A 217718-nucleotide genomic window follows, 5' to 3' on the forward strand; every position below is an offset into this window, starting at 1 on the left:
ATACCCATGGGGCTTTCCAGGCTATTAATATCAGCTCACAACTGTATAATTAGACTTTTACTGGATATTAAAATTGGGGACCCCCCCCAAAAAAATGATGTGGGGTCCCACTATAATTAATAACCAGCAAAGGCTATGCAGACAGCTGTAAGGAGAGAGAAGTACGGCTGTTTAGGGCACTCAGGCCAAGACAGACACTTGTTTTGGATAGAAAAGAAACTTCTTTATTTGGTCATTATGTCCTCACAAAGCTTTTCGGCGGTGAATCTGCCTTCATCAGGTGATGACCAGTGTAACAAACAAGGGGTATTTAAAGGGAGCTAATCAATTATCTCATTTGGACATTTAACCCCTTCCCAGCTTGAAATCAAATGGGCTGATAACTGCATACAATAGCTGGCTGAGAAAAGAGAATGTTTCAATTCAGGATAATGGGGTATTAAATGGGTAGAGGTGTATTTATTACAGCTAAGACACAATAAAAAAAACAATTAAAATAAAGGGCAAATGAACGTTAAGAATTCTAAAAGACAAAAAATGTTAAGGGTTTTTTTTTTTCCTTTTATAAAAATATTTTTAAAAACATTTCTGCTGATGTAGCAACAAAAAGCTGAGAGATTAAAATTACATATTAAAAAGCTAAGAGTTATTTATTTTTCATATATTTTTTTTATTTTTTTTTTCCCTTTTCTCCTCAGAGATCTCAGGGAGCCTAAATGAAAAAAATTCTCTTTTCCCTTACAAATTGAATATAAAGCGTGGAGCAATGAAAAAATCAAATTTCAGAAAACCACATTTTCAAGATTAAGGTTGAGGCCCTCAGGATGTAAACACCCCATCTTGAAAATCCAATAATTCTCCCTATTAATCAGTTGTCTGTATCTGTCATTTAGAGTGTCAGATATGTGGTCAATGATTGTCACCTTTAGTTGTTTATGATCTTTTTGGTGTTCAGTTAAAAAGTGTTTTGAAACGCTGTGTTGTATAAACCCATTTTTGATATTTTGCCTGTGTTTATTGATGCGTGAATGCATGGCCTGTATCGTGCGGCCCACATATTGCAGGCCGCATGTGCATTCCAAAGCATAAACAACGTAAGAGGATTGACAATTCAGCCTAAATTTCATCTGGAATGTTTCTCCTGTTGTCCTAGAGGAAAAAGTTGTAGCCCCGTTGACTAGTGCACCGCAATATAGGCACTTGGGAGCTCCACATTTGATGCACCCAAGCAGACAGCTGTAGGCTGATATTAATAGCCTAGGAGGGGGCCATGAAACTGCCCCCCCATGCTAAAAGCCTCTTCTCTTAGCCACCCCAGAAAAGGCGTATCTCTAGGATGTGCCAATTCTGGCACTTAACTTCGCTCTTCCCACTTGCCCTGTAGTGGTGGCAAGTGGGGTAATAGTTGGGGGGGTTGATGTCACCTTTTGTATTGTCAGGTGTCATCAAGCCCCAAGGTTAGTAATGGAGAGGCATCAATAAGACACCCCCATTACTAACCCCATAGTCACATTGTATGAAAACAGACAGCCAGAATAAAGTCCTTTAATTGAAAGAAGACACAGACTCCTTTAATATTCTTAATTAACTCATACTTATGACCGCGCCCATTCCTCCGATGCCCTCGTCATCTTCTGTATTAATTGTATTTGTCACTGACATCTGTATATCTACCTACTCTGTGTATTTACTGTATGTAATCCATCTATTCTATACTGTCGGCCCCTGCTGTGATTTTACAGTACACGGCTGCTAAATTGGTGGCTTTTATTCTATTATCTATTTATTATCTATCTTTGTGTGTGTTTTGAAGAATATTTCCTTTGAAAATGATGTGTAAATGACTTGGAGAATTTCTCTATGTAAAAGCCTGTGCTAAAATCGCGTTGCAGATGGATGTAAATTGGATGCTAGGTGTGAAAAATCAGATTCTACTCGCATGAAAAACACATGACACGCATCCGACTTTGCAGGAACAAAATTGGACCTTTTTTTTGTTTGTTTTTTAAATTGCTATTGTGACTCCAGCCTTACCCACAGAATGATCCATATATTCCTTTCTACTATTGCATTTGCTGTTGGTTTATTTCAGTATACGGAGCAGGAGCAGCTGGTATCTGTATCTGCATAGGAGTTGTGCCAGGTGAGCCATACCATGCTACCTATGATGATTATTGCCCAGGTCATGCCCTATTGGGCGCTTTTGTCACTTTTTAGCTATAACACATGATTTAGTTTAGAGCACAATGATAAAGTCTGTATCCATTATTTAGTTTCCCCCTCATTCGTTTCGAAAAGTAACCACCACAAATGTCTATTAGATCTTCCATGGACTGGGATTCATTACAGTATTACATGTGCAACAAGTCTACTGTTTAACAGGGTTGTTCCATGAACAACATTTATCATCTAACCCAGGGATGTCAAACTCAAATACGCAGACGGTCAAAATTTAAAGTTTGGATAAAGTCACGGGCCAACTTATTGTGATCCCCATACAGCCCTTTACACAGTATAATGGGCCCCACATAGTCCTCCATACAGAATACTGGCCCCCCACTTAGTCCTGCATTTGGCATTGCTGGCCAAATATAATCACCCTGAGCACCAGATTTGGCCCACGGTTTGGCATGTATGGCCTAACCACTGTTCAGTTGACTGCTATTGGTTTATTGAAGTAGTAGATTGACCACCGCTTTCATAGAGAGCGAATAGAGTGGTGGTCAACATGTGCACCACCACTCCATTCACATCGGGGACTTAGAGAAAGCTCTTCACTGGTAGACTAGGGCTCCCAGTAATCAAATCCCCAGTGTGTGTGTGTGTGTGTGTGTGTGTGTATGTGTGTGTATATATATATATATATATATATATATATAATTATACACTGCTCAAAATAATAAAGGGAACATTGAACAACAGACACCCCCGTTACTAGCCCAGTAATAAAAAGGAGAAACGCAGAAATACTTTATTGAAATAAACACTCCCCCACACTTTCCCTCATTCACCAATTTATTTAAAGAAAAAAAAAAAAAACTAATGCAGTTCAGACGTAGTCCACATATTCTGACAAAAAGTCTATGGAGCCTCATTCTGACCCTTCATAGACTTAGCCAAAAGCCACTTTAGGGTCACGCTGCACTGCACGTAACTAGGCAACTCTAGACTAGATAAATAGATGGTAGGTAGATCATAGATAATTGTAACAATTATGTGGGTACTATGGAATCTGATTGCGTGGGAAAAAACGAATCTGAGACCAAAGCTGAGGCAAACAAGTGTATTTAATAAAGTAAGAAGTGGAACAAAACTTACAGATCTTTCTACAATTGTAATGAAGTGCACAGCACAATATAGAAATGTTTAGCAAATTGAATAGCGGGTGCGACCGCAAATACGAACTGTAGAAGTCCAGCAATAATATGATTGAGAATGCACACAGCATGTAAACGTGGAAGTCCAACAATAATATGAGTGAGAATGCACACAGCACATAAACGCAGAAATCCAGCAGTAATATGATCACAAGTGCGCACGTACACAGGTGGAACATTAACAGAAGAAGGTCTCCAAATGTACCTTTTTGGGTTGAAAAGTCCTGCTCAAGTCCAGCACCGCAGCCGGACAGACTCAGTCCAAGAAGAGATAATGATGTCAGAATTGATTACTGACCACAGCAGATCCAGAGGTGAGTAGCTACTCACTAGAAGTCCGGAACAATAGGTAACCCTGGTCAGGAACAAGGAGCTGCACCGAGGACTAAAGGCAGCTGTATGTGGAAAGGTAGAGCACTGAGAAATGAGCAGCAGCAGAGAGTCCAGAAGCAAACAGACAGAAGCTCAGGAGCCAACAAAATACTCAGGCAAGGAGGATCTCCTGACCCAGACTAAAATAGCATGACAGGCAGGAAATTCAAGGGCAGGGTGAAGCACCAGACTCCATCTTGGACAATGGCAAAATAGGCTCCAAGGAACATCCAGAACCCTTACATTACATTAATGGATGGATAATAGATAGATATGGGATAGATAATAGATAGTGGGTACAGAAAGTATTTAGACCCCTTGAAATTTTTCACTCTTTATTTTATTGCAGCCATTTGGTAAATTTAAAAAAGTTCATTTTTTTTCTCATTAATGTATATGATGCACCCCATCTTGACTCAAAAATTTGCAAATTTATTAAAAAAGAAAAACTGAAATATCACACGGTCATAAGTATTCAGACCCTTTGATACAGCAAATTTTTCACACCTGGATTTGGGGATCCTCTTCCAGTATTCAGTCAAGATGGGGTGCAGAGTGTACATAAGTGAGAAAAAATTGAACTTTTTTGAATATACCAAATGGCTGCAATGAAACCAAGAGCGAAAAATGTAAAGGGGTCTGAAGACTTTCAGTACCCACTGTAGCTATGAGAGATATACTGTCATATGTAAAAGTTTGGGCACCCCTATTAATGTTAACCTTTTTTCTTTATAACAATTTTGGTTTTTGCAACAGCTATTTCAGTTTCATATATCTAATAACTGATGGACTCAGTTATATTTCTGGATTCAAATGAGGTTTATTGTACTAACAGAAAATGTGCAATCTGCATTTTAACAAAATTTGACAGGTGCAAAAGTATGGGCACCTCAACATAAAAGTGACATTAATATTTCGTAGATCCTCCTTTTGCAAAAATAACAGCCTCTAGTCGCTTCCTGTAGCTATTAATGAGTTCCTGGATCCTGGATGAAGGTATTTGTGACCTTTCCTGTTTACAAAACAATTCCAGTTCAGTTAAGTTTGATGGTTCCCGAGCATGGACAGCCCGCTTCAAATTATCCCACAGATTTTCAATGATATTCAGGTCTGGAGACTGGGATGGCCATTCCAGAACATTGTAATTGTTCCTCTGCATGAATGCCTGAGTAGATTTGGAGCGGTGTTTTGGATCATTGTCTTGCTGAAATATCCATCCCCTGCGTAACTTCAACTTCGTCACATTATTTGTCAAGAATCTGCTGATACTGAGTTGAATCCATGCGACCCTCAACTTTAACAAGTTTCCCGGTGCCAGCATTGGCCACACAGCCCCAAAGCATGATGGAACCTCCACCAAATTTTACTGTGGGTAGCAAGTGTTTTTCTTGGAATACTGTGTTTTTTAGCCTCCATGCATAACGCCTTTTTGAATGACCAAACAACTCAATCTTTGTTTCATCAGTCCACAGGACCTTCTTCCAAAATGTAACTGGCTTGTCCAAATGTGCTTTTGCATACCTCAGGCGACTCTGTTTGTGGCGTGCTTGCAGAAACGGCTTCTTTCGCATCACTCTCCCATACAGCTTCTCCTTGTGCAAAGTGCGCTGTATTGTTGACCAATGCACAGTGACACCATCTACAGCAAGATGATGCTGCAGGTCTTTGGAGGTGGTCTGTGGATTGTCCTTGACTGTTCTCACCATTCTTCTTCTCTGCCTTTCTGATATTTTTCTTGGCCTGCCACTTCTGGGCTTAACAAGAACTGTACCTGTGTTCTTCCATTGCCTTACTATGTTCCTCACAGTGGAAACTGACAGGTTAAATCTCTGAGACAACTTTTTGTATCCTTCCCCTGAAAAGCTATGTTGAATAATCTTTGTTTTCAGATCATTTGAGAGTTGTTTTGAGGAGCCCATGATGCCACTCTTCACAGGAGAATCAAATAGGAGAACTACTTGCAAGTGGCCACCTTAAATACCTTTTCTCATGATTTGATACACCTGGCTATGAAGTTCAAAGCTCAATGAGGTTACAAAACCAATTTAGTGCTTCAGGAAGTCTGTAAAAAGTAGTTAGGAGTGTTCAAATCAAGAAAATGATAAGGGTGCCCATACTTTTGCACCGGTCAAATTTTGTTTAAATGCAGATTGCACATTTTCTGTTAGTACAATAAACCTCATTTGAATCCAGAAATATAACTGAGTCCATCAGTTATTAGATATATGAAACTGAAATAGCTGTTGCAAAAACCAAAATTGTTATAAAGAAAAAAGGTTAACATTAATAGGGGTGCCCAAACTTTTACATATGACTGTAGATATGGGATATATAGATCATAGATAGATATGGGATAGATATACTGTATAATACATAGAAATGGGATAGATGGATATGAGATGGATAGATATTTATGGAGCACTATGTGTGGCCCATTATACTGTATGTAGCAATATATGGGGCTCAGTATACTGTATGAAGCAATGTACAGTGAAGTAAATAATTATTTGATCCCTTGCTGATTTTGTAAGTTTGCCCACTGACAAAGACATGAACAGTCTATAATTTTAAGGGTATGCTAATTTTAACATTGAGAGAATATCAAAAATAAAATTCAGAAAATCTCATTGTATAAATTATATAAATTTATTTGCATTTTGCAGTGAGAAATAAGTATTTGATCCCTCTGGCAAACAAGACTGAATACTTTGTGGAAAAAACCTTGTTGGCAAGCACAGCAGTCAAAGGTTTTTTGTAGTTGATGTTTACGCACATGTCAGGAGGAATTTTGGTCCGCTCCTCTCTGCAGATCATCTCTAAATCATTAAGATTTTGAGGCTGTCGCTTCTCAACTCAGATCTTCAATTCCCTCTAAGTTTTCTATGGGTTTTTGGTCTGGAGACTGGCTAGGCCACTCCATAACCTTAATGTGCTTCTTTTTGAGCCCCTCCTTTGTTGCCTTGGCTGTATGTTTTACGCGTCATTGTCTTGCTAGAAGACCCAGCCACAACCAATTTTTAATGTACTGGCGGAGGGAAGGAGGTTGTCCCTCAGGATTATACAGTACATGGCTCCATCCATTCTCCAATTGATGCATTGAAGTAGTCCTGTGCCCTTAGCAGAGAAACACCCCAAAAACATAATGTTTCCACCTCCATGCTTGACAGTAGGGACGGTGGTCTTTGAGTCATAGGCTGCATTTCTCTTCCTCCAAACACGGTGAGTTGAGTTAATGCCAAAGAGTTAAATTTTTGTCCCTTCTGACCACAGCACCTTCTCCCAGTCACTCAGAATCATCCAGGTGTTCATTGGCAATCCTCAGACAGGCCTACACATGTGCCTTCTTGAGCAGGGGGACCTTGCGGGCACTGCAGGATTTTAAACCTTTACGGTTACCAATGGTTTTCTTGGTGAATGTGGTCCCAGCTGCCTTGATATCATAAACAAATTCCCTCTGTGTAGTTTTAGACTGATCTCTCACCTTCCTCATGATCAAGGATACCCCACAAGGTGAGATTTTGCACGGTGCCCCAGATAGATGTCGATTGACAATCATTTTGTATCTTCCATTTTCTTACTATTGCACCAACAGTTGTCCCCTTCTCACCCAGCTTTTTTACATATGGTTTTGTTACCCATTCCAGCTTTGTACAGGTCTATAATCTTGTCCCTGATATTCTTATGAAGCTCTTTGGTCTTCCCCATGTTGTAGAAATTAGAGTCTGACTGATTGAGTCTGTGGAGTCTTTTATAAAGGTGACTATGTAAGGCTGTGTGCACACGCTGCGGATTCTGCTGCGGGTCCGCAGCAGTTTTTGCTGCCGTGTACAGTACCATTATTCCCTATGGGAATAAAAAACCGCAGTGCAGACGGTGCAGATTTTTCCGTGGTTTTGAAACCGCAGAAAGAATTGACATGTCAATTCTTTCTGTGGATTCCGCTGCGGTTTGCCATCTCCTCCATTGTGGAGATGAAAAACTGCAGAGCAATCCGCAGGTAAAACCACAGGTCTTTTGACCTGCAGATTTACCTGCGGATTTTACAAAATCCGCGCGGCCAAATCCGCACCCCAATCCGCAGCATGTGCACATACCCTAAGACAGCTGTATTTAATGCAGGTAATGAGTTGATTAGGAGCGTCTAACTGGTCTGTTGGAGCCAGAACTCTAAAGGCCCCATCACACTAAGCGACATCGCTAGCAATATCGCTGTAACGTCACTGATTTTGTGATGTAGCAGCGATATTGCTAGCGATATCGCTTATGTGTGATACTTACCTCTGACCGACTCCCCGCTGATTATCGCTGATCGCGCGAGAACGGCCTGGGCCGGTTCTCGTTGTCAGCTTCCTGATGGGCTTCCTGTGGCGCCGACGAGCGACGCGTGGACGCGGGCAGGAGGACGTCAGGATCGCCGCGTCTGACAGGTAAGTAGCGATCCCCGACCGCTGCTATGTCGCTGGTGAGATCTGCCTGTGTGGCAGCTCACTAGCGACCACTTAGCGATGCACCAGCGATCCATATCGTTGTCGGGATGGCTGGTGCATCGATAAGTGTGACCATACCTTTAATGGTTGGTAGGAGATCAAATACTTATTTCTCACTGCAAAATGCAAATAAATTTATATAATTTATACAATGTGATTTTCTGGATTTTATTTTTGATATTACCGTATATCTCTGTGTTAAAATGAACCTGCCCATAAAATTATAGACTGTTCATGTCTTTGTCAGTGGGCAAACTTACAAAATCAGTAAGGGATCAAATACTTATTTCCTTCACTGTAGATACATAGATGGATAATAGATATGGGATAGATACTGTAGATAGATATGGGGTGAATAAATGATAGATATGAGATAGATAATAGATACAGTATTAGACAGATATGAGGTAGATACAGTGGGTACAGAAAATATTCAGACACCTCTACATTTTTCACTGTTTCATTGCATCCATTTGGTAAATTCCAAAAAGTTCATATTTTATTCTACTTAACCCCTTTACCCCCTTCTGAGCAGATAAAGCCTGCTTTGGCTCTTCCTATACACTGCACTTGGATGCAGTGTACAGGAAGGGCCACAGCAGGCTTAATCTGCTCAGAAGGCTGAGAGCCTTCGGAGTTAGAGGGGCACTCCTTGCATCCTTCTTCAACTCTGTTGTGGCATCAGTCATCTTCTTTGGCGTGGCGTGCTGGGGTAGTGGCATATCAACCAGGGATAGAAATAGGCTGGGCAAACTGATTAGAAGGGCCAACTCTGTCCTGGGATGCCCCCTTGATCCAGTTCAGGAAGTAGGCGACAGGAGGATACTGGCCAAGGTGAGCTACATGGTGCAGAATGATTCCCATCCCATGCATGAGACCGTGACAAAGATGTGCAGTACTGTCAGTGACCGGCTACTTCATCCTAAATGTGAGAGGGAGCGCTATCGAAAGTCCTTCCTTCCTGCTGCAGTTAGGCTGTATAACCAGCACTGTCCAAAACGGAGAACGACCCAAACAGTGAACTGATAGATCCAAAGTTGTGACAGTCCGGTTACATTTTTTTTTTTCCCCGTATATGTACCTACCTACTGTCAATGTAATGTCTTTATGCATCTGTATCTGTACTTGTTTCTGCCTTGCTACTGTAATGCTCTGAATTTCCCCATGGTGGGACGATTAAAGGATTATCTTATCTTAAGGGTGGTTTGCATGTTAATGACCAGGCCAATTTTTACATTTCTGATCACTGTCCCTTTATGAGGTAATAACCTGGAACGTTTCAATGGATCCTGATGATCCTGACATTGTTTTCAATTGACATACTGTACTTCATGATAGTGGTAAAATTTCTTTGATCTGACTTACGTTTATTTGTGAAAAAAAACGGAAATTTGGCAAAAATTTCGCAATTTTCCTATTTTGAATTTTCATGCCCTTAACCCCTTTACCCCCAAGGGTGGTTTGCACGTTCATGACCGGGCCAATTTTTACAATTCTGACCACTGTCCCTTTATGAGGTAATAACTCTGAAACTCTTCCATGGAACCCGGTGGTTAGTGGTAAAATTTCATTGATATAACTTGCGTTTTTGTGAAAAAAAAACGGAAATTTGGCGAAAAGTTTGAAAATTTTGCAATTTTCCAACTTTGAATTTTTATGCCCTTAAATCACAGAGATCTGGGACAAAAAACTTAATAACATTTCCCACATGTTTACTTTACATCAGCACAATTTGGGAACCAAAATTTTTTTTTGTTAGGAAGTTATAAGGGTTAAAAGTTGACCAGCGATTTCTCATTTTTGCAACACCATTTTATTTTTAGGGACCACATCACATTTGAAGTCACTTTGAGGGGTCTATATGATAGAAAATACCCAAAAGTGACACCATTCTAAAAACTGCACCCTTCAAGGTGCTCAAAACCACATTCAAGAAGTTTAATTAACCCTTGAGGTGCTTCACAGGAATTTTTTGAATGTTGCAAAAAAAAAAAAATGAACATTTTAACTTTTTTTCACAAATAAATTACTTCAGGTCCAATTTTTTTACTTTACCAAGGGTAATAGGAGAAATTGAAATGCAAAAGTTATTGTGCAATTTGTCCTGAGCATGCTGATATCTAATATGTGGGGGGAACCACTGTTTCGGCGCATGGCAGAGCTCAGAAGAGAAGGAGCGCCGTTTGACTTTTTCAGTGCAAAATTGGCTGGAATTCAGATCGGACACCATGTCACGTTTGGGCACCCCTGATGTGCCAAAACAGTGGAAACCCCCAACAAATGACACCATTTTGGAAACTAGACCCCCCCAAGAAACTTATCTAGATGTGTGGTGAGAACTTTGAACCCCCAAGGGCTTCACAGAAGTTTATAACGTACAGTCATACAATTAAAAAATCATATTTTTTCCACAAAAATGATCTTTTCACCCCAATTTTTATTTTCCCAAGGGTAACAGGACCGCAAAAGTTATTGTGAAATTTGTCTTGAGTACGCTGATACCCCATATGTGGGGGTAAACAAGTATTTGGGCGCATGGCAGAGCTCGAAAGGGAAGCAGCGCCATTTGACTTTTTTGGCTGGAATTGAGATCGGACACATTGTCGCGTTTGGAAAGCTCTTACTGTGCCAAAACAGTGGAAACCCCCCAATAAATGACACTATTTTGGAAACTACACCCCTAAAGGAATTTATCTAGATGTGTGGTGAGCACTTTGAACCCCCAAGTGCTTCACAGAAGTTTATAACGCCCGGGCGTGAAAATAAATTTTTTTTTTCCACAAACATAATATTTTTATCACCAATTATTTTATTTTCCCAAGGGTAAGAGGAGAAATTGGACCCTAAAAGTTGTCCAATTTGTCCTGAGTACGCTGATATCCCATATGTTGGAGAAAACTACTGTATGGGCACACGTCGGGGCTCGGAAGGGAAGTAGTGACGTTTTGGAATGCAGACTTTGATGGAATGGTCTGCGGGTGTCATGTTGCTTTTGGAGAGCCCCTGATGTGCCTAAACTGTGGAAACCCCCCACAAGTGACCCCATTTTGGAAACTAGACCCCTCCAAGGAACTTATCTAGATGTGTGGTGAGCACTTTGAACCCCCAAGTGCTTCACAGAAGTTTGTAACGTAGAGCCATAAAAATAAAAAATTCATATTTTTTTCCACAAAAATGATATTTTTGCCCCCAATTTTTTATTTTCCCAAGGTTAACCAGAGAAATTAGACCCCAAAAGTTGTTGTGCAATTTGTCCTGAGGAGGCTGATACCCCATATGTGGGGGTAAACCACTGTTTGGGCACATGGCAGAGCTTGGAAGGGAAGGAGCACCGTTTGACTTTTTCAACGCAGAATTGGCTGGAATTGAGATCAGACGCCATGTTGCATTTGGAGAGCACCTGATGTGCCCAAACAGTGGAAACCCCCCAATTCTAAATCTAACCCTAATGAGAAAATGGAAATAAATACATTTTTTTTTAATTTTATTATTATTCCCTAACTAAGGGGGTGATAAAGGGGGGTTTGATTTACTATTTATGGCGGGTTTTTATGTTTGGCAGCTGTCATACGCTAAAAGACTCTTTTTATTGTAAAAATAGTTTTTGCATCACCACATTTTGAGAGCTATAATTTTTCTATATTTTGACCCACCGAGTCGTGTGAGGTCTTATTTTTTGTGGGACGAGTTGACGTTTTTATTGGTACCATATTCAGGCACATCACATTTTTTGATCGCTTTTTAACCCCTTTCCTACATTGGACGTAATATTCCGTCCATGTGACCTGGGTCCTAAGTCCCATGGATGGAATATGACGTCATAGCGATCAGCGGCGCCCACATGGTGAGCGCCGCTGATCGCAGCCGGGTATCAGCTGATTATCACAGCTGACACCCGGCACAATGTGTCAGGGGCGGTCACGGACTGCCCCGACACGTTAACCCCTTGCACAACGCGATCAAACACGATTGCGGTGTACCAGGGGTTAAAGGGAAGCATCGGCAGGGAGGGGGCTCCCTCCGTGCTTCCCTGAGCCCCCCACAGCAGCGCAATGTGCAATGTGCCCCCTTCAGGGGCCTGTAGGGAGCTTACTTCCTCAGTGCCTGCAAAGCGCAGGCATGAGGAAGTCTGCGTCTATGCCTGTGACATCGCTGATCTGTCACAGTGATCTGTGATGTGACAGATCAGCGATCTGTCACAGGACAGTTTTGTCCCCCCTGGGACAATGTAATAAAGTAAAAAAAAAGTGTAAAAATAATTTTTAAAAAATCGCTAAGTAAATTAAAAAAAAAAAAAAAAATTCCCTAATTCATTTTTTGGAAATAAAAAAAAACAATAAAAGTGCACATATTTGGTATTGCCGCGTCCGTAACGACCCGCCCTATAAAACTGTCCCATTAGTTAACCCCTTTAGCGAACGCCTTAAAAAATAAAAATAAAAAACGAAGCAAAAAATAATGATTTATTATCATACCGCCGAACAAAAAGTGAAATAACGCGTGATCAAAAAGACGCATATAAATATCCATGGTACCGCTGAAAACATCATCTTGTCCCGCAAAAAACGAGCCACAATACAGCATCATCAGCAAAAAAATAAAGTTATAGCTCGCAGAATAAAGCAATGCAAAAATAATTATTTTTTATATAAAATTGGTTTCTTTGCATAAAAGTGCCAAAACATAAAAAAAACGACCTAAATGAGGTATCGCTGTAACTGTACTGACCCGAAGAATAAAACCGCTTTATCAATTTTACCGCACGCGGAGCGGTGTAAACGCACCCCCCAAAAGAAATCATGAAACGCTGGTTTTTGTTCATTCTACGTCCCAAAAATCGGAATAAAAAGCGATCAAAAGATGTCACGTGCCCGAAAATGATACCAATAAAAACGTCAACTCGTCCCGCAAAAAATTGGGGGTTTCCACTGTTTGGGCACATCAGGTGCTCTCCAAATGCAACATGGCGTCTGATCTCAATTCCAGCCAATTCTGCGTTGAAAAAGTCAAATGGTGCTCCTTCCCTTCCAAGCTCTGCCATGCGCCCAAACAGTGTTTTACCCCCACATATGGGGTATCAGCCTACTCAGGACAAATTGCAGAACAACTTTTGGGGTCCAATTTCTCCTGTTACCCTTAGGAAAAAATTGGGGGCAAAAATATCATTTTTGTGGAAAAAAATGATTTTTTTTTATTTTCACGCCCGGGCGTTATAAACTTCTGTGAAGCACTTGGGGTTTCAAAGTGCTCACCACACATCTAGATAAGTTCCATGGGGGGTCTAGTTTCCAAAATGGGGTCACTTGTGGGGAGTTTCAATAGTTTAGGTACATCAGGGGCTCTCCAAAAGCAACATGACACCCGCAGACCATTCCATCAAAGTCTGCATTCCAAAACGTCACTACTTCCCTTCCGAGCCCCGACGTGTACCCATACAGTAGTTTTCTCCCACATATGGGGTATCAGCGTACTGTTGGACAACAACTTTTGGGGTCCAATTTCTCCTGGTACCCTTGGGAAAATAAAAAAATTGGTGACTAAAAGATCATGTTTGTGGAAAAAATACGATTTTTTTATTTTCCCGCCCAGGCGTTATAAACTTCTGTGAAGTCCTTGGGGGTTCAAAGTGCTCACCACACATGTAAATAAGTTCCTTGGAGGGTCTAGTTTCCAAAATGGTGTCATTTGTGGGGGGTTTCCACTGTTTTGGTATATCAGGGGTTTTCCAATCGCGACATGGTGTCCGATCTCAATTCCAGCCAAAAAAGTCAAATGGCCATGCTTCCCTTCTGAGCTCTGCCATGCGCCCAAATAGTCGTTTACACCCACATATGGGTTATCAGCGTACTCAGGACAAATTGCACAGTAACTTTTGGGGTCCTGTTACCCTTGGGAAAATAAAAATTGGGGGTGAAGAGATCATTTTTGTAGAAAAAATGATTTTTTAATTGTACGGCTGTACGTTATAAACTTCTGTGAAGCCCTTGTGGGTTCAAAATTCTAACCACATATCTAGATAAGTTTCTTGGGGGGTCTAGTTTCTAAAATGGGGTCACTTGTGGGGGATTTCCACTGTTTAGGTACATCAGGGGCTCTCCAAACATGACATGGCGTCCGATCTGAATTCCAGCCAATTTTGCATTGAAAAAGTCAAACGGCGCTCCTTTCATTCTGAGCTCTGCCATGCGCCGAAACAGTGGTTCCCCCCACATATCAGGTATCAGCGTACTCAGGACAAATTGCACAATAACTTTTGCAGTCCAATTTCTCCTGTTACCCTTGGTAAAATAAAAAAAATTGAACCTGAAGGTATTTTGTTGGTGAAAAAAAGTTAAATGTTCATTTTTTTTTTAAATATTCAAAAAAATTCCTGTGATGCACTTGAAGGGTTAATAAACTTCTTGAATGTGGTTTTGAGCACCTTAAGGGGTGCAGTTTTTACAATGGTGTCACTTTTGGGTATTTTCTATCATATAGACCCCTCAAAGTGGCTTCAAATGTGATGTGGTCCGTAAAAATAAAATGGTGTTGCAAAAATGAGAAATCGCTGGTCAACTTTTAACCCTTATAACTTCCTAACAAAAAATTTTGGTTCCAAAATTGTGCTGATGTAAAGTAAACGTGGGAAATGTTATTTACTAAGTTTTTTGTGTGCTGTATCTCTGTGATTTAAGGGCATAAAAATTCAAAGTTGGAAAATTGCGAACTTTTAAAAATTTTCGCCAAATTTCCATTTTTTTCACAAATAAACGCACGTTATTTGAATTAAATTTTACCACTAACATGAAGTACAATATGTCACGAGAAAACAATGTCAGAATCACCAGGATCCATGGAAGCGTTTCAGAGTTATTACCTCATAAATGGACAGTGGTCAGAATTGTAAAAATTGGCCCGGGAGTTAACGTACAAACCACCCTTGGTAGTGAAGGGGTTAATCCGATTTTTGAGACGCAGAATTAGCAAAAACCAGCATTTCATGAATTTCTTTTAGGGGGCACTTTTACACCGTTCCACATGTGGTAAAATTGATAAAGCGATTTTATTCTTCGAGTCAGTACGATTACAGCGATACCGCATTTATGTCTTTTTTATGTTTTGGCGCTTTTATGCAATGAAAACAATTTTAAATAAAAAATAATTATTTTTGCATCGCTTTATTCTGCGAGCTATAACTTTATTTTTTCACTGATGACGCTGTGTGGCAGCTCATTTTTTGTGGGACAAGATAACGTTTTCAGAGGTACCATGGTTATTTATTTATTTCTTTTTGATCGCGCGTTATTGCACTTTTTGTTTGGTGGTAAGATGATAAAGCATTGTTTTTTGTTTTATTTTTATTTTTTAAGGGGTTCACTAAAGGGGTTAACTAGTGGGACAGTTTTATAGGGCAGGCCATTATGGACCCGGTGACACTAAATATGTTTGGACAGCACTCTGTCAGATCAGCGATCTGACAGGCACTGCACAGGCTTCCACCGTGCCTGCTCTCTGTAGGCACTGGGGAAGCCGCCTCCCTGCAGGCTCCCGAAGGCCCCCGCGGCCATCTTGGATCTGGGGGCCTGCAGGGAAGGAGGCCCTCAGAGCAGCGCAGCACATCACGCTGCTTTGGGGGTCTCAGGGAAGCGCGCAGGGAGCCCCCTCTCTGCCGATGCTTCCCTAAACCCCCGGTACACTGCAATCATGTTTGATCGCAGTGTGCCGGGGGTTAACATGCCGGGGCGGTCCGTGACCACCCCTGACACATATGCCAGGTGTCAGCTGTGGTAATCAGCTGACACTCAGCCGCGATCAGCGGTGCCCCCCGGGTGCGCCTCTGATCGCTTAGACATACTATCCCGTCCCCGGTCATACGGGCCCGGTTACCGTGGATGGGATATTACATCTCATGTCAGAAAGGGGTTAAATCACAGAGATATGTCACATAAAATACTTAATAAGTAACATTTCCCACATGTTTACTTTACATGAGAACAATTTTGGAACCAAAATTTTTTTGTTAGGAAGTTATAAGGGTTAAAAGTTAAACAGCAATTTCTCATTCATTTTTACAACACCATTTTTTTGGGGGAGCACACCACATTTGAAGTCACTCTGAGGGGTCTATATGATAGAAAATACCCAAAAGTGACACCATTCTAAAAACTGCACTCCTGTAGGTGCTCAAAACCATATTCAAGAAGTTTATTAACCCTTCAGGTTCTTCACAGGAATTTTTGGAATATTTTTTTTAAAAAATGAACTTTTTTTTCACAAATTTTTACTTCAGTTCCAATTTTTTTTTATTTTACTAAGGGTAAAAAGAGAAATTGGACCCCAAAAGTTGTTATACAATTTGTCCTGAGTACGCTGATACCCCATATATACAGGTAAACCACTGTTTGGGCGCATGGCAGAGCTCGGAGGGGAAGGAGCGCTGTTTGACTTTTTCAGCGCAAAATTGTCTGGAATTGAGATTGGACGCCATGTCGCATTTGGAGAACCCCTGATGTGCCTAAACAGTGGAAACCCCCCATAAGTGACACCATTTTGCAAACTAGACCCCCCAAGGAACTTATCTATATGCGTGGTGAGAACCTTGAACCCCCAAGTGTTTCACTAAAGTTTATAACGCCCGGGTGTGAAAATAAAATTTTTTTAAATTTTTTCCACAAACATGATCTTTTAGTCCCCAATTTTTTATTTTTCCAAGGGTAGCAGGAGAAATTGGACCCCATAAGTTGTTCTCCAATTTGTCCTGAGTACGTTGATATCCCATATTTGGGGGCAAATCACTGCTTGGGTGCACAGCAGAGATCGGAAGGGAAGGAGCCCGTTTGACATTTTCAACGCAGAATTGGCTGGTATAGAGATTGGACACCATGTCGCGTTTGGTGAGCCACTGATGCTCTTAAACAGCGGAAACCCCCCAATTCTAACTCCAACCCTAACCCTAATCCCAGCCCTAACCATAAACCTAACCACAAACCTAACCTTAACACACCCGTAACCCTAATCCCAACCCTAACCCTAATCCAAACCATAACCCCAACTCTAGCCTCAACACTAACCCAAACTTTAGCACAACTCTAACCCTAATGGGAAAATGGAAACAAATACATTTTTTTATTTTATTATTTTTCCTTAAGTAAAGGGGTGATAAAAGGGCGTTTGATTTACTATTTTTGTTATTTTGATCACTGTGACAGTCTATCACAGTGAAAAACTCTCCTATTGTTGCTGGGTGCCGGCCGGCACATCTCGGCTGGCGCACTGCGCATGCGCCCAATATTTTCTCACGGAAGAAGCTGGCGGCCCGAGGGACTGCAGGGACAACGAAGGGATTGGGGGGGAAATCGGGGGACCCTATTTCTCTCTCCTCTGATGTGCGATCACATCAGAGGAGAGAGAAATTAAATGGAAAATCTGACTTTTTTTTGCAGTCGCCGTTATACTGTTAATAATGGCAATCGCAACACCAAGACCAGTAAAAACCGACCCAAATCATGTTCTCTGGGGTCTCGGCTACCCTCGACAACTGAGACCCCAGAGGAATTCAGACGCTGGGGGGAGATATAACCTTAAACCTCAGCGCCATTAAAAGTCGGCGCAGTGGTTTAAGTACCCTTAACTGCCGCCGTTAAAAGGTCGATCGCCGGCAAAGCAGGGGAGAATGACGAGAGCCATGTAGAGCACCGGGCATCAGCGCTTATTGCAATGCTTCTTCCCTGGCGCCCGTCCGTGTAGTACTGATGCGGCACACTCATGCCACACGTGCCATAGGATTACACATACGGACAATGACATCTCCGGTACCAGAAATATCAGGATGTGTGAAAGAGGCCTTATAACGGGTTTTTCTGTTTAGCTGCTGTCACAAGCTAAAAGACGCTTTTTATTGCAAAAAATAGTTTTTGCATCACCACATTTTGAGACCTATAATTTTTCCATACTTTGGCCCACAAAGTCATGTGAAGTCTTGTTTTATTCTTTGGGTTGGTGTGATTACAGCGATACCTCATTTATATCATTTTTTTATGTTCTGGCACTTTTATACAATAAAAACTATTTTATATAAAAAAAAAAGTTATTTTTGCATCGCTTTATTCTGAGAGCTATAACTTTTTTATTTTTCCAGTGATGGAGCTATATCGTGTCCCATTTTTTGCGGGACATGATGACGTTTTCAGCGGTACCAAATTTATTTATATCCGTCTTTTTGATCGCGTGTTATTACACTTTTTGTTCGACGGTATGATGATAAAGCATTTTTTTTTGCCTTGTTTTTTGTTTATGGGGTTCACTAAAGGAGTTAACTAGTGGGACAGTTTTATAGGTAGGGTCGTTACGGACGCAGCGATACCAAATATGTTTACTTTGTTTAGATTTTTTTCAAATATTTATTGATATAATATTGATTTTTTTATTATCTTTTTAAATATTTTTACAATTATTTAAAAAATTTTTTTTATTTAATTCTATGTTTTACGCTTTGTCCCACTATGGGACAATCATTTTGTGCAGGCTGATCACTTCTATAGCATGCAGATCTGCATACTATAAAAGCTGTCAGCGCTGCATGTATTTTACACTGACCTGAGAGACTTCCTGATCATCACTGCGCATGACAGAAAGTCTCTCATCTCTTGAGACCCGGATGTCATAATGGCGACAGCGGGTCTCCATGGCAATGATCGTGACCCCGCGTCATGCCACGGGGTCTCCGATCCAAAGGCAGGGGCTGATAACTCCTGTGCCAGCTCCAGAATGCTTCAATCGTGTTTGATCGCAGCATTTCAGGGGTTAAAGTGCCGGCACTTTGTGCCAGGTGTCAGCTGTGAGAATCAGCTGACACCCGGCCGCGATTGGCCGCACACCAGCTGAAAAACAACCCCATAGCATGAAGCTGCCACCAATATTTTTCACTGTTGGGATTGTATTGGACAGGTGATGAGCAGTGTCTGGTTTTCTCCACAGATAACGCTTAGGCCAGGTTCACATTGCGTTATGCAGACCTTTCAATGCATAGCGTTGACAGTCTGCGTTAACGGTATAGCATTAACGCGATTGCATTAATGCTGTACCGCTAGCGCAGATGCTTTATCTGTGCTAGCGGTGACGAGCCTCAGACGCTGCAGCCCGCGTCCGAGGCTCAGTCACTGAATGACGGCACATCGCGAATGCGTGCCTCTTTATGTAATGCGTCACGATGCGCCCGACAATGGAGGGCAATGGCAGCATTAATGGACTGCGTTACACAGCGTTATGCCGCGGTGTAGCGCAGTCCGTCTAACGGACTGCCTAAACGTAATGTGAACCCAGCCTTAGAATTATCACCATAAAGACCCAACTGGTAGAGGGCTGCAGTGATAGTTGAGTTTGTGGAACTTTCTCCCATCTCCCTACTGCATCTGTGAAGCTCAGCCACAGTGATCTTGGGGTTCTTCTTTATACCTCTCTTAGCCAGGCTCTTCTCCCACGATTGCTCAGTTTGGCTGGACAGCCAGGTCTAGGAAGACTTCTGGTGTCCCAAACTTCTTCCATTTAAGGATTATGGAGGCCACTGTGCTCTTAGGATCCTTGACAACTGCAGAAATTCTTTTGTAACCTTGGCCAGATCTGTGCCTTGCCTCAATTCTGTCTCTGAGCTCCTTGGTCAGTTCCTTTGACCTCATGATTCTTATTTGGTCTGACATGTACTGTGAGGTCTTATATAGAAAGGTGTGTGCCTTTACAGATCAAGTCCTAGCAGTTTAATTAAACACAGCTGGATTCCAATGAAGGAGTAGAACCATCTCAAGGAGGATCACAAGGAAATGGACAGCATGGGACTTAAATATGAGTGTCTGAGCAAAAGGTCTGAATACTTATGACCATTTGATATTTCAGTTTTTCTTTTTTAATAAATTTGCAAAAATGTCTACATTTATGTTTTTTTTCAGTCAAGATGGGGTGCAGAGTGTACATTAATGAGAAAAAATGAACTCTTTTGAATTTACCAAATAGCTGCAATGAAACAAAGAGTGAAAAATTTAAAGGGGTCTGAATACTTTCCGTACCCACTATAGATAGATAGCTAGATAGATAGATATGAGATAAATAGACACACACTGCACATTGTACTCATCTACGAAGAAGCCTTTCCTTCTTGGAGTTTCAGGAGAGCACTGGGTGTTTGGCACCTAGTGACATGAGGCTTAAAAATTAGAAAAACACATCATAGAAAATAGCCTCACCAAACCTTGTCCAATGACTAATGCACTAGCAGGATGCAGCACGCTCCCAAAGATAGGCGTGAGCAGCACAGGTGCCCACCACTGATGAGAACAGCCACCCTATCACTATAGCAGTGATGATGATGTTAGTTGCCAAAGTTGGATTGCGAGGTTATCTGTTTTGGCCAAAATAGTAACCAATACCTCATTGAATGCATTTATTATATGCATCTTTTTGGATCTTTTTATTGCACTTTTTATCATTTTTTGCAGGATGCAGCTGGGCTCCTTTTTGATGGCTGTTTTTTCTGTGTGATGCATATATAGTGCTGAACAGCCCGCTTTCCATTATAGGCGTTTTTAAATAGGCTGTCATTCAGACACTGTGCATCGCACTTTTCTGTGTGACTTATGTCCTAAGCAAGCTCCATCTGTGTGCTTTTTTCCACTAGGCAGCTAACACCTTCATCATCACTGCTATAGTGATAGGGTGGCTGTTCTCATTAGTGGTGGGCACCTGTGCTGCTCCAGCCTTTATCTTTCGGAGCCTGCTGCATCCTGCTAGTGCATTAGTCATTGGACAAGGTTTGGTGAGGCTATTTTCTATGATGTGTTTTAGTGACATGAGGCTGTCATGTGACCCAAAGGTCCTGACAAACTCTAGACTTTCTTGAGATTGAACAGTGGAGAAAGCTTTCAGCATTTTTCTTTCTCCACCATTCAATTCAGACAGTCTGTCTCTTCTAACAGCTGATTTGACTGGTTGGTAGTGGGAGCAGGAGGAGGAGGGTCTGAAACAGACTGGGGGCTGGTGTCTGTTGTTACATCACCGACTAGTCTTTGCCAGACAGGAGAAATCTAGTCGGGGTGTGAGCAGCTCCTCCAGAATCAGCAGAGAACTGCTCACATGACTGTGTGATACCTAGGTCACCATGCCGAATGCAGTGCATTACACACTGTCAGCATTTTGCATCACGAGTACACACACAAATTATACAGAAAGCCCAGACAACCCCTTTAATTTTCTGGAACAATTTCAATGGTGCCAACACTTTAGGTCATGACTATATATTGGTTCATGGATTGGTACCCTATCCAGGCTCCTGATCTTCTCAAAGAGTGGTGTATACTCGACTTCGTTATTGGCATAAACTATAGTGCATAGACACACGAATATGTGCCAAATTTATTAGGAGTAGTGCACGTTTGAATTTAAAGAAAACACACATCCTACTCCAGCAGAACTGTGAGATAGACTTATGTATCAAACACCAGTCTTGGTAAATTTCTCTCGCTTTTTGTCTTTTGGGTACACTAGTCTTGGTAAATTTCTCTCGCTTTTTGTCATTTTGGTACACTAGTCTTGGTAAATTTCTCTCGCTTTTTATCTTTTGGGTACACTAGTCTTGGTAAATTTCTCTCGCTTTTTGTCATTTTGGTACACTAGTCTTGGTAAATTTCTCTCGCTTTTTGTCTTTTTGGTACACTAGTCTTGGTAAATTTCTCTCGCTTTTTGTCTTTTTGGTACACTAGTCTTGGTAAATTTCTCTCGCTTTTTGTCTTTTGGGTACACTAGTCTTGGTAAATTTCTCTCGCTTTTTGTCATTTTGGTACACTAGTCTTGGTAAATTTCTCTCGCTTTTTATCTTTTGGGTACACTAGTCTTGGTAAATTTCTCTCGCTTTTTGTCATTTTGGTACACTAGTCTTGGTAAATTTCTCTCGCTTTTTGTCTTTTTGGTACACTAGTCTTGGTAAATTTCTCTCGCTTTTTGTCTTTTTGGTACACTAGTCTTGGTAAATTTCTCTCGCTTTTTGTCATTTTGGTACACTAGTCTTGGTAAATTTCTCTCGCTTTTTATCTTTTGGGTACACTAGTCTTGGTAAATTTCTCTCGCTTTTTGTCATTTTGGTACACTAGTCTTGGTAAATTTCTCTCGCTTTTTGTCTTTTTGGTACACTAGTCTTGGTAAATTTCTCTCGCTTTTTGTCTTTTTGGTACACTAGTCTTGGTAAATTTCTCTCGCTTTTGTCTTTTTGGTACACTAGTCTTGGTAAATTTCTCTCGCTTTTTGTCTTTTTGGTACACTAGTCTTGGTAAATTTCTCTCGCTTTTTGTCTTTTTGCTACACTAGTCTTGGTAAATTTCTCTCGCTTTTTGTCTTTTTGCTACACTAGTCTTGGTAAATTTCTCTCGCTTTTTGTCTCTTTGGTACAAGGTGGGAATTTCGCCTACTGCTTTGGGTTTTTTTAAATTGGAAATTCCATTAAATAATTGATTCCAAGTGCTATTATAAAGCAGCAAATCAATGATGCCCATTATTAGTTACAGACATCATATCTGGAAGGAAACTCATTTAAAAACACTTATTTGTGTCAGATAACTGCAATGTATAAGGCAATGATTTGGCTCATTTTGTTCATATGTTGTTATTATGGGACCCAGTGGAGAAGATGAATAAATCACTTCAATATTTTTTTTGTATCATGAAAAGTGGAAAATTGTGACTAACAATGAGATACTCCATAGTTCTGTGCAGATCGCAAGGGAACGTGCAGTAGATTTATGTCTTACAAGTGTAAAATTGTAATTGTTCTTGTTTTGGTAAGTAAGAAAAGCCAACTGCAGCCTTCACATCCATTGTGATTATGTTGTTGCTACATGGATGCTTGCCATGGTATTCATCAGAAAAACTGCATTGTATAGAATGTAATCTTTGGAAGCATATGGCCGACCACTAATTACTGAGGAGGCTGTCACTGGAATACTAATATTGGGAATGTTTATGAAGATTCCTACAAATACACCTATGAGCCCAACAATGGTATATAGAATACTGCTGTCTTTATTTTTCAGGTATTAGGAAGTGTTTCTACCAATTATAGTTCATAGTAACATACCATAAATTTTTGAGTCAGTTTTATTTAGTAAATTCTTATTCCCCTTGGATTGGCTACAATTTGTAACCAGGCTACATGCTGCAGGCTACAGTTTAGGGTATTTTCAGCAACGTCATTCTATAATGTTCTCCAAGGCATTTTAGAATGATCACTAATCTAATACTAATTCATACTTTTAAGCCTCATCTAGACAACTGTAAAGTGGGCGCAATTTAACACTTGTACCAGGCAGAAAGCCCTGGCTCAACTGCTTGTTTTATGATCCCATTTAACAGATTAATATGGATCTATGATGCCGTTAGTTATGATCGGAAAGGCTCACATTCAGGCAAGTGTTTTCTCATACGGTGAGGTGGATTCTTGAAGCCCTTGGTCCCACACAGTAGTTTTACTACAACTCGGAAAGATGACGGTGCAGTGAGGTGTACAGGTTGGAGCTTGATAGATTGCAACTGGAGGACGTTAATAGACTACTAAGAAGATGGAGACTCACTACAGGGAGATTGATGAAGAAGAGTTGAATAAATGGCACGATGGAGAAGATTTGTTGATGTTGCAGGGCTGAGAAGATCGGGAGGCTCACTTTTGAAATGTGGCATAGCCCTGTAATGTAGCCTAGTTGAGTAGGTCAGGAAACTTATTATAGTAGGGTAGCAGCACCCAGAGATGTAGCAGAATTGAGTAGATCAGGAGATTCATTATAGTAGGGTAGCAGCACCCAGTGATGTAGCAGAATTGAGTAGGTCAGGAGATTCATTATAGTAGGGTAGCAGCACCCAGTGATGTAGCAGAATTGAGTAGATCAGGAGACTTATTATAGTAGGGTAGCAGCACCCAGTGATGTAGCAGAATTGAGTAGGTCAGGAGACTCATTATAGTAGGGTAGCAGCACCCAGTGATGTAGCAGAATTGAGTAGGTCAGGAGACTCATTATAGTAGGGTAGCAGCACCCACTGATGTAGCAGAATTGAGTAGGTCAGGAGACTCATTATAGTAGGGTAGCAGCACCCAGTGATGTAGCAGAATTGAGTAGGTCAGGAGACTCATTATAGTAGGGTAGCAGCACCCAGTGATGTAGCAGAATTGAGTAGGTCAGGAGACTCATTATAGTAGGGTAGCAGCACCTAGTGATGTAGCAGAGTTGAGCAGGTCTGGTGACTCACCCTAGTGATGTAGCACAGCCCTCCAATGTAGCTGACTAGAGTGTTGTTGCAGAACTAGCAGTATAGCAGAGCTGGGTATGGCAGGAGATTCGCAGTATCGAAAAGTAGCAATGACAAAATAATGGTTGCATGGCAACTACCTGAGTACCCATGCATCCTGTCAATGTCTGAGGTGGCCAATAAGGCTTAGACATAGATGCCAGGTTACTATGCAAAAAGGAACAGAGGGATCAAACGGGCGCAGGAGGTTAGCAGAGGAACCAGTTGTAATAGGAATGATAAAATGCACCCACATTTCAGTCATCTGAATGAAACCTAACATCTTGTCCTGGCAATCAGAAGTGCCCAGTATGCTACACTGAAAACTGTCTGAATTAAATTTATTTCTACTACATGCCTAATAGATGTATCTTTGGCAGATGCTAAAAATGCAATATAGTGTTGAAATGAAGGAAAACTCTAAGCAAAGGAGTTTTTACTGCTTGCTCCCAATATGGGTTACTAGCTCACTGAATGCCAGTGTCAGTGTTCCTGTCTCATTTTATATATTCTTTCCCCGGCTTGCGAGGCCAGTCAAGCTAAGAAATAAAAGCTAGACAGACAGATAGGAGAGGGAAAATGAGAATGTCGTTTATAGCCAGGTGAATAAAATACATCTTAAGGCCCTCATAAGTTATATGAAAGTGGCCTGAATATACTGATTAAGGCGGAAATGGCAGATCATCTCATGTGTTTGCGCATTTATCATCTCTCTATAGACAGATGGTGTTGAGAAAATAGGGCTGTAATGAAAACCTTTTGTTTTCATGACCAATAAGCCACTGCCAGATGTGTCTGGCAGCATCTTTCCCTACTCTGTCCATTGAAAACACATTAATACTTGATGGGACCCAGCATTCATGTGTGTGGGGGAGTCCGGGAATATAGCTGTTCAGCTGCCAAGTTTCTCATGTGTATGGTCAGCTTTACTTTAGATGGCTAATGATGAAGGTATCATTCTGTACTTAGCTAGAACAGCTGTAAGCCGCAACTTTAACTAATGGCATTGAAGATATAAGGAAAATGGCCACATGAAAACCTTGGGATCAAGGAATAGGGACCATTTTAATGTGGCCATTTTCCTTATATCTTCAAAGTTCTTGTGACCAGTCTAAAATTCCATGGAAGTTCCCTTACTTGGCTACAAGGCTGAAGCTCGAGATCCTAAAGATTGTGGTCTATAAAGACTATTCTGTCGCTGGGGCCTGTGAGATGCTGGATCTCTTCACCTTACTTACAATTGGCGACGGTCACAGATAGCTCAACTCAGCTGCCGGCACACATGTTATGAACAATCCAGAAGAGACTTTGATTTCTTTAAGAATTCTTGTTGAATGCATACAAACAGCAGCAGGTAAAAAAGACTTTCTTCAGACAGGCTGAAAGCAACATGTGCCTCTAATGAAACCAAGATGGAGACTGAGACACAAGGGGAAGAAGAAGGAAGTGACATCACACCCAGAAGAGGGAGACAGAAGGGACAAACTTCATGGAAGGGAGGATTTCAGCAATGCAAAACACAGGAACACATAGCAACAATAAACAGTATGAGAGTCTGCAATACAGCATGTTAAATGTACAAGACAGTCTGTGAAATGTCTCATTCATGGGACATAACAGAGACCCATTTGTGCTATCTGGAGTTTTGTATTCTGATCACACAACTGATTTTGGTAAGAATCAGCCTTTAGACTGTTGTTCTACTCTGATTGTTTTTCATAAATAAGATAATCCTAAGATAATCCTTTAATCGTCCCACCATGGGGAAATTCAGAAATATATCACTCCTAAATATATCCTAAAAATATCCTAAAAATATCACTCCTAGGATGTGCTCTTTTTCTCACCCCCACTTTTTCCCAGTTTATATATTTTTTTCCTTATGCTAACATATGAAATATTATTCAGACTAACAGAACAAGAATATTATTGAGAACTGGTAAGTTTTATTATTTAGAAGCAATTGTTGCCTTGTATTAAGGCAGAGGGTTATCATATTGGATTGTGAGGCAGCACGATGGCTCAGTGGTTAGCACTGCCTTGCGGCACTGGAATCCTGGGTTCAAATCCCACCAAGGACAACATCTACAAAGAGTTTGCATGTTCTCCCCGTGTTTGCGTGGGTTTCCTCCGGGTACTCAAGTTTCATCCCACATTCCAAAGACATACTGATAGGGAATTTATATTGTGAGCCTCATCGAGGCCGTGATGAAAATGTGAGCAAACTAAAGCGCTGCAGAATATGTTAGCGCTATATAAAAAATAAAGAAAGAACATGATGTTTTAAAAAGAAGCAGTTCTCACAGAAGAAGGAAGATGAAGAGTCGTAAACTTTTATAGCAATCCCACTGCAATAAATAATTTTTAATCAAAAGTACATGCATTTAAGTAAAATAAAAAATGGCCCCACCAGTGTTTACATTTTTTAAAGGGATTGTTTGTAGAAAACAAGTTATCACCCTATCCAAAAGAGAGGTTCTATCTTGTTAATCGGTGGGGTCTGATAGCTGAAACCTGGACCAATCAGCACATTTTTATCTCTGACAAGGTATTTTTTTCCCATCAGAATTGAGCGTTGATTTGCATACCTGACTGCCGCTCCATTCATTTTTTATGGTGCTACCTGCCGAAGAAAGCTGAGAGCAGAGAATGAATGGAGAGGTCATTGAGCATGTGCACTGCTCCATTCTAGAGGGGATAAAAGGACCTCTTTCTGCTGATCAGTGCAAATCCTAGTGGTCAGACTTGCACTGATCAATGGATTAATTAATGTCAATTGAGCAACCCCTTTAAAGTGATATTTTGAGGGTTACTTAATGCATTGAATATGAGGTGATTTCAGGATGTGAGATGTGAGACAATACTGTTTATAATACCATTTTCACATGACATGTTTTACTTCCAGGTTGAGCATCTAATGCAAGTAACCCTAATTGATAGGACATTTAGAGGACTTTCAATACACAATAGATTTTGCAATTTTCTAACATTGTGCCATGCCAATGGATCACATGGCTTGCAAGCGCTGTCCTACTCACCACGAGCACTGCTCTGCTCCTCCTAGTGTCCGACCATCACGCTGGGCTGCCTCTTACAGACATAGCACTACTGCTACTACTCCCTCCTGTTGCTGAGAGTCTCCACCCAGCTATAGGGAGGAGTGGCGATACTCTGCAGGAATTTATAATCACTGTGTCCTGAAGAGTTCTGCTTTCCTGACCTATCCCCTGCCTGCAGTGGATATATTAGGTGGCTCCTCCCTCCACACTTTGCAGGAAATAAGTACCTAGTTGCCATTTGCTCTAGTGCTCTGACAAGGTGTTGTATTGGTCTGACTTTCCTGTTACTGATCTGTCTTGTTCTCTCATTTTATTTGAACTCTCTGCTCCTGACTCCCATTACATCTTACATCTTCTGACCCTTTGCTGCCTGTCCCGATCTTGGACTTTCTGAGCTCGTCTCTGCCTATGCCCTCTGTGTCTCGTATTGCTGCCTTAACCCATTGGTCAGCTGTTGCAGGTCTGGGCACTACCCTGGAGTGGCACCTGGTGGCTACCTTATCGGTCCAAGCCTAACCTCACCATGATAGCCTCTAGTGAACACCAGGTAACCACTTTGTTACGGTCCTTCAGGGTAAACCCAGCCAGTGGCGCAGTGATTCCACACCCACCGTCATCACACATTGTGGGAAATATGGTATTTTAAATGCTTACCTGTGTATAGCATACAGCTGCTTTACCCATGCCATATGTAAAACTACACATTTTAAGCTAAGTGGAAAAAAATAGGACTGTAACAGACTTGTGCAGAATAGCTGATTAATCATCTACTAGTACAGAAAAAAGGTCAAGAGTGTAAATGGCACATGTGAAATATTCATTGGCTACAAAATTTGCTTTCCTCCTACCTTCACTGTTTACTCAAGTCCCCAAACCTGGTCATCTGGCACAAGTGAGATCCAAAGTCCTCCAGAAATTGTGTTAATATCGTCCTACTTGTTATGTGGATTTACAGTCATTTGAAAGTTCTGCTCAGGACATCAGCTGTAGGTCTCCACACCTGCTGCAGGTCACAAGCAATGAAGGCATCAGGAAAACACTTACCAAAGGTTTATGTAACCAGAAGGATTCCGCCAGATGGTATAAAGATTCTACGTCAATCAGGATGGTGAGCAGAAATCTAACAAGTATTATTTCATATTCATGACAGTGCTGAGAACATACTTTATTGTCTTCCATTACACAGGTTTAGTTTGAAATAGGAGTTTCGCTAAATAAAAGCTGGTGATGCTGAGCTTCATATCATTCCTATGACCTGGCTCACTCGCAACACCTTCTTCTTGTGTTAGCAGGTCAACACACACTTTATGACCATGCATTGGTAGAAGATAGAAGTAGTTGAAGTATCATTTTCTTGCCAATCTCCTAATGCCAATAATAACAACTGCCACCGCAGTTATATCTGCTTTCTATAGCTTTTATACAGAAGGACAAGGGAAACCATGTTTGAAAAATGCCTAAATAAAAGCATAAATGGTCCTTCACACACAATTTTCTAAGTATAAATATAGATCTTGATCCCCGCCAAAATGTTGGTCGGATGTAAGGACCCCTGTAATAAAGGTTTTTTGAAATTTGTTTGGTTATTCTCACTTTAACAAATGAAAAGAAACAACTGAGATGGGAAAATTTACATTTTTCATTTAGCAGCATAATAATTTTCCACACTAATAGTTGCCCAAAAATTATGCACACATGGATATTCTCCTAAAATAGACAAAACCTCACTTTTACCTTCTTAAATATTCAGGTTTTAGGTGTATTCACCATGTGGATTGACTAACAGCACCATTGTTGTTCAATAATAAAATTAATCATGAAAAATACAAGTTGCCTAATAAGTGTGCAGACAGGTATTAGGTCTTCTGCACTTTGATATGGGTAGCAGCCATGTATAAAGTCCGATGTTAGGCATATTTTGTTAATGTGTTGCTACATCAGGACACAGGGTTATCTTCAGGAGCGTATTACTAAAGTGAAAACACAGTTAATTATTGATTCTGAGTTTACTCTCTATCTGACTTACTTAGACTGTACGCGGGCAATTGTATGTGCATAATCTGTACACTTAGGGCGCAGTACATCAGTTGCAATTTTTTTTTTCAAGTAATTTTTTTTTTGTCTTGGGATATTAGTCGCTGCTGATAGTGCCAATTTTTTTTAAAATGGTGCACGCACACAGGTTTAAGGTTTTTTTGCACAAAGATAAAAACCACTGTTTATTTTTCTCTTTTCCTTTTTTTTGCGCTTTTTTTGGAGCAAAAAGTCAGATAAGCCAAAGAGGTGTCACATGCAACTCAAATATTTGTACAAACATTTCTGGCTTAGAAAAAAATCACTCCAGCCATGGGGACTGGAGTACATTTGTACAATAATTTTCCAAATTTTTAAAAAGTCTCAAATAACGAATCGGTCCCAAAAAAATCTGGATTACAAAAATCAAGTCCCCAATGGCAAACAGAGAACAAAAATGACAAACAAGTAGAAGATAGACTTCAAAATAGCAACATCTTCAAAGAAAAATTTAGCGCAAAGCAAAAAAACAGCCTTGAAACTGAAAAAATAGGCAAATCATAGAAGCAAATAACATAATGAATCAGACCCTTGGGGCAAATGATGGGATAGGATTCTATTCTATGAGATCAGAAAAGTTTAACATCATTGGTACTAAATATAATGCACCATAATAAATTCAGATTTCTAATGCAAATCTTATTTAAGTCATTTTTTTTAATCAGTTCTCATAATAGTCTCCCATAATTTGGAAATTTTGATAGCGTTAACATTTTTACTTAGTCTGCATAGTGAAATATGTCTTTGTCTTAGGTTCCGTCTTAGCCTTCATAATTCCTAGAAACTCTATGGTGGTTCTGAACCTAAATTTCATCACTAAGGAGACCTAGGCTTGTTAGGAAGAAACCCACGGACCTGGGAGTTGTGGCAGAATTGATTTTTATTGATACCGTATATTATTTGTAATTTTGACAGCTGTGATATTGAGCAGTGGGACTCTGATGATCCTGTCCCTCGCTCTGAACTTCTCAAGAAGGTTGTCGGAATTCAGGGATTGTACTGTCTTTTGACTGAAAAGATTGACAAGGAGTTGCTGGATGCTGCAGGTACGATTTCCTATGTAAGCATTTTTCTTTGAGACACAGAGAGGAGTTGTAGGCTATCATCATTTTTTGTCATCACAGAGGTTTCCGTTTTGAAAACACTTGGCTCCAAATACTTTTATACATATAAAATAACAAACAATTTCCTCTGCTCCAACAGCAGCTCTCCGTCACTGGTGACTTCACAACTACAACGTACATCACCACTACAACCAATCACTGAGCTCAGCATCTCTGCTGACGAAGACGGCACAAGCCGCTAAACTCAATGATTGGCTGCAGTGGCGATACGCGCTGTAGTCATGCGAGAGTTTGCGCTAAACATGGTGAATGTTGAGTACCTGCTTAGTTTACAATTTTATATGTAGAAGCATTTGGGGCCATGTTTTTTGACAGTAAAAAATACCCCTTTAAACATGATCAATATTTTAGCAAAAAGTAAAGGTCTATATCAGGGGTGGGGAACATTTTTTCTGCCCAGGGCCATTTGGATATTTATGCTATCCTTCGGGGGCCATACACATTGAGCGCCAACTTCTGCCGAAAAGTAGGTCCTGATGCTGAAACTAATTTCACGGCATAATCTTTCATTTGCACGCCTCAGATTTCCATAGTGAACACTGTGTGCATGTGTTCATAGAACAATAAGAAATCAATGTGCTGGCGGCCATCAAAATACAGCTGCTGACCCAAGTACCGCGGTCTCTGAGAATCTGCCCGGGGCCAGATAAAACAGATAAAATGTCATTGATAGTCATAAATGGCTCTTGGGCCTGAGGTTCCCCACCCTTGGTCTACATAGGTTAAAGATGGAGAAGATAGTATTGTAGGGAGTGATATTCGGTAGTGGTGGTGGTGGGGTAAAGGAAGTCTGTCACTCTCAAAGCACATATTACACCACTAATATATTCGATTTAGCCCCTTTGAAAATTATACCTGCAGTATACATTATAGGGTTCGCTCACACAAGCATATAACTTGGACGCGTTCAATCTGATGTCTCATCTCATATCACTTGGACCAATGTTATTACTATGGGGCAGAGCCGATATGCAATTTTTTTTCTACAAGTCTATGGTTGCTTGTAAAAATCAGACTGCACTCCAATGTGCTCTACATGCAGTCTGCTGTACATGCTCAGAGACAATGGAGAAGATGGAGAAATTAATTTCTCCATTTACTCCGCACTTGTGCTGCGATTTCCTCATGCAAAAGAATTGGATCACACTAACATGACATTGAGCTCGGAAGAGAGAATCATTACTCGTGGGAGTGAGCCCTTACTGTTTTAGTGGTTGAGAAAATTTCGTATTTTATATGCACCCTTGGCGCATTGTTACACCCCTTTAGCATGCATTCTGAGCACAGTCCTTGATCCTGATTGGCACTTCTCGCTTTCTCACAGCGAGCACTGCCTGAACTAAATCCGCAGTACACCGATACTGAAGGAGCCCACCGCCACCCATACAGTGCCAGTGCAGGTTTTTCCTTACTTTCAAACTACAGTAAATTCTAAAAATTACAGCGCCCTTTCATTTAATTCACGTCCTTTTCCCTTGCATGGTTGAACTTTATAGAACTCTGCGTTTTCAAGCACTTAGTAATGAAGGAAATTTGTGCGGCATATAATCTGTATTGGCATATGGCTGTAAGGAACAAAGTATTAGTAAATGTGCCCCATTGTACTATTGTTGTTTTCACAAGCGACCCAAAATCAGTACACATAAGGGGGCTCTGATGCCAGAATCATCATTTTAGACTATATGGGTAATTTATGAACATTTTGGATGCTTTTCAAGAGCTATAGAAAGCTTTCCATTAAAGACTGGCAACAGTGGATTACATTATGGTTATGTTTCTTATTAAATAAATATGACATTTTTTCAAGACATCTGCTATTTACTTTCACAGGTCCAAGCTTGAAAGTTGTCAGCACCATGTCTGTGGGGTATGACCATTTGTCATTAGAAGAAATCAAAAAGCGGTAAGATTTTAATACCTAAAAGTATTTAAACTACTGTAATTATGTCTTAGCACAGTGGGCCTCATTTACTAGTAGAAGGTGTGGACACTGTTTTAAGAGACGATTTTGAAGCTTTAAGGCCAAACATTTTCACAACTTCGGAAACTGTATACTATAATTGACTGAGAAAGCGAGCATGCAGTTAGGCGCAGGACGGCATTTGCGCATGCTCGACCATTGCCATTGGAACTACTGGAAGACAGTTCATTGGCAAAGGAGGATAAATAGAGGCCAAAGCTGGTCAAATTTTTTAAATATTTATTTCGGTAAGCCAGAATAAAATTGCATGAATATGAATAACAAATAAGATTATGATTTTCGAAAAACCCTTTGAGGATCATTTTTGACACCTGGATATTACAGCATTATAGAAGTCTCTTTGCAGATAATACCATCTAATAAAGCATATTTGTTAGTGGATTACTTCATGAATTATAGATCATAATCCCTAAAAATATTGAATAACACAATACTGTTAGTATGTCTTGTCTTTTCTTTGTCGGGTTTATTTAATCCCAATCACATCGAAGAGAAACGGCACTCTTAGTCTATAGTTAGTTAATATTTATCTCTACTTTTATCTAAATATGTAACATTACTGTTATATTTCCCCTTCCCTAACCTTCCTTTTGTTTTTACCCTTGTATGTCTTAATAAAGCAACTCAAAAACCTATTCCGAACCCCTTACCCTTTCCTTCCCCTTGTCTTATCTATAATTGTAACATCTACATTTAAAGACCAATGTACAATATTACTGTTATTTCTTAAAATTTTAATAAAGTTTTTTGGAAAATGAATTATAGGTCATAAAGTTTCAGTGCTTTGTCAGATTTGTTGTATGAGAATCCCATGGCTTCCATTGTGGTTTCTGTCATTTTGACAGCAGATCAGAGTACAGTGTAAGGCTGCGTTCACACGTTGCGTTTTTTCGTGGTGGTTTTTAACTCGCGATTTTGTCGCGAAGATGCAAAAAAAACAGCATCCCATGCAATCCTATGGGATTCCGCAATGCTGTGGTAATGCTGCGGATTTTCCAGCGGTGGAATCGCATCGCGGAAAAATGCGCAGCATGCTCATTAATTTTGCGGAATCACGGTGATTCCGCGCACATTGCATTGTTCTGCTTACTTCCCGCATGTGACTGTGTCCAACATGCGAAAAGTAAGCAGAATATTTGCGGATGGTACCCACGGTCTGGAGGAGAGGAGATTCTCCTCCGGGCTCTGGGTACCATATCCCTGTAAAAAATAGAATTAAAATAAAAAATCGGGTTATATTCACCTTCCGACGTCCCGTGCAGCCTTACTGATGCTCCCGCCAACTCCCATTCCCAGTAATGCCTTGCGGCAAGGACCTGTGATGACATAGCAGTCTCGCGAGACCGCTGCAGTATCGCGAGACTGCTACATCATCAAAGGTCTCGCAAGGCATTACTGGGAACGGGAGCATCGCGATGATCGGGAACGCTGCGAGGGACGTCGGAAGGTGAGAAAAACACGATTTTTAATTTTTTTATTATTTTTAACATTAGATCTTTTTACTACTGACGCTGCATAGGCAGCCTCAATAGTAAAAAGTTGGTCACACTCGTCAAACACTATGTTTGACGAGTGTGACCAACCTGTCAATCAGTTCTCCAAGCGATGCTACAGATCGCTTGGAAAACGCTAGCATTCTGCAAGCTAATTACGCTTGCAAATCGCTAGTTTTTCCACGGGAAAATCATGGGAATTTAAAATGCTGTTTTCCCACGGAATGTATTCCGGAATTCCCGCGGCAACTTCCGCAGGAGTTCCGCAATGTGTGCACATAGCCTTAGGGTATAGGCCTTTAATAGACAACATTGTGTTTAAATAGTAAAATAAGATGGTACTCTCCTTCTGCGGGACTGATGCCAGCTCTCTGCTACTGTTCTGGGTTTTGTGTATTGTCTGCAGCCAATCATTGTGCTCACTCAATATAGACAGCACAAGCCACTGATCTCAGTGATTGGCTGCAGCAGCCATATGCGCTGTAGTAATAACATCAGCATTGTAGCCAAAACTTTTGAGACAGAAAATCAAAATTTGTGTCAATCTTTTAGTCAGATGTTTCTATGCTTACTGAAGTACAATTATAAGAATTCCATACATTTTTATACTTGTATTGACAAATACATCAAATTTATGCAAAAACGCAAAATTTACAGTGTGGACTCTTATTTTTCAAGACTTCTACAATTGAAATTGGCATTGGCATGTTGAATATCAGCTTCTGGGCCAAATCCTGACTTATGTCTAATCAGTGCTTGGAGTTTATCACAACTTCTTAGTTTTTGTTTGTCCACTCACTTTTTGAGGATTGACCACAGGTTCTCAATCGGATGGAGCCCATTTAATAATACAGTGCAGTGTGCTGAACATGACTTAGACTGATAGCGTTGCTGTTAGAGGTAACATCCTGCTGCTTGACTGAGATGATTGATGTGCCATATATTCCATAATGCTTTCCACTTACTCCCCATTAACACATTTGCAATATAGGGGGACAGTTATGACCTGCTTTTGTTAGTTGTGACTCTTGTCACAGACAAGCCGAGAGTCGAGATAGTCAAAGAGTGCAAAGTCAAAAGCCAGGAGGGTACGTCATAAACAGAAGGAAGAGACAAAGGTCTAGACATGTAATGGTACAAGGTCAAAATTCCAAGAAGATAGCAGATCAGAACAAATGAATTAAACAGACGGATCATCAGAAGGAGGTCCAAGGTTAGGCAACGAAACATCAACAAACAAAGCACAAGGCATAGACAGACAAACCACACAAAAGCTGAATGTACGTCTGGCAGAAGTTTGGAACTAACAGGCCAGTTAAGTAGCAGGACAATCACCTGGGACAATGAATACCTGGAGACAGCCAGCACCCTCCAATCTCAGATTGGATGGCCAAGCTGTCAATCAAAACACCAACAGCACAGCACACACCTGCACCAGACTGAACACTGAGCTGTCAAAGTACTTAATCTGTACCAGATTAGACTGCTGAGCCGTCAGTAATTGCATCCCAGTCACACTGGGGGTGGAATCGTGACAGTAGTATTACTGCTCAGATGGCTGGTGCCAGTGGTGGTGGTCATGCTTCTACTGCTGCTAGTGCCTCACACATTCTTAGCTCTATTGTGGGTTTTCATTTGTTTTGGGTTTTTTAAACTATCCTGTCCATTGCCATTGTCAATTCTTCTTTAACCATACATGGTTGTAAAATTGGTTGTAAAATTTGACTAGTAAAATGAGGTGAAAAAATAATTGTTTAAACATGCACACTTTGTGTGATATACAGCTGCAGTTAAATGTTTAGAGTTTGGAAAATTTTCCTTTATATTAAAAAAACAAACAAACAATTATTCCCTTGTTCAGAAAAAGGATTGCACAAGAAATGCAAAAGTTCATTACAGTTGTGTGTGACAAGCAAGCATATTTGTCTTTGACACTGATTTCAGTTTTTTTGTTTATAATATTGTACTGTTTTGCTACTGCTTTCTAGTGCATTAAGAATGAAGAAACACAGATGTGTAAAAAAATTGTAATTGTAATGCAGTGATACAGATGCCAGCGTCACCTCTCCTACCTCTCTTTCACCTTATCAGTTGAATCTCTATTCACACACTACTACTCTCTTCTTCAATGCTGCAATCATACATTACTGTCTGGCATATTTGTCCAATGTTTTAGGGCTTTTTCTTCCAATCACTTTTGCTGAGATATCCTAAATATCTGAAATCACCCTAAAATGGCTGCTACATCTCCTACCTCATCTTTTATACATACTATGATTTTCCCGCCTAATTGGCAGAGCTATACTATTTGATGTGATAGATTGAAGGCATTATGTGAAAGACCGAGTGGTCATGCCTGCGGTCATGTCAGCCTTCTTTGGATGATGCAATCTTCTGCAATGTGTGGAATGGAAGAGGGCATTTTTTTTGCTGATAAGTGCAAATTGTTCTAATTCGCTGGGATCTGCAAATTTAGTGGAATTCTACACAAATTCGATTTGCATCAAATAGATTTGCTCATCTCTATTTTTAACCATTTGTTAGAAATGATTACAAAATGTTACTTTTCTGTATTTTTTAATATTTAATGTATTGCTTCTCAGAGGTATCCGAGTTGGATTTACGCCTGATGTTTTAACAGAAGCAGTGGCTGAGCTTACAGTGGCGCTATTGCTGGCAACGTCTCGAAGATTAATTGAGGCTGTAGATGAAGCAAGGAGGTAATATAAAAAAAGCTTATATAGAGAATAGCAATAAGTGATCATTTTCCAATGTCAGTTCATGCCACTATGATTCCCCTAGGTTTTGTAGAATGTACATTTATCCCTGTTTTTAACCCAACCCACTGTGAAATGCACTTTATTTTATAATTGGTATGAAATCTATTTGTGCCATCCATGACGTTTTAGGTGCACTGAGTCTTTACTGTGGCCATCAATTGGCTGCCATGTTCATGTAGCATTAGAAACAGCATTGTAATGCAACAACAAATGTTGTTACTAGTGATGGGTGAACGTGCTCGACGTTGCTTGAAGCTCGATCGAGCATCCTGCCTGTAAACGGGTACTCGCTATGATCAATACCCCACCCCACATGTTTGGTGTCTCATGCGGAGAGTGCCTGCTAATCACAGTAATGCCGTAGCCATGATGGCTACTGGCATTACTGTGATTGGCAGGCCACATAGCATCATTGGATCTATGTAAGATGCGGTGCCGCCATTTTCCTCGCATTATACGAACTTGGAGATAGTGTTGGGAGAGCAGCAGGAGAAGTGATAGTCTGCTCGACTTGATTGTGCAATCTTAAACCAACAGCCCTTTTAGGGTTAATGCAAATAGATTATGTTCTATAATACTGCTGTTAACCGCAATTTAGGGAGGATTAGCTGCTGTAGCAGGGACAGTGTATTAGGGGAACTTAGCGCAGGAAGACTGCATAACAGACCTTGGTGTTGTTAAGTTAAACTAACAGCTATTTTCAGGGCTAATTCAAATAGATTCTATTCTCTAATTCTTTAATATTCTCATATCTGAGAATAATTTAGGGTTCAGTGGCAGAGTACAGATTAGCGTATTAGGCACACTATCACAGTAGCGAGGAATACGGATGAGTGCTATGCGATAAAACATCACATAACACTCGGACCACTGTTAATCTATGGGGCAGCTCCCATCACCGTTTTTTTTTCTCTGCCGTATTATACATGCGATTTGCTGCGGATATCGGCCGAGTCTCGCCAATGTAAGGCTATGGGTGCGAGAAAAAAAAAAAATCGCACACCACACGGACCATCTGTGTGACTTGCGAAAAATACGCACCAGTGTCCTTTGAAAAGCCAGCTTGAATCTGACAAAAGTAATAATAGATCAAAAATATATGAAAATGAACAAATGAAAGTCAGACATTGCTTTTCATGCTTTAAAACTCATGAAATAGACCTGGACAAAAATGATGGTACCCTAAACTTAAAATTTTGTTGCACAACCTTTGGAGGCAATCCCTGCAATCAAATGATTCCTGTAACTGTCAATGAGACTTCTGCACCTCTCAACAGGTATTTTGGCCCACTCCTCAAGAGCAAACTGCTCCAGTTGTCTTGTGTTTGAAGGTTGCCTTTTCCAGACGGCATGTTTCAGCTCTTTCCAAAGATGCTCAATAGGATTTAGGTCAGGGCTCATAGAAGGCCACTTCAGAATAGTCCAATGTTTTCTTCTTAGCCATTCTTGGGTGTTTTTAGCTGTGTGTTTTGTGTCATTATCCTGTTGCAAGACCCAAGACCTACAACTGAGACCAAGCTTTCTGACACTGGGCAGCACATTTCTCTCTAGAATCCCTTGATAGTCTTGAGATTTCATTGTACCCTGCTAGGCATTGTACCCTGCTAAAATCTAGACATCATGTGCCAGATGCAGCAAAGCAGCCCCAGAACATGACAGAGCCTCCTCCATGTTTCACAGTAGGGACAGTGTTCTTTTCTTGATTTGCTTCATTTTTCCATCTGTGAGCATAGAGCTGATGTGCCTTGGCAAAAAAGTTCCATTTTTGTCTCATATGTCTACAGGACATTCTCCCAGAAGCTTTGTGGCTTGTCAACATGTAGTTTGGCAAATTTCAGTCTAGCTTTTTTATGTTTTTTTTTTCAACAACGGTGTCCTCCTTGGTCATCTCCCTTGAAGTCCACATTGGCTCATACAGCGACGGATGGTGCGATCTGACGATGATGATCCTTGAGCTCGAAGTTCACTTTTAATCTGTTTAGAAGTTTTTCTGGGCTCTTTTGTTACCATTTGTATTATCCATCTCTTTGATTTGTCATCAATTTTCCTCCTGTGGCCACATCCAGGGAGGTTGGCTACAGTCTCATGGATCTTAAATTTCTGAATAATATGTGCAACTGTAGTCACAGGAACATTCAACTGCTTGGAGATGGTCTTATAACTTTTACCTTTAACATGTTTGTCTATAATTTTCTTTCTAATCTGAGACAACTCCTTCGCTTCCTCTGGTCCATGTTGTGTGAGATACTCACTGTGGTGCTTGGTGACATGGAGTGTATCTGTAGCCCTCCATACAGGCCCACTCACTGATTCCATGATTGTAGACACCTGTGATGCTGATTAGTGGACACACCTTGATTTAACATGTCCCTTTTGTCAAATTATTTTCAGGGGTACCATCATTTCTGTCCAGGCCTATTTAATGAGTTTTAGTTTTTAAAACATTCTGTGGAAGCATGGTTGAAAAGCAATGTCCGACTTTTATTTGTTCATTTTCATAGATTTTTGATTTATTATTACATATGTCAGATTCAAGTTATTTCTGTGACCATTGTGGGTTTTTCTGTCATTAAACGAGGGGTACCAACAATTTTGACCACGTGTGTGTGTGTGTATATATATCTATATATATATATATATATATATTTATATTGCAGAGAGAGATAGAAGAATTCATTTGTCGGCTTCTGTAAAATCACTGCACGAGCCGACAGGATAGGAGAGATGGATTACATAGAGTAAATCCATATAGAATAGGTAGATATATACATGTCAGTGACAAATACAATTAAGTATAGTGTGTGTGCAAAATTTTGAACATGTGTTTAATGAATAAAAGATTCTTTTATGGAAAAAAATGGCGTGGGTTCCCCCTATAAATAATAGCCAGCAACGACTATGCAGACAGCTGAGGGCTGATGTTAATAGCCTAGAAATGGGCCATGGATCCTGGCCCCTCCGGCTAAAAACATCATCTCTCAGCCACCCCAGAAAAGGCGCATCTCTAAAATGCACAAATTTTGGCACATAGCTTTGCTCTTCCCACTGCCCTTTAGCGATGGCATATGGGGTAATAGTTGGGTGGTTGATGTCACCTTTCAGGTGACATCGAGCCCCTTAGGTTAGTAATGGAGAGGTGTCAATAAGACGCTCCTAATACTAACCCCATAGTCAAATTCTAAAGAAAACAGACATCCATTAAAAAATCCTTTAATTGAAATAAAGACACAGACTCCTTTATTATTCTTAATTAAACCATACTTAGAGACACACATAATCCATGCAAAACCCACATTCTCCTGTAATAAATATAAAATAAAAAAGCCACAGTATACCATACTTGTCTGTTGTTGTGTCCCATGCCGTAATCCATATCAGGAGATATACATTTTTCAACCTGGATGGTGCTAAGATGCGACCGTCCCGGCTCAAAAAACACTGGTGAATGAGGAGATGTTGCCAGCGCATCCTCAGTAACTAGTGCTGACGTCACTGAGCCTGCGCTCCTTCACAGCCTGACCCGCGCTGAACTCAAGAGCATGGGAAAATGCCAGTTTATTTTCCCACGCTCCAGACTTCAGTGTTGGTCAGGCTGTGCAGGAGCGCAGCATCAGTGACATCACCGCTATTCACTGAAGCTGTTCTTGCAAATTCTCACAGTGATCTTCTATGAAGATACTGACCATGAACTGCTGTGACCTCATCACTGGCATTTTCCCATGGTCCTGAGGTCACAGCAGTTCAGTATTGATGCGTGAATAGCTTCAGTGAATAGCGGTGATGTCACCGACGCTGCGCTCCCTCACAGTCAACCTTGTGAAAACTTACAGAAAACGTTTGACCTCTGTCATTGCCAACAAAGGATATGTAATAAAATATTGAGATGAACTTTTGTTAATGACCAAATACTTATTTTCCACCATAATTTGAAAAATAAATCTTGTCAAATCAGACAAGGTGATTTTCTGGATTTGGTTTCTCATTTTGACTCTCATAGTTGTGGCCTACCTATGATGTCAATTACAGGCCTCTCTTATCTTTTTAAGTGAGAGAACTTGCACAATTGGTGGCTTACTAAATATTTTTTTTCCCCACTGTAAATATATTGAAGAGAATAGGTCCCAACACTGACCCCTGCGGTACCCCACTGATCACAGTGACCCAGTTAGAGAATATACCATTTATAACCACCTTCTGCTTTCTATCACCAAGCAAGTTACTTACCCATTTACACACATTTTCCCCCAGACCCAGCATTCTCATTTTGTATACCAACCTCTTGTGTGGCACGGTATCAAACACTTAGGAAAAATCAAGATATGCCTTGCCCAATGACTCACCTTGGTCCAGTCTATAGCTTAGTCTAGTTTCACACTAGTGATCAGCAGAGCTGCGTAGGGCTCCGTAGTTCCTCCATTAAGCCCCGCCCACTGCTGCACCTCTTCCTTCAGCTCCTCCTACGTCAGCATGCGTCCTGCGTACCCTATCTTTAACATTGGATACGCAGGCCATGCGAATGTATGTGGACACCTGCGCATGTGTCGTTTTGACGCTGCGCCGACCGCAACAAAATGCAACATGTTGCGCTCGGCGCAGCGTCAAAACGACGCATGTGCAGGCATCCGCATTCATTCGCATGACCTGCGTACCCAATGTTAAAGATAGGGTACTCAGGACGCATGCCGACATAGGCGGAGATGAAGGAAGAGGTGCGGCAATGCGCAGGGCTTAACGGAGGAAATACGCAGCCTTCCGCTGCTCTGCCGAACGCTAGAGTGAAACTAGCCTTACCTCTTCATAGAAACTGATTAAATTGGTTTGACAGGAGCGATTCCTCATAAACCCATGCTGATATGGAGTTAAAAAGTTATTCTCTTTGAGATAAACCAGAATAACATCCCTCAGATGGTAAACGGCCATTACAGTTCTCAAGAGGTGGATGATGATGAGACACAGTTGCTAACAAGTCATGTTAAGAAAACAAGTCAAGAGGAGGACCACAGTGGGGAAGTGGAAGACAAGGTGGTTGATGATGAAGTCACTGACTCAACCTAGCAAGGTGGCATGCAGAGCAATAACAGCAGAGCAGAGGGGTAGGGACCCACAGGGCCACAACAAGCAGAAAAAGGCAGTGGGGCTTACGGAGGGAAAAGGCATTCAACTCTACCCCAGTCCACCCCCACATGGCCAGATCCTAGGCCAAGGGTCAGGTGTTCCCCAGTCTGGCAATTTTCTACAGAAAGTGTGGAATATAATAAAACAGTCATATGCAGCCTGTGCCGTCCCAAAGATGAGCAGGAGCCTCCCCACTAGGGAAGGGAAGGTTAGGATAGGATATGGGTTGAACTAGGTGGACTTAAAGTCTTCCTTCAAACTTAATTACTATGTTACTACCAGCCTGACCATCACCAGCATGCTCAGGCATATTTCATTCAAGCACCCAGTTAGGTGAGCCGAACGCCTGGGTTTCCAATCAGTGTCTGCGGGTTACGCCACTGCCTCTTTCCCTATGCCACATGCTTGCCAATCCTCTGTCCAGGATTCAAGCACGGATATCCCCTGCCCTGCATCTGTCTTTGCACGTACACAACCACCATCAACAATCACATCCACTTCCTTGTTCCAGGGCACCGACCTTTTTTTAACGCTTAGGAACGCTTTGCAGGTGGTTTTTGTTAATTATTCTAATTTACTGAGATAATGACTTTTGGGTTTTCAATGGCTGTAAGCCAAAATCATCAACATTAACAGAAATAAACATTTGAAAATTGATCACTCGGTTTGTAATGACTCTATATAATATATGAGTTTCACTTTTTGTATTGAAAAACTGAAATAAATTAACTTTTTGATGTTATTCTAATTTAGTCAGAAGCGCTTGTATATATATCTCAGTGTTTCAGTCTGCACGTCTTCATGTCTCTATATTTGAGCATTTATACTATACCTGTACTCTACATCATGTATTTATGATTATTGTTTCTGCCCAGGCTTCACTCTGCTCTTGTTCAATTTTCCCCCTATTTTCACTATTTTATCGCCTGGCCTACATGCTCAACTCAGTGCTTTTTAAAAACTTACCCTTATTTACCTGAGCTACTTGTCAAGGTACACTGCACATGCACCAATTTCCGTAAGTCAGCTACAACTGCCACCCTTATGGTAGTGCTACAGCAGCGCTTACAAGTGCCACCTCACCGACTGGTTTGCGATCTGCCCATGCACTAAAGTGATAGGATATACTATAGGTACACACCTTACACAGGCTGGAGGTATGCCAGGGTCAGAAAGGAATAGTGAAAAGCTAGGAAGGAATGAAGGAAGGGCTCCTCAACAACACAAACAAGCCCTTTATTTATAGTTTCAGAATCCTTAGTATCATATAGCTCCATACATACACCCCCCAACACTTCACACTGTTACAGTTGCTGATTGGACAGGCTGCTTCCATCAGTATTTGTGTCATTAGAGACACAGTGCTCACACATACACTGCACCAAATCTGCTGCTGTGTGAAGACATTAGTGACACAGAGCTGTCTCATTCACACAGCAGAAGCTTTGTCACAGAACAGATTACATCAGTGACTGCCATCTCCTGTGCAGATTAGAAGCTGCAGACCCCCATCACTGGCCATCACACAGTCTGTTCTCACTGCTACCAGCAGCCGAGCCCCATCACTGCCAGCCCAAGCCCCATCACTGCCAGCAGCATGGGACAGTGAGGGAAGGAATCACTGATAATGAGTAAGTTATGTATTGTAGTCATGGAGTGGCCCAGAATACACGACGATATTCCCTCCTCACTAGAGTTTGACTTTCCATAGATCACTGTTCAGTGTGTGTCTGGGGGAGGAGCAGCTGGGTGGTTCTGCTCTCTGCACTGAGGCTGCTAGAGGGGGAGGATTTGTTACTGTGTGAAGAGGGCTTGTTCATGTGGACAGGGAGGGCCTGTTGCTATGGAGGGTGGGGTTGTCGCTATAGAGGGCAGGTTTTTAGTAGAGTAGGAGGAAACGACCAGTTCTCATTTCAGTGCCAGAACACCCCCCCCTTGGTCGTTCTGCTCAGAAGCAAGAGAGTGATATCTAGAAAACCCTGCAAACTGGTGACAGAAGGTAAATTACTTATTGTCACCATTCTGCAGCCCAGATATGCACTGAGATTATGTGAAAAGCCCGGACAACCCCTTTAAGCGGAGATTCACTTCTGCTCCGGTTCTACGGCAACCTGATGTCTCACTCCCATTTCAGGTGGAGATAGATGCTTCTGAGATTGGTGCAGGAGCCGTTTTGTCCCAAAAAGATCCGGTGACTTCTAAAATGAATCCCTGTGCTTTCTTTTCTAGAGAATTCTCCCCATCTGAACGTAACTATGACGTGGGGAATTGGGAATTGTTGGCCATGAAATGGGCATTTGAAGAGTGGAGACATTGGTTGGAGGGAGCTAGACCTCAAGTTGTGGTCCTCACCGACCACAAGAATTTGATTTTTCTTGAATCAGCCAAACGCTTGAATCCTAGACAGGCTAGGTGGGTCTTGTTTTTCACGCGTTTTAATTTTGTGGTCTCTTTTCTTCTGGGCACTAAGAATGTTAAGGCGGACGCCCTTTCTAGGAGTTTCTTTGCGGATTCTCTTATTGTGACCGAGCCTACTACCATTCTAAATGAGGGGGTAGTTCTTTCCGCCATCTCACCCGATTTGAGACGTGACCTGGAGGAATTTCAGGAGGACAAACCTGAACGTTGGCCTATGGGAAAGTTGTATGTCCCTGACCAGTGGAGGAAGAGAGTAATGTCTGAAATTCATTGCTCCGCGTTGGCTGGTCATCCAGGTATTTTTGGTACCAGAGATTTGGTGAGTCGGTCTTTTTGGTGGCCTGTCTTATCTCGTGATGGACCCATATCTCAATGGATTTTATTTCCGATCTTCCTGTTTCTCAGAGAATGACTGTTATGTGGGTGATTTGTGATAGATTTTCTAAGATGATCCATCTTGTACCACTCCCAAAGTTGCCATCTTCTTCTGAGTTGGTGCCCTTGTTTTTACAACAGGTGGTTCGGTTGCACGGGATTCCTAAGAACATTGTGTCGGACAGAGGAGTCCAGTTTGTTTCCAGATTTTGGAGAGCTTTTTGTTCCAAACTGGGAATTCAGTTATCTTTCTCCTCTGCATGTCATCCTCAGATCAATGGGCAGACTAAGAGAACAAACCAGACTTTGGAGTCCTATTTGAGATGTTTTATATCTGCTGATCAGGATGACTGGGTCTCGTTTTTGCCCTTGGCCGAATTTGCGCTAAACAATAGAGCTAGTTCTGCCACTATGATGTCGCCCTTTTACTGTAACTTTGGGTTTCATCCTTGATTTTCTTCAGGGCAAGTGGAATCTTCGACCTGCCCAAGTGTGGACACTGTGGTAGAGAGAATGCAGCACATTAGGGACCAAGTGGTGGATAAGTTGTCCCTCTCTCAGGAAAAAGCCCAACGGTTTTCCAACTGGCATAGGACCATTGGTCCCTGGTTTAAAGTGGGTGATATGGTTTGGTTGTCGTCCAAGAATATTCCTATGAAGGTTGCGTCTCCAAAGTTCAAGCCAAGATTCATTGGACCTTATAAGATTTTGGAGATTCTTAATCCTGTTTCTTTTCGATTGGTTCTTCCAGTTACGTTTAAGATCCATAACGTGTTTCATAAATCTCTGTTGAAGAGGTTTGTGGAGCCAGTAGTTCCTATGGCGGTGCCTCCTGACCCTGTATTGGTTAAAGGCAATGTGGAATATGAGGTAGAGAAAGTATTGGATTCTCGTTTGGCTAGACGGAGACTCCAGTACTTGGTCAAATGGAAGGGTTATGGCCAGGAGGATAATTCTTGGGTCTCTGCTTCTGACATTCATGCCGATAGATTGGTTCGTGCTTTTCACTGGGCCCATCCTGATTGGCCTGGTGGCGTGGATGAGGGTTCGGTGACCCTCCTCAAGGGGGGGTACTGTTGTGAATTCGCTTTCTGGCCTACCTCTGGTTGCTAGTGAAGGTAGTGGAGCTGGTTATATTGTCAGAGGGGTCGCGAGTTTTCTTTCTGGGCTCCCTCTGGTGGTTATTGGAGGTAATGGAGCTGATCTGATTAACAGAGGCTTGCCACCTGATAATGAGGAGGACAATTGGAGATCTGGAGTTTCTGACTGGATTTAAGACAGCCGACTCCCTCTATCCCTGCTGGTAATTTTTTTCCTGCCTCCTGAGGTCTTAGTTTCCAGCTCAGTCCCTGCATGCTCAGCTAAGTGTTCTTTTGCTATTGTTCACATTTGATCTGGTTTTGTCTATTTCAGTTTTGTGTGGTCAGCGAGCTCCAGCTGGGGCTGTGCTGAATCTCCATCCATATATTACTGCTTGTGCCAGTTTGTTTTTGTTCCTTATTAGATTGTCCTCTTTTTGCTCTGCTTTCAGAATATACCAGAGTGCTGATATAGTGGGCGAAGTCGTGCGACTTCAGTATTTTTCTATCAGACGTGTTGGCCATTTTTTGCAGGTTTTTTTGCATGATTGCAGACAGTGTCTTTCCTTTCCTGTCCTGTCTAGTTAGTGTGGGCCCCATCGTTTGCTCAGTATATTTTCCTACCTGCGTTTGTGTTTTCATCTTGTCTCACCGACGATATATGTTTGGGGGCTTTCTATTCCTTTGAGGTCTGCTCCGGGGCAGTTTAGATTTCCCCTTACTTGCTTTACGCTTATTTAGCTCTCCGGCTGTGTCGAGGCGTCTAGGATCATCGTAGGTGCGCTCCACGGCTACTGCTAGTTGTGTGGATAGGATCAGGGGTCTGCAATCCTCTTAGTTACCAACCTCTCTGGTTTTCTGTGGCTTAGCTTGGTCTTGCTCTCCTCCTCGGTGACACAATCATAACAGTTTCCTTACTCCATCATATCTACAGGGTCGTGATTCGACTCTTGCTCCAAATTTTTCAAGGGTGTGTCTGATGCCCTAATATATAATTTTTAAAGTCATACCTCTAAAATCCTCTTGCATACATATGTATACCCTAAAGGGGTAAATGTTTTTCAGCCCTTGCACATAGTGCATTGACTTTACCAGTGTTGGAGTCACACGCCTTCCAAATGGTAAAAATTATTTTTCAGAGTCACTCCTCTACGTCTCATCCAGGATATATCACAGTGCCTCCTAATTTTTGTCAGGCCTTGCACATACTGCATCGGCTTCACCGCTCTAGGAGTCCCACTGTTTTTAAAATTCTCACTCTTAATTTTGGGAGGTCAAGCCTAGCCGCTGGATCGCGAGTGTCGCCACCATTCTACTCTGACTAGTGAAGGGACAGGACGCAGCTAGAGTGAGGGGCAGTGTCAGGTTCTGTGGGTGTCATTGTAAAACAGCCTCTGTGTGTGTACTGCGCACCAGCCTGTGTGGGTGAAATTTTTAAAACGCGGTGTTGCTTCTTTCAAAAGCTGTAATGAAAGCAGGAATCATTTTCTTTCACATCAGTTTACAGTCTTGCAAGGATTTTAAGGAATCTGCTTCACTGGCTTTTTGCAAAATGTGTGATAATTTGGTCACAGTAAACCCGAAAGTGTTAGCAGCACTTTTACTTGCAACAGATACAAATTCTTTGCTTCTTTTTCCATTCGGTTAGTTGTTGTAATTAACTGCATGTAACTTTTTATTTGAACATTTACGTATGGATCTAGTAAGGGATGAGGTCAGTTTCCTAACTTGAGAAAATATTATTTTACAGGCAGGTCCTATCACCTTCTTTGCTTTGGACTCTTCCACAGTCCACAGCATGAGGCCCTCTTTCCATGCATTCATTGCCTGAGTCTGTCTCTTTAAGGTCATGTGTAGACAGAAATTCCCTAAAGAATGCAATCCAATTTACAATCTTTTTCAAATCGTCACAAAAATGCATTCTTCATCCAATCCAATTGACAATCAATCTTTGTAAAAATGAATGACAGCATCCAAACTTGGGTGAAGTAAATAAATCTTCATTTATTCTGCCAAATACAGTTACATGAAAAAGTGTTTGACCCCTTCTTAATTTCCTATTCTTTTGCACGTTTGTCACACTTAAATGTTTCAGATCACCAAACAAATGTAAATATTGGACACAGATAACACAAGTAAACATAAAATGCAGTTTTTAAATGAAGGTCTTTATTATTAAGGCAAAAAGAAATCCAAACCTACAGGGCTCAGTGCAAAAAAGTGATTTCCCCCCTTAAAACATAAATTAATTGTGGTTTATCACATCTTCGGGAAGCTGAGTTCAAATTCCCTAGCCATACCCAGACCTGATTACTGCCACACCTGGTGATCTGAAACATGTAAGTGTGACAAACATGGGAAAGAATAGGAAATCAAGAAGGGGGCAAACACTTTTTCACAAAACTTTACATTGTATTTGGCAGAATAAAAAAATATTTATTTACTTCACCCAAGTTTAGATACTGTCCTTCTATTGTATTTATGGCTATTTTGTCCAAGTGACCTCCTTGGAGTTTTCGGATGCTACATCTGTTTGTGGGTATGATGACTTGGTTTTCTTGATGTCCTTTATGAGTGCTGCGGGAACATTTCTACATTGAATCTTTAATTGACAAAAAAAGGATTCATCCAATCCAAGTGACAATCTTTTTAAAATTGTCAAAAAATGTATTCTTCATCCTATCTAATTGACAATCTTTTTAGAATTGTCAAAAAATGTCCACCCTCTACATGTCTTGGCTGTATTGCAATGCCTGTTGTAACTTTAGCTAGGTCTCACAGTGACTGGATAGTCTTTGCCAATTTTGGAGTCAATATCTTTTTAAAATTGTACTAGAATTGAATCAGAGTCCCTCCTCTACGTGTCTATGGGTCTGAGGTTCTCATCTGTATGACTTGCAGGGTGTATCGGAGAGCCACTTTATAAGCTTTGTTAGCCCTTGCACATAGTGCATTGATTTTATGAGTATAAGAGTCACAGTACCTAACAATTTTAACAGAATGTGTATGGGGCCCTCCTTTATGTCTATTACCGGGTGTATCATAGTTCCACCTCCTTCTAATTTTTGCCAGTTCTTGCATTGTCTGCATGGGTTTGGTAACATATGTCAGTCCCTCCATCATAAATTAAACAGGATGTATCTCACCATGTCACGCACACCACATGCCCAGATAAGGTAGTATAATTACATTTACCGTGAAGTGGGTTTTTCACCATTTAAAGCAGAAACGCTACAGAACCGCAGCAAGAGCACTGACTACTGGCCCTCCAAATTTTATGAGTGTATTTATGAGTTCTCCATGGAGCGTGGGTCGAGGGGGATGAACAACCAGGAATCAGTATTGTACAAACTGCATATAACACAAGGGTCATGGGAAACACAGCAGTACATAAAGTTAGCCATGTCTCCTGTCCCCACAATGAGGAAGACTCTCCATCTCCTCCTCCCTTTCTTCCTAACATTTCAGTGTTGTTGCTGGCATAAAACTTTTAAACATTTTTCAAAAAGTGTGTGAAGCAGATAAAAAATAATAAATGCAACACTGGGAACCACTGATTTGCCAGGAAATGATTCCAGCACTCATTGCATACTTTTTATAATTTTGTTTAAAAAAAGGCCCCCTCAAAATAGCCAGGGCCTCCTGAAGACCCTCCCTAATTAAGAATAGAGGGCTGCGTAAGGGCACTGCCATTCAGTGTGGGTGCCATTGTGTAATTTTAGGGTGCCAACCTCCGCGGTCAGGTAGGGACAAATCAGGGTCAGGCTTAGGTTACCCCTAGCCTTTTTAGGGTCCTTTGGTTATATCTCACCTGTTTTGTCCATCCTTGTGTGAATTAGGATGCCATCGTAAAAGAAATGTAGCATACCTGTCCTCAAGCACTTGTCCACATTTCTGTCTTTAAGTGGACATTGACAGTAACTGCTTTGGTCAGGACACGTGTGTTATTATGAGACACGTGCTGGACAGAAAACCACGAAAAATTGTGTCGGATGGGGACAGAGTACCAAGAGACGGGCGCCACCATGAGGTTATGGAAACCTAAAGTGTCCACAAGCCTAAACGGCAAGCTTTCAATGGCAAGCAGTCTGTAAATATGCCAGTTTAATGTTTGGGCCTATGACTGGCTGGTATTTTCTGTGCGTTTCAAGGCCTGGGGTAGGACAAGCAGTCTGGAAATTTGGCTGTTTAGTGTTTGAGCCTGTGGGTGGGTGGCTGTGTATTTCCGTTTGTGTTCCAAGGCCTGTGGGTGGGACAGCTGAAGGCTGCGCTGGAACACGGAAGTGGATGTGGTTGCCGGTTGTTGGAACCGGTATTCAACTACTGCCCACTGCTGCTCACAAAGCCTTGCCAAGTATATATTTAATGTTGAGTTCTAGCACGTGGGCAGGTCAGGTCTGTCATCTGTCAAGGGAAATATTGAGGGCATCCATGTTACTGGTAGCACAAAGGCTCTGGAAAAACGCTACGGCTCCTCTCCCCCTCAAAAGAAATTCAGCAATTTCTGCACTCCCAAATCCAAATGCCCCCCCCCCTCCTTTCTAAGCCCCAAAGTATGCCTAAACCACATTTAGAGTCAACATGTTTGGCATTTCTGTAACGATGAGAGCATGCCTAATTTATGGGTGTGTGTCTCCAAAAGCTTGGGCTGGTTACAACGTACTGATCACTAGAATGTATTGGTCACAGAATGTCAGTTTGCAATTTTTACTCAGCAACATCCAATGCTGCTTGTTTATGGAAAACACCCATGGAGTTATAATCCTCACTACACCTGTAGATAAATTCACAAAGGGGTTTTATTTCTAAAATGAGGTCACTTAAGGGGGGATTCTGCTCTTCTTGAACTTAGGGGGCCTGTATATGGAGGCCACAAACTGTTCTAGGAAAATATGCACTCCAGGAAGCAAGCAACGCTCCTTACCCCCGTGTCTTGCCGTATGGCTAAGCAGTACCGAACAGCCATATATAGGGTATTTCTACATTCAGCAGAAATTGTGGGACAAATTGCCATTTTTACCCATTTCGCAATGTTAAATTGTAAAATCTGGGGCTAAAACAAAATTTTTATGGTAGAAATTTTTTTTTTTTTCTTTACCTCCAACGGTATAAAATTCTGTAACTTACCTCTGGTGTCAACATGATCACTGTACCCCTTGATGAATCCATTGAGATATTTAGTTTGTAAAATGGGGTCACTTATGGGTTGGTTCTGCTGTTCTGGCACCTCAGGGGCTCTGCCAATGTGACATGGCACCCTCAAACCAGTCCAGCAAAATCTGAACTTCAATATGGCGCTTCTTTCCTTATGAGCTTTGCACTGTCTCAAAAGTAGTTTTCATCCACACATAGGGTATTGGCGTACTCAGGAGAAGTTGAAGACCAAATTTTGACAATTTTCTCCTGTTACCCTTGTGAAAATAAAAAAATTTGGGGCTAAAAGAAAATTGTAGTAGGAAAAATGTACTTTTTTAACAGCTCATCGTTATAAACTTCTGTGAAGCACCTTGGGGTTCAAGGTGCTCACCACACATCTAGATAAGTTCCCTGAGTGGCCTAATTTCCAAAATGGTGTCACATGTGAGGTGTTTCCACTGTTTAGGTACATCAGGGGTACTCCAAAAGGCAGCATGGCGTCCGCTAATTATTCCAGCACATTTTCATTCAAAAAGTCAAATGGCGCTCCTTCCTCTCCAAACAGTAGTTTTCCCCACCCACAAATAGGGTATGAGCATACACGGTAACCTCGTCACCGATGGATTGGCATGACAGCCAGAAGTCTCCAGCAGACCTCTATGGTTGTCATAGCCAGATTGTTATGAACACCACCCGATGGTCAGCGCTCATAGCAAGTTAGCATTTCTGCTACATACAGGAGAACTGATCATCGCCTGTATGTACCAGAGGGGATCAAAGTACTGCAGCTTCTAGTATCCTATGGAGACTATTGAAGCATGCAAAAAGTTAAAAAAAAAGTTTTTAAAAATATTAAAAAAAAACCCAAAAAATAAAAGTTTAAATCACCCTCCTTTCACCCCATTCAAAATAGAACAATAAAAAAAATCAAACATACACATATTTGGTATCGCCACGTTAAGGGTATCGGAAAATATCGCAATTTTTTTTCACAAACTTTGGAATTTTTTTTCTCCACTTAAATAAAAAAGAGCATAGACATGTTTGGTGTCTATGAACTCATAATGACCTGGAGAATCATAATGGCAGGTCAGTTTTAGCATTTAGTGAACATGGTAAAAAAAAAAAGCAAAAAACAACTACGGATTTGCACTTTTTTTGCAATTTCATTGCACTTTAAAATTTTTGCCTGTTTTTCAGCAAACAATATGTTAAAACCAATGATGTCATTCAAAAGTACAACTCGTCCCGCAAAAAACAAGCCCTCACATGGCAATTTTGACCAAAAAATAAAAACGTTACGGCTCTGGGAAGAAAGGGAGCAAAAGACAAAAACGGAAAATGGCCCCGGATGTTAAAGGGTTTGGGGCAAAACGTCCTTGTGACCTGGTGCTCATTGACCTGGGATGTATGGGTACGTCCCAGCGATTTTGTCCTCATAGAGGCTGGGCGCGCACAATCGTTGTTTGGTGACAGTTGATTCTGACAGCTGACACTCAGCACAGTGCCAGAAAGGGTCCTGCACTGCACCGGGAATTTTGATCCCCTAAATGCTGCAAATGAACTCAATTGCAGCATTTTGGGAGCAGGCAGAGGGAAGACACCCCCTCTGCTCTTGGATGGGAGACCCCGCAACGTCATTGCGAGGTCCCGATCGTTGCCATGGTGACCCAATGTCATGATGACGACATCCAGGTCACCAGAGGTAGCAAAGTTGCATGATCATGCTCAGAGCATGATGAAGCAAGTTTGTCTGTCAGTGCAGCGCTGACAGTATGCATAGCATAGGAATGCTTCTGCATCTCTGTGCTATACAAAAAATAAAAGTCCCATAGTGGGACAAAGTAATAAAAAAGTTTCAAAAAGTCAATTTTTTTAATTAATGATGAAAAAATCTAAATATATTGTAGCCATGACTAGATATTTTTATGAAAAAAAAACATAAACAATAAAAGTACACGTTTGGTATTGCCACATCCGGCACAACCCGACCTATAATACTGTCCCACTAGTTAACCCCTAGTGAACACCATTACAAAAAACAGACAAACAATGCTTTATCATCATACTACAGAACAAAAAGTGGAATAACACGCGATCAAAAAGACAAATATAAATAAACATGGGACCATTCAAAATGTCATCTTGTCCCGCAAAAAAACAAGCCATCATACAGCTCCATCAGCTGAAAAATAAAAAAAGTTATACCTCTAAGAATGCAAAAATAATTATTTTTTCTATAAAATAGTTTTTATTGTATAAAAGCACCAAAAAAATATAAAAAGATATAAATGGGGTATCACTGTAATTATACTAACCCGAAGAATAAAACTGCCTTATCAATTTTAGTACACGCAGAACGGCCATAAAAAAATCAAAAAAATTTCTGAATTGCTGTTTTTTGCTCATTCTGCCTCTCAAAAATCGGAATAGAAAGAGATCAAAAAATGTCATGTGTCTAAAAATGGTACGAATAAAAACATCAACTAGGCCCCCAAAAAACAAGCACTCACATGACTCTGTGGGCTGAAATATGGAAACATTATAGCTCTCAAAGTATTGTGATGCAAAAACTAGTTTTTGCAATAAAAAGCGTTTAGTGTGTGACAGTAGAAAAACATAAAAAGTATAAATCTAATATCACTGTAATCGCATTCGGGGTTGTCATTTAAATCACATCACTCAGAGATTTAGATGGAAACCCCAAAGTAAATGTTCAGTGTAGAGTGCCGAATAAATATGATGCCAAACGTTATTTAAAATGTTACTAACAAAAGATTCAACTTAATCCACAAAAAAAGCAAGTCCCCACTCAGGACCGTCATCTGTTAGGATGTGTGTCCACGATGCGATTTTTAAGCGTTTTTGCCGCGATTTTCGGCGCAAAAATGTTTAAAACTCGTGTACAGAACGCACCCCATGCATTCCTATGGCATTCCGCACATGCTGTGCTAATGCTGCGTTTTTTTCCGCGGCAGAATCGCATTGCAGAAAAAATCGCAGCATACTCATTCTTTTGTGCGGAATTTCAAAGAATTGCCGCGATTCCGCACCCATAGGAATGCATGAGAATCGCTTACTTCCCACATGTGGCTATGCCCACCATGCGAGAAGATAAGCGTCTCATGTGCGGTTGGTACCCACGGTGTGGAGGAGAGGAGACTGTCCTCCAGGCCCTGGGCACCATACCCCTGTAAAAAAAGAATAAAAAATATAAAAAATCGGGGTATATTTACCTTCCGATGTCACGCGCAGCCTTCCCGGCCTCAGCGTTCCCAGTAATGCCTTGCAGCAAGGTCCTGTGATGACGTAGTCTCGTGTGACTCTAGCGGTCTCGTGAGGTCGCTATAGTAACGCGAGACCAACGTCATCACAGGTCTCGCAAGGCATCGCTGGGAACAGGAGCGTCGCTGAGACAGCGCGGGACGTCGGAAGGTAAATATACCCCGAGTTTTTATTTTTTAATTATTTTTTACATTCTTTCTTTTACTATTGATACCGCATAGGCGGCCTCAATAGTAAAAACCTGGTCACACTTGTCAAACACTATGTTTGTCGAGTGTGACCAACCTGTCAATCACATTCCAAGCGATACTTCAAATCGCTTGGAAAGTGCTTGAATATCGCACACGAAAATAGCTGCAAAATCGCGAACATAATCGCGGTAAAATCGCACGGAAAAAACCACGCGATTTCTGGGAAGGGGTCCGGTTTTCAGTGTCCGGATTTAAACGCAATAGGAGTTTCCACGTTATTGGTAGCACAAAGGCTCTGGAAAATTGAAATGGCTCCTCAAGAAATTCAGCAAATTCTATGCACGCCCCACTTTTCAGTTTTTGAATTTCCACAAAAAATTAAAATAAGCAATAAATTTCGTTCAACTTCACAATTGTGCACCACTTGTTGTTGATTCTTCACCAAAAATTTACATTTGGTATCTTTATGTTTGAAGCAAGATATGTGGGAAAAGGGTGAAAAGTTCCAGGGAGCCGAATACTTTCGCAAGGTACTGTGTGTGTATATATATATACAGTCATATGTAAAAGTTTGGGCACCCCTATTAATGTTAACCTTTTTTCTTTATAACAATTTTGGTTTTTGCAACAGGTATTTCAGTTTCATATATCTAATAACTGATGGACTCAGTTATATTTCTGGATTCAAATGAGGTTTATTGTACTAACAGAAAATGTGCAATCTGCATTTAAACAAAATTTGACCGGTGCAAAAGTATAGGCACCCTTATCATTTTCTTGATTTGAACACTCCTAACTACTTTTTACCGACTTCCTGAAGCACTAAATTGGTTTTGTAACCTCATTGAGCTTTGAACTTCATAGCCAGGTGTATCAAATCATGAGAAAAGGTATTTAAAGTGGCCACTTGCAAGTAGTTCTCCTATTTGATTCTCCTATGAAGAGTGGCATCATGGGCTCCTCAAAACAACTCTCAAATGATCTGAAAACAAAGATTATTCAACATAGCTTTTCAGGGGAAGGATACAAAAAGTTGTCTCAGAGATTTAACCTATCAGTTTCCACTGTGAGGAACATAGTAAGGCAATGGAAGAACACAGGTACAGTTCTTGTTAAGCCCAGAAGTGGCAGGCCAAGAAAAATATCAGAAAGGCAGAGAAGAAGAATGCTGAGAACAGTCAAGGACAATCCACAGACCACCTCCAAAGACCTGCAGCATCATCTTGCTGCAGATGGTGTCACTGTGCATCGGTCAACAATACAGCGCACTTTGCACAAGGAGAAGCTGTATGGGAGAGTGATGCGAAAGAAGCCGTTTCTGCAAACACGCCACAAACAGTCGCCTGAGGTATGCAAAAGCACATTTGGACAAGCCAGTTACATTTTGGAAGAAGGTCCTGTGAACTGATGAAACAAAGATTGAGTTGTTTGGTCATACAAAAAGGCGTTATGCATGCGCTGTATTGTTGACCGATGCACAGTGACACCATCTGCAGCAAGATGATGCTGCAGGTCTTTGGAGGTGGTCTGTGGATTGTCCTTGACTGTTCTCACCATTCTTCTTCTCTGCCTTTCTGATATTTTTCTTGGCCTGCCACTTCTGGGCTTAACAAGAACTGTACCTGTGTTCTTCCATTGCCTTACTATGTTCCTCACAGTGGAAACTGACAGGTTAAATCTCTGAGACAACTTTTTGTATCCTTCCCCTGAAAAGCTATGTTGAATAATCTTTGTTTTCAGATCATTTGAGAGTTGTTTTGAGGAGCCCATGATGCCACTCTTCATAGGAGAATCAAATAGGAGAACTACTTGCAAGTGGCCACTTTAAATACCTTTTCTCATGATTTGATACACCTGGCTATGAAGTTCAAAGCTCAATGAGGTTACAAAACCAATTTAGTGCTTCAGGAAGTCAGTAAAAAGTAGTTAGGAGTGTTCAAATCAAGAAAATGATAAGGGTGCCCATACTTTTGCACCGGTCAAATTTTGTTTAAATGCAGATTGCACATTTTCTGTTAGTACAATAAACCTCATTTGAATCCAGAAATATAACTGAGTCCATCAGTTATTAGATATATGAAACTGAAATACCTGTTGCAAAAACCAAAATTGTTATAAAGAAAAAAGGTTAACATTAATAGGGGTGCCCAAACTTTTACATATGACTGTATATATATATATATATACAGTATATATATATATATATATATATATATACACTGCCGTTCACAAGTTTGTGGTCATCCAGACAATTTTGTGTTTTGCATGAAAACTCATACTTTTATTAATCAAATGAGTTGCCAAATGAAATTGAAATCTAGTCCAGACATTGACAAGGTTTCAGACATGGAGTTGCAAATTGGAGTGATAGCCTTCCTTATTCAAAATCCCTTTTACCTTGGACCAATCTCCCACTTTACCAGCACCAAAGCAACCCCAGACCATCACATTACCTCCACCATGCTTGACAGATGGCGTCAGGCACTCTTCCAGCATCTTTTCAGTTGTTCTGCATCTCACAAATGTTCTTCTGTAATCCAAACACCTCAAACTTGGATTCGTCTGTCCATAATACTTTTTTCCGGGCCATAATCTAGTAATATATAAAGCTCAAGTGTGTGTATGTATGTATGTATGTGTGTATGTGTGTATGTCCGGGATTGGCATCTGCACCATCGCAGCTACAGCCACAAAATTTGGCACAGTCACACGTCTGGACCCCGAGTGCGTCCTAGGCTATGTTGTGAGGCGAAATTTTAACCCCGCGTGTTCCAATTCACCAAACAATTTTGCCCCTATCTACATAATGGGGAAAAAGTGTGTGTGTATCAAGCCCCGCACCTCATTATGATGTCATAATGGTTGCCATGGCGACGCTGATGTCATCATAGGTTGCAAGCCCCGCCGCTCATTATGATGTCATAATAGTTGACTATGGGATGGAGGATGTGTAATGGGTATATGGGTACTGGACTATAGGATGGAGGATATATATGACGGGTATATGGGCACGGGACTATGGGATGGAGGATGTGTGATGGGTATATGGGCACTGGACTATGAGATGGAGGATAAGTATGACGGTATATGGGCATGGGACTATGGGATGGCGGATATGTATGATGGGTATATGGGCATGGGACTATGGGATGGAGGATGTGTGATGGGTATATGGGCATGGGACTATGGGATGGAGGATGTGTGATGGGTATATGGGCACTTGACTATGGGATGGAGGATATGTATGATGGGCATATGGGCACGGGCCTATGGGATCGTGGATATGTACGATGGGTATATGGGCACGGGACTATGGGATGGAGGATAATTATAATTTGCTATAACTAACCACAGTTAGTTACCATGCCCGGGCAGCGCCGGGCTCTTCAGCTAGTATATATATATATATATATATATATACACACACATTATATACTGTATATATATATATATATATACACTGGGTGCAGAATTATTAGGTAAATGAGTATTTTGATCACATCATCCTTTTTATACATGTTGTCCTACTCCAAGCTGTATAGGCTTGAAAACCAACTGCCAATTATGTAAATCAGGTGATTTGCATCTCTGTAATGAGGAGGGGTGTGGTCTAATGACATCAAAACCCTGTATAAGGTGTGCTTAATTATTTGGCAACTTCCTTTACTTTGGCAAAATGGGTCAGAAGAGAGATTTGACGGATTCTGAAAAGTCAAAAATTGTGACATGTCTTGCAGAGGGATGCAGCAGTCTTGAAATTGCCAAACTTTTGAAGCGTGATCACCGAACAATCAAGCGTTTCATGGCAAATATCCAACAGGGTCGCAAGAAGTGTGTTGATAAAAAAAAGGCGCAAAATAACTGCCCATGAATTGAGGAAAATCAAGCGTGAAGCTGCCAAGATGCCATTTGCCACCAGTTTTGCCATATTTCAGAGCTGCAACGTTACTGGAGTATCAAAAAGCACAAGGTGTGCCATACTCAGGGACATCACCAAGGTGGGCGGCACGGTGGCTCAGTGGTTAGCGCTGCAGCCTTGCTAACTCCGGTTTCCTCCCACATTCTAAAGACTGAAGACTAAATACTGATAGGGAATTTAGATTGTGAGCCCCATCGGGGACAGTGATGATAATATGTGCAAACTGTAAAGCGCTGCGGAATATGTTAGCGCTATATAAAAATAAAGATTATTAATATTATTATTATTATTATTATTATTATTAAAGAAGGCTGAAAAACGACCACCTTTGAACAAGAAACATAAGATAAAACGTCAAGACTGGGCCAAGAAATATCTTAAGACTGATTTTTCTAAGGTTTTATGGACTGATGAAATGAGAGCGACTCTTGATTGGCCAGATGGATGGGCCCGAGGCTGGACCAGTAAAGGCCAGAGAGCTCCACTCCGACTCAGACACCAGCAAGGTGGAGGTGGGGTATTGATATGGGCTAGTATCATCAAAGATGAACTTGTGGGACCTTTTCGGGTTGAGGATGGAGTGAAGCTCAACTTCCAGACCTACTGGCAGCTTCTGAAAGACACCTTCTTCAAGCAGTGGTACAGGAAGAAGTCGGTATCGTTCAAGAAAAACATGATATTCATGCAGGACAATGCTACATCACATGCACCCAAATACTCCACAGCATGGCTGGCCAGTAAAGGTCTAAAAGAAGAAAAAATAATGACATGGCCCCCTTGTTCACCTGATCTGAACCCCATAGAGAACCTGTGGTCCCTCATTAAATGTGAGATCAACAGGGAGGGAAAACCGTACACCTCTCCGAACAGTGTTTGGGAGGCTGTGGTGGCTGCTGCACGCAATGTTGATCGTTAACAGATCAACTCAACTGACAGAATCTATGAATGGAAGGCTTTTGAGTGTCATCGTAAAGAAAGGTGGCTATATTGGTCACTGATTTTTTTTTGTTTTGTTTTTGAATGTCAGAAATGTTTGTTTCTAAATTTTGTGTTGCTCTATTGGTTTACCTGGTGAAAATAAACAAGTGAGATGGGTATATATTTGTTTTTTATTAAGTTGCCTAATAATTCTGCACTGTGATAGTCACCTGCACAAAGAGATATCCTCCTAAGATAGCCAAATCTAAAAAAAAAAAACCCACTCCAACTTCCAAAAATGTTAAGCTTTGATATCTATGAGTCTTTTGGGTTGATTGAGAACATAGTTGTTATTCAATAATAAAAAGAATCTTCTCAAATACAACTTGCCTAATAATTCTGCACCCAGTGTGTATATATATATATATATATATATATATATATATATATAGTGGTGTAGTTACCACTGTGTCCGCTAGGGGGCGCTGTGTGGCTGTCCCAGGAGAAGGATGAATGGCAGAATACTGAATGGCCACTATGTATCTCAAAGTGGGTGGCTTTGAGATGGAGACTTATGTGTTGATCAGCAGTGATACTGCTGAGGTGCTGCTTTAATGTGACAGGGAGAAGTCTCCAGGTAACTAGGGAGATGGGCGGGCCAGTTACCTACAAACCCACCCAGGGGGTGTGTTTAAAGAACACTGTTGTAAAGAGTGTGTAAATGCTTGAAGGACCTGTGATGAGGTCATAGTCATATGACCCGGTGGGTGTGGCTATGGGCCATATAATGTGGCCAGGGGAGGTCACATGTGGTGAATACAGGGACCCGATTGGTCCGTTTGGAAGGTCTCGTGTGGCTACCTTCCTGACAGCATGTGGACGCTGCGTTTAATGGCTGCAAGTGCCTGAGAGTTCCCTGGAGGGAATGAATGTCTGCGGTATGGAGAAGCAGCCATGAGAAAACCCTGATGGGGTGAGATATAACTGTGAGGCTGAAAAGCCTGCGTTTTGGGCACTGCTAACAGAGTGAAGCTCTGTCATGGACGCTATGCAATTTACATGATCTTTCTGTTGCTTCTATGGGTTTATGATGCCTAATAAACAGCATGGACTGTTATGATTTGATGGAAAACCTGAGCCGGATCTGATTTATTAGCTGCCAAGCGAGTGATCCCCTACTTAAATGACAGCGCTACCTCACAATATATATATATATATATATATATATATAAATAAATCAATCAATCAAGGGAAGACTAGACACTCTTACTGAGCAGACACATGGTAGTTAGTGACCTTCCTGTCATTTCTGTTTTTATTTCATTGGCACAACAGCAGGAGAAATTGAATCACAATCAGTGTTGATTTCACAGACGTGTGACCGACTTGGAGTTACATTTTCTTGTTTAAAGTGTTCCCTTTATTTTTTGGAGCAGTATATACACTATACACTGCTCAAAAAAATAAAGGGAACACTTAAACAACAGAATATAACTCCAAGTAAATCAAACTTCTGTGAAATCAAACCGTCCACTTAGGAAGCAACACTGATTGACAATCAATTTCACATGCTGTTGTGCAAATGGAATAGACAACAGATGTAAATTATTGGCAATTATCAAGACACCCTCAATAAAGGAGTGGTTCTGCAGGTGGGGACCACAGACCACATCTCAGTTCCAATGCTTTCTGGCTGATGTTTTGGTCACTTTTGAATGTTGTTTGTGCTTTCACACTCGTGATAGCATGAGATGGATTCTACAATCCACACAAGTAGCTCAGGTAGTGCAGCTCATCCAGGATGGAACATCAATGCAAGCTGTGGCAAGAAGGTTTGCTGTGTCTGTCAGCGTAATGTCCAGAGGCTAGAGGTGCTACCAGGAGACAGGTCAGTACACCAGGAGACATGAAGTGGGCTGTAGGAGGGCAACAACCCAGCAGCAGGACCGCTACCTCAGCCTTTGTGCAAGGAGGAACAGGAGGAGCACTGCCAGAGCCCTGCAAAATGACCTCCAGCAGGCCACAAATGTGCATGTGTCTGCACAAACTGTTAGAAACCAACTCCATGAGGATGGTATCATGATCCATGCTGGATCATGACAGATAAAAGCACATGTAACCTTTTTTTTCCTTAAGCTGTGTGCTTAAATTTGGTTTTGCCCCCGGTGGCCATTAGGATTATTACACAGTGGTGTTTTTAGTTCTAGTTTGCCCGCGGTGGTGGTTAGTGTTCATTTCAACCATCCTTGGTGGAGGAAGGATCTAGAGAGAGGTCCTGGCAGCTCAGTCAGAGCCCTGTTGTGGAAGGAGTCAGAGGGGATTTCCTTGCAGCTCTGACAGAGCTTGGTGCAGCTATTCAGGAGGAAAGCTGCATTCTGGTGGTAGACTCTGTTGCTGGGAGCAAGAGCAACAAAGCAAAGCTAAGTGGTGTTTCCCTGTCTGTATTTTTCCTGGTGTGTATTAGTACAGCGGTGGGGCCAGTGCCTGCATCACCCAGCTCCCTAGCAAGGGATAGGTGTAGGGTGTGCTAGGGTGACAGGTATCCTGATCAGCGCCCGGTGCAGAACCGGCCTAGGGAATGTTAGGAGTGTGAGGGACACTGACTCAAGGGAGTGCAGGAGGTTTCCACGTCCCCACTCCCTATCGCAGGGCCCACCGTTGTAACCGTTTTCCCCTTCCCCCGTGTCTTGTTGTTTTAGTTACCGGCCTGCAGGCCGTGTCACACAGGACAGTTTCATGTGCCGTGTCTTGTTGCTTCAGTTACTGGCCTGCTGGTCGCGTCACACAGGACGGGTCCATGTGACAGATGGTCTGAGTGCCCGACATCCACAGATGGGGGTTGTGCTCACAGCCCAACACCATGCAGGACGCTTGGCATTAGCCACAGAACACCAGGATTGGCAAATTCGCCACTGGCATCCTGTGCTCTTCACAGATGAAAGCAGGTTCACACTGAGCACATGTGACAGACAAGTCTGGAGACGCCGTGGAGAGCAATCTGCTGCCTGCAACATCCTTCAGCATGACCGGTTTGGCAGTGGGTCAGTAATGGTGTGGGGTGGCATTTCTTTGGAGGGCAGCACAGCCCTCCATGTGCTCGCCAGAGGTAGCCTGACTGCCATTAGGTACCTAGATGAGATCCTCAGACTCCTTGTGAGACCATAAGCTGGTGCGATTGGCCCTGGGTTTCTCCTAATGCAGGACAATTCCAGATCTCATGTGGATGGAGTGTGTCAGCAGTTCCTGCAAGGTGAAGGCATTGAGGCTATGGACTGGCCCGCCCATTCCCCACCCCGGAATCCAATTGAGCACATCTGGGACATCATGTATCGCTCCATCCACCCACGTCACATTGCACCACAGACTGTCCAGGAGTTGACGGATACTTTAATCTAGGTCTGGGAGGAGAGCCCTCAGGAGACCATCCGCCGCCTCATCAAGAGCATGCCCAGGTGTTGTAGGGAGGTCATACAGGCACGTGGAGGCCACACACTACTGAGCATCATTTCCTTATCTTGAGGCATTTCCACTGAAGTTGGATAGCCTGTAATTTGATTTTCCACTGTTTTTTAGTATCCTTCAAAATCCAGACCTCAATAGGATATCATTTTTGATTTACATCGATAATTTTATGTTTTCCTGTTCTCAACGCATGCCACTATGTAATGAATAAAGATTTGCAGCTGCGATAGTTCATTCAGTGATATCTACGATGTGGTATCTTAGCGTTCCTTTTATTTTTTTGAGCAGTGTATATATATATATATATATATATAGATATATATATATATATATATATATATATACAGTACAGACCAAAAGTTTGGACACATCTCATTCAAAGAGTTTTCTTTATTTTCATGACTATGAAAATTGTAGATTCACTCTGAAGGCATTAAAACTATGAATTAACACATGTGGAATTATATAATTAACAAAAAAGTGTGAAACAGCTGAAACAACTGAAAATATGTCTTATATTCTACGTTCTTCAAAGTAGCCACCTTTTGCTTTGATTACTGCTTTGCACACTCTTGGCATTCTCTTGATGAGCTTCAAGAGGTAGTCACCAGAAATGGTCTTCCAACAGTCTTGAAGGAGTTCCCAGAGATACTTAGCACTTGTTGGCCCTTTTGCCTTCACTCTGCGGTCCAGCTCACCCCAAACCATATCGATTGGGTTCAGGTCTGGTGACTGTGGAGGCCAGGTCATCTGGCGTAGCACTCCATCTCTCTCCCTCTTGGTCAAATAGCCCTTACACAGCCTGGAGGTGTGTTTGGGGTCATTGTCCTGTTGAAAAATAAATGATGGTCCAACTAAACGCAAACCGGATGGAATAGCATGCCGCTGCAAGATGCTGTGGTAGCCATGCTGTTAGAGCTGGCGGAACGCACCAAATAATAAAGATGGTAATACTTAAGGTGTGTTCGCAGCCCAGGGTCTACCGTGCAGGGGTGGTAAACTGCTGCTCAGTAATGGCGGACGCTATATGGCGGTAAAATAGAGGAACACATGCGGGTTAACGTCACCCGATGTGTACAGGGGCGGACTCTGTTGCTTCACAAAGCCGCACTACCGCTGAACATAAATGCCGGAGCCTGTTAAAGCTCACAGAGCTCGGCAAGGTAAACGCTTAGTATCAGGTCACAGAACTCAGCCCCAAGGACACAGGGTCAGAGTCCTTCTAGACCTACTAAGCGTGCGGCGTCGCAACTGTGGACGCCACTAAGTGACGCTGGTGACCGTGGAGTGTCAACCAAGTGAACCGTGGCATACAGACCAAGCCACCACTTGGCGTTGATGCCAGTCTCTGACTCTGCCTCCTACTTGCTCCTCAGCCTGGGCACTAACAGGCTAAGCTACACAACACATGCGTACCAAAGGGAGGGGAGTCTTAATGAGTCATTCACCAGAGGCATTCATACATGCATACAACTCTCACTCCACATGGTCTAAATCTTTCTCTATATTAGCGCATGGCTGAGCGGCCATGTGAACCTTTTATAGTCGCGTCCTTCCGGGACCTTCCTGACCTTCCTGATGGTCCAATCCGAGCTGGAGAAGGACCTGAGCATGTGACCTCCGATCTCCAATGAGAGATCGTCCCACGGGCATGCTCAGTGGACCGAACGGATGACTTAGTCCCTGGAACAGCTCGCTGCTGATCAGCATGCGTTGCTATAGCTGTACCAGAGGTGGCAGCAGCAATCAAACCTACAGAGCTGGTCTGAGCAGAGAGCCTGGATCGACGAATCTGCTGTGCAGCCTCCTCTGCGGCCGGAGAGGAATAGGAGACTGCCGAATGCAAGGCTCGGGATTCCTGCTGTGCAGCGACAGGAACCCGACGCCTAACATTACCCCCCTCCTAGTGCCCCCTCCCCTCAGAGCCACGCCACGCTCAAATGCCGCAAAGAGAAGCGGAGCTCGGATGTTCTCCACTGGCTCCCAGGTCCGAGCTTCTGGACCATGACCCTTCCAGTCCACCAAATAAAACTTTTTTTACACATACCACCCTGCATCCCATGATGGAATTAACCTCAAACTTGGACAGGTCTAATGTTCCGGCAGATGACTCGGAGAACAGAGACATGTGGACCGGCTTAAGAAGGGACACGTGGAAGGTGTCAGAGATAGCCAAGTGTGGTGGAAGGGCCAGCCGATAGACCACAGAACTGATCTGCTCGAGGACCTTAAAGGGGCCAATGTAGTGAGGAGCAAACTTAGTGGACTCGACTTGCAGCCTGATGTTACGGGCGGAGAGCCACACTAAGTCGCCAGGGGAGAAGGTTGGAGCAGGACACCGATGTGCGTCCGCAGAGACCCTCATTCTCTCCTTAGAGGCCCGAATAGCATCCTGGGTGCGGTCCCAAATATCACGTGCCTCCAACGCCCAGTCTGCCACCCTAGAGTCAGTATAAAAGAAGCTGAAGGAAAAAAAGGGCGCAATAGGGTCTTATCTGGGTGGTATTGAGAATAAATGATAGGAAGTTCACTCACCTTTTCCAGGGGAGATAAAAGCATATAATCGACTGTCAGCTGCTGCACGCCCGAAGGTCCACTCTGTGACCGCCAATGTAAATCCTCATGGATAAAATATTTTGTTCGGACTCACTGTGCGCTGCTTGACAAAGTTCAGTAGTACAGCATGAAGGGTTTTAACAGTTTAATTCCCAACGCGTTTTGAAGTTTCTAATACTTCTTCCTCAGGGGATGACATCCCCTTTTATAATCACCTGTGTCAGCTCCCAGCTCAGCAGACCAGAGAGACCTCTTTGTCAAGCAGCACACAGTGAGTCCGAAAAAAATATTTTATCCATGAGGATTTACCCTAGAGTCAGTGGAAGACACGGGCATGGGCACCGGGACGAGAGGATGTTGACCTTAGTTAAGGAAGAATGGGGTTTGGCCGGTGGAATCGGCCACAGTGTTGTTCAAGGCGAACTCTGCCTACAGCAACAAGGATGCCCAGTCATCCTGCCTGGCCGAGACAGAATGTCGGCGATATGTGACCAGGTCTGGTTGGCCCTCTCTACCAACCCGTTCATCTCGGGATGATAGGCCGAGGAGAGATTCAGCTCAATACTGAGCAAGCGTGAGCCCAAGAGAGCACCTCCGTACGCAAACGGGCAGGGACAAAAGTCTTGCCCCGGGGTTCAGAGTCAAGGGCGACCAGAGCCACCGTCCTCAGGCTCTCAGATGGTACAGTTAACCGAGGCTCCTCCTCCTCTGCTGACACCACGGAGCGAGAGAGCACATCCCCCCGGACATTCTTCTCACCGGAAAGAAAATGTAGGGTGAAGTGGAACCGGGAGAAAAAGAGAGACCATCGAGCTTGGCGAGAAGTTAGCCGCTAGGCGGTTTGTAAATACACTGAATTTTTGTGGTCAGTGTAGACTTGGAAGGGGTAACAGGCCCCCTCCAGGAGATGTCTCCATTCAGAAAAGGCCAATTTCATGGCCAACAACTCCCTGTCCCCAGTGGAATAGTTCCTCTCCGCCGGTGAGAAGGTCTTAGAAAAGAAGCAAGGGTGCTTCCGACCTTGAGCGTCCTTCTGGAACAGGACCGCTCCAGCACCGACGGACGAGGCATCCACCTCTAAAATAAACGGTTTAGGCTGGTTTCACGCTAGCATATTTTCCATGCAGCGCATGGCGCCGCTAAGCCCCGCCCCCTGCCAGCTCCCTGCCCGCCCCATCCGGTCATCGCCGCCTACAATTGCATGCGATCTGCGCACCCTATCTTTAGCATAGGGTGCGCAGACTTTGCACTGGCCGTGCGCTAGTAGGATTTTAGCATGCGCTGCGCACTTTTGAAGGTGTGCCGAGCGCACCAAAATGCAACATGGTGCGTTCGGCGCACACGGGTGCACCTTCAAAAGTGCGCAGCGCACGCTAAAATCCTACTAGCGCACAGCCAGGGCATGGTCTGCGCACCCTATGCTAAAGATAGGGTGCGCAGATCGCATGCGGCTGTGTGCGATAGTAGGCGGCGATGACCGGATGGGACAGGCAGGGAGCCTGCAGGGGGCGGTGTTTAGCGGCGCCGTGCGCTGCATGGAAAATACGCTAGTGTCAAACTAGCCTTATCTACATTGGGGTGATGTAAAATGGGAGCACTGGCAAAATGAAACTTAATAGAGAGGAAGGCTTTGGAGACCTCCTCTGACCACAATTTAGGATTTGCTCCCTTCTTGGTGAGGGCCACCAAGGGAGCTACCAAGGTTGAGAAGTGAGGAATGAATTGGCTGTAATAGTTAATAAATCCCATAAAGCGCTGCACCGCCTTGAGGGAATGGGGTTCCTGCCAATCCATAACCACCTGTAGCTTGGCAGGATCCACGGCCAATCCCTGGGCGGAGACGATATAACCCAAGAAAGGCAAGGACTCCTGCTCAAACACACACTTATCCAACTTGGCGTAGAGTGAGTTTGCCCATAGGAGGTCGAAGACTTTGCAAACATCTCTCCGGTGGGAGTCGATATCTGGAGAGTAGATGAGGATATCATCCAGATAGACTACAACCGAGGTGGTGAGCATATCCCGGAAGTTGTCATTCACAAAGTCTTGGAAGACAGCTGGAGCATTACAGAGCCCGAAAGGCATCACCAGATATTCATAGTGCCCATCACTGTTGTTAAATGCTGTCTTCCATTCGTCCCCCTCACGGATGCGAATCAGGTTGTAAGCACCCCGCAGGTCTAGCTTGGTAAAGACCCTAGCTCCCCGCAACCTATCAAAAAGCTCCGATATCAGGGGCAAAGGGTACTTGTTCTTAACGGTGATGGCGTTAAGACCCCTGTAATCTATGCATGGGGGTAGTTCTCCGTTCTTCTGCACAAAGAAAAACCCCGCCCCTGCAGGTGACACTGACTTCCTAATAAAGCCTCTTGCCAGATTCTCCCTGATATACTGAGACATTTTCTCCGTCTCTGGGAGAGAGAGTGGATAAACTCGACCCCGATGAGGCTCAGCACCGGGCAAGAGGTCGCTAGGACAGTCATATGGGCGATGAGGTGGAAGGGTCTCCGCCGCCTTCTTGGAGAACACGTCCACATAGGGCCAATAGTGTTTGTGGCGGGAGGAGAGATCTGCGGGTACCTCAGTAGTAGCAACCTGAACACACTCCCTTTGACATCTACCAACACAAGATTTACTCCATCCCAGAATTCTCCCTGAGGACCACTCTATATGAGGGGAATGATACCGTAGCCACGGCATCCCTAAGAGGACCTCGTCAATTCTCTCGGGAATGACTAGCAGGGAGATGATCTCCTGATGGGAAGGAGACATGGATAATGTAAAAGGGATGGTCTGATGGGTTATTTGTGATGGTAGTGTCGACCCATTTATCACTCGTATGGTCACTGGCTTGGTGAGCATAACTAGTGGAATTGCGTGCCGTTGGGCGAAGGCAGAGGACATAAAGTTGCCCTCTGCCCTGGAATCCACGCAAAGCTCTACCACATGGGTGGATGGGCCAAAAGAAACTGTCCCCTTAAAGGTCAACTTAGAAGAAGACACTGCTGCATTTAGTGAGCCAGCTCCCAAGGTCACCAAACGGGGACGCTCTCCCAGTTGCGAGAGCATCTGGAGGCGCGATGTACTGACTGCCGGCAGACATGACAGACCATGTGTGCCCAAGCGGTCCACGGAGGTTCCAGAGGTTTGGCGAAGGTGGGTGTCATGCCGGCGCTGCCTGTCAGGCCAGTTCCGGCGCTCCCTGTCATGCCAGCGCCGGCTGTCAGGTCGGTACTGGCATGCACTGTCATGCCGGGCCCCGCTCCCCCTGCTGCTGCTCCCAGGATCTCCTCCCGTCTCCCTGCTCACCACTCCTGCTGCCGCGCTGTGTCCTCAGGCTTCCGTCCAGCAGCCCGGGGAATCCAGCATGCTAATTCTCCTCCCTGTCTTGCTCCTGTTCTGGGCATGCACCTTAGGCCGCGGGCTCCTCTCTCCCCTTAACTCCTTCTGCACCATCCCGGTGGAGCGATCTCCAATCAAGCTCCAGCACAGGGTACATCAGGCGGCCCCTCCCTGATGGAGGCACCTGATTATCATGTGCATCCTGTGCGGTACTCTGGCCCCTTCCTGATGCTCCTGACTTCAGTCGCTCTGACTTCAGTCGTCCTGACTCCGGTCGCTCTGACGCTGGTCGCCTCTGACTCCGGTCACTCCTGACTCCGGTCGCCGCTGACTCCGGTCACCCCTGACTCCGGTCACTCCTGACTCTGGTCACTCCTGACTCTGGTCACTCCTGACTCCGGTCACTCCTGACTCCGGTCACTCCTGACTCCGGTTGCCCCTGATCCCTGCTCGGTGTGTCCTCCTGCTTAGTCCCCTGCACCTCCACCTCCATATTCCCTTCCGCCTGTCTTAGCCTCCGCCTTGCTAGCCTCATTTCCCCAGGCCCAGTTAGGCAATCTTGTTCACACGGAGCCGTCCCTCTTAGTATCAGCTGTCGCGGTATTCGGCTCCCTCTGGCCAGCTCCTAGTGGTCCCTGTATAGGGGTCGGCACCACCTGGTCAGCTCGACCCTGGGAGCTTTGGTGCCATGACCCAGAGGGTCCACTCTCGCCACACGTCACAGTGGGTGCCAGTTGAAACCTCTGTCTACACTGGGCTCGCTCCAACCTTCGCTCGTTAAAGCGGAGGTCGATGCGAGTAGATATTGCTATTAACTCCTCCAGTGTGGCGGGAATCTCCCTAGTGGCCAGGGGGTCCTTCACATGGTCAGCCAGCCCCCTCCAAAATACAGGAATGAGGGCTTTATCCGTCTACTCCAGCTCAGATGCTAGGGATGCTAGTGGATGGCAAAATGACTGACCATGGACGAGCCCTGTGTCGATGCCAGCAGTTGGAGTGCCGTATCATGGGTGACCCGAGGTCCTAAAAAGACCTGTTTCAGAGTGCTCAAGAACAGTGGAGCACTCTGTACCACATGATCGTCCCGCTCCCATAATGGCGTGGCCCACTCCAACGCCCTGTCCAACAGGAGGGATATGTTGAACCCCACCTTAGCCCGCTCTGAAGGAAAACGTGCAGCCAAGAGCTCAAGGTGTATTGCACACTGGCTCAGAAATCCCCTACTTGCCTTACTATCGCCAGAAAATTTATCTGGCAGCAGGAAGCGGCGGGATAATGTCCGAACAGGGGTGGCAGTGGACAAAGTAGCTGCAGCCGTGCTAGCAGCCTGAACAGCTATTGCGGTAACATCCACTGCTGAGGTTTTCTGCTCAAGAGCCGCCAACCTACCCTCCAGCTGCTGGATGTACCGCTGCAATCGCTGTTCGTCCGCCATTACTAACCAGACCCTGGCGCCTAATATAATGTTAGGGCTGGCTGAACGCAGCAAATAATAAAGATGGTAAAAAGGTGCGTTCGCAGCCCGGGTTCCACCGTGCAGGGGTGGTAAACTGCTGCTCAGTAATGGCGGACGCTATATGGCGGTATAATAGAGGAACACATGCGGGTTAACGTCATCCAGTGTGTACAGGGGCGGACTCTGTTGCTTCACAGAGCCGCACTACCACTGAACATAAATGCCGGAGCCTGTTAAAACTCACAGAGCTTGGCAAGGTAAATGCTCAGTATTAAGTCACAGATCTCAGCCCCAAGGACACAGGGTCAGAGTCCTTCTAGACCTACTAAGCATGCGGCGTCACAACTGCGAACGCCACTAAGTGACGCTGGTGACCGTGGAGTGTCGACCAAGTGAACCGTGGTGTACAGACCAAGCCACCACTTGGCGTTGATGCCAGTCTCTGACTCTGCCTCCTACTTGCTCCTCAGCCTGGGTGCTAACAGGCTAGGCAAAACAAAACATGCGTACCAAAGGGAGGGGAGTCTTAATGAGTCATTCACCAGAGACATTCATACAACTCTAACTCCACATGGTCTAAGTCTTTCTCTATATTAACGCATGGCCGAGTGGCCATGCAAACCTTTTATGGCCGCATCCTTCCGGGACCTTCCTGATGGTCCAATCCGAGCTGGAGAAGGACCTGACCATGTGACCTCTGATCTCCAATGAGAGATCGTCCCACGGGCATGTTCAGTGGACCGAACGGAGGACTTAGTCCCTGGAGCAGCTCGCTACTGACCAGCATGTGTTGCTATAGCTGGACCAGGGGCGGCAGCAGCAACCAAACCTACAGAGCTGGTCTGAGCAGAGCACCTGGATCGACGAGTCTGCTGAGCAGCCTCCTCTGCGGCCGGAGAGGGATGGGAGACTGCCGATTGCAAGACTCGGGATTTCTGCTGTGCAGCGACAGGAACCCGACGCCTAACACATGCTGGTTAAGTATGCCTTCAATTTTGAATAAATCCCCAACAGTGTCACCAGCAAAGCACCTCCACACCATCACACCTCCTCCTCCATGCTTCACGGTGGGAACCAGGCATGTAGAGTCCAACCGTTCACCTTTTCTGCGTCGCACAAAGACACGGTGGTTGAAACCAAAGATCTCAAATTTGGACTCATCAGACCAAAGCACAGATTTCCACTGGTCTAATATCCAATCCTTGTGTTCTTTAGCCCAAAGAAATCTCTTCTGCTTGTTGCCTGTCCTTAGCAGTGGTTTCCTAGCAGATATTTTACCATGAAGGCCTGCTGCACAAAGTCTCCTCTTAACAGTTGTGTAAGGTACACCTGGGGTGGACCCGCTAGACCGTGGCAACGAACCTCCCGGGGGCGAGCTGACCAGGTGGACCACCCCCTATACAGGGAGCGTTTGGGGCAAGCCCGCGGGTAACTATTACCACGGCAGCTGGTACCCAGGGGAAGTATCGACAGACAGACAGCTAGAACCGAGTTGGGGACACAGGACTGACGGTACCGGCTTGGAGCCACAGGACAGACGGGCACGGCTTGGAGACACGAGACAGGTGGGCACGGCCTGGAGATACTGGACAGGTAGGCACGGCTTGGAGACACAGGGCAGATAGACACGGCTTGGAGACACAGGACAGGTGGGCACGGCTAGGAGACACAGGACAGGTGGGCACGGCTTGGAGACACAGGACAGGTGGGCACGGCTTGGACCTCCCGAACCTAGGAGAGAGGATAAAGGAAGAGGAGAATGAGCAACGGATGGACAGGACGCGGAAGCGTGCATAGAGAGCGGCCAGGATCACTAGGGAAGAGCATTGATACTCAGGCACCGCCAGCAGGAAGAGGCGGCCAGATATAGGGGAAGTAGGAGGCCTTCCGGGTCGTGACCTCCCAGTGGAGGAGGGGCAGGCGCGCGTCCTCAGGAGGAGGAGGAGGAGGCGCGCGCGTGCTCAGGCACAGTGTGTGCGCGCGCCCGCCGAGCAGGAGGGGCGGGAGCGCGCACCCGGCGCGGTCCTGAAGACCGGACGGAGGCGGTCGCCGGACGGAGGAGAGGAGCCGGGAGAGACCGCGGAGAAGACCGCGGTAGCCGGCGCCGAGGCGAGGAGGACACCGGCGAGCGGGTAAGCTGCGGCCGGGAGGAGGCAAAGAGAGGTGCGCGCGGCAGCCGCCGCGTGAAAGTACTCCCCTCCTTACGCGCCTCCCTCCGCAGTCCGGAAAAAAATTTAGCCAAGATTCGAGGAGCCTGGATGTTCTCTTGGGGCTCCCAGGACCTCTCCTCGGGGCCAAAGCCCTTCCAATCAACCAAAAAAAAGGTTCTCCCCTTTTGCTTCCTCATGGCCAAAATATCTTTAACCTCAAATACATCGTCTGCGGAGACAGGCGGAGGCGAGTGAGGGGTCTTAGAAAGGAAATGATTGAAGATGACTGGTTTTAGCAAAGACACATGAAAAGCATTAGGGATGCGGAGAGAGGCGGGAAGCCGTAGTTTGTAGGAGACATCATTAATACGGGACAAGACCTCAAAAGGTCCAATATAGCGGGGACCCAGTTTATGGGAAGGGATCTTGAGGCGAATAAACTTGGAGGCCAGCCAAACTTTATCACCAGGGTGATATGGCGGGGCATCCAGGCGTCTTTTGTCGGCGTGTCTCTTAACTCTGTTACATACCAACTCGAGAGCGGCCTTGGTCTCCTGCCAGATCCTGGAGAATTCCCCGGTCAGAAGATCAGCCGCCGGTACACCCGAGGCAGGAGGAACCGGAAGAGGTACACCAGGATGTTGCCCGTAGACGACAAAGAAAGGGGACTTGCCCGAAGACTCACTGACGTGGTTATTATAGGCGAACTCAGCCCACGGGAGAAGTTCAGCCCAGTCATTCTGGTGGATATTAGAAAAATGCCGGAGGTAGTTCACCAAGCACTGATTCGTCCGTTCTGCCTGACCGTTGGACTGGGGGTGGTAAGATGAGGAGAAGTCGAGAGTGATATCCATCGATCTGCATAGGGCTCTCCAGAAGCGAGAGATGAATTGGACTCCTCTGTCAGAAACAATATGTTGGGGCAGTCCATGAAGACGGAAGATGTGCTGAACGAAAATCTTCGCCAAGGCTGGAGCCGATGGCAAGCCGGAAAGAGGGATGAAGTGTGCCATCTTAGAAAACCTATCTACCACCACTAGGATGACAGTACAGTTGGCAGAGTGGGGCAGGTCCGTAATAAAGTCCATGGCAATGTGTTGCCAAGGGGACGAGGGTACTGGAAGCGGGTGTAGAAGACCAGAAGGCAGCTGCCTAGGCACCTTGATCTTGGCACAGGAGAGACAGGAGGCGACGAAATCCCGGACATCCTGGGGAAGAGTCGGCCACCAGTAGTAGCGGGACACCAGGAGAAGTGACTTTTTAAGCCCGAGATGGCCAGCCAGCTTGGAAGCATGTCCCCAGTGGAGGATTCATCCTCGGTCCTTCTCCGGCACAAAAGTCTTGCCAGGTGGAGGTGAGAGAAGAGAAAGTGGTGCCACCGTGATGAGCCGGGATGGATCCAAGATATGCGTGGGTTCCTCTTCGACATCTGCGGGAAGGAAGGACCTGGACAAGGCGTCAGCTTTGAGGTTCTTGTTACCTGGACGAAAATGCAGATCAAAATCGAATCGAGCGAAGAACAGAGACCACCTGGCCTGGCGTGGGTTGAGTCTCTGTGCAGACCGAAGGTAAGCTAGATTCTTATGGTCTGTGAAGATTGTGAAGGGATGTGTGGCGCCCTCCAATAAGTATCTCCACTCCTCTAGAGCTAACTTGATGGCAAGCAGTTCTCGGTCTCCAATGGAATAATTCCACTCTGGGGTGGAGAAGGACTTGGAAAAGAAACCGCACGTAACGAGCCTACCGGAGGAAGACTTTTGAGACAAAACCGCTCCAGCTCCAGTTGCTGATGCATCCACTTCGAGGACGAACGGTTTGTTGACCTCAGGACGATGGAGTACGGGAGCCGTGGCAAATGCTCGTTTCAGAGATAGGAAGGCTTCCTCTGCTTCAGGGGTCCAGACGTGCGGGTTGGCTCCTTTACGGATCAAAGACGAGATAGAGCCAGCCAATGAGGAAAAATGAGTGATGAACTGCCGATAATAATTTGCGAAGCCGAGAAATCGCTGAATGGCTTTCACCCCTTGGGGACGTGGCCAGTTGAGCACGGCAGACACCTTCTCCGGATCCATACGCAGGCCAGAGTCGGAGATGATATAGCCCAGAAATGGAAGGGAAGACTGTTCAAAGGCGCACTTCTCCAATTTGGCGTACAGGCGATTCTCCCTCAATCGGAACAGTACTCGGCGGACATCTCTTCTGTGGGTGGACAGATCGGGAGAGAAGACCAGGATATCGTCAAGGTACACAACCACACTGGAGTACAGAAGGTCTCGGAAAATGTCGTTCACAAATTCTTGAAAGACTGCGGGGACGTTGCACAACCCGAAGGGCATGACGAAGTACTCGTAGTGTCCATCCCTGGTGTTGAAAGCGGTCTTCCATTCATCTCCGGAGCGAATACGGATGAGATTGTAGGCTCCACGGAGATCCAATTTAGAAAAGATTCGCGCCCCTCGTAGCCGGTCGAACAACTCGGGGATGAGAGGTAGAGGATATCTGTTCTTGATGGTAATCTGGTTAAGACCTCGATAGTCAATACAGGGGCGGAGAGACCCGTCCTTCTTCTTGACGAAAAAGAAGCCAGCCCCAGCGGGGGAAGCTGACTTTCGGATGAAGCCTCTGGCCAAATTCTCCTGTACATATTCAGTCATGGCCTGGGACTCGAGTGGACTCAACGGATAGATTCGCCCCCGGGGCGGAGTCGAGCCGGGAACAAGCTCGATGGGGCAATCATATTGCCACCTTGGCCCGGTCGGAAGGATACTGCAGGGATGCCAGCTCGAAGTGCAACTGGCACTGGTTAATGAACCCCCGACAGAGTTTGGGATCTCCACTATAGCGTGGGGGTTTGGCCAAGCGGGGGGAGGACTGAGAAGCAGCCGCAGGCGCAGGGACAGCGGCCGCCGTCTGTAGAGCTAGTAGGCGGTTATCTACAGAGGCTATGTAGTTCAAAATATGGGCCTGGGTGTCGCGCTGCTGAGCAAGCTCCTGCTGTAAGCCGGAGATTTGGGAGGCAATCCCCGGATCGGAGGTTTGCAAAGACGAAAGTCGGGACTCCATTGACTTGAGGAACGACATGATCCTCGCCTGATTCTCACAAAGGAACAAAAGTTCCTTTTGGGTCGGGGTCGGGGTACCAGCAGGATCCATGGCCTGAGTATTCTGTAAGGTACACCTGGGGTGGACCCGCTAGACCGTGGCAACGAACCTCCCGGGGGCGAGCTGACCAGGTGGACCACCCCCTATACAGGGAGCGTTTGGGGCAAGCCCGCGGGTAACTATTACCACGGCAGCTGGTACCCAGGGGAAGTATCGACAGACAGACAGCTAGAACCGAGTTGGGGACACAGGACTGACGGTACCGGCTTGGAGCCACAGGACAGACGGGCACGGCTTGGAGACACGAGACAGGTGGGCACGGCCTGGAGATACTGGACAGGTAGGCACGGCTTGGAGACACAGGGCAGATAGACACGGCTTGGAGACACAGGACAGGTGGGCACGGCTAGGAGACACAGGACAGGTGGGCACGGCTTGGAGACACAGGACAGGTGGGCACGGCTTGGACCTCCCGAACCTAGGAGAGAGGATAAAGGAAGAGGAGAATGAGCAACGGATGGACAGGACGCGGAAGCGTGCATAGAGAGCGGCCAGGATCACTAGGGAAGAGCAGTGATACTCAGGCACCGCCAGCAGGAAGAGGCGGCCAGATATAGGGGAAGTAGGAGGCCTTCCGGGTCGTGACCTCCCAGTGGAGGAGGGGCAGGCGCACGTCCTCAGGAGGAGGAGGAGGAGGCGCGCGCGTGCTCAGGCACAGTGTGTGCGCGCACCCGCCGAGCAGGAGGGGCGGGAGCGCGCACCCGGCGCGGTCCTGAAGACCGGACGGAGGCGGTCGCCGGACGGAGGAGAGGAGCCGGGAGAGACCACGGAGAAGACCGCGGCAGCCGGCGCCGAGGCGAGGAGGACACCGGCGAGCGGGTAAGCTGCGGCCGGGAGGAGGCAAAGAGAGGTGCGCGCGGCAGCCGCCGCGTGACAGTACTCCCCTCCTTACGCGCCTCCCTCCGCAGTCCGGAAAAAAATTTAGCCAAGATTCGAGGAGCCTGGATGTTCTCTTGGGGCTCCCAGGACCTCTCCTCGGGGCCAAAGCCCTTCCAATCAACCAAAAAAAAGGTTCTCCCCTTTTGCTTCCTCATGGCCAAAATATCTTTAACCTCAAATACATCGTCTGCGGAGACAGGCGGAGGCGAGTGAGGGGTCTTAGAAAGGAAATGATTGAAGATGACTGGTTTTAGCAAAGACACATGAAAAGCATTAGGGATGCGGAGAGAGGCGGGAAGCCGTAGTTTGTAGGAGACATCATTAATACGGGACAAGACCTCAAAAGGTCCAATATAGCGGGGACCCAGTTTATGGGAAGGGATCTTGAGGCGAATAAACTTGGAGGCCAGCCAAACTTTATCACCAGGGTGATATGGCGGGGCATCCAGGCGTCTTTTGTCGGCGTGTCTCTTAACTCTGTTACGTACCAACTCGAGAGCGGCCTTGGTCTCCTGCCAGATCCTGGAGAATTCCCCGGTCAGAAGATCAGCCGCCGGTACACCCGAGGCAGGAGGAACCGGAAGAGGTACACCAGGATGTTGCCCGTAGACGACAAAGAAAGGGGACTTGCCAGAAGACTCACTGACGTGGTTATTATAGGCGAACTCAGCCCACGGGAGAAGTTCAGCCCAGTCATTCTGGTGGATATTAGAAAAATGCCGGAGGTAGTTCACCAAGCACTGATTCGTCCGTTCTGCCTGACCGTTGGACTGGGGGTGGTAAGATGAGGAGAAGTCGAGAGTGATATCCATCGATCTGCATAGGGCTCTCCAGAAGCGAGAGATGAATTGGACTCCTCTGTCAGAAACAATATGTTGGGGCAGTCCATGAAGACGGAAGATGTGCTGAACGAAAATCTTCGCCAAGGCTGGAGCCGATGGCAAGCCGGAAAGAGGGATGAAGTGTGCCATCTTAGAAAACCTATCTACCACCACTAGGACGACAGTACAGTTGGCAGAGTGGGGCAGGTCCGTAATAAAGTCCATGGCAATGTGTTGCCAAGGGGACGAGGGTACTGGAAGCGGGTGTAGAAGACCAGAAGGCAGCTGCCTAGGCACCTTGATCTTGGCACAGGAGAGACAGGAGGCGACGAAATCCCAGACATCCTGGGGAAGAGTCGGCCACCAGTAGTAGCGGGACACCAGGAGAAGTGACTTTTTAAGCCCGAGATGGCCAGCCAGCTTGGAAGCATGTCCCCAGTGGAGGATTCGTCCTCGGTCCTTCTCCGGCACAAAAGTCTTGCCAGGTGGAGGTGAGAGAAGAGAAAGTGGTGCCACCGTGATGAGCCGGGATGGATCCAAGATATGCGTGGGTTCCTCTTCGACATCTGCGGGAAGGAAGGACCTGGACAAGGCGTCAGCTTTGAGGTTCTTGTTACCTGGACGAAAATGCAGATCAAAATCGAATCGAGCGAAGAACAGAGACCACCTGGCCTGGCGTGGGTTGAGTCTCTGTGCAGACCGAAGGTAAGCTAGATTCTTATGGTCTGTGAAGATTGTGAAGGGATGTGTGGCGCCCTCCAATAAGTATCTCCACTCCTCTAGAGCTAACTTGATGGCAAGCAGTTCTCGGTCTCCAATGGAATAATTCCACTCTGGGGTGGAGAAGGACTTGGAAAAGAAACCGCACGTAACGAGCCTACCGGAGGAAGACTTTTGGGCACGGCTTGGAGACACAGGACAGGTGGGCACGGCTTGGACCTCCCGAACTTAAGAGAGAGGATAAAAGAAGAGGAGAATGAGCAACGGATGGACAGGACGCGGAAGGGTGCATAGAGAGCGGCCAGGATCACTAGGGAAGAGCAGTGATACTCAGGCACCGCCAGCAGGAAGAGGCGGCCAGATATAGGGGAAGTAGGAGGCCTTCCGGGTCGTGACCTCCCAGTGGAGGAGGGGCAGGCGCGCGTCCTCAGGAGGAGGAGGAGGAGGCGCACGCGTGCTCAGGCACAGTGTGTGCGCGCACCCGCCGAGCAGGAGGGGCGGGAGCGCGCACCCGGCGCGGTCCTGAAGACCGGACGGAGGCGGTCGCCGGACGGAGGAGAGGAGCCGGGAGAGACCGCGGAGAAGACCGCGGCAGCCGGCGCCGAGGCAAGGAGGACACCGGCGAGCGGGTAAGCTGCGGCCGGGAGGAGGCAAAGAGAGGTGCGCGCGGCAGCCGCCGCGTGACAAGTTGTTGTAGAGATGTGTCTGCTGCTAGATCTCTGTGTGGAATTGACCTGGTCTTTAATCTGAGCTGCTGCTAACCTGCGATTTCTGAGGCTGGTGACTCGGATGAACTTATCCTCCACAGCAGAGGTGACTCTTGGTCTTTCTTTCCTGGGACGCTCCTCATGTAAGCCAGTTTCTTTGTAGCGCTTGATGGTTTTTGCCACTGCACTTGGGGACACTTTCAAACTTTTCCCAATTTTTCGGACTGACTGACCTGCATTTCTTAAAGTAATAATGGCCGCTCGGTTTTCTTAGCTGCTTTTTTCTTGCCATAATACAAATTCTAACAGTCTATTCAGTAGGACTATCAGCTGTGTATCCACCAGACTTCTGCACAACACAACTGATGGTCCCAACCCTATTTATAAGGCAATAAATCCCACTTATTAATCCTGACAGGGCACACCTGTGAAGTGAAAACCATTTCTGGTGACTACCTCTTGAAGCTTATCAAGAGAATGCCAAGAGTGTGCAAAGCAGTAATCAAAGCAAAAGGTGGCTACTTTGAAGAACCTAGAATATAAGACATATTTTCAGTTGTTTCACACTTTTTTGTTAATTATACAATTCCACATGTGTCAATTCATAGTTTTGATGCCTTCAGAGAGTATCTACAATTTTCATAGTCATGAAAATAAAGAAAACTCTTTGAATGAGAAGGTGTGTAGAAACTTTTGGTCTGTACTGTATATATATATATATATATATATATTGGCATGGCTAAGGGTTGTATAATCGATGAGAGATATGTCTCTCAGAGATGGCTTGTCTCCGTAATGTAAGGCATAACAGATATTGCTGTACTGTTATTGTTTTGCAAGGACCTGTGGTGAGGTCACAGTCACGTGACCAGTCAGCTGCTGGGTTCGTGGGTGTGGCTACACGCTTATAATGTGGCCTGCTCCTGAACCAGGCAGCTGTAGATGGGGAGGACTAAGCCTCCTGTGTGCACTGAAGCTCCAGGTCTGAGCCTGAGTGAACGGACATTTCTGTTTGCTTTTGCCTAAGCTACAGGCTATTTTCTTTGTTACTTGCTGCCTGATAGGTTTATGATGTAATAAGCCACATGAACTGTAAAGGAACCTGCCTCCTGACTGTCTCCTGCTGCACCTGAGTGAGTAGGATCCCTAATATATATATATATATATATATATATATATATATATATATACTCCTACTCCTCCACCATGTTTACATATGGCCTCACAGTGTTTGTGTTGTGAGTTTGTTCTCTGGTTCACCAGTTGTGAGTTCCCCTTCTGGACTCCCTCTGGAGGTAACAGGAGGTAGAGAGGCTGATTTGATCGGTGGAGATCTGCCACCTGAGAATGAGGATGACGATCTCAGGATTCTCAGATTGGATTTAAGACAGCCGACGCCCTATTCAGTTGCTGGTGATTCCTTCTGGCTTGTCAGCTCTTGGTTTTCAGCTCTGTTCCCGTCATCTAAAGCTAAGCTTTTCTGCTAATGTTCACACTTGATTTTGTTGGTCAATTCAGTTTTTTGTGTGGTCTGCCAGCCCCAGCTGGGGGCTGAGCTGAATTTCCACTCTTATTTATCAGTATTTTGCCAATTGGCTTTTTGTCCGTTACTAGTTCGGTCTCTTTTTGCTCTGTCTCAGAATATTTCAGAGTGCTGATATAGTGGGAGAAGTCTAGTGACTTCAGGGTTAATTTTGCTATCAGAAGTGTTGGACATTATTTTTGTAGGGTTTTTTGTAGGTTGCAGATAGTGTCTTCCCTTTCCTTTCCTGTCTAGTTAGTTTGGGCCCTATCGTTTGCTCAGCCTATTTTCCTGCCTGTGTTTGTGCCTTCATCTTGTTTCACCGTCATTACATGTGTGGGGGCTATCTATTCCATTGGGGTCTGCTCTGGGGCAGTTAGTTTTCCCTTTTCTTGCTTTAGGCTTATGTAGTCCTCCGGCCGTGATGAGGCGTCTAGGTGTGGTAAGATCAGGGATCTGCAATCTGCATAGTTACCAACCACTCTGGTTTTCTGTGGCTTAGCGTGTTTTGCTTTTTTCTCCTCGGTGACCCATTCATAACAGAATCACCAGCCATACCGCAGATTCTAGGGTACTCAAAAGCAGGAAAGAATTGTAAAAAAAAAAAAATGTCAGAATTATTTTATATATATATATATATATATATATATATATATATATGTATATTTTTTCCTCTTTTTCTCTGGGGCCGTAGGAGGATTTTTTTTTTAAATGGAGAGTAAGCAATTGTCTGATCGTGTGGAGCAGCTTACTGCTGAAGTGTGGGGAATTTCCGCCTATCTCGCTCATTCACATGCTGCTGAACCAAGGATCCCTACTCCTGATGTGTTTTTGGGGATCGGTCTAAATTTTTGAATTTTAAGAATAATTGTAAATTATTTCTTGCCTTGAAGCCTAATTCATCGGGGAGCTCTGCGCAGCAGGTTAAAATTGTCATCTCTTTGCTGCGCGGTGATCCCCAGGATTGGGCGTTTTCTTTGACACCTGAAGATCCTATTCTGACTAATGTGGATGCATTTTTTCAAGCCTTGGGGTTGTTGTATGATGAACCTAAGGCTATTGATCAAGCTGAGAAAGCCCTATTGGCATTGAACCAGGGTCAGGATTCTGCAGAGTTATACTGTCAAAAATTCCGAAAGTGGGCGGTCCTTACTACCTGGAATGATGGTGCCTTGGCAGCTCTCTTTCGGAAGGGTTTGTCAGAAACCATAAATGATACTATGGTGGGATTTCCTGTTCCCTCTGGTCTTGACGATTCTATGTCATTAGCCATTCAAATTGATCGGCGTTTACGTGAACGCAAAACTACACGAGAGGAGTTGCCACCTTTTGGACAAATGTCTGAACCTATGCAATGTGATAGAATTTTGTCTAGGGCGCAACATCAGGAGTTTAGAAGGCTTAATAAGCTGTGTTTTTTCTGTGGAGATGTCTCTCATATTTCTGTCTGCCCAAAATGAGAGAAACATTTTGCACACACATTTGCTGTGGGCAGTATACAACCTAAGTTTCTTTTGGCAATTACACTGATCTGCTCCTTATCCACATTTTCCATGAAGGCTTTTGTGGATTCAGGAGCAGCGTTGAATCTGATGGATTTGGATTTTGCTAAATGTTGTGGTTTCTCCATGACGCCTCTGCGGACGCCTATTCCTTTGAGGGGTATTGATGCTACTCCTTTGGCGGAGAATAAACCTCAGTTTTGGACCCAGGTGACGATGCGAGTTGCCCCAGACCACCAAGATAATTGTTAATTTTTGGTGCTGCATAATTTTCATGATACTATTGTTCTGGGTTTTCCTTGGTTGCAAACTCATAATCCAGTTTTGGATTGGAAATCTGGGTCTGTGGTGAGTTGGGGTTGTCAGTGTGTTCTTAGGGACACTCCTGTTTTCTCCACCTCTCCTCAGTCTCATGATATTCCAGATTATCTAGCCGATTTTTCTGATGTATTTAGTGAGAGCAAGTCTGCGTCTTTGCCTCCTCATAGGAGTTATGACTGTGCAATTGAATTGATGCCTGAGTGTAAATTTCCCAAGGGTCAGCTTTTCAACTTATCAGTACCCGAACATGATGCTATGCGATCCTATATTAACCCCTTAAGCCCCAAGGGTGGTTTGCACGTTAATGACCAGACCAATTTTTACAATTCTGACCACTGTCCATTTATGAGGTAATAACTCTGAAAAGCTTCCATGGATCCCAGTGATTCTGACATTGTTTTCTCGTGACATATTGTACTTCATTTTAGTGGTAAAATTTCATTCAAATAACTTGCGTTTATTGGTGAAAAAAATGGAAATTTGGCGAAAATTTTGAAAATTTTGCAATTTTCCAACTTTGAATTTTTATGCCCTTAAATCACAGAGATACGGCACACAAAAAACTTGATAAGTAACATTTCCCACATGTTTACTTTACATCAGCACAATTTTGGAACCAAAATTTTTTTTTGTTAGGAAGTTATAAGGGTTAAAAATTGACCAGCGATTTCTCATTTTTGCAACACCATTTTATTTTTACGGACCACATCACATTTGAAGCCACTTTGAGGGGTCTGTATGATAGAAAATACCCAAAAGTGACACCATTCTAAAAAATGCACCCCTTCAGGTGCTCAAAACCACATTCAAGAAGTTTATTAACCCTTTAGGTGCGTCACAGGAATTTTTTGAATATTTAAAAAAAAATGAACATTTAACTTTTTTTCACTAAAAAAATACTTCAGGTTCAATTTTTTTTATTTTACCAATGGTAACAGGAGAAATTGGACTGCAAAAGTTATTGTGCAATTTGTCCTGACTACGCTGATACCTGATATGTGGGTGGAAACCTCTGTTTCGGCGCATGGCAGACCTCAGCAGGGAAGGAGCGCCGTTTGACTTTTTCAATGCAAAATTGGCTGGAATTCAGATCGGACGCCATGTCGCGTTTGGAGAGCCCCTGATGTACCTAAACAGTGAAAACCCCCCCAAGTGACCCCATTTTTGAAACTAGACCCCCCAAGGAACTTATCTAGATATGTGGTGAGAACTTTGAACCCACAAGGGCTTCACAGAAGTTTATAACGTACAGCGGTTCACCTAAAAAATCATATTTTTTCCAAAAAAATGATCTTTTCACCCCCAATTTTTATTTTTCCAAAGGTAACAGGACCCTAAAAGTTATTGTGCAATTTGTCCTGAGTACGCTGATACCACATATGTGGGTGTAAATGACTATTTGGGCGTATGGCAGACCTCGGAAGGGAAGCAGCGCCATTTGACGTTTTTGGCTGGAATTGAGATTGGACATCATGTCGCGATTGGAAAACCCCTGATGTACCAAACAGTGGAAACCCCCACAAATGACACCATTTTGGAAACTAGACCCCCCAAGGAACTTATCTAGATGTGTGTTGAGCACTTTGAACCCCCCGGTGCTTCACAGAAGTTTATAACGCCCGGGCGTGAAAATAAAAAAAATCGTATTTTTTCCACAAACATGATCTTTTAGTCACCAATTTTTTCATTTTCCCAAGGGTACAAGGAGAAATTGGACCACAAAAGTTGTTGTCCAATTTGTCCTGAGTATGCTGATACCCCATATGTGGGAGAAAACTACTGTATGGGCACACGTCGGGGCTAGGAAGGGAAGTAGTGACGTTTTGGAATGCAGACTTTGATGGAATGGTCTGCGGGTGTCATGTTGCTTTTGGAGAGCCCCTGATGTACCTAAACAGTGGAAACCCCCCACAAGTGACCCCATTTTGGAAACTAGACCCCCTAAGGAATTTATCTAGATGTGTGGTGAGCACTTTGAACCCCCAAGGGCTTCACAGAAGTTTATAATGCCCAGGCATGAAAATAAAAAAATTGTATTTTTTCCACAAACATGATCAATTAGTCTCCAATTTTTTTATTTTCCCAAGGGTAACAAGAGAAATTGGACCCCAAAAGTTGTTGTCCAATTTGTCCTGAGTACGCTGATACCTCATATGTGGGAGAAAACTACTGTATGGGCACAAGTCGGGGCTCGGAAGGGAAGTAGTGACGTTTTGGAATGCAGACTTTGATGGATTGGTCTGCGGGTGTCATGTGTGTTTGCAGAGCCCCTGATGTACCTAAACTATTGAAACTCCCCACAAGTGACCCCATTTTGGAAACTAGACCCCCCACGGAACTTATCTAGATGTGTGGTGAGCACTTTGAACCCCCAAGTGCTTCACAGAAGTTTATAACGCCTGGGCGTGAAAATAAAAAAATCATTTTTTTTCACAAAAATGATATTTTTGCCCCCAATTTTTTATTTTCCTAAGGTTAACAGGAGAAATTGGACCCCAAAAGTTGTTTTGCAATTTGTCCTGAGTATGCTGATACCCTATATGTGGGGGTAAAACACTGTTTGGGCACATGGCAGAGCTTGGAAGGGAAGGAGCACCATTTGACTTTTTCAACGCAGAATTGGCTGGAATTGAGATCAGACGCCATGTTGCATTTGGAGAGCACCTGATGTGCCCAAACAGTGGAAACCCCCCAATTATAACTCCAACCCTAACCCCAACACACCCCTAACCCTAATCTGAGCCCTAACCCTAGCCCTAACCCTAGCCCTAACCCTAACCCTAATGGGAAAATGGAAATAAATACATTTTTTTAATTTTATTATTTTTCCCTAACTAAGGGGGTGATAACGGGGGGTTTGATTTACTATTTATGGCGGTTTTTATGTTTGGCAGCTGTCGCACGCTAAAAGACGCTTTTTATTGTAAAAATAGTTTTTGCATCACCACATATTGAGAGCTATAATTTTTCCGTATTTTGACCCACCGAGTCATCTGAGGTCTTATTCTTTGCGGGATGAGTTGACGTTTTTATTGATACCATTTTCGGGCATGTGACATTTTTTGATCGCTTTTTATTCCGATTTTTGGGACGCAGAATGAACAAAAACCAGCGTTTCATGAATTTCTTTTGGGGGGTGCGTTTGCACTGTTCCGCGTGCGGTAAAATTGATAAAGCAGTTTTATTCTTCGGGTCGGTACGGTTACAGCGATACCTCATTTAGGTCGTTTTTTAATGTTTTGTCGGTTTTTTGCAATGAAAACAATTTTATATAAAAAATAATTATTTTTGCATCGCTTTATTCTGCGAGCTATAACTTTTTTATTTTTTTGCAGATGACGCTGTATGGCAGCTCGTTTTTTGCGGGACAAGATGACGTTTTCAGCAGTACCATGGATATTTATATGCGTCTTTTTGATCGCGCGTTATTGCACTTTTTGTTCGGTGGTATGATAATAAATCATTTTTTTTTTGCTTCGTTTTTTATTTTTATTTTTTAAGGGGTTCGCTAAAGGGGTTAACTGAAGGGACAGTTTTATAGGGCAGGTCGCTACGGACGTGGCTATACCAAATATTTGTACTTTTATTGTTTTTTTTTTATTTTAAAAAAATGAATTTATTATTGATTTTTTTTTTTTTACTAATTTATTTAGCGATTTTTTTTAAATTATTTTTACACCTTTTTTTTTTTTTTTTTACTTTATTACATAGTCCCAGGTGGGACATCACTGTCCTGTGACAGATCGCTGATCTGTCACATCACAGATCACTGTGACAGATCAGCAATCTGTCACAGGCAGTTCTGCAGACTTCCTCATGCCTGCGCTTTGCAGGCAGTGAGGAAGTCAGCTCCCTACAGGCCCCCGAAGGCCCCCGTCGCCATCTTGGATCCGGGGGCCTGTAGGGAAGGAGTCCCCCGCAGCAACGCTGCACATTGCGCTGTTGTGGGGGGCTCAGGGAAGCACAGAGGGAGCCCCCTCCCTGCCGATGCTTCCCTTTAACCCCTGGTACAAGGGGTTAACGTGTCGGGGGCGGTCCATGACTGCCCCTGACACATTGTGCCGGGTGTCAGCTGTGATAATCAGCTGACTCCCGGCCGCGATCAGCGGCGCTCACCACGTGGGCGCCGCTGATCACATTAGACGTACTATCCCGTCCTTGGGGATTAAATCCCAGGGCACATGGACGGGATAGTACGTCTAATGGCAGAAAGGGGTTAAGGAGTCATTGGAGAAGGGTAATATTAGACCATCCTCGTAACCTTTAAGTGCTGGGTTTTTTTTTGTGGCCAAGAAAGATGGTTCATTAAGACCGTGTATTGATTATCGTTCCCTTAACAAGATGACGTTTAAATATCAGTACCCGTTACCTCTGATATCTGAGTTATTCTCCAGACTTAAGAGTGCCTGCTGGTTTACTAAGCTTGACCTCAGGGAGGGCGTATAATCTTATTCGCATCAAGCACGGGGATGAATGGAAGACGGCGTTTAATACTCCGGAGGGACATTTTGAGTACCTGGTGATGCCTTTTGGGCTCACTAATGCCCCTTCTGTCTTCCAGTCCTTTATGAATGATATTTTCCGTGACTTTGTGGATAAGTTTTTGATCATCTATCTGGATGATATTTTGATCTTTTCTAGTGATTGGGATTCTCATGTGGAACACGTCCGGACTGTGTTCCGGATTTTGACAGAGAATTCCCTGTTTGTTAAGGGATCGAAATGCCTCTTTGGTGTACAGAGGATTTCATTTTTGGGATTTATCTTATCTCCATCGACTATTGAAATGGACCCGGCCAAGGTACAGGCCATTTATGATTGGGTTCAGCCTACTTCTTTGAAGGCCCTCCAGAAGTTTTTGGGTTTAGCTAATTTCTATCGTAAATTTATAGGTAATTTTTCTGGTATTGTCAAACCACTGACTGATCTGACCAAGAAGGACACTGATGTGCTGAATTGGTCTCCTGAGGCTATCTCAGCATTTCAGGAGCTTAAGCAGAGATTTACCTCCGCTCCAGTTTTACGGCAACCTGATGTCTCACTTCCATTTCAGGTGGAGGTAGATGCTTCTGAGATTGGTGCAGGAGCTGTTTTGTCCCAAAAAGACCCTGCGACTTCTAAGATGAATCCCTGTGCCTTCTTTTCTCGAAACTTCTCCCCATCAGAACGCAACTATGACGTGGGGAATTGTTGGCCATGAAGTGGGCATTTGAGGAGTGGAGACATTGGTTGGAGGGAGCTAGACATCAAGTTGTGGTCCTCACCGATCACAAGAATTTGATTTATTTGGAGTCGGCCAAACGCTTGAATCCTAGACAGGCTAGATGGGCCTTGTTTTTCACGCGTTTTAATTTTGTTGTCTCTTTTCTTCCGGGCACTAAGAATGTTAAGGCAGACGCCCTTTCTAGGAGTTTCTTTGCCGATTCTCTTAGTGTGACCGAGCCTACTACCATCCTAGGTGAGGGGGTACGCGCCCTGGAGGAATTTCAGGAGGATAAACCTGAGCGTTGCCCTATGGGAAAATTGTATGTTCCTGACCAGTGGAGAAAGAGAGTGATGTCTGAAATTCTTTGCTCCGCATTAGCTGGTCATCCAGGTATTTTTGGTACCAGAGATTTGGTGAGTCGGTCCTTTTGGTGGCCTGCCTTATCTCTTGATATCAGGAATTTTGTGCAGTCCTGTGGGACTTGTTCTCGGTATAAACCCTGTTCTCGTTCTAGTGGGTTGCTGATGCCCTTGCCGGTGCCCAAGAGGTCATGGACCCATATGTCAATGGATTTTATTTCTGATCTTCCTGTCTCTCAGAGAATGACTGTTATCTGGGTGATTTGTGATAGATTTTCGAAGATGGTCCATCTTGTACCACTCCCAAAGTTGCCATCTTCTGCTGAGTTGGTGGCCTTGTTTTTACAACAGGTGGTTTGGTTACATGGGATTCCTGAGAAAATTGTGTCCTACAGAGGAGTCCAGTTTGTTTCCAGATTCTGGAAAGCCTTTTGTTCCAGTCTGGGAATTCAGTTATCTTTCTCCTCCGCGTTTCATCCCCAGACTAATGGACAGACTGAGAGAACAAACCAGACCTTGGAGTCTTATTTGAGATGTTTTATATCTGCTGATCAGGATGATTGGGTCTCATTTTTGCCCTTGGCCGAATTCGCACTGAACAATAGAGCTAGTTCTGCCACTTTGATGTCACCTTTTTTCTGTAATTTTGGGTTTCATCCTCGATTCTCTTCACGGCAAGTGGAATCTTCGTCCTGCCCAGGTGTGGACACTGTGGTTAAGAGAATGCAGCAGATATGGGACCAAGTGGTGGATAAGTTGTCACTCTCTCAGGAAAAGGCCCAGCGATTTTCCAGCCGGCATAGGACCATTGGTCCCCGGTTTAAAGTGGGTGATATGGTTTGGTTGTCGTCTAAGAATATTCCTATGAAGGTTGCATCTCCTAAATTTAAGCCAAGATTTATTGGTCCTTATAAGATTTTGGAGATTCTTAATCCTGTTTCGTTTCGATTGGCTCTTCCAGTTACGTTCAAGATCCATAACGTATTTCACAAATCTCTGTTGAAGAGGTTTGTTGAGCCAGTGGTTCCTATGGCAGCACCTCCTGACCCTGTGTTGCTCGAAGGCAATGTGGAATATGAGGTAGAGAAAATATTGGATTCTCGTTTGGTTAGACGGAGACTCCAGTATTTGGTCAAATGGAAGGGTTATGGTCAGGAGGATAATTCTTGGGTCTCTGCCTCCGATATTCATGCCAATAGATTGGTTCGTGCTTTTCACCGGGCCCATCCTGATCGGCTTGGTGGCGTGGATGAGGGTTCGGTGACCCCTCTTCAAAGGGAGGGGTACTGTTGTGAGTTCATTCTCTGGTTCACCAGTTGTGAGTTCCCCTTCTGGACTCCCTCTGGTGGTGACGGGAGGTGGTGCGGCTGGTTTGATCAGTGGAGATCTGCCACCTGAGAATGAGGATGATGATTGGATCTCAGGATTCTCAGATTGGATTTAGGACAGCCAACGCCCTATTCAGTTGCTGGTTTGTCCTTCTGGCTTGTCAGCTCTTGGTTTTCAGCTCTGTTCCAGTCATCTAAAGCTAAGTTTTTCTGCTAATGTTCACACTTGATTTTGTTGGTCTATTCAGTTTTTTGTGTGGTCTGCCAGCCCCGACTGGGGGCTGAGCTGAATTTCCACTCTTATTTATCAGTATTTTGCCAATTGGCTTTTTGTCCCTTACTAGTTCGGTCTCTTTTTGCTCTGTCTCAGAATATTTCAGAATGCTGATATAGTGGGAGAAGTCTAGTGACTTCAGGGTTAATTTTGGTATCAGAAGTGTTGGACATTATTTTTGTAGGGTTTTTTGCAGGTTGCAGATAGTGTCTTCCCTTTCCTTTCCTGTCTAGTTAGTTTGGGCCCCATCGTTTTCTCAGCCTATTTTCCTGCCTGTGTTTGTGCCTTCATCTTGTTTCACCGTCAATACATGTGTGGGGGCTATCTATTCCTTTGGGGTCTGCTCTGGGTTAGTTAGTTTTCCTTTTTCTTGCTTTAGGCTTATGTAGTCCTCCGGCCGTGATGAGGCGTCTAGGTTCATCGTAGGCACGCTCCACGGCTACTGCTAGTTGTGTGGTAAGATCAGGGATCTGCAATCTGCATAGTTACCAACCACTCTGGTTTTCTGTGGCTTAGTGTGTTTTGCTTTTTTCTCCTTGGTGACCCATTCTTAACAGTTTGCTCCTTTAATCCTCTCCTTCGCTATCCCCAAACCCCAGCACCCTCTAACCAAATAATCATCTCCCCTTCCCTCTTTCCTCCCCACCTGACCTCCTCTGCTGAACTGCTTCTCAACCTCAAACATGTCCCAATGAAACGTAAAACAAGCTGCCCACGCTCCTTCTCCCATCTGCTCTCCCTTTCTCTGCTTCTCCTCACTGCTGGTGACATATCTCCCAATCCTGGACCCCCACAGCTCATACCCTCCATTACTACCCCTTCCTACCACTCCCTATCTAATAAGAACTACCGCAATCTTTCCAACTTAAAACCCGTGCCATTGACACCCAACCCCCTGCTCCCTCTCTCGGGAGCACTTTGGAATGCCCGCAACATCTGCAATAAGCTCCATGTGATTCATGACCTCTTTCTCTCTTGCAATCTTGCCTTCCTCGGCCTCACAGAAGCATGGCTGACACCCTCTGACAACGCCTCCCCTGCTGAGTTACGGCGGCCTCCACTTCAACTACACTCCACGCTCTGGCAATAGACATGGTGGAGGAGTGGGTCTTCTCCTTTTTTCCAACTGCACCTTTAAACCAATCCCACCTCTTCCCTCCCTTATCCTCCCCTCTTTTGAAGTCCACTCTGTCCGCATCTACTCTCCCTCCAACCTCCAAGTGGCCGTCACATACCGACCTCCAGGCCCGATCACTGCCTTCATTGACCAATTCTCTACCTGGCTTCTTCATTTTCTTTCAACTGACATCCCCACTGTCATCATGGGTGACTTCAACATCCCCACTGATACCCTTCAGTCAGCAGCCTCCAAACTCCTGTCCCTTACTTCATCCTTTGGACTTACTCAGTGGTCCTCCTCAGTCACCCACACAGACGGACACACATTAGACCTGGTCTTCACCCGCCTCTGCTCTCTTTCTAACTTCACCACCTCCCCTCTCCCTCTATCTGACCACCATCTACTCACTTTCTCATCCATGTCCTCCTCACCTTTCACCCATGTCCAGCAACACGTGCACCCCCGCAGAAACCTTGCACATCTAGACACCCACACGCTCTCTGACTCTATTATACCACTGGCATCCATATCCTCACTCCACAACACAGACACTGCCACTGCTTTCTACAGTGCAACTCTCGCATCAGCTCTTGACGCGGTTGCCCCTCTCGTTCATGGCAGAATGCGACGTATCAACAGACAACCCTGGCACAATAACACCACTAAAAAGCTCCGGCAAGTTTCCAGGATTGCAGAGCGGCACTGGAAGAAAACAAATTCGCAAGACGACTTCACCGCATTCAAACAGGCAACACTCGCTTTCAAATCTGCCCTCACCTCTGCTAAACAGGCCTACTTCACAACCCTCATATCTTCCCTATCTTACAACCCCAAACAGTTATTCAAAACTTTTAACTCCCTCCTCCGCCCACCATTGCCCCTCCAACCTCCCTCATCTCTGCCGAGGACTTTGCCACACACTTCAAAAATAAGATTGACCAAACAAGGCAAGTCTTCATCGTTCAACCACCACAACCCCTTTGTATACCAGACCAATGCCCAAACCCCATAACCTCACTCTCCAACATCACTGAAAGGGAGCTTAATTGTCTCTTCTCCAAATCACACCTCACAACCTGTGCACTTGACCCCATTCCATCCCACCTCCTCCCCAACCTCACCATCACACTTATCCCATCCCTAACCCACCTCTTCAACCTATCATTAACTTCCGGTACCTTCCCTTCTGCTTTCAAACATGCCACAATCACGCCTATCCTTAAAAAGCCAACCCACGACCCAACCGCAATGTCCAGCTATCGCCCAATATCGTTGCTCCTATTCGCTTCCAAACTCCTGGAGCAGCACGTCCACGCCGAACTTTCCTCCCACCTATCATCTAATTTGCTCTTTGACAATCTACAATCTGGTTTCAGCCCCATCACTCCACTGAGACAGCCCTGACCAAAATTACTAATGACCTACTTACAGCCAAATCAAATGGACAATACTCTATACTCCTGCTTCTAGACCTCTCCTCTGCATTCGACACAGTTGACCACTGCCTCCTACTACAGATCCTCTCCTCCTTTAGCATCAAAGACCTCGCCCTATCCTGGATCTCCTCATACCTTTCCAACCGCACATTCAGCGTCTCCCACTCCCACACCACCTCCTCATCCCACCCTCTCTCTGTTGGAGTCCCCCAAGGCTCTGTTTTAGGACCCCTACTCTTCTCAATCTATACACCTGGTCTGGGGCAGCTCATAAAGTCCCACGGATTCCAGTACCACCTTTATGCTGATGATACTCAGATCTACCTCTCTGGCCCAGATGTCACCTCTCTGCTGTCTAGAATCCCAGAGTGTCTATCAGCCATATCCTCTTTCTTCTCTTCTCACTTCCTCAAGCTCAATGTGGACAAATCTGAACTCATCCTCTATCCTCCATCTCACAGATCTTTCTTACCCGACCTAGCTATAACAATTAATGACATCACGCTTTCCCCAGTACCGGAAGTCCGCTGCCTCAGAGTAACCTTTGAATCTGCCCTGTCCTTCAAACCGCACATCCAAGCTCTTTTTACCTCCTGTCGCCTCCAGCTCAAAAATATTTCCAGAATCCATCCTTTCCTCACCCCTCAATCTACTAAAATGCTTGTGCATGCCCTCATCATCTCCCGCCTCGACTACTGCAACATCCTTTTCTGTGGTCTCCCTGCTAGCACCCTCGCACCTCTCCAGTCCATCCTTAACTGTGCTGCCCGACTAATTCATCTCTCTCCTCGCTACTCCTCCGCTTCTCCCCTCTGCAAATCTCTTCACTGGCTCCCATTCCCTCAGCGTATCCAGTTCAAATTACTAATACTGACCTACAAGGCCATCTATAACCTGTCTCACCCATATGTCTCTGAACTAATCTCCCGATACCTTCCCTCACGTAATCTCCAATCCTCCCTAGACCTCCTTCTCTCCTCCACACTTATTCGCTCCTCATCCAACCACATCCAAGACTTCTCCCGAATTGTCCCAGTCCTCTGGAATTCTTTGCCCCAACAAGTCTGACTATCAACCACATTTGGATCCTTCAGACGGAATCTGAAAACCCACCTCTTCAAGAAAGCCTACAGCCTGCAATGACCCCGCTACCTCCTTCTCTCTCACTACCGGAGATATCACCTCAACCAACACCACAACTGCTCCTTCCCCACCATCCTGTAGCATGTAAGCCCGAAAGGGCAGGGTCCTCTCCCCTCTATATCAGTCTGTCATTGTTAGTTTGTTTACTGTAAGTGATATCTGTAATTTGTATGTAACCCCTTCTCATGTACAGCACCATGGAATAAATGGTACTATATAAATAAATAATAATAATAATAGTAATAATATATAAATGTTTTGAAGAATATTTCATTTTAAAACGATGTGTAAGTGACAGAGAAGTGCTCTATGTAAAAGCTTATGTTAAAATCGTATTGCATTCTGATAGCAATTGCACTGCATTCGGATGTAAATCAGATGCAAGGTGTGAAAGATCAGATTGTACTTGCATAAAAAAACGCATGACACTCACATGACAATTGCATTACAATCGTCTGACTCTCCTGCATCAAAATTGGACCGATTTTTAAATCACTAGTGTGTCTCCAGCCTAAAACAAAATTTTGGTGGTAAAAATTTAATTATTTTTTCTTCACTGTCCAATGGTATAAAATTATATGGTGTCAATATAATCACCTCACCTCTAGATGAATTTGATGAGAGGTGTAGTTTACTTATGGGGTTACTTATGGGGTTTTTTTTTGCTGTTCTGGCAGCTCAGGGGCTCTCACAGTGGGTAATGGCACTCTCAAACCATAACAGTAAAATCTGCACTATATTATGGCGCTCCTTCCCTTCTGAGCTTTGCCTATTGCAAAATTTGAGGCTAAAAAACATTTTGTGGGGAAAATATGATTTTTTATTTTTTATTTTCGTGGCTCACCATTATAAACTTCTGTGAAGCACTTGGGGGTTCAGTGTGCTCACCATACATCTAGATAAGTTCCCTGAGGGGTTTAATTTCTAAAAGGGTGTCAATTGTGGGGGATTTTCACTTTTTTGCCACATCAGGGGATCTCCAAACGTGACATGGCATCCTCTAATTGTTCCAGCAAATTTTGCATTCAAAATGTCAAATGGTGCTTCTTTCCTTCTGAGCTTTGCAGTGCACCCAAACCGTGGCTTTCCCCCACATATGGGGTGTCAGCATGCTCAGGATAAATTGCACAACACATTTTATGATCCATTTTTTCCTGTTACCCTTGTGAAAATGAAAAAAATTAGGGTGTCAAGTAAAATATTTGTGAAAAAAAGTTAAATGTTCTTTTTTTTCCACATTCCAAAATTTCTTGTGAAGCACCTGAAGGGTTAATAACCTTCTTACGGCTATGCGCACACGTCCGGCATTCCCGCGGATTTTATGCCTTCTTGTTGCGCTTTTTCGCTGCGAAATCGTGGCAAAAATGCATAAAATAAGCAACCCATTGAATTCAATGGCATTCCACACATGCTGTGCTAATGCTGCGTATTTTTCCGCAGCAGAATCGCATCTTTGAAAAATACACAGCAGGCTCATTCATTTTGGGGAATCGCAGGAATTCTGCACACATAGGAATGCATTGTTCCGCTTACTTTCCACATGTGACTGTGCCTACCATGCGCAAAGTAAGCGGAAAATGTGCAGATGGTACCCACGGTCTGGAGGAGAGGAGATTCTCCTCCAGGCTCTGGGTACCATATCCAGGTAAAAAAGAATTAAAATAAAAAATCGTGATATTCTCTTGCTAGACCGCTACGTCATCAAAGGTCATTTCGCAAGGCATCGCTGGGAACAGGACTTGCCGGGAGCATCGCTGAGGCCTGGGGACGCTGCGTGGGATGCCGGAAGGTGAGAATATCATGAATTTTTTTTTTTAATTATTTTTAACATTATATCTTTTTACTACTATAGTAAAAAGTTGGTCACACTTGTCAAACAACTATGTTTGACAAGTGTGACCAACCTGTCAATCACTTTTCCAAGCGATGCTACAGATCGCTCAGAAAACGCTAGTATTCTGCAAATTAATTACGCTTGCAAAACGCTAGTTTTTCGTGGGAAATACGTGGGAATTAAAAAAGCGGATTTCTTGCGTATATAACAAAAACCAAGAATTAAAATGCACCTGCGCTGGCTGACTATATCCTGCAATGATCACCAGAGTGGGTCATGAATGAATAATGTATAATGTACTTACTTCCCATGAACTGAGGGGCTGCAGATAAATCCAGCATATGCCATGTGAAAAAATGGCTGTGCCCCAATGGAGACCGGAGACGCAGCACCTAGGAGGCATCCCTCCTGTAAACGATGGTGCAGGAGCGTCCCTTCAGCTGACGGCCGCTGGACACGCTGAAAAGATGGCGGCGCACTCCGGCCGAGAGGCTCCGCCGGCGTGCAGCGGCAAGGGGGAAGAGATCAGGTGACGTCACCGGGGATAGAAGGACGGGGGCGCGTACAGGCCAAACTAGAAGCCAACGCGTTTCTAAGGTCTACGGACCTTCTTCATCAGAGCCCTGATGAAGAAGGTCCGTAGACCTTAGAAACGCGTTGGCTTCTAGTTTGGCCTGTACGCGCCCCCGTCCTTCTATCCCCGGTGACGTCACCTGATCTCTTCCCCCTTGCCGCTGCACGCCGGCGGCGCCTCTCGGCCGGAGTGCGCCGCCATCTTTTCAGCGTGTCCAGCGGCCGTCAGCTGAAGGGACGCTCCTGCACCATCGTTTACAGGAGGGACGCCTCCTAGGTGCTGCGTCTCCGGTCTCCATTGGGGCACAGCCATTTTTTCACATGGCATATGCTGGATTTATCTGCAGCCCCTCAGTTCATGGGAAGTAAGTACATTATACATTATTCATTCATGACCCACTCTGGTGATCATTGCAGGATATAGTCAGCCAGCGCAGGTGCATTTTAATTCTTGGTTTTTGTTATTCACTTTTTCTTGGGTGTGCACAGACCCGGGGTATTCACCAGCAGCGGCTGTTTTGCACATATCCATCATTACTTGGTAGCGCCGGTGTATATTTGTTATTTATTTCTTGCGTATATAGCCTGAGGGGTGCAGTTTTTATAATGTCACTTTTTGGTATTTTTTGTCATACAGACCCTCAAAGTCACTTAAAGAAATGGTTTTGTAAATTTTGTTGGAAAAATGAGAAATCGCTGGTCAACTTTTAACCCTTATAACTTCCTAACAAAAAAAAATTATGTTTCCAAAATTGTGCTGATGTGAAGTAGACATGTGGAAAATATTATTTCTTAACTGTGTGACATATCTCTCTGATTTAAGGGCATAAGAATTCAAAGTTTGAAAATTGCAACATTTTCAACATTTTCTACAAATTTCTGTTTTTCCTCACAAATAAGCACAAGTCATGTCAAATAATTTTACCAGTATCATGAAGTACAATATGTCATGAAAAAAAACAGTCTCAGAATCCATGGTATCCGTTTAAGCGTTCCTGAGTTATTACCGCATAGTGACAATGGTCAGAATTGTAAAATTTAGCCTGGCTGTGAAGGTGGAAACAGGCTTGGGGGCTGAAGGGGTTAAATAGCCAACCCACTGCTAAAGATAAAAATCAGGTGATGCATTCCTCCCAGTCATGTCCAGGAAGCCACCACCTGCTCACCTGAGCAGCAGGGTGCGCACATTCCCACCATTGGCTTACCTCAGACAAGGCACCATTATGCGTTGCCTGGCAACAAGGAGACACAGCATCCCCAAAACAAGTGATAAGTGCAGCATCCCTTAGTATCCACATCACTCACTATTTCCACACATGAGAAACCAACATGTGTAGTTGCACCTTCCAAGTGCGTGATAGATCCGGTCCCGGCACAGACAGACCAGCGGGGAAGTCTGGAAATCGGAGGAGGATGATTGTGTCCACGGCAGATTTTCCTAACAGTTGCGAATGCTTAGCCTAAGGGGTGGAGGAGGCTTTTTATTTTTCTCTTTTTTTTATTTTGCCTGACATACAAGTCATTATACAGGAAAAAATATTTCTTAATAGTTTTTCCTGTAAAATCCATTTTATCTTTGTTTTGTATGTTAATCCAAAAAAGTGGTGTAATACTCTGACAACATTGTTTCCAGCAGCGACCCATGATGCATCCAGGCATCTTTCCCATGCTGTTCCCATTCCATTTGAGCACTTTTTCCATCCATTTTAGCAGTTTTAATGCCCCGCCAGACCTCCTGGGAAGGTCCGCCCGAAAAATGCTCACGTTTCCCATTGACTTTCGTTATAGTTGTTCCTCGAGATGGTGTTCCTCGACCATTATGGAAAGCTCATTATGAGTAACAAGCATTTTAGTGTTCGCCCATCACTAGTTATTACTTAAATGGATATATTTTTGCCTAACAATCATTTTTGGAATTGTGTTTCGTTAAACAGTTTACACCTTTTGCCTTTTATAACCACTGAGTTGCACTGGCTATTGTTGGCTGCATATTGAGTTTAAGGGCTCATACTCACTTGCGAGAGACTCGCACGATACTCGTGTGAGTCTCTTGCATGAAAACCTGGTACTGCCGCCGGCACTGGGATGGCTGCATAGAAATGCATGTAGCCGCACGCTCCAGTCCGAGTGCCGGCGGCAGTGCCAGGTTTTCATGCAAGAGACTCGCACAAGAATTGTGCGAGTCTCTCGCAAGTGAGTATGAGCCCTAATGAGATTCCTTCAGTGAGCACGTTCTGATGTTCAGTGGGAGAGGTTCTTTTTTTAACTGTGTCTTTCGTGAGCTCTTATCAGCTGATATCTGACCACAGACCACATCAAGCTTGAATGAGCAGGGAACAAAGAACCTGTAAAGGCCGAGTGGTGCAAAATTTGTAATGGAATCAAATTGCAATCCATATGATAAAAAAAACAAATTGCCCAGTGAGTTGGATAACACCTACACTGGAATTCATTTCCTAACTTCACATGGTCACAAAAGTCACTAACTCCTTTTTGATATTTTATATAGTGGAGGATGGGGCACATGGAAACCTCTCTGGATGTGCGGGAGTGGTCTCTCTGATAGAACTGTTGGAATCCTAGGCTTGGGACGAATTGGTAAGTAATATGGTAACAGAAACAAAATGGTGTATTAACATGGCAACAAAGTATGTTATTATAGTGTGATGGAAATATATATATATATATATATATATATTTCATATAGATCTCACTTGCCTGCACATTGCTATATACTGATGTATATATATATATATATATATATATATATATATATGAACAACGACAAAGCAAAGTCCAGCAATAACGTGAGCAATCCAGGATGCTGTTAAAAAATTTTTTCTTTTTATTCATAAATCCATTAAAATGCAATGGTCCAAGCAGTTCAAAACAGCAATAACGCAGGAAAGTCGTGCAGATAGGACTACGCGTTTCAGCGGTAGAACCCACCTTCTTCACGGTCCAATCAATTGCTCAGAATGGCCCAGTGATCTCGTGAGCCGTCTAGCTCAAACCAGCATTGTCTTGTGACATACCCCTGTTTCCCCGAAAATAGGGCGCCCCCCGAAAGTAAGGCATGCTAGGGGGAGCACTGTGCCTGCTAATATAAGGCACTTCAAACTGCCCTGGATGAATTTGCACCCCCTATAAATAGAACACCACAACGCAGACGGCGACAACCCTGGCACATGGTGCAAACACGTTTCCTGCAGCGGTGCTCCAGGTGCGCCGAACGTCTGTGGAGAAAATCCAATCTACACGAAGATTTCATCCATTTTAAGTTTATGCTTAGAACATACAACACTGCCCTTCACCTCTCCAAACAAACCTATTTCAACACCCTCATCATCTCACTGTCCAATAACCCGAAACGTCTCTTTGACACTTTTCATTCTCTACTCAATCCAAGAGTACAGGCCCCAACCACGGAGCTCCGAGCTGACGATCTGGCCAATTACTTCAAAGAAAAAATTGACCAGATCCGACAGGAAATTATCTCCAAATCCCCTCATACCATGCACTGTCCTCCCTCCCCCACTGCATCTAACTCACTCTCTGATTTTGAACCAGTCACAGAAGAAGAAGTAAGCAGGCTCCTTGCATCTTCTCGCCCAACTACTTGCACCAGTGACCCATTTCCGTCACATCTCCTCCAGTCCCTTTCCCCTGCTGTCACCCCTCACCTAACTAAAATATTTAACCTCTCTCTCTCTTCTGGTATTTTTCCCTCCTCATTTAAGCATGCCATCATACATCCACTACTTAAAAAACCATCCCTCGACCAAAATTGTGCCGCTAACTATAGACCTGTCTCTAATCTTCCCTTCATCTCTAAACTCCTGGAACGCCTGGTCCACTCCCGTCTTATCCGCTATCTCTCAGAAAACTCTGTTCTCGACCCTCTCCAATCCGGTTTCCGCTCTTTACACTCCACTGAAACTGCCCTCACTAAAGTCTCTAATGATCTGCTAACAGCTAAATCAAATGGTCATTACTCCATGCTAATTCTCTTGGATCTCTCTCTGCAGCATTCGACACTGTGGATCATCAGCTCCTCCTCACTATGCTCCGTGCCATTGGCCTCAAGGACACCGTTCTCTCCTGGTTCTCCTCCTATCTCTCCGACCGCTCCTTTACTGTTTCTTTTGCCGGTTCCTCCTCCTCTCACCTTCCTCTTACTGTTGGGGTTCCTCAAGGATCGGTTCTAGGCCCCCTCCTCTTCTCCTTGTACACTGCCCCTATTGGTCAAACAATCAGTAGATTTGGTTTCCAGTACCATCTCTATGCTGATGACACCCAATTATACGCTTCTTCTCCTGACATCACGCCAGCCTTTCTAGAAAACACTGGCGATTGTCTAAACGCTGTGTCTAATATCACGTCCTCACTATATCTGAAACTGAACCTATCAAAGACTGAACTCCTTGTGTTTCCTCCCGCTACTAATGTACCTACACCCGACATTGCCATTTCCGTCTGTGGTTCCACTATTACTCCCCAGCAACATGCCCGCTGTCTTGGGGTCATACTTGATTCCGAGCTTTCCTTTGCCCCCCACATTCGATCACTGGCTCGCTCTTGTCATCTGCACCTCAAAAACATTTCTAGAATTCGACCTTTTCTTACTTTTGACTCTGCAAAAACTCTTACTGTTTCTCTTATTCATTCTCGTCTCGACTATTGTAACTCTCTTCTAATCGGTCTCCCTCTTACAAAACTCTCCCCTCTCCAATCTGTCTTGAATGCTGCAGCCAGGATCATATTCCTCACCAATCGTTACACCGATGCCTCTACCTTGTGCCAGTCATTACACTGGCTACCCATCCACTCCAGAATTCAGTATAAACTTATTACCCTCACCCACAAAGCCCTCCATGGCTCAGCACCACCCTACATCTCCTCCCTTGTTTCAGTATACCACCCTACCCGCGCCCTCCGTTCTGCTGATGACCTGAGGTTAGTATCCTCAATAGTCAGAACCTCCCACTCCCGTCTCCAAGACTTTACACGTGCCGCGCCAATTCTTTGGAATGCACTTCCCAGGTCAATACGATTAGTCCCCAGTCCCCACAATTTTAAGCGTGTCCTGAAAACGCATTTATTCAGACTGGCCTATCGCCTCAACACATTAACCTAACCTATCCCTGTGTGGCAGAGCCAAAAATTTTACCATAACCAGGTTCCCAGCATCATGTTCCCACATGCTTTATGCATCCATTAGCCCTCTGTGTCTGTACTGTTACACACTTAACATTATGGCTGGTCCGTACAATCAGGGCAACTGTTACCACCCACCTTTCGTGTCTACCTCTTTCCTCATAGACTGTAAGCTTGCGAGCAGGGCCCTCACTCCTCTTGGTATTTGTTATAATCTACTGTATGTGATTATTGTTATGCTGTAATGTCTATTGTCTGTACAAATCCCCTCTGAAATGTAAAGTGCTGTGGAATATGTCGGCGCTATAAAAATAAAATTTATTATTATTATTATTATTAAGGCACCCCCACCCGAAAATAAGGCATACCTTGTTCTGTGCATGGGGCATGCAGTTGTGTCTCGCTCCCGCTGTCCGGTGCCCTCCGGTGCCCGCCACTGCAGCCGCGCTGTTCGCAAGAGTTAATCACAGCCTCGAAGCTGTGTGCCGATCTCCACCCATGAGCCCTGCGCCAATCACAGCGCAGGAACCATGGACCAGCTGACGTCATCCATAGCCTCTGATTGTTCCTGGGCTGTGATTGGCCTAGGGCTCCTGCTCTCTGACTGGCCCAGGGCTCCTGCGCTCTGATTGGCCCAGGGCTCCTGCACGCTGATTGGCCCAGGGCTCCTGCACCACCAAAGCACTGAAAGCAGCACCGTGGAGGAAACCAGTAAGAAAGTGAAAGTGTGTGTGTGTCTGTGTAAGTGTGTGTGTGTGTGTGTATGTGTGTGTGTGTACCGTACACACATGGGAGGCTGCAGTGGGATACCGGGATGATGGGAGGCTGCAGTGGGATGATGTGGGATGATGGGAGGCTGCAATACTGTACTGTAGAATGATGGGGGCTGTAATGGAATGATGGGGGTGCTGTATTGGGGACTGTAAAGGGATGATGAGGGCTGCAATGGGATGATGGGAATATTTGGGGCTGCAAAAAGATGATGGGGCTGCTACGGTAAAGGAACTGCTGTGGGTGATTGTTACAGTAGCGGTACAGTGTCCAGAAAGTGTATGGGAGCCATTTTAGAGCCCTTATGTTTTGTGGCCCTGTGTGGGAGTCAGGCAATTACAGTACCGTACCATAGTGTGTTACTTTGATTTGTTGTCTGCTTTTCTGCTGAACGGTCTATATGTCTGACTACTGGTTTTACGCTACAGAACGTTCCTTATGTAAGGGTAGAGCGTGCTGGAATGTTTCTCATGAAAATAAGACACCCCCCCCAAAATAAGACATGATGCAACTTTCGGAGCAAAAATTAATATAAGGCGGTGTCTTATTTTCGGGGAAACAGGGTATGTGCTAGACATCGAAAAGAGGAAGTTGGAACAGATGTACCAAACTGATGTCTGGTTTTTGCTGAGTTGCAGGTCAATGGATACAGTAAATCATATATTGCGAAATCAGCCTCTTGTCGGACACTGCCATATATGTTCATGTACTCTAATAGCCAATAGCATTGAAATACAAGCCTTATGTTAATTAACTAACCACTCCTTTCTGTACGTAATTATAAAACTATGTATGTGCTATAAACCTCCAGAGTTCTGGTGGAATGTTATGCTGCTAACAGGTGTACTGTTCCTACTTTGAGCGCTCAATGAAACTCTGTTTAATTGGGAGCAGCCGCAGCACACACAGGGATATATCTATCCATTCAAATTTCCATAACAATAGTAAAGACGTATGTGGTTTTTGACCAGTCCACATTTCTGGAGAAAGATGCGTATTATTGGTAATTCTGCTTCTGATGTGTTGAAAGCTTAGTGCTGGGGATTAAAATGGAGCATCATGGGTGAATACAAATATTCAATTTTTCTCGGAACAGATTTGACTTACTATATCAGCAATTTCCAACATTATTAGGCCAAATTCACATGTAGTGTACATGCTGCATTTTTTTTCTTTTTTTGCTTTTTATCCACATATATTCTACAGGTGTCCATACCATAATGCGCCATAACAATCTTCTCTGAATATTGAGTTTTCCTATTTTTATTGTAATGAGTTTCACCTTTATATGCTGCGTTGTTGGTGCAGATTTTAAGCAACATTTTAATGAGTTTTTAGTAGCAGAGAAAATCTTTGATTCTGCACGTAAAGACGCAAGTGTGTTTTTTTTTAGGATCCCCATAGAAGCCAATAGAGATAAAATGCACCAAAAACCTCATTGTTTCACTGTGTGCATGCATTTTCCTGAAATTGCATCCATGTTGCCTAGACCATTAGATGGAGCAGATTTTCTGCACAAAAAACACAGCAAAAAAAACCGCCGTATTTTTGTTACGTGACCTTGTTATGAGAAATCCCTTTCCATTCCTGGGAAAACACTACACACATTCCCACAAGTAAGAGATAATTCAATGGGTCTGATTTATCAAAGCTTTTACGCCAGAATTCTGGCATAAAAATCTTTGAAAAATTGAATAATTATGCGACTTTTGGTGTTCTCATGTCATTTTTGCCAAGCTCCAGAAAAGTGGGAGGAGTTCAGGTGGGACAAAGGCGTGACGCCACAGCTCGTCTAATTCATGAGGAGCTGAGGCGTTCCCTACTCCAGAAATCTCACTCCAGTGCCTGACTGGAGTAAGATTCCTGGTGTGGCGCAAGGAAGCATACGCCACTTGTTGGACACTCCATATTCATGAATGGTGTGCACTTTTTCATGAATCAGTAGCGTCTGACTCCAGCACACCCACTCATAAGACATTTTTAGACAGCCCCTTTTGAATCCCTAGTGTGCTAAATAAAATAAAAAAGCATACTTACTTTCTGGACCGGCGCCGCTTCTCTGCTCTGTGTTCCCTGGTGATCTCTTGGTTTGTTTTCACGTGAGCGCTGTAGCCCATCACCATCCCCTGATTGGCTGCAGCCTTCACAGTTCTGACAGAACTGAAGTCAATCCTGTAAAGTATGAAGAATGCAGCCAATTAGGGGCCGCTGATGGGCTGCGGGGCTAACATAACATAAACACAATGTCATGAGATCACCTAGGGACACAATGTTCAGAGCAGCGCCAGTCCCAGGGCCAACTCAGTTAACAAAGAAAACCACTAACATTGTTTTTCTTTACATTATATTCCTTGCAGGAGAAGCCATTGTGCATCGTTTGAAGCCTTTTGGGGTCAGTAAGTTCCTATACTATGACATCGCACCCAGACATGAATTGGCACAAAAGATCTCAGCTGAATATGGTGAGAATGGCTCCTAGAGGGCTAATGCTAGGATCGCCAATGTCTGGAGTATTTCTGAGAACAGTGTTTTTCGATTATTACTGCATTACTAATATTGCTTAATGCCCGATATACTATGCTAAGTTAACTACATGTATATACTGTGTTAATAAAATGTAGGAATAATCTCACTGACAGGTCGCTAAGGATGGTTGTCATGGTGTCTTCTGATTAAACAGATACTTGCCCTTGTAGCTCAAGAAAACTACTTAATATTTATATATCCTCCATCTCTTCTTTTATTAAAAAGTTAAGTTATTTTAAAAAAAAAATCTTTATTCAGTATGATTACAAATACGATTTCATGAAGAATATCAGATGCTACAGATATAAAGACTAACTTAAAAAAATAATATTAGTAATACATTTTTCATAACAAACATGAGTGTCTATTTTTAGCGTAGATATACAAAGATATATTACAAAAAAAAGGAGGAAAACAAATTATAAATAATAGTAAAGGAAATCCAATTTTAAAGGTGTGGTCAGGGACTTCTATATTCACAACTTAGGGCTTATGCTGACATCTGCGAAACCCCACGGACCCCAATGCACGGACTGTCTGAGGGTTTCCCACTTTAAAGCCTCATAGGCATGCATGAGGCCGCGGAGTTCAGTTTGGGAGAGCCGCGTGCAGTCCGTGTATTGTGGTCTGTGCTTGGATCAAGTTTCATGGATGTCTGCATCAGCCCTTATCCATAGGATAAGTCATCAATATGAGATTGGTGCATATCGGTAGATGGGAGGTAGTAAGCCTCAGTACATGGCAGTGGCCACTACGCAATGTATGGAGCTGCAGTGTTTCATTTTGTACATTGCTTACATACAGCCATTGCCAGAGCAGCTGATTGGTAGGGGTGCCAGGTGCTGGTGTAAGGAGATGGACATATTGCCCACTCTCCCCCTTGAAGAACAAGTATATTGTGATATTGTGTAATATGAATTGTGCGGTGCATATTCATGTGTGTAGTTTGACAATAGGGACAGTGAGCGTTAATATTTGGAAATAGCCCCAAATGGGAGGGACTAAGATGAAGGGAAAAACACAGTTTCCTGTTAGGACATTGGAAAAGGCCCAGCATGTATAGAATAAAGACCTAAGTCTTAAGGTAAGCAGTGCCATGTGATGTGGGGTCCCCTGAGGAGATAGGAGACAAAGACAGAGAATAGCGAGATCCTGAGCAGAAGAGAAGTGGCTGACAGAGCAGAGTAATCGGAGATGGGTCCTGGGTCAGGACGCCTAGCACTATGGCCTAGAGTTTTTAACTCCGAGAAGTAACAGGCCTAAGCGGGTCAGAGTATGTATGACAAAGAGAGTGCACCGGGCGGGCGTTCCGGAGTATCTGAGACAAAGAATATAAGTACCCGCCATACTGGCAAAGTAGTTCTCCTAAGAGGAAAAGAACGGTAGAGCATAATACTCTTACAAACTGAATAGTAGTACTGAGCTGGGTTGTGGTGAAGAAGAGAGGAAAGGTGCAGATAGAGGACAAAAGAGGAAAGAATCTGTGTGTAGAAAGTGCTCCGTATTGTAAAAGTAACATTCATAAAGATATATGCCCGTTATCTCTTGTATATAATCCCTACCAAGTTCCCTTTCGGTAAAAAGTTCATTTTTTAATGGTGGTCTCCTTCATCTAATTGTGAAACATCTAGTCCTGGCAAACCAACGTCATCGGATTCATATTGCCCGCACAGGCATAGCGCCCCCACAGAACAAGTCCACATACCCAGCCAAGACGCCCATCTTTATATAATGTGCCATGGCGCAAGAGACGAGTACCTCACCCACGGCTACCGCACCTGCCACATTACAATGAACCCCATCTATATAATATTGAAAGTCCTAAACAACCCTTTTAAATGCATTTTTGCCTACATCCGGTTACAATTCTAACAAGCAAAATGCAATATGTGATCATTTATTGAATACGAAGATCATATTTGTGCTTGGATTCGGCTCGGATTTGGCAAATGGACCGATGTTCGCCAAACAATTTGTCGAACGTATCCGAACCTCATTGCATTCAGTTGGAGGCAAAACCAAACACATAGACAAAACCTTCAAGGGGGACAAAAAGGTAAAATTAGGGAGACATCCGTAAAAGTGGCATAAATTGACACACAGTACAAATTTGATAATGGCATAGTAGCAGTCAGCCATGGGCCATGCATGTGGTATAAGGGTCTGTGCCAGCATTTACAGCTTTGAATTTGTTTAACCCCTTCACCCCCAAGGGTGGTTTGCACGTTCATGACCGGGCCAATTTTTACAATTCTGACCACTGTCCCTTTATGAGGTAATAACTCTGAAACGCTTCCATTGATCCCGGTGATTCTGACATTGTTTTCTCGTGACATATTGTACTTCATGTTAGTGGTAAAATTTCTTTCATATAACTTACGTTTATTTGTGAAAAAAATGGAAATTTGGCGAAAATTTTGAAAATTTCGCAATTTTCCAACTTTGAATTTTTATGCCCTTAAATCACAGAGATACGGCACACAAAAACTTAATAAGTAACATTTCCCACATGTTTACTTTACATCAGCACAATTTTGGAACCAAAATTTTTTTTTGTTAGGAAGTTATAAGGGTTAAAAGTTGACCAGCGATTTCTCATTTTTACAACACCATTTTATTTTTACGGACCACATCACATTTGAAGACACTTTGAGGGGTCTATATGATAGAAAATACCCAAAAGTGGCACCATTCTAAAAACTGCACCCCTTAAAGTGCTCAAAACCACATTCAAGAAGTTTATTAACCCTTTAGGTGCGTCACAGGAATTTTTTGAATATTTAAAAAAATGAACATTTAACTTTTTTTCACAAAAAAAATAATTCAGGTTCAATTTTTTTTTATTTTGCCAAGGGTAAAAGGAGAAATTGGACTGGAAAAGTTATTGTGCAATTTGTCCTGAGTACGCTGATACCTGATATGTGGGGGGAACCACTGTTTCGGCGCATGGCAGAGCTCAGAAGGGAAGGAGCGCCGTTTGACTTTTTCAATGCAAAATTGGCTGGAATTCTGATCGTACGCCATGTCACGTTTGGAGAGCCCCTGATGTACCTAAACAGTGGAAACCCCCCCCACAAGTGACCCCATTTTGGAAACTAGACCCCCCCAAGGAACTTATCTAGATATGTGGTGAGAACTTTGAACCCACAAGGGCTTCACAGAAGTTTATAACGTACAGCGGTACAATTCAAAAATCATATTTTTTCCACAAAAATGATCTTTTCACACCCAATTTTTATTTTCCCAAGGGTAGCAGGACCCTAAAAGTTATTGTGCAATTTGTCCTGAGTATGCTGATACCCCACATGTGGGTGTAAAAGACTATTTGGGCGCATGGCAGAGCTCGGAAGGGAAGCAGCGCCATTTGACTTTTTTGGCTGGAATTGAGATCGGACACCATGTCGTGTTTGGGAAGTCCCTGATGTACCAAAACAGTGGAAACTCCCCACAAATGACACCATTTTGGAAACTAGACCCCCAAAGGAACTTATCTAGATGTTTGGTGAGAACTTTGAACTCCCAAGGGCTTCACAGAAGTTTATAACGTACAGCCGTACAATTATAAAATCATATTTTTTCCACAAAAATGATCTTTTCACCCTCAATTCTTACTTTCCCAAGGGTAACAGGACCCTAAAAGTTATTGTGCAAATTGTCCTGAGTACGCTGATACCCCACATGTGGGGGTAAACCACTATTTGGGCGCATGGCAGAGCTCGGAAGGGAAACAGCGCCATTTGACTTTTTTGTCTGGAATTGAGATCGGACACCATGTCGCGTTTGGAAAGCCCCTGATGTACCTAAACAGTGGAATCCCCCCACAAGTGACCACATTTTGGAAACTAGACCCCCCAAGGAACTTATCTAGATATGTGGTGAGAACTTTGAACCCACAAGGGCTTCACAGAAGTTTATAACGTACAGCGATACAATTAAAAAATCAAATTTTTTCCACAAAAATGATCTTTTCACCCCCAATTTTTATTTTCCCAAGGGTAACAGGACCCTAAGAGTTATTTTTCAATTTGTCCTGAGTACGCTGATACCCCACATGTGGGGGTAAACCACTATTTGGGCGCATGGCAGAGCTCGAAAGGGAAACAGCGCTATTTGACTTTTTTGGCTGGAATTGAGATCGGACACCATGTCGCGTTTGGAAAGCCCCTGATGTACCTAAACAGTGGAATCCCCCCACAAGTGACCCCATTTTGGAAACTAGACCCCCTAAGGAACTTATCTAGATGTGTGGTGAGCACTTTGAACTCCCCCAGTGCTTCACAGAAGTTTATAACGCCCGGGCGTGAAAATAAAAAAATCGTATTTTTTCCACAAACATGATCATTTAGTCCCCATTTTTTTATTTTCCCAAGGGTACCAGGAGAAAATGGACCCCAAAAGTTGTTGTCCAATTTATCCTGAGTACCCTGATACCACATTTGTTGGAGAAAACTACTGTATGGGCCCACGTCGGGGCTCGGAAGGGAAGTAGTGACGTTTTGGAATGCAGACTTTGATAGAATGGTCTGCTGGTGTCATGTTGCCTTTTGAGAGCCCCTAATGTACCTAAACAATGGAAACCCCCCACAAATGACACCATTTTGGAAACTAGACCCCTAAGGAACTTATCTAGATGTGTGGTGAGCACTTTGAACCCCCAAGAAGTTTATAACGCCCAGGCGTGAAAATAAAAAAATCATTTTTTTCCCACAAAAATGATATTTGTGCCCCCAATTTTTTATTTTCCTAAGGGCAACAGGAGAAATAGGATGCCAAAAGTTGTTTTGCAATTTGTCCTGAGTAGGCTGATACCCCATATGTGGGGGTAAAACACTGTTTGGGCGCATGGCAGAGCTTGGAAGGGAAGGAGCACCATTTGACTTTTTCAACACAGAATTGGCTGGAATTGAGATCAGACGCCATGTTGCGTTTGGAGAGCACCTGATGTGCCCAAACAGTGGAAACCCCCCAATTCTATCTCCAACCCTAACCCCAACACACCCCTAACCCTAATGTCAGCCCTAACCCTAGCCCTAGCCCCAACCCTAACCCTAGCCCTAACCCTAGCCCTAACCCTAGCCCTAGCCCTAACCATAGCCCTAGCCCTAGCCCTAACCCTAATGGGAAAATGGAAATAAATACATTTTTTTAATTTTATTATTTTTCCCTAACTAAGGGGGTGATAACGGGGGGGTTTGATTTACTATTTATGGCGGTTTTTATTTTTGGCAGCTGTCACACGCTAAAAGACGCTTTTTATTGTAAAAATAGTGTTTGCATCACCACATATTGAGAGCTATAATTTTTCCGTATTTTGACCCACTGAGTCACGTGAGGTCTTATTTTTTGCGGGACGAGTTGACGTTTTTATTGGTATCATGTTCGGGCATGTGACATTTTTTGATCGCTTTTTATTCCGATTTTTGGGACGCAGAATGAACAAAAATCAGCGTTTCATGAATTTCTTTTGGGGGGGTTCGTTTACACCGTTCCGCGTGCGGTAAAATTGATAAAGCAGTTTTATTCTTCGGGTCAGTATGGTTACAGCGATACCTCATTTATGTCATTTTTTTATGTTTTGGCGCTTTTATGCAATAAAAACAATTTTATATAAAAAATAATCATTTTGTAGGGCAGGTCGTTACGGACATGGTGATACCAAATATGTGTACTTTTACTGTTTTTTTTCTTTTTTCTTTCCAAAAAATTAATTTTTTTTTTTTTTTTTTAATTTATTTAGCAATTTTGTAAAAAATTATTTTTACACCTTTTTTTTTTAACTTTATTAGGTTGTCCCAGGGGGGACATCACTGTCCTGTGACAGATCGCTGATCTGTCACATCACAGATCACTGACAGATCAGCAATCTGTCACAGGCAGTGCAGAAGGCTTCTTCATGCCTGCGCTTTGCAGGCACTGAGGAAGCCAGCTCCCTGCAGGCCCCCGAAGGTCCCCGTCGCCATCTTGGATCCGGGGACCTGCAGGGAAAGAGCCCCCCACAGCAGCGCTGCACATTGCGCTGCTGTGGGGGGCTCAGGGAAGCATGGAGGGAGCCCACTCCCTGCCGATGCTTCCCTTTAACCCCCGGTACACCGCGATCGTGTTTTATCACAGTGTGCAAGGGGTTAACGTGTCAGGGGCGGTCCGTGACCGCCCCTGACACATAGTGCCGGGTGTCAGCTGTGATAATCAGCTGACACCCGGCCACGATCAGCAGTGCTCACCAAGTGGGCGCCGCTGATCGCGCTAGACGTACTATCCCATCCATGGGCATAGGGGCCCGGGTCCCATGGACGGGATAGTACGTCTGATGTCAGAAAGGGGTTAAATTAAGACGAGGTGGACCAGTGTAAGCCTGCTGTGCTGAGAGCCCTTATACCTCATACAACAGCTTAAACGTGATGTTTGATCAGCCACACACAGGTAGCACAAATATCAGCTTGATATACCACAAATGTTATAAAAATATAAGGATAGTAACACAGGTTGATGACTTAAATAAATTGCAGGCCTGCCGGTCTGGGAATCCTGCTGCTACAACCAATACACATGAAGGAATAATAATATTTATTTATATAGCGCCAACATATTCTGCAGCGCTTTACAGTTTAACAGTTTCACACACAACAGTCATAAGTAACAACGTTAACAATACAGTAATTAAAGCAAAATAAGACTACCCTGCTCGTGAGAGCTTACAATCTACAAGTAGGTGGGGGAGATACAAAGTACAGGTGTGTATTTACAATGATGGTCCAGCCATCTTGAGAGAGTAGGGGATAGACAGAGATAGTGAATAGGCTACACACACACTTACACATAAAATGACTTTGATTAGGGAACGTGATAGGCAGCTCTGAACAAATGTGTTTTGAGGGAGCGCCTAAAACTCTGCAAGTTGTGGATGGTCCTAATTTCTTGGGGTAGAGCATTCTAGAGGATTGGCGTAGTGCGGGAGAAGTATTGGAATCGGGAGTGGGAGGTACGGATTAGTGCAGAGGTTAGTCAAAAGTCATGTCAGGAACCCCGCACTGCACTTGCTCACTGAGCCAGTGTGTGAGTCCTGAGTACAAAAACAGTGCTCAAAGATACATGTGGAGGAGGGCAGCAGCAGTGACAATGCATGCTTCAGAGTATCAGGACCTGAAGCACGTGACTGCTGGGGCGTGGCCTAAGCTCCACAGAGCTAGGAGCTGCAGGGAACTCCTAGAAAGGTAACTACAGGACAATGTTACCAAGGGGCATAGACAGAAACAGAAACCAGATGAAGCCGGGGTCAATGCGCAAGATAGCAATACAGTACCAAAGGGTTAGACAGAATGGATAGTCAGGACGTAGCAATAGATCAGAAAACCAGAACGGGCAATAGACGGTACAATAGGGACAATCTGTAACGGAGTAACGATAGCCAAGCCAGGAGGTCAGAACCAGAAAAGACAATAGTACCAAAACGAGAGACGGAGTACAGAGTGTGGGAACAGACCAGGTCATACACAGGAAGCAAACAAGCAACGCAGAATACACACACCAGGGGTCAGACACACCAGAACAACAGTATAGTTGACAGAGAACCCTGGTAAAGAGTGAGTATAAATACCCCTCCCAGATCCAGAAAGAGGCCACGAACACTTAACCCTGTGAGTGCAGGGCAAGAACCCTGTTCAAACCATGACAAGTCGTTTGCAGAGTGCAGCGATCGGTTAGGCCGATTGACATAAATGAGGGAGATGTAAGGGGGTGCCGCACTGTGGAGGGCTTTGTGGGTGAGAGCAAGTACTTTGAATTGGATCCTGTGGAGAATGGGCAGCCAGTGTAATGACTGGCGAAGAGCAGACACGTCTGAGTACCGATTAGCCAGATGGATGACCCTGGCTGCTGTATTAAGGATAGACTGGAGAGGGGAAAGTAGAGTGAGGGGGAGGCCAATTAATAGAGCATTACAGTAGTCCAGGCGGGAGTGGATCAAGGTGACAGTGAGGGTTTTGTTGCTTCCATGGTGAGAAAAAGGCGGATTCAAGAGATGTTCTTTAGGTGTAAGCAGTAAGAGTGGGCAAGAGATTGTATATGGTTGGTGAAGGAGAGATTGGTATCAAACGTAACACCCTGACAGCGCGCCTGCTGCCGGGGTGTTATTATGCTGCCACAAACGGAGAGGGAAATGTCAGATTCGGGGAGGTTAGTAGATGGCGGGAGCAGAAGAAGTTCAGTTTTGGAGAGGTTGAGTTTCAGATAGAGAGCGGACATGATGTTGGAGACTGCAGACTGACAGTCACTGGCGTTCTGTAGTACAGCGGGGGTAATGTCAGGGCATGACGTGTATAATTGTGTGTCATCAGCATAAAGATGGTACTGAAAGCCAAATCTGCTGATGGTCTGTCCAACTGGGGCTGTGTAGAGAGAGCAGAGAAGGGGGCCAAGGATTGAGCCCTGAGGTACCCCAACAGTGAGAGGAAGAGGAGATGATGAAGTGGAGCCAGTGAACAAAACATTGAAGGACCGGTCAGAAAGATAGGAAGAGAACCAGGAGAGGGCAGTGTCCATAATACCTAGTGACTGGAGCCTAAAGAGTAGGAGATGGTGGTCAACAGTGATGAAAGCTGCAGAAAGGTCGAGAAGAATGAGCAGAGAGTAGTCACCGTTACATTTTGCTGTCAGAAGGTCATCGGTCACTTTGATGAATGTAGTTTCTGTCAAATATAGGGGGCGGAAGCCGGACTATGAAGGGTCTAGGAGGGAATGAGTGGAGAGGTAACGGGTATTGCAGGAGTTTCAAGGCATTCCAAGAGTTTAGAGATGAAGGGGAGATTGGAGACTGATCTGTAGTTGTTTGTGCAGGATGTGTCGAGGGCGGGTTTCTTTAATAATGGAGTAATGATAGAGTGTTTGAAGAAAGATAGGAAAATACCAGAGGAGAGGGAGAGATTAAAGATTGTAGTTAAGTGAGTTGTGACGACTGGAGAGGGAGACTGGAGGGGATGTGAGGGCATGGGGTCAGTAGTACATGTAGTCAGATGAGAAGAAGAGAGGAGCCTGGAGACTTCTTCTTCTGTGATGGCATCAAATGTGGAGAGTGAGCCAGGGGAAATGCAGGGAGGGATGGGAGTCACTGCACTTGGTAGCTGGAAGCGGATTTCCTGACGGAAATCCTGACGGAAGGAAATTCAACTTGGAGTACAAACATTTCCCAAAATTATTGACACATACCACTAAAGTGTCATCAGTTTCCCAGAGTAGAAATATTATAATTGCGCACTTTTTTGAGAACTTCACTTACTGTGCGATCTACTCGACTCCCTTTCTTTGGCAGCCACACAGTGGTATCAATATTATTATTTATTTTTATAGAGCCATTTATGTAAAAAGGGTATACATAATAAAAACAAGTACAATAATCTTAAACAATACAAGTCACTGACTGCTACTAGAGGAGAGAGCACCCTGCCCGTGAGGAATCACAGACTATTTGCTATGGTGGGAAGAGGAGATAAAAGGGGAATAGAGAAGGAGATCTTGTGATGATCAGAGGTTTTGAGTTGCTTTGTAGGCCTAACTTAGGGTTTTGGACAGGAGTCTCTAGGCAATGGAGAGCCAGTGCAGGGATTGACAGAGGAGAGAAGTTGAGGAATAGCTGGGTAACAGGTTGATTAGTCAGGCAGCAGAGTTTAGGATAGATTGGATCGGTGCGATAGTGTTAGAAGGGAGGCCACAGAGCAGTAGATTGCAGTAGACAAGGTGGGAGATGATGAGGGCATGTACTAGTGCTTTTGCAGATTCATTGTGGAAGAATCTGCTGATTCTGAGATATTATTGAGTTGGAGTTTGCAGATAGGGGAATGGGCTTGGATCTCAGATTTGAAAGAAAGATCAGAAGTCAAGCCATTGATTTTGATGGATAAGTCAGTTGGTGGGGGGTTGAATGACATAGTAACATAGTAACATAGTTATTAAGGTTGAAGGAAGACTTTAAGTCCATCTAGTTCAACCCATATCCTATCCTAACATGCCCTAACATGTTGATCCAGAGGAAGGCAAAAAAACCCATGTGGAAACCAGTAAGCTTCACATTGGGGAAAAAAATTCCTTCCCGACTCCACATACGGCAATCAGGCTAGCTCCCTGGATCAACGCAATATTAAGGAAACTAGTGTATATACCCTGTAATACCCTGTAATTATACTTTTCAAGAAAGTCATCCAGACCCTTCTTAAATTTTAGAAGTGAATCACTCATTACAACATCATATGGCAGAGAGTTCCATAGTCTCACTGCTCTTACAGTAAAGAATCCGCATCTGTGATTATGCTTAAACCTTCTTTCCTCCAGACGTAGAGGATGCCCCCTTGTCCCTGTCACAGGTCTAAGAGTAAAAAGATAATTATAAAGGTCTTTGTACTGTCCCCGCATATATTTATACATTGTAATAAGATCACCCCTAAGCCTTCGATTTTCCAAACTAAATAACCCCAAGTGTAATAACCTGTCTTGGTATTGCAGACACCCCAGTTCCCTAATAACCTTGGTCGCTCTTCTCTGCACCCACTCCAGTTCAGCTATGTCTTTCTTATACACCGGAGACCAGAACTGTACGCAGTATTCTAAGTGTGGTCGCACTAGTGACTTATATAGAGGTAAAATTATGTTCTCCTCATGAGCATCTATGCCTCTTTTAATGCATCCCATTATTTTATTTGCCTTTGCAGCCGCTGCCTGACACTGGCCACGAAATGTGAGTTTGTCGTCCACCGATACACCCAGGTCTTTTTCAGTGACAATTTTGCCCAGTGTTTTACAATTAAGCACATAATTATACATCTTGTTTGTTCTACCAAGTGCATGACCTTACATTTATCCCCATTAAAGCTGATTTGCCATTTATCAGCCCAAGCTTCTAGTTTACATAAATCATCCTGTAATATAAAATTGTCCTCCTCTGTATTGATTACCCTGCAGAGTTTAGTGTCATCTGCAAATATTGAAATTCTACTCTCTATGCCCCCTACAAGGTCATTAATAAATATGTTAAAAAGAAGCGGGCCCAATACTAACCCATGTGGTACCCCACTGTTAATTGTGACCCAGTCTGAGTGTGCTCCATTAATAACCACCCTTTGTTTACTATCCCTGAGCCAGCTCTTAACCCACTTACACATATTTTCCCCTATACCCATTGTTCTCATTTTATGTATCAACCTTTTGTGTGGCACCGTATCAAAAGCTTTTGAAAAGTCCATATACACCATGTCCACTGCATTCCCTTGGTCCAGTCTGCAATTTACCTCTTCATGAAAGCTTATCAGATTAGTCTGACAGGAACGGTCCCTTGTAAACCCATGTTGATATTGGGTCATGAGGTTATTTTTCTTCAGATACTCCAGTATAGTATCTCTTAGAAAACCCTCCAGGATTTTACCCACAGTTGAGGTTAAGCTCACTGGCGTATAATTTCCATGTTCAGCTTTTGTCCGCTTTTTGAATATTGGCACCACATTTGCTATACGCCAGTCCTGTGGTACAGACCCTATTATTATGGAATCTTTAAAGATTATAAATAATGGTCTATCTATGACTGTACATAATTCCTGCAGTACTCAGGGGTGCATCCCATCCGGGCCCAGGCATTTGTCAATTTTAGTGATTTTTAGACGCCGCTGTACTTCCTGCTGGGTTAATGAGAATGAGATGATAGAAAGATTATGAATTTGGTTTTATCCATGTTAAGTTTTAGAAATCTAGCAGACAAGAAAGATGAAATAGCAGATAGACATTGCGGGATTCTGCTTAGTAAGGAGGTGATATCAGGTCCAGAGAGGTAGATCTTTCTGTCATCAGCGTAGAGGTGATACTGAAAGCTATTAGACTCCATGGGCTGTCCCAGGCCAAAGGTGTAGATGGAGAGGAGCAGGGGTCCTAAAACTGAACCTTGGGGGACACTGACAGACAGGGGGTGAGATGAGGAGGTGGTGTGTGAGTGGGAGACAAAAAATATCATGTCTGTTAGGTATGAGAAGATATAAGATAGGGCCAAGAGATGAGAGAGTCTGTAGTAAGAGGGAATCTGTGTCAAATGCAGATGACAGGTCCAGGAGGAGAAGGAAAAAGTAGTGTCACTTGGATTTGGTGGTTAGTAGCGCATTGTTGACTTTAGTCAGGGCAGTTAAGTGGAATGGTGAGGTCAGAAGACAGTTTGTAAGCGGTCAAAGAGGGAGCAGGAGGAGAGGTTTGAAGACAGTTCAAAATGGATGTGTTGTTCCACTAGTTTTGAGACATAGGGGAGAAGTGATATGGGGTGATAGCTATACACAAAGGATGGGTCAAGGGTGGACCTTTTGAGGAATAGTGTGACCGAGGTATGTTTGAAGCATGAGGGGAAGGCAAGAGTTGTTAGTGACAGGTTGAGGTGGTAGGTTAGTTTCGGGATGACTATTGTAAGATTGGGAATGAGGTGATATGGGATTGGGTCAAGTTCCCAGGTGGTGAGATGTGATTTGGAGAGTAAAGAGGAAAGTTGATCTTCCGTGATGGTGGAGAAGTTGGTTTTGGAGGAGGAAAGTTGAGTAGTTATGAGGAGGGGCTGTGGGAACATTAGGCAAAAGCTTTGCCTTAAAGTACTGTCACACTTAGCGATGTACCAGCGATCCCGACCAGCGATATGACGCGGTCAGGATCGCTGGTACATTGCTAAGTGGTCGCTAGTGAGCTGCCACACAGGCAGATCTCACCAGCGACATCGCAGGGGTCGGGGGTCGCTACTTACTTGTCAGACGAGGCGATGAAGACGTCCTCCCGCCCGCATCCACGCGTCGCTCGTCGTCACAGCAGGAAGCCCCAGCAGGAAGGTGACGACGAGAAACAGTCCAGGACATTCTCGCGCGATCAGCGATAACCAGCGGGGGAGTGGTCGGAGGTAAGTATCAGACATAGCGATATCGCTAGCAATAGCGCTATAACGTCACAAAAACCAGTGACGTTATAGCGATATTGCTAGCGATATCGCTTAATGTGACAGGCCCTTTATGTTGTCAATCTTCTGCTTAAAGAATGAGGCAAAGTCTTCAGCTGAGGTGAGTGAATAGGGAGGGTGAGCTAGGGGACGAGGAGAGAATAGAAAGTACTGAATAGCTGCTTAGCGTTGTGAGACAGGGATTCTATGAGAGATGAGAAGTAGATTTGTTTTGCTGTAGTGAGTAATTGCACAGCATTTTGACAACTTCTGTTACTGGATGGGCTACTCAACTCCCTTTCTTTGGCAGCAGTAAAGGGGTATGTTTTGTAGATGAGGGACAAAATGTGCTTCAGTGGATGGCAAGCTCTGCATCAAGTGACCTCTTCACCTCTTCTTTGACTCTAACGTCACACTCAGTAGAGTCTTTATAAGTGGCACCCCAATTTCTCTTGTTTACCCCCATGTCAAAACTCCAACCGCCCAACTGACTGTGAAGAACAACAAATGGGCGAGTCTTCAGAGTTATTTGCACATTCTATTCCATGGGCATCAGAGGTCTTTTCCAAAGATTCACAGACTCAAGAGGAGGAAAGCATCTGCACCGATGGGCAAAAGGCTTTGCAGTTGGATCTGGGGATGGATGAAGTTGGGTCAGAGCAGAATCCAGACCCTTGTCTCCAGACGTTAACCTCCAGGCGTGGAGGTGATCCTGATGAGATTCAGATACCTGAGGCGCACGTGGATTGTATTGTGCTGTCAGGGCAGGAAGTGGATGAGGGTGATTCTCAGGGCGAGGAATGGGAGGACAGAGCTTGCAGCTGAGTAGCTCATCAGAGGGGGTGGAGGATGAAGAGGAGTAGGTTACATTGTTGCTTCCCAGATAGTGAGTGATGCAACCACAACAAGCACTGCACCCTCAGTAACAACTCTGGCTGTGGCAAACAGCAGTCGCGGGTCTGAAGTTCGCAGGTGTGGCAAGGGTTGGCTAGCCTGGCCGTTTTTTGAGACCATAAAGGATGACCCAACTCACATTATCTGCCAACTTTGTTAAAAACGACTGAGTAGAGGCAAAAAAATAAAACAATTTGCCTATTACATGCATGAACCGCAACATGATCAACATGCGTTAGTCTGGGAATTTCACTGCCTGCACCACATTCACAGTCCACCAGTTTGTCGCGTTCACCGTACTCAACCCTCTGTAATTAAAGGCCATATAAAAAAATATAAAGGGAGACTTACAGAATAGGTAATATACCGAAAGAAGGGAAGTGCACAACCCAAAATAAACCCCCTTGTTGCAATGGTCTTTATGCACCTTCAAGTACTTGCACTTTAGCACAGTGCGTATTAACTTTACTTGACATCTTTCCTCTCTGACCGCTATGACGTGACATCATCGCACACCTGCTGTGTCAGAGGCAGAGGTGAATGATGGGAGAATGAGCATCATCTGACACTCTCTCCTCCATTATATTGCTTTCAACTGTATGGGCATCTATGATGCACATACAGTTTAATGCGGCGCGCACCTGAGGGTGGCGCTGGCATAGGGCTCCCCTGACTTATGGCCCCTTAGCGGCCACATGGGCTGGGGTAGCAGGGGCCCTGGTGTGCTGGCCCTGATAGCGGGCAGTGTTAACCACACCATGCAGCTACACTGTCCGCTGTTACAGTGAAATGAATATTCACTCCTCTCCATGCCCATGAGGGTGTGGGGAAGCGTGAATATTCATTTCTCTTAGCAGCGGGGATAGGCTTTAGCTGCAACAGCTGGCTTCTGCCTCCTGTCACCCGCTGCTACTCCACAGGCAGCAGGGGCCCCCATTTCAGCTGCATGATGTGCCGCTATTAGCAACACACCACTGGCTGGGAGCCCCTAGAGCAGCGGGGGCCCTAGGCGGCTGCTGGCCCTGTATGCCTGCAGGTGTCAGTCCCTGGGCCCACCAGAGAATCTTCCGGTTCTCTGGTGGGCCAGCCTGACCCTGGATGTGCTGCTGCGGAAAGTACAGCCGCTGTGTGCTTATTTCTGGTATTTACACCACTCGTGTCATCGACATATCTCTACAGAGGTCTTTAGGGCTACCGGTTAACTGGTTGATATGTGCTGTTCTGCTATGGTGGAATTCCACTATGCACATGTTGCAGCGACTGTGGCAGCAGTAATGACCCCTGATAAAGTATGACATTTTGCATAGTCTGGCCCAACGCAGTATGAACGTGTATACACCTTTTGCACAATTTCGAAATAGCTACTAAGATGCTTAGCACTGACATTGCCATCATAAGCATCACTATTCTGGTCATCTACATGCTGGAGCATACTTTGAATACTCTGCAGGAGGAGGTGATGCTCGCAGAGGAAGAGGAATAAGCAGAGGAGGATCCGGAAGTGATAACAATATCTATAAATTTTGGACTGTCGTTGCACAGGCAGGTGACAAGGGAGGGTGGATTATAGCGATGGAGGAGGGCTCAAGATGCCAGACAAACTGTTAGTAAATGTGCAGAAGCTGAGGAACAAATGGAGGAGGATGAGGAGATGGGCACGCAACAATAAGGAAGTGAAGAGGATAAAGATCCCCTCTCTGTTGTCCGCGGTTGGCAGGAGGGCACGGAGGAAGCAAGCTTAAGCCTTTCCTCACCACCAACACACCATGTACTTAGAACTCATTGAAGCGGCTGACACATGACCGCCTTCATGCTGCACTATGTGCAACATTATTGTTGGCCATATTGTTAGGATTAGAAATAGTGTTGATTATTGGGTTGCCACTCTGTTAGATCCATAATACAAGAGTAAATTTTGCCAGATGCTTCACCCCCTTGAAAGGGATAAGTGCATGCTGGAGTATCGAAACACGCTTGTGTGGTGCCCCTGAGAGTTTAATATGCAAAGGAAGGATAAATATCTTTGCTGGATCAACAAGAGGATTATGTTTAAAATTATTTTGTCCAACAACCAGGTTTTCGCAGAGTGGCCAGTGTCCCACCACAAATAAAACAACAATACTTGGTATATCCAAGCTGCAGTCCAAGAAGAAGTGCAACAACTTTTAGATCACCACATATGTTCCAGTTATAATTTCTATAATTAATGTGGGCCAACTTTAACTCCATATTCTCATACGCTTCTTTCATGTGTACGGCACGTCCAATATTTATAGAAGAATAGATATTTCTGTTGTGTAGTAAAACAGCCTTCAGACTTAAAACTGACGAGTCAATGAACAGTCGCCATTCCTTCGGGTCATGTTCGCATCCAAGAGCACCAAACAACCCCAAGACGTCATTGCAAAAGGTTAAACTGTCGACATGGTTGAAAAATTGATTAAGGTCTTCTTGAAAACTGCAAAAAACAGAAACTCTTGTTCCTGGTAATAAGAGATTCTGTTCTTGTAGCCTTGATCCCAATAATTCTGCCTGCCTCTTTGACAATTTCAAATCTCTGACCAAGACACTCAGATCAACTTGACTGAACAGATGTGGATTAGATGTAGAAGGCTTAAAGTCTGGCTCTGCAGCAGTTTCATTTTCCACTGACACTGTTAGTTCATCTTCGTCGTCCTCCATTGTCCATACTTTGGGCGGCTTGGGAACATGAAGACTTTCATCGTGTGGCAAGGTCTTATGGCTGAAGGAAGATTAGGATATTCTATTGATTTCTTGTTCTTTGCTGAATATCCTGTTACATTAGTAAGGCAGAAGTAGCAATCTGTTACATGATCTCTCTGCTTTCTCCATTTCATTGGGACACCGAATGACATTGAAGGTCGTGATCCATTCAGCTATGCTCTAAGTATGTCAGTATTGCCTTTTGATTCCTCCCCTGCACAGGAGATGTGGTGTGCTCCGTACACGGTCAGCTGAATGATTCACTGCGCCTGCGTAGAATTCGCATACTAAGTGCTTGCATATGTCTAGATCAGCGATTTATGTTATTTCAGTGGAAAATTTAGAATATACTGTTTCAGAAAAAGTTTATATATGAGTTTTTAGAATTATAACAGAATATTATAATGTTTCATATCATTTCTCAAAAATCTTAGATGATAGGAAAAATCTGAAGTCATTTCTAAAATCAGCAAGAAAAAATCTATCAGGAACACTCAAAATTGTCCGAGGGACAAAACCTTGGAAACACAGTGTACCTGAAGAGAGCTGGGGCCACAGTCTCAAACATTATTGTTAGTAGTAAAACACTATGCTGTCACAGTTTAAAATCCTGCGGGACATGCAATGTCCCCTGCTCTCGCCAGCACAAGTCTAGGCCCGTTTGAAGTTCACCGATGACCATCTGGATGATCCAGAGGAGGCATAGGAGAAGGTCATGTGGTCAGATGAGAATAAAATAGAACTTCTTGATATCAACTCCACTCGCCGTGTTTGAAGGAAGGGTGAGTACAACCCCAAGAACACTGTCCCAACCATGAAGCATAGTGGGGGAAACCTCAGCATGGTGGAGGAAACCTCATATTTTGGAGGTACTTTCCTGTAAAGGTGATAGAACAACTGCACTGTATTGAAGGGAGGATGGATGGGGTCATGTATCTCAAGATAATAGCCAACGACTTCCTTCCCTCAGTAAGGACATTGAAGATGGGCCATGACTGGGTCTTCCATCTTGACAATAACCCAAACCACACAGCCAGGGTAACTAAGAAGTGGCTCCATAAGAAGCATTTCAAAGTCCTGGAGTGGTCTAGCCAGTCTCCAGAACTGAAAAAATTGAAAATCTTTGGAGGGAGCTGAAACTCAATGTTGCCCAGCAACAGCCCTGAAACATAAAAGATCTGGAGAACATATGTATGGAGGAGTGGGCCAAAATCCCTGCTGCAGTGTGTGCAAACTTGATCAAGAACTACAGGAAATGTCTGACCTCTGTAATTGCAAACAAAGGTTTCTGTACCTAATATTAAGTTCTGTTTTTCTGTTGTATCAAATACTTATTTCATGCAATAAAATGCAAATTAATTATGCAAAAATAATACAATGTGATTTTCTGGATTTTTTAAAGATTTTGTCTCTCACAGTTGAAATGTACTTAAGATAAAAATGACAGCTCTCTCCATTCTTTGTAGGTGGGAAAACTTGCAAAATCGTCAGCATATTAAATACCTATTTTCTCCACTGTATACACCCCCGATAGAGCCACTGCGAACTGCATGATAACCTAAGACTACTCGCTGCCACCACCAGCCGTGTTTTTTAAAGGCTGACTGGAGGCCTCTTTCTGGTTCTGGTAGCATATGGCATCAGGGTGCAGGTTATAGAACAAAAGGAACAGAACTATTAAATGTTCTATTTAATCCCAAATGATAGTCAATATTTATAAAAAAATATACCAAATATTTTACAAAGGGGACAAAACAATGCAGCATACAATTACATAAAGTAAAACAGGATTAACAAAAGAACTTACTACACTGATCACAGAGATGATTCAGTTTAGCAGGTTTAGTAAAGGAGAACACTTCAATTGTAGATGTTCAGTGAACAAGATTCATGCATTCACCAATGTGTATCTCTCTATAGCACACAGATCGTAATTTGTCTGGACCTTTTAATAGCACCAGTGTTACACCCACACACCCTCGTGATGACATCCCATGGGCCAGGTTATGGGATGTCCTCAGCCCTTCAGGATTTTATGAAATTCCCAACTTCTGTGATATCTTCACTTCTGATGATCGCAGAAGTTCGAGATCACCGCCATATTTTTTATCGCGTTTTCTTCCGTTACCCTGAGACGAAACATGGCATGGCTTTTGTCAGTTCTCTGTCCACTATTGATTTGTGGCTTTTAAGCAGGAGTTACAGTTTGTAAGGAGGCTAATGGCCATATAATCGATGGGAGGTATGTGTCGCAGAGATGGCTGCTTCCTGTGTTGCAACTCGGAGTATTTTGCTTTAGTGCACCAGGGTCTGGGTTGCGGGTAACTATGAGAGATGGGCGGGTCTGGTTACCCATATACCTCACTGTGGGTGTGGTTACAGTTTATGTAATGGAGGCTGTTGTTTGGCACAATGTCTGTGGGTGGAGGTGTGGAGACCTCCATTGTCTGTGTCTTGGGAGGTACAAGGCCTCCTGGGTGCGAGCTTGAGTGCTGGACATTACCACAGCCTTTGTGCCTACAGGCCTGAGGGAGCAGAATCCTGCGAGGACCTGTGTGAGGTCAGGGTCATGTGACCGAACCATGAAAGTTAGTGGTTGCTGGGGTCTTGGGAGAGCAGTAGCTCCCACATAGCTCTTTGAGGCGCGAGAGAACTGTGCTAAGGACACTGATGCTTTGTTTTGCCTGCTCTAAAGGCTGTTTTCCTTTTTTGTTGCTGCTTCTGGGTTTATGAAGCAAATAAACCCATATGGACTTTGAAAGGAATGTGCCTCCTGTCTTCCTGCTATCGCACCTTGAGTGAGTACAATCCCTACAAGTTATAAAAAAAATCCATCTTCTTCCTCGATTCATCTTGAACCTGAATAGTTATGTCCCATCACCATTGGATCTAAACAAGCCGCAATATTTATATTTTTCTTTCAGAAACCCTAAGTCTAGGGGAACAATAGCTTCGTCCATTTCTCTGTCTATGTGTAAACACATGTACCCTTGTTATCCAACCCTCTGAAAAGACCTTTCCTGCCTTAATTAAATACTTACTTACTTTAAAAAGTAGCTGCCTACATGTTAATGAAGATTGTCACTATCCAGTTATACCTAATTTCCTGCTTATTTTTGCCCATTATGGCAGTCTAATTCTAGGAGACTTCAGACTGTCAGCTATTTTTGCTACTGCAATTTGTTGTTTGTTGTGAGAATAGGAGGAGGGAGGGGGTGAATGCCCACTCACTAGGGGCTTCAGACATTTTAAGATTTTCTATGACAGGTTTCAAGAAATATATTACAATTTTTTTTTACATTTTTTGTTGCCTCCAAAATAAAAAAATATATAGTTTTGGTGTCCCCTCAACCATAGTGTTCTGGAGAATAATGTTGACCAGTTATAGTTACCACACAGCGGTTGCCAGAAAAAAAACAAAACCCAAAAAAACAATGGGGAAATTGCACTTTTTTCTTACGATTTTACTGCACTTGAATTTTTTTTTCCTGTCTTCCAGTACACTGTATGATAAAACGAATGGTGTCATTATCCACTTCACGACCTTGGGATTTTCCATGTTTGCGCTTTCTTTTCTTGCTCTCCTTCCCAGAGCCATAACTTTTTTATTTTTCTATCAATATGGCCATGTGAGGGCTTGTTTTTTGTCGAATGAGTTGTACTTTTGAACAACATCATTGATTTTACCATATAAATGTACTGGAAAGCAGAAAAAAATTCAAAGTGCGGTGAAATTGCAAAAAATTCTACAATTGTGTGTTTGCTTGTTTTTTTTTTTTACCATGTTCATTAAATGCTAAAACTAATGTGCCATCATGATTTTCCCGGTCATTATGCTTTCGAAAATGTCAAACAAGTATAGGTTCTGTTTCATTTAAGAGATGAAAAAAAAAGCTAAAGTTAGTAAAAAAAAAAAAAAAAAAAAAAAGCGCGTTTTTCCGAAACCTGTAGCGTCTCCATTTTTTCGGGATCTGGGGACAGTTCAAAGCTTATTTTTTGCACACCTAGCTGACGTTATTTACACCATTTGGGGATAGATATGATGTTTTGATCGCCTGTGTGAACAAACCAGATTATATCTTGATTACCCAGACGACTGTGCTTTTGCAAGCCAAGGGGAGTTGTTTTTTTTTATCTGATTATTGACTTGTGGATTTAAGTGTTTGTCTGGTGGGTCAAAAAAAAGACAGTCTTGCCAGCTGATATACTATTTAACATACTGTGTAAAGGCCCTTTTACATTTAGCGATGCACCAGCGATCCGACCAGCGATCCGACCCGGCCAGGATCGCTGGTGCATCGCTAAATGATCGCTAGTGAGCTTTCATACAGAAAGATCTCACAGCGATGCAGCAGCGACGCAGCGCACGATACTTACCATTCACACACAGCGATCCTGCGTCCTCCCGCCCGCCTCCACGCGTCACTCGTCGTCACAGCAGGAAGTCTCAGCAGGAAGCGCCCGACGAGAAATGGAGCCGGACATTCTCGCGCGATCAGCGATGGACAGCGGGGGAGCCGGTCGTTGGTAAGTATCACACATAGCGATATCGCTAGCAATATCGCTATAACGTCACAAAACCAGTGACGTTTTAGCGATATTGCTAGCGATATCGCTTAGTGTAAAACCCCCTTAAGTCTGTAATAGTGACTTGTACATAGTGTGTTTATCTTTGTCTATTGATGTGTATTGATATGCTAATTGTGTATTGTATTCTATAACCAGTTTGTTGACTGTAGATAGGGAAAGGCTGTAAGGGTGTACTGAAGGACACTGGGTAATTCTAAAAATAGCTTACCTGCCTAGAGTATATAAAGACCCTGAGACAGAGAGATGGGATCTCATCTCATCACAGAGAGCTACCAGTCTGCACAACACTCAACGAACGAGAGGACTGCAGCTAATTCATCATGGCACTATCACGAGGGACACGGATCTATGATTCTAAGGGCAACAACCTAGGAGTGATCGGCTCCAGTTGGAAGGACACAGATCTGGTCCAGTGACCATCTCTGAACCATGGATATGTTTGGAGAAAGCCAGGTTTTGGGACCCGCTGGTCGCCTGGTTCCATGGAGATGGTTGGATAAGACAGGTGGTGACTCTCGTGCCAACTGGCTTTGGACCTTGTATGGACTGTCATCTCCCTATGCTTGTCGTTACCTCATTGTGTGATCATCATAGGTGGAATAGCGACCCTGGGAGCTCTGACATCGTGTCAACTGGCTTTGGACCTTGTATGGACTTTATGGGCTATTCTCAGTCATCTCCGCACGCTTGTGGTTACCTCTTCTCTGTGTGTGTATCACAGGTGGAATAACGACCCTGGGAGCTCTGACGTATTTTACTCGCCCCCAGAGGCCGTGGGGTACTCAGTGCCAGGCCCGTTGATTTCAATGGGAGATGTCACAGTGGCAATGACCCGGTCCGTGGCCTCAGGCGGTCAATGTAAAAGGGGTAGAGTGATGGAGATAAAGTCATTGAGAGGATTCGTGACGCCACCTGTGGTTTCTGGTCAGTTTGACCAGCGCTGCAGGGTTGCCTCTCTGGGACAGATGGTGTGGTGCAGCAATGATGTTGTATGCCTGCACAGGTAGGGTTGTAGTCCCAGGGCAGAGTAGATGAGGTTGGCAAATGAGGAGATAGTGAGAAGTAGATAGTGCAGTATTAGGCACAGAGATGTAGCAGTGCTGAGTGGGTTGGCGCAGGAAGAAGGCAATGAGACAGATGAATGCAGTTCCAGTTCTTTTACTCGCGTTCTTGGCACAGACAGGTGCCTGCTTCAATGCTGCGGTCTCCAGATCAGGGGCTCAGCCAACTCCCAGGCAGACGGAATTAACCTTTCCAGCTCTCCCTTTCGTGTGCCTGTTCTGAACGTCTCCTTTCTAGCGCTTATACTGAAGAACTTGTAGTTGTGTAAACCCAAGTTCCTTCTCTCAGATGTTCCTTGGAACTCTACTCGCATGACAAGTGACTGTAGCCTGCTTCGGGGACTCCATCCATCATGTCTCAGCTCACCCATAGGTTGCCACTGTGTCTTCGAGTCTTTTGTGGGAATAGAGTGGTCACAGCTCCTATTCCTCCGGTGTCTGCTGCTGGAACATTAGTTTCACAAACAGCCTCGGGGACCGGACACCGGCCATGCGCTTCAAACTTCAGGAAGGGTTCAGCTCTGACCCTAGTCCTTAGTTCTCTTCTCCTTACGTTCCGTACTAAACTATCTTCCTTCTGAAGAATCAGGCTTTCTATGGCTCTTTCCTGTGCCAGCAGCTCCAGGTCCCAGGAGTCTGCTGCAGCACCTCCTTCACTCCTTCCCTCTCTGGGGATCTTCTCTCACAGACTGACCTTTTTCTAATATTCTCCCTCTCTCTTGTGCAGTCTAAGCTCCTTCCACCTCCCAGCACTCTTCATGTTCCAAGCAGGGAGCCATGAAGGTTGCTCTGCTACACTACTGTGTTTGTGTTGGATGTGAGTGGTGGAGTCTGGTCAGGTGTTCCATCATACCTGGAGAGTGGGATACTACACCTCAGGAGGAGGTGCAGTACCTCTGTGGCGACTGAACCCTCAGGGGCGCCACATGTTATCTACCATTATCCCGGCGTGTCAGCGGAAAGGTCAGACCGTGTAATGTGCACCATGTTGGGGGTAATTGCTGGGATTGTTCTGTTTGCTATTGGGTGTTGTGGTTCAATAAAGCTTGGCCACATTGTTTTACCCTGACCCTGTGTTGTCTGTGTAGTGTTCTGCCCACAGGGAGATAAAGTGGGCGTTCAGTGGTATGAGCCCTGGTCCATGCAGTCTTGCTAAAGACAGCCGGGCTAGTGGACGAGAGCACCAACTAACCCTGTTTCTCCACAGCATTTTATTGCAATGTTGCAGCGACTAAAAAAATGCCATTCTGGAGTTTTGATTTTTCTTTCTCATTACCCCATTGACCGATTGGATTAATTATTTTTATATTTTGATAGATTGGGTGTTTCTGAATGCAGAAATACAAAATATATGTATTTTTTATAATCGTTTGTGCAACACATAGCAGGGCTATGGCGATGCAGAAATAAAAGTTATGGCTATTGGAAAAAGGATAGCTAAAAACAAAAGCTCAAATATTAAAATTGGTCGTGGTGCAAATTGGTCAAAGTGAATCTGTCACCAGATTTTGCAATGCAAAATGAATGCATAGTGAAGCTGGTATATTTACACTGAAAAACCATATGAGAATGACAGTATAATCCTATAATGAAAATGACCATTTTATCCAGTGCTAGCTGCAGTCTAAAATACTTAAGAATTAAGAAGAAAAGTGATTAATTGGATTAAGAAGAAAACAAAAATATACGGCCAGTCTGACAGGAATTTCAAAGTAAATGCATTTGTGACATCATCCTCAGGTGTAAGAGATCTGTTTATTAATATATTCAATTTTGATTGAATGTTAAAGTGCCACGCACTTTTTCAGATGTGTTATAAGAGTTTGTCAACTAACTATACAGTTTCTACTTGCCTAAAATTGCATTGGTTTATTAACAATCAGAAAGCATTTAGGCACCGATTCATCAATACTGCCGCTTTGCATGCCAGGTACGATGAATGGTCTGCTAGAGGAAGTTGTGAAAAATGAATTAGAATTTTTTAAATATAATAGCCAAATGCTAAAAAATCTCATTATAACCAATCCAAAATAACACATAACTGTTCATTGTAAAATTAAAAATATGAATGACTGGTGCAAAATCATATGTTAAGTTCATATTAAAATTGCACTCTGTTCCTTATTGGTCCTATATTTTTTTAAATATAGTTGAGTCATTCGATAATCTGCATAATACATTTGCCTTGATACCTTGATGAAGCCCGTGAGGGTGAAACATGTTGAGGAAGCTCTTTCTTTATTTTAATAGCGCCTTGTTCCTATGAACATTAAACATTACAAAACAGGATACATTCCCTAATGGTTACATAATGGACCGCAGTTTGTTTGCTCTATGCTAGTTATCAACTTGAGGCTATTGGAGCAGTACACCCATGTAACTACAAATAGGAAGATTTATCCATATGTACAGTATATTACAATTGAATGACCTCACAGCAATCTGACCGCTTGAATACATTTAATCATAGGTAGGAGTAGGATCAATAGGGAGCAATTAAAGTTATGTATTTAGATTGGTTAAAATGGGATTTTTTGGCCTTTGGCTATTGGATTTAAAATATTACTTGATCCCTACTCGACACCACTGCAATTTTGGCGTGATCAAATTCTTTAGAAGGCATGGTCCTCTTGAATGGATTTGGCATATCCTTTAGGTACTGGGCACCACCACAAACCGTGTATCACAGTCCATGATTGGAGTACCTTTCTGTAGCAATTTATGCCATTATTGTGCCATAAATTAGTATGTATTTTTTGGTTTGGTTTTTGCTTCCGGGAAAAAATAAAAATAAATTTGGTGGAGCTGGCTGGGACTGGTGTAAAAATAAGACAAGTAGCAAATTGTTCATGCAACTACAAGTTTTGCAAAAATGTTGCTCCTTTTAGCAATTTGACAGCAGGAAAGTGTTGTGAACTACTTGAGGCATATGAGTCCAGTGGGCAGTTCTATGCAGGGATAGACAGTCTTAGGCCGGGATCACACATGCAAGAAACTCAGACGAGTCTCGCATCTTAATACCCTGCACTGCCGCCGGCACTCAGGAGCAGAGCGTGCGGCTGCATAGAAATACATGCAGCCGCACGCTCCGCTCCCAAGTGCCGGCGGTAGTGCCGGGTATTAAGATGAGAGACTCGTCCGAGTTTCTCGCATGTGTGATCCCGCCCTTACTTGTATGACTGGGCATAAAGAGATAGCTGTCAATCACTAGTAGGACCACCCACTTGTCTCATATGCATATAAACACTAAGGATTTCAGTTAATTAAACACTGCTCTACTTGTCCTCTATACCAGGCTGTCCTCATAACCACATATGCAATGTGACAGGTACCCTTTAATTTTCAACCATGAAATAATAGGGACTATACCCTTCACAGCCCAGCACATTAGTAACAGTCTACTCTGATTTTTTTATTACAGTTTCCTTGGTTGAACTGGCCAAGAAGTCCGATTTCCTTCTTGTTTGCTGTGCGTTAACACCTGAAACACAGGGGATCTGCAATAAACAGCTCTTCTCCAACATGAAAAGCAGTGCAATCTTCATAAACACCAGCAGGTGACACTAATGATAAGAGCATATAGTGGTCGTCGGTCACGTGCAGGAGATATGGCATACAATAGCGTGATGAGCCAACCAGAGTTGATTAGAGGTGTTGTGATGAATGAGCTCGGAGGATCAATACAGCACAAGCACACACACGTAGTGTTTAGCAAAAGATTCCATTGTAATGAAATACAGATGAGGTTTATATACACCTCCTCTGGCAGAAAGGGCTTCATGCCAAGAAGCAAGCAACTGTTTGGTGGGATTTAGAGTTAGATGTCTCCAGGTGTCTGGTCCGGTCCAGTTTTTTCAGGCACTTGGAATGAGCAGGTGGAAGTTTCTGTGTAAAAGTTCTGCGTGAAGAGTCAGAGCATAAAATCTTAGAATCATAGAATCATAGAATCATAGAATCGTAGAGTTGGAAGGGACCTCCTGGGCCATCTGGTCCAACCCCCTGCTCAAAGCAGGATTCGCTAAATCATCCCAGTCAGATGTCTGTCCAGCCTCTGTTTGAAGACTTCCATTGAAGGAGAACTCACCACTTCTCGTGGCAGCTTGTTCCACTCATTTATCACTCTAACTGTCAAAAAGTTTTTTCTAATATCTAACCTGTGTCTCCTCCCATTCAGTTTCATCCCATTGCTTCTAGTCTTTCCTTGTGCAAATGAGAATAAAGTTGATCCTTCTACAATGTGACAGCCCTTTAGATATTTGTAGACAGCTATTAAGTCTCCTCTCAGTCTTCTCTTTTGCAAACTAAACTGAGAAGAGAAGAGACTGAGAAGACAAAATGGATCCTGGTTTCTCACTCCCACCATATGACTAGAGCTGGCCACACACATTAGATATCTGTCGGACAAACGTTTGTTCCACTGACAGCTATACCTCCCGATGTCCTCATACACAGGAGTGTTCGTCTCCGCTGAGTGCTCCCCATGCTGTAAGAATCATCTCCTGCCGAACAAAGGATTTATGCTCTGGAATTCAAAGTGCCCAATTCATATGTCTCACAACAATCTGTTGGTGACAGACAGGAGCCTCCAATACACATTACACGACCGGCCAATCCTGAAACGGGTTCAGCTGACATTTAGTGCAATTGTACGGGGGCTTTATAGGCTATACCAAGACATTGTACTGCTCACTCCAAAAATTACTGTGGAATCACTGCCCACAGAAATGCATTTAGTAGCTTAAAAATCAAGTGAGTGGCTAACCTTTTTATAATCATCATACGCTTTATTTTTACTCAACCAAACCTCATTTCTTATCCATTTTTGTGTGTATTACTTAAAAAAACAGTAAAATGTCTTAACCACACAGGGGGGCAGTGGTAAACCAGGAGGACCTTTACCAGGCATTGGTGTCTAAAGAGATTGCAGCCGCTGGACTTGATGTAACAGTGCCTGAGCCGCTTCCTACAGATCATCCTCTCTTCAAACTGAAAAACTGCGGTATGTTTCCTCTGATTATATTTCAAGTCTAAAGGTACTGTCACACTTAGCGATGTACCAGCGATCCCGACCAACGATATGACGCGGTCAGGATCGCTGGTGCATCGCTAAGTGGTCGCTAGTGAGCTGCCACACAGGCAGATCTCACCAGCGACATCGCTGGGGACGGGGATCGCTACTTACCTGTCACACTAGGCGATCCTGCGTCCTCCCGCCCGGCTCCACGCTCGTCGCTCGTCTCTCCACAGGAAGCGCCGCAGGAAGCTGACGATGAGAAACAGTCCTGGACGTTCTCGCACAATCAGCTATAACCAGCGGGGGAGCCGGTCGTAGGTAAGTATCAGACACAGCGATATCGCTAGCAACATCGCTATAACGTCACTAGTTATAGCGATATTGCTAGCGATGTCGCTTAGTGTGACAGGCCCTTTAGGGAAGAATCACATATCTGTTTTTTTGAGTCTTGAGAGGAATAAAGTTAATTTTCTCCTTGGTGCCACACTGTTGGTGCAGCGGCATTAACCCTATAGCTGCGGGTTAATGACGTTATCGGACTTGACAGATTCCCTTTAAGAATTAATTCCACTTCATGCAGATTTATATTTGCTGTGTATTGTCAGATCTGTAGGATTATTCTTGATTTACAGTAATTTGTGTAGCTTTACATGATACAGATTTTTCACTAAAGAAAATTCATAAACACAATAATAAAAAATGGAATGATCTCACCACGTGTACCATATCCTGACCCCCATGACTCCCGCCCTAACAAGGGTGCCCTGAAGAGTCACTTACTGACGAAACGCGTCGGGATGCACAGGGACATAATAGGGCTTCTATCTTGAGGGTCAGATGTGGACTGCCCTTGTTAGGGTGGGAGTCATGGGGGTCAGGATATGGTAGCTCCTACAGGGCTGAATAGGGTGAATGCACTTCCCTTTTTCCTGACCACGCATGACTCTGATCAGACATCTGACGGGGGACGTCTTCCATCTACACGTGGTGAGATCATTCCATTTTTTATTATTGTGTTTATGGATTTTCTACATGACGTTTCTATAATATGCATGAACAGGCAATTTCCTTGATAACCTGAACAGGGCAGAGGTATTTTCTTTTCTTTATAGAAAATTGTTTCAATGTATTACCTTTTACAAGGAAGCTGTTCATTGGCAGATTTTGGTCCTAAAATTTCACTGTTTTGGCCCAATGTTATTTTTGTCCAGTCTTCTCAAACTTGGAGACTTGGAATAGTCACATGTATATACGTTTTGTAGTCTGTTTTGGAATTTATGCGGACACTCTTTGTTATAGTCTGTGACAACTAGATCTAGTGTGTTTTATCTTCACTACATCTTGTGGTAGCTTTTATCTCGTTATATTAAAAGTTATGTTTTATGATTTTCTCAATTGCTGATTTTCTATTATTCGTGAGATTTGTGGTCCAATTTTCCATGTGTTGCTGTTCCTTTGCATTAATATTGCAAAAAAGTGCAATTCCCAAATTGTATTTGGGATTTTTTTTTACCATGTTCACTATATGGTAAAATTAACCTGGCAATAAGATTCTCCAGGTCAGTACGATTACTCAGATACCAAACATGTATAGTTCTTTCTTTAATTTATGATAAGTGGTGAAAAAAAAATTGGAAATTGGTTAAAAAAATTTCCAAGACCTAAAAGGTTTTCAATTTTTGGGATATGTGGCTGTGCAACAGCTTGTTTCTTTACCTTTAGCTGACATTTTTACTGATATCATTTTGGGGTAGATACGATGTTTTAATCTCATTATTGCATTTCATTGCTATATTGCAGCAGCAGCTAAGAAACCGTAATTCTGGCGTTTCAATATTTTTCTTGTTGTGCCCTTTACCGATCAGTTTAATTTCTTTTAGATTTTGATCGAACTTTTACAAACACAACTATACCAAATATGTAAATATCCAAATAACAACCAAAAAGAGTAAATAGGGAGACTTCCAATATCACATAGTGTTTCCAAAAAGACAGGCGCTACAAAGAGGCAAGTAAAATTATTACATTTTTATTACAACCAATCATTAAAAAAATCCATAAAATAGTGACAATAGGGGGAAAATTGAACACAAGCATAGTGAAGCCTGGTCAGAAACAATAATCATAAATAAATGATGTAGAGCACAGCATAAATGCTCAAATACAGGGGCATGAAGATGTGCAGACTGAAGCACCAAGATACACATACATCAATATATATAGAGCCATCTAGTGGGCAAATCTCCAAATGTTTCAAGATAGTGATCAGAAGCACCATCTAGATGAAAAAGTGCTGGTGCATGGAGATAAATATAAACACACAGCAGCGAAGCACAGTACAAATTAGAAAAATAGTATTATACAAGTGATTGCGCGCCCTTCGGGCGCACGCTGGGATTGTGAACCACGCAATGGGGTGTAACCACGCATCAGACTGACCTCGCAATGGGGTTAATTGCTTTCTTTTTCTCTCCAAGAGATGACAGCAGTGCTGGGAGGCACTTTTTATTTGCTTGACTTCTTGTACTTAATGCTTCTTCACAGTCCAAGATTTAAATCTGGGCATACTTGGGAGTACTACTCTCAGCGGGATGCAATGGGGTAGTTCTGTGGTAAATTTGTCCATGAATTCGAAAACAGTATGGACCTTGCCCAGGAGGTGGCACTATTTGTGCTCCCATTGATACCAAAGCAAGAGAGCTATTGTATTGCCTTATATTAGCCATAAAGTTATTGGAGTGCCCATGCTCTCCCTTCATCAACTTGACTAATTGATCATCCATACGAATGGGCCGTAATTGGATGCGCCCTCTCTTGCAGCAGGGAGGGAATGTTTTGTCCTGTGCCATTTCGTCTTTGAAATTTTTAGATTGGCAAAACTGACATCGAAATGTCAGTTCACCAGCATAGTGCTCTTCAATACGTGTCTCATCAATTTGATTAAGAAGCCCTCTAGCGGCAAATGTAACTTGCCATCGTCGAGTGGCTCTTGCATTTTGGACACGTCTTCTATCTTGTTCTCGTGTTTGTGAAATTTGTGTATCACATTGTGTATTGCGTGTTGCTCGTTGTCATGCAGCATTAGATGTTCTACGTGATTCAGTTACTTCATTCGCTTCTCTTGCTCTGGCCGCCCTCTGTCGGGCTGCATCAGCAGTTCATCGACAATTTCATTCGTCTTCTGTTTCATTAAGACACAGGTTACGCATCCGTCTGCGATTCACTTCTCTACGTGCAGCAGCACGATCAATTTGATCCATCTTTGCAATGTTGTCTCACACTGTTGCCTGAGTGTTGCCTCCCAATGTTGCCTCAGTGTTGCCTCACAGTGTTGCTTCACAGTGTTGCCTCACAGGCTAACGTTCAAAAAAGGCTTATGCCTTAACTCATCACCATGGAGAGCTCCTCTCCTTATTGGATATCTCACTTAACTCCTCCTATACAGGGCCTTACAGTACTTAGGTATCCATGGTTTCGCCCACGCATATAGTCAGTTAGCTGCTAGTGGTAGTAACTATGAATACCTAAGTTACCGTTGAGCTGTGGATGACTCATTGTGCACAGACACACAGACATGTCCAAATTAGGCATATGGATGGTATTGCATGAATATACAAAGAAAAAATATGCAGATAATCAAAGGGGGCTACTATGGAAGTTAGTATTTACTATGCTATGTGCATATACCAAGTAGATACATTGTTCAGCGAGTGCACAACAAATTGTAAGACAGCATAAAGGTGTCTAAATATAGTACTAATGCTGAGAAAACTCAATAAAGTGCAGATGCAGAAGAAGGGAGATGCAGGGAAAGATAGGATGTACTCAAATGGCAGGTAGTATACATATAGGTAAATGCATGGGGGCTTTGTAAGAAATAAAATACTAGGATGATAAGGCTGCTGTAACTAGTGGGAGGTGGAACCTCTGTGCCATGGATCAAGGAGAGCTAAGAGGGGCGTAACTAGGTGCCTCACCAAATCCGACTTCGGATACACGGCGGCTGACCATACCGAGATTCGAGGAGAAACTCAGGAGGTGGAACCAGGTGCTACTCCAAACCTAACCTCGGAAAAATGGCAGCTGGCCGACTAGAGATGGGTTGCCAGGACGGCCCAAAGGAAGGAATGGTAGATGCCTGCAGGCACTGTAGGAACACGGGAACCATGCACTCAGACTGGAACTGCTGATGTACAGATGAACTCGCATGGTTGATTGACTGGCAGGCACGGCTGGTTAGACAGGCAGGTGTGCACGGCTGATAGACAGGCAGGTATACTGGAATAGGAGCACTGGCATCTGAGAGCTACAAGTGTTTTAAGAACAAACTTAACACATTGCACAGGCACCTCCTTGTTGGATGAGGTGCCTTAAATAGTAAGTGTCCTCCAGCAATTGGCTGGGGACACTTTTTTAGGAGAACGAGTGCGGCTGCTTAAAGAAAGGGGAAATGCGCGCACACTGAGCACAGTGCCCTGGGACCTTCACGCGATGTGCGCACCCGGGCTGCTGCAGATCTGTAAGAAGGAGAGAGCAGGATGGGGGCCATGGTGGTGAGTTCGCCGGTGTCTCTGCTGGCGGAGAGGGGCAGAGGCATCGGCGCTATAGTACCCCCTTTATGCCCCTTCTTTTTCAAGCCCCCAAGAAATCTGTCCAGGAGGAGAGGGGCATGGAAGTTCTCCTCTTACCCTCTTTGGTAGCCAGAATGTTCTCTACCTCTATCTTCAGTGCTGATAGGAGCAGGAGTGGTACCAGGATCTTCGGAGAAAGAACTGAGTATGACAAGTTTGAAAAGAGACACATGGAAGGAATTGGGGATTCGTAAGGAGGCCAGAAGTTTAAGTTTGTAGGCTACCAGGTTAATTTGTTTCCACACTTCAAAGAGACTGAAGTGAGGACCCAATTTACAGGAGGATATCTTGAGATGGACATATTTAGACAACAGCCAGACCTTATTTCCCGTCCCTGATGAAAAAGAGATAAATCCAGACGTCTCTTGTCCGCGTGTTTTTTTCATCCGCTCAGAAGATTTTAATGAAGACAACTTAGTGTCCTCTCAGATCTTCAAAAACTCTTGCCCAGGGAATCGGCAGCAGGAATATGAGATGTGGTAGATACAGGAAACGGGATCTTGGGATGTTTGCTGTAAACAAAACAAAAAATGTAGATTTGGCAGATGATTCACCAACATGGTTATTGAACGAGAATTCGTCCGAAGGCAGGAATTCAGCCTAGTCACTGTGGTGAGCAGTAAGAAAGTGCCAGAGGAAATTAGTCATGATCTGCCCGCTCCACCTGGCAATTGGACTGAGGAAATAGTAGGACGATGAGAAATCCATGGTAAAATTCAGAGGCTTACAGATAGCCCTCCAGAAATGAGGTAAACCTGGCACCTCTATCAGAAAGCGGGAGACCATGAAGGAGAAAAATATGTAAATAAATTCTTTTGCCAGCACTGGGGCAGATGGAAGACCGGGTGGCAGAGTGAAGTGGGCCATCTTGGAGAAGTGATGCACAACTACACAGATGACTGTACTCCTGGCTGATACTGGCAGATCAGTGATGAAATCCATAGCATTATGCTGCCAGGGAGCAAATGGCATAGGCAAGGGAATCAACCGACCTGTTGGAAGCTACATGGGAGTCTTATTTTGGGCACACGAAGGACAGGCAGAGACGAAATCCAAAATGTCTTTGCGTAGGGTCAGCCACCAATAGTGTTGGGAAATGAGGAAAACCATCTTCTTCTGTCTGGCATGACCCGCCAGCTTAGATGAGTGACTCCAGAAAAGAACCCACTTCCTATCCATCTCTGTTACATAAGGCTTACCAGAGGGAAGACGAGACAAGTCCAACGGAGCAACTGTAATAAATTTGGAGGGCTCGATGATGTGTTTAAGCGCCTCCTCTTGGTCGAAGGCCTGGAGAGAGCATCTGCCTTGACGTTTTTTATCAGCCAGACAAAAATGAAGAGTGAGCGAAGAACAAAGACCACCTGGCTTGTTGAGGATTAAGTCGCTGTGCGGATTGCAGGTAGGCGAGGTTCTTGTGATCAGTGTATGTAACCACAGGCTGTGTCACTCCTTCAAACAAGTATTGCCACTCTTCTAGAGCCAGCTTGATCACCAACTATAGAGTAATTGCGTTCAGATGCAGAGAAGATCTTAGAAAAGAAGCCTCAGGTTACCATGCGAGCAGATGAAGGCTTCTGAATAAGAACCGAACCGACCCCTGAGGAAGAAGTATCCACCTTCATAAAGATTTGTTTGTTATGGTCTGGCTGATGCAGCACAGGACAAGGCCTGCTTGAGGGATACAAAGGCATTTTCTGCTTCTGGAGTCCGCTCCTTAGGATTGGCCCCCTTGCAGGTCAGGACAGAAATATAAGCAGTCTGAAAGGAGAAATGCGCAATAAATAGGGAATAGTAATTCGCAAACCCAAGAAACCGCTGGATAGCCTTAAGTCCATCTGAACAGGGTCACATCAGGACGGCAGATACCTTCTTGGGATCCATCTTCACACCAGTGTCGGAAACGATGTACCCAACAAACGGCACATCACACAAAGATGCGTTTTTCATATTTGGGGTACAGACGATTCGTTCTTAATCTCAACAGAGCCTGGTGAACGTCCCTCCTATGTTTAGACAAATCAGGAGAGAACACCAAGATGTCATTTAAGCACACTATCACACACGTGTAAAATAGTGTCATGCACAGTTTCGGAAGACTAAGTGCAACACTAAGGGATTAGGGGAAGGAAGCCCATACACTAGGGAAATGGTGAGTGGAGACCCCTAGGCATATCTAATAACACCCTACCTGCCCTACCACCCCTAAATTGGTTCCTCAACAATCGCTGAGCAGGAACCTATTCCCTGTGTCTACCTAGAGCTAGGCCCTGTATAGGGAGGGGGAGGGGATGGGCACTGGTCAATCCCTACTGTAAACTAAAGAGAAAAAAATAGACAAACACAGGGAATGAACATAGGTTGAGCAGACTCAGAGTGGTAACACCAAACATCTTCAAACAGATCTAGAGAGGAAGTTAGCCGACTGCTATAGCTCCAAGCCTTTACAAGGGAAAATGTGAATATCACTGGCAACTCTCTGCAGCAGACTGGGGATTTATAAGCACCCAGGTTCAGGTGTGTCAACTATAGCCGAAGGGAAGTTGCCGCTGTGTCCAAGAGACAGAAGGATTAAGGAGGCGTTTGTAATGCCAAACGCAGTGACCTTCTGCAGCCAGATGCAGAGCGACAGTCTGTTGCATCTGACACATTCATGACAAGCAGGTCCCAGAAGATGTCGTTAACCAGTTCTTGGAAGATGGCTAGGGTATTACAGAGCCCAAACGGCATTGCGCGATACTCGTAATGACCATCTTGAGTGTTAAAGGCAGTTTTCCATTCGTCTCCCTGGCAAATTCGGATCAGTTTATACGCCCATCGTAGGTCGAGTTTCATGAAAACTCTGGAACTTTTAAGGCATTCAAACATCTCAGAGATGAGAGGCAGAGGATACTTATTCTTAACCATGATTTGGTTGAGACCCCTATTGTCAATACAGGGTTGCAGAGAACCATCCTTCTTCTTCACAAAGAAAGAATCCTGCTCCGGCCGGGGAGGAAGATTTCCAGATAAATCCCCTGGCAAGGTTCGCTCCTATTTATTCAGAAATGGCATGAATCTCAGCCTGTGACAGAGGATAGATTCATGCTCATGAAGGGGATGTGCCAGGCTGAAGGTCAATAGGACAACCATATAGCCTATGAGATGGAAAAAGTCTCCGCTTCCTTCATGTCAAAGACGTCTGTATACGTCAGTATGCTGCAAGCAAATCAGGCAAATGAGTGGGAGAAGTCGGAGGTCGGGCAGGATAAATGGGAGCAAGTCAACTCTCCTGACAGACTTGACCCTAGTGGAGTACTTCTCCAGAACTCCAGTCCAAGACAGGCTTTTGTCTCTGCAGCAATGGCAGACCTAGAAGCAGAGGGTAAGATAGACTGGACAGCACATAAAGAAAGATCTTTTCTGAATGCTGGTTTCACACCCAAAGTTCCACTGGTTTGGTCACGGAAAGGATGGCTTCAGATAGGGGTCTTCCATCCACCGATGAAACCACCAACGGATCCTATAAACGTTGGACCTGGATCTTATATCGCTCCACAAGGGCCTGTTGGATGAATTTACCTGCAGAACCAGAATCCAGGTTGCCTGATTCAACAAAAAGGATGACGCCATAGGAAACAGCTGCTGTGGCCTCTCCAGCATACCCTAGGCTCTGGACTCGGTCTCTCAGGACAGGAGTTGATGATATACTGGGAACTGCTACAATACAAGCACCTACCCTCGGTATGGCAGACCTCTTGGCGATGCTTGGCAATCGTCTCCTGGTCCACTTGTATAGACTGTTGAGGAAGCCGAGACTAAGGCTTACTGTAAAACCGGACTTTGGAAGGTAGGAACCAGGCGTAAGAGTCTTCTCTCATGGGTCACCTCCCTGGAGCACGCCTGGAACCTGATGTCAATTCGTGTAGCCAGAGACACCAGGTTGTCCAGAGAGGAGGATGTATCATGAACGACCAGTTCGTCTTTGATTCGTCCAGAAAGGCCCTCCCAAAAGATGGCATTGGACACCAAAGCTTCATTGTTCCAGGCGAGTTCAGTCGAGAGTGTGTGAAAACATACAGCGTACTGGCCTACTGTGAGATTTTCCTGATGCAGACGGACGAGAGATTAGGCCTCTGAGGACCCATGTCCGTGTTCAGAGAAAACCTTCCTGAAGGCCTCTAGAAAGGACTGGAGATTCGATAAAAGGGGATCCCCTCTCTTCTATAGGGGATTGAGCCAGGCCAAAGCCTCACCAGAGAGATGGGACATGATAAAAGCCACTTTGGCCCGGTTGGAGATGAACTGAAGAACCAGGAGTTCGAAGTGCAGCGAGCACTGATTAATACACCCCCGAAATAGGGCAGGGTCCCCCCATAGCGTGGAATTGAAGACAGATGGGGTCCAGAACCAGGCACATGGCTGGCAGGCTGTTGGCTCACGGCCGAGATGATCGCAGCTTGAGTAGGAGCGGGTGCCGCTGAAGTTGTCAATGCATCCAGATAAGTAGTTATAGTCCATAAGTAGGAGAGCATTTTATTCTGCTGCTCCATCTGGCAGAAGACCTCCATGTACAGGTCTGAGAAAGGGGAGGCCTGGAAGCCAGTGGATTCCATGGCTTATGCAAACTGTAATGAGCTGGAAAATGGAACCACTGTGCTGTGGACCAAAGACAGCCTGGAGGGGTGTAACTAAGTACCTCACCAAATCCGACCTCTGATACATGGCAGCTGATGATACCAAGATCAAAGGAGAGACTCAGGATTTGGAACCAGCTGCTATTCCAAGACTGACCTCAGGAATATGGCAGCTGACCCCTTAGAGATGGGTAGCCAGGACAGCCCCATGGCAAGTATGGTAGATGTAGGCAGGCACTGTAGGAACACGGGAACCACGCATTCAGACTGGAACTGCTGACATACAGATGAACTGTCTTGACTGATTGCCAGACAGGCACAGCTGGTAGAAAGGCAGGCAGGCACAGCTGGTAGACAGGCAGGCGGACATTGCTTGTCGACAGGCAGGTGGATATGGCTGGAATACAAGCACTGGGAGCTGAGAACTAACATGAGTGTTTTAGGAACAAATGTAACACATTGCACAGGCAACTCCATGCTGGAGGAGATGCCTTAAAGAGTAAGTGTTCTCCAGCAATTGGCTGGGGACACATTTAGGAGGATGCACCTGGCCGCTTTAAGAGAGCAGCTGCTGGCTCGGAAGAAAGAGAGAGAGCAGGATGGGGGACACTGTGGTGAGTTTGCCTGTGTCTCTGCTGGAGGAGAGGGACAGAGGGCAGAGGCATCGGCGCTACAGCTGCGCAGGCAGGGACCCCAGTGAACATTTGCAAAACACGCGTCGGGGTCCCTGCTTGCGCAGCCTTATTTTCAGCCGCCATGTATCCGAAGTCGGATTTGGTGAGGCACCTAGTTACGCCCCTCTTGGCTCTCCTTGGTCCATGGCACAGAGGTTCCACCTCTCAGCCCGCTACAGCAGCCTTATCCAGGCATTTTATTTCTTACAGAGCCTCCATACATTTACTTATACAGTTAAGTCCATATATATTTGGACAGAGACAACATTTTTCTAATTTTGGTTCTAGACATTACCACAATAAATTTTAAACAAAACAATTCAGATGCAGTTGAAGTTCAGAATTTCAGCTTTCATTTGAGGGTAACCACAAAATTGGATGAAGGGTTTAGAAGTTTCAGCTCCTTAACATGTGCCACCCTGTTTTTAAAGGGACCAAAAGTAATTGAAAATCCTTTGTTGGCAATGACTGCCTGAAGTCTTGAACTCATGGACATCACCAGACGCTGTTTTCTCCTTTTTGATGCTCTGCCAGGCCTTCACTGCGGTGGTTTTCCGTTGCTGTTTGTTTGTGGGCCTTTCTGTCTGAGGTTTAGTCTTTAACAAGTGAAATGCATGCTCAATTGGGTTGAGATCAGGTGACTGACTTGGCCATTCAAGAATATTCCACTTCTTTGCTTTAATAAACTCCTGGGTTGCTTTGGCTTTATGTTTTGGGTTATTGTCCATCTGTAGTATGAAACGACGACCAATCAGTTTGGCTGCATTTGGCTGGATCTGAGCACACAGTATGGCTCTGAACACCTCAGAATTCATTCGGCTGCTTCTGTCCTGTGTCACATCATCAATAAACACTAGTGACCCAGTGCCACTGGCAGCCATGCATGCCCAAGCCATCACACTGCATCCGCCGTGTTTTGCAGATGATGTGGTATGTTTTTGGATCATGAGCTGTACCATGCCTTCGCCATACTTTTCTCTTTCCAGCATCCTGGTAGAGGTTGATCCTGGTTTCATCTGTCCAAAGAATGTTCTTCCAGAATTGTGCTGGCTTTTTTAGATGTTTTTTAGCAAAGTCCAGTCTAGCCTTTTGATTCTTGATGCTTATGAGTGGCTTGCACCGTGCAGTGAACCCTCTGTATTTACTTTCATGCAGTCTCCTCTTTATGGTAGATTTGGATATTGATACGCCTACCTCCTGGAGAGTGTTGTTCACTTGGTTGGCTGTTCTCTTCACCATGGAGATTATTCTGCGATCATCCACCACTGTTGTCTTCCGTGGGCGCCCAGGTCTTTTTGCATTGATGAGTTCACCAGTGCTTTCTTTCTCAGGATGTACCAAACTGTAGATTTTGCCCCTCCTAATGTTGTAGCAATTTCTTGGATGGGTTTTTTCTGTTTTTGCAGCTTAAGGATGGCTTGTTTCACCTGCATGGAGAGCTCCTTTGACCGCATGTTTCCTTCACAGCAAAACCTTCCAAATGCAAGCACCACACTTCAAATCAACTCCAGGCCTTTTATCTGCTTAATTGAGAATTACATAACGAAGGGATTGCCCACACCTGTCCATGAAATAGCCTTGGAGTCAATTGTCCAATTACTTTTGGTCCCTTTAAAAACAGGGTGGCACATGTTAAGGAGCTGAAACTCCTAAACCCTTCATCCAATTTTAATGTGGATACCCTCAAATGAAAGCTGAAAGTCTGAACTTCAACTGCATCTGAATTGTTTTGTTTAAAATTCATTGTGGTAATGTCTAGAACCAAAATTAGAAAAATGTTGTCTCTGTCCAAATATATATGGACCTCACTGTATGTATACTACCTGTATGTATACTACCTCTATACTACCTCCTATTTGAGTACATTCTCTTTTTCCCTGCATCTCCCTTCTTCTGCATCTGCACTTTATTGAGTTTTCTCAGCATTAGTACTATATTTAGACACCTTTATGCTGTCTTACAATTTGTTGTGCACTCGCTGAACATTGTATCTTATGAGCTGTTTGTATTATTTCTCAGTAAGATAAATTTCTACTTGGACACTTCAGTCTGGTACTACTTGGTATATGCACATAGCATATTAAATACTAACTTCCATAGCAGCGCCCTGTTGATTATCTGCATACTTTTTCTTTGCATATTCATGCAATAATATATTATACTATTTTTCTATTTTGTACACTGCCTTGCTGCTCTGTGTTTACATTTATCTCCATTCTCCATGCACTAGTACGTTTTCATCTACTGTAGATGATCACTATCTTGAAACCTTTTGAGATTTGCTCACTAGATGACTCTATATACAGCTCTGGTAAAAATTAAGAGACCTCGCCTATAAATATAGACTATATCACACTGTGATTTAGGCTAAGTGCACACGTACCGGAACTCTCGCGGAAATTACCGCGAGAATTCCGGAATTCCAGTCCGCGGGAAAATCGCATTTTAAATTCCCGCGATTTTCCCGCGGAAAAACTAGCATTTTGCAAGCGTAATTAGCTTGCAAAATGCTAGCGTTCTCCAAGCGATCTGGAGCATCGCTGGGAGAACTGATTGACAGATTGGTCACACTCGTCAAACATAGTGTTTGACGAGTGTGACCAACTTTTTACTACTGAGGCCGCCTATGAAGCATCAGTAGTAAAAGATAGAATGTAAAAAAAAATAAAAAATGGTGTTATTCTTACCCTCCGACGTCCCGCGCAGGCGTTCCCAGTAATCCTTTGCGAAAATGCCCGCGATGGCGTCCGTTCTCGCGGGATCGCGACGTCTCGCGGTAATTCGCGATGACGTCGCGCGAATGACCGCGAGACTTCGCGATCCCGTGAGAACGGACGTCATCGCGGGCATTTTCGCAAAGGACTACTGGGAACGGGAGCGTGGAGAGAAGCGGGAAGACTGCGCGGGACGTCGGAGGGTGAGAATAACAATATTTTTTATTTTTAAATTCTATTTTTTACAGGGATATGGTACCCAAAGCCCGGAGGACAGTCTCCTCTCCTCCGGACCGTGGGTACCATCCGCAATTGTTCTGCTTACTTTCCGCATGGTGTGCACAGCCACATGCGGGAAGTAAGCGGCACAATGCATTCCTATGGGTGCGGGATCGCCGCGATTCCGCAAATTAATGAGCATGCTGCGGTTTTTACCGCGAAGCGATTCCGCCGCGGTAAAAACCGCAGCATTAGCACAGCATTGCGGAATCCCATAGGAATGCATGGGATGCTTATTTTTCGCATTTTCGCGGCAAAATCGCGCGGTTAAAACAGTCGCGGAAACGCGAAAAAAACGCCACGTGTGAACTCAGCCTAACAGATATCTGACTGTGTCTCTCTTTTTCTCTCCAGTCATTCTTCCTCACATTGCCAGTGCCACTGTGGAAACTCGGAATGCCATGGCAGCCCTTGCGGCAAATAACTTGTTAGCGGGACTGAAAGGTGGATCCATGCCCAAAGAAGTACCACTGCCTTAATGAAGACTACAGGGCTCTCTAACCACAGCATGCCGCAGAGAATCTCTAGGCATGTGGCTATATTTCCAGTAAACATTTTATGACTTTATAATAACTATAATAAAGCGAAATATACTAATTAATCCAAAATATGCACTAAAATGAAATTTCTCAATTAAGCAACGTAAACTCGCAACCTGAAAAAAACTACATTTTATGGTAAAACTGCCCGCTGATAAAGCTGTTGGCTACTTCTGAACATACCCTTCACCAGATGCCCCCTCTTGGATCTTAATGAGGGTCCATGAATTGCCCCCTGCCACATTTTCCATGTACATCACTGAGATATGGCTGCACGCATTGAAATGTATGGAGAATGTTTTGGCTGGGAATTTGTAACTGATGGTAAGGTAATAATTGCATTTAGTTATGGAATGGACCCTCCAAATTAATTTCCCGGGCAGGTCCTTGGCCCCTCAGTCCGACACTTACTAATGCACAATAAAATTTCAGTTTTGTGATGAAAATTGCCAATGGACGTCAAGGGAGAAACAAAAGACAAATCAACTCAATAAATTACTAAAAAGCATCCATTTTTGATCCATTTAGCAAATTCTGGTTTAAAATAATCACACGTATGCAGAAAATTTCTGCATAAAAACCGGATAACTTCCCAGAAAACACGCATTTTTTTCTGCACCTTTTTACCACGATTTTTGCGCGTTTTTGCCGCGATTTTTTCTGGAGAGTCCCCAGACACATAGAAAATAGCCAGAAATGCGGAATTTACTGTGAAATTAATGAGCATGCTGCGTTTTTTTACCGCAAAGCGTTTTTTTCGCGGTAAAAAAAGCATCTATATGCACAAAAAGTGCAAAATGCATTAAAATGAATGGGAAGCTTATTTTAGGCGTTTTTTGAGTGGATTTTTTGTAAATCCGAGGGAAAAACGCGGGAAAAACCGCAATGTGTGAACACAGCTTAAGTTGGGACTATAGAGAAGAGTACCTTTTATGTAAAACATATAAAAATCATAACTGAATACACATCAACACACCGAAGGATGAAAAAAAAAGTGTACGAAACTGACGCCAATACATGATCACTTGGTTTTTAAAATGAATCGTGTGAATTAGACCATAGACTAAATCCTTGCAGCGCCGAAAAGAACATAAAACAAGAATTTGGCCCTTGGATTCTGTAATCTCTAGCTTTCGCCTTTGTTCGGAGTATTGTTTGTACAATAAAAGCACTGGAGATGAAAATATTTGTTTGATTGGATTTTTTTTTTATGTCCTAATGTAATTCACCTAAAGACATTTTGTCATAAACATTAGCTGCTGTTAATATAGAGACGACATATTCTGATGAGAAAAGAAAATGGAAGGAAAATGACAAGTTGTGAAAACAATGGAGAGGACACTTTCCGTCGTGTGTTGTTGGTGTACTGTATTACCATATACTATTGTGAATACATGTGTTATTATTCTACTATATACCTATATACAGTTATTATTCTACTATATACCTATATACAGTTATTATTCTACTATATACCTATATACAGTATATACATATAGAATATGCATATATATACACACATATAATTATGCAAGTATGTATACACACAGTATCTATTTATATATAGATATGTATATATGTGAGATATATATATATATATACAGTACATAGATATATATACACACTTCTATGGGGCTCCTTTCTCCAGCCTGCTTGGTGCTGTCACTGGCAATATACACCAGGTGGCGCTATCCTTCTCTGTCTCTCTGCAGCTGACCTACAAGTCTCCCTGTTTCTTGGGAGAGGAGCTCCTCCTTCTGGGCCACTTCTTCCTTGTCACTGCTGCTGGCAATGAGAGCAGCTCAGCAGCTAATGAAGGTGTTTGTAAGTAGAAGGCTGCCCCAAGAAGGGCAGGAACTCCTAGCCCAAGCAGGAAAGTAAGTGACCCTTGTGCCATCAGTAATGTAGGTGCTATTCTCCTCCATATCTGTTGCACTATTATGTACATGGCTGTATAGATGTTTGCAGTGGTGGCATAGGTTGGGCATAGGGACAGTGCCAGCCTCACAGCTCAGGCATATGCTTGCTGGGCTACACATGGCATGGGGGCACTGTGAGACTGCAGAAGCGTGGGTGGTACAGCACTGGTCACATTATGCTGCGTTGTGTGACTTTTTACATGACTCTGGCCATCATTTTCACTTAGCCTCCCCTTCTAAAAAACAACAATATTTATATTTTTTTTTGCAGGACAAGTTGTAGTTTTGTATAACATTTCACTTTTCTGTATAATGTACTGAAAATGGGATAAGTGTGATTGAAGTGAACAAAATCATCGCTGCTGTTTTTTCGTTTGTTTGTTTGGCTTTTATGATGTAAAGTTTGTTCTGCAGAGTCGAGCAGCTGTGAGGATTTATTGTGATTCACTCGCAGAACTTTGTAAAGTTTTTTTTTTTTCTCTATGAAAAAAAAATGTGATTGGTGCCACTATTTTCAGAGCTATAAATTTTTATTATTTATCAATCAACAGAGCTGTAGGTTTTATTCCTATAATTTTGGGGTCTGAATGACATTTGGTCTTTTTTTTTTTGGGGGGGGGTGGGAGAAGGGAGATGGAGGAAAAGTGACCAAAAAAGACAGCAGTCCTGACATTTCAATTTGTCTTTTCCTTTAACAATCATTATATCAAATCAATATTATATATTTTAATATTTTAGACAATTAAGTACACAGGAATACCAAGTGTGGTTTCCATTTACCGTAGATCGTGTATGTGTGAGTATATATTGTGAGGCAGTGACCGGTGTTACATGTAAGGGTCACTGTATGTTCCTCCCTGGAGGCATATTGAGGGCATTGCAGTCACAGGCATAGCTGTGATTGCAATGAATACTAAAGTGAGTATAGTTCTTGGACATGCTGGTTGTCCAAGGCAGATTTAGGGAAAACCTGCTCTGGGCTTTTGTGTATTGAAATAGACTGCAGATGGTAGTGGTGCAGTCTGTTTCATTCCTGGCCCGGGTTTTCCATGTGGCAAAAGGCCACAGGTTGCTAGTTTAAAACCCTGCAGTATAGGGTTTGGGTTGTGTCAGGGTCAGTCTGGTGTTGTCAGAGTACAAAGGAGGTTCTGCAGAGCTCCAACTGTGTGAGGCAACACAGGCCAGCGGAGCCAAACAGCCAAGGCAGCTGAAAAGCCTTGCACCCACAGCGTTGCAGTTGCTCACGGCAACTGATCAGAGGAGGACTGGTGTGTTTAGTGACTTTAAACTGGATGATATGGTTAATGGCTGCGATGTGCAAGTTATCGTGTACTGTGTAATGCTGTGAGTAGAACATTAACACTGTGGTGCAGTCGCCCACAGCAACTGGTCTCAGGAAGTGGACTGGCGTGTATAGTGACTGTAATCCAGAGGATATGTTTCCCAGTTGCAAACCCGAGGATATTGTGTGCTGTGTTTTGCGAGTTGAAGCATTAAAGAGTCGTTTTGTTTTTGAACTTTGCCAGGTCACTGCCTCATCACTATTTTAGATACAAAATCTAAAATAAGTAGCATATTTGTGTTAGCACCATGCTGGATCCCTTCTCTGAAAGGCAGGGTCTCCCCGCATGTCATTTCATTCAGCCCTGCTGTGGTCAGTTCAGTTCCTCTCTTCCTCATGCTATGCATTCTCCAAGCAGCACTTCCAGCCTTAGGGCACGTGCGTGTGCTCCTGCCCTCTTGAAAGGCTAGTGCTTGCACTTCCTCCCCAGCCAATGGTTGAGATTCATTATGTATATATTACTTCCTCTCCACTGGGGAGGTGCCAGAGCAACCTTCCTGTTTTGTAGTCTAAGATGTGTAAGTTTGCATACTAGTCTTTGCTACACTCTGGTGTAAGTCCTGCCTGCTGCACTCTGGTGCGAACTCTTGTCAGCTGCTCCCTCCAGTCTGTCCTCTGGGTCCAGCTGTTGCGCATCCATTGGTCTGTCCTGGAGTGGCACCTGGTGTTCATCGGGAGCCAAATCTAACCTCACCGTCAGAGGCTATAGTGAACAGGTGTTTGCTTAGGCTAGTTTCACATTAGTGTTTACTGCCACAGCGTCGGGCTGCGCACGGACGCCGCTAAGCCCCGCCCCCTGAAGCACCTCCGCCGGTAGCTCCGCCTACGGGCGCATGACGCTGCATGCGTCCTGCGTCCCCTATCTTTATCACTGGGGACGCAGGCCGTGCGCAGTATGTGTTTGGCGGCGCATGCGTCCTTTTGACGGTGCGCCGAGCGCAACCAAATTGCAACAGGTTGCGTTTGGCGCTCGTCGACGCACCGTCAAAAGGACGCATGCGCCACCAAACGCATACTGTGCACGTCCTGCGTCCCCAGTGATAAAGATAGGGGACGCATGCAGCGTCATGCACCCGTAGGCGGAGCTACCGGCGGAGGCGCGGCAGGGGGTGGGGCTTAGCGGCGGCCGTGCGCAGCCCGACGCTGCGGCCGTAAACGCTAATGTGAAACTAGCCTTAGTCACGCCCCTCCAGGCTCTCCATGGTCCGTGGCACAGTGGCTCCACAAACCACATCCATGACAATTTGGTGTTCCTGTGTACATAATTTTCTGAACTAATTAAATGTAGTATTGATTCATATAATGAACGTAGGTGTGAACAAAATGCGGCAAAGGAATAGAAATGTTAATGGTTTATTTTTGTCTATTAAAAGAATGCAAAGAGATTGAGCAAAAGAGAAATCTAAATCAAATCAATCTTAGGTGTAATTACCCTTGTTGTCCAAACAGCGTCAAAGCATCAATTTTTCTAGTTACCTTATAAACTCGTGTATAAGCCAACCTCCCCTAATTTTACCACAAAAAACTGGGAAAACTTATTGACTCGCGTATAAGCCTAGGGTTAATGGTGTTCCAAGAAGATGCTCCATAAATAACCCCCCATATGCCGCTGCACAAGGGTTAATGCTGCCCCATAAGATGCTCCATAAATACCCCTTATTTGCTGCTGCAATAAAAAAAATGACATACTCACCTCTCCGTTGCTGGGGGCCAGGTGCCGGTGTCCTGAGCCCCCGGCACCAGCGATATTTACCGGTCCCTGTTCCATCGCCATCCACCGCTGTGTCTCCCGGGTCTCTGCAGTGACTTTCAGCAGAGGGCGCGCACTGACTACGTCATCGCGCCCTCTGCCGTCACAGCAGGAGGACCCGGAGACACAGCCATGCAAGGCGATGGAATGGGGACAGGTGAATATCACTCTGCCCCCGTCATACTCGCCCCTCCTGGCGCAAGGTCTTCTCTGCAGCGGCAGCCCCTGCTTCTTCCTCTGCCGTCTGCTTCCTGCATTCAGCTGGTCACGTGGTACCGCTCATTAAACTCATAAATATGTGCATATTCATGAGTTTAATGAGTGGTACCACATGACCGCTGAACGCAGGAAGCAGACAGCAGAGGGAGAAGCAGGGGCTGCAGAGACGTGCCAGGAGTTGAGTATGGTCTCTGACCCACCACCCGGTATATGACTCATGTATAAGCCAAGAGGGGGACTTTCAGCCCCAAAAAATGATCTGAAAATCTTGGCTTATACACGAGTATATACGGTATACTTACATACAGTTTTTGAAGAAACTCAACCGAAAAGCTGTTCATCATCTTGGAGAACTAACCACAGATCTTCTGTGACTTTATGCTTGCACAAAGCCTTCTGTCTCTTAGGGTATGTGCACACGCTGCGGATTCCGCTGCGGATCCGCAGCGGTTTTGGTCCTGCGGATCCACAGCAGAATTAGCTGCGTTGTACAGTACCATTGTTTTCAATGGTAAACTGAAAAACGCTGTGCACATGCTGTGGATTTTTCCGTGCGGATTTGCTGTGGTTTACAATCCGCAGCATGTCAATTCTTTTGTGCAGAACCGTTGCGGTTTCACACCTCATCCATTACGAGGTGTAAGTCCTGCGGATTTTACTACACAATCCACATCACCAAAAAACTACGTGTGCACTTACCCTTAATGTAATCCCACATTCAGCGCAGGAATGAATGTGTCACATGGATATGTCTTTTTACATAAACTAATAAATGTGCTCCTGAGACCATTTGAGGGCATCACAATCATGGACCTGACCTCAGTCATAGGACAATAAAACTTACAGGCTGGAGTCACACTAGCGTTAAAAAAAAAAAAAATCGGTCCAATGTTGTTCCTGAAAAGTCGGATGAGTGTCGTGATTTTCATGCGAGTACAATGCGATTTTTACCACCTAGCATCTGAATGACATGTGAAAGCAATCCATATGCAATGTGATTTTGACATTAGCTTTCACACTTCTGTGGAATTATCCTGTCCAGTTATGAAGGAACACTGATTATGAATCAATTTCTTATACTGTTGTGCAAATGGAATAGACAACAGAAATGATAGGCAATTAGCAGGTCAACTTCTATAAAGGAGTGGTTCTGCAGAGGGTGTCCACAGATCATTTCTCTGTTCTCATTTTTTTGGCTGTTCTTTTGGTCACTTTTGCATTTTGTCATTGCTCTCACCCCTAGAGGTACAGTAGCATGAGACAGAAATTGCTCAGGTAGTGCAGCTCATCGAGGATGGCACATCAATGTGAGCTGTGGCAAGAAGGGTAGCTGTGTCTGTAGACACAGTGTCTAGAGCATATACCAAGAGACAGGCCAGTACACCATGAGACATGGAGGTGGGTCTAGGAGGACAACAATTCAGCAGCAGGACCTCTACCTCCTCCTTTGTGCAAGGAGGAACAGGAAGAGCCGTGCCAGAGCCGTGCAAAGTGTCCACCAGAAGGCTACTAACATCCTAGTGTCTGCTTAAACTGTCAAGCAGACTAAATGAGGGTGGTATAAGGGCCCAATGTCCACAAATGGGTGTTTTGCTTACAGACCAACACCGTGCATGGCGACTGGCATTTGCTAGAGAACACCAAGATTGGCAGATTTGAGATTGGTTCCCTGTGCTCTTCTTGGATGAGAGCAGATTCACATTGAGCACATTTGACAGACGTGACAGTTTGGAGACTCCATAGAGAACACTCTGCTGCCTGCAACATCCTCCAGCATGACCAGTTTCGCAGTGGGTTAGTAATGGTGTGGGGAGGCATTTCTTTGTAGAGCCGCACAGTCTTCAATGTGCCAGCCAGACGTATCCCAATTGCCGTTAGGTACTGGGAAGTTGACTGATGCTTTAATATAGGGCTGGGAGGAGATCTATTCTGACTCATGGATATGTAGAACGTATGGTGCCTGGATAGACCTCTCTTTCTGGGCCCCTTCCGTATCGACCTGTACTCGCGTTCATACCGATTAATCAGACAGCTTAACTCAGCCACGATCTCATGTAAGAAGACTCCAGGAAAAGAGGGATGCTTTAACTGAAATTCTTGTATTATGATGAAAGCAGCAGGTAAAAAGGAATATTCTTCAGAGAACATGTAACAGGATGCATACAGATGGAGGGACGATCACAAAATGGAGAATAAGGGAGGGAACAAACATACATCACAGGACTACAGGGAGAGAGTTGGGACAAAATACAGGGAAAGGCAAACTTCTGCCTAGCAACAAGGATACAACACAAGCAATGCAAATATTAAATGATTTCCCAAGTCGTGGAACATGACACTCCCCGTCTGAAATCCTTGGATTTCACGATGTCCGTAATTCTTCGAAGTCGTTCGAACCTGTAAAACAAGAGAAAAGAAAAACATGCATGCAATAATAAACATTTTTAAAGTCCAACTAGTTGTTGTTGACCCGTAGATCACACCGGAAGATAAGTCCAAGTCTATTAAACCCATCTTCGGATTGGGGAAGCCGCAAACATGCCAACTCTTCCACCAACCCAGCAATCCAATGGCAATGTTCAAAGTTCAATCCAATGGAAAATGTCAATGTTCAATAAAACTGGGGAATGAGTAGGTATGCTCCCCGCCGTGAGCAACGTCCAGGAGCAATGTTCAGTTCATGTGACGGAGGAAGGTTCGGGTAGAGCCCCCTTTTGTCACCTTAACTTCTTTCTTACGAGTCTTTCCGTCCTCGCTGGGCATGACCTTGGTGATAAGACCCATTGGCCAGTCGTTACAATGTGCCTCTTTGTCTTTTAAGAGGACAAGGTCTCCTTCTTGGAGATTGGGACTGGGTGTCTGCCATTTTTGACGGTTTTGAAGCAGGTGCAAGTATTCGGTCTTCCAACGGTGCCAAAACACGTTAGCTATGTGTTGTACTTGCTTCCACTGACGTTTGTAAATGTCCTTGTTATCGAAATTCCCGGGAGGAACTGTAGCAGCTCCAATCTTCTGTGTAAGAAGTGTAGCTGGGGTAAGAATCATTGGAGAATAACAACGTGGGACTTGGAGTTGCTCTAAGAACTTCAAGGACTTCTTCCATGTCTCCCACCTTTGCTGTTTCTGAGTCGGAAGCGGGGTGTCCCAATCAGTGTTCTCGGCAGTGAGCTGTCTTAACAGTATCTTGCCTTGAATAGTGATGGATGCTACAAACCCGAGAGGATCGTAGATGCTGTTTATGACAGATAGGACTCCTCGTTTGGTAAAGGGTTTGTCACAGGGCGACACTTGGAAGGTGAAGGTGTCCTGTTTGATATCCCACAGTAGACCAAGGCTGCACTGTGTGGGAGGAACATCAGAACCTAGGTTGAGGTCCTTTAGGTTCGTGGCATGGTCCTCAGATGGAAACGCGCTCATTACTTCTTGACTGTTAGAGATGATCTTGTGGAGTCTGAGGTTTGATGTGGATAGCATTTCCTGTGTCCTGGAGAGTAGGTCAATTGCCTCTTCACTTGTGGGCAAGGACTTGAGCCCGTCGTCTACGTAGAAGTTCTTCTCTACGAATTGACGAGCATCGGATCCGTACTCTCTCTCGCCTTCCTGGGCTGTCCGTCTCAGTCCGTAGATCGCCACAGCAGGTGAAGGACTGTTGCAGAAGACATGGACCTTCATCCGGTAGTCTATGACTTGATTGTTGACATTGTTGTCTTTGTGCCATAGGAACCTAAGATAGTTTCTGCTGTCTTCCTTCATGATGAAGCAATGAAACATCTGCTGGATGTCGGCCATTATAGCAACAGGTTCTTGTCTGAAGCGGATCAATACTCCAAGGAGGCTGTTGTTCAGGTTGGGTCCAGTTAGTAGCAGGTTGTTGAGAGAGAGGCCTTCATACTGAGCACTGGAGTCAAACACCACTCTGATCTGGTTAGGCTTGCGAGGGTGATAGACACCAAAGGATGGAAGGTACCAACATTCTTCTCCTTCCTTCAGTGGTGGCGCAGGTTCAGCATGATCTTTGTCAAAGATGTTCTGCATAAAGTCAATGAAATGCTTCTCCATTTCTGGTTTCCTCTTTAGGGTACGTTTTAAGGATGAGAACCTTGCAGTTGCTTGCTGCATGTTCTTTGGCAACCTCGCTCTTGGGAAACGAAAGGGTAAAGGAGCTACCCAACTGTTGGAGTCATCTTGAACAAATTATTTGTCCATAACCTTTATGAATTCTTTATCTTCCCTTGTGGGTGCTAACTTGTCTTCACTTGTGGAATCGAACACTGTTGACCCGAGGTTTTCGTCCCAGGGCTGGAGCATTTTCATGTTGTTGAAGGATTCCTGTTGCCTCTTGGTGTTGCTCACTTTCTCTTTCTCCCAGTAATGATGTGGGCATGGCTGAAAATGAGGGCTGAGACCATTTGGCAAGATGTGTGTTTTGTAAGAGGAGATGTTATTAGGTCTCTTCATCTTGAGTATGCAAACATTGCCTATAATTACCCAGCCTAGATCAAAGCGTTGGGCAAATGGTGCGTCGTGTGGTCCGTTAATTTGCTGACGTACCTTGTGCAGCCGGAGAATGTCTCTGCCAAGCAGAATCAGGATATCTGCGCTGTTGTTGAGGGCTGGTATCTTGTTTGCTATCCCCTTGAGATGTGGGTGATGAAGAGCAGCCTCTGGTGTTGGGATCTCTTCTCGATTGGATGGAATCTGGTTGCACTCGACAAGTGTAGGTAAGGGTATCTCTACGGTGTTTTCGAGGGATGTCGCTATAAGACCACTGGCCCTTCTCCCAGAGACCTCTGTAACACCGCTGCAGGTACTTAAGGTGTAAGGGTAAGCATTTCCCTTTAAGTTAAACATATCAAAGAGTTCTGACCTTGCAAGTGATCGGTTGCTCTGATCATCCAAGAGGACGTACACCTTCACGGCTTTCTCTGGGTGACCGTTGGGATATACGTTCACCAGACAAATCTTCGCACAGGACTTGTCCCAGAGACCATCTCCGCAGACTTCTGTGCATGAAGAAGATATTGTGGTATGACTTGCAGTTTGAGCTGCGTCCTCCCCGCCATGGCTCGTGGTGGGGGAAGGAGTACGTGTAGAGTCTGGACGGTATGGGTGGAGTGCTTGTACGTGATCCTCACTGTCACACTCCATACACTTAATTGTAGTTTTACAGTCTTTAGCAAGGTGTTCAGTAGAAGCACAACATCTGTAGCATACCCCAAACTTCTTTAGAAGTTCCTTGCGTCCTTGGAGCGGTTTCTTCCTGAAGCTGATGCACTTTTTTAAGGGATGTGGCTTCTTGTGGATGGGACACTCACGATTTGGGTTCTCTATCTTTTCACCCTTGTTGCTCTTGCCTGGGGCTGATGTTGGTAAGGGAAGAATATCCGTCTTCACTGAAACTGGACTCCTGCGGTTTCTGTCATTTGAGCGTGTGCTCACATATTTAGAGGGAGGTGAAGCTGGGCCACTGGATTCTCCGTAGGAAAAGCTTGGGTCGTTCTTACGCTCTGCAATGTCTTTTATAAACTCACAGAAGTAGGAGAACGGAGGAAATGACACTTGATGGTCTTTCTTGTATTTTGACCCTATTGCAGTCCACTTCTCTTGTACATTGTATGGTAGCTTGGAGATAATGGGGTTTACTCCACGAGCAGTGTCCAGGTAGCTGAGGCCAGGTAGGTGGGTGTCTGCCTTGGCCAGCTGGAGCTCTAACAGCAGGTCACTGAGCTCTAGGAACTTTGAACTGTCCTTGCTTGATATCTTTGGAAAACTCTGTAGTCGCTTGAACAGTGCATCCTCTATGGCTTCTGGACTGCCAAAGTTTCTCTCTAGTCTTTCCCATGCAGCCATGAGACCAGCCGTTGGATTACTGATATGTACAGATCTGAGTCTCTTGACACGCTCTGTGGATTGTGGTCCTAACCATCTGATCAGCAGGTCCAGCTCTTCCGCAGCAGTGATGCCGAGGTCACTAGTTACGGTTCTAAAGGCACTTTTCCAACCTCTGTAATTTTCAGGTTGGTCGTCGAACCTTGTGAGACCGGTTTTAGTAAGTTCACGGCGAATCATGTACCTTGCGAAGTCGGACATGTCTGTTCTTTCTGACTTAGGATGCACAATTGTAGGCTGAGCGGTGTTGTACATAGAGGTGGAAACGTCTTGGCCTTGAAACATGGGGAAGTATGGGTTTGGTGGGTATAGTTTCTGCTACATGTGGAGGTGGCACTGTGTGGTTGTCGAGGGTATAATGACCTGCCGGCATATTGGGTTGCATGTAGGTATTAGCCTGTGGAGTTTGGTGAGATGCAGGGTTTTGGCGCATACTGGAATATGAAGGAAGTTCAAGTTTGGGAGCATTGTACTGACCTTGAATGCAGGATTCTGTAAGTGGATCGGCATCCTGGTGCTCTGGAGAAGCGTCAACACCATCAGGAGTGTTAGTGATGATCTGCGGGTCGCCATCTTGGCTTAGCACGTAGTCTCTTGTGCGTTCAATAGGGTCTTCTGCCTCCATTTCACACAAACTGACGCTGTCTCTTTGACTCCCACTGACAGCCTGCTCGAGTACCTTTAATTCTGCCATGGCTGTTGCATGCTCACATTCCTTCTCTAGAGCTTCCATGCGTGCCGCTTCAGCATCCATTTCTGCTCTCTTTTGTGCAGCAGCTGCATCCATTTCTGCTCTCTTTTGTGCAACAGCTGCGTCCATTTCTGCTCTCTTTTGTGCAAAGGCAGCTTGTACCTTAGTAGTTTCAGCCTTAGCACGTGCTCTTATAAGCTGCTCAGTAAGAGTAGAATATTTTGATGAACTTGACCTAGATGAACGTTTTGAGTGCTTACACGATTTGGATGTGCGAGTTGATGCATCTGGTGTTCGTGCGATTCTAGCCTCTATCTTGGCTTTAATGTCACGTACAGTGCAGTCTCTTTCAGAATTAAGCTGCTGGAAACCTTGCAATTCGTTTAAAGTCTCTGGGAGATTCAGTTTCTTCAGGAGAATAATATATTGGTCACTCTTCTCCATATACATTTGGTATGCTGTGCATAATTGTTCTAGGACTCCCTCTGGTGGTAACTCATGAGAAGCAGGCCTTGATGCAGTGTCTATATGACTCAGCACTTTCTTCCATACTGAAGACACATCACTATATAATTCACATTTTGCAGTCTCTAAATTCTCCATGACTTTCCATGTGGGTTTGACTGTACGTTTTCCCCTTTCGCTAGATGGTGGATGGGGGTCTGAGTCTCTTTCCTGTGCTTGTAAGTCTGGTAGGGACATTGTATTCCTTGCTTCAGACATGATTAGATTGCAGGCAGGAAGAGTTGATGATGGGGGTTATACTTCCCACTGTTCAGCAACAGGAAATACACAGAGACTCTGCACAGAGTTGATACTTTGTATCTAATGCTGGAGCAGCTGCAGGGTCCTGTGTAATGATGGGAGTTATATTCCTCTCTGTTCAGCTGCAGTGTGTGGCTTCTATGCACGCTGGGGTCTGGCTGGAACTGGGTTACAGTCTATCTGGAAAATGTCCTTTTCCACTGAGATTTAGCACAGACCTTGAGTTACTGTCTCTGAAGGCAGGTTATTCCTTTTTACTATTCTGACTCATGGATTTGTAGAACGTATGGTGCCTGGATAGACCTCTCTTTCTGGGCCCCTTCCGTATCGACCTGTACTCACGTTCATACCGATTAATCAGACAGCTTAACTCAGCCACGATCTCATGTAAGAAGACTCCAGGAAAAGAGGGATGCTTTAACTGAAATTCTTGTATTATGATGAAAGCAGCAGGTAAAAAGGAATATTCTTCAGAGAACATGTAACAGGATGCATACAGATGGAGGGACGATCACAAAATGGAGATTGAAGGAGGGAACAAACATACATCACAGGACTACAGGGAGAGAGTTGGAACAAAATACAGGGAAAGGCAAACTTCTGCCTAGCAACAGAGATGCAACACAAACAATGCAAATATTAAATGATTTCCCAAGTCGTGGAACATGACAAGATCCCTTAGGAGAACATCCACCGGCTCATTAGGATCATGCCCAGGCATTGTAGGGAGGTCATACAGGCACAAAGAGGCTACACACACTACTGAGCATCATTTCCTTGTCATGAGGCATTTCCACTGAAGTCGGATCAACCTGTAATTTGATTTTCCACTTTGATTTTGAGTATCATTCCAAATCCAGACCTCCATGGGATATTAATTTTGATTTATATTGACCACTTTTATGTTTTAATCTAAACGCATTCCACTATGAAATAAAGATTTGCATCTAGAATATTTAATTCAGTAATCTCGGATGTGGTATTTTAGTGTTCCCTTTATTTTTTTGCGCATTGATTAAATAGATTAGATAGATATAAATATGTGAGTGAGATACATAATCATTTCTGAAAAAAATGTGGAATCCCCCAAAATTTTATTAACCAGCAGACGGAAAGCAGACAACTTGGGAGCTGATGTTTATAGCCTGGGGTGGGGGTAATGCATATGGAGCTTCCCAGGCTATTAATATCAGCTCACAGCTGTATACTTAGCCTTTTACTGGTTATTAAAATGGGGGACACTCCCCAAAAAATGACATTGGGCCCCCCTATTTATAGTATAACGCTGGGAGCGTCACTCTGTCCGAAGCCTTTATAGGCTGTGCAAGCGCGACGCGCCTGCGCAGTTTGGACAGAGTAACGCACCCGGGGATGAGGAGGGTGGCCCAGGAGATCGCGGTATGCGTAAGCACTGAACGCATACCGCGATCTCTGGCACATCATCTTACCGATCCGGTGTTGTAGTGGGGTCTTGCTGGGATGTCAGGAGAGGGCGGGTTGTGACGCCGGAATCGGCGAATGCCCAGTCCGCGCTTTTTGGCGCCTTTTTGTGGAAGACACACTGCAGTGTGTCTTCAAGAAAATGGCGCCGGAAAGCGATGACTGCGCAGGTGCCGATTTCGCCGGCATCAGCGCATGCCCAGTCCGCGCTTTCCGGCGCCATTTTGTGCAATACACATTGCAGTGTCCTCAAGAAAATGGCGCCGGAAAGCGATTACTGCGCAGGCGCCAATCCCGCCCTCTCCTGACATCATGGCACAACAACTTACCAATCCAGTATTGCCGTGTGGTCTCCCCGTGATGGCAGGAGAGGGTGGGTTGTAGCACAATCCCGCCATCTCCTAACCTCACGGTGAGACCCCGCGGCAATACCAGTGTCTTCAAGAAAATGGCATGCATACCAGGATTGGGGGGTTGAGGGGACCATGCATACCAGGATAGGGGGGTGAGGGGGACCATGCATACCAGGATTGGGGGGTGAGAGGAACATACATACCAGGATAGGGGGATGAGGGGTACCATATATACCAGGATTGGGGATGAGGGGACCATGCATACCAGGATTGGGGGGGTGAGGGGACCATGCATACCAGGATTGGGGGGTGAGGGGACCATGCATACCAGGATTGGGGGGAGAGGGGACCATGCATACCAGGATTGGGGGGAGAGGGGACCATGCATACCAGGATTGGGGGGTGAGGGGACCATGCATACCAGGATAGGGGGGTGAGAGGACCATGCATACCAGGATAGGGGGGTGAGAGGAACATGCATACCAGGATAGGGGGGCAATACATATCAGGATAGGGGAATGAGGGGTGCGAGTGAGGGAGTACCATGCATCCTACGATAGGGATGAGGGGGGACCTTGCATTCCATGATTGGGGGGGTGAGAGGACCATGCATTCCAGGATTGGGGGTTAGGGGACATGCATACCAGGACTGGGGGGTAAGGGGACCATGAATACCTGGATATGGATGAGGGGTACCATGCATACCAGGATTGGGGGGTGAGGGGACCATACATATCAGGATAGGGTGGGGGGGACACTGCATACCAGGATTGGGGATGAGGGGGACCATGCATACCAGGATGAGGAATGGGGTGCCATGCATACTAGGATGGGGGGGAACCATACATTCCTGAATAGGGATGTGGGGGCCATGCATACCATTATAGGGATGAGGGGGCAGCACATACCAGGATGGGAGACCATATACCAATAAAAATGCTCACCACCCGGGTGTAGAGCGGGTTCAATAGCTAGTAATTAATAACCAGCAAAGGCTAGGCAAACAGTTGTGGGATGATATTAAAAGCCAAGGAAGGGGCCATGGATATTGGCCTCCTTCCAGAATAGAAACGTCAGCTGTCAAACACCCCAGAAAAAGGCTCATCCATAAGATGTTCCAATTCTCTTTTCCCACTTGCCTTGGTGAATTTGCAGGTGGAGTAATAGTATTGGGGTTGATGTCAGCTTTGTATTCGCAGCTGACATCAAGCCCAGAAGTTAGTAATGGAGCGATGTTTCTAATATGCCCCCATTACTAAACCCATAGTCATATCGTAAATACAAAGTACCCTGAATAAAGTCTTTTAAGTGAACTAAAGACACTGACACTTTTATTTTAATGAAAAAAAGCAAATTTATACTCACATTAATGCCTAATCCACTGAAGCCTATGTCCCCTGTAAACTAAAATAATAAACTACCGCATCCTTCACCTATCTGTCGTGAAGACAATCCTACGATGCCCATGTCCCCTGCAAAAGTTAAAAAAAAGCAACCATATTCCTCACCTGTCCAACAAGAAGATGGTCCATTTGTCCCTTGATGAGTCTAGCTCTCCTATATCTAGTTGACAGACTGAGATGAGGAATATAGTTGTTTATTTTTTTTACTCTTTTATAGGGGCCGTGAGCATCGGAGGATTGTCTTCATGTTGGATAAGTCAGAAATATGGTGGTTTATTATTATAATTCTTTTACAGGGGACATGGGCTGCAACCACCGTTTTGTGGTTGTTTAATCTTTATTTTTAGTTTTGAGTTAATGATATGCTCGTGCTCCGGGGCGGCCTGTGGGGGGTCTTCATGTGGTGCTCTGCTTAGCTAGTCATAATGAAGATTGCTGACAGGTCACTGATCCCTCAGTGACCTGCCCCCTAGTTTACATGATGAATATTATATATACATACTAAAAAAACAAACCTTCTGCAGGCAGGCGCCAGCCGTGTAATCTGCTCTGCAGCATAATCACATGCGTACTGTGTTAATGTGGTTGAGGTTATCCTATCATAAAAAAAATCCATTTGAAAATGGCGCAGGCGCCGATGGCGCCATCTTGGAGTGGAAATTTTTTTTCTTCTCTCGCAAGATGACGCTGATGGCGCCTCAAGCAATAGAAGCTATTGCCAATCGCCGATAGCTGCTATTGCGCTGGCGCCATGTTGGAGCAGGATTTTTTTCTCTAGCAAAATGGCACTGCCTGCGCTGTGGCAGCTATCGGGTCACCTCTGTATACACCGATAGCTGCTACTGCGCAGGTGTGGTGGATGCCATTTTAAAATTGATTTTTTTAATATTTGGATAACCTCAGTCATATTAATTATATACACAGAAAAACGCAACTATGCTGCAGGGAAAGTGCCATGGCCTTCCTGCAGAAGGGTTTTTTTTTCAGTATTTATATATTATATTCATTATGTAAACTGGGGACAGTTCACTGATGGATCAGTGACCTATCAGCAGTCTGCATTATGAATACCTGATCAGAGCACCACATGAAGACCGCTCCCCTCCCCCACAGGCCGCTCCGGAGCACGAGAATATCATTATCTACAAACTGAAAATAAAGATTAAAACAACAACCACAAGATGGATTTCATCAACCCAGGTTTCATTGTAATCAGTATAATGGCACCGACCTGGCATTGTCTGTAAGTTACTGTGCACAATCCTGCTTACAGGATCCCTTTAACACTAGATGAGTGTAGCTGTGTCCTAATAGTTGCTGCCAGTTCAGAATTGATGTAAACAGACAGAAGCAAAGCACATGCAACAACAGTATCACTGTGCTTGATTGGCCTGCAAACTTGCCTGATCTTGACCCCATAAAGAATCTATGGGGTATTGTAAAGAGGAAGATAAGAGACACCAGACCCAACAATACAGATGAGCTGAAGGCTGCTAATCAAAGCAACCTGGGCTTCCATAACTCCTCAGCAGTGTCACAGGCTGATTTCCTCCATGACACGCCGCATGGATGCAGTAATTGATGCCAAAGGACCCGACCAAGTATTGAGTGCATTTACTGAATATACATTTCAGTAGGCCAACATTTTGGATTTTAAAATCATTTTTTCAAGCTGATGTTATAAAGTATTCTAATTTATTGAGATAATGACTTTTGGGTTTTCATTGGCTGTAAGCCATAATCATCAACATTAACAGAAATAAACACTTGAAATAGATCACTCTGTTAGTAATGACTCTATATATTACAGTATATGAGTTTCACTTTTTGTATTGAAGAACTAAAATTAACTTTTTGATATTCTAATTTTTTGAGATGCGCCTATATGTACCCAGGGATCGCCAAAAAATAATAATAATTGCTTAAATAATAAAGCTCAAGCTTTTATTAACACAAACTGACATGCAAGTAAAAACACTTTTTAAAAGTCACAAATGGCATAAGAATAAACACCAAAGAATCATAGAATGTTAGAGATGGAAGGGACCTCCAGGGTAATCATGTCCAACCCCCTGCTCAATGCAGGATTCACTAATCCCAGCTCAGACAGATGTCTGTCCAGTCCAGCTTCTGTTTGAAGACTTCCATTGGAGGAGAACTCACTACCTCTCGTAGCAGTCTGTTCCACTCTTTGATCACCCTCACTGTCAAAAAGTTTTTTCTAATATCTAATCTGTGTCACCTCCCTTTCAGTTTCATTCCATTGCTTCTTGTGTTTCCACGTGCAAATTTGAATAATGATGAACCCTCTACACTGTGACATCTCTTCAGAAATTTGACAGCTATTATGTCTCCTCTTAGCCTTCTTTTTTGCAAGCTAAACATTTCCAGATCCTTTAACTGTTCCTTGTAGATCACCATCCTGGTAGCTCTTCTCAGAACTTACTACAGTTTTTCAATGTCTTTTTTTAAACTGTGGTGCCCAGAGCTGGACACAGTATTCCATTTGAGGTCTAACCAAGAGGAAGTAAAGGGGATAATTACTTCACATGATTTAGACTCTAGGCTTCTCTTAATACATCCTAAATCTGTGTGCCTTTTTTGTTATTGCTTCACACTATTGACTCGTGCAGTCTGTGATCTATTAGTATACTCAAGTCTTTTCCACACATGCTGTTGCTTAGTTCTAGTCCTCCAATTCTGTAGATGTCATTTTCAGTTTTCTTGCCCAGATGTAGAATCTTGCATTTCTCCCTGTTAAATACCATTTTATTAGTCGCTACCCATTGTTCTAACTTATCTAGATCCTTCTGAATCCTTTCTCTGTCTTTAGTGTTAACTATCCTTCCTAGCTTTGCATCGTCTGCAAATTTTATTAGTTTACCTTCAGTTCCCTTGTCTAGATTATTTATAAAAATGTTGAACAACACTGGGACCAGAATAGAGCCTTGTGATGCTCCATTTAAAACACTTCCAATTGGATGTGTGACCATTTATTACCACTCTTTGAGTACGATCAGTGAGCCAGTTATGAATCCACCTAACTGTAGGCTTGTCAATCCCATACGGTCATCTTTTTTCAATAAGGATAGTTTGAGGTACTTTATCACATGCTTTGATGAAGTCGAGAAATACTGTATCTACCGCATTTCCCTGATCCACCCAGTCAATGATTCCATCACAGAAGAAAATTACATTAGTCTGGCATAACTCGTTTGCTACGATCCCATGGTGGCTCTGGTTAATTATTGGCTCCATCTTTCCTTTTTTGAAGATAGGGACAACATTTATCCTTCTCCAATCTTCTGGGACTTCTCCTGTTCTCCAGGATTTTTCAAAGATTCTGGCTAGTGGTTTGCAATTTCCTCTGCTAACTCTTTCAGTACCCTAGGATGTAATTCATCTGGACCAGGAGATTTAAAGTAATTTAAATTAGCTAAGTGTTCCCTCACCATCTCTCTGTTTATGGATAGAGTGGATTCTTTTATTCCTTCATTGGCACCATTAAGATCAGTTGACGTTGCATTTGCTTTCTTAGAGAACACAGATGCAAAATAGAAATTTAAAAGTTTGGCCTTCTCAATATCATTTTTGACCACATCACCCTTTTCATCCTGCAAAAATGCTACATTTTTAACTTTTCTTTTGCTTTTGATATACCCCAAAATCTTTTTTTTACTGCTTTTGGTCTGTCTTGAAAGCCTTATTTCATTGCTGGCCCTGCATTCTCTGTAAACAGCATTATATTCTTCTTTAGCTATGCCCCATATTTCCATTTAATATGCATTTTTTTTCCTTTTTAACAAGTGTTTAAGTTTTGTGTTCATCCACCCTGGTCTATTTTAAATGCTTCCGATTCTTTCTTCTTTTCGGGATTGTTTCATTCAGCAAAATCTCCCATCCTTCTTGAATATTCCTGTCCCTTTAGAACATCCAGCCAATGGGCCTTTCCTACCCTCTTTCTGAGTCCAATAGCCTACAATAGAGCTAAAAAAAAACTCGCCTCTTTGACAACATTGTTCTATATTGTTCTTTAATCATCATGAAAAATATATAATCAGACAATAATAATATCTCCAAAACTCACTGGTTAGATATTTGCATGTGTGATCAGTAGAGAAAAGGCTATTATATAGCAAGCAATAGCAGAAATCTATAGCCGTATCACCTAAGCAGAATATCTTAATACACTTCTGTGAAATCTGTGAAATGAAAACTGTCCACTTAGGAAGCAACACTGTTTGGCAATCAATATTGACAATTATCAAGACACCCTCAATAAAGGAGTGTTTCTGCAGGTGGGGACCACAGACCACATCTCAGTACCAATGCTTTCTGGCTGATGTTTTGATCACTTTTGAATGTTGGTTGTGCTTTCACACTCGTGGTAGCATAAGACTGACTCTACAACCCACACAAGTGGCTCAGGTAGTGCAGTTCATCCAGGATGGCACATCAATGCGAGCTGTGGTAAGGTTTGCTGTGTCTGTCAGCGTAGAGTCCAGAGACTGGAGGCGCTACCAGGAGACAGGCCAGTACACCAGGAGAGGTGGAGGGGGCCGTAGGAGGGCAACAACCCAGCAGCAGGACCACTATCTCCGCCTTTGTGCAAGGAGGAGCACTGCCAGAGCCCTGCAAAGTGACTTCCAGCAGGTCACAAATGAGTATGTGTCTGCACAAATGGTTAGAAACCGACTTCATGAGGTTCGTCTGAGTTCAGGTTGATCCCTTACATGTGGTGGTGGTGCCCGCGACTTTAAATTTTTGCCTGCCAGTTATGAATTCTGCCAGTGTGCGATGGGGATGAGATTCGCCCCCAGTTATGCAAATCTCTTCATGGGGTCATTTGAATCTCTCTTCATCGCGCTGTCCGGCCTGGCGTCGGGCAAAATAGCCTTTTATAGATGCTTTATAGATGATCTGTTCATTATCTGGACCCGCACAGAGGACGAAGCTCTTGAATTCATCCGCAATCTAAATTTGAATACCTGGGGCCTCCACTTCACAGCTAATACCTTCACTATGTCCATCCAATTTCTGGACCTGTTGGTACATGTTGACAAATTGGGACCATTTTTCACCACCACACATTTTAAAGAAGTAGATGTGAACAGCTACCTCAGTTTCAGCAGTGGTCATCTACGCAAGTGGATTCAGAACATTCCATACAGGCAATATTGGCATATACAAAAAAATTGCACAGAGGATACTGATTTCATTGATGAGGCAAAAGTTTTGAAAGAGCGGTTTCAGCATAAAGGGTACCCTAAAAAATTGGTCCAAGATGCATTCCAGAGAGCCAAAACTTTCACACAGACTGTATAAGTAGAATTATGAGTAATAAAACTGCTTGTAGATGGAGTTTCGTTACTACTTTCAACCAATCCTATGGGTTGATTAAGAAGCTTCTTACCAAGTACTGGTTTATCCTTAAAGGGGACCCAGTTTTGTCCAAGCATATTCCCCCCCCCCGACCTAGAACGGTATTCCGCAGAAACTGCAAGTTACTGAACCTAGTTGCACCTAGCAACACCACCTTGAGTTCAGGTTCCCTATCCTATCTCCCAATTTATCTAAACCCTGGTTGCTATGCATGTAGAGCCCCCATATGTCTTTGCTGCACTTCCATTTTAAATGGGGCACTTGAATTTAAATCCAATACTACAGGTACCTCATACAAAATCAATTTTCATGTCAACTGTCAATCCATTTTTGTGGTGTACCTGATTGAATGTGGTTGCGGCCTACAGTATGTAGGTCGAACCATACAAACGATGCATGCTAGATTGAACAAGCATCGACAGAATATCCAAAATGGCTTTCTCTTGCACAGCCTTACTAAACATTTTTTAACTGTGCATCAAAAAAAAAATCTAAAAACTAACGATTATTGACCACATACCTGATACCGTGGCTGATCGCTTCAACAGCTTAATCAGTAGAGAAAGCTTTTGGATATTCAAGCTTGGCACACTTGCCCCTGAAGGTTTGAATGTAACTATTGATAAGATGACCAGATAACTTTATTTGCCTTTTTTTTTTATCATCAGTGCGTTTTATTTATGTTTACATGCTTTTATTAATCTGCTTTTTTTTATTAATATGGGTTCTTGCTTTTTATTGGTCTTTTTATTGGTCTACTAACCTGTTATTAATTTTTATCTATATTTATTTTTGCTTCTTTTCGCATATTTTATACACTTAAAACATGGTTAGCTCATGCTGTTTTATCTTATGTTTTTTATGGGTTGTTTTTATCTTTTGGATTGTAATATATGATGTCATTTTGCTGCAACATGTGACTATCATAATATGTGACTGTTGTGACTATTGTGATTGGCTGCTTCCCATTTAAATACCCCATCCCCTATGTCTTTAATAAAAATCCACCTGATGAAGACGGGTCCTCCGTCAAAACGCGTTATGGTTTAACCCCATCTCTCGTCTGAGTCTCTTTCCTGCGCTCCTAAGACCGTTTTCCACATTCTCATTGCTCCTATCCTTCATCTGAGGTTTTCGGCTGGAGCTGCGGTGGAGACCTGACATCCTAGTCTGCCCCTGGGTTGCTTCCTAAGCGCTCCTCTATGACCACTCATTACTGACTCTAGTTCTGAATTGATGACACTGCTGAACATCTTCTAAATTTCAAAGAGAAGAAAGCATGATACGTGTTTAATCTGTTCCACTAAATTTCATTGGCTAAACACTGCATATGTGGACCTCAATATAGCCCACTTCTTTGTGCCTTTTCAAAAGAGCTTGAGCAGCACATCTTGAAACTCCAATCTACTTAGAAATTTTTGCCTGGGAGAAACTTCGCTGATGCAGTATGACTACTTTGTGTCTTCTTGCTGTGCTCAATCTTGCCATGGTGTATGACTTGTCACATAAAACTTTCTTCCACACTTTTGTAGCATTTTTTAGTCTCCAATGCATCTGTTTCAGTTAAAGGGAACTTGTCAGCTGCCTTAGCCCACTAAAACTCCCACCAATCATGACTATATTTCATCCATTCTGTCAAGCTTCTTTTTGCTTGATACAATTAAGGACAAGGATGTAAATATAACCCTAAACCCTAAACCTTGTACTTGCGCTATGTAAATTAGTGGGAGACTAGTTGTTGGAGCGTTGATTCCCTTGAACTAATTCTCTATCTCATCATTTAACCCCTTAACGACCGCTGATACGTCTTTTAACGGTGGCAGTTAAGGGTACTTGTTAGGAGTCAGAGATCTAGACCCTTACATCCTGCAGTCTCCTGCTCTCCGTACACTGCAGCAGAGATTGCAGAGGAGATTGCTTTTCAGCAACTCTCTCCGGAGGTTAAGTCCTTCATCCCATCCTCTGAGCATGCTCGTGGGACAATCTCTCATTGGAGCTCAGGAGTCAGGTGCTCAGGTCCTGCTCCTGATTCCATTGGTCCAGCTCAGGGTTATGGAGACTTCCGGAAGGTCCCGTCCGCTATAAAAAGTGCGCATGGCTATTCCGCCATGTGCTAGTATTTTAATACTTGCTGCTGTGTGTATGGTGATGGATGCTTGGACTGGTGACTGACTTATTAAGAAACCCCTTCCCTCTGATAATACGTCTGTGTGAGTGTTTGGGTATCAGCCACTAAATAGAAAACCTAGAGGGCACCACACACGAGGATACACACAGAGTCTGTAAAACAGCAATAGTAAATTAGAAGAAAAAGCTACAGACTAGAACCAGGATCACCCGAATAAATTTAATATAAGTTTATTAGATACAAAAAGACAAAACCAAAATTAAAAACATTTAAAAGTCACTAAGAATGACAATAATTAAACCCTATCTAGCACACAATAGAGCTAAATAACTCCCCCAAGACTCAATATTGCATAACGGCTATATATAGTATCAGATATCAATATAGCCTTAAACGTAACAGATATACATACATGCAATAGGCACTCAGCATAATTCAACCTCGAAATTATTCATAAGGTAATTCATCTGTCCCCTATATGTAGATATGGATCATTATAATAGCTTTGATAAATGGTTCCAATGTTTCAAATCGCCATAAATAAAGCAGATTGCTCCGTCAAAAGGGAACAGAAACAAACTACCGAAAAGGTCAATAAGGTATCACGAGGGTTGTAGATACAAAAAGCCAATAAGGCTAAAAAACACCCATCATGCCAAAAGGAAGGCTGAATGCCATAACATGGGGATATCAGTTACTGGGGGAGCTTGTGGAGATGCCCGACGCGCGTTCGCCACAACTAGGTGACTTCGTCAGGGTTTTTCTACTAATTTACTATGTTTGGGTATCAGTCACTAGCAGCGCTAGCGCCAGCGCGCTTAAGCACCATCTACTTGAGCAGCTAGCGTCCTGCATCGCGCTTGCAACATAGCGGTGCTTTCTCTGCGGCTCAGCTCTCGCCGCGCTGCGGTAGCAGTCCTGTCGGGCGTTCGCAGTTGCGATGCCACGCACCTTATTTCACGGTAGGTCTAGACGGAGTAGTCCTGTTGTTTAAGGCTACTCCTGTGACCCAGAATACCGTGTCAGTATCGCTGGCTGTCTGTGACCTTGAACAGACTCAGCGTTTTGTATGCTTTATGCCCGCAGCTCTGTGAAATATAACAGAGCTTGCTACAGTGCACTAGGTGCAGTTAACCCTGTGCACACTACTGACATAGTGGTCTGCCTCTTCTAGCAGCGGTTTTTCCATCCACCGCACGGTGGACCCCGAGTGGCGAAGGCACTTTATTTATATTTTTATTTGGTGCCTTCCGCCACTCCTAACAGTACTTAAACCACAGCACTGCTTTTTAATGATGGCGCTGAGGAATAAGGGTATAGCGCCCCCCAGAGTTGGAATTTCTCTGGGGTCTCTGCTTTTTTTTTTTTTTTTTTCAGATGAGAGAGAAATAGGGTCCCCCGATATACCCCTCCCGTACCTCTGCCGTCCTTGCAACCCCCTGTGAAGCCCCCTGAGTTGTCTGCGTCTTCTTTTGGGAGAAAATGGCGGGCGCATGCGCAGTGCGCCCTCTGAGATCTGACAGCCGGTACCTGGCAGCAATTGGAAATTTTTCCTATTGGTTCATTTTGATCACTGTGGTAGACCCTATCACAGTGATCAAAATAAAAAAAAAATAGAAAATCAAACCTCCCTTTATCACCCCCTTAGTTAGGTAAAAATAACACTTAAAAAAAATTATTTATTTCCATTTTCCCATTAGGGTTAGAGTTGGGCTAAAGTGAGTTGGGTTATGGTTGGGATTAGGGTTAGGGTTGAGTTGGGGTTAGGGGTGGAATTAGGGTTAGGGGTATGTTGGGGTTAGGGTTGGAGTTAGAATTGGGGGTTTTCCACTGTTTAGGTACATTAGGGGGTCTCCAAACACGACATGGCGCCATTGATTCCAGCAAATTTTGCATTCAAAAAGTCAAATGGTTCTCCCACCCTTCTGAGCCCTGCCATGCACCCACTTAGTGGCTTATCCCCACATATGGGATATAGGCGTACTCAGGAGAAATTGCACAAAAAGCTTTGTGGTCCATTTTCTCCTGATACCCTTGTGAAAAAAAAAAAAAAAATGGTTCCAAGGTAAATTTTTTGTAAAAAAGTAAAATGTTCATGTTTTTCTTCCACATTGCTTTAGTTCTCGTGAAGCAATGGGTTAATAAACTTCTTGAATGTGGCTTTGCGCATCTTGAGGGGTGCAGTTTTTAGAATGGTGTCACTTTTGGCTATTTTCTGTTATATTGACCCCCCCCCCCCCCAAACTCACTTCAAATGTGAGGTGGTCCCTAAAAAAATGGTTTTGTAAATTTTGTTGGAAAAATAAGAAATCGCTGGTCCACTTTTAATCCTTATAACTTCCTAACAGATTTTTTTTACAAAATTGTGCTGATGTAAAGTAGACATGTGGGAAATATTATTTATTAACTATTTTGTGTGACACCACTCTCTAGTTTAAAGGTACAAAAATTAAAATTTTGAAAATTGCTAAACTTTCCAAATTTTTGCCAAATTCCTATTTTTTCATAAACGCAAGTTATATCGAAGAAATTTTACCACTAACATGAAGTACAATATGTCACAAAAAACAGTCTCAGAATTGGTGGGATCCGTTGAAGCGTTCTAGAGTTATAACCTTATAAAGTGATATTGGTGGGAATTGTAAAAATTGGCCTGGTTATTAAGTACCAAATTGGCTCTGTAACTAAGGGGTTAAACATGCACCTGGGGGCGTGAGTGACATGGATTGTTAGAGCCATATCACCAATGGCTCTTTTTGCAAATCTCATAACCGTCTGAAATCTGCGTCACTGCTGCCTCCCTGGGAGCATGCACCTAATACCAGTGATGTCGCTTTTACAAATCATGTCTTGTGACACCAGCTGTAGAGTTAGATTTCGTGCCAAACTTGGACAACACCTTTTAATTTCAACCTACTCATGAAAAAGATGATCATTATCACCTGTTTGGAAAATATCCTTTGTGGCGATCAAGGGTAAAGTCTTTCTTCAATCAATATAAATGTTCCTATTACTGAGATAGGAGATTACAGTTGGTACTCATAAGGTTCTATGGAGAGGGGAGAAGCAGGGAGGCGTTCAAGGCAGGGACAGACATTCTGCTGCAAGTTCTCCTGAAACCACAGTTACACTTTACCCCTTTGACAGCATCTTTTAAGCGGATGAAAATGGATGAGAGGTGTCCTTCCATGATATATTTCCTTCCTCCCTTCCAAAGCGAAGCAATCGTGGGGTGCAGAAATGTGTCAGCATTATGGCAGCCGGGGACTTAATAATGGTTTCTGAGTCTGCAATGTTTATATAACTACAGTGCATTGTATAAGTGATTGCAGGCTGAAGTCCCAGAAGGAGAATAATCGAGATAGTAAAAAAAACTTTTTCTAGGAGCCTTCTATGAAACGTTACATACTTCTCTGCAGCAGCACACTGGCGCAGATTTACTAATCCTGTCTCATTTTTTTTTCAGTGTTTCTTGCTAGGCGGTATACTTTGTAGAAAATTTAAGCCATGTCCCCTTTCTAGATAAGCCATACCCAACTCAGCATAACTGTGCCTCTTTTCACGTGAGATGCAAACAGTACTTTAGACACATAATATAAAACTAGATGTGCCAAAATGTGTCAGTTTGGTGCATTGTCTAACAAAATTGAGGTGCATTGAGAATGCTAAATTTTGCATCAGTGATTTTTGACATATTGCTTCTCCAGTGTTTTTTTTTTAATCTGCTAGTACTCATATATATTGAATTATTATTTATTATGCTTTGCTTATGTAGCGCTATCATATTCTGCAGCATTTACATACATTATCATCGCTGTCCCCAATCAGGCTCACAATTTAGTGAATGACTTGTGTTCTGAACTATGCCCCTACAAGAATGTATGAGCACAACCTAACAAGGAGAAACGTTACCGCTTGGATCCCGGCCAGACGCCTCTCGCAAAGCCAAACCAGATCTCACACTTTGCACTGACGAGGGGCAGTACCCCAAAACACCGTCAGCAAATTAATATTATGGTTTGGCTTTTATCCTAAAAGTGTGGATATTGACTTTTAGGATTGCTACTTCCAATAGGTGGTGCTAGAGTTCCAGTCCTCTTCCTTTCTGAAGTGGCAATCGGCACAACCTGAAGCACAGCATGTAGATGACCACTATGCACCACAACCATGTTGTGTGAACCCAGCTTTACTTGTTAATTAAATACATTTTTGCTGTTTTCTCCAATTGCATAGACCAGCTGTGGCCAAGAAATATATTTCAAGCAAATTATGGTTCAGCTATTGACCCTTGTCTTAAGGCCCCATTACATTTAGCGATGCACCAGCGATCCCGACCACGATATGACCCGGTCAGGATCGCTGGTGCATCGCTAAATGGTCGCTAGTGAGCTGCCACACAGGAAGATCTCACCAGCGACGCAGCGATGCTCGGCGGTCGTTACTCACCTGTCAGACACGGCGATGATGACGTCTTCCGCCCGCGTCCATGGCTCGCTCGTCGTCACCAGCAGGAAGCCGACAACGAGAAATGGATCAGGCCGATCTGGCGCGATCAGCGATATCCAGCGGGGATCTGGGTCGGAGGTAAGTATCACATGTAGTGAGATCGCTACCGATTTCGCTGCTGCGTCACAAAATCGGTGACGCTTTTGTGTAAAGCCCCCTTTAGTAATTGGGATTTGTCAACGATTTCAGTAGATTGGAGGGAAGATAAGTGTCTGTCATCTACATAAGACTACTTACCTGTAAACAGTAGATTTGAGGAAACACATTGGATACTATGTGACAAAGATTTTCCCCAGCGTGACTAGATGTTTACGCATTTAAACTTTTAATTTTGTTTCTTGCAATTTTTTAAACTACCCTTTGTAGGGAACACTGCGGCAAAAAATTGCACTGCGTGCACATCATGTGTTCCCAGACTAAAGCTTGAAACGTATTTATCTTCTAGCTGTACCATCCAGCAGTGGGATTCAGATGATCCTGTACCAAGGGCAGAACTGTTGAAAGGAGTTTCTGGGGCACAAGGCTTGCTGTGTCTCTTATCAGACAAGATTGATAAGGAGGTCTTAGATGCTGCTGGTAAGTCTTATGTATATTGTATATACGTAATATATATTTTTCTGGTTCAAATGTAGAAAATGAAAGTGTGGTTCATGGGCTCAGCCATACGTGATGTGCAACGTCGTCAGTGCCCTCTCTGGCCTACAATATGGCAGCGGTTCATATTGGCAGTCTACACAATGCAGTCCTATAGAAGAACTTCACATGTGCACCAACAGCCATACCACTAAAACCACCTGTCTAGTATAGGCTTATTTCATGCCAACTAAACAGCTCTGACCCATTGAGGCATAGACTCCTTAGGAACTTAGTACCAGATACCCAGCTCTCCTCCTAAGGGCCCAATTCATTATTGTGTTTGCATGTATTTTATCTTGTTTTTGGAGATTTTTGCCTGTTTATCACTTGTGCCTTATTCTTTTAATTTGTGCCTTTTTATTTCCTGTTTTTTTTATGGTCACCGTGATGGATGAAGTTTCTGGTTTCCAGATGTTTTTGGCTGATTAATCAATTGCCACTTTTTAGAAAGTTACCAATTTTTGGCGCAAATGTACCCCAGTCCTCCCCTTTGGAATTTTTCTTTCCTACATTTTTGTATATTTTAATGGAACTTTTTTTAAAAAAAAAAAAGGTTAAAAAAAGAGCATTTTTTTTAATTTGCTCAAAATTCACGAACCACGTATGCAAGAATCTGGCTAAAAACTATCAATGAATGACCCAAAACAAAAAAGAAAGTTACTAAAAAAAAACAACAAATATAGAATCGGTCCCTATGTTCTTAGCATCAGATCCTTAAATCTTGCATGTTACCAGGTGGATTGGGTGTGTTTTTCCAGCACGTGTCACAGATGTTCAAGTAGACTAAGGGTGTGCGCACATGTTGCGGATCAGTCTGCTGCTTTTTCTGCAGAGAATCCATATCTCTTGGCAGAAACCGCAGGGTAAAACTCATGCATTTTTCCTGCGGATTCCTAGCATGTGTACAGCGGATTTGATGCAGGTTCTAGTGCGGTTTGGCAGTGCGGATGAGAGAGAGATTGATTGATTTGTATGTCCCGGAACGTACACTGCAGCTGCGGTTCCGCATAAAAGAAGTAACATGCTGCGGAAAATAAACCGCAGCAAATCTGCGCGGAATTTTCCGCAGCATGTGCACGGCGGATTTGGTTTTCCATAGGTTTACATGGTACTGTAAACCGCATGGAAACTGCTGCGGATCCGCAGCAAAAACCGCAATGTGTGCACATACCCTTAGATCTGGATAATTTGGATGCCAAGTAAACACTATGAACTCTTTGTTCATCAAATAGCTTAAGGAACATTACAATTTTTGCACTGTAGTAAGATGGTTTACTAACCTCAAGAACTCTTCACTTGCTGCCAAATACATTCCACCCCACTTGACAGATGCTATTGTGATGAGATATTCAATTTGGGCATTTCATTTGTGGCCGATTGGTGCATCTTAATACAAAGGATATGGCTACTGTCCGTGGCTGTGCTGTGAAACTTAGCATTTTTTCAGAACAAAATACCTTTAAGGAATTTGGGAAATTCATTGAAACTAGGATATTTAGGTGGCAATGGAGTGTCCGGAGACATAATACTGCCCCTTAGTCTAGTGTTACATGTAACACATGGGATGGATATATATATATACTGCTCAAAAAAATAAAGGGAACACATTACAGGTTGATCCAACTTTTAGTGTTCCCTTTATTTTTTTGAGCAGTATACTGTATATGTTCAGTGTTTATTCGATATTTCACATATCTGGACTATTTCCGATCTATAAAAAAATGTTTTCCCTTTCATTTGAAGGTCCAAGCCTGAAGGTTATCAGTACATTATCTGTTGGATTTGACCACCTAGCGTTGGATGAAATTAAAAAGCGGTATGTTCCTTAACAGGCAATTTGTTAGCACCTCTTGTTGATGGACCGTTACATATTTCTGGCTTATGGAAACCTTAAGATAACTAGGACTTGTGTGTATTACAGAGGAATCACAGTGGGTTATACTCCAGATGTTCTTACAGAGGCCACAGCAGAACTGAGCGTAGCGTTACTGCTAGCCACCTGCCGTCGTCTACCAGAAGCTATAGAAGAAGTCAAGAAGTAAGCAGTTTATATCAGTATGCCACTTGTGCAACATGGCTATGTGACGTTGTGACAAGATTGCTAGTTATGGTGTTTAACAGTCTATAACGTTGGACTACATAATGTGTGCGTGGGCATCATTCAGTGTATATGCCAAACGTGTCCTTGGATCTCCATGGGGTGGTAAGAACCTCTGGCATCATCACATGGAAACAAAAGGATTTAATACAGAAAGTATAGTAGAAAATTGTGTAACTTTCATTATTCAATGAATGTACTGTTTTGTTTTTTTTTGCTCAAATTATCATTTTTAATTAAGGTCTCCTCTTTTCTTTAAAGTGGAGGATGGAAATCATGGGCACCAGTGTGGATGTGTGGCTATGGACTATCTAACAGCACAGTGGGAATCATTGGTTTAGGCCGAATAGGTAACTCTTCTAAACTGCATGATAAAGGGGTTCTACCATGACAATAAATTCATTCTGTGTAAAAGATTTTGGAAAGTCAATAAAACTATTCAAATGTAATTGTTAACAATTTATATTTTTCTAGTAAAATAAAATCAGGTTCGCACACATTAACTTCTCCAAACTAAAAAACAAGGATAGATTGTGAGGATTTTAATATTAGACCATATAAATACACCGAGAACATTATTAATTGCACAATGCCCAATAAAGTATTTGCACTAGACCCAAAGTGAGAATAAGGAAAAAAGGGTTAATTGTCCAGGCAATACCTGCAAGAGAAGACCTTAAAAGAAAATGGGGAAAAACCTAAGGAAAAAATATGGTTACTGGCAAGAAGCGGTCAGAAAAATGTGTTGTAGATCGCCTATGAGAAGAAATGATTAAAAAATGGCAGACAATAGGCACACAATATATACAAGACTCCACTAGGGTAGGTTAACCTTTAAGCAGACAAAAAGTAATTTTAGCACTTGACTTAATAATATTCCTGAGTAGTCCCAAAACATAAAGACCGATGGTGCAGAGGTCTCAAATTGAAGGTTAGGTCACTTTCCCAAGTCTAAGGCCGAGGTCACATTGCGTTATGGCAGTCCATTAAACCGATTGCATTATAAAAGCGGGGTAACGCAGTCCTTTAACGCTGCCATTGACCCCATTTTCGGGCGCATCTCGACGCATGCCGTAAAGAGGCATGCGCTTGCGATGTGCCGTCATTCAGTGACGGAGCCTCGGACGTGAGCTGCAGCGTCTGAGGCTCCATCACCGCTAGCACAGATGAATCATCTGCGCTAGCGGGTATAGCATAACGCTATCGCATTATGCTATACAGTTAGCGCAGCCCGTCAACGCTATGCGTTGAACGGGCTGGGTTAACGCAATATGAACCTGGCCTAAGGAAAAAATGCCCCGGCTATTGGCAGTTTCCGTCTGGTACTTGGAGATGGCCCGTTCACGGGCTCAAATAGAGCAATAAGTTACCTTCCCAGGCTGAAGGGGGAAAAAGCTCCCTAATGGTCTCAATGTGCACAGCTGTCAATAGAAGATCCCAGCAGCCGCGGTCTGTAGCCACGTCCTCGCTGTGCGCAGTGGCTGAACCAGGACCTGGCGTGACGCGAGTAGTCACGTGGTTAAGGTATACCAATGAATTACCTTCACAAGATGTAGAGGGAGAAGGCTCCCCGTTGGCTTCAGTGCAGCAGACACTCAGACGGAGTCCCAGCAGCCGCGTCCTCGCTGTATGCGGTGGCTGGAACAGGACCGGGCCAGGGCATTTTTTTCTGGAGGATATTGGGTTCTTCTCAAATCTTTTGCAGTTAATGAGTTTTGTTTGGTTTCAACACGTATTTTACAACCCTGCTAACTATTTACAACAAAACTTTTGATCGTTCTGGGATCTCACGACAATATCTTAGCAATTTCAAGACTGCTGCATCTTTCTGTAAGACTTGTAACAATTTTTAACTTTTGAGAGTCAGTTAGCTCTTTTTGTTTGGCCAGTTTTGCCTGCAGAAAACATGCTGCCTAATTATTCTGCACACCTTGATCAAGTGGGTTGATATTCTTAGGAACCACCGTCCTTTAGTAAACAAATACACATCACCTGATCTGCTTCATCGAATAACCATTCAAGATTATACAGCTTGGAGTTGGAAAATCTGCATAAAAATGATTATAAGGGCAAAATATTCAGTTGCCTAATAATTGTGCAAACATGAGGCAATTCTTTACGACTGGCATAACACCAGTCTTAATGGAGCACTTGCTTGAGTACACAGTCCGGATTTATTAAGTGGCATGTGCATCATAATAAAACATACATCTCTGATACCTAACCTACGCTGTTGCCAGAAATGTACACCAGCCAGTGGCTGGCGTACATTTCTGGAGTAGGTTGTGACACTTTAGTGATGTAACTTACAGCTGTGTGAAAAAGTGTTTGCCCCCTCTCTGGTTTCCTATTCCTTAGCATGTTTGCCACACTTAAATGTTTCAGATCACCAAACCTATTTAAATATTACACAAAGATAACACAGGTAAACACAAAATGCAGTTTTTAAATGAAGGTCTTTATTACTGAGGGAAAAAGAAATCCAAACCTACATGGCTCTGTGTGAAAAAGTGATTGCCCTTAAAACATAAATTAACTGGTTTATCACATCTTTGGGAAGCTGAGTTCACATTCACTAGCCACACCACTGCGCGATGACTGCCACACCTGTTCTAAACAGAATGTTTGTTTTTTTTTTCAAGGTATAAAATTTTAATGTACAGACATGCTAGTTTATGCATAGGTTACCAGACTTGCAGTAATGATGTTTAGAAGACATTTAGAGACAGTATCTCATTTACTCCTGCAGAAACATGTAAAAATCAATTTCAAATGAGAATATGTATGAATTTATCTAGGTTTTCCACCTTCCCTCCATCAGGAATGGCTATTGCCCAACGCCTTAAGCCTTTTGGAGTGAAGAAGTTCTTGTACACAGGACGTCAACCTCGCCCTGAACGTGCTGCAGGGGTTGATGCCGAATATGGTAATTTTATGGACAGACATCTTTCTCCTCTTTCTAGTTTTCAAGCATAATTACATCCATGTTATAACATATATCATTAGTGTCTTGTGAGAAGCTGACGGAGAATTCAGATTTTGTCGTCGTGTCTTGCTCTTTAACTCCCGAGACCGAGGGATTGTGCAACAAGGATTTCTTTAGCCGAATGAAGAAAACATCAGTTTTCATTAACATAAGTCGGTAAGTTAGTACAGGTAACTATTCAGACTATATTAAAACATGGGAAATAAGTTGCTCCAGTTGAACCATGTGACATAAAGCCTGATTAGCAGAAGTTTGGCTATATGTTGACATTTAAACATACCCAAATTAGGTTACCATAGTAGATCATGGTAGACAGTGGTTTATTTTCCTTCCTTTAATCATCTATACTTAAATATAGATGATTATATTCTATATAAATATAGAATAATGGAGGAACTGCATTAGTTATAGGATTGTTCCCAAAACAGCAATTTATTCCTTACCAATAGAATGGAGGATAGCGCAATTATAGTTGGGGGTTCCGATTTCTGGGACCACCAGCAATTCCGAATGGACAACAGGTGTTCATACAATGCTCCATTCACTGTCTATAGGTTTATTGGTAAGCCCCTATTCCATTATCCCCTATGGATAAGGAATAAATTAGTATTTTGGGCCCAACCCTTTAAAGATTCCATTAAAAGAGTTTTCCAACTGAACAATGTTTTTTTTTTTTTTTTTTTTAAAGGGAAAACTCTTGTCAAAGACATAGTAGGTTTACCTGTTAAACCTTAAGCAGTAACCTAAGATCCAGAAGCCACACATTTCTCCTGCCGTGGGAGACGTAGATTTGCACATGAGCCAGTCTTAATAGTCTGCGCACCATGGTTGACAGCGCTATGACAGCCATATTACTTTAATTAGAGATTTAACAATTGCTTTAGTGTCTTAACTTTACATAATTCTGGAAATGTACATGCCTTTTATAACTTTCGCCACACAGCATTAACATACTAACAGGTGTGAATAACCCTTTACAGAGGCTCTGCTGTAAACCAAGAAGACTTGTACCAAGCTCTGGTCACTGGGCAGATTGCAGCTGCTGGTTTAGATGTAACGACTCCCGAACCACTGCCAACAAACCACCCGCTTCTCAGCCTCAAGAACTGTGGTAATGTGTATATAGTTTATTATTTATGGCAAATATCTTGTAGTAAATAATATTTTAGAAATTGCTTTTATTAAACACCTTAGTGACCAAGACCAATTTTTCAAATCGGTGTGCAACTTTACATGGTAATAACTCTACATATTTCTGATTGACTGTTTTTTGTAACACATTGCAGCAGTTCGTTAGTAGTACATTTAGGTCGATATGTTCTGCGCTTATCAAAATAACAAAAATTTGATAAAAATTTGGAAAAATTTACGATTTTAAAACTGATTGTATATACCCTTAAGTCAAATAGTCAAACCACACAAAGTTAATGTAAAACATTTCCCATACATTTTTCAAACATGCTTTCATTTTGTTAAAATCTTAGATGTGTTATACATTCTGCAGCAATTTTTCAAATGAAATTTTCAAAAATGTAATTTCTTTTCAGGACATATTCAGCTTTTAAGTGACTTGAGAGGCAATAATATTGAAATACCTCCAAAGTGATACCATTCTAAAAACTGCACCACTTAAAAGTGTTCAGAACTGTTGGCAGCAAATATACTAACCCTTTAGGTTTGTCACAGGAAATACCGCAAAATGGAAAGAAAAATTACATTTTTATCTTTTCACTACAATGTGGTTAACCACAAACCATCATAGCTGGCAAAACCTGAGGCACTGCTTGGCATGCAACCATCTGACCATCAAAATAACTTAGAGTGGGCTCCCTTTTTATCTTTTAACCATCTAGGTCAGAGTGTTCCCTCAACTCCAGTCCTTAAGACCCACCAACAGGTCATGTTTCCAGGATTTCCTTAGCATTCAGGGGTGATATTTTTATCACCTGATTAAGCATTGATTCCATCACCTATGCAATACTAAGGAAATCCTGAAAACATGACCTCTTGGTGGGTCTTGAGGACTGGAGCATCTAGGGGGTTAGGCGGCTGTGATCGCAGCTGATGGTAGGTGTTAGGATGTATTAGTATACAGCTGAAAAAACTGCATTTTCACTCATTAGGAGATGCTATTTTCTTATTCCTTCGGTTAATAAAAATGTGTATTGGTTGTCCTTAAGGGATCAACGGTTTATTGACGTTGTAAATGTTAACAGGTGACAAATGTTTAGCGTTGGGGGCTCAACCGATCACTACAACAAAATGGAGGGGATGAAGTAGGAAGCACAGTGACATAGACCGTGAATGGAGCAACAGAGCACATACCTCCACTAATCACTACAATAGTATCGGCTATTAGCCATAGCTATTATCTGGTTGGTAATAAATTTCAGTTGTGAGGCAAGGCTCAATGTAGGAGAGTAATGCAATCAGCCCCAGCGATCAGGATCACCGACGCTGGACGCTGGTTTCTAATGTAAACATCGGGTATCCAGGAGCAGCGCGGCTCTTAGATACCCGATGTTTACCTTGGAAACCGGCGTACACGGTGGTTTCCAAGGTAAACATCGGGTATCTAAGAGCCGCTCGGCTCCTGGATACCCGCTGTTTACATTGGAAACCGATGTACATGCTGGTTTCCAAGGTAAACATCGGGTATCTAAGAGCCGCGCGGCTCCTGGATACCCGATGTTTACATTAGAAACCAGCATCCAGCGTCGCTGATCCCTGGTCTCTCGCTGCTGCTCGCTGGCCAGCAGGAGACCAGCGATCGAAAAACGGCCCAGGCGAATGCTGCACGATCAGCGATAACCAGCAGGGGGGCTGGTCGCTGATCCCCGTCACACACAGCGATCTCGCTGTGGCGTCACAAAATCAGCGATCTCGCTAGCGAAATCTCTGTGTGTGACGGTGCCTATAAACAGCCCCAGCGATCAGGATCACTGACGCTGGTTTCTAATGTAAACATTGGGTATCCAGGAGCCGCGCAGCTCCTGGACACCCGCTGTTTACCTTGGAAACCGGCGTACACACTGGTTTCCAAGGTAAACATCGGGTATCTAAGAGCCGCGCGGCTCCTGGATACCCGATGTTTACATTAGAAACCAGCGTCGCTGATCGCTGGTCTCTCGCTGCCACACGCAGCGATGCGCTCTGGCCAGCAGGAGACCAGCAATCAAAAAACGGCCCAGGCCAATGCTGCACGGTCAGCGATAACCGGTAGGGGGGGCCGGTCGCTGATCCCCGTCGCACACAGATCTCACTGGCGAGATCGCTGTGACGTCACAAAATCTGCGATCTCACTAGCGAGATCGCTGTGTGTGACGGGGCCTTAAGACTAGAATGTCTCTTCATAAATGCATATTTAAGGGGAATCTGTTAATCTATTCATGCTGTCTAAACCACAGGCACCATGAATTGTGAGTCTGGTAACATGATTGCAGCAGCTAGGTATGAAAAGGGATAGGCATAGTCCCCAGATGTGACTAGTCTGGCGTGCCCCCTAGCCAGCTTCTCAACACACTGCTCTAGTTGATTGACAGGTCTCCCGATGCACACACATGGGAGAGACCGGTCAAATGATTATAACAATGTGGAGAGAGGTCAACCACTGATGGAGCCAGACTAGTTTCATCTCTGGCTATAGTCCCTGGCCAACTCTTCATACTATGCTTCCATGGAAACGCTATAGCGTTTCAGAGAAAATATACCTGGGCTAGGCGTCATGCTGTCCATTGACTGGTTCCATTTGAAACACTAAAATCCTTCAAGATAAATAAGCTACTTTTTCTTTTTACACCTACAGTTATTCTACCCCACATTGGAAGTGCCACCTACAGTACGCGAAACACCATGGCTATCCTTGCAGTAAATAATCTACTGAAAGGCCTGGCAGAGGAGGACATGCCTAGTGAACTTAAGATCGGAGCTCCATGAAATACAGACAAGTACCTTGCAAAGACACAGTGACCAACTGGATACTTCATATTTGTAGAATGACTATTAGACATCGTGTTGTTTTATTAAACATATTAAATGCTTAAACTGTTTGTAGCCGGTAAATTGTGTTTATAAGGAATAATGTTTGACGTCACGATCCTATAGCCAACATGAACACACAGGAAAGTGATCTCCAGCTATCTGATTTATCTTGTGAATTACAACTTACAACTTCTCTTTATTTATCTTAAGATTAGTATAATTGCCAACAGAATCCACTTTTTTTTTTTTATTAAAAGCAAGGCAGGTATATATCTATATTATACTTACAACACACAAATCACTTGCATAAATAAGTCATTTGTAACATCCTGACTATAAATCTAAATTACAAACCCCCCAGAGAAAGTGTGTTAGTCCCCCCTCCATGCTGTTAATTTAACAAGTTCCATATATTGTTATTACAGTACATCCATGTGAGCCAGTTCCTCCAAAAGCCCGAAGGCGTGTGTAACCAACCCCATGTGTCACAATGGCCTCTCATATTTCAGTTGATTGCCACAAAATACATTTCTCCTACGAACCATTGGGGGGGTCACAGGACCATGGGTGTTATGCTGCTGCCACTAGGAGGTCACGAAGTGAAAAACAGAAAAGTTAACTCCTCATCTGCAGTATACACTCACCCACTGGCTTGGATTGAACCAGTTCTTGCTTAGTGTCTGTAGGAGGCACTTGGGTCTGGCTTCAGACCCCAACGTTTTTATTTTCATTTTTAATTTATTAATTTATTCTATAAATTAGATTTTAATTAATGGAGTGAAGGGGGCGACGGATCCTTTCTAGGGCCCGATCTCCCCCGAACCATCAACAGGCGAGAACGTGGAGTTTACCTCCCCGTACCCTCTCCTGCAACGAAGGGGTCATGCCTGGGCTCACTTAGGGGCAACGGTTCCTGCACAGTCCCGATTTCCCCACATCAGCAAGAGTCCCTGGGGAGGAGAGGGAGCGATGATCTGGTGCCTAGCGGCGCTTATTCCGGTGCCTGGCCGCGCCCCCCCCTCAGCCGGCGCACATTGCTGGCGGCCGTCAGAAATTTAGCTCCCGGCTTCTAGCCGGACTTGGCCGCAGTTACGTAGCTCCGCCCACATTCCTGGCGTGTCTCGCCATGTTTTTTGCACTCAGCCTGTTTCCTGACGGCTGAGGGGGGCATTAATTGGCAGCGCTGACGGTAGCGCTGGAAGGAGCAAGCAAGTTTGGGCAAGGATCGCGAAGAGCGTTCTTCTACCCTGGGGACACAAGAACAGGCCCTAGGTAAGCTGTACTGTGCCTCAGCAGGTGACATTAACCCCTTCTCTGCAGGTGCTATACCCTTTCTCTGCAATCTACGGCACATATCCTGCCTATAGCCTCTATGGGTACACTATAATAATAATAATCTTTATTTTTATATAGTGCTAACATATTCCTCAGCGCTTTACAGTTTGCACATATTTTCAACACTGTCCCTGATGGGGCTCACAATCTAAATTCCCTATTAGTATGTCTTTGGAGTGTGGGAGGAAACCGGAGTGCCCGGAGGAAACCCACGCAAACACGGGGAGAACATACAAACTCCTTGCAGATGTTGTCCTTGGTGGGATTCGAACCCAGGACCTAACCACTGAGCCACCGTGCTGCCCTGCCCTACACTATCTCTCTAGACCAACAAGACACTGTTTTTATTACAGCCTTGCTCCGGGCTCACAATACTCCATTATACATGGATTGTGATACAGAATTTGCCCAAAGGCCACCCGCCGCCGCCTTCGACTCCGCTGAGTCTAGCCCTTCTGAGTGGGCTGCGTCCCTGTCACGGTCTATGGATTCCATGGCCGAAGCAATACACTCCCTCCGGGGCTTCTCTTTAAGTCAGGACGTCTTGTTTGTCGACTATGCAGGGCTCTGGTGAGAAACAGTCTGTCAGCAGGTTTGCTAGAAAAAGGACTCATGACGCGTCCCCCGATCATACTCGTGCTTCGGCGTCTGCAAGCTCCATCTCTCGTCTCCCTCTCCTGACGTTAGCAGTGAGTATGACTGAATAAGAGTCTGACACGTCAATAGCACATGATCCCCCGATTTGTCAAGAGACGCTTGATTCTCTTATAGGGTCGGTCAACAAGACACTGAGGGTGGACGAGGAAAATATTTTCGCTCTGGAACACGTAGTGTCCCTTAGAAGACTACACGTGTTCACAAGTATTTGCCAATCATACTGAGTTTAAGGACATTGTCTGGAGGCCAGATTCGCAGGTCAACAGCCTATTGAGTCTAAATAGCCTTTTGCTCAGATCTAATGTAGGATTGGCTACAGTCCCCTTCGGTGACCCCCTGTATCGCATCTTGCATCCCAAACGCTCCTATCCTTATCTGATGGTTCCTCAATCAGAAACCCCACTGACCGTCAAATTCACTACCTTGCTTGCTCAGTCTTGAGACTTTCGGAGCGGCGCTTTTTCCATCTTTTGCCGCAACGTGGGTTAAGGATATGGTCGCTTGGGCAGAGGTGTTGACCAGGCTTGGGACGCCAACATTCAGGATAGCAATATTTCCCCGGAAGCAGCAACCTCGCTAGTCAGATAACTACAAAAGATCCGGCCTGAGCTAACGCTTCTTCAGAGGTGGCCAATTGCGCTGCACAGGCAGCTGCAGATGCAATCTCTATCAGAAGGGCCCTAGGGCTCCGAGACTGGCGATCAGATTCCGCTTCCAAGAGATCGTTACTCTCTGCCCTACCAGACTAGTTGCTTATTTGGAGAGAAACTGGACCAGCTCATATCTTACGCTACCGGAGGGAACAGTAAATCCCTTCCTTAACAAAGGCTGCATGGCCGTTTCGGATTCAATAATTCCAGTCGGTCCTCTACAACCTTCTCTTTTGAATCCGGACTGTCCCCGCGTGGAAACAGAGTTTCCCAGGTCTCATACAGCCCTATCCGCTCCTGGAAATCCAGGCCAAGGACGCCTGAGACTAAGGGAGCTAGATCCCTTAAATCCTCTACACAATGACTCGTTGCAGCATCCGGCGGGCACTGACAAATTAGGCGGACGTTTACTTTCGTCCGTCATGCCTACTCTCGGTCGTCCACGACGAGTGTGTCAGACAGCTGGGGTCCTCCAGATGCAAACTAGGGCCTTCTTCCTCTTCCCCAACAGCAGTCCATACTGGACCGAATGCTGTTAAACACGTTTTTGTCTAGGTACGGCACCAATGCTGTTAGACATGCTTTGTCTAGATATGGCCCTTCAGAATGGAATCTCTCCGCCGCCTCTATGGAAAAAGGGTAGTTTTTCTGGCGTTCATCAGCATCAAGGATGTTTATCAACAGTTTCCTATGCTTCACAGTTCATGGGGGAACGTTTCCAGTTCGTTGCTTTGCCCTTCGGCCTCGCCACCGGAGCCTTCACCTTCATGGCTGCTGTAATAGCCGTTCTTCACGCTCGGGGAGTGGTGGTACTTTCGCATCTGGACCACCCATTGATCAAGGGCCCGTCCCTTCCAGCCTACGAGGGGTCCGTAAGTATCACGGTGGATACACCTTCTCGCCTGGGCTGGGAAAAATAAACTTTAACAGTTTTCTCCAGTACCGGCTCAGCAGTTTTCCTTCTTGGAAATGGTCCGGCACGCCTCCCGCGGATTGGTCATTCTCCCTCCAGAAAAGGCCTTTGCCTTACAACAGGGAGCACAGATTATTTCCCGTTCAATTCTTCACTCCATTTGGTTCTTCATGGGGATTCACGGAAAAATGGTAGCGGCGATGGAAGCGGTTCCGTTGGCACACTTCCATCCCCATCCTTTGCAACACGCGCTGTTGTTGGCTTGAGACAGGAACCCGTTCTCGCCGGTCGGTTACGTCTGTCTCTGCGGGTCAGACAGACCCTCAGGTGGTGGATGCTGAAGACCTCTTTGAACCAAGGAAAGTCCTTTCTCCCAGTGCGTTGGTTAGTGGACCATCGACGCCAGTCTTCTTGGCCGGGGTGCAGTTTTTTTCGCCACCACACAGCACAGAGGCGTTGGTCCATTCGAGTGTCGCGTCTCTCCATCAACAGTTTGCAGATAAGGGCGACCTGGCTGGCCTCAGTTTTTCATCATCTTGCAGGTCACCCCATCAGGATCCAATCCAATAATGCCATGACTGGCGTATATCAACCATCAGGGGTGTTCCCACAGCTAGTCGGCCAGGCAAGAAGTGAGTCACATCCTCCGTTGGGCCGAGAGTAACCATTCGGCTATCTTGGCGACTTACATCCCTTGCGTAGTGAATTGGGCGGCAGACTTTTCTCAGTCACCAGAGCCTTGCCTCGGGAGAATGGTCTCTTCATCCAGGAGTCTTTCAGCAGATTTGTCGTCGCTGGGGGACTAAACAACAAGGTTCCCCTGTGCATTGCCCGATCACAAGATCCATGCGCCATCGGAGCAGCCACTCTGGTTCTGCCGTGGCATCGGTTTCGGCTCCCGTACATATTTCCCCCGCCTCTTTTACTCTCAAAGGACAATTTTCTGCCTTGTCAGTTCTATTCCAATGCAAGATTACCACCAGGTTACAGGTTCATTCAGGTAGTTTCCCGCATGGCACCTCCCTATAAAGTACTGTTGGAATTATGGGATCTTAACATTGTCCTCGGAGTTCTACGGGAACTCCCTTTCAAACCACTACAGGATATGCCACTAACTTTTCTTCCTTGGAAAGTGGTTTTCTCCTAGTGGAAATTACGTCAATCAGACGAGTCTGAGTTGGCGGCTCTATCCTGCCATCCTCCGTTTCTGATTTTTCAGCAAGACAAGACAATTTTGAGGATGTCGCCATCTTTTCTGTCAAAAGCTGTTTGTTCTTTTCATCTTCATGAGGACATCGTTTTGCTTTCATTTTGTCCGGCACCAGTCCATCGTATCGAGAGAGCTCTACACACTCTGGATGTGGTTAGGGCTCTTAGACGGTACATCTCGCGGACATCTTACTTGCGCAAGTCAGATGTCCTGTTCATGCTTCCAGAGGGGCATAGGAAGGCTTTAGCCGCTCCAAACGCCACACTAGCAGAGTGGATTCGCTCGGCTATTCAGGACTCCTACTGTGTCAGAGGCACACCTGTCCCAGTAGGGGTTAAGGTGTTTTCTACTCGGTCAGTGGACACCTCTTGGGCCGTTCGACACCGGCGTTAGCAGAATAGGCCAGCAAAGCTGCAACTGGGTCCAGCTTGCATACATTTACAAAACTCTATCACATACATTTTCAGGTCTCAGCAGATGCAGCTCTTGGCAGGCGCATCCTGCGTACATGGGGTATTAGCAATTGTGTTGCTCCCCACCCAGGGACTGCTTTAGGACATCCCATGGTCCTGTGTCCCCCAATGAGGCGTAGGAGAAATAGGGATTTTTGTGTACTCACCGTAAAATCCTTTTCTCCGAGCCAATCATTGGGGGACATAGCACCTACCCTGATAGCCTATTGGCATATTGTTTCGGTCTTAGTTTTGACATAATTTATGGTTATTTGTTTAAAGCCCCTACTGCTTTGTTACCGAACTGGTTCAATCTCAGCCAGTGGGCGGGTGCATACTTCAGAGGAGGAGTTAACTTTTCCGTTTTTCACTCAGTGTCCTCCTAGTGGCAGCAGCATTACACCCCATGGTCCTGTGTCCCCCAATGATTGGCTCGGAGAAAAGGATTTTATGGTAAGTAGACAAAAATCCCTATTTCTCATGTTGAAAGCAGAGCTGCACCATTAGGATAAAGCTGATACTAATCCAAAAAGTAACTTCCATCTCCCTGCTAGATTTCATTCATGTAGTATTTTTTCCCCTCCAGTGTGGTAGATTACCTTCAGAGGAAAACTAAGTGCCACAAGTGATTCCATAGATTTCTAGGGCTTTGTTGAAGGTCATCAACCACAGTCTGGTCCCAGAGTAGGAGTAAAAGTATATTGCAAGCATTGTTTTTAGATTCAGCTATGCAAATTGCCTCTTCAGAGAGGAATGCGATCCTAAAAGTCAGTATTGACCCTTTATCAAGTCTTGCCACATGACAAAATAAAAGGCAAACCAGAATCGTGTTTCAGGGTAATGCCCCACCTCAGTGCAAAGCATGGGATCTGATTTGGCTATGTGAGAGGACTCTCACTGGGGTTTAAGGGTTAACTTTTCACCATATGGAGAGTAATATTTAAGACATGCCAAGGTAAGGACACTTAAAGGCCATGCAAAGAGGAGCATTGCACAGCCTATAAGTCTCCTTATGCTGGCATGTCACTCTTCACAAGCGTTACCCCTTGACCCTAGATTTAGTTCTGAACAACTGACCAGTGTATATCAGGCATAAACACAACTGATTTATGGAACTCCAGCCTAAAAAAGTTGTTGCCCACCAAGATGAAGTTTTAATGAGCATCTTTTTGAGATATTTAAATAAACATCAGACTCTCTGTATTTATTCAGGTAGCACCAGTGTCTGCACCATTGTGTAACAGTAATAAGGGAAGATTAGAGACATATGCTGAAAGTGAGGTCATCACTTCCATCAGTTGCATGCTGTACACAGCTGAGGTCACTTGTTGACATTTTAGGGGCACTACAGTCATCACTTCTAGTACTACCTACTAAGTTTCTTTTAAACCCCTTTACTACCTCACCTGCTAAGAGCCTTCATTTTTCTGTGGCATCAACATGATCACGTGATATTTTTTTTTTTAGGGGATCAAGTTGTAATTATCAAAGACACTATTCACTTTACCATGTAATGAACTGAGGATCAAGAAAAAAGTCAGAGTTAGGGGAAAAAAGAAAATCATGCCACAACTGTTTGTTTTTTGTTTTTTTTATGACGTTCAATGTGCGGTAAAGCTGCAATAAAACTTTCCTGAAAACAAGATTTTCCCGGTTAGGCCGGGGTCACACTAGTTAATCACATCCAATGCAAGAGCATCGGATGCGATATGCTGATGACTCTCAGCTCCTGCTCTTCTGCGAGTGTGATCCGAGTATCAGTGCTCTGTGCTCCGAGCCTCTTGCACAGTTGCAGAGGAGATGGAGAACGTAACTTCTCCATCTCCTCTGCTGCCGGTGTCGGCTGGAATCACACTGCACTATGGTGATATCCGAGTGCAGTGCGATGTTTTACAAAAAAAACTGAAATTTGTAGAAAAAAATAAATTTGGTTTGTCTGGCCGTTTTCTGTGATGACGCATCGATGATGCTGTCAGTCTTAATTGATTAAAGGGGCTGTCCATTTTAAGAGCAGTCTGCAGTCACTCTGTGTGCATGAAGTCTGACAAATAGTGACCATGTGCAATGCACCCTGTCACGATTCCCTTGTATCCCCAAGGTGAGTCAGCGGTCACGTGACTGCAAGTAACGGTATATGATTTGCATACCTACGGTCACATACCGACTAAACTTCCAATGTAAGCATGTAGTTATAACATTATAGCAAAAGCATCTGTCAGATTCACCTTCTATTCTCAGAATACAAAAGCAGCAAAGAGTAGGAGTAAAACAACCTTTATTAGATCATTTAAAAAGGTAAGGCCTGGTCACTCACCAAACTAGTATGACTACAAACATGACAAAAACAAAGTGTACTAAACCACCAACATCTCGTCAATACAAGTGTGTAATAAAACAACCCCGCCATCACACCTTCCAACATTATCATCTCCGTTGGTATGTTCTATGTAAATATAAGCATTGATGGTACTGTGTATGGTATGGAGGGCTCTATAAAGAACATATGAAAGGTGTCCGCTTCCGTTGTCAAAAAATTCCTTATGGATGATAACAAAGGGGGTCCAGATCATGCAGTATCTGTGGGTGTAGATAAACTTGTTCTTGTCATGTTTGAAGTGGTACTAGTTTGGTGACTTACCAGGCCTTACCTTTTTTTTAACGACCTAATCAAGGTTACATCAGTATTTAATTCGCAGTCACATGACCACCGGGTACTCACGCACCATCACGATTCGGCAGTCACATAGCGAGACTTCAGAATTTGCTTCTTAGACTAGACAACCTGATTAACCAGTAGAGTTTGATTTTTTGTTATTTTTAACTTCCATTCTCTTAATTTAAAAAAAAATGTCACTGACAGTACTATTAAAGGTCCAGTATGGATCAAGAATAGTTTATATAACTAGTGTCACAATAAATAGCATACCCAAACCTACAGCACTAGAACTTTCTATTGGATTCAAAGTTGGGTTTGAACAAAAAAAACATGGTGGTCTGGGACTTGGGGGAGATAAAATGGAGGATTATTATTAAATATATTATAGTAGATAGCTTTCGGCTCGCTCAATAGGGTAACTACTTAGCATGTGTCACTTCATTAGCAGCGGACAGGCATGTAAAGGTACCATCGCCTGTTATGATTGAGTCACCGTAGGAGGCAAAAACAGAAATGCTAGCTAAGTCCAGAAAACCAGAGAAGTTGGCAGCTATCGGATTGCAGACCCCTGAACCTAACAACACAACTAGCAGTAGCCGTGGGGGGTTCCTACGATGCCCTAGACCCCTCGATCACAGCCGGAGAATTAAATAGGCCTAAAGAAAGAAAGGGGAAATCTAAACTTCCCCAGAGCAGACCCCAAAGCAATAGGCAGCCCCCAACATATAATGACGGTGAAGCAAGAGGAAAACACTAACACAGGCAGAAAGATAGACTGAGCAAAGACGGGGCCCAAGCTAACTAGATAGAAAAGGACAGGAAGGCTGCTGTCTGCAATCCGTGAAAAACCCTATGAAAATAAGAGCCAACAGACTGACAGTGAAAAAGGCCCTGAAGACGCTAGGCTTCAAAAAAGCTATGTCAGTACTCAGGAATATTCTGAAAACAGAGCTACAGGCAAAAGGAGATTCAGCTCACCCCAGCAGGGAATGGCAGAATCCAGAAAAGCAAGGAAAACACAAACAAAACAAATGCTAACAGGCAAAGCAGAAAACTTAGCTTTAGAGGAGCAGGAATCAGACTGGTGTCCTAGAAGTCCACAGAGAAATCACCCGCAGGGCAGAAGGGCGTCGGCAGCCTTATATCCAGTCCGTGACTCCACTCAGCCAGTCATCCTCATTAGGCTCAGGTGCCTGATAATCAGGCTCATTAACTTCCTTTACCAGAATAGGGAGTTCAGCAGACCTCAGTGACGAAGGGGAAAATGAACTCACAACAGTAACTCCCCCTTGAGGAGGGGTCACCGAACCCTCAACCACGCCACCAGGGCGATCAGGGTGAGCCCGATGAAAGGCACGCACCAATCTTTTGGCATGAATATCAGAGGCAGAGACCCAGGAATTATCCTCCTGACCATAACCCTTCCACTTAACCAAATACTGGAGTCTCCGTCTAGCCAGACGGGAATCCAGTATTTTCTCTACCTCATATTCCATGTTACCTTCAACCAATACAGGGTCTGGAGGTGCCACCCCAGGAACAACTGGTTCAACAAACCTCTTCAACAAGGACTTATGGAACACATAATGGATTTTAAATGTGACAGGAAGAGCCAAACGAAAAGAGACCGGATTAATAATCTCCAAAATCTTGTAAGGTCCAATAAATCTAGGCTTAAACTTAGGAGAAGCCACCTTCATAGCAATATTTTTTGATGATAACCACACCATATCACCAATCTTAAACTGGGGACCAATGGTCCTATGTCGATTGGAAAACCGCCGGGCCTTTTCCTGGGAGAGAGATAACTTATCCACCACTTGGTCCCAGATCTGGTGCATTCTCTCCACCACAGTGTCAACACCTGGGCAGGCAGAAGGCTCCACCTGCCCTGAAGAAAATCGAGGATGAAACCCAAAGTTACAAAAAAAAGGTGACATCAAAGTGGCAGAACTAGCTCTATTATTTAAAGCAAATTCGGCCAAGGGCAAAAATGAAACCCAATCATCCTGATCAGCGGAAATAAAACATCTCAAATATGACTCCAAGGTCTGGTTTGTTCTCTCTGTCTGCCCATTGGTCTGAGGGTGAAAAGCAGAGGAGAAGGACAACTGAATTCCCAGCTTGGAACAGAAAGTCCTCCACAATCTAGACACAAACTGAACTCCTCTGTCAGATACAATGTTCTCAGGAATCCCGTGTAAGCGAACCACCTGTTGCAAAAACAGGGGCACCAACTCAGAGGAAGATGGCAACTTAGGGAGTGGTACAAGATGAACCATCTTAGAGAACCTATCACAAATCACCCAAATAACAGTCATTCTTTGAGAGACCGGCATATCAGAGATGAAATCCATTGAAATATGGGTCCATGGCCTCCTGGGGACCGGCAAAGGCATCAACAACCCACTAGAGCGAGAACAAGATTTAGACCGGGAGCAAGTCCCACAGGACTGCACAAAATTCCTGACATCATGAGACAAGGTGGGCCACCAAAAAGAGCGACTCACCAGATCTCTAGTACCAAAAATACCTGGATGACCAGCCAATGCAGAGCAATGAACTTCAGACATCACTCTCTTCTTCCACTGGTCAGGAACATACAACTTTCCACTGGGACAACGCTCAGGTTTGTCCTCCTGGAACTCTTGCAGAGCAAGTCTCAAATCGGGCGAGATGGCAGAAAGAACTACCCCTTCGCCTAAGATAGTAGCAGGCTTGGTCACCACAGGAGAATCAGCAAAGAAACTCCTAGAGAGGGCGTCTGCCTTGACATTCTTAGTTCCAGGAAGAAAAGAGATCACAAAATCAAAACGTGTAAAAAACAAGGCCCACCTAGCCTGTCTAGGGTTCAAGCGTTTAGCCGACTCTAGATAAATCAAATTCTTGTGGTCAGTGAGGACCACAACTTGATGTTTAGCTCCCTCCAACCAATGTCTCCACTCCTCAAATGCCCATTTCATGGCCAACAGTTCCCGATTCCCCACATCATAGTTACGTTCAGATGGAGAGAACTTTCGGGAAAAGAAAGCACAGGGATTCATTTTAGATGTTACAGGATCCTTTTGGGGCAAAACAGCTCCTGCACCAATCTCAGAAGCATCCACCTCTACCTGGAACGGGAGTGAGACATCAGGTTGCCGCAAAACCGGGGCGGAGGTAAATCTTCGCTTCAGCTCCTGAAAGGAAGCAACAGCCTCCGGAGACCAATTCAACACATCAGCACCCTTCTTAGTCAGATCAGTCAATGGCTTGGCAATACTAGAAAATTTTGCTATAAATTTCCCATAAAAATTAGCAAAACCCAAAAACTTCTGGAGGGCCTTCAAAGAAGTGGGCTGAACCCAATCATAAATGGTCTGTACCTTGGCCGGGTCCATTTCAATAGTTGACGGAGACAAAATAAATCCCAAAAATGAAATCCTCTGTACTCCAAAAAGGCATTTCGATCCTTTGACATACAGGGAATTCTCCCTCAAGATCCGGAACACTGTCCGAATATGTTCCACATGAGAATCCCAATCCTTGGAGAAGATCAAAATATCATCCAGATAGATAATCAAAAATTTATCGACAAAGTCTCAGAAAATATCGTTCATGAAGCACTGGAAGACAGAAGGGGCATTAGTGAGCCCAAAAGGCATCACCAGGTACTCAATGTCCCTCCGGAGTATTAAACGCCGTCTTCCATTCATCCCCCTGCTTAATGCGGATAAGAATATACGCCCACCTGAGGTCAAGCTTGGTAAACCAGCAAGCACCTCTAACTCTAGAGAATAGATCCGAAATCAGGGGTAACAGATACTGATATTTAATAGTAATTTTATTGAGGGCACGATAATCAATACAAGGCCTTAAAGAACCATCCTTTTTGGCCACAAAAAAAAAACCCGGCACCTAAGGGTGAAGAGGATGGTCTAATATGACCCTTCTCCAACACCTCCTTAATATAGGACCGCATAGCCTCGTGCTCGGGTACAGATAAATTGAAGAGCCGACCCTTGGGAAATTTACACCCCGGGCTTAGTTCAATTGCACAGTCATAACTCCTATGAGGAGGCAAGGACGCAGACTCATTCTCACTAAATACATCATAAAAGTCCGCCAAATAGTCAGGAACATCATGCGACTGAGGAGAGGTGGAAAAAACCGGAGCCTCACTAAAGGCACACCGACAACCCCAACTCACCACAGACACAGATTTCCAATCCAAAACTGGATTATGAATTTGCAACCAGGGAAACCCCAGAACAACGGCATCATGCAGACCATGCAACACCAACAATCTGCAATTTTCTTGATGGTCTGGGGCGACCCGCATGACCACCTGGGTCCAAAACTGAGGTTTATTTTTAGCCAAAGGAGTAGCATCAATCCCCCTCAAAGGGATAGGCGTCTGCAGAGGTGTCATCGGAAATCCACAACGTTTAGCAAAATCCAAGTCCATTAGGTTTAGCGCTGCTCCCGAATCCACAAAAGCCTTGGCGGAAAATGTGGACAGGGAGCAGATCAGAGTAATTGCCAGAAGAAACTTAGGTTGAACACCACCAACAGAAAACGTGTGTGCAAAGCGTTTCTCTCGTTTAGGACAAACAGAAATAATATGCGAGGCATCTCCACAGAAAAAACACAGCTTATTGCGCCTTCTGAACTCCTGACGTTGCGCCTTAGACAAAATTCTATCACATTGCATAGGTTGAGACGTCTGTTCAACCGGTGGCAACACCTCTCGTGCAATCCTGCGTTCACGTAAACGCCGATCAACCTGAATGGCTAATGACATAGAATCGTCCAGACCAGAGGGAACAGGAAATCCCACCATAGTATCTTTTATGGCTTCTGACAAACCCTTCCAAAAGAGAGCAGCCAAGGCATTATCATTCCAGGTAGTAAGGACCGCCCACTTTCGGAACTTTTGACAGTACAACTCTGCAGAATCTCGACCCTGGTTCAATGCCAACAGGGTCTTTTCAGCCTGATCAATAGCATTAGGTTCGTCATACAACAACGCCAAAGCTTGAAAGAATGCGTTCACATTAGTCAGAAAAGAATCATCTGGTTTCAAAGAAAACGCCCAATCCTGGGGATCGCCACACAGCAAAGAGATGACAATTTTAACCTGCTGCGCGGAGCTCCCTGACGAGTTAGGCTTCAAGGCAAAAAATAATTTACAATTATTTTTGAAACTCAAAAATTTAGATCGATCCCCAAAAAATACATCAGGTGTTCAACAGCATGCGAACGAGCAAGGTAGGCGGAAATTTCCCGCACTTCCGCAGCGAGCTGCTCCACACGATCAGACAATTGCTTTATCTCCATTGAGAGAAAAAAAAATTCCCCCTATGGCCTCAGAGATAAAGAGGAAAGAATATACACACTTTTTTTTTTTTTTTTTTAAACACAATTCTTTCCTGCTATTGAGTACCCTAGGATCTGCGGTATGGCGGGTGATTCTGTTATGATTGAGTCACCGTAGGAGGCAAAAACAGAAATGCTAGCTAAGTCCAGAAAACCAGAGAAGTTGGCAGCTATCGGATTGCAGACCCCTGAACCTATCAACACAACTAGCAGTAGCCGTGGGGGGTTCCTACGATGCCCTAGACCCCTCAATCACAGCCGGAGAATTAAATAGGCCTAAAGAAAGAAAGGGGAAATCTAAACTGCCCCAGAGCAGACCCCAAAGCAATAGGAAGCCCCCAACATATAATGACGGTGAAGCAAGAGGAAAACACTAACACAGGCAGAAAGATAGACTGAGCAAAGACGGGGCCCAAGCTAACTAGATAGAAAAGGACAGGAAGGCTGCTGTCTGCAATCCGTGAAAAACCCTATGAAAATAAGAGCCAACAGACTGACAGTGAAAAAGGCCCTGAAGACGCTAGGCTTCAAAAAAGCTATGTCAGTACTCAGGAATATTCTGAAAACAGCTACAGGCAAAAGGAGATTCAGCTCACCCCAGCAGGGAATGGCAGAATCCAGAAAAGCAAGGAAAACACAAACAAAACACAAATGCTAACAGGCAAAGCAGAAAACTTAGCTTTAGAGGAGCAGGAATCAGACTGGTGTCCTAGAAGTCCACAGAGAAATCACCCGCAGGGAAGAAGGGCGTCAGCAGCCTTATATCCAGTCCGTGACTCCACTCAGCCAGTCATCCTCATTAGGCTCAGGTGCCTGATAATCAGGCTCATTACCTTCCTTTACCAGAATAGGGAGTTCACCAGACCTCAGTGACGAAGGGGAAAATGAACTCACAACAATCGCCCCTGTAACATTGAGGAATCCTAAAGATGGCAACATTTGGAATCTTCACTGGTTCAATATCTAGTTTGTTTCAGAGGAGAGAGAAATTAAATGGAAAGAGACTTTTTTGTGGTCGCCGTTATACTGTTAATAACGACGATCGCAACATCGGGGTCCGTAAAAATCAACCCGAATTATGTTCTCTGGGGGGTAGCTGAGATCCTGAAGAAATTCCGACGCTGGGGGGGTGCTCTATAACCTTAAACCTCAGCGCCCTTAAGTGGCGCTGTGGTTTAACTACCCTTAACTGCCGCCGGTTAAAAGGCATATCGGCGGTCGTTAAGGGGTTAAATGCAACTCATCATTCTCCTCTGCTCGCGCCAATCTCCGGCAGAGCAGGAGAGAATGATCAGAGCCGTGTTCAAGACCCCGTGCCGAGGAACAGCGCTTACTGCAACACTTCTTCCCGGGCGCCCGTCTGTGTGGTATTGATGCAGCACACACATGCCACACATGTGCCACAAGTATTACACACATGGACATCTCCGGTACCGGAAACATCAGGACGCGTGAAAGAGGCCTTATAGCGGGTTTTTATGTTTGGCAGCTGTCACACGCTAAAAAACGCTTTTTATTGCAAAAAATAGTTTTTGCATCACCACATATTGAGAGCTATAATTTTTCCATATTTTGACCCACAGAGTCATGTTAGGTCTTGTTTTTTGCGGGACAAGTTGACGTTTTTATCAGTACCATTTTCGGGCATGTGACCTTTTTAGGTCACTTTTTGTGATTTTTTTCGCTTCTATAGCATGCAGATGAATCAGCATCTGCATGCTATAGAAGCTGTCAGCGCTGCACTCAGTGCACACTGACCTGAGAGACTTCCTGATCATGTACTGCACAGGACAGGAAGTTTCTCAGCTCTGGTAACCCGGATGTCGTCATGACTACATCGGGTTAACATAGCAGCGATCGGGACCCCGTGGCGTGACACCATGGGGTCTCCAATCCAAAGGCAGTAGGGCTGTCGGTCCTCTGCCTGCTCCCGGAATGCTGCGATCGTGTTCAGTCGCAGTATTCCAGGCGTTAAAGTGCCAGAAGCGGTCTGCCGAGTGTCAGCTGTGAGAATCAGCCGACACCCAGCCGCACACCACCCGTGTGCGCGGCCGATCGCTATGACGTACATGGTCATATTGTGCCAGGTCACATGGACTGTATAGTAAGTCAGCTGGTAGAAAGGGGTTTTCCCATGAACAAAGTTAATTTTAAAGTTATTTTTTTATTAATTAGATCCTGGAATAATAATTTCCACAATTGGATGTATTAAGAAGAAAAAAAAAAAAGTCCCAGCACTTTAACACTAAATGCTGTGATTGCAGTATTTACCAAGCAATCAGAAGGTAAAAAAGCACCTCTGACTTTGGATCGGATTGGATCCCATTCAACGTTGTCCTCGGGGCCAGATCGTTACCATTGTGACCCGATTTCATCATGACAACATCTGGGTCACAAGGCACTAGCAAGATAGTTAGATTATCTTATCTTTGTAGATTGTGAGCCCTCGCGGGCAGGGTCCTCTCTCCTCCTGTACCAGTTATGACTTGTATTGTTTAAGATTATTGTACTTGCTTTTATGTATACCCCTCCTTACATGTAAAGCGCCATGGAATAAATGACGCTATAACAATAAATAATAATAATAATTATGGGCATTGAATGATCTAAATAACTTGCCTCTGGCAGGGCTGACAGGCTATAAGGTATAGCAATGCTTCATAACAGCAATCAGACTGCAGAAAGTGAAAGTCCCATAGTGGCACTGAGTAAAAAGAAAAAAAAAAAAAGTTAAATTTTTTTAAATCACAAAAAAAGTCTCCGCGTCTGCAATGACAAGACCTATAAGGCTGGTTTCACACTAGCGTTTTGAGGCGCAGCATACACTCGCCGTGAAGCTCCGCCCCCTGCCACGCCTCCTCAGGTGAGCTCCGCCTATGGGCGCATGACGCTGCATGCGTACTCTATCTTTAGCATTGGATATGCAGGCCGTGCAAAGGTATGCTTTTGTCGGTGCATGCGTCGCCGACCTGCGCCAAACGCATAGTGTTGCATTTTGGTGCGGCTGGCGCACCGTCAAAAGGACGCATGTGCTGGCAAAAGCATACCTGCGCAGGGCCTGCGTACCCAATGCTAAAGATATGGTACGCAGGTCGCATGCAGCATCATGCGCCCATGACCTGAGGCGCGACAGGGGGCGAAGCTTCACGGCGAGCGTGCGCTGCGCCTCAAAACGCAAGTGTGAAAGCAGCCTAAGACAGTCCCACCAGTTAAGCCCTTCACTGAACACCGTAAGGGAAAAAAGCTTTATCGTCATAGCGCCAAGCAAAAAGTGGAATAAAACACGATCAAAGAGCTGAATGTAAATAAAAATGGTACAGCTGAAAACATCTTGTCCTGCAACAAGCCCCCATTCAGCTCAATCAATGGAAAAATATAAAAAGTTATAGCTCTCAGAATAAAGCGATGCAAAAATAGCTATTTTTTATCTATAAGTTTTCATTGTGTAAAAGCTCCAAAACATAAAAAATATATAAATGTGATATCGCTGTAATCATACTGACCCGAAGAATAAAGCTGCCTTACCAATTTTACCAGACGTGGAACGCCAAAATAAAAATTTGAATTGCTGATATTTGTTCATTCTGCCACCCAAAAATTGGAATGGAAAGCGATCAAAAAATGTCATGTGCCCGAAAATGGTACCAATAAAAACATCAACTCGTCCAGCAGAAAACAAGCTGTGACATGACTGTTGGGCAAAATATGGAAAAATTATAGCTCTCAAAATATGGCGATGCAAAAAACTTATTTTTGAAAAATAAGCCTTTTAGTGTGATAGCAGCCAAACATAAAAAAAATATAATTCTGGCATCACTGTAACCGCACAGACCCGAAGAAATAGAGTTGAGCGACTTTTGCTTTTTTAGGGTCGCGTTTCGTTTCGTGAAACCCGACTTTTCCAAAAGTCGGGTCGAGCAAGATCGTCCGATTATAGGGAAAAGTCGGGGTCGTCCCGAAACACGAAACCCAATGTAAGTCAATGGGGAATAAAAGTCGGCAGTGAGAGGAGGACAGGAAACACACCTACAGTGCCCATTTGAATGCCAAAAGCATCAATTCTTCTTACTTAAGCTTGTCAACCTTAATTAACTTCATAATACAAGTTACGCACTGAAAAATGGGGGTTATTTGGCTAAATTTGTGGGGGGGGAGGGCTGGCTGCAGGTTTTCATGTGCCCTGGGCGAAAGAGCGCCCCTTTAACACATACCACAACTCATCATGCTCCGATACGGCAGAGAAATAGCGGTATAGTACAATGAAAAATACCTCACTTTTTACATCTCATGACGAGGCCCATCTATTTCTCCATACAAAATCATTGGTCCCATATAATGTTTGAAACAGTATATGATGAGCTCCACATAATGCTACAGTATATGTTGGTCCCCATGGATGAAGCCCCACTGTCTTATGGGCCCAAATAATGCTCCAAACATAATGGGCCCCATTTCTAATGCTCTAGTGTATAATGGGCCCTGTAAATGCTGCTCCAGTGTCTGATGTCCACCTTTGGAATGTTCCAGTGTATGGTGGGCCCCATCTATCATTCTCCAGAGTATAGTGCTCCCCAAAAATTGCTGTCCCAACATAGAAAACAATCAAATAAGTCTCCTCGCTAGGGAATCCCTGTACTTGTCTGGACAGGTGCTGTAGCTTGCTTAACAGCTCGCCAGTCGTTCTCACGCCCAGTATGGATTGCACGTCATTGCACAAAGGTTAGAAAGGGTACCGTATCCCTGGATAACATGTATGGATAGCGTACACATTCAAAATATATGTCTATACAGCATGAGGCAGGCTCAGACGGTGTTAGGCCCAGTATGGATTGCACGTCATTGCACAAAGGTTAGAAGGGGTACCGTATCCCCGGATAACATGTATGGATAGCGTACACATTCAAAATATATGTCTATACAGCATGAGGCAGGCTCAGACGGTGTTAGGCCCAGTATGGATTGCACGTCATTGCACAAAGGTTAGAAGGGGTACCGTATCCCCGGATAACATGTATGGATAGCGTACACATTCAAAATATATGTCTATACAGCATGAGGCAGGCTCAGACGGTGTTAGGCCCAGTATGGATTGCACGTCATTGCACAAAGGTTAGAAGGGGTACCGTATCCCCGGATAACATGTATGGATAGCGTACACATTCAAAATATATGTCTATACAGCATGAGGCAGGCTCAGACGGTGTTAGGCCCAGTATGGATTGCACGTCATTGCACAAAGGTTAGAAAGGGTACCGTATCCCTGGATAACATGTATGGATAGCGTACACATTCAAAATATATGTCTATACAGCATGAGGCAGGCTCAGACGGTGTTAGGCCCAGTATGGATTGCACGTCATTGCACAAAGGTTAGAAAGGGTACCGTATCCCCGGATAACATGTATGGATAGCGTACACATTCAAAATATATGTCTATACAGCATGAGGCAGGCTCAGACGGTGTTAGGCCCAATATGGATTGCACGTCATTGCACAAAGGTTAGAAAGGGTACCGTATCCCTGGATAACATGTATGGATAGCGTACACATTCAAAATATATGTCTATACAGCATGAGGCAGGCTCAGACGGTGTTAGGCCCAGTATGGATTGCACGTCATTGCACAAAGGTTAGAAAGGGTACCGTATCCCTGGATAACATGTATGGATAGCGTACACATTCAAAATATATGTCTATACAGCATGAGGCAGGCTCAGACGGTGTTAGGCCCAGTATGGATTGCACGTCATTGCACAAAGGTTAGAAAGGGTACCGTATCCCTGGATAACATGTATGGATAGCGTACACATTCAAAATATATGTCTATACAGCATGAGGCAGGCTCAGACGGTGTTAGGCCCAGTATGGATTGCACGTCATTGCACAAAGGTTAGAAAGGGTACCGTATCCCCGGATAACATGTATGGATAGCGTACACATTCAAAATATATGTCTATACAGCATGAGGCAGGCTCAGACGGTGCTAGGCCCAGTATGGATTGCACGTCATTGCACAAAGGTTAGAAAGGGTACCGTATCCCCGGATAACATGTATGGATAGCGTACACATTCAAAATATATGTCTATACAGCATGAGGCAGGCTCAGACGGTGTTAGGCCCAGTATGGATTGCACGTCATTGCACAAAGGTTAGAAGGGGTACCGTATCCCCGGATAACATGTATGGATAGCGTACACATTCAAAATATATGTCTATACAGCATGAGGCAGGCTCAGACGGTGTTAGGCCCAGTATGGATTGCACGTCATTGCACAAAGGTTAGAAGGGGTACCGTATCCCCGGATAACATGTATGGATAGCGTACACATTCAAAATATATGTCTATACAGCATGAGGCAGGCTCAGACGGTGTTAGGCCCAGTATGGATTGCACGTCATTGCACAAAGGTTAGAAAGGGTACCGTATCCCTGGATAACATGTATGGATAGCGTACACAATCAAAATATATGTCTATACAGCATGAGGCAAGCTCAGACGGTGTTAGGCCCAGTATGGATTGCACGTCATTGCACAAAGGTTAGAAAGGGTACCGTATCCGCAGATAACATGTATGGATAGCGTACACATTCAAAATATATGTCTATACAGCATGAGGCAGGCTCAGACGGTGTTAGGCCCAGTATGGATTGCACGTCATTGCACAAAGGTTAGAAAGGGTACCGTATCCCTGGATAACATGTATGGATAGCGTACACATTCAAAATATATGTCTATACAGCATGAGGCAGGCTCAGACGGTGTTAGGCCCAGTATGGATTGCACGTCATTGCACAAAGGTTAGAAAGGGTACCGTATCCCTGGATAACATGTATGGATAGCGTACACATTCAAAATATATGTCTATACAGCATGAGGCAGGCTCAGACGGTGTTAGGCCCAGTATGGATTTGACGGCCCAGATTACACAGCGGAGGAGCAGGGAGAGGTAAAGATTGCAAATGCTGGGGCCCTGGCCAAGCAAGGGGGGCCCACTCATGGGCGTCGGTACTGGCACTGGGCCCCTCATAGTACAGCGGTGTGTCTGACGGCGGGTGTGCACCACCACCGTCAGAGACACTTGATTGCACTATGAGGGACCCTGTGCCAGTGCCCGCGCCCAAGAGTCGGCCTACCCACCTGTCCAGGGCAATGGCACTCGCACGGTGTCGTGCGCTAGGTGGTGACCCCGGCCATGGGGGGGAGGCAGCACAGTTAGGGAGTTTTAGAAAGTGGCATATGTTGATGTTGGACATTCAACTGATGCAAAAGGCGAAATAGGTGAAGTACCAGGAAGAGGTGGACCAAAGCAAGCCATTTTTCTGTCACCCTATGTGTCATCAGGGGAAGGTGGGACAAAATCCTTGGAAACCCATGCGTGGTTCATTTTAATGAAGGTTAGATCATCCACATTTTGGGTTGACAGACGGGTCCTTTTTTCTGTCAGGATTGATCCAGCTGCACTGAAGACTCTTTCCGATAGCACACTTGCAGCTGGGCAAGCGAGCTCCTGTAAGGCATATTGGGCCAATTCAGGCCAGGTGTCCAGTTTAGCGGCCCGATAGTCAAAGGGGAATGACCTGTGTGGGAGAACATCGATATGGGAGGAAAAGTAGTTTGTAACCATAGTTGACAACTGCTGTCTCCTGTCACTTTCCATCGATGCAGTATTACCAGTTGTGTGAGCGGTATTTGAAAAATCAGTCCACAACATTGTCATGAAACCCCTGTCTCCAACGCCACTTCTGCTGTGTGCACCACGAACACCTCTGCCAAGCTGCCCCCGGCCCGTACGGCTCGTGTGAGAACCATCACCGCTGCTGTGTGCTGGGAATGCCTCAAGCAACCGATTTACCAGAGTTGCTTGTTTATTAGCCAATATTAGGTCAAGGTTCTCCTGTGGCATGATGTTTTGTAATTTGCCTTTATAGCGTGGATCCAGGATGCTGGCCAACCAGTAGTCGTCATCGTTCATCATTTTGGCAATGCGGGGGTCCCTTTTTAGGATCTGCAAGGCATAATCTGACATGTGGGCCAATGTTCCCGGTGTCAATGATGCACTGCGAGTGCTGGGTGGAGGAGCACTTTATGGCAAATCCACATCCCTCCAGTCACGCACAAACCCTGTACCAGACCTTGCCACGCCAACATTTTCACTTGCCCCACGAGATGCATCCTCCTCCCCTAAGTAATCATCCCCATCATCCTCCTCCTCCTCCTCCTCTTCTTCCTCCACCTCGTCCAGGAGAGGTCCCTGAGCAGACAATGGCTGAATGTCATCAAGGATTCCCTCCTCCTCTTCCTCCTCATCAACATTGGCTGCAGACGCCTGCTCCTTAAGGTGCGTCAAAGTTTGCATGAGCAGACGCATAAGTGGGATGCTCATGCTTAGGATGGCGTCGTCTGCGCTTACCAGCCGTGTGCATTCCTCAAAACACTGAAGGACTTTACAAAGGTCTTTCAGCTTCGACCACTGCATGCCTGTCAACTCCATGTCTGCTCTCAAAGTGCCTGGCCGTGTATCCTCCCACAAATGCATTATGGCCTGCCTCTGCTCGCACAGCCGCTCCACCATGTGCAGGGTGGAGTTCCACCTTGTTGCAATGTCGATAATGAGGCGGTGGTTGGGAAGGTGGAGCAATCGCTGCAGCTTCTGCATACGAACGGAGTGTACAGGCGACCGGCGGATGTGCGCGCACAGTCTTCGCACCTTCTGGAGCAGGGCTGTTAACTCCGGATAATTTTTGAGGAAGCACTGCACCACCAGGTTCAAGGTGTGAGCCAAGCAAGGTATGTGGCTGAGTTTTGAAAGGGCTATGGCTGCCACAAAATTACGGCCGTTATCACTAACTACCTTGCCTGCCTCAAGATGTACACTGCCCAGCCATGACTCAGTTTGTCGCTTCAAGTACTCGGCCAGCACCTCGGCGGTGTGTCTGTCGCCCAAACACATCATCTGCAACACAGCCTGCTGACGCTTTCCACTAGCTGCTCGATAGGGGGACACATTGTGTGCAACAGTGGCAGCTGCAGATGGAGTGCTCGTACGACTGCGCTCTGTGGACGAGCTTTCGCTTCTGGAGGAGGAGGGTCGAACGCCTACAGCCAACTGTTTCCTAGACCGTGGGCTAGGCAGCACTGTCCCACCACCGCTGTCCCCTGTGGACCCTGCATCCACCACATTAACCCAGTGCGCAGTGATGGACACGTAACGGCCCTGGCCATGCCGACTGGACCATGCATCAGTTGTGAGGTGTACCTTTCCGCTCACTGACTGCTTGAGTGCATGGACAATGCGGTCTTTCACATGATGGTGGAGGGCTGGGATGGCTTTGCGAGAGAAGAAGTGGCGACTGGGTAGGTCATAGCGTGGTACTGCATAGGCCATGAGTTCGCGGAAAGCTGTGCTTTCCACCAACCGAAAGGGCATCATCTCAAACGAGATTAGTTTGGCAATGTGGGCGCTCAAACCCAGTGTACGCGGATGAGAGACTGAGTACTTTCTTGACCTACTCATAGTGTCTGGGAGGGTGAGCTGGACTTGAGAGCTGCATATGGTGGAAGTAGCGGTGGACAGGGCGGACTGAGAGAGGGTTGATGATGGTGATGGAGTTGGTGTTCTTTCTGATGGCCTAGAATCAGTCTTTCGTTGATATAACAGTGGGATTCCCTGACTGCTGTGGCCTTGCAACGACACCTCAACATTTGCTGCTGTGCTAACCGGTGTGCTTACAGTGGGGGAAACAATGTAGCGTTGCTGACTACCTTCGTTGTGATCAGTTGCACATGTGGCACTTGAGGTTTGGTGTTGTGTCCACGCTTGCAAGTGCATGCTGGTTAAATGTCTAAGCATGCAACTGGTATTCAAATTTTTCAGATTTTTCCCTCGGCTAAAGGTCTTTGCGCACTTCTTACAGATAACCTTGGCCTGATCATGGGGATTTTGTTCAAAAAACTGCCACACTGCACTCTTCCTACTTTGGCAGACATTTTGCGGCCTAGCACGCTGTGATCTTTTGACCCTCTGGACAAGCTGTCCAGCAACTCTTTTGATGTTTGGAACCTGTCTTTGGAGTGCTCCGGGCCTGCCAGATAACAGCTGTTGCGATGTCGATGTCTGCTGTGGATGCTCCTCATCTGAGCTATTGGAAGCAGCACCCTCTTCCCCCAATGGATGCCAATCTGGGTCAACAACTGGGTCATCCATCACCTCTTCTATGTCATGTGCACCTTTCTCTGTGTCACCGTGTATGGTGGTATAGTGTGCGGGAAGGGGCACCTGAGTCTCATCAGGGTCAAAATCTGGCTCTGTACACTGCGAGGACAATGTAGTGGTCTGAGTGAATGTACCAGCAGAATCATCCATCAGCGGCTGTGCATCAGTGCACTCCATGTCAGATTCATCTTGGCCTGGGTAATTCACCATTTGACTTGATAATCCAGGCATGGTATGTGAAAACAGCTCCATGGAGTAATCAGTAGTATGGCCTGCGTCATCCTTCAATCTTGGTTGGGGTGAAGGACACAAGGAAAGGTGTGGTTCATGAACATGAGCCTCCAATGACGACTCAGTGCTTTTACTTTTTACAACTGAAGAAGAGGAGGCGATAGAGCTGGAGGCTGAGTCAGCAATGTAAGACAAAACTTTTTCCTGATGCTCTGCCTTTAAAAGCGGTTTGCCAACTCCTAGAAAACTAAGCGTTTGAGGCCTTATGTAGACAGACGATGACGCAGGGTCAGCACCTCCTGCATTTGGTCCTATTTTGCTCTTGCCACTACCATCAGATCCACCACCAACACCATCATTACCAGCTGCCAACCCCCGCCCAATTCCACGGCCTCTTCCACCAGCCTTCCTCATTTTTGGTAGAAATGTAGACAAAATCCAACAAACTATATAGTAATGTAAAACAAGGTACAAGGTGTCTATAGGACAGGGGAGTTTTAGAATTTCTGCACACACTTGTGGACAGTGGACACTTGTGGATTGTGTGCGGCCCACTGATATCTGAGCGCTATGTGACACGCTCGATGGCACAGCTGCCTGTTACCAAAGCGACGAGAGGATAATGGAGATTTTGAATCTCTGCGTACACTATTGGACACTGGACACTTGTGGATTGTGTGCGGCCCACTGATATCTGAGCGCTATGTGACACGCTCGATGGCACAGCTGCCTGTGACCAAAGTGACGAGAGGATAATGGAGATTTTGAATCTCTGCGTACACTTTTGGACACTGGACACTTGTGGATTGTGTGCGGCCCACTGATATCTGAGCGCTATGTGACACGCTCGATGGCACAGCTGCCTGTGACCAAAGTGACGAGAGGATAATGGAGATTTTGAATCTCTGCGTACACTTTTGGACACTGGACACTTGTGGATTGTGTGCAGCCCACTGATATCTGAGCGCTATGTGACACGCTCGATGGCACAGCTGCCTGTGACCAAAGTGACGAGAGGATAATGGAGATTTTGAATCTCTGCGTACACTTGTGGACAGTGGACACTTGTGGATTGTGTGCGGCCCACTGATATCTGAGCGCTATGTGACACGCTCGATGGCACAGCTGCCTGTGACCAAAGTGACGAGAGGATAATGGAGATTTTGAATCTCTGCGTACACTTGTGGACAGTGGACACTTGTGGATTGTGTGCGGCCCACTGATATCTGAGCGCTATGTGACACGCTCGATGGCACAGCTGCCTGTGACCAAAGTGACGAGAGGATAATGGAGATTTTGAATCTCTGCGTACACTTTTGGACACTGGACACTTGTGGATTGTGTGCGGCCCACTGATATCTGAGCGCTATGTTGAACGCTCGATGGCACAGCTGCCTGTGACCAAAGTGACGAGAGGATAATGGAGATTTTGAATCTCTGCGTACACTTGTGGACAGTGGACACTTGTGGATTGTGTGCGGCCCACTGATATCTGAGCGCTATGTGACACGCTCGATGGCACAGCTGCCTGTGACCAAAGTGACGAAAGGATAATGGAGATTTTGAATCTCTGCGTACACTTTTGGACACTGGACACTTGTGGATTGTGTGCGGCCCACTGATATCTGAGCGCTATGTGACACGCTCGATGGCACAGCTGCCTGTGACCAAAGTGACGAGAGGCTAATGGAGATTTTGAATCTCTGCGTACACTTTTGGACACTGGACACTTGTGGATTGTGTGCGGCCCACTGATATCTGAGCGCTATGTGACACGCTCGATGGCACAGCTGCCTGTGACCAAAGTGACGAGAGGATAAGGGATATTGGATTGCTTTTAAAAAAGCAGTTTGCGGAGCAGTGGGTAAACAGCAACGCCAGCGTGTCAGGAAGCCTTAGAAGGCAGCCCAACAACCAACACCACTATATAGCCTCCCCTTGCACTGCACACACAGTGACTTGTGTGTTGTGCAGGCCAAATCGCTAGCAGCAGAAGCAGTTTTTTTGTCTTCTTCCCTGCCTAACGCTCTCCCTACAGAATCAGCAGCAACCTCTCCCTATACTAAGATCGGCAGAAGTAAGATGGCGGTCGGCGTGCACGCCCTTTTATACCCCCTGTGACGCCCACCAAAGCAAGCCAATCACTTGCATGCCCTTCTGAAAGATGGTGGTGACCCGTTTCTATGTCATCACGTTGCCCACAGTGTCCGTGGATCCTGATTGGCTGAAAAAGAGCGCAAAACAAACTTTTGAAACGCGACTTTGGCGCGTAAGTCGCCGACCTCGTGGCTGACCTCATCCTAGGGTCGGGTTTCGTTTCATGAAACCCGACTTTGCCAAAAGTCGGCGACTTTTGAATTTTTTCGACCCGTTTCGCTCAACTCTACCGAAGAATAAAGTTGCCTAGTCACTTATACCGCAATAGGAACGGCGCAAAAAAATAAATAAAACCAATTCTTCACAAGCTGTTTATTTTTTCATTCTGCTGCCCAAAGATCACAGTAAGGCTCGGCGCGCACTTATCCTGCGCTCTACGCTGAGCTCTTACACCGGGTGTGGGGAGGAGGACCCCCATATAGTGTTTGGGCCGGAACCAAGGGGACCGCCATCAGAGTTATTGAAGGAATCACATCAGGGGGATTACAAAGGGAGACATGCGACAGGTTGTCAGGGCAACAGGGGGCGGGGCTAGGGTAGAAGGAGCAGGGGACGCGCTGAAGTGGCAGTTGGGGAAGAGAGCGAGTGAAGGCAGGACGCAGGGTGACTTGCAGGGGCACCGAGAGGAGCCTGCGAGGAAAAAGCTGGACATTTACCGACAAGAGAGACGTGAGACTGTTCCCAGAGACTGCTCCCCGCTCCCGTTCTGAGAGAAGCATCCCCGCTACCCCCCGCCTTGGCGAGAGAGGAACTTTACCTCAGGTTGTAGCCGTGAGTACCCGAAACCAGGTCACAGAGGCCTGGGCACTTCCCCCTAGTCTTCCCCCATCACGCCGACCCGGCCGTCACCGGCCTGAAGATACGCCACCTCGTCACAGGCGAGATAAAAGGCTCGCTACCCTGGCTTTGGGAGAGACTCCTTGATAAAGGACGGCTACAGGTCATCTGGGGAACTGCTTCATCACTGCGCGCCACCTCCATCATTTTCTTCAGGGCCTGTTGCGCCCCAACGGCATCGATTTCTTCAGGGCCTGTTGCGCCCCAGTGGCAGCGCTTTCTTCAGGGCCTGTTGCGCCTCAGCGGCAGCGTTTCCTTCAGGGCCTGTTGCGCACCAGCGGCAGCGCTTTCTTCAGGGCCTGTTGCGCCCCAGCGGCCTCGCTTTCTTCAGGGCCTGTTGCGCCCCAACGGAATTGCTTTCTTCAGGGCCTGTTGCGCCCCATTCCTTCCTGGGGAAGCAAGACTTCAGGACATCTGCCTCAGCGACCTCAACGCAGCCACGCTCACGAAACCAGCAGTCCCTGGAAGGCTAAGTGGCTTTAGATTTTGAATAAGATTGTTGAGTCCCTGCGTGGACTGTTTGTTTGGTTCACAATTGTATGTTTCTTCAAACAAGCCCAGTGGCTAAAACTAGATAAAAGTTATTTTGCAAACCATCAGTCGTCTAGTGTCTCGTCACTGCATCCTGCGAACCTGCTTACCCTACACTTGGCGTAGTCGGCAGGATGCAGTCTCCGAGCATAGACGGTGGTGGCGCAGGTCAGGGGGAAGCTGTAGACTCTGTAAATAATGAGGGCCCCCGTACTAGCATTTCATTGGGGGCCATGCTGAACAACCTGCCTAGATTCTCCGGCTCCAATACTATGCTATGGAGCTGGACAGAGCGAATGCGGGGGCTCTTTCGGATGCACCCAATGACCCCTGACCTGGAAGCTGAAGTGGCACTCATGGCCCTAGACGGGGAGGTGCGGAGGTCAGTGATGTTGAAACCTCCGGGGCACCGCAACACTTTTGAAAAGGTGTTGCAGATAGTGGAACAGACCCACGGGGATCCCACTAATGTGGGAGAGTTAAGGACCCGTCTGTTTAGCCGGATGCAGGCAGAGGGGGAGACGATTACTCAGTATATGAATGTGCTCCAAGAATTGCATACGGCTATTGAAAGAAAAGACGGGGTAGGGGTAGGACCTGTTGACATTACCCTACGTGACCTACTGGTGACTGGACTGCGAGATCCACTGATAAAACAGGCATTACGGGAACAGATCAGAATGAATCCCCAAATAGACTTTTCAGAAGTGGGAAGTCAGGCACAGGTTCGGGAGCAAGAGCAGGGGATGGCAGTCCCCGTGGGGAAGGTCCGAGGTGTGGAGGCCTCCTCGAACACAGTTGAGGAACCTCAGTGGGTGGAGGAGATAAAGCGAGAATTGAAAAATATTAAGAGCGAGTTGGATGAAGTAAAGAGAAGAACCGAACCGGAGACTGGACGACCCAGTGTTAATCCCGGTCCCTGGGGGTCACGTTCTCCGCGGGGTGGTCAATCTATACCGGCCCGGTGTTATGAGTGTGGAGAACCAGGCCACTTCGCCCGAGAGTGTCCGCGGCGTGGGAGATACCCACCCCGGCCATTAAACTAAAGGGCTTCGGGCTGGGGGGACACCGCTCGGAGCCGAAAACCACAACTAGGGGTGGTGGAAGTCCCGTAGATTTGGTAGCAAAGTGTCCGGTAGTTTGGGCAGAAGTAGAGGGCCAGGCCGTCTGGTGTCTGGTGGACACGGGGTCACAAGTAACCACTATGCCCGCAGCGTACTTTCAACGAAACTTTCCGGAGGCAGCAAGGCCTCAGTGGGGGCCCATGATTAGACTAGTAGCCGCTAACCAACTGCCGGTCCCGGTTGCCAGGGTAGTGTGGGTGCAGATGACGTTGTGCGGTAAACCCCTCGGCCGCAGAGGGGTGGTGCTGACTCAAGGAGAAGCTGATCAACGACACCCCGTCACCCTAGGCATGAATATTTTAAAAGAGTTTGGTAACCTGTTGCTTAATGATCCCACACAAAGGACACTGAAGCAGTGGGGTTCTCGCACAGCTCAGGGACAGGTATTCCAGCAGCTGGTGCGAGGGTGCATCGGGACTGCCAGGAGGGTGAGGCTCTGGGCAAGGTCATCGCGTCAGCGGCACCCCTGCTTGTGCTGCCTCCTGGACAGACAGTGGTGGCCCTGCCAATTCGGGCCCCGATACCTTTGGAGGGCGTAGAGGTGCAGGTGGAACCGTGTCACTCAGAGCACTTACCTCCTGGCATACTGGTAGCCCGTTCCCTCGCTACGGTGCGAAAAGGAACTGTCCTGGTCCGCTGCGTTAACCTTGAAGACCGAGATACCATTCTGAAAGCACGGACTGTACTGGCCAAACTAGTAAAGCCTTTAGAAGAAGTGCTGCCCGCTCCTGCGGCTCAATTACGAGTACACCCCGAGGATCCTTGGGAGGTAACAATACGAACTTTACAGGCCCACGAACTCTCGACACAAGAGAAGGGATGAAATATTTTTGGAGCAGATGCGGGCCGAGCTTTCTGGACTAACTGCGGCCCAACTTTCACAAGTAAAAGCATTGCTGGGACAGTACCATGAAGTATTTGCTAGCCATGAGGACGACTTTGGGTGTACCACCGCCATCACTCATGAGATCCCCACAGCAGAAGTGGCCCCTATCCGAGAATGATATCGACAGATCCCGCCACAACTCTATCAAGAGGTGAAAACTTTGCTGGCTCAGATGCTGCAAAAAGGGGTGATACGGGAAAGTCAAAGCCCTTGGGCGGCCCCCATCGTGTTGGTCCGGAAGAAAGATGGTACACTACGATTCTGTGTGGATTATCGTAAATTGAATGCTTGCACTATTAAAGACTCATACCCACTGCCCCGCATAGAAGAATCTGTCAGCATTGGGCAAAGCAACATATTTTTCGACCCTGGACTTGGCCAGTGGGTACTGGCAGGTGCCCATGTCAGAAGAGGACAGAGCTAAGACGGCGTTCATAATGCCCATGGGACTGTTTGAGTTTAATCGTATGCCATTCGGGCTGGCCAACGCCCCCGGGACCTTTCAGCGATTGATGGAGCGATGTTTAGGGGATCTCAAATTTGAGGCCACGTTGATCTACCTGGACGACATCATTGTCTATGCCACCTCCTTCGAGGACCACCTGAAGCGGTTGGGACAGGTACTCAGACAGCTGCAAAAGTACGGGTTGAAGGTGAAGCCTCAGAAATGCCACCTATTTCGCTCTCAGATTGAGTATCTGGGTCATGTCGTTTCGGCAGAGGGTGTGAGGCCATCCCGGGAGAAGGTTGCTGCTATCCAGGAATGGCCTACCCCCGAGACGGTGAAAGACGTGCGGGCTTTTCTGGGGTTAGCTGGATATTACCGTCGTTTCGTAAAGAATTTTGCATGTCGAGCTCGAGCCCTGCATGACCTGCTGAAGGGGGCTCCCGCTGGGGCCAATGGGCGAAAAATCCAGTGGCAACACCCTCAGGAAGAGGCCTTCCGAGATCTCAAGGCTGCACTCTCGGATGCCCCAGTGTTGGCTTATGCGGATTTCTCTCAGCCGTTCATCCTGCACACTGACGGGAGTCTTCACGGGCTAGGGGCTGTGTTGTCACAGGTTCAGGATGGCCGGGAGAGGGTGATCGCTTATGGAAGCCGTTCACTCCATGACTCCGAGCGTAACCCTGACAATTACAGCTCTTTTAAGCTCGAGCTCCTTGCAGTGGTGTGGGCTATGACGGAGAGATTCGCAGAGTACCTAGTGGGCTCCGAGGTGGTAGTGCGAACTGACAACAACCCACTGGCTCATTTGGAAAACGCCAAGTTGGGGGCTTTGGAGCAGCAATGGGTGGCCCGAATGGCGAAGTACAATTACAAGATTATTTACAAAAGAGGGGCCGAGAATGTTCATGCAGATGCTCTCTCCAGGATTTGACATACAACTCCCGGACAGAATCGAGATGAAGAATTAGAAGGAGAGGAAATACCATTCGCTCTTACCGCTGCCGTGCTCACCAATGTTGATGCAAAAGTATCTTCCCCAGAGGCCCACAGGGGCATCCCGGAACAATCTCGGGATAAGTGGATACAACAGCAACAAGAAGATGAAGTTGGACTTCTCCGGACATGGGTCGCCGCTGGTCAATTACCCACTGATACTCAACAACAAACATTGACCCAAGACCTGTCGCTGATGCTGCGACAATGGGAGAGACTGATTATCCGAAAGGGACTACTGTACCGTAAAATCACTTCGCAAACAACCTCAACGACTGTTTGGCAGGTGGTTACGCCCGGAGCTCAACTACACGAACTGGCTCAAGAGGCTCACGAAAAAGGGGCCCACTTTGGAGTCAAAAAGACTTTGCAATGGTTACAACAGAAAGTTTATCACCCACGCTTGTCGGCTGTTGTGGGCGAAGTTTGCCGTACCTGCCGCTTATGTGAATTGGCCAAACCGCCTGCTCAGAGGGCCGCAACACAGACGATTGTGACTTCAGCACCCTTTGAGCTCCTGATGGTGGATTATCTGCACATTGGTCCCGCATTCCAGGGATACGAACACTGCCTCGTCAGGGTGGATCATTTCACCAAGTTCACTGTGGTCACCCCTACTCGAGACCAGACCGCGGAGTCAGCCGCCTCCGCAATTTGCAGAAACTTTATACAAGTGTACGGCTGTCCTCAATGTATACATTCCGACCAGGGAGCATGTTTTTTGGGGAAAGTTATGGAGGAACTACCGTACATCATCATTATGGGATTGATAAATCCCGGACCACACCATATCACCCGCAAGGGAATGGGGCTTGTGAGCGATTTAATCGGACATTGATTCAAATGCTACGCACTCTGGAGAGTGACAAGAAAGCTCGTTGGCCTGAATATGTTTCTGAATTAGTATGGGTTTATAATAATCGGGTACATCGAGTTACGGGTTATACTCCTTATTTCCTGCTGTTCGGACGAGAGGGTAAAGGGATCACGGAGGTAGAGTTGGACCCCGAAGAGCCTCGGCCCTGGACCGGAGTGTCGTCTTGGGTCCGAAATCATCGCCACAGGCTGCAAACTCTTCACCGAATTGTACATACCAAACTTCAAGACTGGGAACACCCAGGGAAGAATACAACCTCCCCTCCCCATCTCCAAAGCGGGGACCGTGTGCTTGTACTAGATCAACGCCCCCAGAATAAACTGGAGTCACGTTGGGAAGAGAGTCCTTATCGGGTACTGCGCCGTATCCATCCAGAAGGACCTGTGTACGAAATACGGCCCGAGCAGGATGAAACACTGCCCACCCGCATTGTGCATCGTAATATGTTACGCCCGTGTATTTCCACCGACCCGAAGCAACTGGAACCTGTCCCGAAGACATCCGAACCGGCGTCCATATGCTGGGACTCGGACGACGAGGATTTCCCTCCAGTTCCCAAGGGCCCTTCACCCAATAATGAGCCAGTTAACACAATTAACCCACCGGCATCATGCAGCCCACCGACGTCCACCACCCCAGAAGATTCCACCCCAGTCGAACTTAGACGCTCCGAGCGGTCAACAGCCGGCAAACCCCCCGAACGGTATGAACAAGACCAGTTCGTATGGCAACGAATATTGACACCTTTACAGGCCAATCTTAATAGACTAACTCCCTCGCCCGAGGACTGGCGAGCTTACAGGGTGGAGGAATGTGGGGAGGAGGACCCCCATATAGTGTTTGGGCCGGAACCAAGGGGACCGCCATCAGAGTTATTGAAGGAATCACATCAGGGGGATTACAAAGGGAGACATGCGACTGAGGTTGTCAGGGCAACAGGGGGCGGGGCTAGGGTAGAAGGAGCAGGGGACGCGCTGAAGTGGCAGTTGGGGGAAGAGAGCACGTGAAGGCAGGACGCAGGGTGACTTGCAGGGGCACCGAGAGGAGCCTGCGAGGAAAAAGCTGGACATTTACCGACAAGAGAGACGTGAGAGACTGTTCCCAGAGACTGCTCCCCGCTCCCGTTCTGAGAGAAGCATCCCCGCTACCCCCCGCCTTGGCGAGAGAGGAACTTTACCTCAGGTTGTAGCCGTGAGTACCCGAAACCAGGTCACAGAGGCCTGGGCACTTCCCCCCAGCCTTCCCCCATCACGCCGACCCGGCCGTCACCGGCCTGAAGATACGCCACCTCGTCACAGGCGAGAAAAAAGGCTCGCTACCCTGGCTTTGGGAGAGACTCCTTGATAAAGGACGGCTACAGGTCATCTGGGGAACTGCGTCATCACCGCGCGCCACCTCCATCATTTTCTTCAGGGCCTGTTGCGCCCCAACGGCATCGCTTTCTTCAGGGCCTGTTGCGCCCCAGCGGTAGCGTTTCCTTCAGGACCTGTTGCGCCCCAGCGGCAGTGTTTCCTTCAGGGCCTGTTGCGCCCCAGCGGCAGCGCTTTCTTCAGGGCCTGTTGCGCCCCAGCGGCAGCGCTTTCTTCAGGGCCTGTTGCGCCCCAACGGCAGCGCTTTCTTCAGGGCCTGTTGCGCCCCAACGGCAGCGCTTTCTTCAGGGCCTGTTGCGCCCCAACGGCCTCGCTTTCTTCAGGGCCTGTTGCGCCCCAACGGAATTGCTTTCTTCAGGGCCTGTTGCGCCCCACCGTCATCACTTTTTTCAGGGCCTGTTGAGCCCCATTCCTTTCTGGGGAAGCGAGACTTCAGGACAGCTGCCTCAGCGACCTCAACGCAGCCACGCTCACGAAACCAGCAGTCCCTGTAAGGCTAAGTGGCTTTAGAATTTGAATAAGATTGTTGAGTTCCTGCGTGGACTGTTTGTTTGGTTCACAATTGTATGTTTCTTCAAACAAGCCCAGTGGCTACAACTAGATAAAAGTTATTTTGCAAACCATCAGTCGTCTAGTGTCTCGTCACTGCATCCTGCGAACCTGCTCAACCCTACACGGGGATTCCTTGTAAATCTCTGAAATACGGCAGATTATTCCCTATAATGAGGCAGATGGAGGCACTGGGGACTTTGTCTAACCTGTGATCTAGCGGTGTCCGTCTTTTTAGAATTGCATAAAAGTGCCGTCAGCCAGTTTTGGGCACTTCTGAAAAGAAAGACAACGCTGAACAGAGGCCAGACGGAGTCCAGAGTAACTCTGCTGCTTCATTATAGTGAATGGCTCCCTCAGGGGTTTCATCTGAATCACATCACTCAGAGATTAAGATGGAAACCCCAATATAAGTGCTTCGTGTAGAGTGCAGGAAAAATGTGATCCCAAATATCATGTAAAATGTTCCCAACAAAAGCTTCAAATCAATCCACAAAAACAAGCAAGTCTCCACTCAGGTCCGTCACCTGTCAATGGAAATACAGGGGACTGGTACTGGTAGTACAAAGGCTCTGGAAAAGCAAAACGGCTCTTTGCCTACCAAAAGAAATGAAGCAAATTCTACGCTCCCAAATCAAATTGCCCCCCCTCCCTTCTGAGCCCAATTGGTGTACCTAAACCACATTTAGCATTCACATGTTTGGCATGCCTCCAGAAGCAGGAGCTGGGCATAATGTACTGGTTACTACAACGGCAGTTTGCAATTTTCTCTCAAATATCCACTACTGCTTGTTTCTGGAAAACATCCGAGTGATAATCGCCACGACACCTGTAGATAAGTTCCCAAAGGGGTATAATATCTAAAATGGGGTCACTTGAACGGGAATTCTGCTATTCTAAGGCTGGTTTCACACTACCGTTTTTTGGCGCAGCACATCGTGCGTGTACATGCGCATGCATCCTGATCCCCTATCTTTAACATGGGGGCGTATGCGTTTTCGTGCACATGCGTTTTTTTGTGGTGTGCATTTTTGGTCCGTCCGACCTGTCTCAAAAAAACGCGTGCGCACGGAATGCGACAAAAAATCACATTACAGTCTATGAGAACGCAGACGTGCGCATGGACATGCGCACGTCAGCGTTTAAAATCGCATGTGTTTTAAGAGTCAATATGGCTACAAACTGGTTAAAATTTAGCGCATAAAATAAGCAAACGCATGCAAAACGCTTGGTGTTTTTTGTATGTGTTTGGACTGTGCACGCAGCGCAAAAAAACGCTAGTGTGAAAGTAGCCTAAGACTTAGGGGCTCTGTATATGTAGTCTACACATTATTCTAGGAGAATCTTCGCTCCAGGAGGCAAATAGCTCTCTGTCCCTCCCAAGTCTAGCCGTGTGGCTAAGGCCTCTTTCACACATCAGGTTTTCGCCGTCAGGCGCGATCCGGCGCTTTTGACAGAAACCGGATCCGGCGAAATGCAATGCCGGATCCAGTTTCCCCCCATTGACTTGCATTTGCGCCGGATCGGGCCGGATGGCCATGCGTTTCATCCGGTTTTCGCCGGATCCGGCAATGTGTCTCAATCCGGCGTCTGGAAAAAACGGCTACTGTAACGTTTTTTGTCTCCGGCGAAAAAGCCGGACACGCCGGATCCGGCACGTCCGGCTTTTTCACACAATGAAAGCCTAAGAGCGCCGCAATGCGCCTGATCCGGCGAAAGCCGGATCCGGTGGCCGGATCCGGTTTTTTGGTCTGAGCATGCTCAGTAGCTCTGCCCACAAGACATATATAAAAGCAAGACAGTGGGACCCACAGCCACACCCAACATGCCACCCAAGAAAGCAACCAAGCGCAGCAGGAGAAGGCAGGAGACCACTGCAGCACCATCAGCACCCCAAATGGAGCAGCAAATGGAACATGCTGAGGAGGGGAGGCCAGCAGCAGATGAGAGACGGTAATTATCAAATCCCCCATTCCTCCAAACTAGGGCTATTGAATATCAAGATATTCATTGGCCCTTTGTTTCTCTTTATTCAACAGCCGCCCAATAGATGCAGCAGCAGCAGCAGCAATGGCAGCAGCTGGAACACCACCCACAGCCATGGAGTCTGGCCATCAGGAAGACAGCACATCTTCTTCTGGGAGCCCTCCCTCGCATCGTCAGCGTTTGACGGTAAGTTTTTATTTCCAAAATCCATCATCTCTGTAATATATGTCTATTCATTGCCTTTTATTTCAAAACAGGAGTCACAAGATGAAGAGGAGCTCCCAGAAGAAGAAGGAAGGGGTGGACAGACACTTGGA

The 217718-nt window shown here is 44.6% G+C and overlaps 2 protein-coding genes across 2 annotated transcripts; both read left to right on the plus strand.

Moving 5' to 3' along the window:
• Nucleotides 1-28465: 28465 nt before the first annotated feature.
• LOC141052434 (glyoxylate reductase/hydroxypyruvate reductase-like) lies at nucleotides 28466-145662 on the plus strand. Its single transcript, XM_073549664.1, has 9 exons — nucleotides 28466-28699; nucleotides 30580-30710; nucleotides 32619-32691; nucleotides 36866-36982; nucleotides 97861-97949; nucleotides 103637-103741; nucleotides 129433-129568; nucleotides 130880-131010; nucleotides 144294-145662. Exons 1-9 carry the CDS (start codon nucleotides 28533-28535, stop codon nucleotides 144416-144418), a joined length of 1074 nt encoding a protein of 357 aa, XP_073405765.1. The 5' UTR covers nucleotides 28466-28532; the 3' UTR covers nucleotides 144419-145662.
• Nucleotides 145663-146197: 535 nt separating this feature from the next.
• LOC141052435 (glyoxylate reductase/hydroxypyruvate reductase-like) lies at nucleotides 146198-182029 on the plus strand. The gene is made up of 9 exons (XM_073549665.1): nucleotides 146198-146355; nucleotides 172711-172841; nucleotides 174645-174717; nucleotides 174823-174939; nucleotides 175261-175349; nucleotides 177821-177925; nucleotides 178006-178141; nucleotides 178966-179096; nucleotides 181791-182029. Exons 1-9 carry the CDS (start codon nucleotides 146270-146272, stop codon nucleotides 181919-181921), a joined length of 999 nt encoding a protein of 332 aa, XP_073405766.1. The 5' UTR covers nucleotides 146198-146269; the 3' UTR covers nucleotides 181922-182029.
• The last annotated feature ends 35689 nt before the right edge of the window (nucleotides 182030-217718 follow it).

The sequence above is a fragment of the Dendrobates tinctorius genome, unplaced genomic scaffold, assembly GCF_039654945.1.
Source record: "Dendrobates tinctorius isolate UK_male_01 unplaced genomic scaffold, ASM3965494v1 ptg000160l, whole genome shotgun sequence".
NCBI classification, from domain to species: domain Eukaryota; kingdom Metazoa; phylum Chordata; class Amphibia; order Anura; family Dendrobatidae; genus Dendrobates; species Dendrobates tinctorius.

Coding starts and splice junctions, on each gene's coding strand:
- LOC141052434 (XM_073549664.1), top strand. CDS start 28,533: ATGTGGATTTACAGTCATTTGAAAGTTCTGCTCAGGACATCAGCTGTA. Junction 28,700..30,579: donor ATTCTACGTCAATCAGGATG/GTGAGCAGAAAT, acceptor TAATTTTGACAG/CTGTGATATTGAGCAGTGGG. Junction 97,950..103,636: donor CCTAGGCTTGGGACGAATTG/GTAAGTAATATG, acceptor TATTCCTTGCAG/GAGAAGCCATTGTGCATCGT.
- LOC141052435 (XM_073549665.1), top strand. CDS start 146,270: ATGAGAGCAGCTCAGCAGCTAATGAAGGTGTTTGTAAGTAGAAGGCTG. Junction 174,718..174,822: donor TTGGATGAAATTAAAAAGCG/GTATGTTCCTTA, acceptor TGTGTATTACAG/AGGAATCACAGTGGGTTATA. Junction 179,097..181,790: donor TCTCAGCCTCAAGAACTGTG/GTAATGTGTATA, acceptor TTACACCTACAG/TTATTCTACCCCACATTGGA.